We start from the raw sequence: 232619 nt of genomic DNA on the forward strand, positions 1-232619 counted from the left end.
TAAAGGGAAATTAGACAGTATCTCAGTGTTGCGCACTCGCGGCCACAAGGAAACAAGCACCGCACTGTCTCGAAAGGAGCGTAGGCCATGGGCTGGGGCGGGCTCCCGCGTGAGCTTCCACAGCCGCGGTTCCAACCTGGAGGAACGTCCTCGTGGGAAACCCTGCCCGGTCTGCGCGTGTGCACACCCGTGTGTGGTTAATGTCCCATCTCCGTGGCTCTTTCATTGCAGTGAAACTACGTGACGTAACACTTACCATGCTAACCACGTTTTGGGGACAAATCAGTGGCATTAAGTGGATGTCCCATCCTGGTACTCCTGGGGGAAGACGAAACTTCGTCTTCGTCATGTGGTAAGCCAGTCACAAAGCTGTCAGGGGCAGGGGCAGAATTCGAACCCAGGCCGCTCAGCACCGGAGTTCACACCGGCAGCTGCGAAGCGATTCTGTTTCACCTGGCTGGGTGAGGGCAGTGCCCCTTGGGGATGCTGTCTCTTGAGGAGCATAGAGCCCCACAGGGGTCACCCGCTACGGGGTCCCCGCAAGTGCTCTGTTGTCAGGCAGCCACTTGCTCCCACCCCCACCCACACTGTGCAATGTGGGCCCAGGAAATAGGGTGCTGCGCCGGAGCCACGCAGAGCTCCAGATACAACGCCGTGTCCTCGGGGGCAAGCCCGGCGGCCAGTGGCAGTTCTGGGCTGGCCGCGCCGCAGGCCCTGAGACGCAGGTGCGGGAACACGGAGTATAAATGTTGTCTAGTGAAGACGCTCCCGTGCACCAGGTGCAGAGTGCTTGCACACTGGTGGTGCCCACATGGGCCAGTCCAAAACCCCAAGGGGGAGCTTCCTCCCTGGGCCAGCATGGAGGCAGAGAGCTCCTTCCAGAGGATGAGACACGGAGCCGTAGACACGTCACCTGCGCGGGCGCGGGGAGAGGGTCCGGACCTACCTTCAGATGTCCAGAGACCGTTGTGGCCACACGGATCCCAAATTAGGTGGAAACGTAGCGTGGCGCTCCAGCCCGTACCCAGATCCGCAGATGCCAGACCCCAGAAGCTCTCTGACGACGGACGGTCGCACCTGCCATCCGGGACCAGATGCACAGGCGGCACTCTCTTCTGTTCTACATATTTTTTGTATATTTTTTTTTGCTTCCGTGCTACTTTTCTGTGTCGCTGGGCACCTCGCACGCAGTGGGTGTGTCAACCCTTTCGAATGAGGAAGCATCATGAGCCTCGTTGGTCAGAAGAGAAAGCCAGGGTTTCCCAGGGGTGCCTGCCCCACGTCCACCTGCCTGAGGGGCAGCATGTTCTCCAGCAGAAGGCGCTCATGGCCACGCGCAGTGGCCAGGACCTGCCCGTGGACGTCATACGCATCTTCACCCGCGGGCAGCCCAAGACCCTAACCTCGGGTTGTGAGGGCAGGAAATTCCCGCGGGCCCTGAGTCGTCCTCTGTGTGTGAACCTCACGCGGCCACACACGTCCAAGCCGCCTCTGGACACGGCGTGGGGACTGCCCTCTATGCCGCACGGGGCCGTGGCACCCAGGAGCCTGCGGGGGTTTCCCCCGGCCTGGCCCAGTGTGGGCAGAGGGAGAGGCGCCCTCGCCTCCCGGGACAAGGCAGGTAGCCCTCCCGCGTGCAAAATCCACCGTGCAAATAAGAGTTCTGGTGCCGATGGCCTTTCTGATCCGGTTGCTATGGGAACGGCGGTCAGATGGAAGAGGATAAGGAAGGGAAGTTATAAAAAGAAGGCTGTCTTTAAAACCCTTACCTTGTCTCCCCCAATCTGGCGCGTTTCCATGGAAGCAGAGCAATAACCGGGTACTGGGCGCGCTCAGGGCCTCTGCTCCCCTGGGCTGTCAATCAGGCGGCTCGGCCTCTTCCAGGGGCGTCGATTCATCCCAAAGGTGAGGACAGCAGGGTTCACGAGGCCTCCATGTGCGGGATCCTGCAAACGGCCCGGGGCCAGGGCATACAGGTGTCCCCCCGAGCCGTGGTGGCCGGCAGGGCTGCAGCTCTCTCCGGGAGGACGGCCTCAAGGAACAGGGTGGGCCCCACGGAGGGGTGGCCTGGGCCGGGGGGGCCTCTGTGCTCCGCGAGCCCCCTGCCCAGGGCCCCTGCTGCTGCCGACAGCCTGCCCTGCCCACCCCGAGGCCACGGAGCTTCCCCTGCACCCCCTGCCCGCGCGGGCTCTCCCGTGGGGTCTGCGTGATGCCCTGCGGTCCCTTCCAGGGTGTCTCACCCCTGGAGAAGGTCCCCTTCAATCAGGCACCGACAGCTTCCCGCCTCCAAAGGGAGCCTCCTGTGTTGGCAGCGCCAGGTGTTCTCACCATCCGCAGAGCAGCTGCGCCTGTTCCCAGGCACGTCTAACTGCCTCTGGGACAGCGACTTGTCACCCAGATCGAAGGAGAAACAAATCTGTGTCCCGGAGTGGACAGACGGCTCACCTCCCCGTGGCCTGCGCCCTTGGCTCCTTGGCCCGCACTCTTCACCTGAAGCTCCCTCGCAAAGGCCCGGTGCTCACGGCCCTGCCCGGGTCCGCTCTGCGTCCAGCCTCAGCTCCAAATCCACACAAACACCCAGAGCACCCACGTGAGGTCACGCGAGGTCTCTCCCACCAGCGGCGCTCACAGTATCCGTGGGGGCCAAGGGACAAAAGATCAGGCTCGGAGCTACTCTGCGGCTGTCCTGTTGGGGTCCCTCAGGCTGGGGGCAATTCTGCGGGTGCCAGCCTCTGGGCGGGGAGGCAGGGGAAGGCCTAGTCTCCGTGTCCAGAGAGGGCAGGCAAGGCCCAGGAACATGCAGCCGGGACGATGGGGACGCGGGTTGGGACAAACGTCTCCTGTCGCCCATCCTGTGGTTGCGGGCAAACACGCAAGGAGACCAAGAGGCACGGCCCCAGGAAGACGGCAGCTCAGAGGAGGCTGTAAGGGCAGCGGGTGCAGGAGGTCGGCCCGAGGTCCCGGCCCGGAACACACGGCCTGCCCCGCCTGCTGCTCCCCGGCTGCCCCTCCAGCCCACGGTGCTCTCTCCCGGTCACTGCATCCCCAGCCTCCCAGCTCCTCCCTCGGGGACCCCTGTGGGACCACCCACCCCCAGGGGGAACCCTGGCCACCCTCCCCTGTGCCACCTGCACCCCCCAAGGCTGAGCCACTCTGGCCCCGGCTGCCCCTCCAGCCCGCGGTGCTCCCAGTCACTGCATCCTCGGCCTCCCAGCTCCTCCCAACTCCTCCCAACACCTGCCCCGGGGCTCCATCACCCTCACGGCCACCCCACTCTCCTGCCTCCCCTCGTCCCTTTCCCAGCTCTGGCCACATCCACTTGCTTGTCCCTTAAGTCACAGGACTCTAACTCCAAAATTTCAGACATGGGCTTTCCTTTGCATGCAAGGCTCTGCATCCACCCTAGGAACGGCCAGGTCCCCCAGGCATCGAAACTAAGCCAAAATTTCCTGGTTTCAAAACACATCAGCATGCATCCTAAAAACCAAAGCTCACTAGGTGTAATATCCATCACGGGAAAAACGTCCCAGGAAGATTATCCCCATAGATTGTTTAGGAATCTCATGCAGAAACTGATGGCCAAGGTTTGCTCAGGAGGAGACGCGCTGAATGGGTGTCCTGCTCGGAGGTTTCCAGACGTGGAGGCCAGGAGGCTGCTGGAGCCCCGCTCATCATCAATCCTGCTCACCTCCCCGCACCGTTCTCTCCCGATGCGATGCACGCCCTCGTGGCACAGACCGGGCTGGGCTCTATCTGCTTCAGCCACACCTGGCCTGACACCTCAGGCGGGGCTCCTCCAAGTCCCTCTGCCTGGATGACCCTCCTCCTCATCCTTCCAGAAGGATTCCCTTGAAGGTGACCCAGTTGCAGCAGTTCCTCACCCACGCTCGCTGGGCCAGGCGCCCTTCCACCACTGCACTTGTCACAACGTTCTGGAACCATCTCCTTGATCCGTTCTCTCAAAAGACCTTATCTCAAGGTTAGAACGACATCTTGCTCATCCCGGGAACCTCATGACCCAGCATATTCAGTAGACGCTTACATAAGTCACTTGAGCTCTTAGACCCAACCGTTTCCTCTGCGGGCAAAATGAGGAAGTGCCTGCTGACTTATAACACGAGAAAAGCTGCCTAGTCATCCTCATGACCACAGCCCGAGACTACCGCCCTGTTGAAGCGGCCTCTGCCCAAAACCATGGCTCCCAGGAAGAAGGCCTGTGATGGCGAGATGGCCCCTTCGTTAGTATTAGATGTGAGAATCGATTGTGGGTTCGCGGAGACACCCACACGCCCAAGGAAGTGCGGTTCCTGCCGCGGGAGTTATAATGGGAACGCCGTAACCCGGCCTGGGATAATGGAGCAACGTGAGGTCTACCGGAAAACATCACCTCTGGATCTCACCCCGTCCCCCTACAGAAAGCAAAAACGTAATGAGAACAAGTCGTTTTCGTGCGGTAGCTGGAGACATCCAGACACAGCGCTCTGCTGGCGCCGCGGCGTTTCGGAGGGACGGCAGGCAACTTCACGAGGAGGTGGATCCTAAAAACCTAAGGAGACCTTTCTGCTGAGCTTCGACGATAGAAAGAAATCTTCTGGGGGACAGTGGCATGCTCATTCTTTGGAGGCTGAGATACCACCGCAGCAGGGCGCCGGGCTGCTGAGAAACGTGAGGGTGTCTTTATGGGTTCTCCTTTCTTGCGTCCTTATGAGCAATCGATTTCCGTAGATTTTTATCTGTATTCGCATCTAGAGGTCGCTTACACACAACCCACCGCGGGAGTCACAGAATTTGCTAAAAATGGGAGCCACTGGGTTCATAAAGGCTGAAGTCACATGTTTACGGCAAATCCAAGCTCCCGTAAGCCCACGCACACCCAGATGAGTGGGGTTCCTGCAGTCCGAGCGACACACTTGTAGGAATGCACCCTGGCGTTACCCGGAATTAGTCGGGATTTTCAGTGGCTGCTCGGTGCTCTGGCATAAAGTTCTGTGAGGTTCACCTGGACGTAGGTCTTCAACCCAGCGGGCTACGGTGATGCCATGCAGATGCGCACCGGCCACCGTCTCAGCCTTCCCTCCCGCCAGCTGCACTTGCAGGGGTGCGTGTAGAGCGGCTCGTGTGGTCAGACCGGGGCCGAGAAGGCAGACGAGCAGCCCACCCCCTGCCCTGGCGAGCCCTGGGGACAGCGCTGCTGCTGCTGCGGCAGCATCGGACGAGCAGCGCCCAGGGATCCCCTGCTAGATGGCCCTCGGCTGGGGCGGTGTGCGGCAGGACGGGCGCCTGGGCCGGGTGAAGTGGGTGGCCTTCCGGGGCTCGGATCCACCGCCGACAAAGCCCGAGCCAGCCGGGCTCCTGCACGTCCCCGCCCGGCGCCCGCTGGAAGCTCGTTTGCGTCACCCACGCTGACCCGCTCCTTCCTCGCTCCTCGTGCAAGTGCTGTTCACTCTCGGCTCCAAGACGCTGCTGTTTTCTCCGTTTGGTTGGATTCATTCCGCAAGTTCAAAATTCACCCCCTCCCACCCGAGCTCTGCTCACTCATCACCGAGACCTTCTAAAATCATCTCTGGCAGCTGGAATCTCGCTCCGAACTCTCTTAGCATCTCGCCTGTGCCTCTTCCACGGAGTCAGAGGAGCTCGCGTCTTCTCCACAGGCTGCAGACGCCCTGAGCATGGCCGTGCTCTACCTACACGTCCATCCCCAGAGGTGCCTGACGGCGCCTCAGCGACAGCAGCCTCCTCAAGACACGTGTAAATAGGGCAGCCCCGGTGGTGCATCGGTTTAGCACCGCCTGCAGCCCAGGGTGTGATCCTGGAGACCCGGGATTGAGTCCCGCGTTGGGCTCCCTGCATGGAGCCTGCTTCTCCCTCTGCCTGTGTCTCTGCCCCTCTCTCTCTCTTTCTGTCTCTATTAATAAATAAATAAAATCTTAAAAAAAAGAAAAAAGAAAAAAAGACATGTGTCAATAGTGCGCCGTGCGCCCCGGCCTGTAGATTCAGCTTCACAATCCTGTTTCCGGTGCTTCTGCGTCCAGACCCAGGAGTGGGATTGGTGGATCGTAGGGTCGTCGTGTTTTTTGATTTCTTGAACAGTGTCCTTGCTGTTTTCCAGTGGCTGCGCTATCATGTGTTTCCTCCAATAAACTGAAAATTTTTTGAAAATTAAAACTTGGCAGGGGCCCCTGGGTGGCTCATTCGGTTAAGTCTCTGATTCTTGGTTGTGGCTCGGGTCATGATCTCAAGGTCACGAGATCGAGCCCCACGTCGGGCTCCACGCTCAGCAGAGATCCTGCTTCGGGTTCTTTCTCCCTCTGCCCCTCACCACTCTGGCTTTCTCTCTCTCTCTCTCTCAAATAAATCTTTTTTTTTTTTTTAAGGGTGCCTGGGTGGCTCAGGCGGTTAAGGGTCTGTCTGCTTTCAGCTCAGGGCAGGATCCCCGGGTCCTGGGATCGAGCCCCACATGGGGCTCCCCACTCAGCGGGGAGTCTGCTTCTCCCTCTCCCTCTGCTACTCCCCCTGCTGGTGCTCCCTCCCGCTCACTCTCTCTCTCAAGTGAATAAAATCTTTAAAAAAATAAATAATAGAAAATAAAAACTGCAACGTGGCAATCACCATCGGATAGCTTAAGTAAAATTCAGGATGTCTAATGGTTTTCAAGTCTTTGTACTTCTTTTAAAAACAAATGCTAAGATCGTGACGCTAAAAGGAAACAATCGTCATCATCATCTCAAATCTCGGGAGGAGTCAAGACGTAACCAAGAATTACCTGGAAACTTTGTGCTTCGCCAGCAGAACAAAGGTGGTAACCGTCGGCATCCAAAGCAGGGGGACGTGTGGTCAGCGAGAGCAGAGGTAACGCGGCGTCGCCCCGTCTGCCATGCTGGAGCCGCCCCAGTGACGCCCGGCCTGCGGCCCCAGCTCCAGGGCAAGAAGCGCGCATCAGCCAGGCCGCACGGCGCAGGGCCTCCAGCCCAAAGAAGACAGATGCTCCTGCGGGAGGCCTGGGACCCATGGCCCGAGCGTTGGGCCCACCTGCATGCCGAGCCAGGCGCTCATGGGTTTGACTTTATTTTAACTTGCCTTGCTGCTGTTTTACTTTTCAGCTTCAAAAATATTTGAATGTCCAAGTGATCGTATTATTTCAGAACGAGAAAACCCAAGGGAAAAAAAAAGAGGATAAAAAAGGACAGGATCAATCCCCCCACAACCTTGCGCAGATGACACGTCACACACACCTTGGCCGAGACACGGCCCTCACACACAGCGGGCACGGCGGCACAGTGCACGGGCGTGCGAGCCTTTGGCTCCGCCGCAATTGCAGGAGGAAGGCTCCGGGCCCTGCGGGGCCAGGGGGAGCATTTAGAGCCGTGGCTGAGCTAGCAAATTACTGGCACTCGGTGCCCTGGTCAGACGGATGGCTATCACTTCACGAGCAGGGGCGCAGCGCGGTGCCAGCGCCAGCCACCCCCGGCCAGTGCCAGCGATCTATTTGAAAGCACAAGATAGAATAAAGGAAATAGTACATTTTACATTTTGCCAACATAAACATTTATTTTTATTTTCCCAAAGCGCCGAGTGCCGGAACTGCATCAGGGGTGCATACAGGATTGCTTCCGCTTGCTGCCCCCTCCGTGCCCCGGGGTCGCGGGCTGACCACCTGGCGGGTAGGCCACATGTGGGGGCTGCTGGCTCTGCTCTTTGCACGTCCTGCGCCTCCTCTGTCGGCCCGCCTGGCGCTCCCGGGCCTGCTGCGGGAGCCAAGGGGCCGCCCGACATCAGCGCAGCCCGACAGCCGCTGGGCGGGAGCTGCATCCCGGGCTTCCAAAGCTTGGCCCGGCGTTCAAGGCCTGAGAAGACGCAGAAGGAGATCGTCCTGGGGAGAGGCTGCACGGTCCGTGATTCGTTCTCCAGAACACAATCGGACGGTTGTTTTGGGTTTTTTAATTGGTTCCCCCACGAGGACTCTTGCTTCAAGACCTCACAGAAGCTCCAAACCCGACAATGCCTTTGTGCGCAAATGCTCTTCCCGAATTGTGGGCCTCTCGAATCAGCACCAGGAGCTGACGTGATGAGCGCTTACGGTGTTGCAGACGGCTGCGCACAAAGTGGCTCCAAAGTGGCTCCCTTGTGTGTGGGGTGTAAGCCGGCCGGGCGCTCCCCGTCTCCGAGGGAAGAGCAGAGATGGGGGGAGTCGAGGTGCAGCCGCAAACCTCCTGAGCTGACACCAGCGCGCACCTCGTCCTGCTCCAGAATGCTCTGCCTTCCGCATTCAGCACCCAGGGACCTGCCCTTCCCTACGTCCCGTCCATCCGTCCCTGTGTCCCACAGGGGCCGCCCAGACTCCTGGGCCCAGATCCACACTGCGGCTGCAGGCGCTCGGCTCCAGAGGCAAAGGGGAAGCCTGCGTCGTGCCGTCCGGGGATGTGATCCTGGGAAAGTGTGATGAATTCAGAGGGTGGGGACTGTGGGCACCAGGGCACAGCCTGAGGAAAATCTTTCCACGCAGATTGATGCCCGCCCACCAGCCCTGCACTCTCTGAGCGCAGCCGCTCCACCGAGGACTGTGGGCCCGAGTCTCTTGGCCACGCGTGAACTTGGGATAAATCAACCTAACCGTGAAGATGTAGCCGCCCCCCTGGGACCCTGAGAGGAGGAGGGGAACTGTCTGCGTCACCCATGTGTGTGGTATTTCCAAGGATCTCGACCCATTTAGAGAGAGCGTCCAGGCCTCTGAGCACTTGGGTGAATCCGCGTGTGGTTGCTGGGGCGGCGTCTCTCTGGGCCACCCGGGGTTCCTGACCTACGCCCACCGCAGAGCACGGGAGGAGGGCGGCTTGGAGGTCGTGGGAACCGCGGGCGGGGAGTCCACGGGTGGCCCCCGCGGGACCCTCCCCAGGCGCACAGTGGCTCCCCTGTGCCCCCCCGGAGCCCCGGGCCTCGAACCCGTGGCCATGAGCTCCCGCCTAACCCAGTCCCGCCCTGGGCCTGCAGCTTGACCCCTCCATCTGCACAAAAATGCAAGGCAAAAATTTATACAAGAGAGTAAGAGTCTCGCTTCAGTCGAGTGCCGCTGCCGCCTCGGGCTGTGGCTGCGGCCTGGGCGGCGGCACGATGGCCAGTGTCAAAGCAAAGCCACCCCGCCCACCTCCCGCTAGGCACCCGGCTCATCACGCCCTCCCGCAGGGCTGGGCCTGGGTGGACAGCACACCTGGGCGCCAAGGGGGCCACACGCTGACGCGCTCCCTGTCCCCAGTGCTCGCCTCGGGCCAGGAGCCGTGCAAAACACTTCACAGGGGTGACAGAGGGACGGGGTTGCTGCGGCCCAGTGACGGGCAAGGCTCTCGCTGGCTCCCCCCCCGCCGCCCGCCGCCGCTGGCAGCCCCGAGCCCCCTCCCCATGTGCACGGAGGGGTCTCCTGTCAGCACCAGGGCTGCAGACAGCTGCCGGCACCTCCCAGGTGGGACGCGCAGCTAGTCCCCGCCGGCCCCTGGTGCCCTGGGAGGCAGCAGCGAGCGGCACAGGGCAGGGGCAGAGGCATCGGCACGGGCCTGTCCTCTCCGCCAGGCTCTGGCAGCTCCTGTTTGCAGGCCTCGCTCCGGGGCCCACTGGCCGGGTTCCCCCGACGGCCTCAGGCTGGAGAGGCGCTTCCAGCCACACTCTGTTCTCTGCTGCCCCAGAGTTGGACCACGGCCCAGAAAATACGGGCGGCCGATGTTAAAAACCTCAAGTGAGAAAAGACCCACAATGGGTGATTAGGGTGAAGGTGGCTACAGACCCGGGACAGGAGTCCCAGGAGCTGAGAGCCCAAGGGTCTGGCCCACATGCAGGCTCCCACACGGCGGCAAGCAGAGCTCCTGGGAGCGGCTTTTCAGGGCCCCGAGGCGGCCGTGGGCTCCGAGGACGCAGACACGCCGGGCACCCAGGCCCTGGGGCGGCCGCTGACAAGGCCATTCTGGAAAGCAGGACCCCTGGTGCCAGCGTCAGAGGCCACGGCTTAGTCTTTTCTTTCTTTCCATCTATTTTAAGATATGCACACAACACAAAATTCACTGTTTTTGCCATTCGTAAGCGCATCGTTGGGAGGCGTCACACACACGTGCCAGGCGCCCATCCCCGCCATCACGTCCACAACGTGTTCACCCCATTGCCTCGCTGACACGTTGCCCGGGAAACCCCAGCGGCCCTCCACGACCCCGACCCCGACCCCACGCCACCCACCCCTGCACCTTTGTGGACTTCTCCCCAGGCCCCCGCTGTCCCGAGGTGCTGTGAGATGCTCAAACACTGACCACCACCTCCAGGAAGCCTCTCAACCTCAAGAAGCGCTTGCGGCGCTTCGGGGGCTTTCTTGACATTTGCAAACTGAAAGAGGCCCCGTGCTTCCTCCCTGGCCTGCTCCTCAAGCTCTCCGATGGGGTGTAAGTAACGCACAGTACAGCTCCCCCTTTTTAGGGCACACCCTTCGAGCTTGGATGCACTAAGCCTTAAAAGCACCATCAAAATATGAAATAGTCCCATCATCCCAGAAACATTCAGTTCCTGCCCCCAATCCCTCGACTGCTCTCTCTCCTGCCCCTAAAACAGAGCACAGGTTAGGAGCGCGCGGTCAGGAGCACATCCCCAGGAGCGGGTGGTCAGGAGTTCAGGGTCAGGAGCACATCCCCAGGAGCATGTGCTCAGGAGCTCAGGGTCAGGAGCACATCCTCAGGAGCGCGGGGCCAGGAGCGTGGGGCCAGGAGCACAGGGCCAGGAGCGTGGGGCCAGGAGGAGGGGGCGTGGCTGGGTGCACGGGGTCAGGAGCAGGGGGCTGGGAGCACGGTCCCAGGAGCGCACAGTCAGGAGCTCAGGGTCAGGAGCACATCCCCAGGAGCGTGGGGCCAGGAGTGTGGGGCCAAGAGAGCCGGGTCAGGAGCGAGGGGGCCGGGAGCGTGGGCCCAGGAGCACCCACAGAGTAGGGGGCTTGTCAACCACCGGCCTCCACTGTCCCGCAGTGCTGGCGGCCGGGGAACCTGGGCCCGGTGTCTGGTGAGAGCCGCCTCCCGGTCCACACACTGCGCGTCTCCTGCCCCTCACCTGGGGAGTGAGGGGCTCCCGGGGGCTGTGTTAGAAGGTCACTGACCCCTCATGGGGGCCCCCTGGCCACCTCCTCACCCCCGAAGCCCACCTCCTGGCACCAGCACGCTGGGGCAGGACACAGACATTCCCTCGCAGCAGCCACTGCTTCATGTCTCCCTGGCAGGTCCCGGCCGCCCGTAGGGTTTTCTGGGGAGTCAGTCTGTGTGAAACCCTAACGCAGAAGTACTTGGGGGGAGACGGGTGCCTGCCTGAGGGTGCGGAGGTCACGGGGTGGGAGGGAGTGGGGGGGCAGGGGGACGGGAGGCCTGTGGACGGTCACGGGCCCAGGGGCGCATGCGGGGCAGGGCCGAGAGCAAACCTCTGCAGTTTTGCCTGAGAAAACAAACCCGGCAGCTACATAATTAGTAAAATAATTTAAAGATCATCTGTGCTACTTCCAGAGAGAAAGATTCAGAAACTCACCTTGTAGCTTAATTGGGACAATTACTTGAAGTCCATCAGAGGCGGGGAAGGCATGGGAGATCGATATCTTTAAGGAATCACTCTTCAAAACATACCTTTCCTCATCAGGGCAAATGTCTTTTTTAAAAAAAAAAAAAATCCTATGCGGGGAAAGAATTAGACAAATTGCCCTTGAAATTTCTCCATCCTCGTTCGGCAAGGAATAAATCCTCGGGCTCCGTGATGAAAGGGTTATGTGCTGGTTCTCGCGTCCCGACTCGGGAGGAGCTGTAACCGCAGTGAGCGTGTCTCCTGCGCCGGCGTCGAGGCGGCCCCCGCACAGGCACGCGAGTGCACTGGGCCCGCGGACGCCGGGGCTGTGCCGAGCCGCCGGGGCGGAGAAATCACTTGGGGTCGGGGCCTCTTCCACGATGTCCCAGGTCTGAGGTCGGCTGTCGAGGTCCGAAGCCCAAGGCTGTTCCCGGCGCGGCTTCCCCGCGTCCCGTCCACCGCGGCCAGGCGCGGACTCCCAAGGAGCTCGTTCCTTCGACTCAGAGCAGCCAAGTTTCTCGGTCCTGGTAAACGGAAGCCTAAAACAGCGGGATACGTACTGTTCAGGTTAGCTTTCGCACTGGGCCATCAACGTGTGCGCACCCCGGACACACACTCGGTCCACGGAGCAGGGGCCTCTCCCCCTTTGGGCAAACCTGATACTACGCTCTGGGGGCCACACGTCAAGGAGCGCCCCCGACCTTGAGGTGGTAAAGCCTCACACCAGCTTCTTTCGGGTGGAGCCTCCCCGGCCCCGGGTGCGTCCAGGTGCTGAGCTGCCGAGAGCGGAGGGCGGGAGATGTCCAGACGAGGACACCTTTGCAGGGGGAAGGTCCGTGGGCCGGAGACGGGGCGCCGACACCGTGCTGCGGGAGCAGGGCTGGTCCGCAGAGGCCGGGGCCCAAGCTGCGGCCGCCCTCTGACAAACGCACGGGCACACGGCAAGTTCCAGTGTGGGGAGGGGCGGGTAAGGATCATTCGAGACCTGCTCCTGGGAGGCTGTCGGTCCAGGAGGGACCAGGGTCCGTGCAGGGGGAGGCTGTCCGTCCACGAGGGATTGGGGTCCATGCAGGGGGAGCCTCTCTGTACACAGAGGGCCATGGTCCATGCGGGACCTTCACACGGAAACCCCTCCTGGAGGGCCCACCCCCAGGGCCATGACCACCCCCAGGAACTCATCACCCCCGCTGGGGCCGGCACAGAGCCAGGGCTCCCGAGGGTTGGCTTCTGCACAGGCCTGTCTCCAGGGCTCCCCCCCGCCCCCCGCCTACACCCTTCCCTCTGTGCAGGTCCGGGGTGGCTGACCCCTTCCTACAAGGACACCTGTGTCACCTCCTTACACACCTTATGTCCGCGAACGCTCTGAAGGGCCAGGGATCGGGCTCAAGCACAGAACCTGGGCCACACGGGTCCCCCTGCGCCACGGGGTGTGACCGGGCCACCCGGGGCAGGGAGGTCGCATCCGGCTCCCACCCACGCAGCCATGGGGCAGACACTGGGAGCGGGCCAAGGTCTGAGGCCCCAGGGCTCAATGGGGAGGACGGTGGGTTTCAGGGTGCACAGAGAAGAGGGGCTTGTCCCAGGGACGCTGGGCGACACAGCTCCCGAGCCGAGAGCCGAATCCTGGCCTCTCTGTCTTTGCTGCTTCAGTAGAAATGTGCCCGTCATCAGCACTGAAGGGCGGAGCAGCCTGATTTCCCAGACTCCTCACTAGACCCGGGGGCCCGGGCTGCGTGGGGCTCCCCCCTTGGCAGAGGACCGAGCAGGTCAGGGGGTGCTCGAGTGCGCTGGGAAGGACCTGCAGCTGCGACGGCGGCCGCTGTCCCTGGAGCCCTGCAGGGGTGCGGCTGTGGGCGCGCTGGTAGCAGGATGGTCCCCGGGGGTAGCGAGCTGCTTCTCCGGGTGGGGGGGTGGCTAATGAGGTTCCCTCGCCCGCTGGAAGCACCCCGCGGAGGCTGCATGGGGTCGGGGCACCTCCAAGCCGATCGCCCGTCCGGGTCAGAGTCTGCATGTCCCCAGAGCACCCCACCCCTCTCCGCAGTCCTCACGGCCACCGACCTGGCCCAACAGAGCGGAGTCTTACATCTAAATTATTCTGTATTTCTGTTACCGGGAGGTTATTCTCTTAAGATTTCCTTGTGGTTTCGACCAGTTTTATCGTATTCAAGCAAAACGTGTTGTTTAGGGTGAAACTGTCCTGGGAGATCATGAGATGCCATCTCCTTTCGAGGGAAGGAACTGACGCCTCCCAGGTGGCCCAGAGATCCCATGTCTCCCGGGGAAGTCTCGGTCTTCTGTGTCACCCAGTGGGGGGCTGGACAGGCCCTTGGGGGGTAGGGGCAGCAAGGACGGGGCTTCCGGTCACCTTGTCACCGCCGGGGGCTCCAGGTCACCTCGCCGACCAGCAGAGTCACAAAGGCCTCCGGGGCCACTGTCATCGGCGTGCGAGACTCGCTGCCACAGGAACAATGCCCCTGATGGTGGCCTCGGCCGTCCCCAAGGAGCAGCTGGGGCAGGGCGTTTGTCCAAGGGGCGGGCCGGGGACGGGATGTCCCGACGGGCATCCTCAGGCATGCTCCAGAGGTGGGCGGTGGTCACGCTGTTCCATTGGTGGTCATGCCGTCCTTCAGTGCCCGGGAAGTGGCACGGCTGGGGTGGATGGTCCCGAACGCAGGGACCAGGACTTAGACTGGCTTCTGTTCTCGCTAGGAGATGTGATCTAGAACATTCTCTGAGCTTCCTCTCCAGCAGGTCCCAAGGCTGCACCTCACTGATGTGGGATTTTTACTTGTGGCGGAATTATAGGTTTCATCCAGTGGGGCCGTTGGTCTGCCTGGAAAGCGCATGCCAATAACTCGAGCCAAGTTACGTATTCAGGACGCCCTACCGCGAACGAGACCTGGCAATCACCAGCTTAGGAATGGGCTGACCAGCCACGAACCGTGTGCTCCCTTGCACGACGTGAACTAGAATGTGTTTTTCATTTGTGTTCCTGTAAAAAACGTGTCTGTGTGCTCGCGGTTGAGAAGGAGCAGTTTCCAGGTGCAAAAATTGCTTTTTTTTTTTTTTTAAGATAAACTCATTACGATAAAAAAAAATAGTCTGTAGTTGGATGGATTAGAACTGTGTTTGTACCCATTAAGAAAAATCAGAAGTTGGCCATCACGAATGGCCCCAAAATAGTAGTAAGAATGTTCATTTTTAAAAACATGAACAAAGCCAATAGGAAAACTTTCTGATTCTATCAAAAAAAAATGGAGACATCGTTTTTAGAGGATAAAAGGGCAATACCCCAAACACAGCACTAGCTCTGAACGGACCTTAACTCTCCACGAAAGGGTGTCGGGTGGCTTTTATCTGTGTTCTTGCCCAATCGTTGCTTGTTTTCCTTCCTTTGAAGTCTTGTTCTCGTATTTGTTGGCTTAGATGTGGCTGCTGCACCTGCAGATGCACAAGGAACTCTGTACTGTCAGGGTCTGAATTACCTGGCAATCTGTATTTCCTAATAATTTTGCTCATCATCTTCATTATAAATTAAAGCTTTAAACTGAGACAGGGACTATTTTTAAAATACGTATCAAATGGGCAGCCCGGGTGGCTCAGCGGTTTAGGGCCACCTTCAGCCCAGGACGTGACCCCGGGGTCCTGAGATCGAGTCCCACATCGGGCTCCCTGCACGGAGCCTGCTTCTCCCTCTGCCTGGGTCTCTGCCTCTCTCTCTCTCATGAATAAGTAAATAAAATCTTTTAAAAAAATACATATCAAACGATGAGACTTCTCCTTCCGGGTGGCGTTCCATCCGCATCTGGCCAGAGGACCGGGGCGGCCGCGCCACGACAAGCCAACCCACCGCCTCCTCCTCACCACGGCTTTCAGCCGCGTCTGCCCACCGCGCAGGCCTTGCAGGCAGGACTTGGAGTCCACTTGCAAGTGCACGATGCCCGTGAAAATCACGTAGCTTGGCGACGGCGACTCATCCTTTCCCTGGAGGGTGAAAAAGCCTTGGAGGGATCGGATTCCAGGACTGGGTTTTTTTGTTGTTGTTATTAAGGATTTTATTTATTTACTCACGAGAGGCACAGAGAGGGAGGCAGAGTTTTGTAAGCAGATTTCCTCGGTGGGAGTGATCTCATGTAGACCTGCGTCCACCGCCAGCTGGTGTCAGAACAGCAACAAGGCCCGGTCTCAGTTCCTGCAGAATATCAGGGGACAGGCGGGAATTCTCTTGAAGCTTGGCCTTGGGGTCTTCTTTTCTTCTTTAAAAAACAAAAATGTGGTAAGACACACATAACGTAGACCCGGCTTCCCATTACCGTCTTTAGGCGCACGGTTCCCTGGCCTTAAGTACATTCACCGTTGGGCAGCCGTCCCTGCCGCCATCGCCCCAACCCAAAACTCTGTCCCCAGCCAACACTAACTAACCACAGCCCCTGGCGCCATCTTTCTTACTGTCCCCATGACTTTTATCGCCCTAAGTACCTTGTGGAAGGGGGATCACACAGCATTTGCCCTTTGGTGACTGACTCACCTCGCTGAGCGTAACGTCCTCAAGGGTCATCCGTGCTCCAGCGTGGGTCCCCGTCTCCATCCTTTGTCCCTCACCCGTCTACACCACACTTGTTCACCCAACATCAGGGTTGCTTCCAACTTGCGGCTGCTGTGAATGACGTGCCGTGAACGTGCGTGTGCAAGTACCGGAAGTGGGGTGGCCGGGTCGCTGTCAGGAGGCAGAGCCACACCGTCCCCTGCAGTGTCGTGCCGTTTTACATTCCTGCCAGGAGTGCTCCTCACCAACCCTCCTCCCTTCCGGTGAGAGCTCCCATCTTGCTAGGCGCGTGCTGGAATCTTCCACTACTCTCCGTGTGCGCTTCCCTCACCGCCGGCGGGGCCGACCGTTTTTCTCTATGCTCATTGGCCATTCATTCGTCATTCTTGTTTGGACAAAAGTCTCTTCATTTTAATCGGGTTCTGTGTTTTTTGTTGTTGTTTCTTTAGAGTTTGTTCTTGTTTGTGGTTTGGTTTGATGTTCGATTGTAGGGGTCGTTCAACTACTCCGGATATGAACCCTTGATCACATATATGATTTGCAGGTCTTTTCTCCCACTCTGGAGGTTGCCTTCTCGCTCTGTTGTCTTATTGATGTGCAAAATATTTTAATTTTGGTTAAGTTCAATCCATTTGTTTTGTTTGTTTGTTTCCTGTGCTTGGGTGTCATATCCAAGAAACCATTGCCAAATCCAACGTCTTGAAGCTCTCATTCCGTTTCCTTCCAAGAATAGCACAGTTTTAGCTCTCGCATTTAGGCCACTGATCCATTTTGAATTACTTTTTGTATATGGGATTAGGTAAGGTTTCAGCTTCATTCTGTTGTATGTGGAAGCATTTGTTGGAAAGACGGCCCTCTCCCCACAGAATAGTTTTGACGAGGCTTTCGAAAAATAATATATACAAGGGCTTATTTCCGGGCTGTCTGTTCTAATCCACGGGTCCACACGTCTGTCTTGCTGCTAGGACTGCCCTGTTTTGATCGCTGTAGTTTTGTAGTAAGTTTTGAAGTCGGTAAGTGAGAGACGGCCTCCTTTCCTGTTTATCAAGACTGTTTTGAAGATCCCATAAGCATTTTAGGATGAATTTTTCTAATCGTGCAGAAGAGAACATCATGGATTTTGTTAGGGATTTCACCATGCCTTCCAGCGCTTTGCGTAGCATCCACACCTTGCAGTCCACAGACACGGGACATCTTTCTGCGTATTGCCTCTTCTTCTTCCTTTCAGCAACGCTTTGTAGTTTCCAGTGGACACGTCTTCGTCTTCTGAGTTTAAGTTTATTCCCAAGCATTCAACAGCTTCTACTGCAAGTTGAGTTATTTTCTCAGTGTCATTTTCGGATTGTTTGTTGTGAGTTTGTGGAAATGTAACTGATTTTGGAGGGTTGATTCCATTTCCTGCAGCGTTGCTGGATTTGTTTGTTGTTCTAACAGGCTATTTGTGTGGAACCACTGGTGTTCTCTACACGTGAGGCCACATACCCTTGTAGGCCATCTACATATGCAGCTCATCTGCATGGAAGATGTCCTCTGTGAACAGACATATTTTACTTTTTCCTCTCCAATGTGGACGTCATTTATTTGTTTTTCTTGCCTAATTGCTTGGCTAGGACTTCTAGTACCATCTTGGATGGCAAAAGTGGCAAAAGCAGGTATCCTAGTCTTGTTCCTGATCTTAGAGGAAGTGCTTTCAACATTTCACCGTTGAGCATATTAGTTATCGGCTTTTCACATATGGCCTTTGTTAGTTGATAAATGAATTAGATGAGCATGTTTCCCCATCACACACTCTCATTTTGTTGATTTCATGTATTTTACCAATTGATTTTTGGTGTGGAATCATCCCTGCATTTCAGCAATAAATCCCACGTGGCCATAGTGTGTTATCCTTTTCACGTGCTGTTGAATTGTGTTCTCTAGTATTGTGTTCGGGATTTTTGCATCAATATTTACCAGGGATATTAGTCTATAGTTCTCTTTTCTCGTAGCGTTTTTTGTCTGGGTTTGGAATCAGGGGGATACTGGCTTCAAATGATGAGTTGAGACATGTTCCCCCCTCTTCAGTTTTTCAGCAGAGTTTGAGAAGGATCAACATTATTTCTTCTTTAAACATTTGGCTTCCCCAGTGAAGCCATTTATTCTTGGGCTTTTCTTGGTTGGTAGGTTTTACCACTAATTACTGACTTAGTCTCCTTACTAATTATAGATCTACTCAGATTTTCTACCTTTTCATAATTCAGTCTTGTTAGGTTATGTGTTTCTAGGAATTTTTTTCATTTTGTATGGATTATCCAAATTGTTGGTATTTTTTTCATAGTACTTTGTTTATAATCCTTTTTTTTTTTTCATAAAATCAACAGTAATGGTCCCTTTTCATTTCTGATTTTAGATCTTCAGACAGTCTAGCTAAAATTTGTCAATTTTGTTGATCTTTTAGAACTAACTCTTGGGTTTGCTGATTTTCTCTATCAATTTTTTATTCCCTGTTTTCATCTCTGTTCTAATCCTTATTACTTCCTTTTTTCTACCTTTGGATTTGGTTTGTTCTTTTCTGTTCCTTAAGGCATAAAGTTAGGATGTTGATTTGAGGTCTTTCTTCTTTTTTAATGTACATGTTTATAGCTACAAATTTCCCTCCTAGCATGCCTTCTCAGCTTCCCATGTGTTTTGCTATATTGTTTTTATTTTCATTTGCTTTAAAATAATTTCTAATTTCCCTTGTGATTTCTTCTCTGACCCATTAGTTGCTTTAGAGTATGCTGTTTAATTTCTACATATTTATGGATTTTCCAGTTTCAATATGCTATTGACTTCTAGTTTCATTCCATTGTGACAAAAAAAAAGATTCTTTGCATGATCTCAATTTTTTAAAATTTAATAATCCTTGTTTTGTGGTCTATCATATGGTTTATCCTAGAAAAGTTCTATGTGTACTTGAGAAAAGTGAGTGTTTTGCTATTGTTAGGTGGGGGGCTCTGCACATGTCAGGTCCCATTGGTCAAGAGGGCTGTTCACGACCTCTGTTTCCTCACTGACCATCTGTCTGACTGTCCTATGTATTCTTTAAGGTGACATATTGGAGGTCCCACGATTATTGCAATATTGTCTGTCGCTCCCTTCAATTCTGTCAAAGTTTGCCTAGTATCCTTAGGAGCTCTGATGCTTAATGCATACAAGTTTATAATTGTTATATCTTCCTGGTAATTTGACCTTTTGTCATTATATAATGTCCTTGTCTCTTACAACAGTTTTTTTTATATAACAATTTTTGACTTAAACTCTATTTTCTCTGATATTAGTATAGCCACCCCTGCTTTCTTTTGGTTAATATTGGCATGGAATAGCTTTTTCAATCCTTTTACTTTCAGCTTATTTGTGTCCTTACATTTAATGTGAGTCTTTTGTAGATCCAGCCGATAGTTGGATTTTATTTTATTTTTTTATCCATTCTGCCAATCTGTATCTTTTGCCTGGGGAGTTTAATCCACTTACATTTAAAGTTAAGTACTGATAGGAAGGGACTTATTTCTGACATTTTACTATTTTTCTCTCTGTATGGCTTATAGTCTTTTGTTGTTCTTGTTCCTCATTTCCTGCTTTACTGCATTCCTTTGTGTTTAGTTGATTTTTTGTAATGACAAGTTTTGATTCCCTTCTCACTTCCTTTTGTGTATATTTTACAGATATTTTCTTTGTGGGTGCTGTGGGAATTATCCAAAATATCACAGTCACAACGACCTATTTTAAACTCATAATAGGGATCCCTGGGTGGCACAGCGGTTTGGTGCCTGCCTTTGGCCCAGGGCGCGATCCTGGAGACCCGGGATCGAATCCCACATCAGGCTCCCGGTGCATGGAGCCTGCTTCTCCCTCTGCCTGTGTCTCTGCCTCTCTCTCTCTCTCTTTCTCTCTCTCTCTCTGTGTGTGTCTCTCATAAATAAATAAAATCTTTAAAAAAAATAAATAAATAAACTCATAATAATTAGCTTCAACAGCATATAAAAATTCTACTCTTTTACTGCTGTGTCTCCCACACTTTACGTTACTGATGTCACAGATTACATCTTTCTGAACTGTGTACCCATTGCAGTACATCAAACCCTGTAAAGGGACAAAAAGTGGACTTGATGAACCAAAATTAAATACACCCAAGTTTTATTCTTGTCCGTGCATTTTTGTAGTGGAGAATTTTATATTTTCATGTGGCTTTAATTTGCTGTCTAGCAGCTTTTACTGCAACTTGAAGGGCTCCTTCCTGCATTTATGATTGAGCAGGCCTGTCGGTAAAGAACGCTCTCAGCTTTTGTCTGTCTGGGAATGTCTTAATTTCTCCCTGACTTTTAAAGGACAGTGTTTCCAGATGTAGAATTTTTGGCTGGCAGTACTTACAGTTCAGGTGAGACAAATCAGTCCTAGAGAGCACTGCCCCCCCCCCCAAAAAAAAAAACCATAGCATGCAGAGAAGTTCCACTCTTTTCCTGTGTCTGAAGGAGGAACAGAGACTCAGGTGGCTGCTTCCATCCATGCCGAGCTGCACCAGGGCTGGTGGGACAAGAGCGACCAATGACACCACGGGCTTTCCTGCTTCCGTGAGCATGGCTTTTTCATAACTGGGCATTTGCTAGGTTGCTGTGGATGCTGACTGGTTCCTAAAGTTCTCACGGGGCCCTTTTAGCCAGTCTGCTGTTGTTTACCTGGTATTTCTGTGGGGAAGCCAGGCCCTAGAGTTCTGTGGTCCACCGCCATGCTGACAATCATCCTCTCAGGTAAGGGCCGGGAGAACAGACCAGCAGCCCTCAGTGTGGTCCTGACCGGCCGTGTCAGCATCACCTGGACTGGAGGGATGCAGATTCTCAGATGCACCCCACAGCTGTTGAGTCAGGTACTCTGGGGGTGGTTCTAGAGCAGGCTAACATTTCAGAACAACTGTCATCAACTTTCATGTCTTAGAAATTCTTGAGGCTGAGGAAAAGAACCTGCTAGAAAATCATGGAGAGAGAGAAAGCCAGGCTTCTCCCCTCGACTGTTCACCCGTGGGGCACAGGTGTGAATCCCGGTCTAACCAGGGCTTAGACTGATGCTGTGGGCATAGTGGACCGGCGCTTCCACATCCATTATCCCCTTGGCTGTGCTAAGTCATCATGCCACCAGGTTCCTGCAGCTGCAAAGTTAGCATAACAGATTAAAGCAAACTTTGTTGTCTGGCAGAGGCAGAGATTCTGACTTTGAAGAAGGCTGGTCCCCCTGCGGGCCAGGTGGCTGCCTCTCATGGCCAGGGGACAGCACTCCACAGGGGGAGCGGGGCCTCAGCTCTCCCATTGTCTGCAGCTCCGGCTGCTTATGTCATCTCAGTGTTCATGCATCTGTCCTTTAACAAACAGCTGAGATCATCCGTGAACTCTCTCTCTGAAAAAGGAAACATCAGCACCATTCTTCTCTGTAAACCTATAAGCAAAATGCCAGAATGCCCACCCCTCACACCTATGAAAGAGACGAGAGCGCTGATCCTGCAGCAGGTCCTCCTAGGATGGTCTCATGTCCCACTGGGCTATTCATCCGAGGCTGCGGCTCCCCCCGCCCGCTCACCTGTGCCCCCTCTGCACAACGGTCCACCCCAGGGGTCCCCGCCGTGTCTGTCAGACCGTGAGCCCCACGTGGCCTCGGGAGCGGGGTTCGGGCCATCGGTGGGTGTCTGCCGCTAGCAAAGCCCACACGCGTTCCCCTCCACCATCCCCAGGGGTGGGTGCTCCGTGCGTGTGGGCCCCACTCTGCCAACTTCCCCATAACAAGGGCGGGGGCCACTTTTACCGTATCGCTCGTTTATCGTTTCATAAAGCGTTTCATGTGACATGACCCGGGCAAGCAGGGGAAGAAGGTGTTCCCCACGAACTGTGCCAGGAGCCGGGAGCCTAACGGGTTGGGCTGATCTATCTCAGCAGAGGACTTCTAGGAGCCCCTAATACAGAAACGTGGAGGCGCTGCGACCGATGAGCGTGTGGCCAGGCTCCAGGCTGTGCTTGAACACGACCCTTATTTTTCTCTTTGCTCGAACAGTCTCGTGAGAACACGTAACAGACACCTCAGTGCCACCTTCCCCTCAACACCCCGCAGCCTTCTGGGGACTGTCTGACTCGGTGTGGACTTCGGGGGCTGATTTTGTGCAGACCAGCTAGCGGATCAGGGCGTTGACACCCCGACCCCCAGCAGTGGCCCTCGCCAGCAACAGCTGGGGTGACCAGCGACCACCCCACTTGTTGGTCCCTGGCGTGGCGCAATGGACCCAAGTTCTGCACCACCTCCCGGGGGCCAGTGGGGCACAGGCTCCGTCTCTGTCACCCTTCGGCATCAGCCCCGCAAGGCCTCCCGGTGTTGTCTTCAGAACAAATCTCCCTGCATGTAGATCCTTGTCTAAGAGCTCGCTTTGAGGGGAAGATACTTGCGACAGCCCATTCTTGTCTGGTCCCCTTCGTGATCTAATTCAAGTGGGGAGGAGCCAAGAGTACCCTTGGGGTGGGGGGGCACCCAATGCATATGCAGGCGTGCTCTGAGAAGCCGAAGTACCTGGTGAGCCCACCGGTACCCAGGAAGTCCCAAAGGCCTGAGCGCTGTAGGAGAGATCCCAAAAGCCGTGTCCGTGCACCGAAACACAACCACAGCTACCAAAAAAAAAAAAAAAAAAGGCATCATTTAGAGAGGAAATAAGGTGGACAGAACCTTAATAATAATTTCTCGGAGACTGTGAAAGTCTCTTCTACAGGGCACGATAATTGGAGAAGAGGAGATAGTTTGTCACCGATCTTTATGGGAGCAAAGGGGAAGGGCTTACAACCGAGGGTCAAGGCCACGCATGAAGCAGGGACAGACACAGTCCTGTGTGCTCAGGACGCAGCTCCCCGGAGGCCGTCTGCAGGGTGCAGGGGCCCGTCCCCATCCACCCCCACGACGGCCCCTAGACCATGAGCCTCCTTCCCGCCCCAAGTCGTCCATCAAGGTCAGCGAGACACAATTAGAATGCAGAGGCCTCCGTGCCTACGCCCTTGGCTAATTGAACTCACCCAGATGTTTTCTTTTCTACTCAGTGAAATGATGACATTATTGGAGGTTAATAGTTAAGGGTTTATCTAAATTAGGTATCCGCAAAGTTCTTAATTTAGCCACTGAGTGCCTAATAGAAATGAAATTGGACCTGGAGATACCGACTGTATTTCAATCCTGCGGGAGCCACTCTGCACAAAGCACCCAGGGCTAGGTCACTAACAAATCCCCTCTTTCTACATAATACCTTTAATTTCTGCTAACAAGGACCTCATTTGACGTAGGCGCTCTTAGGCTTCTCCCTTGGGAATTCTCTTTGGAAAAGGCTCTGATTTCTGCTCTAAGAAATCCTTCATGAAAAGAAATCCTTCGTAAAGCTGCTTGATCTGCTGGCGGAGAGCTTCGTGGAAAGGGTTAAACGAAAAGAAATAGAGGTCACAGGAGAGGTTTGGGGTAGGAAAGGGAGAAAATCGATGAGATCAATGGAAATGTGACTTTTAATTTTTTTCTTTTTTTTTTTCTTTTTTCTTTTTTCGCCTTAAGGATAAATTGCGTGTGCTTAGACACCGTGGGGGCTGGGAAGCCGGATAATAAGGCAGGGTACCAAGAGCTGAAGGGCACAGGGTATGGGTATGAGTATGAAAAAAAGTATGATACTGGCCAAACGGAAGCAAGACTGATGGCAAGAAGCAGGCAGGTGTGGCAAAGTGACAGCTAATGATGAGAGCAGACAGGGCGAATCGGCCCTGGGACAGAGGACATGGGGGCTGGGGTCGCTGTGGGTGACATGGGTTCGTCTGAGCCAGTCTGATAAGGGCATCAGAGAAGGAGCCGCTACCCAGGACGACGCCCCGCGGCCCCGAGTCGGGGGGGGGCACACGCGCACCCCAGAGCACCCCGAGGCTGCCTGCAGGAGCTCGGGGAGGCCTGCCCGGCCGCCTAGGTGGCACGTGTGCTCGGCGGGTTGGCAGGAGCAGCGCATCCACGTGGGCCACGGTGGCCAGGCTGGGGGTCAGAGACCAGGCACGGAAGGAACCCCGCGGGGTGGCGGGCCGTCTTCCCCCACGAAGTCCTGCACCCACTCCTGGGGTGAGGAGCTGAGAGTCCAGGAGGGCGACCGGGCCTCGGCAGCGTCAGCGGGTGGGGCCAGCCCCAGGAGTGGGCAGCACAGCACCGGGACCAGGCCCACACCGGGCAAGGCCTTCCCTGTTACCCGTGTCCGTCTGTTTGGGTTCTCGGGGACTTTGTCCCAAAAAGGCAATTTCAGGTCATCCGTATTCCAACTTACACATTTCCTCGAAAGCTGGCGTTGTATGACATTTGCATTCGCTCGTTCACCCAGGACCATGAGTTATGTGCCTTTTATCGGTTTAATCTTTTCCTTGTTAATCCGTATTTCACGTGTCTTGACAAGCCCTGTGAGTCACTGAGGCCCGCGTTCCCTGTCTCACCCGCTGCCCCGTGGCAATGAGGCTCCCTCCCTCCGCGTCCCTTGCCGAGACCCCCATAGGACCCGCCCTGGCTTCCCCACGCCCCTGTGTCCTGGCTGTGGGGACCCGCGTGGCAGCAGAGCCTCTCTGGGCCTGAATTCTGGGCCCCTCAAGTGGGCGTCCTCCCCTTTCTCTCCTGGCTTGCGTCCTGGAAATGGTGACGTCTTTGGCAAGCCTGTCATTATTAATATTAATATCATGGTCACATGAGCAGCTGGTATTTCCAGGCAAGTTGCAAATGCCCGGCGCTGTCCTCAGGTGCTTTGTGTTCATGACGGTGTCAGCTGGCCACGGGGTCTCAGAGGTGGCAGTCATGTCCCTGGGGGGGAGGGAGCACATTCCAACACAGCTTGAGTGACGACTTCCCAGCCACCTCGTGCATTGCTGTTGGGCGGACGTGATGCTGAAGTAGGTGAAAGCAGCAATGAGAGCCAGAGGGGAGTGAGCACGGACGCTGTTCACGAGTTCACGCATGTTCTCCAACGTGGCTCCGCTGCTATTGCCTGTTTTCCAACACAGTTCCCGTTTCCAATTCAAATATCTACGTTTTGTGTATCGAACACCACAGGGCATGTAACAACCCAAAAGCATCAGGTTGGCCTGTTTTCTTTTAACTCTTCTTTCTTTTTTAGGATTTTCTTTATTTTAGAGAGACAGAGAGAGGGAGAGGGCGGAGGGGTGGTGGGAGGCAGAGGGAGAAGCAGCTCCCCGTGAGTGGGGCACCCAAGGTGGGGCTCGACCCCAGGCCCCCGGGATCATGACCTGAGCCGAAGGCAGATGCTTAACCCACTGAGCCACCCAGGCGCCCCAACTCTTCCTTTCTTTAAATTAAAATTACACACGAATTCTCGTCACTCAAAACTGCAGCAATGTGAGCTGGACCCGGGCGTTCCTGCCCGACCCCGTGTGGCCCGCAGGGGCTGCGGTAACATCTTGTCCCAGGCAGCTCGGGTAACAAAGGACCATAAGCTGGGAGCTCACGAGCATGAGACGTTTGTTTCTCTCAGCTCTGGAGGCTGGACGTCCACGATCCAGCTTCTGGAGACTTCCGTGTCAGGCCAGAGCTCCCGGCTCCTGGGTGGCGTCTTGCTGGGTCCTCACGTCGGGGAGAGCAGATGCATGTTCTTACGAGGACTGCGATCCCGTCCACGCAGGCCGCCCCCCACGACCTCAAAGGCCCCGCTTCCCAGCACCATCACAATGGGGGTAGGTGTCCACCTGCAGATTTGGGGGGACACAGCCATTCAGGCCACAGCCCGTGTCTCTAGCCATGCCTCTTCCCCCCTGAGACCTGAGGGCCAGGCGCTCCTGGCCTGGGATGGACCTCGGGTAAGATCATCTTGTCCTGACAACGCCTTCCGCAGAGAGACATAAAAACTCCATTTTATAGAAGGGAAAACCAAAACCCAAGGAGCTTAAGTGAATTTTTTCCAGGATAATCTCAAATATTTTTAAAGCATTTTTTAAAGATTTATTTATTTATGATAGAGAGAGAGAGGCAGAGACGCAGGCAGAGAGAGAAGCAGGCTCCATGCAGGGAGCCCGATGGGGGACTCGATCCCGGGATCCCGGGATCCCGGGGTCACGCCCTGGGCCAAAGGCAGGCGCCAGACCGCTGAGCCACCCAGGAATCCCCTCAAATATTTTTAGAGACAGGGAAGTGTCTTGCTTTCCAACTTCGAACATCAGGCTTGTCCTCTGTGCTGCTCTCATGCACTTCGTGTGCCCCGAAAAGACCCCAATGACCTGTTCGCCCAAAGATTCCTAAAGTAAGCCCGCCATTAAGATGCTCTGCCTAAGTCTGGCATACAGAATTATAACTAAACTCTTACCCACCAGCTTCCATTAATTAAGAAGTTCCATTCATGTTTTACAATTAAGTGATTAAATAATCAATTTTCAACTATTTCCTTAATGAAGTCGTAAGCTCCAAGAAACCGAGTGCTACAATTAAATTAAGGAGAAGAATGGGCTAGAACGCTGACAGCGGGTGCTCCCTGGGTGTAAGTCAAGGGCTTCGGAAGGAGTATCAGTAGGAGGAAGAACAACGGTGCGAACACGGGAGAGAGCGGTGCTCGCCGAGCCCCCCGGTAACCGCACCTGGGAAGAGGCGAGCCCAAGTATCGTAACACGTAGCCCTCACGACAGCACCGGAAGATACACGGGAATTATTACCTTTTTTGAACAAATGTACAGACTTGTACAGGTGTTGGCGGACAGAGAGGTGTGAGCCCGGCGCCAGCCACGCAGAGTCTGCACCCCTGCCTCCATGCCCCTTAGCGTTACTGCCGCCGTCACCCCTGGGCGGCCTGCAGAGCCCTCCCGCAGTCGCACAGCAAACACCTGAAGCGAGAGGAAGAACGTGCTCCAGAAACGGGCACAGAGGCTCAAAGAGACAGCAGCACTTGCCAGGGAGGCCCTCCCGGAGGGCGGGAGAGCTGGGCACCCGGCCTCCCGACCCACAAGGCCCAGAGCACTCCCTCCACACCTCTCGGCCCACAGCCCCCCACGAGGGTGCGCGGTGATGATCCCACCCGGCTCCGGCTTCACGAGCACACGGACGGTGTCCGGGACTCAGGGCGCCACCGCAGGGACCGCGGTCCTCGCCCGGCTGTCCTCACACGCTCGACGGCCCACTGCCGAGTGTCGGCAGCAGCATCTCCCGACGGCCCCGTGCAGACAGCCACCTCGCCTCTCACACACACACATGCACATGCACGCATGTGGTAGCAGGACCAGTCGGAAGCCAGAGGGCACGGTGAAGTCCCCGCATCGGTTCAGGTCGGCACGGACCGAACGAGGCGCCGGGCGTCTGGACAGCATTCAGCAAATGGAACATGTTAGGAACACGTGGGATTTCATCAACTCGTAGAATCAGGAGGGACGCCGAGGACGGGGAGCCTGGGAGACAGTAGTGGTGGGGAACCCATGGGCGAGGGGGCTGAGGGAGCCTCCCACTGAGCCAGAGGAACGTCCGGCAAACAACGGAGATGCCAGCTTGGCTCTGGGGGCGTCTCCCCCTTGGTCTCCGCCTCGGTGCAGACCTGGGACTTCACTGGTACTCGGCTGCATCTTGGAAATGTCGATGTCTGTGGGCCCCACGCTTCTTCCCAGGCTTATCATCTCCACTCTCGCTGCTGTGTTTTTACCCCACGGGCACTTCTGTCTCTCACGCTGGTCGAGGCGCAGCCACCCCACTCTCCAGGCCGGCGGATGGCCCGAGCCACTTGTCCTTGTTTTTGTGTTTCTTGCCGTGCCTTCGGTTCCTCTGGGCGCCACCCCCCGCTCCCCCCTCCACCCCGCCGCCCCCCGGCGTCTCCAGGTCCATTTCCATCTTGGCCAAGCTCAGAATTCTCTTTGTTACTCTTCCAAGTTTCAGAGGGGAAAATAAGAGAGACAAGTGTTCAACTGAGTTTTTTCCATTTTCTGTGTTATCTTACGCAATATAATGTTTGACTGAGTTCTTATTGATCTTTTCATTTAATCTCGTCTAAGTAGTGAGTGCCTTATTCTCAAGAGGGTAGCTACTGATTCTTTCATTTTCTGAAAATCTTTACAATCAGTTGGCTAGGAAGGGGCCAGCCTACGCCAACACTGCCGGGATGTGCGCCGATCTGGTGAACGCGATCCGGTGGACCCTTCTGTTTTGGTTCCTCAGCTCAGCCTCCAGGAGCGTCTGGCCTTCCCTGCTCAGCCTGTGGCGCGAGCTTAGAGTCTGACACGGGGAGCCTTGGCACGCGCCAACACAGGGAAAGCTGGAAATGTAGACTGAAACCCAAGGCCGGCTCGGGATCCCCACGGGGCGATGGGTAGCTGTGGCACCACAGACGGCACACGGCTGGAGCAGGAGGAGACCCGTCCCACACGGGAGAGAAGCCCTGGGCAAGCCCCTGATGACCCAGGAAGGCTTCACGGAAGAAACAGAAGCACCTACTGGGTCAGGGCGGGAAGGAGAAAAGCTATCCCAGGGAATCTCGGTAACCCAGATGTTGTACAATTATGCAATTTAAATCTCATTAGCTTCTGTATCTCCACGGAGTGTTTAACTTCATAGTTATGAGAAAGCTTTAGAAAGATCCTATTTCAAGAATTTTTCTAGTCTGAGTTGCTTAAAACCCAACCTGACATTTATTTGAAATTTTTTTGTGTGTTTTTCTGATGTTAACTGGGGCCAGTATGTTGAGCATCCACGCCATTTGCCTAGGAGTTGACGTGGATATAAAATCGAACGAACGTTCCTTGTTATTTCCATAATGTAAAAAGAAAATCCAGAATAATAGGATAAGCACAAGTTACTTAATTCCTCCGAACCCAATTCCTGTGCAGAATGCAGGGAGTAAAATGCCATTATTATGTCGATTTTGAAAATTAAAGAGATCTGTATGAAGTACTTAGCATTAGAAGCACCAACACTCCAACAAATGTTAAAATCCCTTTTGATTCTTACATTAAGAGACTCTCAAAGGAAAAAATATATAACTTCAAATTCCATGCAAATAAGTAAAAATGTTTGACTTTACTCGCATATGTGAAGAGTATACCAACCCAGTGTGGAGGCCTGGATGTGAGGGCTGTGGACGTGGTATGTCCACCAGGCTTTGGAAAATAACATTAGCTACTGTTATCACTATTAGGAAAACTGTCCTCAAAAAACACTGTAGGCAAACTGTGAATTTTCTGCAACAACTTTTGTTAGAGAAGTCACCTCTTTATTTCTGAAATATTAATCACACACGTGCTTCTTTCTTTCAGATGCTAGAAAGCATACGCTAAAAAGGGGGCATACGAAGAAAAATAATGAGAACAGTAGACAGGAATATTGATTTCCCAAAAAACTTTTTTTTTCAGACCATTTAGCTTGTCAGGAGGAAAAAGATTTTTCTAGAAACACTTCTCATCCTGCTGTTCCCATCCCACCTTCCCCACAGCAAATGAAACTATCTCATGCCCAGATCCGAAAGCTGGCATCTGGTCTACCTGATTGTACTTAGGTACAGACGTACTTGCACATCTGCTTGTACTTAGGGGCATGATGCAGCCGATGCCATCAGGTGAGCTAAAAAAACGGGTTGCCGTGGCACCCGGGTAGAAAGTCTAGTCAAAAGATCTCTTCAGTGTGCGAGCTGTTCACTCTCTTAGCTCTGGCAATGACTGATGTGAGGTGTGTACACATGAATTCTCATTGCCGGGTCCTTCATGGCCTCTGCTGGAGCATGAGAAACCACGTGAAACTCAGTCCTTGTAGCTCGTGTCCTCCTAAAGATCCCCTTTCTCCATTTAGAACAAGCCCCATCCCCTGGTAGACCATGTATTTCTCCTGTTGGGCTCTGGAAAATACTTGAGGGAGTATTTTACAATTAACGCTTGGTTCATGATTTGCCCTGGACGGGAGTGTTGCATGATCTTGATTGATTTACATTACACACTCGCCATGCCTCAGGACACCAGCACAGAGCAGCCTCCGGGGTGGGCTACAAGTAAATTAGGTGGTGGGAAACTAAAACTTAAAATTGGAAGTAAAATCCACGGCTGGAGTCATTCATCATTATGACACTGAAATTGTGCTACAACCTGGGGACATGCATGGGGGCTGATGGGCTCCAAAGAGCTGCCTCTGAAATCAGGGGCTACATGTTTTAAAGATGGCACCAAAAACGGAAGCAGAAATGACTAGCTTGTTGGGGAAAAGGTTGTGGAGACCTGGAGCTGGGACAGGGAGCATCAGCTAGAGAGTCAATAGGCTTTAAACCATGAGGACCGGAGTGACTGGCCCGCAGTCGCTCAGTCACAAGTGGTCTGTGTCTCCCTGAACACCAGCTCTGTTCCCTTCACCCCTGGTTAGATTCTCATGCTTGTTGGCCGGACAGATGCACAACAGGGACTACAGGGATTGAAAATTGGTTAGTTGCCTCAATCTGTGAAAACATTGTGTGCCTCAAGTGCAGAGTCAATAGTCAGCTCGGCCCAGCTTTACAAGCCTGCATCACGCACATTGTCTAGTTCACAGAGGAGGAGGCAAGGGGCAGCAGCCAAGGGTGGGGGATAGACAGCAGGCTGCGTGCGAATCTCCGTTCTCCTGAAGCGGACAGTCCATTCGGAGAAGAGGCAAGTGGGGTGGAAGGCGGGAAGCTTCTATAAGATAAAGAATAAAGAACAAGGCAGAGAGGGGGAGCAAACATCGGATCAGCTGGGGTCACGCAGTCACCGCTGTCATGGCGAGAGAACCCAGAGTGGGCGGGCCGACTGGAAAGTCTGCATTTCTGCTCAAGTGGGCCATTGACAGGGACGCGGAGGTTATCCAGGTCCCGCTTGCTGACGTGGCCTCAGGGCAGGAGCAGCTCCATCTCGGGCCCAGAAATGTATCCCGACACATCTTTCTGATCAGTGTCCTTTACGTTACCAGCGGTGGGCACACCAGCTGCTGTTTGACCTCTTGTGCAGAGACCAAGGGCTGCGTGTTCATCTGTGAGTGTCCTTGCTGGACCGTGGACCCTAACGTATGGCACACGTGCTACAAACATAGGTATACGAACTGCAAACACATAGATGTAAGACCATAGATACACATAAACCACAGCTAAGTACAGATGTGTCGGGTACACATTGGCTACATATGTGGGTGCATTAATCCATACAAAGTCATAAAAATTTTTTTCCTCACTTATAGTTTTTACAAAATAATTTCTAACATTTTCACACACTCTATACAACTCTAGAGGATGGAGAACCTATCCACTATCTTTCCTCTCCCCAGCAAAAATGCCTCTTAGCCCTCGAAGAGCCCCTGGCACAGCGAGTGGCAGGCCGTGCACAGCTCATCCATCCAGGTGAACAGAAAGTGTTAATCCTTGCAGGAGTGTATCCACATATGTAACCACTGCCTATTTCTAATTTTTTATCCAAATAGCATGAACACAGATATGGTGAGATTAATAGAAAGTGCCAAAGAGTAAGAAATATAAGGATTCTTGCATAATGTCTTTAGAAGAATATTCTCCTTGAAACAGAATAGAGTCAATAATAAATCAAGATGCTTCAGAGTTACATGAAGCAGATGAATTTTCATCATAGAAAATAAGACCCTTTTATTTAAATGAAATCATTCATTTAGAGCAAAAATGTAAAACTTGAAATGGCAGTTAAGGTAGCTTCTCCCCAAGGGAAATTCAGATGCATCCGTGTGCATTAACATATTTTAATGTTCTACTCCCTAAAAGCTTTGGAAGGTGGAAATTTTTAGAAAACAGAAATTAAGTGTTCACAATGTAAATGCTTCTTTATTATTATAAAGGTGTTTATATTACTACAAAGTATTATAGGAAGAATAACCCAATCCAGTCCTAACAGTGTCACAAATTATGTTTTTGTAATAGCAAAGTCACTTTTGAATGAAAATCCAGGCTTAATTGACTTTTAAGACACAGACTTCACCGGGTTTTGAGCACAAGAAATAAATGTGGTCGTTGAAACTCAGTAAAGAATTCCTTTAAAACAAAATGATCTGGGCTAAGTACAAAACGAATTAAAAAAAAAAAAACCTGTTAGGAAATTATAGGTTTCCCTCATGATGATTCTCTATATTGCAAAATTCTGGAAAATGACAGATAAATAGAAGTGGTTTCTGAGGAGCAGCTCTGTATGAAAATGTGCAGACACACGGCGGCGAGGGCCTTCTAAGAGCTGCTTTTTTTTTTTTTTTTTAATAAAATGAAGCTATATTACCAAAGGTGAGGACTGGGGTTTGAACCTAAAATATCCCCCTGACATCTCCAGTTTGTAGATAATTTCACTCAACTCAGCCAACATTTGTTTGGTTAACAAGACAAACATTCCCCCAGGGAAAGACGGGCCGGTGGTTAGCAACGTGACCCTAAAGCCGTCTCATTGTTGAGCTATTCTTTCCCCTTCTTTTGAAAACATTAGTACGCAGTCTACCAAATTCCCTCTTATGACCAGACCCTTCCCTAAAGCCCGTCCTCGCTCACGTTGGGAGCTGGGAGGCTCAGATGTCGCCGGAGACGCGGCTGTGCCCGAGGTGTGCAGCACGGGATGCCCAGCCCCCACAGTGCGAGGACAGGTGGCGAGGAGCGGGGGGCCATCTCCATAGTTGGGTAGCCCCAACTTCCACTGAGCCAGGACATGACCCTTAACATGCTTTCTCCACCAGAAACCCCCCGAGAGGCTCAGAGCATCAGAAAGCCCCTCCACTGAGCGGCACGCAAACCCCAAGAGTGTACCCCCCCACCCCGTGCTGCCAGCCCTGCAGACGTGCCCGCTCAGGACCCATCACTGGGGGCAGCCCTGGCCCCCCGCTGGGCAGGTGACGCCCTGCTCTGCGCTCTCAGGGTGCCCCAGGTGAGCTGCAGGTGCGCAGGGTTGAGCCCGGGCCAGGAGCCCAAGGAGGCAGTGGCCCTGGCTGACCTGGGAATCACCGCGGGGGCCGGTCCTGCCTGGAGCAAGCCCTCGGCCAACACCTGCTGAACATATTTATTCATATATGGGGGCTGGGGGCTCAGCAGTGGAGCGGCTGCCTTGGGCTCAGGTGTGACCCTGGAGACCTGGGATCAAGTCCCACGTCGGGCTCCCCGCAGGGAGCCTGCTTCTCCCTCTGCCTGGGTCTCTATCTCTCATGAATAAATAAATAAAATCGTTAAAATAAAATAATAAAAATTATAAACAGCGATAAGGAAACAATTTCCGATTATATTTGAATGGGGATTCCTGATGCCAGGCCGGGGCCTCACCTGCCTCTACGTCACCTTGAACTTCCTCTCTTCGCCACCCTCCCCCCCCAACAGCTTCACCCCGACCCCATGCGCCCTGCCTGGCGTCCTTACTACCCTTACTGTCCTGTCCCCGAGGGCCAGCGTCAACACCTGGCCTCGGCGCCCCCGTGGCTCCTCCCCGCCCACGAGCCGCAGCAGAAGGGCTGGCACAAGTGAACACCCAGGCGGCCAAGGGTCAGCGGGGGAACAGCCACGCCGCGACGTGCGGTAGACTGAGGCTCGCCCCAATGGAAATCCTGCTCGTTTTTCCAAGTTTACTTCAGACCCGTATTTTAGGTCAGTGAAAGTCCTCAGGGGATCATTGGGGTTCTTCGGGCATCTGGCCCACGCGGAACGGCCCCCGAGCCACCCGTTAAACCGTCCCTGCACTGGGCGTGAAGCCTCCAGGGCGCTCATCCACAGGGTCCCCGTCCATGCGCGGGGGGCTGCCCCCCATGTGTCTGCCCAGTGAGCTGGTCACACGACCTAAGCCCGCGGCCCGGGCTCCGTGCAGGGTGGCCGCGGGGGCGACAGGCCCTGGATGCAGGCTGCCCGGTGTTCGCACTCCTTCCCCGGGAGCACGACTCCCTCTTCTTCCTCTAAAATTACCTTAAACCAATCACGAGCCATATGGCCTCCAGGTGGGCTCAGCGAGCACAAGAGAGGGACCTTCGGGCCCGCGCCGCCCCTGCGCATACCTCCTGGCGACACGGGAGTCCTACCCGCCTGCCTGGACGGACTCGAGCGGCTGCAAGTCCGGGGGAGTCGTGAGCTGCGCTCGTCTCACTTCTGCTCGTTCCTGGGCTTGCCGTCCTCTCGAACGACTTTTATTATCCTCTCTTAATTTTACTCCCTCCTGGATTATGATAATCGCCGTTCTCAAAGCTTACATCAGAGTTGAAATGCCAACCTGAATTATTTATGGGCCAGATGGAAAACAAGATATTTTTGAAACTTGGGATGAACTAGAAAGCAGAAGACTTTTGGAAGGTTTTTTTTTTTCTTTTTTTGCTTGTTTGCTTATTTCTGTTTCTCTCCTTAAGTCTGTGTATCAGACAAGTTCACAAGTCGAGCTGGGACCGCCTTCAAAATGAACTGCTCACTCAGCCATTCATCCCTTCGTTCGTTCATTCCGGAAATTGTCGCGGCGACCGTGTTCTGGTGCACGGCGCGGGGCGGGCTGAGCCGTCCTCGCCCGCGGGGCATCAGCCGCCGCCTTCCCGGTCCGGCCGCGACCAATTCGGTCAGGACGGTCACTGAGAGCAGTGAGACAAAGGAGAAATGGAGCCCTTGGGACCTCATCATTTACTCTTTGAATAAATACTTGTTAAGCCGCCACCGCGAGGCTGGCAGCAAGCGCACACTGCCAGACAAAGAAAATAAATAACAATCTCGACCTTCATTAAGGAGATCGGGAACCCCAGGATTTGGGACTTTTCATTTGGAAAAGCAAATGAGCATGTTAGGTCGAAATACACTAATGAAAACAATTTCTTAGCAACAGTAGTAAACGGAGACATCACGGTCGTTAGCTAAGACTTCATAAAAAGGGAAACAAGATTGGTATTTGGTAAAAATGCAGAGGACCAGGGGGCGTATGCTCTGTTCCTGCTTCCGTCCCCCTCTGCTCCCACTGGCCGCGGCGACCGTTCCCGTCGGCTAACGTGTGTCAACGACGAAGACGTTTCCAAGCTGAACAGAAGCCATCGTGACATGCCAGCCGTTTCCTCCAAGGCGCTGGGGTTAGGGACGTGACGTCCTTCGTGGCTTCCCTTGGTCCCCCCTTTCCGTAGCTCGGGACTTGTTACCATGTCCCTGGGATCTTCCTAGCATCAGTGATCTCTTCTTATCTTTCTCAGGCCAGCAAGATGTTTATCAGTTTTACAGATATTTTTTGAAGAACCAGCTTTAATCCACCAATTGTCTTTGTTTTCCCATTTTTAACTACATTGATCTCTTATCTTTATTTTTTTTTCCTTCCTTCTGCCTGCTTTGGGTTTACTCTTCTCTTCCTTTTCTAGTTTCTTAGGATAAGAATGTTAACTATTGATTTGAGAACTTTCTTCATTTCCCATGTGCGTAAGCACTCAGGGCTATCAAGTGCCCTGTTGGCACGGCTTTAGCTACACCCCATAGATCTTCGTTTCCTCTGAGACTCCCTCTTTGATGCACCGATTGCTGAGAAACACGTGGTTTAATATCTGAGGATTTGGAGACTTTCGTGTTGTTATTGATGTGTGTTATTGATTTCTGGTTTAATTTCGCTATGTTGGAAAACGTGCTCGGTATGGAACATGTTGAGGTTGGTTTTATGGCCCAGTGCACGGTGTAGCTTGATGACCGTCTTGGACAGTGTGCGAGGTCTGTGCTGCTGGCTGAGATGCTCTAGAAGCCCCTGCTGGTCCGCGGAGTGGCGCAGCTCCTCTAGGGTCCTGATGGCTTTCGGCCAGGGGGGTCTCATCATTTGCTGGCAGTGGGGTGGGGGGTCTCCACCCAGCATGCGGGATTGGTTGACTTCTCATCTTGGGTCTTTCAGCCTTTGCTTCACATGCTTTGATGTTTTGCGGTACAGGGCACACACATTTAGGACGATTATGTCTTCCCAGCAGTTTGATCCTGCCATTACTACCTAATTCCCCTCTTTATCTCTAGTCATTTTCTTTGCTATAGGATCTCCTTTATCTGGTGCTAATATGATCACTCCTGATACTTTAATTCAGAGTCACATGGTGTATCTCGCCCTGTCCTTCACTTTCAACCTACTGTAACTTGAGGGAATGTCACTGTAACTTGAGGGAATTTCATGAAAACAACATATCGTTGGATCATGGTTTTATTTCTTTTTTGATTTACTCTGTCGATCTCTGTCACGTAAGTGGTATTTTGGAGTATTTACACGTAAGCTCGTCGCTGCTAGGTTAGGGCGTTAGCCTCCCATTTTTTGGGCTGTGCGTCTATGGAGAGGGGAAGAAGACGGCACGGCGAGCAAATAACCATTGTTCAGTGCGACGAAATGAGGCCTTAAGAAATCATCGTAAATAACATGAAGCCAAAAAATAAAAATTAAAAATAAAATAAAAATAAAATAAAAAAATAAATAACATGAAGCCAAACTCCTCTGACTACACACAAGAACACAGCTAACGTTGTGTGACAGGGCCCCAGCCTCCTTGCAAACGTCACACGTTTGCCTGTCGAGGAACCAGAAGTTGTGAGCTCTGCACATAAGCAAGTACTTGGTTCTGAGAAGAAATTGTGAATGAGGACCTGGGATACCGCGCGCATTAGAGCAGAAGGGAAGAAGAACGGGCTTTGGGTTCAGGTGACTTGGCTTTTCTCCCAACACGATCTTTATTAGCTGAGTGGCACCTACCAAATGGCTCCCTGGGTGTCAGTTTTCTCATCTGTGAAGTGGGGATAATAGTACGTTTCTCGCAGGGTGGCTGAGGGCATTCATTCAGTCACTGGTAGGTCTCAGTGTCCTTCTGTGTGTGGAGCTCCCCATCTGAGGAGGGCTCCCAGAACCTGGGAGAGCGAGGGGCCGCCTCCAGGGACCGGGGGACCAGAGGTGGGGCTGCCAGGTGGTCCCGCTGGTGACGGGCAGGGTTTGAGGCCAGGAGTCGCTGCAGGACTGACCAGTGCTCTGGCTCCTTGTCGCCTTAGTTGCTGGCCACCTTTGTGTTTTGTTCAACACAAAACCCCCTAATAAGAGTCTGCCCTCATCTGATGGGACAAGCGGTCGCACTGCAGGCGAATGAGGGTCCATCAAGAACAACCCGTCTGTGCAACCAGCCTCACTGCTCCTCCGGCCACTGCAGATCCTGCCCCCCGCGGCCCTAGAACCATGGCTCTGTAAACCCCCTTATCACATACAACAACCCCTGCCCCTTCCCCTGGGGAAGCCGAGCTTCTTTCCCTTCACCCTACAATGGAGAGAGTGAGAAAAATGGGAGGACCCCAGGGCTCAGGGGGACAGGAACGTGCTTCCATCTGCATCCCAACCTGTAACGGTGAGTGCGTGTGCTTGCTGACTTTATCAGTTCTCTGAACCATCACGTCGGAGCCGCCGTCTACTTCACAACAGCGAGAGCAAAGTAAAATCACATGGAAAAGGAAAGGGTTAAAAGGGCCGATGCCCAGAAGGCAGGTAGAGTTCTCCCTGTTGGCTCTTCTACTGTGAAATAACCTCATTCATTTACAGACGAAGGAGTCACACCCTTCGAAGAGTCACATGGCCCCTGGGCGGCCACGTGCCGGCCACGCTGCTCTGCCTCGACTGCCCCCGGCGTCCAAACCACGGGCTCTGCTACACATCAGATCTCGAGTCCCATTCTCTAGGTTAGTTTTGTTTTGTCACTTTAGGTCAGATATGAAACATAAACACAGCCCTGAGCAGCCAGCACAGCGCAAAACGACCTGCCCGAAGGGTGGAAGGAAGCCGTGCACCGGCCTGAAGGGCTACGCTCAGCATGTCTGCGTAACCTGCCCTGGGGTCGCACCCCGACCCGCTGGGCTCCTCTGTGAGCTGGCCCTCCTCCCCCTCCCCCTCCTCCCCTCCATTCTCTCCCCCTCCCCTCCCCCTCTTCCTCTCCATCACCCTCCTCCTCACCCTCCTCCCTATCCCCCCTCCTCCTCCCCATCCCCCCTCCTTCTTCTCCCCCTCCTCCTCCCCTCCTCCTTCTCCCCCTCCACCTCTCCCTCCCCCCTCTCACCCTCCTCCCCCTCCTCCCCCTTCTCTGCCCCCTCCCCGTCCGCACAGCTGTCCCTGCTGCTGGGCTTTGCAGCAAGACGACGACGGCTGGGGCAGGCGTCAGCATGTGCTAACCGGCTCCAGCACGTCACCGCACGCCCATGATGTCTCCACGGGGACCAGAACCCCCCCGACTCAATCACGTAATTCAGATTATAAACGAGCCTGCTACCAAGTTGGGGAGTGAGAGAAAAGCAAGAGCTGAAGGGTCAGCAAGTCAAGAGCAAAGCTGGCTCTCATTGGCTGCACCTTATGGGGCCTCAGAAGACTCCAGCCCGGAATGTCGCAGAGTTCTCTGTGAGAACGAGCCGGGGGGTACTGTCCACCCGGCGGTGGCTCCCCAGCAACCTTCTGAAGGAGTACGTGGACAGGAAGCCTCAGAGAAGCCTTTGGAACAGTACGGCAGGTTAGGTTTAGCAGGTTAGCGCATTTCACATGTCGTTGCAGACGCATACATTTTGGTTAATTCGATCTACGTTACATCCGTTGAGCTTCTAGCGTGTCCCAGGGCAAAGCGTGGTCTCTCTGCTCCCGGAAGATCAGGACTTACTCAGGGAGATGGATGTTTAAACGAATAAATGCCACGTAGCATAACATGTCCTGAGAAACGGGGGCTGAGCCAGGCAGGCTGAAGCCCGGCATGGGGGTGCGGGTGGGGTGCCATGACGGGATTACATCAGCGTGAGATCAAAATGAAGCCACACAAATGAACTCTCGATTCTTGCTTCCGCACACGGAGACAAATTACGGGAAAAATGTTCTGTTTCCTTTGACCAGGAGGCCTTAAATACCACGGAGCAGGACCCATCCCCTTGGAGGTCTGACCGGCCCGTTCCGTTGTCTCTCCAACCAGTAACGAGGGTCAGACAAGCACCCACAGACGCGGATGTGGGGAGAAGCAGATCCGTTCTCCTGTTTCGGTGATTAGCTTTCTTCGTGCAGCTGCTAAATGCCTTTGAGAGGTTAGGTTAAAATTTCCACGTTAAAAATATCACAGTTGATGTTCCTTAGAACAGCTGGTGGTTTCCACCCCTCACTCCCGGGTGGCCACAGTTCCAATTTGTGGCTAGCCTTGTCTTCAAACATCTCGGGGCAACCAAAATACGACAGGATGACAGATCGTCCTCTCAATGGATACTGACAAACAAATTAGTGCAAAGATGCTTTTCGTAGCACACCAGATGTGTTGAGTTCTATCATATGGAACAAGCAATGAGAAACTGTCCGTGCCCCATCTGTGCCTTTTATTTTTTATTTATCTCTCCCTCTCCCTCTCCCTCCCTCCCTCTCTCTCTATCTCTATCTCCCAACGCGCTATTATGAAACACAAAGCGCTGGGTTGATATGTGCACCTAATGAACCCATTGGGAAGCCGGCTTCACCGCCGCGTCGGAAACTTTCCTAGGGTGCCATCCAGGAGAATCAGATCAACCTTTCACGGACCTCCGCGGCGGCAGATGAAAGCCATTTGCAGACAGCCCGCCCGAAGCCGAGCTTTAGCACAAGTCAGCAACACCCGAGGAGGCTGTGGAGAGCTCACCCCTCACGCGGCTCTGGCATAGACTCCCGTGTCCTCCTGCCCCGGGAAGGCAGCCCCCACCAGACAAGGACACGGGTAGCTAGGCCTCAGGGCGCATGAAAAATGTTAAGATTCTCCATTTCTCAGTTGAAATGCATCAGCAGTCCCTGAGGGCCTGCTGTTCGGTTGCAACCCCAGGGGGCACTAAGGAGGGTGTAAGGAGGAGTCAGGAACGGCGGCTCCTGGGGGGCACTTGACGGGATGAGCACTGGTTGTTATTCTGTGTGTTGGCAAATTGAACACCAATAAAAAATAAATTTATTATTAAAAAAAAAAAAAGGAACGGCCGCTCCCTCCGTCCCTCCAAGGAGCCCAGCGTCCTGCTGAGTCCGGGGAACACCCGTGAGCAGTACCGGCCAGTGCAGAGCGTCACAGGGGCTGGCTTGAGGCTGGAGACCGTGGCTGTTTCAAGAGCGTGGGGGCTGGCGAGGTCTCCGGAAGGCTCGCAGAGGGGACCCAGGACTGCGGTCGGTCCTAAGGGGTGGCCGGGGTCCAGGTCGGCAGAGGCAGTGCCGTCAGCGGGGGCAGGCCAGTGACCAGAGCAGTCGCGTGATGCTGCGAGCACAGGCCTGTGCACCGCTGAGGCTGGGGGGGCAGCGGGCTGCAGGGAGGGTGCAGCCGGGGGGCGAGCTGGGGCCGCGGGAAGGGGCTCGGCCCCACAGGATCTGAGCAGGGAGGGGGCTCCGCCCGGCACCCCCATGTCGTGGGATGCAGAGCACCTCTCCAGGGCTCTGCAACGTGGGGCAAACGTCACCCGGGTGTGTAGCCACAGGGTGGGTCCACTGTGATGCCCCCGAAAGCTGTCGGGGTGGCCTTGCAGCAAGTGGCCATTCTTAGGCAGACCCTGTCGTTTCCCTTCCGCAGAACATATCTGGGGAGCGGCAGCATGCCCACGCCCCTCGTACTCAAGCACCACCCGAATCTGAGCACCATGTGCCGGCCCAGCGGTCCCTTCCAGTCTAATGGCAAAGCCCGTGTCCCCTGCTTCACGTCCGTGGGTTAGGGGCCGCCGTTTCTGCAGTTTTGGAGTGTCGCTGGTTACTGTCACCAAATGGTTGGTAAATGTGCCAGCTCTCTGGAAATAGATATACGTGTGAGCGGCTTGCCGTTGTGGTGGCCCCTGGGGGACCCAGGGCACGACCCCACTGGGAAGGAGGCTTGCTGCCCCCTGCCCTGCCAAGCGCGCAGGTCCGGTGCCCACCGCCCCCCTGTAGGAGGCCCAGGTTGGGTTTGACCTTGCAACCTTGCACGTGGCACGTGCCACAGGTTGGAGCCCCTGCCCCCGAAGCATTACAGTCCCCCCCCCCCCCCCCCCGCTGGCACTCCGCAGCTCCGGGACGGCGGTCTTTGCAGATCGGTCTCCAGCGAAGGAGCACCCGCAGCCGCTGCCCTCACGGGAGAGCGGAAAGCTGCGGGATACTGTCCCCGCCCGAACGGACCCCGTGGATCTGCCCCCTCCTCTCGCACACTCTGACGTGTCCATATTCCGCTCCTTCCGACGACCTTGGATGGCAAGCGTGGAGGTCAGGAACTCAGTCTTTGTTTCCATGGAAGCTTCCAGAGCTTTGGTGGAAACGTTGGCATATAGCCGGCTTCTCAGGTGCTGGGGTCCCCAGAATAGCTGTCAGACTCGGACGCTGCAAGCCTAAGACTCCACCTTGAGAGCTCGATGCCTCAGGCCGTGTTCTTTCCACGGGGCCTCAGGGGGAGGTAGCGTGTCTGTGGGCGCCTGTCTCGCGTTCGGACCGGCCGTGGCAGGTCCAGGACCCCGGAGGATCGTGCAGCATGTGACGGCCCTCCCTTCCAGTCCAGGGACGCCCCCTGAGCCCTCCCGCTCCCCAGGAGGAGCGTCCTGGCTGGGTTCAGGGGGGTGGCAATGACCCCTGCCCTCCCGCTACCTCCATCAAACTGTCCCTGTCCTGGGCCCCTTTAGGCGACAGACGAGCGGCTCTGACAGTGGGAGGGGCAGAGAAAACTAGCGGCCTGTCACCGTTGTCGCACTGTGGTGCCCGAGCACCACGCCCTCCCACCGTGCGGGGTTCAAGCCCCGGCACGTGAGCTCACGAGGGCAGGACTGACCCATTTTGCTCACTGCTACACCCGAAGGGCCTGGAACAGTGTCTGGCCCATGGGGGGCGGAGCCAAGACAGATATTCAGCAGGAGAATAAAATTCTGTGACAAAAGGGATCTTAAACAAGACCAAGCGGAAGTCCCCCTGTGGCCTCTCACCCCACCAAGGCTTTTAGAAATTGGCCAACTGCCGTGACATCACAAGGTGGCAACCCTGGAGCTAGAGCCTGGGTCACTTGAGATCCTTCATTTCAGTTGCGTGGACTGAACAAGAGGCTGGATTTCCAAGCCCTGACAAGCCTGGAAACCAACGACTCCTGCAAATCCACACAGGACACCAAGAGCACAGAACGCGTGGGTACATGGATCTGCACCGCGCCTGGGTCTCAGGCTGCCTCAGCCCACGGGGCTGCTCTAACGGAACCCTTCACACGGGAGGCCTGAAACACCGGGAATCGCTGCCTCGGAATCCCTCTGGAGGCCGGAGGGCCGAGGCCCAGGCACCTTCTGGTGATACCCCGCTTCCTGGCTCCTCCTCCCGGTGTCCTCCCATGGTGGGGCATGGGGCGAGGGGCTCTCTGGGGACACCCATCCCATCCGAGGGAGCCCCCCATGCCCTTGTCCCCTCCCAGAGGCCCCGCCTCCTCTCCAGGGACACCCATCCCATCCGAGGGAGCCCCCCATGCCCTTGTCCCCTCCCAGAGGCCCCGCCTCCTCTCCAGGGACACCCATCCCACCGAGGGAGCCCCCCCATGCCCTCGTCCCCTCCAGAGGCCCCGCCTCCTCGCACCATCACCCCGCAGGCTCCGTTTTAACACAGCAGTTTGGGGAGGGCACGAGCATTCAGTGCAGAACTGAACTTTCGACTCCCACCCAACGTGGAAGTTTCCTTTCGTCTGGAGTAAATCAACGCAGGTCCGAGAAAGTGTCCGCGCCGTCCCTTCTCCACCCAGGACCCCACCCTGATGACCTGAAGCACCTCAGTCCACCGAGGGTCTCACCCACACTCTTGCACCCGCGGTGGAGGCTCTGGGGGCTCCGAGCTCCCCCTAGGGGCCAGCAGCTGCCACCGCCGCCCGGGAGGGACAGCCCAGCAGGTGCAGGGGCGGCTTAGGGATGCCAAGGCTTCCGCCTGCATCTCTTCTCTACAGACAGACTCACTTGCTCGGGTCCGTGCACTGTGCAAACCCCTGCAAAACACGGCTTCCGGGTGCGCACGCGCAGGAAGTGTGACAGGGGGCCGTTTAGGGCTGCTCTCCCGTCTGTCTGGGGTGCTCGGCAGGCGCTAAGGGGCAGGGCCCTCCAGCGCTCCCCTCTCCCCCTCTCGTCTTTCTCTTTCCGGAACTCCCGACCTGCCTGCCGGCCTGGGTGCAGGGCCCTCTGCAGCAGGCTGCCCCTCGAACCCGGGGTGCCCCGCTCGCTCGCCCGCTCGCGCTGCCTCCGTCTCTCTCTGTTCCAAGCAGGCTCCTCCGTTTCCTCGGCCTTTTATGTTGATGCCTCTTTCTGGGAGATGAGGCCCTGCCATCATCCATCAGGGATTTTATTCTTCATCGTGAAAAACCGTAGCCCGGAGGCCAGCTTCTACGTGGTAGATAGTCGGGAGATCAGCCTTAACTCCCAATCTTATAAACCTCTTAGAATAAAATCCCCTCAGATGTAAATGCGCCGTCTCAATAATTAGATAAATATGCCCGACCACCGGTTACCAGCCTAGTGACGGATCTAATTATATTATTTTCCATGACTGCGCTGGCCTGACAATCCCTCATCAAACATCTGTCTCTGTGACTTCTTGCCAGTCTTACACATAGCTGTCGATGTAAAAATACTTATAAAAGTAACTGCTCAAACATGAACATCTCAAGGCAGGAGCTCATTAAACAAAGAAATGGTACGAGCTGTGTTGTGTGCTAGATTAGAACTTTAAGTGATATTTTCTGCAAGCAAGGAAGGTACGGGGCTTTTAAATATTATTATTCACATTTAATCATGCACCAAATGCTCCTGCCTAATTGCTAAATGTTTTCTCTTGTGCTTAAATTCCATGCCACAGATTATTAAAAATTGACTTTACAATATTTATTTTACTTATCTTCTCAAGCCAGACTGGGCTTTAGCCCATAGATTTTGTGAATTATTAATTTTTAAAGGCAATTTGTGCTACATTTTACACTTGGACGGCATCCAGAGAGACACTGATTTCTAATCCAAAACTTGCAGGACTGAGTCACTTTGATTCATCTTTAATCTAAAGGCTCCTAAAGCACACACACCCGGAGACGGAAGCGCTAATGAATCCCTCCGACGTAATGTGGAAAGCTAACAAGCACTTAGTTAACATTTAGATCCGTGTGATAAAACGGGGAGACTTCATAGGTTATCTGAGCAATAACCTTGGGCAGCATAATTCACCCGGTTGTGCAACAAGAGCTGCGGGGAGGGACAACGAGGGGTGAGTAAAGCCAGGGCAGCAGCAGCATCCCCGACCACCCTTCACGCACCTGCAGCCCCGAGCTCCCCATCCGCCGCAGCCGCACCCGCACCCTCCACGGGGCCCCTGGCCTCCCGCTCGGCTGGGAGCCGACGTACACCTGTCACGCTGATTTCCACTTGATTTTCTCACCAGCGCATCGCAGGGAGGTTCTGCTCCGCACATGCCACGTCCTAAAGTAGAATTACGGGCTCCATGGACAGAGCCCCTGCAGGGGTAAGATGACCGGGCGTGTGTGTGCATAAACCCCTGCACCTGCCTCATTCTGCTTAAAACCAGCTTCCCTTTCCTGAACTCCGTCATGTGCTCCAGATCAGAGCTGGAGGGCAATCCTTTGCTCCCCCGGGCTATGCGGTTACACTTACCAAAAAAAAAAAAGGGGGACGCCTGGGTGGCTCAGCGGTTGAGCATCTGCCTTCGGCTCAGGGCATGATCCTGGGATCCTGAATCGAGTCCCTCATCGGGCTCCCTGCGAGGAGCCTGCTTCTCCCTCTGCCTATGTCTTTGCCTCTCTCTGTGTGTCTCTCATGAATAAATAAATAAATCTTAAAAAAAAAAAAAAAAAAACAGGACGTAGGTAACTGGTTCGCAGCATAAAGCACGTGCAACAGAACAGGGAAATTCCCAAGGAAATCAATAAACATCAAGGCGCGGATCCTTCCCCCCCGCCCCCGCCCCAGACTATCCAAAACCTAAAATGTGCCAGAAAACAAAACAAGTGAACGAGCATCCAAACTGTACTAGGAAAATAAAACAATGAAAGGACGCATCACTTGACAATGCCAGCGTCTTGCTGGGTTTTTCAGTGTTTTCGGAAACTCGACAGTGACATCTGTATATTTATATATAAACATATGTAATTGGAAGAGTTCGTAGAGTTTCAGGAATTTCGATGCTCTTTGCGGGTTATTTTTACAACTACCCTGTCCACGTGGTTCACCCTAAAACTACCCTGGGCGGCGAGCAGGACGTTATTTGGACCCGGGCGCGGTTCAACGGCGGCTCTTGCAGACACGAGCTTCAGTTCTCGCGTCTACAGGGAGCGCGATACGGAACGAACATACCCACGACGGTAGACGCCTTAGAGAACCGCCGTTTACCGCAGACGACTTCTCTTCCATCTGGTTTCCGTTGTTCCGTGGACACGTCAACGAGGCGGCCATCGGGAGAGCACTGCTCCCCGGCACCCGCGCCTCGGGGTCCCCTGCCAGGGGACGTGCAGGGTGGTGTGGAGATGCGCGGGGACGTGCAGGGTGGTGCGCGCTGGTGTGACCCCAGAGACCTGGGCTGGCGGCGGCTGAGCCATGCTCAGTGGAGCCCGCAGGCTGCGGCCCAGCCTGAACAGAGCCCACCGCTACTCCCTCCAGCCCGTGTTCTGCGTGACGAGAGGAAGATCATGATAAACTTGGGACTGCTGTGAGCGTTAGGAGAGGAAACACCTGAAAGTGGGTGCTTCCCACTTTGTGCTGACACGGTCAACACGCAATAGGTATGCACTAGTGCTTCAGACACGGGGTGCACGGAGAGGCTGCCCCCCGACCTCACCCCTGCAGTGGGGACTGGGCCCCAGGACCCCGAGGGCTCTGGGTGGGAGTGTCCACACCGGGTGCAGGAGGCAGGGATGCAGACTCCCCGTCCCCGCTCGGCGGGGACACCAGGAATCTGACCCACGAGGCTTCTAGGACCTGAGATTGAATTTGGACAAAAAGAGGAGCATTTTGCTTAAACAATCCATGCGTCTTTAAATGATTTAAACTAAAAAATAAAATAATAATTTTAAAAAAATGAAAAAAGGGGCCCCTGGGTGCTTAGTGAGCATCTGCCCCTGGCTCAGAGAGTGATCCTGGAGACCCGGGATGGAGTCCTGTGTCGGGCTCCCGTTGTGGAGCCTGCTTCTCCCTCTGCCTGTGTCTCTGCCTCTCTCTCTCTGTGTCTCTCATGAATAAATAAAATATTTTTAAAAATAATAATAGTAAATAAGTAAATAAATGAACTGACAAGAAATAAGCCCAGTCCCGTCAGCATCCCTCTGGGTCCAGGGATTTCAGGGAAGCAACGCGAGGCTCCCTGGGCTGCAGGCGAGGCCCCCGGTGGTGGTGGGAGGGACACCTGGCAGTAAACTCGAGGGGCCGCTTGAACCCCCGCCCACGGAGTCGGCCCGTGGGTGCTCAGGAAACCCACGGCCGAGTGGTGGAAGGACGTGTCCTCACCTAACGCAGGGGCAGTGGGAGGGCAGGTGTTCCCCAGGCTCAGCATGTGGTCGTCTCTGTGCCCGGCCTGCTGCGCCGGGGACACCGTGATACGCCAGCGGAGTGGTGACAGCCCAGCAAATGCGGGCCCCATCTTTGCAGAGTTATGGTCCATCCGGACGCTCAAGGACAGGCTGTCAGCTGGCCGCCCGGGGACCCAGACGCACGGCCCCCATTATCACTCCTGATGCGCGTCACCGCAGCCGGGCCTCTGAGACACACAGAGAAATGTGTCCTCGGAAGCCTGACAGCCTCGAGGAAGGCCCCTCCGCCCAGCCCCCCCGCGCAGACCCTTCAGCCCCCAGCCCCCAGCTGCAGCCCCCCTGGCCGTGCTCGCTCAGCGGCTCCCGGAAACACTTCCCACTCCAAGGGGACGCCAGCCACCTCCTCCTCCCCTTGGGGCTCCAAAGCGGATGTTTTACTTGAAGGAGACCTAGGGCGCTCCCCACCACGTCAGTGACAGACCCTGGTGGCGTGAGCCCTTGGCCACCTGGCACCTCCCCTGCTGGTCAGCCCTGGGCCCCCATGCTCGGTCCTGTGGGGGCCCCGAGAGTCCCCCGCACCCCAGTGTACGGGAATCAGGCCCGAAACCCGCTCCCATGAGCACGCAGGCAGCAGCCCTACCTGGGGCCAGCCGGCCTCCTCCTGCCGGGGCGCCGGGGCCGTCTCCGGGACGGACAGCGGGACGGACAGTGTGACCGCCACGCTCATGAGGGTGGGTCAGGGCCCCCCAGGAGGCCCAGGCCCCGAATGCCGCACAGACTGAGACAGCCCCAGTGTTAAAAAGACGTTACCACGTCAGGGTCAGCAGCCAAGCTCTGCAGTTCTTCCCGCCATCGTGCCTGGAGCTCCAGCCGCGCCGCCGCGGGTGGGTGGGCGACGACGCAGACGAGGTCCCCCTGTCACGCAGGCGGCCGCGGCCATGTCAGCGATGGGGCAGATGCAGAGCTCTCCCACACCTGTTCATCGGTGGGACCGTCCCGTCTCCCCAGTGAACCAAAGCCAACTGGCCAAGTGCAGATATTTTTCATGTTTCGTCCCAAGTGTTTACGGAGAGCGGGGGTGTACTTGGCTCCACGTCTCAGAAGACCAGTCGTGGGACTGGCGAGGGGCCACTGGCAGTGGCTCCGTCCGGCCCCTCGTTCCATGGGAGCCATGCAGCGGCCTGGGGACCCAGCCTTTCTCACAGCCGCAGGGCTCAGCTCCAGGCCCACAGTCTCGCCCCGAACTCCCCAAGAAGGGGCTGCTCTGCCCCCGGGGACACGGGGCCTGCCTCTCGCCCACCGGCCGGGGCCAGGTGCCCATGCCAGGAACAGCCGACCTGCAGCCCGGGCTCCGCTGGCCCCGCCGCCAGGCTCCTTGCGCGCCCAGGCTCTGTCCCACCCCGCACACCTGCCCTCCCACCCGGCCGGGAGCGGGATTCCGGGGCTAGGCCACCCAGAGCCGGCGCAGCTGACAGCCCGAGGCTGCTGTCAGAAGCAGCGTACCCCCCCAGAGGCTCCGTGGGGGAGACGATGAGTCTGCTGAGCTTTCACGGGCCTGTACCCCCAGGCGGGGTGGACGCCGACCCTGGGCCCGCGCGGGGCGACTCCTGGTAGGCGCTCAACAAACACACAGCAGATGCTACGGGGGAGCGGACCTGACCACAGCGAGGCCGAGGATGGCGCCTCCCTCGATGCCACGAGCTCCACACCACGCACACCTTCACACTCACCTTCGCACTCACCTCCCAAGTGCGGCAGGCCCGGCCCGGCCCCGGGGGCGGGTCGCAGTCGCAGCCAACGCTGCCTGTGTGGGGTCACCCGCAGGGCTGCGCCCCAGACAGGAGGCGGCTCCGCCTGCCCATAGCACTTCCCATGGGACACCTCATGGAGCGGAAGCTCGGGCGATGCTGTGAAGGACGCGCTCCAAGGCCACGAGAAAGGCTGCGGCTCCGCTTCGGACATTTTCTTTTTCTTTTTAAAGATTTTATTTATTCATGAGAAACACACAGAGAGAGAGAGGCAGAGACACAGGCAGAGGGAGAAGCAGGCTCCATGCAGGGAGCCTGCTGTGGGACTCGATCTCGGGACCCCAGGATCATGCCCTGGGCTGAAGGCAGGCACCAAACCGCTGAGCCACCCGGGGATCCCCACATTTTCAAGTCACGTTAGCACATCACCCATTAGGAGCCCCCACAAGCCCCTCAGGGGACAGACCTGCTTAATGTCACAGAACTGAGCATTCCTCAAGCGTATTTGCTCATGGAAGTGATGCCCGTCCTGGGGGCTTCAGCTTTAGTCTGGTCCTCGGAGCAGGGACCCCTGTGCCTAGCAGGGGGCTGAGGCTGCCTGATGGGGACCCCGCAGCCCAGGCCCTGCCACCCTCATGCCAGGCTGTATCCCTGGCATCCCCGGGTCATGGACCTTCCACCGTGTCACCTCCCTGCCTCCCCAGCTGGCGGGTGGGAGCCTGCAGGGCCTGCGTGCTCCCCAACGGGGTGGGTCGTTCCTTCTAATCTCCACACCCCACGGGCTCTGTCTCTGAGGGACTCTCACGAATAAGCACGCACGCCCCTGTGCTTCAGCTGTTTCATGCACACGCCCCACAGGCCCACAGAACCTGGCAGCCAGCAGATTCTGCAGCCACAGGCCAGGCTCGTCCCAGGCCCAGAGCTCAGGGGTGGCACGTGGGCTTCTGGGCATGCTGTTCTCGGCCGTGTCCATCCGAGTGGGGCCCTGGGTCGTGTCCCCATCTGAGTGGGGGCCCTGGGCCTCGGCAGCCCCGTGCCTGCACCTGGCCCCTCCCAGGTGGGAGACCCCAGTCCCGCTGCGGAGGCCTGTGGACCGGGAGTGCAGGAGGATGGCTGGCCCAGCCCAGCAGGAGCAGGAGAGAATCCTCCCTTCAACCCCAAACGGCTGTGCAGGCCTCGACTTATTAGGTGAGACCCACCCTTGCGAGGAGGCCTCTGCTCTACTCAGTCCTCCACTTCGAATGCTGGTCTCTTTTTTTTTTTAAGATTTTATTTATTCATCAGAGGCGCAGAGAGAGAGAGAGAGAGGCAGAGACCCAGGCAGAGGGAAAAGCAGGCTCCCTGCAGGGAGCCTGATGTGGGACTCGATCCCGGGACTCCAGGATCACACACCCGGCTGGAAGCAGGCGCCAACCCACTCAGCCACCCGGGCGTCCCTCGAATGCTGGTCTCGATGAGAAACCCCCTCATGTGTGGCCAGACCTCAGGGCTCCCGGGGCCTGGGCACGGGGAGACGTACGATTAACCAGCATGACACGGCGTTTCTGTCAAGCAGCGGTCGCCACCTGACAAACGCACGACTCGGTGCTCAGAAAACCTGGCAACCTCGGGTCGGCGCTGGACTCCTGTGATGCTTTCCGTCCCGTGCAGACCTACGGTGCAGGGTGCAGCCTCCAGCGCAGGAAGGGTGGGAGGCGGGAAAGGTCAGGGATGCTCTTGGCTAGAAAACACTGATCCGGGCATTCTTCTTATCCAATAGAAAAACAGAACGTGAAATCCTGAAATAAAAGGACTTTGGTTAAGCCTGTGTCCAAAGAAAACAGAGGGTGCTAAGGGAGGAAGCCCAGGGAGCTCTAAGGAACAACGGTGTTGGGGTGACTTTGGGGGGAGACACTTCTGTAGGGTCGGGAAACCCACCAGGAGCCTGTTACCTGCCCAGCGGGGCTGGCGGCGAGGACCGTGTCCAGGCTGCACGGGCATCAGGTCTGAAGCCGCCAGTCGCCGAGCAACTGATGTGGAGGACGGTGTCCCGCACCCTGCAGCGTCCATGCCCCGCGCAGCGCCGCCGAGGGCCTGGCACATCCCCTGGGAGGCCTGGGCTCTCCCGGTGGGGTGTAAACACGCACCTTCACGTGTATGTACCTAAAACCTAAACGCACTTTGTGGCAAAGAGTCGCCTTGGTCGGTCAATCACTTGAGGGACTATCTGTGTCTTCGCACCGCCCACGGTGAGCAGGGGGCACAGGCTTGCTTCTCCCCCGCGGCCAAAAATAAGCCGGGCTCGCTGGGCAGGGAACCCGTCCACAAGTGCCGGGTCTGAGACACTGTTCACAGCGCCGTGGTCGCAGCCCCATGAGCCCCCACCGGGGTGCGTCCCACGTTGGCGCAGGGACCGCTCGGCTGTGACCCGGGAGCCCTCGGGGGCAGGACAGCATGCCTGGAACCCAGCCTGAGCGCGGTCAGCGGCCGTGTCAGACCTCCCACCTGTGCAGTTCGACTCCGGGGGCCAAGCTCCGTGGGTGGGGTGCTCGCGGTGACCTTGGCCTGGGGACTGCCCCCTGGGGACCTGGCGCCGTGCAGAGGGACCCCCGGAGTCCCAGGTCCGTAAGGCCCGCACTGCCCGTCGCTAGAGTGCACTCCAGCCCCCGGGTCCCCCCGAAGCGCGCTGAGGCTGGGGGTGTCCGAGGGCAGAGCCCACGGGTCCCCAGGAGGCTCCACCCTTACTCTGCACCCCCAGCCCCAGCAAATCTCAGGGGAGCCTCCACCCCCCGGTCATGTCCCCCCCACGAGGCCCACCCTGGCCTGACTGAGGTTCCCATCTAGGAAGGTCTGAGCCCCCCCAGGGCAGGGGGAGGGGGAGGAACCTCAGCTCTCCCGGGGCAGCGCTGCCGGTGAGGACTCGCCTCCTCTGCACGGGAGCTGTCTTGCTGTCTCTCTGCCTGTCTCTGTCTCCCTGTCTCTGTCTCTCACTGTCTCTCCCCCTCTTTCTCTTCTCCTCCCTATCTCCTTGTCTCTGTCTCTCTGTCTCTCACCCTATCTCTCTCTCCCTATCTCTGTCTCTCTGTCTCTCTCCCTGTCTCTGTCTCTCCCTGTCTCTGTCTCTCTGTCTCTCTCCCTGTCACTGTCTCTCTCCCTGTCTCTTTCTCTCACCTTGTCTCTATCTTTCTCCCTATCTCTGTCTCTCTCCCTGTCTCTGTCTCTTGCTGTCTCTCTCTGTCTCTCCCTCTCTCCCCCTCCCTCTCTCCCATTCTCTGTCTCTCCCCCATCTCTCCCTCTCTCTCCCCCTCCCTCTCTCCCTGTCTCTGTCTCTCCCCCTATCTCTCCCTCTCTCTCCCCCTCCCTCTCTCCCTGTCTCTGTCTCTCCCTGTCTCTGTGTCTCCCCGTCTCTCCCTCCCTCTCTCCCCCTCTCTGCCCTCCAGCTCATCTGTCCCAACCCAGAGGTCTGGCGTTGGTCTCACGTGGCTGCCCTCTGGTCCCCCCACCCTGGTCTCAGGGCTCAGGGTTTCGGCGTGCGATGCTGGTGCACTTACCGGGGCGTGTGCAGGAGCCGCTCCTCCCATCGGGTCGCCCTCCACACCCTGAGCTGAGTGAGCCCACCCCCCTTCCCGCAGGAGTCTCCTGCTCTGGACAGACGGCCCAGTTCAGCACATGGGGGACGCGGCTGCCACCTGTCAGGTCTCGGCAGCCCGGGCACCTCCCGAAGGGCCCCTTCCCGACTTCCAGGTCCCCGGCCAGCGGCCGTGTCTCTGCATCCGTCCCTCTGGGGCCAGGTGTGCGACTGGACCAGAGACGCACAGCGGCCCTCCCTGTCCGCGTCCTGGAGGCCGGAGTTCGCGGTCGGGCAGGCAGGGCTGGTGTCCCCGAGGCCTCCTTCCTGGGTATGCGGACGCCGTCCCCTCCCCTTGTCCCGCGTGGCCGTCCCCCTGCGCGTCTGTGTCCTCATCTCCTCTTCCCGTGAGGATCCGGATCGGGGTCCGTCCTGGTGACTGCGTCTTACCTTAGTCCCCTCTTCAAAGACCCCATCTCCAGCTACGTCCCACCCCGAGGTCCAGGAGTTTCCGGGGAAGCCATGGTTCACTGAGTGTGCGGCGTGGTTACTGCCTGGCCGCCTGCTGGCCTGCACCCTGATTCAGGGCCTCCCGTGGCTGCTACCCGCCCGGAAGCTGCCCTGGGTCCCCCGTGACAATCAGACCTTCCCGTCGGCCACCCAACCCCACGCAGACCCAGGGTCTCTCCTGTAATGAGGCCTGAGCTCCCTGGGGCCGTTCGTCGGACGGCAGCTGGGGAGCCGCATCGAAAATACACATTCCTGGGATCCCTGGGTGGCGCAGCAGTTTAGCCCCTGCCTTTGGCCCAGGGCGTGATCCTGGAAACTCAGGATCGAATCCCACGTCGGGCTCCTGGTGCATGGAGCCTGCTTTTCTCTCTGCCTATGTCTCTGCCTCTCTCTCTTTCTCTCTGTGACTATCATAAATAAATTAAAAATTAAAAAAAAAATAAAAGAAAATACACATTCCTGAAAGTGCACGAGAAAAACTCTTTGCCTTTACGCGAAAACCCTTACTCCTCGCCTCCTGCCTGCACTGAGGCTAATTATTTCCTTGCTTCCCTGGGGGCGCCCACCTGTCCAGGCTGGCCCATGTCTGTGTTTAGCTGGAAGTCACATCCACGAGGGACGTACCTGGACGCGATCGGAGCACACGGCTGGGAAGGAAAGTGGGTCGGGAGGGAGGGAGGCCATCTGTCCGGCCGTGTTCTGGCGACACGAGACCCTGAGACAGCGCATGAGAGGGGCCGAGGTGCGCCGCCCGGGGGCTGCCGCAGAGCTCTGTGCCTTCCGACGGTCACCTTCCTCTTGGGGGACACACGGGCCCCGGAGCCACGCCTGCTGCAGCCAACCAGACGGAGATAATTGTACAGAACTCGGAATTGTTGAGATGGGGGCGGCGCCAAAGGGCTCAATTCATGGGCCTCTAGAAAACAACCCGCGCCGGGAAGTAGTGGGGGCTGCTGGGGGGGCGCAGAGCACCGGGTCAAACCCGTACATGTTCTGGCAATTGCGGTGTTTATCGGAAGTTACGGCGGGCGTGCAGTCTCACATGAACGGACCGTCCAGGGAGCTCCGGGCGCTCAGGCCCCGGAGGACTCCAAGGTGCTCGTCCTACTTGGTCAAGAGGCGAACACGGTCCTCACGGAGCAGGACCCAAACTATGGGCCCCTCCCCGCCTGTCCTGCCCCCGCCGTGGGTAAGCAGGGTCCTCCCAGGCTGGGTTTATAACCCATTTTGTGATGATTTTCGGGTGTGGTGTGCGGTCGAGCTCAGGATTCACCTTCTCCAAGCTGGTGTACGGTTTTTTCAACGCTATTTGTCAATAAGACTTTCTTCCGCCCCATAGTGTGACTCGCAGATCTCTGTTGGGAATCCGCTGACCGTATGGGTACGATTCCCTCCCTGAATGCAGTTGTGTTCTGGTCTATTTATCTGCCTCTACGCCACGACCGACCCGACCGCTTGCCACTTGAGTTTGCTCTTTGTTATCAACATTCCCAGCGACTGTGGTCTCACATGGTTCCAGGGAAGAGCTCCCGGCCCCTGAGAGCGCTTCCCCCAGGCTCTGAAAATACTTGAAATCACTTCCAAGGGGCCACAGCCACTTATTTTGCAAAGAGCAATGAGGTCTCCAATGCAAATGTCCTGGATCCCTTCAGGGGATGCGTTAGAAAGGGCACGGGCCAGGCCTCCCCTAGAAGTGACCCTTGGCCAGAGGGCAGCCCGGTGCCACCCGGCACCTCTGCCAGCCCAGGCCGGCCGCTCTCTCCCTCTGGGTCACTCTCTGCGGGTTTGCAGCAGACACTCTGGGTGCAGGGAGAGACTTTCCCTCCAGAAACACCTTCTCCATCTTCCAGACTTTGCAAGGAGGTGGGGGGGTGGAGGGCTGCGGGAAGCGCAGGGAATTCTCTTTGAGCTGGCTCCTCCGAGCTTGCCCCCAGACGTCCGGACCTGAGTAAAGTAGAAGCCCAGCCTCCATGTCCCTCCATACCCGTGTGAGCCCGGCGTGGGGCGGTGCTGAGCCCAGCGAACAGAGTGGGCTGGACGTCCGAGAGCTGCTCAGATGCAACCAACCCAACGCAGAGTGCATCAAGGGAATAGCCACCAACAAAGGTGCTGACGAGGAATCTTCGTTGCGATTTTTCCAAATAAAAAACATGTAATCCCCACCATCTTTCCTAATGACACACTACGGCTGCAGCCAGTCCCCTCCTGGCGCAGAGTTGCAGGTGGGCCTGCCTAGCAAACGGACCAGCTGCTCACTAGGTGTCCTGCTCTGTTCGGGTCGGGGGGCCTAAGCTGGAAACCTGGAACCCACGGTGCTGGAGGAGCTGCTAGGGCATGAAAGATGTCCCGTTAGATTTGACTTATTAAACTGGCAAAATATACACAATGTAAAATTTGCCGTCTTACCCGTCTTTAAACATACAGTTCGGCGGCATCCGATACACATGGGTAGATACGTCGTTGTGCCACCACCGCCACCATCCATCTCCAGACCCTTATTTTCTCGAACCGAAGCTCTGTCCTCATTACACACTGAGCCCTTCGCCCCCCAGCCCCTGGCTCCCACCGTTGCATTTCCTGTGTCTACGGATTTGGGTCCTCTGGGGACCTCGGACAAGAGGATGACACACTGCGTGTCCTTCGGGGACCTATTTATCCCACTCAGGCCCATGGTCCACGCATGTCGTAGCCTGTGGCAGTGTCCCCTGCCCCGTTTTTCAGGACGAGTAATAATCTATTGTGTTGTCCGTTCATCTGCTGGTGGACACTCGGGGCCCGTCCACCCTTCAGCGGCTGTGAACACGGGTATGCATGGATCTCCTTGAGCCCACTTTAGATCGAGGCGGCCTTGCTGGTTGCACAGGGGCTGTGCCACCATTCCCTCCGTCCCGACCCCTCCGCACCGGCACCGACCGACGCTCGCTACTTCCCAGTTGGCGTCTACACGGCAGCCATGCCAGCGGCAGGGAGGTGGTGTCCATGTGCTTTTGGTCTGCATCTCCCTGCCCATGACAGTGTCCGTTGGCCGTCTGTCTGTATGTCTCCTTTGGAGAAGTGTCTACTCAAGTCTTTTGCCTTAAATCTGGATTTCAGATAGACTGAATGATGTTCCGGTGTATGTTTGCCCCACACAATACTGGAGATAGATAGATAGATAGATAGATAGATAGATAGATAGATAGATAGATAATTGATAGATGATTGATAAATATAGACAGATAATAGATGATAGATGATTGATAGATAATAGATGATAGATGATTGATTGATTGATAGATGATAGATGATTGATAGATGATAGATGATTGATATAGACAGATAATAGATAGATGATGGATAATAGATGATAGATAGATAGATAGATAGATAGATAGATAGATAGATAGATAGACAAACACTAAATAAGTATCTGGTGTTTACCCGAAATTCAATTTTAACTCAGTGTCTGGGGTTTTTATTCTATGAATCTGGCAACCCTAGAAAGCAAGAACATTGAGGACCTGAAACAATCTTTAAATATTTCACAATTTTGCTAAGGTGAGCTCTGAAATAGTTTAGTGTATTTTTGTGGGTGTTTGGCCGGTAGCCCTGCTTTATTAGAAAAAAATGTAATTTCATTTTGAGATGCTCCAGACTAAATCATTTGAGCTTCACACTCTTTGTGTAACATTATTGGGCGCCCTTAATGAAATTATAACTCAAGCAAGAGATTTCATTCCCTTGTAGTAAATTAGCTTGGGCTGTAGGGTTTGGGAGAGCCAATCCCTCCCTGGCTTATTCTTCTCGTTCCGTAGAATGAAGAAAGAGCAGGCATTTTATATTTGAGTTATTTATTGTTCTCTCTGAGTGAACATTATACCGTTGCCCGTCCCTACTGGAAACAACAGCTGTTAACAGGCTCCTGAGTGAATTTCAATGCGAGCTCCCCGGCCTCTGGAAAGCCTGGGAAAGGGAGCGCAGGCTCGGAATTGAAAGAGAAAGAGCACAATAGGGGCCTGGTCTGGACGCCTGGAGGCAAAGCCAGGAGCGGAGGTGTTGGTGCAGAGTCACAGGTGATGTGTGCACCAAGGGACCCTCCCTCCCGGGCCAGCCGTCCCCGCTCTGAGGATACAGGCAGACGGGCCCCCGAGAGCCAGCGAGTTCCTGGAGATGCGTCTCCCGCCCCTGCGGGCCGGGCGAGGCCCCAGAACAGCGGGAAGGCCCCCGGCTGGCCCCAGGACGCCGGGACAGGCGGGTGCAGGAGAATAGGGGGCGCGTGAGCCATCCGTGGGTGCTCTCCTCCACCCCAGAGTAGGTTCCCCTGAGGATCAGGGCTCCTAGCCTCCCCTGGGGGGCGGGGGTTAGTTGGTGGAATCTCTACGGAAAGGAGCTTTTCCTTTGGCCCCTTCATTAGTTGTTTTTCAAGTCTCCCAATTGCACTCCCATCCCACAATTCCCCGATCTTTCCGGCTGACAGATTGCAGGGAGGGCACCTGGGGGGCTCAGTGGGTGAAACGTCTGCCTTTGACTCAGGTCATGATCTCAGGGTCCCGGGTCGAGCCCCGTGTCGGGCTCCCTGCTCAGTAAGCCTGCTTCTCCCTCTGCCTCTGCCCTGCTTGTTCCCTCTCTTTCTCTCAAATAAATAAAATCTTCAGTAAAGGGAGAGAAAGAGAAGCTGCAGGGCCTGACGTGGAAGCACAGGTCGTACAGGTCCTGAGTGGCATCCCCCGGGGCCAGCTGCCCGCCCCAGGCCGACCCAGGACAGGTGGTGCCTTCGCTCCCCCGTCACTGGGCCGCGGGCGAAGGGCGCTCTCGGGCTCCTCTCCCTGCTGGGCGGCGCGCCCATCGGCAGGGGGCACAGTGGGGGCCTCCACCCCGCTTCCCTTCCTCCTTCGTGCGCCGCTGCTTCTCCTGCTGCCCAGACGCCGCCGGGTGTGTTGTACAGCGTGAAAGTCCACCCTGGTGCATGCACCTCGAGCCCACAAAGCAAGCTCTCCACTAACGGGGAGAGATGGTCTTGGCTCTGTTTGCACCATCCCCGTCCCGTCTAATGAGGGCTTTTTATCTTAACCCGCTTCACTCCCTCTCTGTGAAGTGCCCTGGGTCCGAAGCGCTGCCCACCCAGCCTCCCGCAAGCCCCCGGGAGGCTGTTGCCCCAGAGACCATCGCTTTGAGTTTGGAGGAACACAGAACCAGAGGAGGAGAGATGCCAAAAATGAGAAAAGAAGAAAGATGGAAATCATAAAGTTTAAAATGGAACGGAGAGAGGAGTTTGATAAAAATGCTGTCAGAAATTCAATAAAAGACTGAACCAGAATGAAGTGGCTGAAACCAAAACGAGCTTTCAACCTCCCTTGTCCAAATCCTCAGTAATAAGAACCTAGGACAACATTGAGTTTTTCTGAAACTCGATGTCAAAAGTGCATTTCCTGTTCTTCTTTTCTTTCCAGACAAAGTAAGCATGTTGTCAGCCTTGATCGCTCCCTTCAAGCACTTAAGCCCCGAGGCCACAAACACGGAGGATGAAGACAATCTAAGTAAGCGGCTCCCTTCCCTGAGCAGTCGCCCCCGGCGCACCAGGGTCCCCTACTGTCCCCAAACACGGAGACCCCTCGGGGTGACGGCATGGCTGTCGGGCTTCCTGGAAGAGGAGGCTCTGCTCCCATCCACCCCTCAATCCCTTCCGCATCATGAATCCCGTCCCCACCCGGAATCCTGTCCCTACCTAGAATCCCGTCCTCACCTAGAATCCTATCCCCATCATGAATCCTATCCCCACCGGGGTCCTGTCCCCACGTGGAATCCTGTCCCACCCGGGATCCCATCCTCAGCTAGAATCCTGTCTCCATGTACAGTCTCCTCTCTAGCCGGGATCCCGTCCTCAACCAGAATCCTGTCCCCCACCTGGCATCCTGTCCCACCGGGAGCCCCATCCCTACCATGAAATCCTGCCCCCACCTGGAATCCCCTCCCACTCTGGGTAGTAGAAAAACATGAACAGCGACTATAATTGAGCACTCGAGGGATTGCAGGGAAATGATCAGTCTCTCGACAACCCCCCCCTCCTGTCTTTCCTTTGTGCTTCCCCTTCAAAAGGAAGAAGGAAGGGAAAGAGGGCGGGAAGAAGGTGAGGAGGGAAGAAAATGAACAGTTTGGACGATTATTTAACAAGAAAAGAGCTGGACGGGTGCCTGCTTGCTGGAACATCTCTGGCTCGTGAGTGAGACCGGAGAGGCTCCAACACAGTGTGGGGTGGGGACGGGAGAGTGGGCTGGGGAGGGAATCCCGGGAGTCACGGGGGAGTCAGGGCTGGTGTGTGTGTGCATGCGGGGGTCCTGGGTGTGTCCCACACACTGTCACCCCTAAACAAGGGGATGGCACACTCCAAACCACACAGACCCCCCTGCATGTCAGCGTCACGTCACAGATGGGTCACCGTCCAGATGTGGACTGAACCACGGCTTGCTGGGGGTGGGCCCGCAGGGTGCCCGTAGGAGCGCAGGGACCTGGACAACAGGCACACGGGAGGCCCCACACAGGAGTGCCATCCCCCCTACCATCTGCTCGTGAGGAACACGGCCATCAACGGGACCAAGGCTGAGGCACTACCCTGCGTCGCCCCGCAAATCAAAGCCACCGAGCCACTGCGTCAGAACCAGGGCAGACCCAGACCCCAGCCGCTAGAAGTAAGGGCTGTGGGGTGCGGACTCAGTACGCCCGGAATCAGAGCCTCGGGACCGTCAGGTCCGGCGCCCTCCTCAGCACGGCACCTGCGTCAAAAGGAAGTGTGACAGATGCTTGCTCCTGTCCTCTCAGGGCCTAGAGGGGAAAGCTGCAGGACTAGGTCAGTTCACTGCTACCTGCTTCAGAAATGGGCAACACACGGTACACATACTAGGAAACTGAGCTTGCAAGCACACGTGCCCCTAGCTGACCTGGACGTGTGGACAATGCGGTTTGATCAAACGCGTGGAATAAACACGTTGGGAAAGGAAATCTTCCTCTGCTCACTCTCCTCTTTTCCACCTTGGTGGGCTCAGTCCCCGCCAAGTCATCTTGGAGCCCAGCGTGGGGTGAGACCCCCCCGAAACGACCTCATGCTCCGGCCCACCTCCCTGGGAGCCCGTGCCCCGCCCTCCACCACTCAGCCCCAGGGCTTTGTCCCCACGGCGGGCAGGGAAATGTGACCAGAATCACGGAGTTGAGATGGGAGTGCACTAGGACAGTGCGTGGAGACCTGCAGCAAGAGCCTGGAACAGAGTAAACGCACAAGCTGGCCATCTCCCCTAATTCAGCTCGCTGGCTAACGGGTGGGAGCCTGCAGGCAAGGACGGCATGGGAGAGCCTTTGCGGTGCTTGGAAAACCTTCTTGGGAAACCCTATTCTCATGCACTGTTCAGGCCTCCCTGTAACGTCCTGGTCTTCAACTTCTCCTGGTCGTGCTGAGTACTGAGTCTCAGCAATTTGTAATCCAAGCACCACTGGGATGTGGGAGAGAAGTGGGTGGTGTGAGCAGGGTGTGTATGACAAGCGTGATGTGTGCTGTATGCTTGCACACACCAGTGCAGGGAGGAAGGGTGGGTGGGCACACACTTGTGCAAGGAGGAAGGGTGGGCGTACACACACCTGTGCGGGGGGGGGAGGGGCTGGGCGTGCACGCACCTGTGCGGGGCGGGGGGAAGGCTGGGGGTGCACGCACCTGTGCGGGGGAAGGGGGGGGAAGGCTGGGCGTGCACGCACTTGTGCGGGGCGGGGCGAGGCTGGGCGTGCACGCACCTGTGCGGGGCGGGGGGGAAGGCTGGGGGTGCACGCACCTGTGCGGGGCGGGGGGGAAGGCTGGGGGTGCACGCACCTGTGCGGGGGAAGGGGGGGGAAGGCTGGGCGTGCACGCACTTGTGCGGGGCGGGGGGAGGCTGGGCGTGCACGCACTTGTGCGGCGGGGGGGGGGCGGGGGGAGGCTGGGCGCGCACGCACCTGTGCGGGGGAAGGGGGGGCAAGGCTGGGCGTGCACGCACCTGTGCAGGGGGGAAGGCTAGGCGTGCAGGCACTTGTGCGGGGCGGGGGGAGGCTGGGCGTGCAGGCACTTGTGCGGGGCGGGGGGGGGGGGGGGGGGGCGGCTGGGCATGCACGCACCTGTGCGGGGGAGGGGAGGGGCTGGGCGTGCACGCACCTGTGCGGCGGGGGGGGGGGGGGGGAAGCTGGGCGCGCACGCACCTGTGGGGGGGGGAGGCTGGGCGCGCACGCACCTGTGCGGGGGGGGGGGAGGCTGGGCGCGCACGCACCTGTGGGGGGGGGAGGCTGGGCGCGCACGCACCTGTGCGGGGGGGGGCGGGGGAGGCTGGGCGCGCACGCACCTGTGGAGGGGGGAGGCTGGGCGCGCACGCACCTGTGCGGGGGGGGGGGGGAGGCTGGGCGCGCACGCACCTTTGGGGGGGGAGGCTGGGCGCACACGCACACAGCTGTGCAGGCAGAAGAGTAGGCAGGTAGAAGCGAGTGTGAACCTGCCTTGAAGCCTCCCTTGCTTCCTGAGCCGCGTGACTAGGTGTGTCCGGCCTGTTACACGGGGTGCTCCGCCCGTTTCGCGGCGAGGTCGCGCCTGCAGCCTCCGTAGGCTCCCGCGGCCCCGCGCCCACGCCCGCGTGTCCCTGCAGCCGAGCCCGAGCCCGCGGACACGGCGGCTGTGGGCGCCCCGGAGCCCGCGGGGGGTGGGGGTGGGGGTGGGGGTGGGGTCTGCCCCGAGGTCCCCTGGGCAGCCGCGGGCGACTGTGGCGCTGCCCGGGGCCTCCGCGCCCGCCGCCGACCGGGGCCACACGAGGGCTCACGCCGGGGCCTCGCCCACACCTGCCCCGCGCAGCCGGCGCGCCCCTGGCAAGCGAAGTTCCAGGCGCGGACACACGCACACGCGCGCACACAAAATCCCGCGCTTCGTCCCGGGGCGCAGGCCGCACGCGCTGGGCCTCGAAGGCGGCTGCGGGGTCGGGGGCGCCGGAGGGAGGACGCGGCCCGGCCGAGGAGGGCACCTGCGGGCCAGGGGACGCGAGCCCCACGCGAGCCGGGCAGGGCGGGGCGGGGCGGCGGCTCCCTCGCGGACGGCGGCCGGGTCCTCGCCCGCCGGCCGCTCACGTCCCCCGGGAGCCGCTCGCCGAGGCCGCAGCGTGGACGTGCCGGTCCCAGCCCGCGAGGATGCTCGCCCCGGGGTGTCGGACCCGCTCTGCCCGGATCCGCGGCCGCCCCCGCCCCGTGCGCCTGCGCAGACACAGGCCGCGGCGGGGGCGGGGGCGGGGGCGGGGGCGCGGCGGGGGCGGGGCCGAGGCGGGGGAGGGGCGGAGGCGGGGCCGAGGCGGGGGAGGGGCGGAGGCGGGGGAGGGGCTGCGCTGGGAGGGGTCGTGGGCGGGGCGGGGACTGGGGAGGAGCGTGGGCGGGGAGCGGTCGTGGGCGGGGAGGGGCGGGGACTGGGGAGGAGCGCGGCCCGGGGCGGGGGAGGGCGGGGGCGGGACGGGGGCGGGGCCGGCCGACCGGCACGTGCATGACCCTGCAGCGGTGCAGCCCACCCGACCCGACCCAACTGGTGACCCGCGGTGGCGCCTCCCGCGGCGACGGGAGTTTCCTGCGAGCGGCTCTAGGCCCCGTGTCCTGAGAGTCTCTGAGTTATGACTGAGGAGAAAAGCAATTATTTGGGAGAATGAGCTCCAGGGTGGAATTAAAGGACTCACTAATTCTTATAACCTAGTGTGACCCGTCCGGTCGGGCTGTTCCGAGTGTACAACAAATACAATCTCAGAAACAAATCATTTTTATCACATCATAAAGATTCTAGCGCCAAATCCTGCCCCCCGACCCCAGGGAGAGCCCTGGCAGGTGGGCGGGCCGCCGCCGCTATGGCCACGGGGATGACAGTGCTCAGGGAGCACACAGCCTGGGAGGCCGTGGCGCTCACGCATGGCCGTGTACAGATCCCCGGGTCTCCCCTGAGCCACGCACAACACCCAGCAGCCAGCTCTGCACACCCGTCGCCCCCAGCACCCAGGGCTCGAGTCCCACCTGCACTCTCCCACAGTGTCCCCTCGGTGAGGCCTGGGACAGTCGCCGGAGAAGACCGAGTCTGAGCAGCGAGGAATGCAGGTCAGCCTGCAGGGTCAATGCCGGACAAGCTCCCTGACGACTCCGGATCGGAGCGAGCCTGCTGCCCACATCGGGTGCCCCAGTGGACAGGGTACAAGGTTCGAGGCCTGCGACCAGCCTGAGCGGTGATGCCCCCAGGGCAGATTGGATGAGGAGCATCTGTGTCCCGCCCCCCTCCTCAAGGGTGACCCGTGACTGTGCGCTTGGATCCCGCGAAGCCTGGGCCCAAGGTAGCACGTGCAGGGCCAGGCACCCCGCGGCCTGCATGACGATAAAGAGGCTCAGTGGTCATTCTGACGACAGAGCACAGGAAGCCCAGGAGCTAACAGTGAGGGCCACTCCCTGGGTCAGGAGGGGACTGCAATGCATCTAGTACCTTCCATGTGGAAGAAGGAAATGTGAGTTCGCAGGGTCAGAACTGGAGTCCCGTGGGAAGTCCGTGTGGAACGACAGTAGCGAGATGGCCTGGACCTGGTGAAGGGGCTGGAGGCTTTCCAGCGTAGGCTGCCGATCTTCCAGCGCGGGCTCCCGATCTTTAGGTGGCGCCAGGGCTGCGGGCCGGTCTCTTCGCCAGGCGGCCTCCCCGGGCCCTCACCACCATCCTCTGGTGACAGGGCATCTGTCTGTGTCCCACTGGACCGGGCCTCCCAAGAGACCAAGGCCATTTACCCAAGGCTGTGGGCTCTGGGGAACTGGGAGGGTGGGGCGATGTCCGCCTTGCTGTCGGAGGGGAGATGCGGGGTGGGCGCCGGGCTCAGACAGTGACAGTGTCCTGGGGGCCCTGGGCTAGTCCGTAGGAGGGACTGCCTCTGTCTCCTGCTGGTTTCAAAACACACAGAGAAACGTGCTTCCTGTGTGTTGGGGGCCTGGCTCCTTTGGTTCACGCTCAGAATAACATCAGAAGGCACGTGCTCTGAACACTGACGTGTGACATTTTAAGAAAACAGAGTTTGGGCATGTGAAGGACCTGCCCCTGGTCATTCCCACCCAAGAGGCATGAGCAGGAGCCGCGAGCTGGCAAAGTGACTGCCGCCCCCCGGACCCTACGGGCCAGTGAAAGAACACTCGGCCGTGTGCACGGGAGCCCAACGCCCGACCTGCATGTCTGCAGAAACCAGGGATTGTGGCCGGGGTGTCCAGGGTGCGGCCCAGATGCCCACTTTCTCCATCAATTATTATTAGTTGTTGGTTAACGAGGAAGCAAGCAGCCTTCCTGCCGCAGCGCGGTTGCCCTGGCTCAGGCCCCGGGCAGCGGTCACGGCGGCGGCCATGGGGTGTCGGGGAGCCGGGCAGGAGAGCAGAGAACCAGTTCCATGCAGGTGGGGGAGGTCGGGCCGCAGGGCTGTTCCTCCAAGAGGAACCTTTGTACCTCGAAGGCAGCAGAGTCGCTCAGCGAGCCCCGCCTTCTGGGAACCAGTTCGGATTTAGAGCAGCCCTGGCAGTTTTCTACGCGGTCTACCCTGTGGCTCCTGGGTTGGGGTTTTTTTCCCCATCTTTGCCTTCAATTTGAGAAACTGCATGGTTCATCTGATCTACTATCTCCGGGCCTGAAATACCCCGAAGGGCACAGCTCTTGGCTCTCTGTCCCTCAGACGCCTCACGATTAACAAAAGAGGCAGAGATTAACTGCTTGGTATCTGGGAGGTAAGTCCTTCTACCAGAGCAGCCTGTAAAGGGACGGCATCCGCCTCCCGCTGAAGGACCCTTGGCGTCACACCTTTGAGCAAAGTTACAGCCACAAACCCACCGCCACGCGCCACGCAGAAGCAAACTGCCCGAAGAAACACGGACCCAAGGATCCATCGTTGAGCGGTCGGGGTTTTAGCAGACGGAAAACACCTCCCCCCGCACCTGACCCCGGGGATGGCACAGGAGCCCTGAGGGCGCGGCCCCCAGAGAGGGTACCCGCCCGTGGGCACCTCGCACTTTACCAGTACGTTCTCTGCCAGCAACGCCCCGGGGGCGAGGTCGCGGGGTCTATGGCTCTTACCGGCCCGGGGCAGAGCTCAGGGAGCCCGCTGGATGTCTGTTCAGGAGCTATGGGCTGGCTGTAAGAAGCACCCCAAGTCTCCACGTGCTCAAGGGGAGCCAAGTGACTCCCGACTCCCGGGGATCTGCGTGGGCCCCGCCTGGCCCCGGGCAGCCGCCTCGCCTCCCACCTCTGTCAGAACCAAGGGCCAACCGCGCTCAGCATCCTCAGGCCACCCAGAGCCCAGCACAGGGGTCGCCGGGAGGTAGCCCAGAAGATGATGGGGCGATTCTGCTTCCATAAAATCAGCCTTACAGTGGCTGCAAAGGTTCCCAGGATGCCAACGCCCCAACCACCGAGCCCAGATCCAGCGCCTCCCTGCTTGAGCCTCGTTCCTTCCAGAACATAGTGCTGCAATCCCCACACGGGGTGGATTTTAGGAATAGGATGTGCAGCTTGGTGAAGATGTGAGGCACCTGCGGCACCCACCTCCACCTCGGGGGATTCCAGGGGAGCCTGAGGGGTCAGTGCCCTGGAAGCATGTTCACCTGTGGGGCCATCGGGACTCTCGTCCCGAAGCGACCACACCTGAGATCTCCTGCACAGAGCCGCGTTATCGGTTGCAGGTGCCCCAAGATAGCCAGTCCACGGAGCACGCGTGCACCACCCACGGTTAGCAGAGGACGGTTCTGCCGAATTTACTTTGTATCATCTCTTAAGGAAGGAAGGAAGGAAGGAAGGAAGGAAGGAAGGAAGGAAGGAAGGAAGGAAGGAAGGAAGGGACCACAGACACAGAGCAGCCCCTGAGCCCGCATCATTTTCCTCCATGTGTCTCGGGGGCAGTACAGATGTCTCAAACCTTTACCACCCACGTGTGACCACACCGTCTGTGTGTGTGTCATTCAAAGTCCCAATACCCTTGCCTGCGTGTTGTTCACCATCTAGTGCATTCCTGAGATTCACCCACGCTGATGCACACAGATGTAACTCATGCTCCTGACATTAGCGTGCACCCTGTCGTAAGACATCACAGTTTACACACCCCCACCCCAAACCTCATAGAAGGGCTGGGCTGCCTGTTGGTCTGCTCTGGGGTGGCTTTGGGACACGGGAACGCAGGGCCTCGGACAGCTGGCCTCAGCCCCAGACATCACAGCCTGCGCCCAGGGCCGCAGATGGCAGCCGTGCCAGGGGTGCTGTGCTCCCCCACACGCCCCCAACACCTTCTGCTCTGAAATGCGTCTGTGCAAGAACTGCCCCGGGGGACGCGGGTCCTTCTGCCTCCGGGCAGGTGGCCCCCCTGTCCGGAGCTGCGGCGTCACACGTGTTCCTGCAGGTGCCCGCCCAGGGTGCCCCTCCTGGCTGGCTTTTCGTTCGGGCCAGGCCAAGCTGCGCCCTGGAGACCCCCGTCCTGCGTGTGGCCGGTAGCGAGCTGCCAGCGCCCTGGGTCACGGCTGTCTTTCTCACTTGCAGGTACCAGCAGTGCCGACGTGAAAGAGAACCGCAACGTGAGCAACCTGGAGGCCCGGCCCCTGCCCGCGGGCGACAGGGCCCGGGGGGGCACGCCCAGTGTGAAGAGGAAGCGGCCCCTGGAGGAGGGCAACGGCAGCCACCTGTGCCAGCTGCAGCTCATCTGGAAGAAGCTGTCGTGGTCTGTGGCGCCCAAGAACGCGCTGGTGCAGCTGCACGACCTGCGCCCGGGCCTGCAGTACCGCATGGTGTCGCAGACCGGCCCGGTGCACGCACCCGTGTTCGCCGTGGCCGTGGAGGTGAACGGGCTCACCTTCGAGGGCACCGGGCCCACCAAAAAGAAAGCCAAGATGCGGGCGGCGGAGCTGGCCCTGCGGTCATTCGTGCAGTTCCCCAACGCCTGCCAGGCTCAGCTGGCCATGGGCGGCGGCGCGGGGCCATCCCCGGACTTCACCTCCGACCAGGCCGACTTCCCCGACACGCTGTTCAAGCAGTTCGAGCCCACGGCGCCCCCCGAGGCCTTCCCGGGCCGCCGCCCCGCGGACGCCGCGCTGCTGGGCTCGGGCTGCCGGCGCGGGCGCCTGCTCTGCCGGCCCCTGGACCTGGTGGGTGCCGCCCCGCGCGACCGCAACCCCGTGGTGGTGCTCAACGAGCTGCGCTCCGGCCTGCGCTACGTGTGCCTCGCCGAGCCCACTGACGGCCAGCGCGCCAAGGGCTTCGTCATGGCCGTGAGCGTGGACGGCAGGACGTTCGAGGGCTCGGGCCGCAGCAAGAAGCTGGCCAAGGGCCAGGCGGCGCGGGCGGCCCTGCAGGCCCTCTTCGACATCCGCCTGCCCGGCCACGCGCCCAGCAGGCCTCGGAGCCCGCTGCTGCCCCAGGTGAGACGCGAGGGCGGCGGGCGGTGGGGGCGGGGCTAGGGCGGCCGGGCGCTGACCACCGACACCCCCTCGCCCCCCCTGCCCCGGCGGGCGCCGACGCCCCCCCCCTCCCCAAACTGGCACTGACTCCCGGTCCCCCGCCCCTCCCTTTCCCCCCGTGCCACGGCCAGGCACCGACCCTGCCCCCCACCCCGGCCAGACACCGACCCCCCCACCCCCCGGCCGACCCCCCACCCCCAACCCCCCCTGCCCCGCCCGGGCCTCGGCCTCGGCCTCGTCGCCAGGAGCGACTTCCCGGCGTCCGCAGAGAGCAAGCCTGTGAGTGTGCAGAGCGTCCACATCCGCCTGGCGTGTGGGCCACGGGGGGCAGCGGCCGTCCCAGGGGTTATGGCGGGGGCCCCCGCGCCTCCAGCAGGCCCGTCAGCGCCCGTGGGGGGCAGGGACCCACTGGGCTTTGGGGACAGGCCCCCAAGCCCGCCCATCCCGTGTCCTGGGGGACGCAAGGCCCAGGATGCGCGGGGCGGAGGGCTCGGCGACAGGTGCGGCTGGAGGCGTGGCGGGCACGAGGTGGGCACGTGGTGGGCACAGCAGGCACGCGGTGGGCACGTGGTGGGCACACAGCCGTCACATCGCAGTCACGTGGTGGTCACTTCCCGGCCGCGCGGAGTTGCGGCTCACGCTGGGGCCCAGGTCGGTGCGCGTGCACATGCGTGGCCGGCCCATGCCTGGTCCCCAGCCCCAGGCACTCGGGTCCAGGTGCCCCTGGAGCCGCAGGCGGGAGCAGGCGGGCTGGGGGGCGGGGGCGGGGCCAGCGGGGGGGCGGGGCCAGCGGGGGCCCCGTGCCCCTGGGTTCCGGCCCCCACAGACCCCGGGGCAGAGCCGCGACAGGACGGCGCCGGCTTGTGGCTCAGCGGTGGGTGGGGCTCGGGGTTGGACCCACCGCGAGCCCCGAGCGGGAATTCCTGCTCCGCCGCCGCCCCGGCCTCCTTCTGCGCGGCCCTGGAGCTCCTGAGCACCTGGAGGCGCCTGGACCGGCCCCGCCTTTCACCCCACACTCATCTGTCCAGGTGCGCGCCCCCGCGGCCTCCATGACCCACACGGGGGTGGGGGGGGTGCGCGGCCCGGCTCCCTCCTCCCCACCCCTGTCCTGGGGGTCATGGCCCTGCCACCTCCCCCATCACGTGTGCAAGTGTGCAGCCCATAGTCTCCATGACGCACCTGACCCCCTGAGGGGAGGAAGGGGTGCACAGCCTTGCACTCTCCTCCTCACCCCTGTCCTGGGGGTCACGGCCCTGCTCCCTCCTCCCCATCCCTGCTTCCTCATCCCCCACCCCTGCTCCGTCCTCCCCCACCTGTCCAGGTGTGCTGCCCCTAACCTCCATGACCCACCCGACCCCCTGGGGGGGTGCACGGGCCCTGCCCCCTCCTCCCCCCTCCCCCCTCATCCTGTTCCTTTCTGTGCGCATCTCGGGGTCTGTGGCTCGGCCTTGCCGACATGGAGGGCAGAGGGGCCCTGCGCAGGATGGGCCCCGCGTGTCCGAGCACCGCCCAGGAGCGCCCCCGGCCTGGCCTCTGCCCCTCCCCCCTGCGCCCACGGGGCTGGCGGTCGGATGGGGTCTGCGTGCTGCGGCCCAGGCCTTCTCCTTGGCTGAGGCGACCCGGGGCGGGGGGCGGGGCAGCGCCCTTGCCCCTGCTGAGTAGCAGCCAGTGGACCAGGAAGGCAGCCCAGCTGGTCCCCTAGAGCCGGCCGCGGAGTAGGGTGACGGAGAGCGCAGGCAGCCCGGCAGCCAGCCCGTGGAGGACCTGCCGGGCCCGCGGGGAGGTCGGCACCCTGCCTCGCTCGGGGTGAGTGTGGAGGGTCCCGGGGCACGTCTCCACGGGCTGTGAACGCTCAGGGCGCCCTCTGCGGGAAGCCTCCCGTGGACTGACACTGGCGAAGGAGAAGCTCCTATGTGGTCCCACGCGGTCCCACAGGGAGCGGCTTCCAAGGCCGCAGTGGGCCCCACGCGAGACACCTGTCCAGCAGGTGCTGGTGTGCGGATCGGGACCCTGCAGGTCGCCTCACCTGCATCCTCCGGCCCCGAGCACAGGACCACACACCCCAGCCCTGATCTGCCCCAGCACCCGTGCGGGGAGCACAGCCGCCCTGTGCCCCGAGCTCTAGGCCTGAGGGGACCCTGTCTGGGTGGCCGTTGCCCCGTGCTGGTGGCCCAAGTACCGGCCCTGTTGGGGTGTGGAGCGCGTGCCCCTCCATGCTGTCCACCTGGAAAGGCAATCTTCACACACTTGCTTCTGCCTCCACTGAAGAGCAGTAGCCTCTGCAGAATGAAAACCCGAGGCTGAGATTCCTCCGGGATCGGGTTTTCACCGATTCCTTTATCGGGCGCGTTTCTCAGAACTGGGCTAGTTTCCTTCCTTCGCTTTCCCAAGATCAGGCTTTAGGTCTCAGACCAAGACTGTATTCCACTAAGACGCGGTGCAGACCTCGGGGGGAGGCTAGGACATCGCACAGGCTGCGCACTCTGCAAGTCCGTTGCTGAGGACAGCGATAGACCCGGAGGCAGCAGGCCCCTTCCCTGGCCTGTGCCTGGTGCCCCTCCTCCGCACAGGGGTCCTGTAGCTTACCTGCAAGGAATGAAGAGACCGTGTCAGGATCCACACATGGTACCCAACCTGAGATGGTTCGCCGTGACCGTGTCTAGGCTTCATGGGGGCGCATCAGCAGTGCACGTTCAGCAGATGCCATCCTGTGAACTTTGAACATAGACCTCGCCCCGGGCCAGCGGAAGGCGGGACGGTCCTCGCTCGTGAGCGGCTCCCAGTCGCCCTGCGATCACAGGAGGAACCGAGGGCACAGGGACCACCGTCCTGCACCCGCACCGCCATCCACTCTTCAGGTTGAGCACCGCCTTCAACACACCATGTGAGACAATCAACACCCGTGCATCAAGCAGGCTCCGCGTTAGGGACCTTGTCCCAACCGCAGGCCGACATGAGGGTTGTGAGCACGAGCCAGGTCGGCCGGGCCCAGCTGGCACATTCCAGGTCACGGGCGTTAGAGGCATTTTGGACGTAAGGATGTTTTCAACTTACAATGGGCTGGTCGGGAGGTGACCCCATCACAATTGGAGGGTGACCTCCAAATGCTCATTCCCTGGGAGCATTATCATAAAGTAAGATAAAGTCACAAAATCCTTCTCTGTTAGGCGTTTACTTCCCACCCCCAGCACGAGAAGTGCTGACTTCACGAAAGCATTAGATTCAATGGCAAAGGCGGCTCTCCCGGCGACGCCTGTAAAAGGAGAGTGGGTCAAAGTTGCGTGATTTCAGGAAACAGCTCCTCCGGTGAAGACAAGGACATTTACTGACTTGAGTGAGCTTCTCTCTCACACTCACTGTATTTAACTTTGTTTTGCTTTGTTTTAGTTTCCACGTGTCTCAAAGATTAGTCTTTCCCTTAGAGTAAGAGGGAGAATCACCTAAACGTGTTCCTGCAGGTGCGTTGCTCCGACGGCATCCTCGGGGGTCCTTGCCCAACTCGGGTCCCGCGTGTGCCACTGTGGCTGAGGCGGGAGGAACCCTGGGACTCTAAGACACGATGGACAGGAGCAATTATTTTTTTCTTTAAGTTTCTGCGTTCAGCAGCCGATGTGGAGCAGAGCGGCGGTGCGCAGCCCCATTTCATGGAGCCTGCCCCCGGAATTAGCTGCAGAATGGGGCCGGGGGGACCACTGGGCCTTCTCCACAGCTGTGCGGCGGGACGCTAATAGGCCCCCGCGCTGTCCTTCCCCAAACCGCAAGGTCACCCCCAGCCGCCTCCAGCCGCTTCCCAGGTTGTGTTTCTCCGCGCTCTGTCCGTAGGGTGGCCTCCTAACCGCCCCAACGCGAAACCGCTAATTACTGTCGCCGCAACAACTCAGCAGGGCTGGGGCCCTCAGACCTTAAATAGGCGTAAATTGGAAAACAGCAGTGGAAATAAATCACACCCACGTGGCTTTGAGATGGCTGGACGCTGTCCACGCCGGTTCCCCCGAGGACGCGCAAAGCAGACGCCCGCGCCCTCCCACACGGCTCTGGGGATGCAGGAAGGCACAGCCAGGGCGGACTGTGCCAGCGGCCACGGGTCCAGCCTGGGGCAAGCCCTGGGTGTCGTCTGGACAGAGTCCTACAGCTCCGCGGGCCCCACACGCAGGAACAGCAGTCTAGACCCGAAGTCACTTCCCTGGGAAAGGGTCCAGGAAGGCATAGGAAGGAAAAAGCAGCGAAGATCCAGGCTGGGGCAGATGGAGCATGTTTACAAACCGCTGGTGAATTGGTGGGGGGCTCTGATTGAGCCGCACGTGGTCGGCCAGCACCTGGGGGACGCTGCTCTGCTGAGGCTGCAGCCGGTGGACAGTGCAAGAGACCCTCACCTGGCCGCAGCGCTGCAGACTCCAGCCTGATGTGCGGGTTCCCTGGGGCGCAGGGTGAGCCCTGACTGGAGGCCGCTGTGGGCTGGGTGTCCGGTGACGCCGTCGGGCCGGCCCTGGGGCTGCCAGGGAGGGACCCAGCCATCGGGGAGCCGGGCAGGCAAGGACCAGAGGGATCCCAAGAGAAGACGGTGCTTCGGATCCAGCGTCTGCACCCCCGCGGGGGCTGCGGGTGATGGCGACGAGCACGTGGGCCGGGACCCAGTGGGCAGCAGGATGAGCGCACAGCGGCACACAGCCCAGGACCCCACGGACCAGTGGTGAGCGTGCCTGGGGCGCCCATTTAGAGCCTGGAACCGTCTCGCTGGCGGGGAGGAGAGGAAGGCGGCTCCGTGTCCACTCAGCCAGAGGTCCCCGCCTCTCCATCCACCGGGCTGGGTCCCGGGGAGCAGCATCCTGCAGGCCCGACTGTGGCTGGCTGTCCTGGAGGAGCCCTCGTCCGGCCAGCCGTCCCAAGTGGAAAACCCACGCGAGTTAAAACTCCGCACCTTCTAGAGGAGCCCTCACACCACCAGTCAGACCTGACTTTCTTATTTCTGTATGTTCCCCATAGAGGAATTTGGGAGGGAGGTTAAAGTGAGCATTTTATTAATGTGATCTGAAGAATGGAAATTGGACGCGAGGAACGACTGATAAAAGGATAAAGTATGTGCAGCGCAGTTGCCGGGGCATGGGAGCCGCCAGGACCTCCCACCGGTGAGTGAGCCGGAAGGTGCAGGCCGCATCCTCGTCGGCTGGCATGGCTGGCACGGCTGGCGGAGACATGGCTGTCACCGTGTGTCGGCCTTCCTGTGCCCGGGAGGTGCCTGGGGGTCTGGAAGCCTCCGCCCTCCGTGGGCTCCCCCGTGTGGACTGGCTCCCACAAGTCTCCTCATCTGAACGGATGCTGCAGGACGTGCACCTTCCCTTGGTGGCAACGTGAAGGGCCCAGACAAGGCCCGCATGGGCCCCGGGTCCCAAGCAGGCTGAGAGCAGACTCTAGCCTGCGATTAAGTGTCCCAGCATCTGCCTTGAGTGACTCTGTGACTCGCTCCCTAACGTGTCCTGGCGCGTGAGATGGGAGCTAGATAGTGACGGCAGCGTGGTGCAAGAGCATGGACGGCGGGAACCCCGACCCCACAGCGGGTGCCAGGCCCCGTCCTAACGGCCCACGGCGCCCCCTCGACGAGGGCGGAGAGACAAGGAGAGGGACGGGAGGCGGGAGGGGTGGACGGCATCACCTAAACCGGTGGTCGGAAGAAGTTCGACGGGCCACTCGCCTCAACACGCGGGAACTGGAGCCTCTAGGTCCCGGTCACGGCGCCCGGCCACCCGTTGCTCCCCTTCACTTCAACATGCGGGAACTGGAGCCTCTAGGTCCCCGTCGCGGCGCCCGGCCACCCGTTGCTCCGCGGTGCCTGGCCCGAGCCCCGGCGCAGCGGCGCGGTCAGCTCCTAGATTTACGGGGCCACAAGCCCACCCCGGCCCAGCGCCGTGCACGGGGGGCCCCTTCACGTACCTGGGAAGGTCGGCTCACGCTCCGTAGAAAGCTCCCGGACAGACCCTCACGGGAGAGGGAGGAAAGACTCTGAGTTACATGACCTGCTGCTGCTGCTTCCCAGTGTCCTGCGAAGATCCCTGTGCCCGCCACGTGGGCGCCCCCTGCGGGGAGAGGCGGGCGGCAGAGGGAGGCCGCACACGGGACACAAAGGCCACGGCCACCGAGGACGGCACACAGGAGCGGGTGTAATTCTTCCTGGCACTAAGGACAGCCATAAACTTCACCTGACGCGGGGAACCCTCGGCGGGCTCAGAAGGGGCGGGTTTTTTCCTACAGAGAACTCCCGTGGCCTTCGGAGGGGGAGCAGGGTGCAGGAAATGTCTTTTCCGTGAAGAGCACCTCGTAAGTCACCAGGAGCTGAACCTAAATGGAGTTGCAAAGGTCATTCTTATTTTATAACAAGAAGAAATTTCCAAGGAGCCCTCAAACCCTTCATTTCCACAGCCGTGCGCGCTCGTACATCATCCGCTGCGGTCAGCCGCCTTCCGCGGCCAGGGTATTCATTTAACGAGCATCCAGAGGGCTCCCACGGTGTGTTCGGAATCTCAAGGGACAGAGGTGCTGGAGAAGCCGAAAACCAGCCTTTAGATGCTTACAGCGTTAACTAGGTTCTGAGTATTTAGAGCTCTGGTGAGCGGAGGGTGGGCGTGACGAAGTCATTAAAGTCACAGCGAGGGCCACAGGAACGGCACAGTGAGGCCAGTGCCTTGGTGGAGGTGCCGCGGCACTCCCTCCGGCCCGTCGGATTATTGCAGAGTGAGCGGCAACCTTTGAGTCTCTCACAGAAGCCCACTGTTGGGAGCCTCCTGCCCTGAATCCCCAGGCCAAGCGAAGGATGATTCTGAAATGAGTCAGTGCTGAATTTATAGGCATTCCACAAATTAGAATGTTTGTGTATCGGAGTTTCTTAATATGGGGGACACGTTTAGAAATCACTAGATTTTACAACCAAATAGCTTTTGAATAAGAGTTAATTATGTTTACGTTTGTCCCGGAGATACGTGGAAACACACTATGAATGGTCCTATTAACCACACAGCCAAATGTGAAGACCCACTTAGTCCCATTCAAATCCAAATTCAGTGTTAAGGCAGTTGGAAGGCAGTTTATTTGTGATGCAAACGTATCTCTGACTTGTATGCACTAAATGGAATAAACAAAGCAAGAGCTACTTACAAAAACAATGAGATAATCAGGATGTGCGAATTTTGCTTTGATGATTTTTAAAATGGGGGGGGGAAGCGAGAGAGTATATCTTATCTAGGCAGAAATTTGCTTATTCTGATTTAAGATATATCAAAATGTTCCCTAAATTGAGAAAAGACATAAATGACTGCCAGAGTTTGTTCATAGCTCAACAAATGGCTTGTAAACTGTCAGGCCTACTTGCAAAGAGACTGGTTTCCATGGATCCATCCGTCCATCCATCCTCCCCTCTTAGCATCTGTCCATCCATCCATCCACCTAGCCAGCCATCTGTCCATCCATGTATCCATCTATCCTTCCATCCATTTGTCCATCATCCCATCCGTCTATCCATCTCTCCAGCCAGCCAGCCATCTATCCACCATCCCTCCATACATCCATCCATCCGTCCATCTGTCCAGCCATCCATCCATCCATCCATCAGTGTATCCATCCTCCCATCTTAGCATCCATCCATCTATCCAGCCAGCCATCTATCCATCTATCCACCATCCATGTATCCATCTGTCCAGCTGCCCATCCATCTGTCCATCCACCCATCCTTCCATCCATTTTACAAGTATTTAATGAGCATATGCTGCCTCAGGTGATGTGCCAGGTGCTAGGAATACACAGGTGAATAGGATAAAGACCTCCCTCCTGGGAATTGCTCACGGCTGGTCAATGGGTTCCCCAAATTGTGCCCCAGTAATTCCCAGCATAGCATCTGCCTGCGCATCACATCTTAAAATGCAGATACTGGGCACTCGGCCTAGACTTGCCACATCAGAACATCTCGGGTTGCATTTTCACAAAGTCATCCAAATGATCCTTAGTCACGTGAAAATTTCAGAATTGAACTTGTGGAACGGTTTGGAATGAAAACAAATAATTATGATACGTTTCACTGCACCGTTATAGGGATGTGTTAGCGTCGGGTAAAAGCTGAGGGGAGAGGACTAAGACCCGCAAAATAAAGACTCTTTGTTAATGAGAGCACGACGTCCTCCACACTGGAGCTGCACAAAAAAGTTCCACGCATCCTGTAGAGAAACCAAACGGTCGAATGTGAAGCTAATGTTAACTCTGTGCAAATGTGTTTGGCTTCGTGAGGCGACTTTCCTTATAAAAGGAAAGCTGCAAAATCACAGAAAATAATCCACCTTGAAATCTCAAGGGCTCATCTGTTAAGGTTGTAAATCTTAATGAAGGAATCTGTATCAAAGTAGCTGGATTGACAGGTGTGAATTATGACGATAAATGTCCACGTGTGCACACGGAGTGCGTGTGTACACGATGAAAGCAAATATTCTCTTATTCTTTTTATTCTGACTCTTCTGAGGCCTGTTTCTCTTTAAGAGGCACAGGGTGACAGACCCACAGGGTTCACATGTGACTGCTTCAGACGTTACTGCCCCCGGCACCTAATAGCAGTCATAATTTTCAATATATTTGACCCAAAAGAGAGGCTGGCCTCTTTCATGCGTCATGTCATTCACTAATTAATTAATAGGAAACTGATAATTAATCCATTTGCTGGATATCCGCTGAACACCTGCTCCATGGCACGTGCGGCCGTCTTCCTCCAAAATGTGTCCCGCTCCACGGCTGACGCCGGGGAGGGGACCGCACAGCAGGGTGCCTTGCATCCTGGCTCCCACCTTCCCAGAGGCGACAGGCAGGCACATGGGCACAGAAATGACTTCATTGTGCCTCCAGCCCAATTCTCATCTGATTTATAAACATTTCCACCGTGAGGTTTATCTGCATTTGTGAAAATGCCCCTGGAGTGCGTGGCACCCGTCTTTGAGAGACTCCCTGACCGAGGACAGCACGGAGGGAGCAGGGATCGTGTCTGGGGCCGGGGCCCTGCAAGTGCGAACGGCGGCACAGGTGCAGCGTGGGGCCTGAGCTGGCCCGACGCCCGCCCTCCCGCCAGTTCTACAGCAGCAGCCCCACGGAGCAGGGCCACGAGCCTCTCCTCCTACTCGATTCGGCTTTCCGGGCTTGGGCTGCTGAGCTGTTTTCCTATGTGACCGTTCTCAGACACACACACACACACACACACACACACACACACACACCTCTGCCTAGTTACTAGAAGTATTAGGATGATGAGAAAAACTACGCCAGGTGTAAGGACAATCACCCGCTGACCCCAGAAGCAGCCGCGGATGTGCTCTGGGCTCAGCAGACCGTGGCGGAGCCGGCTGGCCCCGTGGTCGAGGCCGTGGCCATGGACGTGGGAGCCCAAGCCTCTGCCCCACGGCCGGCGCCGTCTGTGTGACTTGGGCACACCGCCTGTTCTGTGAGGTTGGCGACGAGGGGTACCGCCCTCGCAGGGCCATGGTGACGACAGAAGTGCCTCGTGCGCCCTGGACCTCGTCCTTCCCGACAATGCAACGCCAGCCGCCTAAATATTGTGTAACGGGGGGCGACTCCAGAGTAAGCGATCAGGCACCAAAGTTCATCAAAAGCGAGGGGAAAGCCAGTAAGAATTGAGTAAACTCAGCTAAGTCCGGGGCACTTCTCATGAGCTCGGCAATGGAAGGAGAAACGGATCAAGCACTTCCCTTAACGAGCTCAGGGACCGCACTCTGCGATGGTCACCTGCAAGTGGTGCTGGCAGTGGGTGGTGCGCACGGGCCCGAGCCCCAGCAGTGGGCCCGCCTGTGACAGGGCTCCCCGCAAACGGCTGTGCCCCTGCCCACAGTGTCTGCCGCTCCGTTCCTGGCCTTCTTTTTCTGTTAAGGACAGGAAAGGAGACAAGGAAAAATCTGGATGACCTAAAACCTAGAGAAAGGGAAACAGCAGCTGGGCCTCCCAGGGTAAGCAGATAAATTATTTTTACTTATAGTCAATTTAGTCAAATCATTTGAAAGCTTTGAGGGTTTTCCACAAATTCATGTATCCTATCTGAAATTAACCAGATATCCTCAAAAAACCAAAATTGCAAAAACATAGAAGGGGAGGGGATGGGCACCTGGGGGCTCAGTCACTGAAGCATCTGCCTTCGGCTCAGGTCATGATCCTGGATCCTGGGCTCAAGGCCCACATCAGGCTTCCTGCTCAGTGCACAATCTGTGTCTCCCTCTCCCTCGGTTCCTCCACCCTGCTTGGCTCTGTCTGTCTCTCTCCTCTCTGTCGAATAAATAAAAATCTTTTTAAAAAAAGAGGAGGAGGAGGGGAGTTCTCTCCATTCCTATCCTCTGTGCTCACCGGTATAAACACGTACACGCTCCTGGGGCCCTGAGAATCCTTATTTCCAAATATCAAAAACATGCCATTCTTTGTTGCAGTATTTCTCATTAATCAGTAAAAGGTCTGAAACTTCTCTATTAGATGCCCCCAAACAGCAGCAGGCACCTGTGCTAATAGCTCGCCTGGTCGTCGCAAATGGTTCGGACCATTACCTGGTCAGCGTCGTGTGTTCAAGTCTCCAACGTGTGGCGTGTGTAGATGGTGCGTTGGGGAGAAAGAGGAAAATCTAGACCTTCGATTACGTGGTCTTTTAATCTCATTATTTTTATAACACTCCTATTTTTTTTTAACACTCCTATTAAGCTAGATCAGAGGCCGTAAATTCTTCCTGTCAGCATGCGTGATCCAGCAGTTTTTAGTACACTCAGAGTCGTGCAACTGTTACCGCTAACGTTAGAACATTTTCACCACCACCACCCTAAAAAAACTCAAAAAACGGTATTAGCATTCTCCCCACCCCCCACGCCCAGCCCTGGCAACCACAGAACTACCTCCTGTCTCTAAGGACCGGCCTATTCTGCACATTTCACGTAAATGGAATCACGCCCCTGGCAGCCTTTTGTGTCTGGCTTCTTGCACTTAGCGTATTTTATTCAAGGTCCATCGATGATCTAGAATATTACCGGTGGTTCACTCACTTTTAGAGCCAAACTGCATTTGATTATATCGATGTGCCACCTTGTCTTTACCCATTTGTATGTCGATCGTTCAACATTTGGGTTGTTTCCACCTCTTTGGCATATTATGAGTAGTGCTGCTATGAACGCTTGTGTCCACGTTCTTGTGTGGACACGCGTCTCTGTTTCTCGTGGGTGTACGCCTAGCAGGGGAGCTGCTGTTTCTAAATGCGCTTAACATCTTGAGAGGTTTCCAAACCGGCTGCATCCATCACTTACGGTCCCTCCAGAAATGCACGGAGGCCCCCGCTTCCCCACGTCCTCGCCAACCGCTCCTAGGACCCGCCCTCCGTATCTTAGCCAGCCTCGGTGTGAAATGGGGTCTTCTGTTAATTTTGACTTGCATTTCCCTGATGACTAATGATCTTGAGGATCCTTTCATGTGCTGCTTGCCATGTGCACATCTGCTACGGAGAAGTATCTGGGTTCTCGGGCTGTTTTTATTTGGGTCTTTCATTTTCTGAATTATAGGATTCTTTATATATTCTGGATACTAGTCCCTTATCAGACACACGACTTACCAAGATCTCCTCCCATCCCGAGCTTTGTCTTTGTACTTTCTTGACGATGTCCTTTCAAGCGTGAAAGTTTTTAATTTTGATGAAGCCCAAATGATCCATTTTTCCTTTTGTGACTTATGCTTTTGGTATCACGGCTAAGGGATCATTGTCCCGCCAAGGTCATGGACATGGACGACTGTGTTTTCTCGTAATGGCTTTATAATTTCAGCTAGAACCTGCAGGGTGGTGTTGAATAGAAGTGGTGAGAGCAGACCCCCTGGTCTCATCCCTGAGGGGAGGGCAAAAGTTCCCAGTCTCTCCCGTTGAGTGTGACGCGAGCTATGGGCTCTCATAGTTGTTTCTCAGGTTGAGGGGATTCCTTTCTGTCCCTCGTGGGTGGACCACGTCTCCTTGTTTTTCAAGTTCTACTTTTGTGTGTGTTTTACAAGTTACATTAGCATAACAGCTTACAGCATCTGTAAACGAGCAGATATGCTAGGTGGGAGGAACCCTCAGAGCTGCTCTAGGCAGAACGGCGCACCGCCAGTTTAAGGACCCCAGGGCCCTAGCACGGCACTGCCAAGCCCCTGGCAAGGAGTCCGCCCCACGGTACACATCACGCCACAGACTCTGCTGATTCTGTTCCGAGGCCTGAGATGAAACCAAGCAGGCGTGCAGCTCAGTCAACCCAGACTCATTCCTCCTTGCTGAGGACGCCCCACGTCCACCTTCAGGTGCAAAAGAATGTGGATAGAACTCAGCGATTATCCAGCTCTACCCCACTTCTATGGTAACCAACAGAGTACCACTCAAGGGAAGAGACCATTGAACATGTCGCTTCGGTCGGAGAAAACCGTCCAGTGGTGTGTGTAGATGCTCCAGAAACGCCGGAGATCACGGCCTCCATACAGCTTCCCCAGCCCAGACCCTGACCCACGGGCGTCCGTCCTGGAGCATCATCTACGGGCGGCCAGGCCCACTGCACCCGGAGGGCCCCGCCCGTGTGGACCCAGGTTGGCCCGGGACTCGCGGAACCCGGGGCAGGCACCTGCCCGGCTGAGACACCACACGGATGGATCTCAGAAGGGCAAAGACCCCGGGTTCCCGAGAGCGGGGACAGAGAGAGCTGGAGGCTGGTGTCCACGGGGATGGGGCTCCCAGAGCAACCGCCGAGCGGCCAAGCTCTGCGGGAAGCTGCAGGGACAGAACCAGCCAGAGGGCCAAGGCGGAGTGCCCGGGAGGAGGCTGCCTGCCTCCTGCCTGCCTGCTGCTCGCCTGCCTGCTCTCCCCACAGCCAGACACCTGCTTGAACATCCTGGGTCGTCGGGCCTCCGGTTCCCAGTTTCAATGATTTGGAACAAATGGTCCATTTTAATAGATTTAATTATTTGAACTTTTAAGAATCGCTGGCACAGATTGAATGGCAGGGGGGTTTTTGATCTTATTCACACTTTCATTACTGTCGATGCCTGGATTTCCACTCAGAAATAGTCTGACAATCTTACATCTCACCGGGCAGTGTGCATGAGAGGCGGCGGTTGCCAAGGAGCCCGACCCGTCAAGACGGGTGCTGCCACGCAGGGAGCTGCGTGTTGGAGCAGCAACGCGTCCCAACCCGACGGTCGGACCGTAAACTGGTGCCGTGACCAACTCCTGCACCCGCACGCGGGGGGCCAGGCCCTGCCAAGGACAGCGGGGACCGAGCCCGCGGCGCCACAGCTTCCCCTCGGCGGACGGGGGGACCGCCCATGGACTGGCCTCCAGGAGCTCCGCGGCGTCCCTCCTCCCTCTGACCACCCGGGATGCAGCCTCCCGCAACGGCGGCTATGGGTGGTTCTCCCCGCCTCACCCCACCTGCTGCAGCCATGGCCCCCGCTGCCCTCCCCCAGCTGATCCAGGGACACCCACTCCCACCGCTGCCCTCCCCCAGCTAATCCCGGACCCTCACTGCATATTTTCACGAATCCAGAGTATCTGCGGCTCCGTGCAGCGCGGCCCGTGGCGAGGCGACCCTGCGACGGAGGTGCAGGTGGCCCGCTCGGGGTCTGTGCTGGTCGTTGCCGCGCATATTCATCACTAACTCATGTAGCAAAAGTAGCTTCTGGAAAAGGGCTTCCCCCTCTGCTGACCTCAATACTTCCAAGCCCAGATTTACTTTTCAAGTCCGTCCACTCACAGAGCAGACGGATGTATTCCTGCCCTCCTCCCGCGGGATCCCATCCCAGGGACACGCCCCGGGTGCTGTCCTGTTTCTCTACGTTCCGGAAACTAGAAGTGCATGAATTCGAAATGGAGTTTTGAAATAACTGGAAATTGTATCTCCTACTGGCAGACTTGGACAGGAATCGTGATAAATGCAACACCATCCCTTCGCACCCAGAGCGTGGCAAGGAGACTGTTCTAGATCCTCCGCACTGTGGACCTGGAAGGTCACACGCCATGAAGCGAGTGACACGCTCAGTGGCCATCATGATGCGTGCCCAGTTTTTGCTTCAGGAAAACGGCCCCAGACGGCCAGCTGTTTCGAGCATCCATGGCTGGCGTTCTTCGCTGCGTCTCGACCCGCCTAGTGGGCACGCCGCGTGCTCCAGCCCCCCGCCCCTCACTGCAGCTCCTCCCCAAGCTCCCAGACTCATCACTCGGTCCCCAAACCGAGAACTTGCATAGTCGGCAGTGAGAAGAATCCACTCAAGGGCCCTGAAGTCTGAAGAATCAGGGAAACTATAAGAAGGCAGACAGAGATGAACTGGGTTGAGACCCCGTCCCGCTGGAGCGAGCCTGAGCCCCATGCGGCGCTGAAATTTATGAAAAAGACAGACGGTCTCCTCGACGGACGGCGCCTCCCAAAGTTTTTATCAAACGGGATTGCACTCCTTCCAGCAGCAGAAACTGAGATTTAGCACCAAACGCAGGAAATGGAGTTTATGGCCCATCCTTAATGATTTCCAGCTCTCCCGTCGCCTCCTCTCACCAAGCTTCAGAGACTTTCATTAAAGACATAGCGAGGAATGTTGAGACCTGCACTTTTCTCTGGTGCTGAGTTATTTAGAAATATCACCAGGGACCAATTTGTGCCTCCCGAGCCCAGAGCTGGGGTTGCTCTAGGAGAGGGCAGCGCAGAAAACAGAGTAGGGCGCGTCTATTTGTGCTTCGGGCCCTCTTCCTGCCACCAAGGGGACGTGGACCTCACGCAGGTGCTCCCCGCCCCCATGGCCACTCCCGCGGCGGGAAGGTGGGGTCGTGCTCTGGTGAGGGTCTCGGGAGCTGGGACGCTGACCTCAGAACAGTGCGTACTGACGGGGTAGCGTCACCCTGCCTCTGAGGACGGCAGGCGCCCCGCTGGTCCTTGCTCACGGTGGGACATCCCCGAGCGGAGCAGGTTGGGGTGTCGTCTCTGGAATCAGGATGACCCCCGCCCCAGGTTTGCCCATGGCCAAGAGGTGGGAAGGGTTTGGACTCCACCCCTGCAAGAGGGCAAGACGCCCACCGGAGCACTGCCGCACGGGGAGGCCTGTAATGAGCCACTGGGACGGGTCTGGTTCCAAATGACTTATATTGGCAGATTTATTTTATTTTTATTTACTCATGAGAGACAGAGAGAGAGAGAGAGAGAAGCAGAGACCCAAGCAGACAGGGAAACAGGCTCCATGCAGGGAGCCCGATGTGGGATTCGATCTCAGGACCCCAGGGTCACACCCGGGGCCCAAGGCAGACGCTCCACCGCTGAGCCCCACAGGCGCCCCCGATGTTGGCAGACTTCAGCGACAGAGCCGTATGACCCATCAGCAGAGATGGAGGCCCAGGGGTGTCCAGTCCCTGTTGTCTAGGGGGTGGGGGTTTTACATTTTTCAGTGTAACTGGGACATTTAACAGAAAAGTACGCACCCACTGAAGAGCCAGTCCCAACAACCGTGTGCGGACACGGGGTCAGGTCCGCGTAGACCTGCAACACCGCGCGACACAGGCACCCGCCTGGCTCTCCACGTTGTCTTATCCGAGGGCCTAAAAAGCAGGAAAAAGGGGCATTTTATCACTGCCCGCCAGCACTCCCGCGTGCTGATGTTTTCTCCTTGGGGAATGGCTTTATCATCTGTGTCTTACTGCGCGGCGCCACCTTATCATCTGCCCCATTACGGGAAATGAATGAATTTATGGGGCCCGGCAGCCTGTCAGCAAACCTCATCTTATCTGGAGGAACGACAGTTATAAAGTCAAGCCCAGGGTGACTAAGTCAGTCACGGTGAGGACCCCCCCGCCGCAGGCAGTGCTTCAGTCGCATGTGTCGCAGCAGGAACCGCTGGCCGCCCGAGCCCTGCATCCGTTTCGGCCTGAGGGCACCTGCTGGGGTGCGGCCCCGGGTGCAGGGGACAGCTGGCCGCCTCTGGCCACTCGCTGAAGTCATGACCCCTGTGGACGTCGCTGCCTCCCGCCCGACGGATCGCTCCCTCCTCGCTCGCAATGTCAGGTATCCCCGGAGCCCACGCGGCTGCAAGAACCACCAGAGTGAGGCCGCCGTGTCCCGCGCCGCATGTCCAGGACCCGGGGCCCCACAACGTCGGGGCAGGACTGGGCGCTGGAGCCACACGCGGTGCCCAACCGGCGCACTGGTGGGGAAGCCCGGGCTACCCCAAGGCAGGACGGCAGAGGCCGGAAAGAGGCGGAGGCGCCAGGGAGTCCCAGTCCCCGCTGGGCGTCCCGAGGGAGCCACTCATCCGGGCGAGGGCCACGCTGCATCGGTGCCGGCTCCCCCCGAGGGGCCGCGGCCTGCAGGAACAGCCGGGAGCCCCCCCCCAGTGCTCCTCAAGGGGGATGCCTGCAGCCCCGCCCCGGGCCTCCCCCAGCTCCCAAGTGCCCGTGTCCCGGGAGAGCTTGGTTCTGGCCTCACGGGTGACAGAGCAAGCAAAGCGATAGAGACCTACCCGGCAGAGGCCGGAGGGCGCCTGAGAACCCCAACCACCGGGGCCATTTTATAGGAAATGAACTGGGTGAGTGTCTTGTCAACGTCCGGGTGGACCTGCGAACATCTGGTCTACGTTCAGAACAGACGTGTGGACTCCGAACGGACAAGATGTGCTCGGGGCTCCCGTCTCCTCCGCAACGCTCCACACCCGGGGTGTCTGTGGTTACTTAGTAGCCACTAAAGGGGGAGACTACCCAACATTGGGAGCTGGGAGCCAGGTTTATTTCTCCTGTTTCCATCTTCTCTCTGTTCCCTCGGGCTGGGTAGGAGCCTGGCGCTGGGGCCCTTCCCCCAACTTTCCCCGCCTGGCCCATCTGCCCTGACTCGTTCCTACAGTAACAGGAACTCAAGTGGCGAGTTCTGGTCCACGGGCTACAGGACGCCCGCCCCCTGTGACCCCGCGGCCCCACCCCACGGGCCCCATGGATGGTGAGTTTCACGTTTTACCCCCATCACGACGGGCGGAGTGTGATACGCACAAATGTTGGATTTGAGCAGCTGGCTCTGAGCGGGGAGCAGCACCCTGCTGCTAAGTGCCCCCGGGAGCATGTGCGGCGCTTCTCGTTGCTGCCAGACGACTCCGGTGCCGGCATCTCCCCGGACGCCCCAGCCTGCGTGGAGCACAGATCCTCTGGGAGTGGTCAGCACCCGGCGTGAACGGGACGTTCTGGCGTCGTGCCACCAGGGTTGGTCTTGCCACCGCGAGCCCACGGTTACCCGGGATTGGCACTGCCTCCAAGTGGGTTTTGTGTCTGTTCTCTCGTCGTTCCTGTGAGACTCAGGTCGCGACAGACACTGAAGACGACATGCGTTGCACTCTGTCCAACGGAACTGCAGTGTAGTCTTCACTGCCTCGAACGGTCCAGCAGCGCAGAACGTACACAGATCAGCCCCAGGGGCTTCGATCCCCCCACGCGGGGTGGGGCCCGCTCCTGGTGCCGACGTGCTCATGGTGGGCATCAGCTGCACTCTCGCCAGGTGGCGAGGGACCCTCCCCGCGCGTGGCCTGGGCGGAGGGAGCACCAGGGAACGTACATCCTGTGGGCAGGCAGGAGTGAGGGTACGAACGGGCCAGCCCCACACGCGCCCCACCGCCCACCCGCCCCCAGAGAGCAGGGAGGGGCTCGCTTTAGGACTCAATGTATCCCAAGGGCCTGCAACTTCCACACCGCACCCAAATCAGAAGCGGTGCCCAAGAAAGGGACGTCGTGGGGGGAGAGGCAGTGATTTATATGAAAAGTCTTCCAGAGCCATGAAACCCTAACTCATATTTGCTCGGATCTTTAAAACTTTCTCTTTCATTGGAAATAATAAAAGTATGTGAGATCCCCACCGAGCTGGGAAGATCCCGGCCATACGATCACTCAGGACGCCGACGGCCCCTGCGTGCCAGGTGTTCGTGATCACGGGATGGTGCACAGTCGCGCTCAGGATGTCGTGCCTGTGTAAGAGACGCTCAGGAAGTCTCAGGGAGCACCGCCTCGCTCCGGGTAGAGAAGGGCTGGCACAGCCATCGCTGGGGAGTCCGGCCTGCCTGCCTCTGCGACCATTTTTCCTAATAAAGCAGAAAAGTAAGATGTAAGCACAGGGAGAATCACCCAAACCACCAAATAGACTAAAATATAAAATAAAAGGCAGCACATAATACAGGGAGGATACAGCACGCAGTTTCCACGGACGTTCTAGAAATGGGAGGGTTTCGTTTGGTTTCAGAAAGACCCATAAATGTGGCTTTCCTTCCAGCCTGAAACGCTGGCAGCTCAGGAGGAAAGGGTCGGGTCCCAGATGGGGCTTAACTGGGAGAAAAACAGTGGGGCTACATTTTGTACACAAGCAAGCACATGAGTGTGCATCCACACACATGTGCACACACGCATAAACACATGCTCACGTGTACACATGCAAGTGTACACCTGTGTGCAAACACAGGCACACATGTACATGCACAGGTGCAGACATACAAATATGTGTGCGTGCTTGCACATGCATAAACATGAATACATGCACATGTACATGGTACGCTTGTGCACATGCATGCACATAGGTGCACACATGCACATGTGCTGACACATGAACATATGCACACATTCACAGGTGCAAGCACACGTGCACACACACATAAACACATGCTCACAGCATGCATGCAAATGTACACCCACCTGTGATCACATGCACACACAGGTACGTGCACACATATGCAAAGGTACCCCAAGCACACATACATGCACATTCACACACATGTACACATGTGCAGACATGCCTACATTGTGTGCGTGCACAGACATGCACGTGTGAATACTTGCACGTGTGAACAGTACACTTGTGCGTATGCATGCACACATATACACGTGTGTGCACGTGCACAATACACATGAGCACCTGTACACGCTTGTGCATATATGTGCGCACACTCACACGTGCACACCCACAGCCTGGGCCTCAGGAGCCGGGAGCAGAGCACGTCACTCATTTGCAGCAAAATGATGGGAAATCTGTCATTGACACTTTGTTTTCAGAGCTAAATGCCACAAAATCTGGTGGAGCCGAGGCAGTTTACTTCTCTTAGGCCCAGGCCCAGGCTGACGGGGGACTCCCAGTCATAGGCTGGGACTGCTTTGCTGTTTAATAAGAACAGCCCCTGCCTCTTGAATGTTAAGGCCTTAGGGAGCCACTGTTGGGGGCAGGAGGCAAGTCCACGCCTCCGAGTGGCTGCACTACTGCAGGTTCTGTAGCAGAGGGGCTCCCACATGACCAGGCCGGGACCTGGCGCCGCCCGCACCCTGCACCCCACACACAGCCGTCCCCCAGACTGAGGGCCAGGGGCCCATCTCACGGGCAGGCACGGGGCAAAGGGTCCCAGGCGCAGCCGCAGAGCTGACACCCAACCACTGTGCATCCTTGGCCACCAAACCAACTCACAAGTGCAAAGGGATTTACTTTCAGCAATAAATGACAAGTGGGAGCATCCGCACTTTCCAATCTGAGCAAGAATGAAATTAAGAACTGCAAAGTTCATCCTGGTTTTGAAAAAAAATTAAACTTTTAACATTAATTGCTCCTGAACATTTGTGAGTGCCCCAAATCCTGACATAAAAGCTTTAATTTCTATGCAAAGCAGATAGGATGATTGAGTTATAATTAAAATGATAATTATACCCTTAATGCTCCATATTTGACTTTTCAAAAAAAATGTTATGCTCCAAGAAAAGCTATTTAAAGATCAGAGGAAAATGTTTGAAAATGAATGTATTCAAGACATTTTAAATCTTTTAAAATCCAGTTATTGATTTTTACATGCTTTCAAGTGTAGTCTAAAACAGTTCTTCATTTATTTTGGTCGATGGAAATAATAAAAAATCATTGGGACGTGAAAAGCTTAAATGAAGGCAGTATTCTGGAGGTTGCTATATAATGTGATAAATATTTGAAATGTGCAGAGGAGGGGCGTCAGGCCTGAGCACGGGGCGCTCTGAGCCCCACGGTGGTGGCAGCGAGGAGCCCACCGGCGGAAGCCACCTCGGGCCGCCCCCCTTCCCGGCCCCTGGGGTGTCACTGGGCTTGAACACTGCAAATATGACATTTCCTTTGATCCTCTATCGACCGTTTAGAATTAAAAAGAACACCTAAAGCTATAAATCAAATGTCAGGTGCGAAGTCTGGTGGAACCCTATCAATATCCCATGATGCGTGGCTTGCGGGGGGCCTCGGACACCCAGGGGGCAGCAGGGCGGCAGGCGCTACGGTCGGGGAGCGTGGACACTCGGGAGGCCGCATGTGGGCTGGGCCTGACCGGGCCGTGGCCACAGACGCTCCCTTGCACCCCTCGCCCGGGCCCCAGATGTCCCAGGGGAGGGCACCGCAGCCAGGAGGAGGGAGGCCAGGGAGGAAGGCTGCCCGGAGGGCTCGCTCGCCGCCAAGGTGGCTGTGGCACTGGGGTCACAGTGCGGCGTCCACGGAGCCGGAGCCAGCCCCACCCTGGCCTTTCTGGGAGACGCTCCTGCCCCCTCTTCCGCCTGAAGGGCCCCGACTCTTCCAGGAAATTCCGCAGCAGCAGTGAAACACCCAAGGAGCAGAAGAGGCCCCGACGGCACAGGCGCAGCGGCGCAGGCAGAGCCCCCCGGGTGGGGTGGGGTTCCCCCTGGGAGAGGCTGGCCTTCCCGAATCTGCAAGAACTTCCCGCCCTCAGCATGTCTGTGTGCTGATGGACAGGCCTCCCAAGGAGGCCCGTGGCTGCAGGTGGACGGACCCCGCGTCTCGGAACCTCAGGTCGCGTGTCGGGCACCCTATAGTCTGCACATCTGCGTGGGTGTTTGCAGACCCCAGGGGACTCGGGCGGAGGGCTGGAGGCAGTGGACCCCGCAGGCGCTGTAGCAGGGCTCCGTGCGAGCCCATCACCCAGTGGGTCCAGCAGGGGGACCTGCGACAGCGGGGACATCCTGGGCCGGGCTCCCTCGGGGCCTCCCCTCCTGCAACCTGGGTGCTGCTGGGGAGGGTGTCGGCGTCTCCAGCTGCGAGGACGCCGGGGAGCGTGGCCAGGATGCACTTCCTGGGATGAGCCCGGCGGGACCTGGGGCCATGGGCCCGTGGAGCTCCAAGCATCAGGCCCGGGCAGCAGGAACCGTGACCCCAGGCACCCCAGGCCTCACCACCAGCCTGTCCCTCCGTGGGAGCGGCCCGGAGTCAGCCCGCGGAACGTGCCGACCCACGGCTCTGCCGTCACCAGGTAGCGCTGCCCGTGACCCAGACCCAGGGCAGGGACCACCCGCTGGCCTGGGCATCCTGGAACATCTGCGGACTCGCAAAGCCACCGACGTGAGCAGACGTCCCTGTGGGAGCTTCACGCAGCAGAAGTGTGGCCCCTGCAGCCTCGCCTCCTCGCTGTCCCCGCCGGAAGGCCCCGCGGCCCTGCAGCACAGCTGGTCCCCAGGGAGCAGTGACTGCAACCCTGGCGGCTCCCACAGGACACTGTGCACCTTCCCGGTTCAGGGACACCTGTCACTGCAGTGACCCATACATGCGGGGACAGGCTCCCAGGAGGGGCGGCGGCCCATCCGCTGAGCGTGGGGTCCCAGCCTCGTGCTGCGCAGTGGGCAGCCCTCGCCGGGTTCCCCACTGCGCACGCCGACGCAGGTGGGCAGAAACAGACGTGGACCCGGGTGCGCGGCTCACACTGCGCTCCCGCCCCGGGGAAGGCAGGCAGTCGCCGAGCGGGCTGTGCAAGTGAGGGAGGCCACGCACACACCTGGGCCCTCCTGTCTGCACACGGTTGTCGGGTCGAGGCGAGGGGAGGCTGCCGGTGCCCATCACAGCGCTGCACGGAAGAGCCAGCACCTGAGCAGCCTTGGCGTGCTTCCTGACTCTACAGAAACAGGTAATCCAGGGGGACAGCCTGGGACGGCGGGCTTTGGGAGGAGGAGCACAGACAGGAGTTCCTGGCCCTGCGGTGGACCCCCTCCCCCACCTGGAGCTGACAGTGGCCAGCACATCCCCGGGGCCCGGGCCTCGCTCCCGGAGGACGTTTCTGCGCCGCCAGTGTCCAGGAAGGGCAGGTGCCAAGGCCCCGGGAGAGGACGCAGCAGAGAGCAGAGGTGGGCACGGGGCCGGCGGGCCGACTACAGTTATTTTTCTGTTCCATTTCACCTCCAAGTTGAATTATTGATTCTAATACTTTATTTTCACACGAGTTTATTTGAGCGACAGATGCTACTCAGGTAGCCGCCGAAGCAGAAATGAGATTCTGGTAATTAAGGATTCCACCGGGGTCGAGCACCGGCGGGGATTAGGCTGCTCAGCGGAGTGAGCACAGAGACTCGGGGGGATTAGGACACCAAGTCAATAATTTCTTCCAGTTTCTTAAATTACACTTCGGTTCTCAGGAAGGCTTAGGATCCGGCCCATTGGCTCCAGAGAGAAATTCATTTAACTTGGCTTCCATCCTTCAGGGCGGGGACCGTCCCGGGGCGGCGGCGGGGCTGCGGGCGGGCGGGTCCCCGCGCAAGAGCGTCCGCCTCAGGCTGCCCTCTCCTCCCAGCATTGGCCTACGTCCCTGTCCCACCTGGGGCCGGCGAGTCACAGCCCGCATCCCGGGGCTCGGAGGGCTCGGCCGCGCGGCTCCCACTTGACCCGGGGCCCCCGAGCAGCCCTGTGCCTCTGGCTCAGACGGGCATCCAGTGCTTGTGCAAGCACGTGGGCAGGTGCAGGCTCACCCCGTCCCCACTCTGCGCCAGGGTGTCCGTGCCCCCGCATCCTCGCACGGCCAGCATGTCCCGCATCTGGAGCGTCCCCGCCGCACTTCGCGCCAAGGTTTCAACAGACCTCACCAAGATGCCATCTCAAATGGAACATGCCATGGAAATCATGATGTTCACGTTTCACAAGTTTGCTGGGGATAAAAGATACTTGACAAATGAAGACCTGAGAGTACTCATGGAAGAGGAATTCCCAGGATTTTTGGAAAATCAAAAAGACCCTGTGGTCATGGACAAAATAATGAAGGACCTCGACCAGTGCCGAGATGGCAAAGTGGGCTTCCAGAGCTTCTTTTCACTAATTGCTGGGCTCACCATTGCATGCAATGACTATTTTGTAATACACATGAAGCAGAAGGGCAAGAAATAGGCACCATTGAGCAACACTCCGCCCAGAGTGAGGTGTCCCAAAGGGTCTCAAGGAATCTGTCCCACAGCTTCCCCCTGTATAAAGGATTCCATGAGCAGATCAGGACCCTCAGAAAACGTACAAATAAAATCCAACCCCCATTTGAGAAGCAGTGAAAGAAAAGTCAGTAAAAGAAAGCCAGATAAGCTTTTGATTTTTATATTGCTTATTGCATCCTCTTACCCTCAATAAACAAATTCCTTTTTCAGTTCCTAAAAAAAAAAAAAAAAAAAAAAATTCACCCCACAGGTGAGCTCAGGACACCAACCCCCCACTGCAGAGCAGATGCACCCCCGGAACAGCACCACCACCCCCTGTGCTCACAGCTCCTTTACAGCCAAGTCTACACTGTTGGTGGGCCTGGGAGGACTGGGCCCGAGTAACTGAAATCCACATTTACCTTGGAGCACGGGGCTGAACGGTAAGGCTGTGGGACGGGCGTTGCCAAGCTCGCAGGCCGCACTGTGGCCCGGGTCATACAGCTCCACATTCCACCTTCAACCTCGATCTTGACCGAAGGGTCGCCTCCTCCTCTTTCTAACGGTGTCTCCTCCTTCCCCCACCTGGGGGGTGGGGGGTCAGGCTGCTGATGGGCGAGGTGGACCTGCGCCAGCGCCCAGGGAGATGTCCCATCGGAGCCCACACCGTGTCATCCCGACCCGGAGCGCACCCGGCACACTGGGCCTCCCCGGGGGCCGCGTGATCCCCTCTCCTCCGCTCACCTTCCCTCCACACAGCACACGCAGTAGGAAGGCCTGCCTCTCCGCCCTGGGTCTCGGCAGCCTGTGGTTTATCAGCGGCTGACCTGCCCCCGGAGAAGCCCGGGTATCATCCTCCAGGAGTGCTTCTCCCCAGGCCTGGCAGGAATCTGCAGTAATTCTCATCCCATGGGCACCGGGCCCCGGAGAACACCGGCCGTGGACGTGCGCCGGCTGCACAACCCCCGCAGCAGCAAGTTGCGGGGGGCTCTCCCAAGGCCAGGGCGGATGACCATGGTCCAGTGCAGAAGGAAGGGGAGACGCTCATCGGGGAGACACGCTGAGTCCAGACGAGCACAGAAACGGAGGCTGCGCCGGCGAGCAGACGGAGGGAGCTGCAGGCAGGAGCAGCTCTAGGAGGTGGGGGGGGGGGGGCAGGTGCCTGGGGAAGGTGGGAAAGCCCCATAAAGCAGGAGCGCGGGAAGACAGCTAACGGGAGATATGGTCTGGCGCTTTGAAAGGGAGGTGGATTCGCGGCAGACAGCGCCTCAGCGCCCGCAGCCTGGGCCGCCCCTGGAGACCCGGGCCAAAGACGTTCAGCCGGCCGGGCCAGACCTGGAACGTGGATGCAAACACCCAGCAAGGCCAGAAACCAAACAAGCAAATTATAAGGTGTGAATTTCTTGAGATCCCTGCTGTTGGGACGGTGGTCGTTGGTCCTGGTAGGCTTCACGGAACCCGTCAAACTTTAAATCTAAGCGAGAAACCAAAAAGCATCAGGGCGGCTCTCAGCTGGATGTGCCCCCGAAGCCCCCACAACCACCCCGGACTGCGACAGGGCAGCCCCGCATAATCTGCGTCCGGGAGCAGAGCCGCTGGGGCCGCCATCGGCACGTACCGGTCAAGCAGGTGCATGTCGCGGTGGCCACGACCGTGACCTGCACGGAGACGGGGCACCCGTTAGCGAAAATAAGATCGAAAGTCAACCTCACGGCAGCTGCCGCCGACCCTGACCTCCCGGCATTTGGGCAACGGCACCATTTGTTTCTAATTGAGTTCGTCGCTCGGTCGCTCCAGAGCCGCGGCCGGCGTCCGTCGGTCATGCCGTGAGTCTAGAGTCCCAAACCTCCCAGAAGCTGCTCCCCGGAGCATCAGTCCCTCAGGCGCCACTCACGGGGTTAACTGTGGGGCACGGAGCAGGTGCGGGTCCAGTGCAGGTCCCCGTTAGCCAAAGAGCCCGGTCGCATACAAGGGTCGCCTGTTTTGTTTACCCCGTAGGAAATCTCCGTCGTGGGCCTGATAGGATCTGATCCTGGCCAAAATCAGCTTATGAGAAACCACATCTCTTTGTTGTAGAAAACCATTTTTATAAACTTTTTCCATTAGGAAAAAAAAGTGGCGACGTGACGATGGTGTCATGCGGGAGCTGTCGGCACAAAGTCCCGTGGCAGGAAACGCGCCGCCAGGAGCTCCGTACTGATTTCCTGGGGGGCCTCCCGTGACTCCGCAGACGCTCTCGTTAGGCTCCCTGGTATTGAACGAACCCTGCGCGCAGGAGACACGGAGTCCGAGACAGAGACACTGAAACGAACGCCTTGCCCACGTGAGCTTGACGTCCCGACGGCTGGCGTTGACCAGTGCGTCCATGTCCCGGCGGCGAGCATCCTCGGAACAGACAAGCTCCTCCTCAGTCGTCGGCGCAGATGCCGAAGGCACCGTGTTCAGGTGTAGCGAGTCCCACATCGCCGTCCCACGGCGGGGCCCGGCCTCCTGTTGTTCCCGTCCACGTTCACATGATAATCAAGATCGGAAGTTCTTGGCGAGCCCCCCCCCACACACACACACACTCTGGCCAACGAATAAACCCAGGCGTAGACACAGGGCCAAGCCGCCACCACCGCTGCCGGTGTCCCTGTGCTGCCCTGGTGGCTGTGCACAGAATCCGCCGTGAGGGGCCTGGAGGTATGCGCCGACCCACGCATACCCTCCCGCTGGTGTCCAAACCCCGACAGCCTCGTGGCCTCTCGGACCCAGACACAGGAGGCCACTCCCTGACCGCCCTGCTCGGACGCTTCCCTGCGCCCCAGCCACCCACCACGGCGCGGGGTCAGCGTGGGCCGCAGGCGGCCGCCGAGCACCTGAGGCTGACCGGTGGGCAAGGAGGCACACAGCTAGCGACGTCCGGGACGTCTTCCCCGGGCAGGGGTGTCTGCCATGTCCACTGCTGAGCACAGGAACATCCCAGCCTCTGCCCCAGGTGGGCATCACAGTCAGGCCGGTGGGGCTGTCGGAAGCGGTGGAGCCAGGCAGGAGGCGACGCAGGGACAGGCGCTCTGGCCGGAAGGCCAGCCGTGGCATCGCCAGCAGCATGACCATCTCGGGAGTTGCAAGAGGAAGCAAGGAAGGCAAGAGCGCTCGGGCTGCGGTCAGGCACTCGCTGGGGAGCCAACGGGGTGCGCGGCCGAGGGACGACGGAAGGGGCCTGAGGACGGCGCTGGCAGGGGCACTGCGGGCCTGATGGCACCTCACAGCGAGTAAGAGGCCGCGACCAGAGCCGTCACTCCCGCCCGTGTCCACTCCAGGTCCCCAGCCTCTCCTCTCACACACACTGCAGGTGACACATCTCAGCGCCCCCACCTCGGGGACACCACAGACCCCACGGCCCGTGGCAGACCCTGCAGGAGCCCGTGGGCCGGGAGGGGCGGCGAGCACACCTCACCGAGCACGGGAGCAACCCTTCGTCTCCCACCGGAGGGAGCTTACCCTCTTCCCCTTCCTTTCGCCCCACGCAGCTCAGTCTGGGCCCCCACCCCACCCCCACAGTCCCACCGCCGGGTGCTCACCCTCGAGGTGGCCCTCGGCGCCCCCGCCCCACGCCCATGCCCCGGCCCTGCTCCAGCTGCAGTCGCCACCTTCTGTTTTGCATTTATGTCTTGAGAAGGGCATTGCCCTGGCGACACTCCGCAAAGTGTCGGTGAGTAGAGTCTGTTATGTGGGCTGCAACGCCATCTGGACTTCCTGCTGAAAAGGCTGGACAGGGTTAGGCAAGATTTTTATCAGATCTGAAAGAGGAAGGGTAAAAAAGAAGCCTTGAATGCATTACCATCTTCCAAGGTTGATGTCAGATTTTTTCCCCCTTGTCGGCTGCAAAACAAAGACGACAAACCAGAGGCGCTGAGGATACAGACGAGCATCTCTGGAGGAAAATGCCAAAGGAAGTGGAGCATAGGGATCCCTGGGTGGCGCAGCGGTTTGGCGCCTGCCTTTGGCCCAGGGTGCGATCCTGGAGACCCGGGATCGAATCCCACGTCGGGCTCCTGGTGCATGGAGCCTGCTTCTCCCTCTGCCTGTGTCTCTGCCTCTCTCTATCTCTCTGTGACTATCATAAATAAATAAAAATTAAAAAAAAATTTAGGAAGTGGAGCATAAACAAAAAATACATTGGTTTTGGTTTTACCAGAAACTGGACAGACTTCGGTCGGTATGGTCGTTTGTGGCGGGTCCAGGCCGTCCCAAGGAGGGCCCTCAAAGTGCAAACGGGAAGCCCCAGACACTCACAACCAAACAAGAGCTGCTCTCCGAAACCTATTAACGGCATCTTCAATGCGCAGGAAAGACCGAGGGAGGCCAAGGACAGGGCCTCGTGAGGGTGACTGCACAGAGATCCCCCAGCCCGCTTCCTCTGGACGGGACACACTCTTCCAAAAAGGTTCAACTTTCTGGTCAAAGCATGTCGGTATCTTAGCAACACACTTGTGACCACCCGGCTTTGCCGGCAGAATGAGTTCTCGGGTCAGGGCACCCCCGCAGCAGGGGCTCCGGCTCGGACAACGGGCCGCACCACCCATCAGCTGCAGCGCGGGAGAACTCACTCGTTTCTAAGCGCATTGACTCGGGAAGAAGATGTCTTCATGGAGAAGGACCAGAGCTGGCCTCAGGTCAAAAGCATTTCGTCTAATTAGGGGATAAACAGGCTGCACAAAGTGATGGTGATCGATCCTGAAGAAGTAATTGATGTAACATTTCCTGTTTTCTCCTAAACATTTTATTGCAACAAGCACGGCTCATTAACGCACGTGCAGAAGCCAGGGGACGTGAGATGCCACATCGGATGGGAAACAAGTCCCCTCTGCGGCGGTCAGAGACCCCTGGTGGGAATCGGTTCTGCAGCCCAGATGTCTCCGAGCCACCGGTCCTTGGGCTGCCGTCCCTGCAGCTTCCAAGGGGAGAGGACGCCCACGGCCTGCGTCGGAGCCGCCACCCGGCCCCAAGGCTCGTCCAGAGGCAGACGTGCTGGTGGCCTTACTGTTAGGGTCACGGGACGTCCCCACACAGCCCCTGAGCTCCCACGGCAGCAAAACTCTCCTCTCTGCACGGCGCGAACTGCACCCCGGCCTTAGAGGAAGGCAGTGGAACCCCGACCCCGTGTCCGTAGCAGAGGGTGGACGTATGGTGGGCCGTGGGCAGAGGCGGGCAGACCCTGCCGTGAGCAGTGTCCACGGCCCCCTCCGCGCACCTGCCGGAGTGCAACCCAGCTCTCTCGTCCCTGCGTCAGACTCCGGCTCTGCGGTCGGCTCTGCGGTCGGCTCCCAGGTGGGCTCCCAGGTGGGCTCCTCGGTCAGCTCTGACGTCGGCTCCCACGTTCTCCCAGACTCTTCTCACCTTGAGACTCAATCTAATAAAAGTCCACCTGCCATCACACCGGGGTACACCCAAAGGAGCCACCCCAGTTTCATGTTTGTTCTGAACAAATTTGAAATGTGACCCAGCCAAACAGACTGCGTCACCACTTTGTGAGGCTTTTTCATATAAACGCCCTTTGATCACTGTCACTGTTAACACACCGTCCATTGGGGTTCACTGGGACTTCTGTACCTACCTTCTGCCGTTTTCTTGTCTCGTGCTGTGTCAGACTTTGGCATCTGTGTGACTCGGCCTCATAGAATAAGTCGCGAGTGTCCTCTCCTGTTCCATCTGTTGAACGACTTCTAAAAGTATTGGTATTAATTCTCTGAATGTGTAGTAGAATTCACCAGTGAAGCCATCTGGTCCTGAGCTTTTCTTTGTTGGTTTTTAACTTTTTAAAACTAAAATATAGTTGAGAGATTTCTTTTTTTTGCTAATTCAATTTCTGTCTTTTGTCATACACTGTTTTATATTGTTATATTCAAGGCATTCGATTTCCTCATTTAGTTTGGGGAGGTTATATGTTTCTGGGGATTTATCCATTTCTTCTATATTATTCGATTTGTTGGCACATAATTGTTCATAAGAGTCCCTTATGATCATTTTCATTTCTGAGGCACATGTTGTAATGTCTCCTCTTTCATATCTAATTTTGAGTTTTCTCTCTTTCTTTCTCAGTTAACCTAGCTGAAGATTTGTCCATTTTGTTTCTCTTTTTCGCAAAACCAGAGCAAATTTCAAAATTTTGTGGATTTTTTTTCCGTTGTTTCCTATTCTCAATTTATTTCAGCTCTACTCTTTATTATCTTCTTCCTTTTGCTACCTTTGGGCTTAACTTGTTCTTCTTTTTCTAGATGAGGTGTACAGGTAGGTTCTCTATTTGAGATCTTTCTTCTTTTTCACTGTTGGTGTTTATTGCTCTGACTTCCCTCTTAGCTCAGGTTTGGCTGCCTCCCATAAGTTTTAGTGCTGTGCTTTCGTTTTCATTTGTTTCAAGACATTTTTTTTTAGCGTCCTTTCTATTTCCTCTTTGAACCAATAGTTATTCAAGAGTGTGCTCTTTGGTTTCCATTTATTTGTGGATTTTCCCCCTTAAAAAAAAAATCTAGTTTCATTCCATTGTGGTTGGAAAAGAGGCTTGGGAGGATTTCTATATTCTTAAATTTGTTAAGACTTGATGGGTGACCTAACATGTGATTTATGCTGGAGAATGTTCGCTGGGTGCTTTAGTAGGACGTGTACTCTTCTGCTTGGGGATGGAGAGTTCTGTACCTGCCTGTTAGATCCGCTCAGCCTATATTGTTGTTCAATCCACCTGTTTATTGACTTTTTATCTTAATGTTCTATCTATTATTGAAAATAATAGTCTCATTATTTCACAATACTTTATGAAAATGTAATATTATCATTACTATTATTAATGACATTATGTATAATCTCCTACTCTTCTTGTGTTGATGTCGATCGCCCCCTTCAGGCCTGTCAATATTTGTTTTCTATATTTAGGCGCTCTGATATTGGGTGTATAGATGTTTATAATTGTTAAATCCTTCTGTTGAACTGACTCCTTTGTCATTGTATAATGACCGTCTTTGTTTTTTGTTACGGTTTTTAGTAGTTTACTATTTTGTCTGGTAGGAGTATAGCCGCCTCTCCTTTCTTCTGGTGGCCATTTGAATGGACTGTCTTTTCCATCCCGTCTCTCTCAGCCTACGTGTGTCCTCACATATAAAGGGGACCTCTTGTAGGCAGCATATCACCGCACCGTGTGCTTGTTTCAGCCACTCCAAGCCTTTTGTTCGGGGAGTTTAATCCATTTTACATTCAGAGTCGTTATGGGCAGGAGAGGACCTACTATTGCCATTTTGTTACTTGTTTTCTATCTGGTTTATGATTTTTTTTGTTCCTTTGCTCCTCTCTTGTCCTCCTTTGTTACTTGGTTGTGGCTTTTTTTTTTTTTTTTTTTTTGCAATGATGTGCATTGATTCTTTTCTCTTTATCTTTTATTCATCTATTGCAGTTTTTTTGTGGCTGCCTTAAGGCACACATAAAATATCTTGTAATTTTAGTTATTTTAGGTTGGTAAAGATTGCATTTCAGTCACACACAAAGTCACTCACCACACTACTGTTGTGTAATCTGTCTTTGGTGTGTCTACTCCGTCCGCCTTCAGGAGTGAGATTTAGGCCTTCATATGTTTTCATGTGGCTATTTGGAGTGTTTTTGGTTTAATTTTAATAACTTTCTTCAGCATTTCTTGTAAGGCAGGTCTAGAGGTGATAAACTCCCTCAGTTTTTGTTTGTCTGGGAAAGTCTCTATCTCTTCTTCATTTTTAAAGGGTAGTTTGCCAGGGATAGTACTTGGTTGGCTTTCTTTTTCTTTCAGTACTTTGAATATATCACCCACTGTCTTCTGGTCTCTGAGGTTTCTGCTGAGAAATTTACTGGCAGTCTTGTGGGTGTTCCCTTGTATGTGATGTCACTTTTGTCTTGCTGCTTTTGAAATTCTCTTTGTCTTTGATTTCTACAACATAATTACAATGTGTCTCCAAGTAGACCTCTTTATGTTTAATCTATTTGGAATCCGGTGGCTTCTTGAATCTGTATGTCTATTTCCTTCCCTAGATGTTGGGGGGGAGGTTGTCATTATTTCTTTAAATATTCTTTCTGCCTCTTTTTTCTTCTTTGCTGCTGTTGAACTCTCAAGAACATATTATGTTCCTTTGGAAGCATCCTATAAATCTCATAGGCTTTTTTCACTACTTTTCATTCTTCTTTTGTTTTTTCTCCTCTGGATAATTTCAAATGCCTTGTCTTTGAGTTCATAGTTACTTTCTTTTCCTTGATCGAGTCTGCTATTGAAGCTGCCTGTTGCATTTTTTTTTCATTACAGTCATTGTATTCTTCAAATACAATGTATTTGTATGCTCCAAAATGTCCATCTGGTTCCATTTTATGATATCTATCTCTTTGTTAAACTCATCATTTTGTTCATGTATTGTTTTCCCAATTTTATCATGTTGTCTATCTTGGTTCTCTTGCAGCTCAGTGAGCTTCCTTAATATCATTATTTTGAATTCTTTGTCAGGAAATTCATGGATCTCCATTCCTTTGAGGCTGGTTACCAGAAAAGTTTTGTGTGTTACTAGAAAGGCTACAAGTAGCCTTGCTTTGCTGTCTATACATTTGAAGGAACAGTCACTTCTTCCAGAGTGTAAGCGCTCACCTCCATGGGAAAGGTCTTCAACTGGCCAATGACTGCAAGGATGCCAGCCGGGTGGCATGCTTAGTGGTGCCAGATTTGGCACTGGTTCCAGGGAGTGTGACAGCAGGGAGTCCAGGTCACAGGTGTGCACATGATAGCGGTGAGACCAGGGCATGGGGGCAATGCCTTTCTCGTTCATGGAAGTCTACCTGAAAGAAGAAGCATTTTCTGGGCCATCTCTGTCCTGTTTGTTACACATAGTAAAAAGGGCTGGGATGTGTGTATCTCTCTGGTCTCAAGTATCTCTATGAGCTTGAGGAAATGCACAATCGTGGCCAAGTCCTGGTGTTAGTGCCTCAGATGCACTATTTGAAATTATTTAGCAATTTTCATCTACTTCATTACTCCTTCTCCCCAGAACCTATTTTCAGGGTAAAGAAAGAACACTGGGGGAGGAGGGAATGAATCATCAGACGAAGGCATTTTGAGTTTGTCCTTAATAGCATTCATAAGTGAGTGTGACACTGATGTCAATGGTGATATTGCAAAACAAGTGTTAGCATACTTTATTATTTAGCCAATAACTAAAACACTCTTCTTGAATTTAACAAAAGCTGGGAAAGTAAATATTACTTCCTTTATGGAACAACTACTTTTTCCATTGTGAATCTTTTTCTCTTGATGCACTGAAATGGCTCTCGTTGTTCATGTCTTTTTAAATCCTGATGAACTCAAACAACCATGAATCAATCCCAAACAGAGGACCTCATCTGTTAGCACCCTCATATTAGCACACTAATGACATTTTAAAGATTCTAATTAAACCCAGATGCAAAATATCTTCCTGAGTACATCGGAAATCACGAGAATAAGGAAAAGAGAAATACCATATTTTTCCAATGCAGTTTCAGTTTATTTTCTATATTTTTTTGTATTCCAATTTTAAGTTGATTGCTATAGTAGTAACCACTATTAACATGTATAAACAGATCTGTGGTTATCTAACAATTTAGGTAATTGTGAATAGCTGCAAATTTACTTAATCAATAAGTAGGTATAAAACTACCTGCACACATAACCCTCAGCCCTCAATTATCAAGATAATGAACTTGTGGTCTCTCGTTGTAGGCTTTTCTAAAATCCTCAGCTAGTAAAAATGCCTTAGAAGGTACACTGTGGCTAAAAGCCCAAATGTTGGAGCCAGAATTCAAACATGTGGATGTGATTCTAATCCAACACTGACTGGCTGAGTCAGCTCCTGTGTCTCAGCCCTGGCTGCCCTTCCATAAAGCATTCATCCCACTGCGCCTGGTTCCTGGGAACTGCCCAGGGTGGGCAGTGGTGTTGGCACCACTCTCCTCTCACCTGCCAGAAGAGGGGGCCTTCAACTGCCACCCAGCCGCTGAGTCCCCCGGGCCTCCAGCCACTCTCCACTGAAGGTGCTCAGGAGCCAGATGGCAAATTCACGAAATAAACAGCAGAAAACGGGTAGTGTAATCTATTTATCAGACACGGGAGAGAGAAGGTCAGCTCCTGATGTTACTTAACCTTTGTTATCAACATAGCATGAGCCATTCACATAACTATGTCCCTCTTTTTACTTTATGCAGATCATTTATTTAAAAAAAATAAGAACTATATTCCTCATTTTTCCTAGACTGTTTATTTTTATTGTAACCTTGTAGAATTTTAAAATGCCACAATACCTGACCTAAAGTGCCTTCGTGTCTATGAAATTTTATTTACAGACATGACCATCCCCAGCCCTGTCTACTCCTATCTATCCCATCATACATAGGAGGGTCTTCCTATCCACTGGCAGAGAATCCTCTTGTTCAGCAAAATCCCATCCCCTTGGGGAGGCAGCAGCAGAGGGAACCTCACTGCTGGGAGGTTCCACTGCCCCTGGATTTGTTTGTTTGGTCTCGACACAGGAAGAGGGAGGCATACAGGTCATGGTCTTCCTTGAGGAGCCAAATTTGGCGGGGGTCACTGTGTGGCACCAAGTGGGGTGAGGCCTGCAGAAGCCAACGGGGGAGATGGGGGGGAGGCACAGAGCTGGCAAGAGGGAACGGGCAGCCGCGTGGGGGCCCAAGACGACCACATGGTAAGATGGGCCGATGTCTTCGTGGCACATGCCCCTGCTCTTGCAGGGAGAGGTGGCCCGTTCCCAACCCCAGGAGAGGTGGAGGGCCTGGCCCATGCCAGCCCAGCTGTCTCTCCCGACTGCTGACCCGCAGGCCGGCTCCAGGTGTCACACGATCCTGGCAGGTGAGGGGCCATAGCGGCCGGAGCGAATGCAGCATGGGAAGTGGGGGTTACAACCATGGAGCAGGCGGGGTCAACGCATGGAAATCACAGAGAGGAAACATCGGTGGTGAAGGCAGTCCTGGCTAAACTGACCAACAGGACCCTCGCTGAGGACGGGCCAGGTGGTCAGGCATCACCTGGGGGAGCTGGGGACGAGGACCTGGGTCGGGTATGGAGAGCGGGGGCTTCTGGTCTTGAGATTGAGTGATGCGGGGAGGAACACGGAGGCCCAGACGGCAGGCTTGGTTGAGCACAGCTCAGGGGAGGCTCACGGAGCTCGGCCAATGAGACGACACATCGCTGTTGGTTCGTTGCACTTTCCAATCCCTGAGCAGCCTGCAGACAACGCCAGAGCGGGCCGTGTGGCCTGACATTCTGACTCGGTGGTCCTCGAGGGATCTGCGGGCCTGTACGCAGCCCCAGGTGGCTTCCTGTCCCCTGTGAAGTCCTCCTTCTCCAATTACCAGGGGTCATTTGCTCCCTACTAAACTCCTACAGTGAAGACACTCATAAAACCCAAATATGTGTGGGGCACTTGGGGGCTCAGGGGTCGAGCCTCTGCCTTCAGCTCAGGGCGTGACCCCGGGATCCCGGGATCGAGTCCCTTGTTGGGCTCCCTGCAGGGATGGAGCCTGCTTCTCCCTCTGCCTGTGTCTCTGCCTCTCTCTGTGTCTCTCATAAACGAATAAATAAAATCTTTAAAAAAAAAACCTTAGTGTAAGACGCAGAATTCCACATTCCCTGCCTCCCGCCTCCGTGGCTGGGTCTGCATTCGTCAGGCTCAGGTGCTCAGTTTGGTCTGAGAACGCAAGCCACGCAGCCGGGCCTTCACGGGCTCTGCACCCCACCAGCTCCCCGGAGGCAGATGGGCCCTGGGGTCCGACTGCAGGAGCACACCCGGGAGCCCCGTGCTCCGGGCAGGGAGGCGGCCTTGTCTCGGCCTGAGCTTGTCACTCTGAAAAGCAGGGTGACACGGCAACCGCCCCCAGGACAGTAACGTCCAGCAAGGGAAACGGTGTGCCGGGCGCTTAGCAGTTGCACATGGCGCGTCCTTGAGAAACGGCGGCTTCCGTCCATCACCAGGGTTCTGTTTCCTGCGTCATATGCTGGGCCTCTTCACACCGAGGACCTTGTCTTCCTCGTCTCTGTACCTCATCAGGGTCTTGCTCAATGAGTTCTGGTTTATTCTTTCCCCCAGGGGACGGGTGTAGCAGTGAGTGTGGAAGTGCTGCGCATGCCATGTGCACCGTGGCTCCTCCGGGGTGAGCACTCCCCAGTGACAGCTCCAGTTCCGTTCCCGCCCACCTTTGGGGGCGCCTCGGGAGCCAGGTGCGCTGGCCAAGCCCCCGAGGCAAACACACACCTTGATTGGGGCACACGGTGCACGGTGCTGACGCTGCAGTTGCCAAGGGGAGTGAGGAGGGGTCGTCCCCCGGCATCTGGGCCGTCGGGGTGACGCTCGTGCCAACAGTCACACAGTAATGTGGCCCGAGGGTGAAGTCAGACAGAAGGGGCCAAAGTCAGGGGACCGTGAGCAGACCGGTAGCCCACAGCGCGGGGCCACGCGGCTCCGGACAACATGGGACGTTCAAACGCGCTGTTGCCAAGGACACTGTCTCCCGAGTGGAAGAGTGGTCACAACTTTAAAGCTGAGGAAAGATCAAGTAAAGAGCTCAGCTCGGCCCAGAACTGACTGACGTTTTCGCTGGACGGGGTGACACGCGTGTACGCTCTCCCCAGGCCGGGCTCTGGGTCCGTGTGGGGGCGACAGGGGGCCAAGCGCACCCTCCGGGGGCCCGCGCTACAGCAGGGCCAGGCTCGGGGGATCAGGGCGCCGGGAATGCAGCCGGCAGGACGGGCCGCAGCGCCGTCGGGGTTGACTCGGGATTCCACGAGTTTCCGCCTCCGTGCGTCCTCGACTGTGCCCAGCGGGTCCCTCACACGGCTGGTTGCCAACAAAACGTTCATTTCATGCAAGGAAGTGACAAGTGTTCCTCTGTGGTTTCTAAGAAACTCTGTCTTGCACGTGTCTGGGCAAGAGCCGCATCACCCACGGGTAGCCCTCGAGACGCGGCCTCAGGTATCGCCTCCCCGCTCGGTCCCACCTGGGATAACCCTGGGCCGTCGGCGCAACTCCATGTTCAGAGAAGAGGACACCAAGGCCTACGTCACGTTTAGAGTCAGGCCACGGTCCAGCAGCAACCCCAGGGTCTGAGTCTGGGCCAGGACGACTCCAGCATCCACCCTGAGCCCCGGCCAAGGGCCCCGTGGTCCATGCGTGGTCTCTACTGGCCTGCCCCGTCTGCGTTCTTCACCTCGGCCTAATGAGCCACGCCACCACACAGCGGCTTCGCAAGCCAGGCTTTCGTTGGGCTCCCGCACCTGCCGTGCGGGCAGGGCTCGGCGGGGATGGTGCTCCTCTGCTTCTGGGCCTGAGGTCCCCTCCCTGGGGGTGCCCGGGGGACACAGGGTGGTGCTGGCTGTGGCCTGGGGGCCCCTCTCGGGATTCCTCCTGGCTGGGTTCCAGGAGGGAGCACCCCGGGGACCGGGCGCAGGTCATGTGTCCGCTGGGACAGTGTCCAGGGGAGGACACAGAGGAGGCACGCAGGGGTTAGCGGCCAGACGAGCCCGCAGAACGGACGACACCGGCACGGCCATGCTTGGAAGATGCAAGCTGCCAGACGGCAGGACGTCCTGGCCTTGGGGCCCACGCCACGTCCTGCTGCCGCCCCCGGGCGAGGACCCCAGCCACAGGATGGGCTTGAGGAGCCACGTGCGGCCAGCCTGGCACTGGGACTGGAGGCTGCGTGCGCAGAGTCCTCCCAGGGCGCTGGTCAGGCCCGGCGGCTCCCGGGCCCCAGCACGGCCCCTCACCTGGCTCGTCCCTGCGGCCCATGGACAACGGAAGCGCTGATCCACGGCAGCGCCTCCCGGCCTTGGTTTCCTCCTCCGGCCGTGGCCCCTGGCCGCCCGAGCACCACTGCTTCTTGGGACACGGCAGGCGTCCCCCAGGGGAAAGCGCATCACCCAGGTCCCCGCCGGAGAATCGGAACCAGGCTGTGGGGTCGCCCGGACATCGCGCCACACACACAGGGACGCCACGCCTCCGAGGGGCGACCAGCCCACCTCTGGGACTCCAGGCTCAGGCCTCTTCTGCCCCGGGGGCCCAGTCGGGACGTCCTCATCTGCCATGACTTCCTTCAGGTCTGTTAGGGCCCCTGCATGATTCGAGGTAGAGAAGAACTGAAGAGTCCGCTCATCTGAGTTACGGAGTGGGGCCCGGAAATTAATGAGGCTTGATGGCCATCGTCGGCAAACCGGAATCATGACGGGACCTCGAGGCACGCCTTCCACAGACACGCGAAGGGCCACGGGCACGGAGCCGCTCGCGGGGTATCTCTGGGCCGCTGGGAGCCGCCCTTGCACTGCCCGGTTCTGGAGGGGGGCCTGGCCAGCCACGACCCCTGGGGGCGGCCACCTGCCCAGCGTGCCCCAAACTTATCATGCGGGGGCCGCCCCGCGGGCGCGAAGGGACCGGGGGAGGGGGGGGGCGGTGCCCTGAGCTCCCAGATCCGGGCTGGCCCCACCCATATGCAAATCTAACCTTTCCGGTATCTCAGCATCATAAACCTAAAGACGGGATTTCAACGAGAAAATATTTACCGGAGGCTTTTTCTCTTTCATAATCTATCGATTTTAATATCCTTCCCACTTTGGCTAAATGTCAATTTTACCCTGAGGACTGCTGTTGCAAACTTGAACACATTTTATTTATTTATGGCATTCAAAATATTAGCGTTGGAAACAAGTGCAGTGTGAGTCTTCCGGTGTTCCCGCTCAGAGTTTATTTTTCCTGTTGGGATAACGCTGGTGATTCGCCACGGTACCTGGGGCCAACGGGCGGCGCGGCAACCTCCGGCCGAAGCTGAAGCGCGTGTTCCACGGTGACGCGAGGTCACCACCACGGGGCCGCCTTCCCCACTAACCCTTTGGGGCTGGAAGCACCCGACGGTCGCTCTCACTCAGCCAGAGGCCACATCCTCTCTCCCGACCATTTCCACTGCACTCGTCCAGCCTGTGGCCATCGTGCATGAACGGCCCCCGTGCTGCCCACGGCAGATCCGGGCGCGTCGGAGCCCCGGGCAGCTGCCAAGCCGAGCCCCGTGTCCCGGGAGGCTGGGCCCGCCCCGAAGGACGTGCCCCCCCGCCACTGAGAGGGCCCCCGCGGGCGCCTTCTTGGTCACCAGGAGCAGTACAGCCGACGCCGCTGTTTCCTGGTCAGTGAAGGGCTGATGCTGCGAGCGACATCCGTCCGTTTCTCCCGAGTCTTGGGGTGAGGGTCTTGAGAGCCTCTCTGTGCAGGGCTTCCTCCTGCCAAGCCGGCCTCCACGCGGGACGGGGCGCAGCCTCGCGGCCCCACCCAGACCGCAGGGACCTCTACAAGGCCACCACCGCTACCCTCACCACCAGGACCCCCGCCCCCAGCTCGGGACAGGGGTGCAAGGACTGTGTGGGGCTCCGCGGACCCCACCCCCCATAGCTCCTCCCCTCATGGTCACAGCCCTGAGCACCCTCAGCCTGGCAGCTGCTCCTGCCTCCACCTCTCTCCTGCAGATCCCCGCTCCCCCCTGGCCAGCCCCACAGAGGACGCGCATCATGGGCCATCTACACTGCACCCGACCCACATGGAGAACCACACCCCCACCCCCGCCAGACCCACAGAGGATGCCCATTGTGGGCCATCTACACGATCATGAATTCACATGATCGTTAACAAAACCAGCAGACAGAGCGCTGATGGCCCCTTAGGCGCGGGCGGCGTGCTGACGGCTGACTCCCATCCCGCTGTCCCCATTCACAGTGTGTAAGGAGCGACCTCAGGGCAGCCCCAGCTGCCGTCACCACGACCATCACGTCAGGGGCCCTCCTGGCCCCTTGTCCACGGGGCCACACTTGGTGACACACGGAAGACAAAGAAAAGCTGCCCTCGGAGGACAAGCCGGGCAAGGACCCGGCTTGAGGAGCCCTGGGCCCTCAGGAGGACTGGGAACCCCGTGGAGGGTGGACGGGGCGGCCACCGCCTGTGACGCTCGCGTGACTCAAGCGGGAGGCGGCGGCGTGGACGAGGCACCAGCCCGGGGACACGAGGCTGCGGCTGGGAGTCACAGGGAGGGCCTGTGTGTTCGCGGTCGGGGAAACGTTAATTAACTTCACTGATTTAGGACGCGACACTACACTGTGGCCTGACCCACGAGGGACGAAAATGCTCTTCAAGTGGCGTGTAGCAGTCCATGTGCTGTGTGTCCCGTGGCCCTGGGAGGACCCCTGCAGCCCCGGGCAGACCCCGGGATCTGCATTTATAGAAAGAATCCGTGACACGAGCTGCTTCTAGGCACCTTAGCAGCTTCTGCCATAAACCAAGTGCCAGGCGGGTTTGCAGTAACCAGAAGTGACTGCGTGTTCAGTCCCAAGTGATTAAAACATAAAAAATGCCTGGCGTTAAGTTAGGCAGCGTGGATGCACCTCCCGGCGCGGATCCCACGCTTGCGCCCGGCATGGAGCCCCCACAATCAACCACGTCATCCACGTGCACCTGCCCCACAAACCCCGCCGGCAGCTGCAGGCTTGGGTGCCGCCCGCTAACCACCAAGCCCCCGAGGTAGCGGCGGGCGGGCAAGGGCGGCTGGCCGGGCAGGCTCCTCTGGCCCCCACGGCCACACACGTCCACTCCTCGGGGCTCCGATCCGCGCGAGGACCGGCCGGTGGTGCCCTCCGATTCTCTTCCTTCCAGCCCCACAGCCAAGTCAGCAAGGGTCACAGCTCCAGGCACGTCCACACGGCCCCAATGGTTGCCACGCGGGTTCCACGTCCCAGGTGGGCCTGAACAGCGCACCAGACCCTTGTCCTCGCTTCAGTGGGCCGAGCCGCCACCCCAGGGAGCAGAGCACAAGACCGCTCCACCCTTCCTGTCAGATGTGAATGGGAAAGGGCTGGGCAGAGGCGTCGAGGAGGTCGCGGCGGCCCCGGCGGGGGGCAGGGGCAGGGGGTCCAGGCCGGCGCGGGTCAGGGAGCCAGCGCACCCCACTAGCCCTCCCTGCCCCGGAGCCACCTGTCCGCCCCCCACCCACAGCAGAACACCCGCAACCCGGGCAAGCGGCCGGCACCTGATGACCGGTCTCACAGGCCCCCGGACCCTACACGTTCCTCCAGGGACGCCCGGAACCACTGCACGTCCGACAGATGTTCTTAAGCGGCAACGGAACTGCACACAGTGGCCAACCCACGCGGTCAGGCCTGCAGCCCCCAGAGCCCCCCCAGAGGCCCCCAGAGACCCCAGAGCCCCCCCAGAGGCCCCAGAGCCCCCAAGAGCCACCCAGAGCCCCCAGAGTCCCCTCAGAGGCCCCAGAGCCCCCCAGAGGCCCCAGAGCCCCCAAGAGCCCCCCAGAGCCCCCAGAGCCCCCCAGAGGCCCCAGAAGCCCGAAGAGCCTATGAGAGCCCCCAGAATCCCCCAGAGCCCCCCAGAGCCTCCCAGAGCCCCCAACCCCCCCGGCGCCCCCCAGAGCCCCAACAGGTGCCCGGGCTACAGGTGGCTCCCCTGGATGGACGCCGCCTGCTGGGTCCGCTGTGGGGCATGGTGCTCTGCGCACTCCTTGCTCTTCTGTGACGTGTCAGGACTTACTTGCCTTTTTATGACAAATTCCCCGCGTTCCTGCCACCGGGGTCAGCAGAGCCATTGCTGAAACCCCACATCCTCAGAGCCCGTGACGGCTCAGGGCTGGCGGTGGGTGGGCAGCAGGGCTCCCGGCCCCTCCACGGCGGCTCCAGCCCAGGGGTCTGCAGCCGGGGGACATGGGACAAGAGACAAGGGGCCCCTCACCCTCCAACAGCCAGACCCACGCGTGACACCACTGCCAGGAAGGTCACTGAGACCACAGCGTGTGTCACAGGTCTGTGGGCGGGACGTTTGTCCCCCCAGGTCCCTGTGTTGTAACCGCACCGCACGGTGGCTGCGTTTGGAGAAGGGCCTGCATGCAACGCTTGGGGTCAGGCGAGGCCGTGGGGGGGCACGTCCTTCGGGAGGATCTCGGGGGGCAGCCCGCCATCCACCTGCGCCCGTGCTGACACCAGCCTGCGGAGCTGGCAGGAACCGGGGCCACAGCGAGGGAGGCGGCCTCGCCCACCCCGGCCCCCCGGCCCGGCCCCTGCACACAGCCTGCAGCGCGGGCAGCAGCTTCTCCGTGGGGTCGAGCAGGACACGCGGGCGCCACACACGGGGCAGTGGGTCTGCACCTCTGCGGAACGGACACTGGAGCTGCTTTTCTGAGCACTTTATGTTATCACCAGTGGCTGGGACGCCGCCCTCTGGGGCCTGTCCCCACAGAGCAGAGATGCCTCCGCCTTGGACACCCGGCGGCGTCAAGGAGGGGACACTCACAGCCACACGGGCCTGCTCAGCGCAGCACGTGGCCCAGGGTCCGAGCCGCACCTGCAGGCGGAAGCCAGCGGCTGCTTGGCGGGCGAAGGCTGGGCGGGAGACGACCCCAGCACACGACACATCCGGCAAGGCACTAACATCCAAGACTCGTTGAAGACGCGTACAAATCAGCACCAAAGATAAAAGACAGAAAACAAACGATCCAGTTAGCATGGGCAGAGCACCTGGATACACGTTTTTTTCCAAAGACAAGACCCAGACGGCGCACGAGCAGGTGACAGATGCTCGACACCACAGGCCGTCAGTGACACACACGTCACAACCACGGTGCGGTCCCGCCTCGCCCGTCGGGAGAGCTCGGGTGTCGCGAGGCCGCGGAGACACGGGAGGCCCCGGGCGCTGCGGCGGGAACGCTGGGGGCCCGGGAGGTCGGAGTGGAGCCGCCCCCACCCGCAAACACTCGTGTTCTCCAAAGGAGAGGAGAACGCGGACTCCGGGGCGGCCCCGATGTTACAGCCGCCAAGTCCACGACGCCCACGGAGGAGGGCAGCCCAGCGCCCGCCCACGAGCCCCTCGGCCGCCGGCTAGGGCTCAGCAAGAAGACAGACGCCTGGCCGCTGGCGGTGGCGCCGAGGGAGCTAGAGGGTGCGACGCGGAGCAGAGACGTCGGAGGACACACGCACCGTGACCCCCTCACACACGGAGAGAGACCGAGACACGGGCTCCGGCTCCAGCGCACCCAGCAGGTCCCCGGGGTGGGGACGGGGGTGGGGATGGGGGCCAAGAGGCGCTTGTCCCCACCGTCAGTGATGCACAGAATCGGTCCTGCTGCTCCTGACGGTCACACCCGGGGGCGCCGTCCGTGGTCCTACCGCTACTTAACCAGTTGTCGGAGGAGCTGACAGGGTCCTCCCTGTGCCCTGCCCGTGACCTCTGTGCCCCCCCGTGTCCTCTCTGTGACCTCCCCATGTGTCCCCCTGTGCCCTCCCCATGTCCTCCCGGTGTCCCTCCCGTGTCCTGCACCTGCGTCTGTGAAGAGCTGAGCTGAGGGTGGCCCAGAATCCAGGGCCGGGCATCCTTGCACCAGGCAGGGACAGACAGACGCGCTGGAGGAGGCAGGGACGGACACACCCGCAGCCTCGGGGGAGAGCGGCCTGCGGCACCTTGCCCTCAGCTGCTGACCCCAGGCCGGGAGGGGACAGAGTCCATGGCTCTGAGCCACCCCGCCTGCGGTCCCTGGTTCCGGTCACAGCAGCTCCCACGCCATGTGCCTGGGACACATGCCCGGTCCCCCCGGACCTCGGCGCCCAGGTCACAAAGGTCAGGACGGCTCCAGGCCCGGGGCTGGCTCCACAGCTCCCAGTGGAGGGGCAGCGCCTCACCCACGGCAGCGACCCTCTGCGGCAAAGCCAGGGTCTGCACCCCCTGCGGGGCCTGGAGATCCCAGCTGTAGGGCGCCGGCCCACGGAGCGCATGCCCCGCTGCTGTCCCGGGCGGGCTTCTGGTGCGGGAGGCAGGCCTGCTGCCATGTGAACGTGTTGACTGCCTGCAAGCGGGATTTTTATAAAACCGTCTCCTTTCTTGCTCTTTGGCGCCTGTGTTGAGACGTGTTCTTACCTGTAGCACCGTGTCCGACACCCGGTGGCAGGTGGAGCTGCACACCACCCCAAGACAGGCCACGTCCCCCCGCCCGAGATAACCACCCAGAGGTGGCTGGTCTACGGCCACCAGGGAAATGATAGAATAATCACGAGGAGAGAAGGGGCACCTTCCTGAGCACTCACGTGCAGGGGGCGGCAAGCCACGCGTGTAACACACTCGGTGCTCACGAAGGCACTGTCGGGCGGGAATGAGGAGGATCACCTTATAAATCAGGAAAATGGGCCCACACGACTCACAGCAGAGCCCTCTGTGTCCACTGCCCACGGGCACCGCCACCGCCTGCCTCCCACAGCAGAGAAGTGACACGTCCGCCTGGGAGGCCGCGTGGGAGGGAGGGGGAGATGAAAACCACAGCCGTGGGCCTCGTTGTAGATGAGCTGCTCTAAGAGGGACATGGGCCACACGAGGAAAACCCAACAAGTGGGATTCCGACAACTTGAGGGTGTGTGTGTGTGTGTGTGTGTGCACCTCCTGAATGTATGTGTGCACGTGTGTGGGGGGGTGTACCGTGATGTGGGCACACGTGTGCACCCGTGTGTATGCAGCTTATGAGTGTGTGGGGACCTGCACACGTGCATTGTCTCTGGCTGCACTGTGTGCACGTAGACGTGTACCTCTGAGCACATGTGTGCTTGCACGTCTCTGCGAGCGCACGTGTGCCTGCGTGTGCGTGTCTCTGAGCGCACATGTGTGTGCCTGTGCACGTGTGCAGAAACCCGACGGGGGAGACCGCGGGGTGGGCACGGGGAGCAGCTCAGCCAGGAGGCACCCGAGGCGGTGGGTGTCTACGCGCTGGACCCCGCCCAGCCCCCGGGCGTCTGTGGGTCGAGCGCCCCCCCAACGGAGCCCAGGCGGGCCCCCCAACAGACGGGACAGTGGCCATGCTCAGGCGCGGGGCCAGGCGGGGCCCCTCAGAACCAGAGCCTGCCACCACTTCTGGCCCCGGGGTGTTGGCCCAGCGCAGGCGGGGGCGCCCGGGACGCGGCATGGAGGGCGGGAGGCCCGGACGCCGCCACTCAGCCGTCAAACAGGCCTGGTGCTTGTGTCTTTCAGGAATTCGCAGACTCCGTGTCCCAGCTGGTCACGCAGAAGTTCCGCGAGCTGACCGTGGGCCTGGCGTCTGCGCATGCCCGCCACAAGGCCCTGGCAGGAATCGTCATGACCACAGGTAACGCCTCCCATTCCCCCGGTGGTATCCCACCTGCTGCAACGCACACCTCGTGTTTGCCTGACCTTGGGGACCAGGCGCCTGTCTTCCCCATGAGGACGTGAGAGGACACGCGGCACCAGGACCCACTGGGGGCTGTGGCCCCTGGTCACGGCTGCGCCCAAGTGCCCACCGCCCACCCAGAGGCCGCGTGTGGGCCCTGCAAGGGCCTTTCCTGTTAGGCCCCACCTCGGGGTTGGAGCACCGCGGCTGTGGGTGCCGCTACGGCTGGAGCCCGAGGCCGGCCACCAACGGGGCGCCCCGGGCGGGTGGCTGACGAGGCTTTCCCGCCGCAGCCTCTCTGCGGCAGGTCCCCTGCCCTAAGGACACCGGCTGCGGCGGTGCAAAGAGACGGGGTGCCCTCCTTCCTGCCGGACGGTTCGCGGCCGTGGGACCCTGCGCCCCACGAGCAGCAGGACAGGAGGGCAAGGTGGTGGCCTCGGACCGCCGGGGCGGGAGACACGATGGCTCGTGTTCCGCAGTTGTGGTGAGAACATCTATGAGTGGTAAATAACTGGCTGATGCTTCGAATCCTACTGCCTCGGCTTGCAGGGTTGGTGACGGCCGACCCCAAACGAGGCTGCAGAAATAACTGCCTCTGGGTTGACTTCCACGCGGAACACCACCTACAGGAGGACCCGTACTCATGTGGACAGGCAGTGGGAAGGCAGATAGTGTGCCCACCGTCCCCGTCCTTCCACCCCAAGGGCTCCTCGGGTCCCACCGCACGCAGGACGTGAGACCCCGGGGCCTTGGCACAAGGGCGTGCACCACTCGACCTTTCCATTGCCGGCCTCTGAGCAAAATAGAGATAGAAGTGCCTCTGCTGCCCTAACGTGCTGAGTGGAATAAGGCGCGTGAAGTGCTGGGACAGGGACCAGTGACTTTAGGAGGACAATGCGCCGAGGCAAAGCCACTCAGTTCCCCCAGGGACAGCACTGTGTGCGCCCGCCAAGGCCAGCGGCCCCCACGGGAGCCCAGACACCGCCTCCTGGTCGGAAGCCAAATATTCCAAACTGAGCGCCGGGGTCCACCTCCGTCAAGACCCTCCCCTGGACGGGGCGTTCCTCCCTCCGGCAGCCACTGGTCACACGCATCTGCACGCGGGCACCGTTCTGCACACCCAGCGGGGTGACGAGGAAACACGCAGCCCCACCCAGGAAGTAGCCTGGGGGCGACGAGGGGAGGCACAGGCCGGGAACTGCTGCCCAGGGTTGAACCCCAGCTCTTCCCGTAACTGGTGACCTCAGGTCTGTCGGCCTGTTGGCAACTCAGGGGGCGGGAGGGGAGGGGATGGGAGAGGAGAGAAAGAGGAAGGAAGGAGGGAGGAGCTGCAGGAGGCCCCGAGCCCCCCCGCAGTCGACCCCATTCCCAACCCCCACACGTAGGTCTCAGGTCGCTGTGACCTGCCGGGTAGATTTCCCAGCCTGGAGATGACCGTCCAGTACCCTCTGAGTTTTCTGGAAAATTCAATGCTGGGAAGTCCCGGGGCCGCTCTCGGATCCCCTTGGAGCACAGCAACATTTTGCAGGGACTCGGGGACGGCACTGCGTGGCCAGTGAGCACACGGCCGACCGCGGCCGAGGCTGAGTGGGTCCGCCCCCCGCCAGCAACGCGAGCGCTGAAGGACGAGCTGCCGAACGTCGCCTTCCCAGTGTAAGAGGAGGTTCAGCGGCGGCACCGACTCCCAAGAGGTGGGCAGATGGGTGCAAAACCCCCGGGAGAAATAGCTCTAAAACCCACTGCGTGAAGCTGGTGTGACACGTGACCTCACCTGGAGTCCAGGTGCTGAGCACATGCGCTGCGGGCAAAGGAGCGGGTTCCGGTCCCCGGTCGCATCACCGTGGCCGCGACAAAGCTGGCAAGCGCGGCATCGGGTCGAAGGCTGTCGGCCGCAGGGCGGGCATGCATGGCCCCCGCAGACCCAGCTGCCTTCTGTGGCCCCGTTCCCGCCCCCGAGGGCTGCTGGTGTGCGCTGCCTACGTCTGACACGTGGCGATTTCTCATCCTTGTACGTGTGACGGTTTCAGTGATGCACGGTCCTGGCTTCCGCCATCAGGCCGAGGGGCGCCCCTGCAGGCCGCGCTGCCACGGAGCCCCCGGCTCCCCTGTCCCATCGGAGCCGCACCCGCAGCCCCCGCCCCCAGGCCACACCAAAGCCCTCCACGGTCGGTCGGGTGGACCCGAACGTGGCACCCACCACAGCCGCACGTGGTCAGGATGCGGCAGGGCCCCCAGGCACGGGGTCGCGGGGTCACGGGCTGTGAGTGCCCCGGCTGGTACATCCCCCTGCGCCAGCGCCTGCCCGAAGCCACCTGCACACAGGCTGACCCCAGACCGTGGACAGCTTCTGGGCCAGCGCGCGCGTTTTCCCGATGCTCAATTTTCTTTTCTTTCGCTGAAAAGAAGGACACACCTTTGGCACATGGGCTGGGTGATGTGCCCCACGCCCTCCCCGGCCCCCGCTGCCCCCGGCACCAGCCTCACCTCGCTCTTCTCCCTTTTCCAGCCCCAACAAACACCTGTCAAAACTCCCTGGGAATCGCATGGGGGCAGAAACCCGGCGCGCTCACTCACTCTCGGCCACCGGAGCAGCTCGGCTTGGGGCCGATCCTGCGCCACCGCGATCTCCCCCACGTCTTTGGAGGGGATGTTGCTATCGTCTCCTACGTGGCGCTTCTACTTGGAGACACCGGCTGGCGTCCCTGCCCGCGGGGCGGAGGCCCATCCTGTAAACTGCGTGTTTGGTCATTTCCCAAGAATGTGCGTAGGCGCGAGCCACGCACCTGCCCTGATTTACTGAAGCTGTCGATTCCTGTACTTCCTCTCCTATCATTTCTTTGATGAATTGCTTCCTTTTCCCTCCTTTTCTTGGTCGAATTTTCCGTATTCCGACCGGATCCTCGGTCTCTTAGGTTTCCAGGCGCCGTCCACCCTGTGTGCTTGGAGGCCCCGAGCACTTCCCTGACCACTCCTCGACCCCGCTGCGTGCTGCATCCTAGTCTCCGCTAGTCCCTGTATCACTCAAGACGTCCTTCCTCTTGTTCTATAGATGTGACACTCCTCACGGGGCCCTGGGGACACTCGCCAGCTGATGCCTGAGCCTCCTCTGTCCTCAGACTCTGCTCCCTGTGATCTGACCCGCTCTGCCTATTGTCAGTCTTTCTCTGTTATTCTGCTCGTGGCTTGTGTCTGAATAGTCACACTTGTGAGAACAAGGCTCCAGTTTCCCCTGAAACTGTGTCTCTTTCCCCCGCGGAAGGCGGGGGCTCCTCTGAGCACGAGCCTCCTGACCTGGTGGCCGGGGCCAGCACCAAAGGTCACCTGGTGAGGCCCTCTGGGTGTCTGCTGGCCCCGCGCCCGCCTTCTCCGAGCCCACCTGCAGGCAGCTGCTCCCTCGGGGCGGCTCCTCCACGAGGTGCTGGGGTTTCACCCCGTCCCCCCAAGGCCCCCGGAATCCTTCCCACCTGTGGATCCCACGGGAGGGGAAGCACCGCGTCGCTCGCTCTTGCCCTCCTCATCGGGAAACCTGGACGTGGTTTAGCCAAGCTGCCGAGCGATGGCTCTGTCTTCTTTGTTAAGAAATCCTGGTGTTTCCTGGGAAGTGGGTCTTGAAGGGCTATTAATAATGATGATTTTCATTTGATATGCAAATGCACACTGTTGATAACACTCTCCAATACGCTAATCAAGTTAATTGCTGCAACCCTGGGAAGTGGGAGAGGCAGGAATCTTAATTACGGCTTTTAAGACACACCGACAAGGCGATGAAGGGGACGGGTGCCTTTCCCCAGGCCGTGGGGAGGCGGGTGGGGTCAGGGGTGGCCGCAGGCTCCGCAGCACCCCCACCACCACCACCCGCCGCGGGGCCTCTACACGCATGCCCGAGGCGTGGTGCTGTGATGCAAGATCTTCGCCTGCAAAATTATTGACTTCTGGGCTTATTAAGTGACTAACCAGCAAAAAGACATCCCTGGTGCATGCTTTTGGAGGTTCGTGTTCCAGCCTCCCTGCGAGCCCGGCCTGCACAGCACATCCAGGCGCTGTGGCTCTGACAAGACCCTTCCAGTTTAAGCTGACGGGCCGCTCTCATCACCCCCCAACGCCTGGCACGGGTGACTGCCCGGCGCATCGCTTGAGGGCCGGGTGGGGAGGACACAGCCCCGAGGTGGGACGGCGGGAGAGCAGCCCAGGAGATCTCCGTGCACGGTGGCAGATGCTCGAGGGCAGAGGGCACTGGCCCGTCGTCCAGGGAGGATCCCAAAGTCCCACTGAACGACACGGCACGTGTGCTCTGCCGTTTCAGAGCTTCTTGCACTGAACCAACGTGAGCACACGGGCGCCGCGCTCTGCGGGATGAGGAGTCTGCCAGGGCGCTGGGCGGGGGAGGCAGCCCCCAGGCAAACCTGCTGGGTCCCAGCATCTCAGCAGGGGACTCTCGCAGGCGCTCGCCCGCAAGCTTGCTCCCCAGGCTCCCAAACCCCTTTCTCCCCGCTCTCTCCCTTGAGTTTGATCATAGAAACAGAAGTGGGTGTCTCCGTTCCCACCCAGGAGGCCGTGGGGAAAGCGGGTCGAGGCCGTGGGCAGGGCCTTGCATGGGGGGGACACGGTGAGTGAGCGGTCGACAGGACTTCAGAGGCTGGTCCCAGAAGCCCCTTGCGGCGAGGCGCAGAGCCCTGTGGGGCAGAGGAAGGTCCCCGCATTCGGGGAGGTTTACACTGGCAGGGGCCGATGCCCCGCACGGCGAGGGGCAGGTCTAAACCGTGGACAAACAGGCTCTGTTTCACTCCTGACGTGGCCTGTCTAGAGATAAGGGGCTCAGCCCACAGGCACACGAGGGCCAGCAGCCCCACCCGGGCCAGCCCCCTCTGGCCCAGCAGGTGCACCAGGAAACGCGGGAATCGGAGAGGAGGACAGCACGCCCGCTGCACCCCCCAAATCCCGAGCCCTGTGCACGCTGTCCAGGTGCTCCTGCTTTCTCACCATCACATCGTAACCCGGCGTCCAACTGCCCAAGAGTTCACTGGGGCACGAAAGCCAAACACCGCCTTTTACCTCAAGGCCATAAAGCGAACCCCACTTTGTCTTTTTCCACAGTCTTTTTCCAATGGGAACCTGACACAGGCCTCGCTGGTGTCGGGAGGAGAGGGAGACCCTCCCCCCTACGTGCTGATCGTGGGCGCGGGGCAGCGAGAGGGGAGGAGGAAAGGGGATTTCTGGAAGATCCTTGCATGTCCCGTGTTCCCAGGAGCCCCCGTTACCTCCGATGCCCCCCACCCCGGGTTGGCGGGGCTGTAACGCGCAGCTCTGGACACCCGATAACACCGAGCGCACGGCCAGCTGGGGAAGCTGACGGCCTGCAAGCTCTCGGACTTTCGAGTGCGTTCACGGTCTACGTCCCAGTCCGACCGGCCGCAGAAGATAACTGGTCCATGGGATGGTGTGGAGCCCCCAAGGGGGCTGCGCTGCACCAGGTCACCTTTCAGCTCCTCACCTGTACCTCACCCACCCGGGACTCCGTGGGAGCTGTGCATCCAAGCTGACCGAGTAGGAACGCATCCGACATCCGACATCCGACGGCAGGAAAGACTAGATGATGGGCGGGCTCCTAAGCACAAATCCCTGTGGTCCGCATCGGGCCTGAGGGTCTCAGCTCCTAATTCCCCTCCTCCTGCCTCAGTCGCACCCCGGGGCCCTTGCAGGGCGGGAAGGAGGAGGCATCCTGCAGACTTGACCGCAGAGGCCGGCTGGAGGGACACGCGGAGGTGGGGGTGGCCCCTCGCTGTCCCCCATCAGTGCCGGAAGCCGACCCGGCGTCTCCTCCCCACACGAAGCCCAGCCTCAGCGGCGGCCCCCAGATCTGGGGGCAGCTCAGTCCTGGCACCACAGACCCGTCACCTGACCCTCGTGTGTTCCCTGGGGCAGCGGTCTCTCAGGAGCCACCGGGCTGCGCGTGGACGGCCACTTGAGAAACCAGCACGGCATTGAAAGAGCCGAGTCGTTCATCCCTAGTGCCCCCAAGCCCGAGCCCCCTGCCCACTGGGCCCCGGGCAGGCCTGGGAGCAGGGTGCCCGCCCTCCTGGCTCCCCGAGGCTGCTGCCAAGCCAGCTGATGCTGCACCGTCCGCCCTGGGGCAGCAGGCCCACGGGACCCCAGCTGCGAGGGGCGTCAGGGGCCGCGGGGTTCCTGCACTTGCGACAGCAGCCCCAGGGCTGTGCTGTAATCCTAGCAACGGGCAGAGAAGAGCCCGGCTGCGGCACCGACAGCTCGGGTCCCAGCACTCGGGACACTCGCGCTGGCCCCTTGCACGTCGCACCTCCTTCCTGCTGCCCCACAAACCTTTGGGAGCCCTCGTTTTGTCCCCATCTTCCACACGACACAGCGGACGAGCTCTAGCAGCCCGGATGGTGCAGGCCCCCAGGTCCCCCCAGGTCCCCCCCAGGTCCCCCCCTGGCCCTGACCCCATCCCCCGACCCCGGCTCCCGGGGCTTCTTGGGCAAAGTGCGAGGACCTGCACCGGCTCACCTGCGGACCTCCTCGCGCCGTTTCCTGCAGGAAGCCTATGTCGCGGCGCACCTTTCTCGGCACCTTGCAGCTTACGTGCGATGATGCGCCCTGGGAATCTTTCCACCCGTGCTGTGTGGCCACCACACCCCACCGGGACGCTGCAGCCACTGGTGGGGCCCACCCGGCTCGCAGCCCCGCTCACGCATGTGGAGGGCCGGAGAGGGGGGCACCCCGGGGCAGCTCCTCCCCCCCAGGGGCCCGCCCCCCCCGCCCCCACTGGCGGCCAGAGTCTCCCAGAGCCCCTCCGTCTGCGCCCGATGAAGTTCCAGGGCCTCCCCGACCCAACACACGCAGGACTGCGGCGCACTGACCTCCGGGGATCCCTTGGCCCCAGTGACACTGTCCTACCCATAGGAGCCCTTTCTCGGGTCTCTGGGCCCTGCCCTCGGGGCCTTCCCGTCACCCACGGGGACACTCCCATCCGTGAGCTCTTACCTGCGACGCCACATCGCATCGTGGCTTGGCTGCGGGCTCCCTGCAGCCCCGCCCTCTTACTGACCTCTTGCTGCCCCGACAGGCGCTGTTGTCAGCTGGGCGGGACTTGGCGCAGCAGGGCTGAGGGCCTGTGCTGCACGGAGAGCTCGTCATCAGCAAGGCCTCCACCCTCCAGACCTGCACGGTTACCCACACATGCCCTCCAGCGCCTTCAAGTCCTGTCCTCTCTTCCATCAGCCAAGTGCGCGGCTTCTGTTCTTGGTGCAGCACACTCCGTGGGCGCGGACAGGTGTGCGACGCCGCGGGTGACCCGGTGCCGCCCAGACCCGCTCACCTCCCCCGCCCGGCGCTCTGCTTCCCCAGGGTGCCCGCAGGTGCCGTCCCACTTGCTGGCTGGCACCCTGGGTGATAGGGGCCCGGGCTTCCCGCGTCTCTCCACAGGGGATGGCTCAGGTCGCTTCGCACCATGTGGACGGACTGCAGATCTTTATCCGTCACCTGCTTGAGGACACGCTTCCAAGTTGGGGTCATTGTGAGCAGAGCTGCTGGAAACACCGCGTGCAGCCCATCTTGCGTGTTGCTCCACCCGGACGTAGCCGCTGCACGTGAGGAAGGAGGTGGCTGTGGCCAGATGGCCCTTCAGGGATGCGACAGCCCCCTGGGACGGTCTCCAGTGTCCCCACCCGCAGCTCCGAGGCATCACCACCTTCACCGGCACTAAGCTCGTCTATGACTTCGGGTGGAAGCGCAGCATGAGGCTCCCGAGCCCTTGGAGCCCTTGGAACCTGCTGGGTGTCTCCTAGGGTGTGTCCCACTGCTGCGCTTCTCCCCAGCACTTCCCGGGTCACCACTGAGATCAGCGCGCCTGGTTCAAAAACAAGTAACGCAACAAAACCGCACCTTTAAACCAGGTTTTGTCAAGGACAAAGCCCCAGTGCTGCCCTGGCGGGAATCCCGTTAACCTTAACAATCACGTTAGATTGGGGGGACCCCGGACGCCGAACCTTCCCGTCCAAGGAGGGCACGCACCATCCATCGGTTCAGGTTTTTTGGTGTCTTCTGGGGTGAGTCACTGTTTTCTTCATTTTTCGTCTTGGTCACGTCCTGTGAAACTCACTCCTGTTCCTCTTGGCTGTGCTCAGCGGAGCCGTTTGTTCCTCCCAGTTTCCTGCCAGCAGCCGTGTGTACAAGCGAGAGCTACTGAGTTCTGTACACTCGCTCGTGCCCTGTGACCTCACAGACTCTCCAACGATGTCCACAGTCTCCCGGCTGGGCTCTCTGGAGATTTCCATGCCCACAATCGTGGCGCCGTGCAGCGACACAGCGACTTCTCTGTCCCCACTGCTCTGGCTGCACCTTCCTTCTCTTGTTGAGTCAGTTGGCTAACGGCTCTGGGGAGCGCTGAGGGACGGAGCGGCGCGGGCATCCTTGCCGCGTCCCGGAGCCGCACACAGCCTCTAGGGCTGCCCCAGCGAGCAGCCGCAGGAGGGAGGGGGGTGTGCATGCACCTATGTCCACAGTGCGCACACCTGTCTCTGTGTGTGCACCTGTTGTGTGTGCACACCTACGTCCACGTGTGTGCATACCTGTCATGTGTACACCTGTTTCCGTGTGCACACCTATTGTGTGTGCATACACCTATGTCCACATGAGCACACCTGTCGTGTGCACACACCTATCTCTGTGTGCACACCTCTCTGCACATATCACACGTGTGTGCCTGTGTGTACACCCCTCTCTATGTGTGGTATGTGTATGTAACATCACATTGGAAAAATCCCTCTATTTCGTTTTTTGAGTTTTTATCCAAATCCTTGTAGGATTTTGTCAGGTGCCTCCTCAGTGCCCGTAATTATCATATTTTTGTATTGCATTTTAACTGACTATAAGCTATTGCTGCACCTTCAGCACAGGCCCCTGTGGCGAGTACTGTACTGCTCCTTCGCCCCCACGCGTGGCAGCTGGTATTTCACTGAGACTCTGCGGCATCTGTCCCTGAATAGATGACAAACAGGCATCCCAGGATGAAAAGGATTTGAGGTCTCCTGATCTCCGCGGGCTCCAGAACCCTCTAAACGGCCTTGGCCGCGGCTGCCACGTCATGGTGGGAAGGATTCTCCCACAGAAGTGGGCCCGGAGCTTCGGGGGCAGGTCGCTCGACGCATTTCCACCCGTTCCACCAACGTCAGCACACTGTGCCTTCTGCCACGCCCCTCCTGCCGTCCCTCAGCCATGTCCCAGGACCGGAGTCCCATGCCGGGTCCCACGTCCACTGTGCGTCTCACAGGGGCCGCCCCGCAGGGGGAGACTGTGGGGCGCGGCGGACTCCAGGGAGCCCAGGCGCTTTGGAGGGCGAAGGCACAGCCATGAGTGTTTGTGCAGCGGCTGGCAGCACCCGGGAGGAGCGGGGAGCGTCCCCGCAGAGCTCCGTGCTGCTGGGCTGGCCCGCGCGTGCCCCCGACGGCGAAGGTCCGAGAGCCAAGAAGACAACTGTGAGTGTCACCTTCCACGACTCCAAGTCCCCGCACCTGCAGAACGCGGAGCGGCAACAGGCACCGCTTCCTCCGATGCTGAGACGTGGAAGGTCACTGAGGTCCTTGGGCTGGACTCTGCTTCCTGGACGAGGCGCCGGGAACAGCAGCGGAACCCGAACTCAGGGCCTCGCGTCCAGGCCCAGACGTGGGCGGGAGCCGGCTGCCAAGGCGTCGTCGTCGTCCTCGCAGTGGACAGTGCTCAACCAGGGCCTGTCAGGGTCTCCCCAGCGCCGGTGGCCCCGCACAGCCTGCGGTTCCTTCCCAGCAGTTCTTCGGTTCGGCTTGCTTTCGGCTCCGGGCTCAGCGAGGATCCCAGGGCGGGAAAGGAAGTGCGGGGGGTGGAGGGGGGCGTACAGGCCGTGGGGCCTCCGCCGGGTCAGTGGCTGGGAACCGGGGCACAGAGACAGTCCAAAAACCATAGTGGGTCTGACCTCAGAACTCTGCTCTTACATATGTAAAGAGAGCACTCCGAACAATGACGCGCCGCTCTGGAGGCTCACGGCCCAGGCCCACAGGCACCGAAGCCAGCTGCCTGGTTCTCCCCGCAGCGACGGCTGCCCCGGGGCTCGGCAGGGCTGCGGGGACTGGGGGGAGGTGGCCCCTCAGGGCTCCCTCAGGCCCCCACACAAGTGCGGGGTGGGGGGGCGTGATCGCCGGCTCCTTCCCTCCCACCCGGCCCAGGCTCCTCAGGAAAAGCGCGAAGCCCTGGCGCCGAACGCAGAGACTCACACATTTTCATGGGTCTGGGAAGCGCGATGTTGCACATTGGCCTCGAGTTCCGGGAAACGGAGTCCGCAGTGTAGACGGTGCCCCCGAAATGCGATCAAGGTCAGGGCAGGGGTGGGAGGACGCTCCGGGGCCCGTCCCGTCGGAGGTGCACGTCTGCGAGGGTCGCCCCCGGGCCAGCAGTGCTGCAGGTCCCCCCTGTGGCTGCCCCAGGCCCAGGCCGCGCCCGTGACCCCGGCATCCGCGCATCCTGCAGGCCCTGGGCCTCGCACCCCCAGGCGGAGACGGGCACCAGCTTCGGCGGGGGAGTGAGCGTGGTAGAGCCAGAAATTCAGCACCCAACTGCTCAGCTCTGCCCCCATCTCTGCAGGCCCCCCCAACCCCCTGTCCCCGCGGCCCTGTCCCCTGTCCCCCCATCCCCCCTTCCCCGCAACCCCCATCCCCCGGCCCCTTGGCCCCGCAGCCCCTATCCCCAATCCCTGTGGCCTCCTGTCCCCCATCCCCCCATCACCCATCCCCACGGCACCCTTTCCCCCCTAGCCCCCCCCCGTTCCATTCCCCATGGCCCCCGTCCCCTCTACCTCCCCATCCCCCGTACCCCTGTCCCCCCATCCCCCATCCCCGTCCCCCCGTCCCCCTATCCCCCATCCCCCTGGCCCCGCAGCCCCCATCCCCCATCCCTATGGCCCCCAATCCCCCTGTCCCCCATCCCCCATCCCCCATCCCCACGGCACCCTGTCCCCCCTAACCCCCCCATTCCATTTCCCATGGCCCCCTGTCACCCTGTCCCTGCGGCCCCCTGTCCCCTCTAGCCCCCCGTCCCCCATCCCCCTGGCCTCCCATCCCCCTGTCCCCCTATCCCCTGTCCCCCATCCCCCAATCCTCCCCGTTCCCCCATCCCCCATCCCCGTGGCCCCGTCCCCCCTCTCCCCCATCCTCCGTCCCCCATCCCTCATTCCCCCTGTCCCCCTGTCCCCCCGTCCCCGCGTGCTGGGGTGGAGCAGGCCCACTGCCCATGGCTGAGTGTGCGCGGGGTCTCTCTTGTGTCCTGGGTGGCACCTGGGGGGGCCGGGGCCTATGCTCACCGGAGTCTATGAGGACGCGATTCTCCGCCCCATGAGGGGAGGCGGCGGCAGGATGGGGGGCTGCTGCCCGCAGCTCAGCGCCCACACCTGCGGCCTGACCCCGGGGGCCGCCGGGTCTCTCCGCCTCCGGTGCTGCTCGCATGTGGCTGTTGGGGGGCAGGCTGGGCACCGTCTGCACAGACGTGGGGAGGGGCCAACCGTCTGTGTCCCTCCGAGAACCAGCCTGTGGTCACTCAGGGCGCCCGTGGGTCTGCGGGGGTGGAGGAGCTGCTGGGAGTTTCCCGGGTCCCCGGGCCCGCGGGGTGCTCTGGGCCCGCACCCCCACACCTGCCGACACCGCCTACGGTGCCCGCGAGGCTCCGGGTGGGGGGCTCCTGCCGTGGGGGGAGGCTCGGGGGGTGGGCGGGGGCGCAGGCCCGGCCCGCACACGTGGGCTGACAGTCTCTCTGTCCCCCAGGCCTGGACGTCAGGCAGGCACAGGTGGTCGTCTTGTCCTCGGGGACCAAGTGCATCAGTGGCGAGTACCTCAACGACCAGGGGCTAGTGGTGAACGACTGCCACGCAGAGATCGTGGCCAGGCGGGCGCTGGTGCACTTCATGTACGCGCAGCTGGAGCTGCACCTGAGGTAAGGGCCGCCTGCGGCCACGCGGAGCCTCAGGGCCCTCCCAGCCCCCCCCCCCGCGCGCCTGCCGCCCTGCCGTGCAGCTCCCAGGGCTCCCTGCCTGCTAACCCTGTCGCCCTGGGCCAGGACCCCATAGCTGCTTGGGGGACACGAGCTCACAGGCCCTGGAAGGAGGTCGCCTCCAGCTGCCATCCAGCCGAGGACACGGCTCCTTGGGGGGGAAGGGGAGCGGCCCGTGCGACATGCACCCCCGCGGCTGCCGAGCTGCTCCAGCTACTCCCGGGCCCCCTCGTCCAGGGGCCCCCACACCCCACCCCTCCCACCGCCAGCCTCTGCTTGGTCATCCCACAACCACCCTACGTTTTCCAAAGAAGGAATGAAAGAAGCCCCCCAAAAAAGCCCACTGTCCCCGGGAGACGGGCACGGCCCCCAAATTCCTGGCCGCAGGAGGCTGTGAGGACAGGGACGGCACCTCGGCCTGAGGCTGCCCCCTGCGCCCCGGCCTTACGGGCCATCCGTTCCGGCCCTTCCAGCCGCGGGCGGCGGGCGAGCTGAGAGCCTCCGTGCACCTGTCGGTGCCGCTTCTGAGAATCCCCGCGCTTCCCCAGGCCTCATCCCGAGGCTCATCTGGGGCCTCGTGCCAAAACCTAGTCCGGGGACCTCGTCCCAGGGGCTCATCCTGGGGTCTCCTCCCAGGGACCTCGTCCTGGGGGCTCGTCCTGGGGCTTCGTCCTGGGGTCTCCTCCTGGGGGCCTCGTCCCAGGGCCTCATCCACGGGCTCAGTCACCACCAGCCAGGCCACAGGCCAGCAGCTCCCAGCCCTGGTGACACCCAGACCGGGCCCAAGTCTCCCTGCGCCCCACAGTTCCGAATGGATTCCACTTCCCAGAATTTGTCCCCCAGGACCGTGACCCCAGTGGCCTTGAAGGTCCGTTTCTTGCCTCCTTGCAACGCGTGTGTTTGAGGGGGTCACGAGGAAGGGGCCCCAAGGCCGGGGTGGCCGTCACCAGCACTGGCCTCACTCTGCACGACACACTAAATGTGCAGAATTGAGGTGCTTATGGGCACCCGATGCGCCAGCACTGTCTGCCCGCAGGCCCAGGAGGGCGGGGGAGGCCTGTGGGCAGACTCCCGGCAGCTGCAGGGGGAAGGGGCCCTGAGAGGCCGGGGGCCGGGGACCGAGCCCCCCCCCCAAGAGCAGGGCCACTCCTGCCAGGGAGCTGGCTCCGTGACACGTGAGCCCAAGATGGAGTCTGCGCCCCACGAGCCTCCGCCTGTTGCAGACGCGGCCTGGCGGCGGGAGGCACCACGCGGAGGGCACACGGGACAGCTGGGGAGCGATGGCGTCAGCCGGTGGGCGCCCTCCCGCTCGGCTCACGGCAGGTGACCAGGCCTCTCTGTGACCCTAGCAAGCGGCGCGAGGACTCAGAGCACTCGATATTCGAGCGGTCCAAGGACGGCGGCTACCGGCTGAGAGACAACGTGCTATTCCACCTGTACGTGAGCACGTCCCCCTGCGGAGACGCCAGGCTGCACTCGCCCTACGAGATCACGGCAGACCGTAAGCACAGCCCCACCCACTGTGCCCACGCCGGCCCGGCCGTGCTGACCGCGCGTGGCCTGTGCCGTGCGGGACAGTCCTCCCCGAGGCCCGGTGTCGGGGTCCCGGGCACGGAGGGCAGGCGCTCCCATCCACGTCACCCGGTGGGCGGCCCACACCCCAGGAGGCAGGGGACAGAGAGGGAGAAGTGGGGAGCAGCTCGGGGCACAAGCAGTCCAGGCGGCGTCCCTCGCCGTTGTTGGCAACTTGGCGGAGAGAAGCGCCGGCCGCGTCGGCTCACGTGTAACTACGCCGGTGGCAGGTGTGGCCTCGGGGTGACAAGCTCCGTTGGGCGCTGGGCAGCAGCTGCCCTCTGGGGGCTTCTCAGGGGCGTGTCCCACGGCATCCACCCAACGGAAGTGATGGTTCCAGAATCGGGACACAGGCCGCCTCCCTGTGTGGTCCCATGACGTCCGCACCTCCAGGAGGTGCAGCTGCTCCACAGGGCACGGACTCATCCCTGGTGCGACGTGTGCACGCGGCACAGACCATGCACACACCACCACACGCGCAGACCCGTCCCAGAAGCCCAGGTGCATACGACATGTACTGCACATGCATGCACACCACACACATGCACACACGTGCACACATGCACACCACATGGGTGCACACACGCACACATGCACAGGCCTGTTCCAGGTATGTGCAAACACGTACTGTACTTGCATGTGCATCACACGTGTGCACACGCACAGACGCGCGTGCACACGCATGCACGCACGCAGGCCCGTCCCAGCAGCAGCACCAGGCCAACTGTCTGACGTGGGCAGTGATACTGAGCATGTGCATGATGAGGGATCTGGTCCCACCAAGACGCTGACACCCCAGGAAACCCCCGGCAGGAGCACAGTGGCTGAGACACACGTAGGGAGGTTTATTTGTGGCTGGTGATGTCACATCCCCCCGACCCCCGGTGGCTCAAAAAAGTCTAAATTCCCCAGGTTTACTTGTTTCCTCAAAAAGATTCGTCCACGCGGACCGTAATCCTTCCTCCCGGAGTCTGTACGACTGAACTCGAAGCCCCGGGTGTGAGGTGCTCGGGGGCTCCCTGCCGGCAGGCCAGCGCTCCTGGGCTTGTGTGCAGCCTGGCTCATCCAGGGCCACCGGGGGCGTCCGCACACGCAGCTGCCCGCTGCCCCACTCCGCCCAGGATTCCGGTCACTGGGTGCGGTGGGGAACTGGCACAGCCGTCCTGAGCATCCACACGTGTCCAGCTACGGGACTGACCCCCACGCAGTCCCCGCGCAGACCGAGTGCGTCTCCCTGCACACAGGGCCGGGCCGGCCGGGCCACCCGGGCAGGTGTACGGCTCCTGCGGGGCCCGGCCTGAGTGACAGGAGTGACTCCACTCACCCCGGGGGACCAGACGGGGGATGATGCCACGTCCTAGGGTTCCGGGCAGATGGGGTTGGCCCCACCACTCCGAGGGGGCCCCGTGCAAGGAGCCCTGACAAGACCCCGGGCACCGCCCTCCCTCCGACCCCCACGTCCCAATGCACACGCCGTGTCCGTGGGCGTCTCTAACTACCCTGGGAAATTCAGTTCTCACTGCCATTTGCCAAGGTTTAACAGTGTGCGCAGATCCTCCTCTCCGTCTTCCCCCAAAACCCACGGGAAAGGGCGGCTTACGTCGTATCCCACAAGCATGTGCTGAGCCAACCCACTGGTCCTATGTTAGGGATGTTCGAGTGGTCAGGCCACAGCCACCCCGTCACAGATCTGCAGCTGCCTCCCGGAAGCCCCGTCTTCGGGTCCGTCTACTGAGTCACAGGCCGTGGCTGAGAAGGTCCGTGCGTGGAGGCAGGGCCATCCAGGGGCCCCCCCGCGCTCGCCGCTGCCCCCCCAAGACACACGCGACGGGGGCTGCAGACACTGTCACAGTGTCACCGTGGATGGTGCCACAGCCGTACCTTCTGGGACGCACACACTGCTCAGAGATGGCTTGGAAACTAAGTAATGTGGCGCTTAGACGCATCATCTGCCCTTCCTAGACCTTTGTCTCCCATTTCCGGCTCTCCTCCTCCCTGCAGCACGGCGACCGCCACGCACCGCTCCTCAGACACGCCGCGCTCCCTCCGTGGATGCCCTCCATGGCCGTCGGTCTCCATCTCCTGGTTCTGTCCTAGAAATACAATACTCACCTGAACGACCCCGTAAAGCACAGGACCACCCGTACGTCATCTCGTCATCCGTCTCCAAAGGTTTCAGGGTGACCGAGCCCACAAGGAGGAGTCCGCAGACTTGGAATACCAACAGTGGACGAGAACGTTCTGTGGATTTGGGAGGGCTCATACACACGCCGCACCCCACTGCCGGGGCCGCTGCAGCTCGGGGAGATTCGGTCCCCTGCAGCCCCTGGCTGGACCGGGGCCTATTCTGCCTCCAGTGCCAACGTCAGCTCCCCCCACCCCCCAGCCAGGCGAGGAAGAGCCGCAGGAAGCGGGCTCCGCGAGACCTCCAAGGCTCCCAACGCAGCCCCCTGTCCCGGGACTGATGACGCTTGTCCAAAGGCAGCCTGAGATGTAGCGCCCCCCAAAATAAACAGTTTTCAGAAGCGCCTCGTGCACTTGGCCCTTCAGGCAAAATCAATCCACCTGAAAACTTTGCGTGAACTCCTGCCCACCGGCTGCTATTCAGGCCAGGACTCCCTGCCGTCACGGCGTTAACCGCCTGTAATGTCTACTTGCTGGAAAGTTACTCATGCAGAAGCAGTGGGTGGGAACCCAGAGAAGCCTTGCGTGGTAACAGGCAACCTCCCAGGTCTGAAAAATGACACGGTATTTGAAGCACCCGGAGAGTGACAAGGACGCCATAATTATTACAAAGAGGCAGAAGGAAGTACCATGCTCCCTGAGAAAATCCCCGTGGAGAACTCCCAGTCCCTGACACTGCAACCAACTGGAAACTGAGGCGTACTGGTCCTCTGCTCTCAGTCTGCCTGACCCGGGAAGCTGACGGAGCCAGTAAGGCCCCACACGCACAGGGTAGTCAGGTCCAATCAAAGTTTTGGTCAAGGGGTTTTGAGTCATAGGAACTATTTTATATTCACTTTATCATCATTGCCACCATCATCCCCATAACCTTCACCATCACCACCATCATCACCACCACCTCCATCACCGTTATCTATGATGATCACTACCAGCATCATCATCACCATCATCACTACCACCACCATCATGACCACCAGCATCACTAACATCATCATCACCACCACCATCATCATCATCTTTCTCCTTATGGTCCCTCTGGTCTCCTTGTGACCATCATCATCACCATCATCATCACCATCACTACCACCATCATCTTCATCAATATGAACATCACCATCACCACCACCACCATCATGACCACCAGCATCACTGCCGTCATCCTCACCATCCTCACCATCATCACCATCATCTTTCTCCTTATGGGCACCCTGGTCTCCTCGTGGCCATCATCATCATCATCTGATTCCTGGTGCCACCTAAAGCTGCAGGGATTGGCTCTCTCACCATCACCACCGTGGCACATCTTTGGCTGTGCCTACCCGGGCTCAGTCTCTCCTCTTGGTTCTTCCTTCTGTGGATGACTCACGGACCGGTCAAGATTGGATCCCGCCAAGCACCTGGTTGCTGACGACCAAAAAGCAACCTGAGCCCTTTTAAAAATTCACTTTCTGCGAGGAGTACAGCGTCTTTCTCCCTAAGACATGGATGTCCGTCACTATGGAAACGTAGAACAAGAACTAAAGTTCCCAGAAACAATGAGAAAACATACCAGCAGTTATTTCGAGATCTGTAAAAGGAGGTGCACCTGTAAACCCACGCGTTATTACTTGCTGCCTTCGATAAGGATAAATAGGGCAGAAACCCTATTTCCACGACTTCAAAACTTACATAGAAACTTTTAAAGAGAGTCCCCTCAGCATCCATCCACGTCACCACGTGCGCGGGAGCGCAGGGCTCACGTGCTGTTTTCGTATCATTCGCAAGCACAGCAGTTGGCCATTTCCATATGCGACGTGCGCCAGACGTAACTAGCAGAACTTTAAGAGATGATAAGAAGTGACGGGCACGGAGGGGGGCACTTGACGGGATGAGCACTGGGTGTTACACTATGTGGGCAAATCGAACTCCAATAAAGAAACATACGAAAAAAAAGTTGACCGTCTCGGCCTCCCTCATGCTCATTCTCCAAGTAACCATGGGGTGGGCAGTGTGTGTGCACGTGCGTGCACCTGTGACGGGGCTCTGGGAAGGAGAGTGGGAGGGTATGGGACGAAGGCTCATGGGGCCCCCAGGGAACGATTCGTAGCTTCCCAGGGTGGTAGCGAATGCCCTGCTGCACCGTGCACGGCCTACCTCACCCATCCCTGCAGCGCAGGGGGCAGGCACGGCCGCGGCCCGAGTCAGGGCGCAAGAGCTGCGTCCGGCCGTCACCAGTAACCTTGCCGAGGTCACGGAGCTAGAAAACAGTCGGGCCAGGATGAAATCTAGCCGGGGTCTGCAGACCACAGGCCTCAGGCCCGAGCCCCCCACCGCCCCATGGTCTGGGGACCAAGCACAGCTGAAGGGTGCAGAGAGGGGCATCGCGCAGCATGGACATCCACGGACCTCCGACCTCAGCGTCCACGCTCAAAGCGTTTGGAACGCAGCCACGCTCCCTGGCCGCCGGCCGTGCCGCCGTGTGCGCAGCCGAGGAGCCGGGCTGGAGGCCGGGTTACCACAGAGCCCCGGACGCTCGGTGCCGGGCCCATGCAGAGCCGTCGTGGCCGGGTCTCGAGGCGGCGCTGGGCGCAGCTGTGCAGCGGCCTCTGCTCAGAGGCAAGTCCCCTCCGCTGGGTCACTTAACCTGTGCTTCCCCGGCCGGCCACCCACAGTGCCGGGGCCCCCAAGAGGTCCCTGCGCACCTGCCCCTCCTCCACACCACCCCGGGGGGCGGGGGACTCCTGTCCCTGCACAAACGGGTCCCAGCTGCTCATGGCCGCCTCTTCCCTCCTAGTGAACAGCAGCAAGCACATCGTCAGGAAGCTCCGCGGGCACCTGCGCACGAAGATCGAGTCTGGGGAAGGGACGGTCCCCGTGCGGGGCCCCAGCACGGTGCAGACGTGGGACGGCGTCCTGCTGGGTGAGCAGCTCGTCACCATGTCCTGCACTGACAAGATCGCCAGGTAACAGCCCCCTCGCCCGCCTCTGCCCAGGGGGCTGCAGCCTGGCGGGGCCTGAGGGAGGGAGGGACGGGGAAGGCGCCCGGGGGAGGAGGGCCTGTCGGTGGCCTCGCTCACGGCCACCCTCTCCGCGCCATGTGCCTCTGAGCAGAGCCACGGCCCGTCCAGGCACTGCTGCCGTCGGCCCTCATCTGGAAGCCTGGGAGGTCAGGACGGCCCGCGGGCCCGTCGGAGGCAGATGGCAGATGTGCCCCCCTCGCCGGCCAGGCCACGTGCACCCTCCAGGCCTGGGTCCCCGGCACGTGGGCTCCCGAGAGGCGGGACTGTGGCCCACGGACCCTCGCGGGACCCCCCCAGGCCTGTGCTGACCTTCTCCCTGGGAGGCCACAGAGCCATCGGGGGCAGGCGAGGTGCAGGCCAGGCCCTGCAAGGGCTCATATCCACCAAGGGGCGCAGGGGAGTCGGGCGGTTGCCCTCTGGGCTGTGGCAGCCCCGGGCCAGGGGACAAGCTGTGGCACCGGTTTCCGCCTCAGAGGGACTGGCCCCCACGCGTCAGACGCCCCCTGCTCCCTGTAGCATTCTCACCTTCCGTGAAGCAGGAGAGAGGGGCGACTTCCTCCTCCGGGAAACTCTCTGGGTGCCAGGGGTCACGGGGCTCTCAGCCACCCCCCGGGGCCCTGGGGACCCCGCGCGAGGGCACGGTGCAACCAGCCGCGTCCGTGGGTCCCACACACACGAGCGTCACGGGGCACGGCCGCCTGGGGTGGCTGTGGGCGGGTGGCAGCCTGCACCCTTCCCAGACCTCTCCTGCAGGAGGCCCAGCCCCCGATGGCGGCCCATGGGACGCGCTCAGCTCTGCAGGTGGCCGCACTGGGGCTACAAGTGGTGGGCGTCCCCTCAACACCGCTCGGCCCCGCTGTGTGTGCATGCCCGCCCCTGGTCCCCACCCTGGACCGAGGCCACCGGGGGCACGCAGGCCGAGCAGGAGCCCAGTCCCGTCCACCCCGCCCGTCGGGTCCCTGTGTCTCCGTCTCTGCCCTCCCCATCGTCTCCCCCATATCTCCATCTCCGTCTCTGTCCCCCCCATCGTGTCCCCCGCCTTTCTGTCTGTCTGCACCCTCCCGCCCGTCGTCTCCCATCTCTGTCTCCCCTCCTCCTCTCCCCCGTCTCTGCCCCCCCCATCGTTCCCCCCCCCCCATGTCTCCATCTCCACTCCCCGACACTGGGGCTGCAGGAACACTGAGCACCAGTACCGTTGGCTCCTGCTCCTAAGTGCAGGGCGCCGGGGGTCCCCTCACAGTGACGTGCACGTGTGGCCCTTCAGTTCTTGTGGCGGCCCTGAGCCTGGGTCAGGGTGACACCACCTGCCCTGGGTCCTGCCGCAGCCGCCACCTTCCGTGGGGCGTGCACCGATGGCTCTAGGCCGCGAGCTCCTGCGACATTGCACTCCGTGCACGGAGGCTTCCAAGGGATGCTCTGACGATGGGCGCGTTTGCCTGTTTCCTTCCGTCCTGCATGGACCCACATGGCAAACCAGGGCGCGAACAACACCCAAAGTACGGGCTCTTCCCACGGAGACGCGAAGAGTGTCCTGACTTGGCTACTGCCACCGTCCCAACCCATCCCCTGGGCCACAGCCCCGCCCCGTGACCTAAGTCACGGCTACTGATTCACGCCCCCCGGGTTGTGGGATGCACCGTGGTGGCCCCGGGAGACCACAGCCACCAGGGGAGGCAGTTTCCTCCTTTGCCCAACCCTCTTGGTCTTTGGAAAATTCTGGAACCAGATGAAATCATCATAAAATCGATTCCCAGGACGCCCAGGTGACGTCGGAGCATCATGACAGAGGGGCTGTCCCCGGGCATGAAGGGGGACCCCCCAACCGCAGCAGCGGGGGGCAGTGGCCGCAGAGCAGAGCGGATGTCGCCCACGGGAGGGGAGGGGGGCCCGGGCGCTGGTCCGCTCCCCACAGGGTCGCCGCACCCCTGGACCGAGGGGCCCCGAGCGGTGCTCTCCGCCTTCGCCGCCAAGGATCCAACCAGAGCGGCACATAAAAATCTAAATCTTCTGGAACTAATGTTCCTTTAGATATGGTTTCTAATTTTAAGTACCTGAGCTCGATTATTGATCGCAATGTGTCTTTAAATGAACAGATTAAAACTTTCTGCATAAAAATGAACTATAAAAAATTATAGGTGTCCTCCAGGGACCGAGGCGCTGACTTCCAAACTCAGATTCCAGGCGGTGAAGAGGGACACCGTCCTGACCTAAGCGGAGGGCTCGCCGCCCGCCCGCCCGCCGGAGGCCGCCCTGTGTTTGCGTGTCACCAGCTCCATGGAAATCCAGTCGAAGCATTGCCCATTTTTTCCAATCCCAAAATACAGGTCCTTTTAACACGGTCCGTCCTGAACGCCCGCCCCGGGGCACTCACAGCTGGGTCAAGGGTCCCGCTGCGTCCTGCACCAAGGCCCGTGCACCCCGCTGCCCCCGCCGCCCCCGCCACCCCGCCGCGCCCACACCGAGTCCTACCCAACCTCTGCCCATGGACCCACTGGCAGGTCTCCACCATCAGGGATGCTCCGGATCTGGCGCCTCCTGCACCTCAAGCAGACACAGGCCTGAGGAGCTGCCCGCCGTCCACTCCCCAGACTCCGCAAAGGGCAGGGAAGCTCGGTTCCTGCAAAACCATCTGGGCATCCGGCTGGACCCACAGGAGACGGTGCCCAGGTCCCAGGAAAGCGCAGGGGTCGGCGAGGTGGCCAGGGAGGCCACAGACATCTCGCAGACGGCACGGTGTTGGGGACATGGCAGGGTCCCGACGACAGGGTTGAGGGGAAGGAGAGGCAGCCTGGGGACCTGGGGGAAACAGCCTCGTGTGCAGTCCAGGCCCACACGGGCCCGGAGCTTTGCCGCAGGGCTTCCATCTTCACAGAAGGAACACAAGGCGACATGTGTCCTCCAGGAACCTCTACGGGGGGTGCAGAGCCAGAGCCCAGGGCGGGCGAAGCCCCACATACCGGCCCTGGAAGCCCCACGTACCCAGAGACACCGGCCCCCACCCAGGCTCGCGGGTCTGGCACCCGCAGTGGAGACGCACAATCAGAACCACCTGGTCACAGCGAGGACGTGTGCGGTCAGTGCCGGGCAGGTGCAGCCAGAGGCGCCACATCAAGGGAGCACGTGCCACGTAGTCCTCGGGAACAGAGCAGAGACACGGCGCTAAGCAGAAGTCATTTCTTTCAGCTGAAGATGACCAGAGCGGCACGACGTCATCCTGACCCCAACTTGTGCAGTTGGTGCCAACATCCGAGGGACTCCGCTCGCCATGACGTACACAGATGGCCTGGGAGTCGCGTCCGAGAATGCAGGGGACGCTGGGACCACTGTCCACTGTCTGTAACAACTGCCCCGAAACACACTGGCCTCAACAAGCCACGTGTCGGCCGCAAACCTTCCCGTGCGCAGGGCTTGCTCGATGTCCGACGAAGCTCCCCGGGGTGGGCCACCCCCTGGCCGGTGGGTGCCGACCACCAGCGGGTAGCTCAGGCTCGCCGAGGCCTCCCTCCACGGAGCGCCCGCTGCCAGGACGGGTGCGCACGTGGCTTCCACGGTGACGGCAGGCCGCCCGCCGCCCGGCTCCTGCCTCTGAGGGCCGCGCTCCTTCCCCAGGCCGACCGGGTCGACTGCCCAGTCCTACCAACAGGCGCGCAGAGGACACCAGGCCTTTCATCTCACCGTGTGGCGTGAGCTTTGCAACAGCAGACACTTCTCTGGGGAGCCGCTTGTCCTAGCATCTGCCGTCGGACCGAGGTCGTGTCCACGGATGAACCCGTCGCGGCGATGGGGCTGAGCGGCAGGCTCGCGGGTCTGGCCCTGCGCTCGTTTCGAAAGGCCCAACCCGCAGACCGGACAGGCAACGGGTCACTCGCGCAGAAATGTGTCTGATGTCATGGCGTCATCATCACCCACCTTGGTCAAAAGGCAGGAGAAGAAGGTTGGAGATTTGGGAACAGGGGAGGCTGTGGGGCGGAGGCTGTGGGGCCGGGGTCAGGGGTATCAACCTGCAGGCCGGTAGGAGAGTAAATCCCCTCTCTGGGTGGCTGGACCCGCGGGTATTAGTATTCTGTCCGGCACGGGGACCCCTGTCAGCAGCGTGGGAAACAGGCTGGATAGGCGGGACCCCCGGCTGCGCCCCAGCCCTATGACTCAGAGCCGAGGGCAGCCGGCGCCCCCAGAACACTCTCAGAGTCGACACTGGGTGTGTGTCATGCCTCCTGCGCCTCCTGTCAGGCTCCAGGCTGGAGCACCGTCGGGCCATTTCTCCCAGGTGGGCAGGGCTCTACCTTCGGATCACGGGCAGGTTTCCCCACCGAAGAAGAAAAGGAGAGGGTTAGTCCGTATGCCCACCCCCGCTTCGGGGGACGCGGCCCACGCTGAGGCATGCGGCTCACGGCGTAGCACGGCTCGATGGGAGGGTCACAGGGCGATGCGATCCCCTCGCCCCCCGCCCCCCATGGCTTCATCGAACACCGCCATCAGGTCCCGGAGGTTCCGTTTCCCTCCTGCGGTGAGAACCTTCCAGACCCACCCTGAGCCCTTCTCAGGGGCACCGTACGGCACTATTACATACAGTCCCCGAACACCTCCTGTCACAGCTGCAAGTCCGCGCGCTGTGACCGGCGTCTCCCCATGCCCTGCCGCCTCCGCTGACCGCCGCTCTACTCGGTTTCTGGGGGTTCGGCTTTTCCATGCTTCCCTGAGAAGTGACATCCTAGGGCATTTGTCTCTCATGTAGGATGACGCCCCCAAGAGCCATCCCAGGCATCACAAATGTAAGACCTGGCGTCGAGTCTTTAATCCACTGCAAGAGTTTGGTTTTGCGCCTGGTGGGCGACAGCAGTCCAGTTTTATTCTTCCGCGTGTGGCTGCCCAGCTCTCCCGGCGCCATCTACTGAAGAGGCCGTCTCCTCCCCGTTGCGTGTTCTTGGATGCTTTGTCGTGAACTGAGTGGCCATATGTGTGTGAGTCCACTCCTGGGCTCTCTATCCTGTCCCATTGACCTGGGCGTCTGTTTTTTGCCAAGTACCTATGTCGATGGTACTGAAGACTGAACCACGGGCTTCACCGTACGTAGGAGACATCACCCCGCGGGACCGCAGCAAAGTGGCAAGAACCCCAACTGTCCCAAACATGCACCACTAACGGCTGCCTCCCCGTCCCGTGTGCAGGTGTGCCGCGTGGTGACCACAGAGGCTGGGCTCACCCCTGCCACCGCTTCCCCCAGTCCTTGGAGGCCAAGATTCGAACTGAGCGAGGGGATTCCACAGAAAGGCATTTTTTTTTCCCAAGATCTCTCCTCCACACATCTTTTGGTATTTCCGTGATTGACAAATGGACAGAAATCTATTTATTGAGGGATTATCTATATTGAAAACCAGACGCGGGATCTCTTTCTCTGTCAACATCGCAGGAGTATCAGCTGTTTGAACAAAAAGGAGAGGCATTCTCATTCAGTCCTCAACGCCGACGGTTCCCCACTTCATATTCAGGAAGACATTTGGTTTTATCGATCGTGTGAGCTGAATGCATTCAAACTCCTAGAGCCAGACAAGGAGAGGCTTGATTTTCTCTTTATTATGAAGGTTATTAAGAGGAAGCCACATAGAGAAGTCATTTGTTTTCAGACAATCCCGCAGAATCAAAACCACTCAGTTATGTTCCAGAACTTTTGTTCACAGCCAACACCCGAATGGCCTACCGCACTCTCCCGGGAACGCCAACCTTGTTGTTCGAGACTTGGCCGATTTCGGGCGAGTGCTTCGTTATCGGGGGGGGGGGAATGTCCATTTCCTTGCTTTCAACTTGTAAGAAATGTTAAAGGTTCACTAACGGTCAGACATAAGAACAGACACACCCCCAGAACCCCTGGCGGCCGGCGGTGACGTAGCACCCTACCTGCGGGCAGATGGCGCCTGTGACTTCGTCCGCAAGAGTTCCTGTGCTTATCACTTGGTGCCAACACAGGAAAGCCTCCAAGTGGGTCGGGAATAACGTGTGCACTTGACAGCAGACGCCGGAAACCGTCGCACTAACTGCTACCCTTGCTCCTGCTTTCTCGCATTCTTCTGACCCAAGGAGGAGGCATCCAAAGTAGCATCCGACCAAGTGACTTTATTGGATTTTTTTCTGTCACTCCCTGGTACTCCTGGAAATCCTGGCCCCATCCCTCAATGACCACTCAAAACACCGCGGTGCTCCTTCCACGGAAAGCTCACACGCCCCAAACCCCCCCTCCCAGATTCTGCGCTTCGTCGGCGGGAGTGCACAGGCCAGCTCACACGCCCGCGACGGCGGAGTCCGGCAGCGGCCACATCACCGAGGGAAGGCCCCCGCGGCCGGGGACACGTGCTCCAGTTGCCTTTAGGAGTCCACACCTCCGAAACTTTTTGATGTTCTCTTTGGTAGAAACCACATAAGTCTCCGAAGGACGGCGGGTTCAGCCCTTTCTGAAAGAGGTGATGGGACCTACAGAAATGACCACAATTATTTTTTTAAGCGAAGTTATGCAAATCTGATAGACTAAAGTAAATGTTTCATAAAACCAATGACTGTTTAAATTGTAGGACTAAACTGTTTGTATATAAATATTACCTTTTATATTCCATTTGAGTTTTATGTAGATGAACACATTACTTTAATGACCTGCGTTTGCGGGGAGAGCAGGAGATTCGCTCTCTCGATCCTCGCCCGCCAGATGGCTGCCTTTTCTTGCATGAGATTAAAACATGTCTCTCATTCACCACGATGCTTCTGAGGCAAATTAATATCACCAGCTAAATTGCTTGTGTTTTCAGAATAAAATTTAAAGAGAACTTTTTAAAGCAATTGGTGTCACAGGTTCCCGGAGCAGATTGCTCTCCAGGTAGGGCATGCTGGTTTTAAACATTCGGTAATTAATGGAAAGGATTCTGTGTTAATTGACTGCTTCAGGAAAAGGGGAATATAATGACTCCTTATTAATCATGAAAAGAAATGTACGGCACGGAGGCGCCACAATAATTGCTCTAACAGCGGAGAAATGTTAATTAATGAAAAGAACAATGATGTAAGAAATTAGCTGCATAATGTTCGCTGCTGATGGAGGTTGGGTTTTAACACGTTATTTACAGTGGAAACCACGAAATGTTGCCTCAGACCGATGCACATAACCTTGTACCACCCAAGTTTAGGGGAAAAAAAAGAAAAAAAAATCCTACAATGCTGCGGTCATCGGGGCTCGCAGAAGCAACCACGCTTGCCCGGGGCTGTATTTTTTTCCGAGGACAGCCCCGTCCTTCGTGTCTGATCTGAGCTTCTAAAATCAAAATCTTCCTCAGAGCAGAGCAGGGTCATTTATTAATGTCATTTAATGACACAACAGGTCATCCTGGCTGCTGAGGACAAAAGGGGGAGAATGTCTTTTCCCCTAAACAGAAATAAACAAACTCCGTTTCTGATACTTCCTGGCTCACATGAAAAAAAATTCAGATTCGCTTTGGGGACACAGGGTATTTTTTTTTTTAATCTAACTCCAGTCCCTGAGAGAATATATAGTTTCCATGCCATCTAACAACTTGTTTTCCAGAAAAGGAAGCCCCAATCATGGAAACGCAGAGTCCCGTCGCAGCGCCCATGGGGTTAGGGGCTCAGCGCCCTGAGCCACCCAAGCCAGCAGCCCCTCCATGGGGCCAGGTGTGGCCAAGGGCCCTCCTCCCTTGGGCCTGCCTGTCCCCACAACACGGCCAAGCCCAGCGGAGGCAGGCTAGCCCGGGGCTCCCGGGGCTCCGGGGGGTGTGGAGGGAGGCCCTGGGCACTGCCGCCTGCCTGGTGAGCACCGCACTGACCCTGTCCTTGCAGGTGGAACGTGCTGGGCCTGCAGGGCGCACTGCTGTGCCACTTCATCGAGCCCGTGTACCTGCACAGCATCATCGTGGGGAGTCTGCACCACACGGGCCACCTGTCCCGGGTCATGAGCCACCGGACTGAGGACATCGGCCAGCTGCCCACCTCCTACCGGCACAATCGGCCCCTCCTCAGCGGTAAGAGCACGCTGTCCCCATAGACGCGGGAATAAGGGCCCATCGGCCGCACCCATGGGTCCTGACTCGGGCAGATTTTACCCATTTTGGCCGATGGCTATTGAGATGTAGCGAGCAGGGGCGCCCGGGGCTCGTTGGTGAGGCGTCTGCCTTCGGCTCAGGTCATGATCTCAGGGTCCTGGGATCGGGTCCAGCGTCGGGCTCCCTGCTCAGCGGGGAGGCTGCTCCTCCCTCGGCTCGTTCTCTCCCTCCCTATCAAATTTATTAAAACCTTAAAAAAAAACAAAAGGCTTAGCAAGCAAACTGACACCACTCCGGGGCTTCAGAGAGGAAGGTACAGCGCGGCCTGGAGGCAGGGGAGAGGACAGGAGGCCGCTGCCGCGCCGCAGCCCCACGTAACCGGGAACCACGCGTGGACAGGGTAGTCTCTCCCTCCGCTGGGTGGGAGGCGCCTCCCCGGGGGCCGTGCAGGCCGCTGGCTGCCCCAGGGGCTGCGGGAGCCCCCCCCCCAACACGGCGCCCGGGGGACAGCCCACGTCGGCACCTGCTCAGCCCCGCGCCGCGGGTGGGCACCGGGTCGGCGGGGCCAGGGTCACGCTGGGGGGGAGCGCGCGTGGCAAGCCCCTCCTGGTTCCTGAGAACAAGCCTGGGCGCAGCCTGGCGGGGGGGGGGCGGAGGGGGCGAGAACCGCGCCCGGAGGCAGGGGGGCCACCCCGCTTGGGGCAGGAGCGGGCGGCGTGTGCGCCCATCAGGAGTCGGTGGGGCCACCGGCGGCCCGAGGCTTTCCTGCCTGTCTCCCACAGCTCCCTGGAGCCCGGGGACAGGAGCACCTTGGGATGCGAGGCGGCGTCGGGGCCCGTGGGCGCCCACTAGGCCCGGGCTGCTGGGGAAGGGGTGGCAGGAGCGGCGCCCACAGCCGGCTCACCCAGCGCCCCAGGATGGGGGCAAACGCGCTCCAACTCAAAGTCTATAAAGGCACATTTATTTTTTTAAACGGTTGGTGAGGGGATCCCTGGGTGGCGCAGCGGTTTGGCGCCTGCCTTTGGCCCAGGGTGCAATCCTGGAGACCCGGGATCGAGTCCCACGTCGGGCTCCCGGTGCATGGAGCCTGCTTCTCCCTCTGCCTGTGTCTCTGCCTCTCTCTCTGTGTGTCTGACTATCATAAATAAATAAAAATTAAAAAAAAAAAAACGGTTGGTGAGTTCAGTTTGTATTCTGATCACATAGCACTTTGGCTCAATTTCAACCTCTTTCTTTCATTCCCCCCCACTTCCCCTTTTTTTTCTCTCAAAATGGCAAACTTCTCACAGCCGAACTGCCAACCCGACCCTGGAGCCCAAAGTCCTAGAACGAGGACTAGGTTTGGTGCTAAATCAAATGCTCCCAACTCGGGGGCCCTACAAACCTCAGTCCTTCGGGCTCTAAGTTAATATAAGAATCCTCACGGCTCCAACGAGAGTCACGGGACACCTCTCCTAGGCTCGGAGCTCCGTGGCTCCACTTCCCTCTCCTAGTGGGGAATTCACTCAAGCTCCGCGAACACAAGGAAATGCACCTGCAAATCCTTACTCCCCTCCCCGCAAGGGGCTGGCTGGCTTTTTTTTTTTTTTTTTAAGATTTTATTTACTTATCTAACACACAGAGAGAGAGAGCGCAAGAAAGAGGGGCAGAGAGAGAAGCAGACACCCCACTGAGCAGGGAGGCCAGTGGGGCTTGACCCCAGGGTCCTCAGGATCATGACCTTCGCCGACCGAGCCACCCAGGCACCCCTGGAGGGGCTGGTTCTCACCCACCCTTTGGGTTCTGGACGTTACTGTCTGGCCATCCGTTCCCTCGCAAAGCTATTTTAAAATCATATGTTCAACTGGAACTCAGAGCAGAGCAGGGTCATTTATTTGAATGATCATTGTAAATGCAGTGAATTTAAAAAAAAAAAAAAAAAAAAAAGCTCCTTTAGAGAATTTCAGAACACCCTAAACCATCGAGTGGTGCAACCTGATGGCAAAGTGCCTGAGCCTCCCGTGTGAACCCCCACCCTGGGGAGACACTCACCCCTACCTGCAACCAGGACGACCTGACTGGACGTTTCAGTCATCCTCAGATGCTGATTTAAAACACAGCTTTTGTTACTGCAGAGATGCAAATAAGCCTAAACTGTGGTGTCTCACCTGCATGCTCTTAGCTGCTCTGCTCTGGATATTTAAAAGCTAATCATGCAAATTTTGGGAGGAAATCATCAGGACTTTCTGCAACAGGGAGAGGCAGAGAGAACTTGTATGAGGATAGTAATGAAAAGCGCACTCAGACAAGCACATGAAATCTGCTTGAAGATTCCCTCAAGGTCAGTTTGCAAAACTGCCTGAGGAGATGAAGCCCACGTGCCGTAGGAGTCCGGCCGCTTCGTGGGGGCTCCGTCAGCTCTGGGTTAATAAGAAGCAGCCGAGCCGAAAAAGACACCCTATTGACACAGTTGTAGCACGCATATTAATGTCCTCCGCAGATATCCTGAGACAGTCCACACAGACCAGTCTGCACCTGTGGGCAGAACCGAGGCGGGACGTCAGACGTCCAGACAGCGAGTCACATCCCCCATGAGAGCAGCCGCCCTAAGGGAACTGGCCCTCCGTCTTTCTCAGCATATTCGATATGATGAGAACATGGTGATGAAGATAATTAAGGAAAATCTCTGCTCCAAATACTCATTTTTTTAGAAAAACACTAAGTGGAGTAGGAAGTGACTTCGAAGCTGTTCCGCTAGGCTGAGGGTGTGGTTTGTGTGAGCTTCCGTGCTCAACCTAAGTCTCCTTTTTCTTCATCGGGAAGAAGAGCAGCCCGGGTGGGATACACATGGTCTTTGTTCCTAGTAGCAGCCGTATCCAATGGCCCTGGTGTTCAACGTCGAACATCCTTAGGGGATCCTTGGGTGGCACAGCGGTTTGGCGCCTGCCTTTGGCCCAGGGCGCGATCCTGGAGACCCGGGATCGAATCCCACGTCGGGCTCCCGGTGCATGGGGCCTGCTTCTCCCTCTGCCTGTGTCTCTGCCCCTCTCTCTCTCTCTGTGTGTGACTATCATAAATAAAAAAATAAAAAAAAAAAAAAATTTAAAAAAAAAAAAAAAAAAAGAACATCCTTAGTCCGCACAGAAGAGAACACTCGGGAGGAGGCTACGGCCCATGGCAAGCTCCTGGCCATGGAGACAAAACTGGAGAGACGGGCCCTGGGGATTGGACGTCAGAGCCGTGGGCTGTCTCGGACCCTGGTTTACAATCGCACGATGGGAATCACAGGCTGTGATAAGGGGAGCATCTCCCTGAAGGAGTAAAAGTGGGTCGCTGGTGGGTCAGGGCCTCGTGGACTCCATGTTTCTCAAGCAGCTGGTTCACGGAGATGTCGCCAACAGCATAAAGCCTGCCCCCGGCACCTGCGGGCCGCGCTCCGGATGCCTCTGTGCAGGAGGGAAGTGGGTGGGATGGAGGAGGCCCGAGGCCAGGCAGACCCACATTTCTGCGAGTCCCAATCTCTGTGTATTGTCACATTGAGCTGCGGAACCTGAGGTGGAGAGCCAAAGCCTCTTTGATTCAGGAGAAATTCCTAAAATTAATGATCATTAACAGTATCTTGCAAAACCACCCAGTGGGGGATAGTAGCAAACTTCGTTTTTTATGCAGGTGGTAACTAATACGCAATATTATAGTCATCTTAAAATAAGGACTGGAGCACCTGGGGGGCTCAGTCGGTGAAGCATCTGCCTTTGGCTTAGGTCATGATTCCAGGGTCCTGGGATCGAGTCCCACGTGGGGCTCCCTGCTCGGTGGGGAACCTGCTTCTCCCTCTCCCTCTGCCCCTCCCCAACTGTGTGTACACTCGCACTCTCTGTGTGTCAAATAAATGAAATCTTTTTTAAAATAATAGATGAATAAAAATAAACACAGCTGAGGAGAGAATTAGTAAATTGGAAGATCGGCCTAAAGGAAACCTCCAGAACGCAGGTGGGTTAGTGAGGGTTTTCCAGAGAAGAGAACCAGTAGAGTATATTCATTCCCCTAATAGAAAAGAGATATGCTTCAGGCAACTGCTCATGTGTGTGCGGGGCTGGCAGGTGTGGTCCCCAGGCAGCCTGGAAATTCCAGCGGGAGACCATGCTGCCACCGAGTCCACGGAAAGTCGACCGATGGCATGAGGCCCTGCACAGAGGACAGTCATCTCTTTCCTCCACGTCAGTCACACCCGCAAGCACCCTCACAGCGACGGCTGGCCGGTGTTTGACGAGACAGCTGGACACCACGGACCAACCAGGCTGAGTCATGAAAGTAACCGTCCAGCGGGAAAACACAAAGAGGTCAGAGACGGGGCGAGGAAGTGCGACTAACCTGCTCCAGACGGAGAGAGAAGCCGCAGAGCAGGAGCCGTGTGCAGAGAGCCAACAGCCAGTCTTTCCCCAGGACGCATGTGAAGCATCAGCGACAGACCCAGGAGCACAGCGTGGCCCAAGAAGAACCTCAAGTCCTCCTCCCAGCGGCAAAACTGCTACCAAACCAAACCAACGAAGAGACAAAAGGAAGATGGTAAAAGCAGTCGGGGACATACAGGTGCAGCTCCAGGGGGCCGGATCAGCTGCTTCGTGGGAGATAAAAAAACAACAAAACAGTATCTCTAAGATGCTGATAGGAAATCAATCTCAACCGAAAATCCTAGACCCACTGAAAGTATCTTGTAAAAATGAGGGCAAGGAGGGGGCACCGGGGGGGGGGGGGCTCCGTGGGGGAGAGCATCTGCCTTCAGCTCAGGTCCTGGGATCCAGTCCCACTTCAGGCTCCCTGCTCAGCGGGGCGTCTGCTTCTCCCTCTGCCTCTGACCCTCCTCCCCTACTCGTGTGCATGCTCGCTCGCTCTCTAAAATAACAAATAAGTCTTTAAAAAGTAAAAATGAGGGCAAGACCACAGTCCGGACAGACACAGAGCTCACGCGCCTCGAGACTCACACCCCAGGAGACATTAGTTGGGCTACTTGGGCACAAGGAAAACCACCCCCAATGGATAGAGCAGAATAATGACTGATGAAGATAATCCACATTATTATCCAGTACAACCCTCGGCTTATTACGTCAGTTTAGGCGCCTTAGGAGAGAAACACGTGTCATAGGAGGAAACCATGACCATGTTCTGCTGAAATCCCCTCGTCCCGTGTCTCTCGAAGAAATGACAACCCTTACAGGTGCCAAGAACTGTGTCACTGTCAGGTTGCAACATGAAGTAGTCACACTTTTTCCTGCCACAGAGGAAGGGTCACAGCCTTCAGAGCTGTCCTGGGAGCCCGTGCATTTTGAGCTGTGAGGACCACAGACCACGGTCACTATTCAGACTCGCACGGCTCCTGTTGGCCGCAGGAAGGCAGCCCCTGAAAATCAGGGGGAAGCACTCATGACAACAGGAGGCCCCAGCGCCCGAGCAGGTGCCCCAGCACCTGAGCAGGTGCCCCAGTGCCCAGCAGGTGCCCCAGCATCTAAGCAGGTGCCCCAGCGCTCAGCAGGTGCCCAGGTGCCCCAGCACCCGAGCAGGTGTCCCAGCGCCCAGCAGGTGCCCCAGCATCTAAGCAGGTGCCCCAGCGCCCAAGCAGGTGCCCCAGTGCCCTCCTAGCACTGCACACACCCGGCAGCCACCAGCTCACCGCCGCTCAGATGAGGGGACGCCGGGGGAAAGCCCAGTTATTCCTACGTGTGTCCCTCGGACCTTAGGAACCTGCAGGACTTGCAACAGGCGTCGCTCGGCAAAAAGACCATGCCCAGTTCTCACCCTCTCCAGACCCTACTATGCTCCGCACACTCACCCCAAGATGTGCTCTTGTAGGACGAGGCAGTGGCTATAAAATCACTGCCAATCGTCTCAATGTTTGCGCCGATGCGAGCGAGCGGACCGACCCCACATCTGCGAGTCCGCGCCAATTAGTCCAAGCTCCACTCCCGTGAGAAGCACATGCACCATGCCATGTCCATGTGTGCATGCCTACGTGCGAGGGCCGCACACAGGGTCTGGCAGGGGGCAGAGCACACTAGCGGCCTGGTCTACACCTGACCGCCACTGCAGGACTTGATGTTGAATCCGTCTCACAAGATGGAAGCCAGTGCTGCCTGAGGTAGGCACTTGACCCTCTTCCTATAAAAATTCTATTCCTGAATGTCATGTGTAGATAGAATTCGGAGAAAGGGAATTAAATCTTAAATACGCCCGGCCCACCAGCGACCTGAAGAAACGCTCCATGGCCTCGCTTTTTAAACAGAGGCGCACAAGGGTTTTCTCAAACTAGGGTGTAGGTTAGCAGTTAGACGAGCCCTTAGGGCCTTCCACTTGGGGCGCAGGCGCTGTAGCCGCCAGGGGCGGGCATGCGGAGGGGGGGCCCCAGATGATGGGGGGAGCCCCAAATTAGGGGATGGTGGGGGGGGCCTCCAATGGTAGGGGAGCCTTGGATGGGGGAGCCCTGGATGGTGGGGGGGGCCTCGGACAGGGGGAACCCTGGATGGTGGGGGGGCCTCAGATGGTGGGGGGTGGGCTTGTATCTGTAGCTTGGCAGCACCCAGAGCTGACGGGCCAGCTGCCCCAGGAGGGCCTGGGGTGCGGGGCCCCCGGACGCGGGGTTACCGCCTCACACCTGCCCAGCCCCTCGCGCTCAGATGCTTTCCAACACCAGGCATCCCCGCTGCACTGTGACCCACAGTCCAGTGGCGGCATGAGCACCGTCTGCGAAACCGGCGCCCACCCTCCCTGGACACAGGCCCGGGGAAGCCCCTGGGCCCTCCAGGCCAGGACAAGGGGCGCTCAGGGCGGGGAGGTGGCCTGGGGAGGGGTGTAGGGGGGTGCATGGGGCTGTCCCCCCCCCTGGTGGGGCCCACGTGCCTTCCCCGGGTCACCCTCGGGGGGCGCCGGGCAGGGGCAGCAGGTGTGCAGCGCAGAGGCCGGGGCGGCCGGGACTGCTGGGCTCTCGCCGCCGCCGGGCCTCTGGGCCTTGTCTCCCGGGAGCAGCCCGCGCCATCCCGGGGGCTCACCCAACCGACCCGCTGAGCCCGGCTCCCGCGCTGTGTTGCCAGGAGTGAGCCATGCGGAGGCACGCCAGCCGGGGAAGTCGCCGCACTTCAGCGTGAACTGGGTGATGGGCAACACGGACGTGGAGGTCATCGACGGCACCACGGGCAAGAGGAGCTGCGGGGGCTCGTCGCGGCTCTGCAAGCATGTGTTCTCGGCGCGGTGGGCCAGGCTCTACGGAAAGGTAGGGCCCGGGAGCCCGCGGGAAGCTGGGCTGGTCCCGCCGGCGTAGCCCAGCGCAGGCTCCGCTCTTTCCTCCCCGCCGACGCCCTGCAGACTGGGGGGCGCCGCTCCACGTGGGCCTGGCCGGGGAGCGCGGCCTCCAGGGCTGCAGAGCAGGCACTAGCTGCGGCACCAGGGCAGTGTAGGGACGTCCCCAGAAGGCCCCTGGAGCGGCCCTGGAGTCCGAGTCCGTCCAGGTCAGACAGACAAAGACTGGCAAGTAACCTGCACTGGACAGACGCAGGGCGGAGGACGTGACAGTCCACCGTGCGCCCGTGGGGTGGCCGCCAGGTCGGGCCAGGTGGTGCCCCGAGAACGCCTAATGGAAGCAGCAGCTTTGGGCAAGCCCCAGGCACTCGGGCCTCTGCCGCAGCCCGGTCCGTGTCCGGGGAGGGGGAGGGCAGGCAGCCAGGAGCCGCGTCGGCACGGCTCACCTGTTGTCTTGTCCCGCCCACAGCTGAGCACGCGGATCCCAAGCCCGGGAGACACGCCGTCCATGTACTGTGAGGCCAAGCGGGGCGCGGGCACCTACCAGTCTGTGAAGCAGCAGCTGTTCCAGGCGTTCCAGAAGGCGGGGCTGGGCACCTGGGTGAGAAAGCCACCCGAGCAGGACCAGTTCCTCCTGACGCTCTGAGCCAGACGAGCTCCCGGGCGGAGCGAGCGCCAGGGCAGGGCAGGGCAGGGCAGGGCGAGTGGGCGCCAGCGCGGCCGGCGGCGGAGCTCCCTGGCTCTTCGCACTCATTTCCCTTTGGCGTTCCAGAAGCACGCGCGGGCGGTGCCCCATGGGTTCCCGGACTCCCGCTCGGAGCCTGGGGCTCCCTGGGGGGCTGCTCCCTTGTGGTCGGAGCCCAGGCACCCCAGCCCAGAGGCACGGGTGCCACTGCACGGCTCTTCCCGCTGCGTCCAACGGAAAGTTTCTGTCCAGGCCGAAGGGTCTCGGGTGCGGCCGTGCCCAGCAGAGCCTCGCGCCCACCCCACGCCCCCTGCCCCCCACGCACCCGCAGCGCCGCGCCCGGTTCTCACGAGCACAAGCCGACGCGATACTTCAGGATAAGCCACAACGAAGAGAAAAGCCATGGGCTCCTCCCCAAAGAAGCCAACAGGACGCTCGACCACCCTCATCACCCACTTAAGTTTTTACTCCACCTCCTTCCCAAGCGGATGGGAGACACGCAAGCACTGAGGAAGCCGTGAAGCAGGACAGGAGACGCCGGACCCGGAGTCGCAGAGAGCGTGAGCCCCGGCCTGGGTCCCAGGGGTGGGCTCCCAGGACGCGGCCCGCAGGCACCCGGCGCAGGTTCCCAGGCAGGTGCCCTCGGCCGCCGGCTGCACCCGGGGCCTGCAGGTGACGAGCTAATGGGGGCCCCGGCCAGACCACGCTCCGACTTTCCCTGAAATCTCGTTAGACAGTGAGCAAGCTCGACAGAGCCTCCGCAACAACCCCCGCCCCCCGGGGCTGCAGGGCCACCAGCTCTCCCTGCCTTCATCCCCCGGTCACCATCCTGCATGACAGAAACGAAGCACGCAGGACAGCAGCTGAAATGCGAGGGGTGGGATGGTGTCCTGCTGAGAGCGGGCGACGGCGTCGGGCCATGTGGGGTCCTTCCCTCGGCCCCAGCAGGGCTCCGCTCTGACCACGAGGACGCGCGTCTCACACCCACCACGCTCGTCCCCAGGCCTGTGGTTTCTCCGACCCGAGGCCCGCCCCCGTGACTTTGAGGACTCCCAAAGGCCCGGCTCCGGGGTCCTGGGGTCCTGGGGTCCTGGCAAGCATCCGGCCGGAGGGGAGCGCAGCGGCGACCGGACACGGCAGAGGACAGGCTGCAGGTATGACAACGCAGCAGCAATGAAACACAATGAGTTTGAGACGTTAGGGGGCAGGGAGCAGCAGGCTGGCGTGCAGAGTCCTCCCGGGACGTCACCCGGGATGGGTCACCCCACCTTCTCCTGGGTCAGAAAACGGGCACAGAGTGCACGACTCCCTCAAGGGACGGTTTTGGAAGATACGAAAAGGTTTTTGCAAGGGGTTTCCTGTCGTCGGCACCCCTTGAGGAAATGGGGTGCGACCTCAACGCGCTACGAAAGCCGCCATCAAACGGCCGGTGGGGGTGGGCTTCTGACACGTCAGCAGGACGAGGCCTGGGGCACCGAGCCCGGAACCCACGGTGACCACGGTGTGATTCGCCCCCACCTGGAGCTGCCCCGAGGGCACCGACGCCCAGCCTGTCAACACCCCGTTCTGGGCCCTGGCGCCAAAGAATGCCCCTCCTGCGGCGAGGACACAGCAGGAGAGCCACCGCCCGGGACAGGCAAGTGGGCCCGTCCCCACGCAGCACTGCGGGTGCCCCCCGACCACCTGCCCCGGGGACCTGGGCAGCACCTGCCCCCCCAACTACCGGGCACCCCGAGGCCCCCACCGCAGTGCTGGTGCGTGGCGTTTCCACAGCAGCAGGAAGCCGCCCGAGAGGCCAGGCCCGAGCGGGACAGGGCTGGACGCGCACTGGGGAGGGCGGCCCATTCTGGGCGCACGCGGGGCCGGGGCCGGGGGCCGGGGGCCGGGGCACGGGGCTCTGCCGGGCCGGTGGGACAGGGGCCCGAGCGCCTCCGTGTGCTGCGCAGCCGGGCGCCGGCCTGAGCGCTTTCCGTGCCGAGGACGTGCCTGCCACCCTCGGGCTCCCCTGCGGCCCTGGGGCTTGGGGTCCTCTGCTGCCGCCGGCCATGCTGTGCCCCGAGCCCCGGCCCTGATCGCGTCCACACCGCCCATGCCGGCGACCTGCCCCCGAAGCGCGGGCTGCGTTCCCAGCGCCGTCCAGCCCATGGTCCGTGTCCACAGGCCTCTCCATGGGGCGGGCGCCTGTGCCATCCCAGCACGCGGAGGCCGGGGGGCGGGGAGGGCTCTGGGGGCGTCTGCCGAGGGACGGATTCGCGGGCCGGTGACCGCCCGTCTGTCTCTGTGGGTCCCTCGTCTGTACATACCCCCATGTCGCTGCTGACTTCGTGAGTCTTGTTCCTCAGAAACGTCAAGTTGAGTTTCTCACACATAATTTCTCATATAATTTCCTTTTTGCAGGAAGCTGTTCTTATCAATAAAATTAAATGGTTGTTTTGGGGGGGTTTGTTTGTTTTTGGTTTTTGGGGGGGGCTTATTTTGGTATAGTGTTTACCGCGTCTGGAGAGCCATACACCGAGAACACGTGGTACGTCGATGCCCAGAATAGACTAGCCAGAGTATTTTGATGAAATGCTATTTTTAGATTATAAATTTCAAGATGTGTCTATAGTATCTTGTTTTAAAAAAAAATAATAAAATTTAAAAAGACGTTTGAAATTTAGACATTTTTAATTTAGAGAGAGTTTGACAACCATTTTTTTAAGAAGCCATTCGGAAGAAATCATCCCAAAACACAGTAAATGTCCGTTTCTCATAAAGATGAAAGAAAGGGAAGTCGGGACGAGCCCTTGTCCTCACGACCACTCGCCTCCGCGGAGAGTCCGGGCTGACGCGGCGTCGGCATCGCTGCCCCACCCGCCCGGTCCCCAGGGCCCTGCAGGAGGGAAACCGGAGCTCGGAGCCCCACACTCAGCGGGGAGGCCGCCCCCCCCCCCCGGGGTCCCGCTGCCCTTCTTCCCCCTTCGCAGGTGTAGGGCAGCCACCAGGGAGTGGGATCCGGGATCCGGAGCGGGGTGCGGAGTGAGGTCAGAGCCGGGCACGTGGCCGCTGCATGGGGTCCTGCCCAAGGGGCTGCAGGGAGGCGCGGGTATCCCGCCAGGGGAGCCCTCCCACACATTCGGAGTCACGTAAGGGACTGGGGTGGAGGGTGATGCAGCAGACACAGATGCAAAACACGCAGTCACTGATGAGGAGGCCGGGGCCGGGAACGTCTCCATTCTAGGGGGGCCTCATCCTCCCAACGGCTGGCTCTGGCCTCCCCGCACCCCCTGCCCCCAGCCCCCCCGCCCCCCGCCGCCCTGGTTTAGTGCCTGTTTGTCCCCCACCGACACCTGTGATTCCCTGGACAGTCGGGTCTCGGCCGCCCTGTCCGGATGCCCAGGCGGGGGCTCCTCGAGTGCCCATGTGTTCAGTCCTGGGGGATTTGCCGGGGTCCTTCTGTGGACTTCTGGAACGTGTCCGCTGGTCATGGGCTCCACCCAAGGGACGGTGGTGGCCGGGTCCCCAGGAAGTCAGAACCAACAAGAGCCGCCCCGCAGGGAGCTGCCGCCGGCGTCAGCCCCGGAGAAAGGGACACGCGATTTCCCAGCCGCTCGTGGTGGAATCAAACGTGCAGGGACGAAATGCCCGCCAAGGGGAAAGGTGCGACAAGGCGCATGGTACGGCCTCCTTCGTGCCGGCACGGGTTCCTACCATCGACAGGAGACACAAACACACACTTTCCCAGCAGTGCCCACTTAGTTTTCGGCTAATTTTTGGCATTTTTTAAGCAAATGAACTTAATAAATAGTAATTCTTAAGCAAAGGTATGTACATAAAAAGCATGAATGAATGGCAATATTGGATGTACATTTATAATATTTGTAAAAAAACAAAAAACAAAAAATCCCAAACCTTAAGGTATTAATTTACATGTTACTTTGCCTCTAAGTTCTGTAAACCGCACTCCGGTGACACCTGATAAGTGGATGTTTCTGTTAAGTGAATAAAAACATGGAGTCCAGCCGCGCTTCCCTGGCTGCCGGGCCTGTTTGTTGGAGCAGGGCCTGGGGGCCGGGGCGGCGGGGGCCGGGGGACTGGGGGCACAGGGCCGGCCGCCCCACTTGTGCCGGAGACTCTTCCAGGGAGCGGGGGTTAGGGCACCTGCCAGCACGTCGCCCTGGGGGGGACCCGAGCGGGAGCCAGGTGTGGACACGGCAGGTGTGAACACGGGTGCGGGGCCTCTGCCCCTGGGGCACACCGCTTCTAGGCCGCGCACCACCTCAGTTCCTCCCCTCGGGAAGCACGTAGCCCGGGAACCTGCCTCCTGACGCCACAGGTCCCAAACCTCAGGTTTTATAGGACAGCGGCGGGGTCGGGGTCGGCTCAGGGGACACATGGACACCCTCCCCCTCCCCCTCCAGCCCTCCCCGCCCCTCTCTGCTCCCTGCTCCCTCCCCCTCCTCCCCTCCTCCACCTCCATCCTCCTCCCCCCTCCCTCCTCCTCCTCCATCCCCCCTCCTCCTCCTCTTCTTCCCTCTCCTTCCCCCCCCTCCTGCTGGCTATGCCCCTCCCCTACTCTCCCCCTCCCCTCCCACCTCCTCTATCCCTGCTCCTCCCTCCCTACCCCCACCGTCTGTCCCTCCCCTCTCCCCCTCCTTCCTCCTGTCTCTCCCACCCCTCTTCCCTTCCCTCCCCTCCCCATCTGCCTCCAACTCCCTCCCTCCCCCCCTCCCCCACACCCTCACACCCTCAGACTTTGCAGCTGCAGGACAGACACAGAGTCACTGCTCCCTGGAAGACCACAGCTCACCCCGCTCACCCCGTCACTCAGTAATGTCACCGTGCTCCAGCCTCCAGGTGGGCCGAGCCTATAAATGTCCCTTGCCACCAGAGCCCTGCCATCGTGGCGCTGCCCCAGACACGTGCAGCCAAGCGACACCTCCATGGGTGTCCCCGGGTCACACTCCCCAGACCGCAGCCATCAGCTCTGATTTGTGTGGCGCTCACACAGGCTCCGGGACCCTCGGGCCCCAGGCCTCGGGCCAGGGTGGGGCGTCAGAGCCAACGTGGGCTGCTGCGGGCACGCTCAGGGCATGGGGCCTGGGCCCTGCTGAGGCTCATGTTGCCACGGGTGGAAGGTCCTCCCCAGGATCAACGCCAGCACGGGCGAGGCGGCCGGTAGGCTAGGAGGGGCGGGCTGGGCCCTCGGGGATGGCGCCCCCATGACCTGGGGACACACGAATGCGGCCCCAAGGGCAGTGGACCCCAGAGCGTCACACTTGCGCCGCAGGGAGGAGCCCGGCTCCTGCCGTCCAGGCCCAGGCCCTCCAACCCCAGGGCGGGACTAGCGGCTGCAGCGGCCACACACCCGCACAAGGTCCTGACACCCACGGGGCGCCCCCCTCCCATGGGCCTCACGGACCCTCTGCAGCGGCTGCTTCCCACCCGCGGGGCGGTTGGAGCCCCAGAACCGGGCGTCAGTGAGACCACGGCTCAGCCTCTGCCGCGACCAAGTCCCCCTGCCCCCACCCCCCGCCCCCTGTGCTCACTCTCGTCCCCACGAAGACCCGGAGGGCCCCTGGGTTACCAGAGTCCCTGCGAAGGCAGCCAGAAGAACCGCTTCACCCGGACAGCAGGTGAGCGAGGGAACATCTGCCCCTCGCGGGGACCAAGGTGGGAGGGACGCCGCGGCCACCCCATGTCCACGGGGCCACGACTGTCCCACGGGCCTGCGTGCCCCAGCCCGGTGCTGGAACAGCCTGGCAAAGCCTAAGCGGATGGGCTGCTCGGAGGACAGGCAGCGCCTGCGACATGGCCACCACCACTGACCCAGAGGCGGACAGGTGGCTGCGCCATCGTCCAACCGGACGGCCTGGGGTAGAGCTGCCCACGGGGCCGCCGAAGGAGCGAGCGCAGCCCCCGCCCCCTACAGCACCAGTGCATCCTGAGTCCTCTGTGGACCGGCCACGTGCTCAGTCCTGAGCTAGAGCTGGGAGGTGAGACGTGGGGGCACTGGACAGATACGAGTCCCAGCCAGGGCACCCCCAAGCCGAGGCTGTTGAGCCCCTCTGCTCGGAGCCCCGGGCCGCCGCCCATGGGGGCCAAACCCCGTGGCTGTCAGCAGCTGTGCTCGCTTGAGCTCTGGCCCAAGCTGAGCACAGGGACCCCGACGGGCCCGGAGCCCCGCCGTGCTACAGCCAAGGCCGCAAGGAACAAACACTGCATCTCTCCTCACCCACGGCCGCCGGGGCCTGGCCTCCTGGGGCTCCGGATGCAAGACGCACATCAGCTGCCACACGCAGGGGCCTGGACGCGTTAGGGCCACACCGCCTCCCTTCCTGGGGCCAGTCATCCCAGGGACACAGGTGCCACCGCACTCCCTCTCCCCGTTCCAGTCTGCGCCCGGTCGCCCCGAGTTAGCCCCCAAACTCCAAGCCTCTGCGCCAGGAGCAAGATCACATCCAGGACGTGCACAGCCGCCCCCCCGATGCTCCATCCCCCTGAAGGAAATGCAGGGCCTGGGCCACCACTCCTGCCAACGGGACGCTGCTCCCGGCCCACCTGCTCGCTCACCTAGCACAGCGCCGTCAGGGGCCGTCCACGCCGTAGGCCCCACTGGGGCCTCTTTACTCCTCGTTTCTGAATGATATTCCTGAGGAATCCACCCATCAGTTGATGGGTACTCGGGTTGCTTCCACTTTGTCACGATTACGAATAATTCGGCTACAAACACTTGCGTGCAGGTGTTTCTCCGGACCTGGGTTGTTTTTTTGTTTTTTTTTTAAGAATTTATTCATTTGGGGATCCCTGGGTGGCTCAGCGGTTTGGTGCCTGCCTTCGGCCCAAGGCATGATCCTGGAGTCTCGGGATCGAGTCCCACGTCAGGCTCCCTGCATGGAGCCTGCTTCTCCCTCTGTTGTGTCTCTGCCTCTCTCTCTCTCTCTCTCTCTCTCTCTCTCTCTCTAATAAATAAATAAATAAATCTTAAAAAAAAAAAAAGAATTTATTCATTTATTCACAAGAGACACACAGAGAGAGGGGCCACGACCTGGTCCAAAGGCACCGGACCTGAGTTTTCCAATTCTCGTGGGTGTACACCCCACCTCGGGATTGCTACGTCAGCCAGTAACCCCGCATCTACCATTCTGAGAAACTGTGGACTGTTCTGCAGAGTGGCTGCATCTCTGCACCCTCCCTCCAGCGGGGCATGAGCACCCCACTTTCCCCTACACCCTCACCAGCACCCACTACTTCGATGCAACAGGCAGCCATCTGTCTTAGCCACTGCAGCCACCTAGTGGGTGTGAGGTGCGAGCTCATGGCTGGTCGAGCTGCATTTCCCTAAACACTAATGATGCTGAGCTTTCCGAGGGCTGATGGGGTCATGAGTCGTAGGTCTCTTTTTGGAAACTATCTATCAGATCCCTTGCCCACTTTGAACTTGGGTTACCTGCCTTTTTATTGTTGAGTTACAAGGTTCCTTTATATATTCTGGATACTGGTCCCTTCTCAGATAAATCACAAAAACATTTTAAAGGTTTTTCCTCTCACTCTGTACACGGCTGTTTCACTTTCTTGCTGTCCTTTGAAGCACAAAAGTGTTTGACTGTAAAGAAATCCAATTTATCTATTTTTTTTCCCTTTTGCTGCTTATGCTATTCCTTTGAGGTCTAAGAAAGTGGGAATCCTGTCCAGCCCGACGCTAGCAAGATTTAAACCGTGTTTCCTTCTAAGAGTTGTACAGCTTAAGCTCTTACGTGTGGGTAACTGATCCGCTTTGGGTTAATTTTTACATAGGGAGTGAGGTAGGGGTGCAGCGTCGCTCCTTGGGAATCCAGACGGCCGATCACGCGCCGAAGAGCACTCGCCCTCCACTGAATGGTCTTTTCAAAAACCCACTGACCGTAAATGTAAGGAGGGGTGACGAGCTCTCGTGGTTCTGGTGTGGATTCCTCGGGACCTTCTACACACAAGATCACATCTGCAGACACAGAAACCACGTGATTTCTTCCTCCCCAAGACTTATGTCCTCCACTTACTTTTCTTGCTTAATTTCTGGGCTAGAACCTTCGGTACGGTGTTGGACAGAGTGGTGACAATAGTTATTCCATCTTGATCTAAATCTCAGGGACAAGGATTTCAGCCTTTCGCCACGGAGTGGGAGGTTGGCTGCGGGTTGTTCGCAGACATCCCTCGTTGGGTTGAGAAAGCTGCCTTCCGCTCCCAGTCTCTGAGGGTCTCATCAGGAGACAGCGCTGGATTTTGCCCCGTGTTTTCCCCGCATCTCCTGAGAGCGCCGTTCGAGGTACTACCCAGTGTACCTTCCATTTCAGCCCGAAGGACCAACGTGTTTCTCGGAGTGCAGGTCTGCTGCAAATCCTCAGTCTGTGTTTATTGGGGGCCACCTAATGCTCTCCTTCGTTTCTGACGGATAGTTGGCCTTTCTCGTCTGGCTTCTTGGCTGACGCCTTCTTCCAGCACTTTGAGCAGGTCACCCTGATGCCAATCCAATCAGTTTCCAATCAGAAATCAGCTACTAGGGGTGCCTGGGGGGCTCAGTGGTTGAGGGTCTGCCTTGGGCTCAGGACGTGATCCCAGGGTCCTACATCTGGCTCCCTGCTCAGCAGGAAGTCTGCTTCTCCCTCTCCCTCTGCCTCTCCCCGTTTGTTCTCTCTCCTCTGTCAAGTAAATAAAATCTTAAAAAAAAAAAAAAGAAATCAGCTATTAATACTATTGAGGATCCCCTGCATGGGATAAGGTGTTTCTCTCTTGCTATAGCCAAGATTCCTTGTCTTTCTTTTTTTGACAATTTAAGATACATCTAGGTACAGATCTCTACGTTTATTTATCCTTAGAGTTCATTGAGACTAACGTTTTTCATGAAAGTTGGCAATCATTCTTTTTTCCAATATTCGTTCAGCCCATCTTTCCCTCCTCCCGTGGGATCTCATGGGCACGTTGGTCACTTGATGGTCCCTGAAGATCTGTTTCTTTCACTTCATTCCTATTTCCTTCTATTCCCCAGATGGGATCATCTCAATGGGCCCATCTTCAACTTCCATGATTATTTATTGTCCCAACTCAGACCTGTTGTTAAGTCCTTTGTGTGGTCTGGATCAGGCCTTCTTCCTCCCAAAGACGTCCACATCCTAATCCCGGGGACTCGTGTCGCCTTGAAGAGCAAAGGGACTCTGCATATGTGATTAAGTTAAGGATCTTGAGATGAAGGATTATCTTGACTCCTCTGAATCAGCCCCAGTGCAGTCACTAGGGCTCCCACAAAAGAACCAGAGGACCAGGGTGGGTAATAGAAGATGTCAGGACGGATGCAAGAGGCACAGGCGATGTGGAAGGGAGCCCAGCTCAAGAACGCAGGCCGACGGCAACGCTGCGAAAAGCAGGGGAAAGGCTCTTCCCGGAGGTCTCCAGAAGGAGCACGGCCCCACAAGGACCTCGCTGACATTAGATTTCTGACTTCAGGACAGCAAGGGAGTACATTTGTGTTGCTTGAAGCCACCATGTTTGTTACAACAACAGGACCCTAATGAAAGCCCTCTTTCAAAGCAAAATTTTATTTCAGTGATCATATGTTTCAACTCCACAATTTCCATTTGGTTCCTTCTACAATTTCTATCCCTTTACCGATATTCTGTTTGGTGAGATGGCACTCGCATCGCCGTACTGCACTTCTTTACGCAGCCTTTCCCACAGTTTGACATCCTTATAATAGCTCATTTAAAGTCGCCGTCTGGGAAGTCAGCATCTGGGCTTCCTCGGGGACACATTCTGCTGCCTGCTTCCCTTCCTGTGTGTGGGCCATACTCCTCTGCTTATTGCATGCCTCGTAAGTTTTCGCACAAAACTAGACATTTTTAAGAAGATGATGTGACAACTCAGTAAACTAGATCCCCCTCCACCACCAGGGCTTACTGTTGCTGCTGTTTGTTAGCTTCATGACCTTCTTTAACTAATTCCATGAAGTCTCTACTCTTGTCACGTGTGGGCCACCGAAGTCTCCATGCAGTCAGCCTGGCGGTCGGCTAAGGGGGCCTTCCACAATCTCCTTTGATGCTTTGAACAACCGGGAGGTGCCTGGGGGCGCAGTCAGTTGAGCCTCCGACTCTTGGTTTCAGCTCAGGTCATGATCACAGGGTCGTGAGATCAAGCTCCGCCTTGGGCTCCCCGCTCATCGGGGAGTCTGCTGGAGATTCTCGGTCTCTCCCTCTGGCCCTTCTCTTCTTGCTCACTCCCACTCTAAAATAACTAAATCTTTAAAAAGAGAAAATACCTTAAACAAATGAGATCCCCGGCATTTGCAGAGGGGCTCCGTGAGCACGGTGGAGGAAGCCTTCAGTGCTCCCCTGGGTACTTTACAGCCCTGGCCTAGCCCTCACCCTGTAACTGCACGGAGCCCAGAGGTCGGCCAGACACCAACTCCGGTGTCCCCTGGGCACGGAGCTGTGCACGGGCCTGTGGGTGTGTGTGACCTTCCAGACTCCTGAGACAACACTGCAGCCTCCCCAAAGCCCTCTGTGAACATCCACGCCCCCAGCCCCTCAAGATCTCCGGTCAGCTTCTTTGCCTTGCTACGGTCACCTCTGGCGGCAGTGACGTTGAACAACTAACTGACCCAGGGAAAAAGGCTGCTCACAGTGGGCAAGCTGGGGGTCAGGCCAACTGGAGACGAGCCCCAGGAGTGGGGGTTCCCGGGAGGTGCCACTTCTGACAGCTGCCAGGGGGCAGTGCCTGGGGACAGGGCTTCGGGGAGCTCCAGACCCACCCGGCCCCTTCCAGCGGCGGCCAGGCCGTGCCATGCTGTGCGACTGCCCCTGTGAGACCACCAAAGAGCTGGGTGATGGCACGGCTGGGACTGAACCACCACTGGACTGTTTTTACCAGGATTCAGGCACTTTTCCTTGAGCTGCTGCAGCCTCTGGGTATTCTCCAGAGTTCTGAAAAGGCTGACTTTGACCTGACTTTGACGTTTTTGTCAGTGTTCTCAGGGCTTTCACAGAGGAGCCGGTCCACTTCGAAAGCGCCTTCAGCAAAGCGTCTGCTTCCACACCCGGTGCTCTGGTTGCTCAGACACGAGGTGGAAGGAAAAGCCTAAGCTTCAACGTCTGTTCCAGAAGTTTCACTGTACATCATTAAACATCTGAGCGTGCCCCTTGGTCCCCCCATAAAGCTTTCCAGTCTTTGTTACCTGCTCCAAAGATCAATTTTTCTTCCAGATGAAGAGGCTTTGTCCCCTGTTGAGCATTTTTTGATGAACAGAGATAACTTTTCCTGTCCATTTAGCCATAATAGCTCCAGAACATCTGAGAGCTTGAAAATAGTTAATGGAAAGCCATGCGCGGTGTGTCACTAAAAATGATCCACTAGAAATACGGGTCTCCAAGAGCCCAAGTATAATAAGCAACAGAACTATGTGAGATGACCTTACAGGACACTGGACGACGGAATTTTAAGAAGCAAAATGCATAAGGAGTTAAAGACAAGAAACAAAGCTGCCGTTATTTACAGACGACAACATCTTGTGTGGAGGAAGCCCAAGATAATTCACACGTAAATTATCAGACTTGAAAGGAGCGTGTGTGTAAGTGGAGGGGGCCACACTGTGCTCACCCATATTCCTGGGGCAGCCTGGGGGGTGCCGGGAGCGAAGCCCAGAGGCCCTGCTGGGAGGAGAGGAGCGCGGCGCCGACTAGCAGCAGCCCACGGTGCGCGCCCTCCCGTGACCCCGCCGGCCCTGCCCCGGGGTCCCGCGGGGCCCCCACCTGGGAAACTGCCTGTGGCCGGGTTCACGGTGCCGCGGGCCGGGGCGGGGCACAGGGGGTGTGAGCCCCAGGTGGACGCGGCCCTCGGCCTCCTCTGCGGCTGCAAACGTGGCCGGACTGCGCGTGCCACCAGGGTGAGCCTGCGAGCTCCACGGGGAAGAGGCCACGCGGCTCAAACCCTCACTTGAGGCTCCAACACACATGGTCCGAGCAATCGCGACCCAAGGGGCACAGTCACAGGGACGCCACGGAGAAGTGTCACGACGTCAAGGCGACGGTCACCTTGAGGGAGAGGAAATAAGACGGTACGACAGGCGTGGGTGAGGGCCGTGTCCCCGTCCAGGCCCCCTCCCCGGCTCCACATCGCCCTCCGCCTACATCACGCATGGAAGGCCACCTTCTGAAGACGAACAGCACTTCTAGGAGCTTCGCGTTCCTTCGACTCCATCTCATGAATGGGTGGCAAACAGGCGGAGTGGCCGCTGCCGTCGGGCTCCTAGGTGCCCTTTAGGAGAGCCGTGGTTCCTGGGGCGGGGACCACCCGCGCAGCGCGTGCACCGTCGCCACTACGCTTTCGATGCCTGTGCGCTGTGGGTTTCTGGTTCTCCCCATCACAATTTTTCTGACTAGTTTCACTCACTGCTCACTGTTGCGTTCATTCATCTAGAATCCTACGGAGATTTTTATTGGGATTACATTAAATTTATGGACTAACTTGAAGGTGATTGGTGGGTTTTTGATATTGAGCCTTTTTGCCAAGAATGTGCAATGCCTTTCCATATGTTCAAATTTAAAAAAAAATGTTCCCCTTCACCCTGCTTTTACATTCCCACCTCTAGTCTGTTCTGCACCTACAAATTTGTTTTTTGGGGTCTTTTTTATTTTAGATCCTACAGATAAGTAAGGCCATACAGTGTCTGTCTTCATCTGACCTATTTCGCTTAGCTGAATGCCCTTGAAATCCATCCATATGGTCACAAATGTCAAGATTTTGTTCTTTTTTGTGACTGAATAAGACTCTGTATCCCCATCTTCTTTATCCATTCACTGGTCCATGGATACATGGGCTGCTCCCCCATATCATGGCTACTGCGAATAATGCTGCTGAGAGCGAAGGGGGCAGGTATCTTATTGATCTAGTGTTTTCATATTTTTTAGATAAATATCCAAGCTGGTTGGCTAGGTCATTCTACTTTTAATTTCCTGAGGACCGTCCACACTGTTCTCCAGAGGGCTGCACCGGCTTGCGTTCCCACCAGCAGCACACGAGGCCCCCCTTTCTCCACATCCTCCCTAGCACCTATTGTTTCCTGTTGTTGACGTTAGCCACTCCAACAGGTGTGAGGTGATAGCTCATTGTGGCGCTGACCTGCGTTTCCCCAGTGACGAGTGACGTGGAGCATCTTTTCATGTGTCTGCTGGCCATCTGGATGTCTTCTTTGGGAAGATACCTCTTCGAATCCTCCACCCATATTTTAATCAGATTGTCTTTTGGCCGCTGAGCTGCATGAGTTCTTTACCCATCTTGGACATTAGCCTCGGATCAGAGACATGATCTGCAAAGATCTCCCCTTCTGCAGGCAGCCTTTCTCTCGGTTGATGGTTTCCTTCGCTGGGTAGCAGCTCTCTAGTTTGATGTCTCATTTGTTTGCGGTTTTTGTTGTCTTTGCGTTTGGTGTCAAATCCCAAAAATGTCATCACCAAGACCGAGGTTAAGGAGTTTACCTCCTGTTTCCTTCTAGGAGTTTTATGGTTTCAGGTCTTATATTCCAGTCTTTCATCCATTTTGAGTGTATCTGTGTGTCTGGTGTGAGAAAATGGTCGTTTCATCCTTCTGCATGTGGCTGTCCAGTTTTCCCAGCGCCATCGGTGGAAGAGACGGTCTTTTATCCACTGGATATTCTTCCTTGCTTTGTCGAAGATGAGCTGACCACAGAGCTGAGGGTCTGTTTCCGGGTTCTCTATTCTGTTCCATTGATCTATGTGTTTTTGTGCCCGTCCCACACTGTTCTGATTACTCCAACTTTGTAATATGGTTTAAAATCAAGGAGCATGGGCAGCCAGGGTGGCCCAGCAGATTAGCACCACCTGCAGCCCAGGGTGTGATCCTGGAGACCCGGGATCGGGTCCCGCGTCGGGCTCCCTGCGTGGAGCCTGCTTCTCCCTCTGCCTGTGTCTCTGCCTCTCTCTGTGTCTCTATGAATAAATAAAATCTTAAAAAAAAAAAATCAACGCGTACGACAGGCCCGCGCCCCGAAGTGACACTCAGCCACTAAAGCAGCGATCAGAGAAGTACAGTGTGACTTCTCCTTGGAAAAGAAAACTATTGAGTGGGTTGAAGATATTAAGAAAATCCAAGAAGCCCAGCGGGAAGCAGAACGCAAGGTTGAGGAAGTAGAAGCTAAAGTGAATTATAAAAAAATAAATAAATAAATAAATAAATAAATAAAGTGAATTATAAGAGTGGCCCAGAGGGTGACAGCAAAATGAGCTTCTCCACGACTCACAGTACAGCCACAGTGCCACCTCCTATTAACCCCATCCTTGCCAGCTTACAGCACAACAGCATCCTCACCCCGACTTGGATCAGCAGCAGCACCATGCAGTAGAAAGTTTTCAGCCTACCCCACGCAAAGGCAGATTTCAATCCTGCTGACTTTGAGTGTGAAGAAGACCCATTTGATAATCTGGAGTTAAGGGATCCCTGGGTGGCGCAGTGGTTTGGCGCTTGCCTTTGGCCCAGGGCACGATCCTGGAGACCCGGGATCGAATCCCACATCAGGCTCCCGGTGCATGGAGCCTGCTTCTCCCTCTGCCTATGTCTCTGCCTCTCTCTCTCTCTCTCTGTGACTATCATAAATAAATAAAAATTAAAAAAAAAAAAAAAACTACTGATGAGAAGGAAGAGCTGAGAAACACTCTGGTAGGAACCACTGGACCCATTATGGCTCAGTTATTAGACAATAATTTGCCCAGAGATGGCTCTCGGTCTGTGTTACAGGATGAGGAGATCCTGGCATCCCTGGAGCGGACGAGACCTTGGATATCAAACCTCTTCACAAACCTAATGGCTTTATGACCTTCCCACAGTTGGGCAACTGTGAAAAGATGTCTCTGTCTTCTAAAGTGTCCCTCCCCCCCATTCCCGCAGTAACCAATATCAAATCCCTGTCCTTCCCCAAACTTGACTCTGATGACAGCAATCAGAAGACAGCCAGGCTGGCGAGCACTTTCCATAGCACATCCTGCCTCCGCAATGGCACCTTCCAGAATTCCCTGAAGCCTTCCGCCCAAAGCAGTGCCAGTGAGCTCAATGGGCATCATACTCTTGGGCTTTCAGCTTTGAACTTGGACAGTGGCACAGAGGTGCCAACCCTGAACCCCTCAGATCTGATCTCCCAGAGGCCTTCCCTCCCTGTCTTGTCTGTGTGCACAGAAGAATCATCACCTCCAAATACAGGTCCCACGGTCACACCTCCTAACTTCTCAACGTCACAAGTGCCCAACGCTCCCAGCTGTCCCCAGGCCTATTCAGAACTGCAGACACTGTCCCCCAGTGAGCAGCAGTGTGTGGAGACAGTGGTCAACACGGGCTGCTCATAGGAGTGTGTCCCCAGAGCCATGAAGAAGAAAGGAGAGAATATTGAGCAGATTCTCAACTGTCTCTTTGCACATGGACAGCTTTGTGAGAAGGGCTTCGACCCTCTTTTAGCGGAAGCAGCTCTGGAAACGCACCAGTGTTCAGAAGAAAAGATGATGGAATTTTTTCAGTTAATGAGCAAATTTAAGGAAATGGGCTTTGAACTGAAAGACATCGAGGAAGTTCTGCTACTACACAACGATGACCAGGACAATGCTCTCGAACACCTTACGGCTTGGGCAGGAGCCAGCTGAGACCAGGCTCTGCGTAGGCCCTGCCCTGGAACGAACCACCCCTGCAGGAGGCGCTGAGGAGCCCACGTGTGGGGAACCAGAGAGGGGGCTCATGTCCCCGTTTTCTTTTGGGGGTGGAAGGTCAGGTGTGGAGACTGTGCTTGCCAGTCTCTGAGCTGGGGAGAAAGTAGGAAAGATTGGAGCATGTGAATGCCTCTAGCGCTGCCCCGGCTTCTTCCATATTAAACGTATTTGTATTTTGAGAAGTGTCCTTCCCACCTCCGCCCTCCAGAGAAACCTCCCTGGTCCTTCTGGAGTCTGTACATCCTCACCTGAAACCTGGTCCAGCTGCCAAAAGGAGGCAGGGAGGAGCGGTGGGAGGGCCAGACTCCATGCTGCTTTCGGGCTAGATGCTTCCTTCCCCCTGCACCGGTGGACTGAACTCTTAATCCAAGTTGAGTGCAATTGAAAGGTTCCTCCAGGGTGGTTATTTTCTTCTTCTAACAAAGTCTCTTAGTGGTAACACTGGTTCTGCAACGTCTCTGAGGTGCAAAGAATGCCCTTTCCACCTGGGGCGCTGAGTTTGCCCCTTCTGCTAGGCAGTTACCACGCTCCCCTGGCCCAGCCTGTTCCTTTTGGCTTGGTTTGGACCACAGTCTTCCGCTACCCAGGATTTTAGAGCCCCCTAGCAAACAGTCATCAGTTTAAGAAATCATTGGCCCCTTCCCAGCACACGAGTGGAGGAGAAACAGGCTGCAGTACAGTAGCCCAGAACCGACTCCACCTCGGTTCTCTGGAGAACAGCCTCTCCCTCCAGCCTGGCTCTAGGATGACATGAGGAACACCTAGTCATGGAAATCAGTCTCTTTCATTTGCTCTATATTCTGTTGTACATCGTTAAAGATCTAAATACAAAGGAAAAAAAATCAAGGAGCATGATGCCTGCAGCTTTGTTCTCTCTCAAGATTGCTATTGATTTTCGGGGTCTTTTGCGGTCCCATGCAAATATCAGGATTTTCTGTAGTTCTGTGAACAAAGGTGCGAGGGGAGCCGCTTGCGTGGCAGTAGTGCTGCCCCTCGCACAAGCTGGGTGGTCACAGCGGCTTCTCCCAAAGCCAAGCTCCCTGCCCCATGGGGGGGGACCCCGTGCTCGGAAGCCAAGAGGCATCACTGGGCCAGAGTGAAACCGCGGAGTGAGGCCCCGGACACGCGGGTGCAAGCGCAACCACGGCAGCTCGCAGGGCCGGGTCGGAGTGTCATCACTGCTGGTGCTGCGACGCGCGGGGCCCCCGGCCAGACTCACCGTCATGAACTGCCTGCGGACCCAATGAGATGGGGATGCCGTCACAGCGGGTGGGGAAGCCAAGGGGGGCCACGGTCATGGTGCACAAGGCAGCAGGACAACGGTGACTCAGCCAGGATGGGGTCTGTCACCTTCCAGGACGGCCCAGAGCGGGGATGATGTCTGTGCCTCCTGTCTCGGGGAAGAGGGGCTGGGACGTGCCCACTGGCCTGGAGCAGTGGCACCCGCCCCATGGCTCAGAGAGCTGGTGGCCGCGGTCAGGGTGGCGTCTGCCCAGCTCACACACAGGAGTCTGGAAGGAGGATAGGGGACGGACATCAGGGACAGGCCGCAGGCTCCCACGGCAGTGCCGGGGCTGGGGGGTCGAGAGTCGGGGGCCGGAGGTCGGGGGGGTTGGGGCCAGGGGTAGAGGGTCTGGGGCCAGAGGTCAGGGGCCAGGGTGGGGACCGGGGTCGGGGCAGGGGGCCAGGGCCGGGGGTCGAGGGTTGGGGGCCAGGGGTGGAGAGTTAGGGGCCGGGTTCAGGGGTCAGGGCAGGAGGCCGGGGCCAGGGGTCGGAGGCACTCCAGCTGCCGTGACCAGAGGCCCTCAGGCCCAGCGAGCACCCTGCCCACCCGGCCGTGCAAGGCCCCAGTGCGTGTCCCGAGCGAGGCCGAGCTCTTGGAACCCACAAGCCTCGGTGGAACCTGTGCATGTGAAGGGTGCTGCACCCGCTGTTGCACACGCAGTGAAATGCCACCGCAGCGCCCCACCTGCACGCACAGGTCCCGCTGCGTGGGCGATGAGCACCCCCAACAGCCTCCCAGCAGGGCCAGGACTGGGACTGGGACCCGGAGGGTCTGTAAGGAGCGACGGAGCAGCTCACACGGGCAGAATCAGGGCCCCAAAGTGTGCATGTCTTGATCCCCGGACTCTGGGAACGTGGGGCAGCCTCCCTGGGTGCTGAACGCAACCGATGTGGCAATAGAGGCTGGGAGGGAAAGCCAGTGTTACTCGCACAGACTCCAGAGACACAGAAGGATGATGAGGGAGGCCTAGGGACGTACCGGTGAGGCCGATAAACCCAACAGCTCTGATAAGGTGCACACGCTCTTGAAACGCAAACCATGAACGCTTATTCAGGCACAGACTAATCACCTGACACCCTTTTACCTGTAAAACTTAATTTATAGTGGAAAAATCCCCCCCTACACACACACACACACACAAAGCCACAGAAAACTCCAGGCCATGACCTCACTAGCAAACTCAATAATAGCAACTCTACAAAAAGTCTTCCAGAAAACTGAAAAAGAAGGCTTCCAAACTCATTCTATGAGACTGCATTACCTTAGTGCCAAAACCAGGCAACGGTACAAAAATACAAAGTACAGACCAGTATCTCTCATTGACGTAGACACCAAAACCCTCAACAAAGTAATAGCAAATCAAGCCCAGTGATATAAATAATAGTGCATTATGACAAAATAGGGTTTGTCCCAAAAATGCAAGGTTGGTTTAACATTCACATGAATCCATCAATATAGGGGCACCTGGGGGCTCAGAGGTTGAGTGTCTGCCTTCAGCTCAGGGCGTGACCCCAGGGGTCCCAGGATTGAGTCTCCCATTGGGCTCCCTGCAGGGAGCCTACTTCTCCCTCTGCCTGTGTCTCTGCCTCTCTCTGTGTGTCTCTCATGAGTAAATAAAATCTTTACAAAAACAAAGAAATAAAAAAAAAAAACTCATCGATATAAAGCATTGTTATCAGCAAACTAAAAAAGAAAAATCATAGATTATCTCAATAAACACATAAAATGGCACTTGGGAAAAAGACCCTTCGACAATCAACGAGGAGTCCCTCCAAGGAGGCAAGCGCATGTGGAAGCACTGCTCACGCAGAAGCTCATGACAAAACACGAGTGTCTTCTCCGCATCAGAAGCAAGATGACGCCGCGCTGGGCTCCCGCCGATGCAGCAACGCAAGGCGAGGAAGTCACAGGATGGCCTGTGCGGAGGGTCCGACGGGATCTACTTAAAACTCTGCTAGAACAAACAGCAGGCGAGTCCGGGAAACCCTGCAGGCTGCAGGATGAATCACAAATGCTCCCATCTGTGCTTGTCGGAGAGACGCTGTCCTTTCCCTCGCCCCCATGGGGTAGCTTCTCCAGACACGGAATTTGGGACTGGGGCTCTGACCTTTCGAGACTTCCGCTCCGCTCTCCTGTGGCCTGTGAGCTTCCCATCACTGCTCCCGTCGGTGGAGTGTGCTTTCTCTGGCTCCTTGCAACATCTGCTCTTTGTCTTTAGTGTCCTCCAGTACTTTTTGTCTGCTTTTTAAACATTTTACCTTTAAGTAATCTCTACACCCAACAGGGGCTCCAACTCTCAACCCCGAGATCCGCGCCAGAGCCAGCCGGGCCCTCTGTCACATAGTTTTCACTTGACGTGCACAGTCCTGACCTTTTAGCACTAATTCACCTGGGATATTCCCTGAGCTTCCTTGACTTGTGGTTTGGTTTGTGTCATTAATTTTGGAAAAGTCTCAATGATGCTTATTTCAAATCTTTCTCCTGCTCCCTTCCCTGTCCCCTGTGTGTCACACCTTCTTGCGACTGCCCCACAACGCCAGGGCGTCCTGTTCTGCTTCTTTCACTCTGGTTTCTCGTTGCTTTTCCATCTGGGAAGTTTCTACTGACGAACCGGAAAGCTTTCTTGGGGTTTCGTCCCTCGGCCGGGTCGGGTCTCTCAAAGCATCCGTTCCCATTAGGGGTTCTTGGGCCCAGTACTTCTGCAGGTGCCCCGCTCACCATCCCCACTGTCCTTCCACAGCGGCCCCATTACCACAGCTGCCTCCCACCGCACCCGCACCCACACCCGCTGCCACTTCACAGGGGCCTGAGCCCTGGGCGGGGACCTCAAGCACTTCTCAGCCGCCATCCCCTCTGTGGGACAGGCGGTGGCTCCGGGAGGCCTTTCCCTCAGGAGCCGGTGTCCCTGCTGGAGGCCGCTCAGCTCAGCGGCGAACCCAGAGGTGCTATGCTGCCCACGGCCCCCCAGGCGCGAGGGGGGCCCTCTGATCCTCGCCGTGGGAGCCCGCCCATCCTCAGCACCCCGACTCCTGTTGCGCAGCCTCTACTCCACACGGTGACTCTCGGCCTCCGCCTGTGTCCCCGGCCCCGACCTCAAGTCTCTGACGGATCTGAGGGGCCTGGACGGGAGTCTGTCTGCCTTTTTTGTCATTAAGAAGGAAGACGGGGGGGGGGGGGGGGGGGCGGGACTCCCGGGCTCTTGACGGGTCAGGGCAAAAACCAGAACTCTCCGGCGGGCCCCTCTGCCGGTGCGTGGCTGGCCCGTAAGGGATGTGGGGTGCACATGGGGTGCACACGGGGCGCGGGCATCTGTTGCAACACTCGGCAAGGACCAGACAGGGCCTAGGCCCCTACGGCTCTGGTGGATGGGGACAACGATCAGGGCCCACGCTGCGAGTGAACTGCTCCAAGATGCTAGAAAATGCAAATCATCCTTTAGCGACAGAAAGCGGACCGGCGGTCCCCGGAGACAGGGCCCAGGGGGCGGAGCGGACGGTGACTGCTGGCGGCCTCGTGGCCGAATACGTCACAACCTACCACACTTTACACTGTACGTGCACTCGGTGGGCGTCGCGTCAGTTATCCCGCAATGAAGCCGCTGTTAAGAGAAAATCACATCAGCTTCATGTAACACTTAGGGGTTGATTATAGAATATCTACAACTACTTTTGTCCCTGCAAAAGAAAAAATAGACTTTACCCCAAGATTTTTATTCTTCATCTTATTTATCTTGGGGTGGCGGGGGGAGCCGAGCTAAGCGCGGAGCCTGACCCGGGCAGGGCTCCAGCTCAGCTCACGACCCCGAGATCAGGACCCGAGCTGAAACCAAGAGTCGGGCGCCCAACAGACTTGAGCCACCGCAGGCATCCCGATTTTATTTTTATTTATTGAAAATTAATTCAGAGCTACAAGACCTCTGTAACACACATGCACTGTAGAAAAAATGATTATATTTTTTAGCAGATATACCACAACTTACCCACCTGGACAAATAAACGCTGCTTCCACCAAAACACAGACTGTGAGAATAAACGTGCTTGTTCTGGTGTGTGGCCATTTACACAATATGGTTTTTGGACCGTCTCCTGGATTTGAAATTACTTCAGTCCCAATTTATGAGCAACATAAGAAAGCTACTTTTATTGCTTTATGATCACACCTGGTAAATGAAATGCTTATTGCATTTCCCACTTCAAAGCTGGGATTTCTGAAATGTATTTGAAAACAACACAATTTCGACACCATGGAACGCTGCCGCCTTTTGACAATTTCCTTGGTGGGTATTTTTTCCGAGAACATTATCTTGGAACAAAATTGGCTTTGTCTTCCCTCCCACGGAACATACACGCTGAGGAATCGGTCATCACAGAAAAATACAGCTGCGTGTTTGTAAGTGGAAGAGGGACGAGGGCGTGAAGTGAGTAAAATAGGGGTAAGCAAAAAGCCCAACCTTGACATGGGCAAAAATCTCTCTCAGTTCCCCGATTTGATCACCATATGCCCTCACCCACCCTTGCAACAGCACCTCCTCTTTAGCATTTTCTGTAGGACGCTTCAACTGCGTAACATAGCCCCATGAACAGAAGAGCCGTACGACGCCTTACAGACACGTGGGCCGTGCGTGTGCGAGTTGGCCACCGCCCGCCCGGAGACCACCGCCCACCGCCCACGACGGGGAGTTTGCTCTCCCGTGTTCCACACACAGGACCTAACTGCGTGGGGCGGGGCTGGCTTGCGCTCCGGGACGGCCCCAGGGCACGGGTCCTCTGTGGCTCTTGGGTCCCCGGCGTCCACCCCCGGCCTGGGTCAGCTGCTCCCGTGTGCACGGGGCCTACCCACCCCGCTTCACAAGCAGGGTGCCCACAGACCCCTCGGGCAGCGGGGGCCCGGGGCACTCGCACGACCGCTCACGTCGTGCTTTCCCGTTTGCTGTCCTATTTTATATCCTAGCCAGTACGTGTAGGTCCCAACAGAACCCATGTCGCAGAGCCTCCTTCCCAAATCTAATAGTTGTGAAATGGCATTTCCATTTTGCATTAACTTTTTTTTTTTAATTTCTACATTTATTTCATTGTTGACTATCCAAGGTTTCCCCCTGGTGACACACCTAATCACGCCTGCTGCCCAGTCCCGACTCTCTGGTGGGAATGTGGAATTCCGTGGATTACGAACGCAGCCACGACCACCTGCGGTTTGTCATTTCGCCTCTTCGAGGCTGTCCTAGTCCTACACGGCTATGAACTTGTACCCTAAACGTCGCTGAACGTGTCCATCTTTCCCAGTACGGTTAACGCATCGTCTGTGGAAAGTTAACAAACACAACGTCGTATAAATGTGCTCTAGATTTTGGGTTAATGCTTTTTATTTCACATGCAGCCCGAAATGTGTTTGGTGTGAGGCAGCACCGGATTCATTTCTGTTCCGTGTGACTTTAAACACATGACGTTTTCAGAGAAGCTTGAATCACCGTGATGTGTGTCCCACCTCGCTGGTCAACTCCTCCGTCCCAAGCGAATCCCACACACCACCTGCCACAGCCCTGCCAGGCTCAAAGGGCACCCCGGTTCCCCCCCTTCCCCCTTGTTTCCTCGGCACCTCATCATCCCTGCCCTTTGCCTCACATAACTAGAAATCAGAGGCCCAATTCTGCAAAAAAAAAAAAAAAAAAAAAAAAAACTCAGGGGTGATTTGCATTGAAATAGCATCAAATCATCTTGTCAACATGGGGAAAACTGACGTATTTACAACATCGCCTCTTCCTGTTGGTGCACAGCGGTCTCTCACTTTACCGCTTTCAATGTCTTTATTGAAGTTTTTAAGTCTTTCCATGGGTGATTTCATCTGTCGGATGTCCCCCACTCGGCACCTTTTGTCTTTGTCGTTAGCATCAAGCGGGAAATTTTCAAATACTGGCTGATCGACTGCGATGGTTCCAAAATTTTACACCTATTAAAAAAACTACTAAAAAACTACTTCTGTTCCGGTTCTTACTTACTACACTTCCCAACCCCCTTACAGTAATCACTTGTAGTCATTCCTTTTTTTCTTCTTTGTGGTGACCCTCGAAGTCCTACTCTGTGTATTTAAGACAAATAGAAACTGAAGCCCCTCCGTCCGGACGCTGCAGCCCATAGGTCTCTGTCGGCATTAGCCCATTTCGAAAGCACCCCCTGTGACTGTCATCCCCTCAGCACCCCGAGTTCTGGGGAGAACTACCCTTGTTCACCAGACCCTACCCCTGAGAGAGGGCGTCGTGAGCTCACGGGCCTGGCTCCTTCCTCCCGGCCCCCCGCAGCTCAAAGCAACTGCAGACACCCCGACTTCCGCTCCACAGCCCGTGTCAGGGCGAGGGGCGCAGTGCCAAGTGCTAGGGGCCCTGTTTCCCGGCGGGGACCCTCCTGAACCCACAAAGCCCGCCGGCATCACCTGCACCTCACACAGCTCCCACAGCCCCCGAGCTGCCTAATCTAATTTGTGACTAAAACACTTTAAAATGTTCTCATAAAATTAGCTTTCAACTACTCAACAGGGGCAGCCCGGGTGGCTCAGCGGTTAGCGCCGCCTTCAGCCCAGGGTGTGACCCCGGGGGCCCAGGATCGAGTTCCACGTCGGGCTCCTTGCATGGAGCCTGCTTCTCCCTCTGCCTGGTTCTCTGCCTCCCTCTGTTTCTCATGAATAAATAAAATCTTTTAAAAATAAATAAAATAAAACAAACTACTCAACACTTGCATGTGATTTCATTCTCAGCTTCTCCCCACCACACGGACCATATACCACCCATGACACAGAACAATCGAGGTGTTCTCATTTTCTGAAGTAACCTATTAAGAGAAACCAGAAAAATCTATGCATAGTAAGCGAGACACATTTTAGAGGCATTCTGATTAAATTACAGCAATAGAAATTTTGCCTTTGTGATTTTTAAAATATTTAAGTAATCTCTGCACCCAACGTGGGGCTCAAACTCATGACCCCAAGATCAAAAGTCGCACGCTCTTCCAACAGAGCCAGCCAGGAGCCCCACCTCTGTAACTCTTTATACTAATAGGTAAACTTCTACATGTAACTGTGAAACCTGGACAACCATCACATGTTCTAAGGTAAGAAAGAGAAGTAATCTGGGGACTGAACGAAGGCAGCGAGCCCGATCAGTCTGAAGAGGGGGTGCCGCAGGCAGAGACGTACAGACACCTCCGGACACCTCCCGAGGTTCCCGCACCCGCCGCCACGCCTCGCCTCGCCCACGGGGTAAGAAGGAAGGGCCAATCCAGATGCGCAGTCTCCACGGGGGTGAACACGGCCTACTTTCTGTAACTGCAGTTTTCGCAAACTTTCAAATAAGCTTAACTGTCGTTAAGAACAAGACGCGTCTCCCGAACAAAACTCAGGAACCTGGACAATGCCGCACCTGCATTATTATATCAAATCATTAACTCCCTCCAGAAACGGCCGGGGCAGTGATGCTGGAATGGAGAAGCGTAATTACCTGTCACTTCACATTAGCCTGACGGACAGACAGGAAATAGAACAAAACTCATCTTTTAAGTCTAAAGTCACAACTTTTCAAGTGGGCAATACTATAATTTGACTCCTACATCATTGTGGTGTTTAGCAGCCATTACCGATATTTAAACAAAGCAAAACATTTTTGAAAATAAATATTAAAAAAATAGAGACTCCTGATAAAATAAAACTTTTACAACAGTGATTATGGAACATGGATTTTTAATGAATTTCATATTGCAATGAAGACACTCAACACTTAAAAACAATTACATCAATACAATAAAAACACTTGCTTCTACACAACATTTATAAATGCATACTCCCCCCAAAGAAACTTGTATTTCACAGATTTAAGCAACAAATGATTTACATAGGATTCTTCAAATTCCAAAATATGTACAGAATTTTTGTCTCTCCAGAAACTGATGTGCAGTGGTTGAGAAAGAGTGCTGTTTTGTCCAACAACATAGTTTTTATGAAATTCTCTATCAGTACACATTTTCCAGTAACCACACATTTTCCTTCCATTATTAAATGAAATTCTGGACACGTGAGCATATAAGACAAAACCACTCCCATTTCCAAACACTATTTCAGATGAGATCGCGTGTGGCTGATCATGGGACTTAATCTGAGCCACACAGGTACCTCCGTGCACAGATTCCCACACGTTCACACACGCACACACACACGCACTCCCTAACTCAAATCTCCGGGACTCCGGACGACACCGCCATGAAGGCCGCAGCAGCAGCTGAATGGCCGCCACGCAGGTGAGCAGCAGGTGCCCTGTCCTGGGAACTGGCGTGCACACGACAAGGCCCGCCCTGGGGAGGGGAGGGCGGAGTGGGGAGGAGGTGAGCAGCTGCCGGGCGGGCGCCGCAGAGAGGGCACTGGGCCGCAGAGCACTGAATGAACATCAGAAAGTGAGTTAAAAGCTTCAAATGTTTTTAATCTGGCAGAGATCTGGTTCTTAAGTTTGATCTGCTTGTTTACCTTTTTCAGTGTTCCTGACAATGATTCTAAGACACCCAAACATTCAAATTAAAATCCAACAGGAGCCCAAAAGCACAGACGCTCAGCTTACTGTCTCAAAGCCACTGGGGCGCCGCCGCAGGGGAGGGGGCACTCGGGTCAGCGGGGGCGGGACACAGATGTTCCGGCTCACGTTCCCAATGTGCCTTGGGCAGGTGCCGGGCTTTGGGAAGAAAGCCGCTCGCAAGCATCTGTCTGTCATTCGGTCTAGTTGGCAACCTCAGCTCTAACTACGTCACAATGGGTTTCTCCTGGCCCTTCTTCCCTTCCAGACTGTGTAGGTCATTTCAGAATACTCCAGATACTTCAGGAATGAAGCTCCTAAGATGAGCTACCGCACGTAGGACCTGAGCAGAGGAGCCTGAGGCGAGGCGTGTTCACGCAGGCCCGAGGGCAGCACGCATGCTCTGCCAACATCACACCTCCCTGAATGGCGCTCCGCCAGCTGTCACCACCTGGAGTGGGGGGCACCCATGATCGCTGTCATTGTTACCCTCTGTGCCTCTCCAAGTGGACACAAAGACTTAAAAAGAGGAGGGCAGTACACGGACATGGCTCTTTATCAAAACCATAACTGAGCAAGAAACAAACTCACAAACACCAGACGACAGTAACGCCTAAGAAGGCAAGAGTGACAGGCTCGCCCAGGCAGTGAAAGGACTGGCACTGAGAGGTGTCCCAACTGCCGAAACAGGAGCACCTTGGTACCCCGCGAAGCATGGTTTCGGCTCCCACCTTGTCAGCTAACGGGAGAGCTTTCCTCCTCGGATGCGCCTGCTGTGATTGTCTTCCTTGCCCTCCTAACTGAATTCGGCATTCCAGCTGTTAAGTCAAAAGTGCTCTAGCTAGGCAACAGTGAGACTCCGTTTTCCAAATACATTGATTTTTGAGGTAGTACTCATTTATTTGCATTGTTGGCTCTCAAACACCACCAAGGAAGTGAACTCATTTAGAAATATGCAAACCAAAGTGTAGAAAATAAATAAGGTTTTGTCTTCAGGTAGCAGGCAGGGTCTTCTTAAAAGCTCAAGTCACATTCACTGGATAACTCATTTGTAACTTCTAAAAACTGTTTATAACCATAGCTATAAACTAAAGTGCTTTAAATTTTGCTTAATATCTGAAATCAGTGATTAGAATCATCCTATTTTTGAATTTGCTAAACTGAGACCTCAGGAGATTGAAATGGTTTTCTATAAAAAGAGCAAAAACGTTTTCTTTTCAAAAAACTTTCCAAACATTGCAAAGTTGGCATTGTTTTTGTTAACTTCTAAATTCCAGGTAAATTTTACATTAACTATACCAGAATACAGAGGTGAAGCTGAGTTACACACAGCACATGCGAAACCCTCAAACAGAAGTAAACATGAAATCTTCCGTCACGCCTGCCATCCATCAGCCCCTGCAAACGCAGCCCCGGGCCCGTCCCGGTACAAGGTAGGTATGTCTAATTACTCCAGAAATGCCACAGACTGCGTACGCCTCACAGCAAGTACACAGGTTCACACTGAACTCACGCAAACGTAATGCCCTCCTGTCACCTGTCAATCGCCCGGAACTCACAACACACGATGTGCTACAGGGAAGGGGCTTCATGTCCACTGACCAGAGGGTGCTGACACAGACACGAGACGAAAATAAGACATGTGACCATACATTTTGCTGTACATTTCATGCAAGCTCGGTACAATGAGAAAAGAACATACAAACCGCCCTTTCCAGGGTGCAACTCTCACAAAAAGGGCTTGACCAATAATGAGAAAAGTGGCAGCGGTCCACAGGTCCATGGCCAACTACGCCGCAGAGGACGCCGGCAACCTTATTTCTCTTGTAACAATGCAGGGATGTTGATGCTCCAGCCAATGGCCTGCCTGTCAAAGCCACAGGTGAACAGATTGCACATGGGGTGGTCCTCGCTCCACGCTGAGCAGCACACCATTCTTCTGTGGCCCTGTTTCCAATCACACAAACCACAGTTAGTACGTCATTCCCGGAGCATCCGCGCCATAAAGCCTCAGCCAAGTTAACAACTATGCCACTCAACACAACTGACTTCAAAGGACAAAACTGAACAGGCAGCTTCAGTCCGCATGGCAACGAGCTTCAGTGATACGCCGTGGGCACACGGGGACAAAGCAAGGGACGTCAGAACAGATAATCAAATCAAATCAGGGAGACGCACACCGGAAGTATTTTGGGATTCATTAAAAAAAAAAATAAGTAAGATCACGGTCAGAAAAAAAGAACAAACGATGAATTTGAAGTTTTTTAATGAGGCTACATAATATTTGGGAACATATTAAACAAAACTCATTTAAAGACTTCAAAGACCATTTTAACAAATAACTAACTCAGATAATAAGGGACCCAGAGAAATATATTTGGTACCAAATAAAACAAGGATAAAATAAATGGCCTTTTCAAGTAAATTCCTGCCACCTTCAGAATTCCAGCTAAATATCAGGACATTGAAAAAAAATCATTGCAAATCATTAGCAAAGTTTATAATGTGACGTACGTGGTGTAAGTATACAGAGAGACACGGGCAGTGCCTTCAGACGTGTGCATACATTCCAGGTTAATGAGGTCGCTCTGTGCTGCTGCTACTAAGGCATCACACAATGAAGTACAAGAACCAGGATTAAGAGAAGCTGACAAATTTATTAAGTCAAAGAAACATTCCAAAGAATGACACCAAAGTTCCCTCCCCAAAACATCCCCATGTGAACAGTGCTGTCTACACGAGACAACAGGGCACACAATAAAGATACTGCAAGTGCAAGGCCATGTAACAAAGGGTTGAGAGCAACCTTCTATCACTTCTTCGTTACGAATCTAAAGAAAAGGAGAGAACAACGCATCCACTAACTGGTAATAAAATCCAGAGTCTGCACAGGAACCAGTTAAAGATGATCACTCAATTCAAGGCATTCACAGTAGAAACCCTGAGATGAGCACTGAGTAAGTGGGTGTGGAAAAGAGACCCCCTGGCACCCAGAACGCGGGTCTGCAGGCGCAGCCCGCCCAGGACAGAGCTGGAAGCCAAGTCAGGTTTGGAGTCCAGCCTCCCGTCTCCCGGGGACCACCTGAATACGCACCGACGTGCCTGGAGCTCGTGTCCAAAGAGGTTCTGTGAGCATGAGGGCTCCCAAAGCCCACGCCCTCCCTCGTCACAGTGCACAGCCTCGGCAAGGGTGCTGACACCCACCATGGGAGCCTGTGTCCTCGCCGTACACATCTCACATTCACCTGCACGTGGGCCTCCCCACTCCGTCCCTCCCAGCACCCTACGGAGTTCACCTTGCTTCAAACACACTTTGGGAAATGCCACTCACACTCTCCCCAAAGTAAGACGAGTTTACGCCGTTAGACACCTCCACTGTTGCTACCAGTTCAAAGAAGGGTTGTTTTGTTTTCTTTTTTAAACCCAGCAGCTGAAAGAAGCCAGGGATTTCCAGCTGTGGTTCTGTGACACTGAAAACCACATCTGCAAATCTGAGGAAGCATTACCAGCTCAGAACGCAGGGACATGCTATTCACTAATGTTAAAGACTAGTCTACTTAACACAACGCTTTGAGAACAAATCCAAACACAACAAATTCTGCAGTCTCAACAAGGCTGAAAGTTTACAAATAACTAAAAATGTCATGCTCTCTGCCAAATAGATAAATAAAATCTTAAAGAAAAAATAAAATCACTTCCCTGGAATAAATACCACCAGGCATCTCTTAGAACTCCGTGTTTTTTTTTTTGAAGAAAATCTTCCCAAAGTCAGGAAGCCGCACACACACAACCCTGTTTCAGGCACACGTCTCACGCGCTGCACACAGACTGCGGGAACACGGGCACCTCCGCAAGGGGATCCAGCGTGTTAACAATGCAATGGGGGCACACCAGACTCTCCACGGGTACCAAGCATGAGAAATTCCCTGTTAGCGGGTGTAACGCTCCTATTAGGTACTCTAACTTCACAAGTAGTTTTCCCTGACATGTACTCAAATAAAAGTTCAATAACCCACTTCCAACAGTACGCACAGAAGCCCTAAAAGGGGAGAACAGATGAGAGGCCTTTCACAAAAGGTTGGTGCCACTTAAAGAAAATGTGTCAGGATGCCCGGGTGGCTCAGTGGTTGAGCATCTGCCTCCGGCTCAGGGCGTGATCCTGAGGTCCCGGGATCAAGTCCCACATCAAGCTCCCTGCATGGAGCCTGCTTCTCCCTCTGCCTGTGTCTCTGCCTCTCTCTGTGCCTCTCATGAAAATAAAATCTCTAAAAAATAAAAAAATAAAAGCTGTCTCCACGTCGACAGAACCCCTTCATAATCGTCCTCTGAAAACACTCTAGGTCGACAGTTCCTAAAGCCGCCCTCACCCACTAAGCTGGCCTGCGGGCTGTACTGTGAGGCTGTGCAGGAAGATGAGACAGGGTGTCCCCACAAAGGTCAGCAGAGCCGCGGCCATAGGGTGGCAAGGGTGGTGGGCGCTGAGGGGCACAGACACACTGACCACAGGGTCAGGGGACACATAAAGGCACGGGCTTGCCATACAGCTCAGTGTCACAGTGACACACTGCAGAGGCCAAAGGACAAAAGAACAGGGGCTGTGGGGTGGGGCCCCACAGAGCACAGAGCCTACAGAGGTGCTGCTCGGCCGGAGAGGACGTGTCTTTATCACAGTGACCTCTACTCCCCAAAGGAGGAGCCGGTAATTCACACACTTTGCGCCTCTCCCCATACTTCAAACCGCCCCAGAGCTACCTAAGGACAGGGGCCCGGATGGCCCTCCGAGATCCCACATCAGCAGGGCTGAGCTGGCACCACGAGCCGAGCACCAACCAACTCCGAGCACCAACCAACTCCCAGCACGGATGCAGACACCTGGTGGGCGGTCCAGCCAGCACCGCGGACACCGGCCCGCTTCCCTGCGCCGCACCAGCTGAGCTGACTCCCGAGAAAGCTGCATTTTCTGGTCCTGGATCTGGTTGGAAAGGTGTCTCCTGGTTGTGGATGAAGTGAGTTCTCTTCCCAAAGGGGCCCCAGAGTCCACACCGCCACTTCTGCATCTCCGTATTCAATACTCATCATCTACCACACTTGCAGTTGTACACTTTCACTTGCCAAGATCCAAGTCTGCTTTCCCACGTGGAAACCACTACCACATGTGCAAACAGCCCCTCAAATCTGAGAGTGAGGAACTGAACAATCTTATTCAAGTTTTTAAAAAACCCAACACTCTCAGTTCAGGTTGGGAAACACTTTCAACTTTAAATTTTATGAGCTCTAAATACACATCAAGTATTTCCAATGAAAATCTAGCATCCAAAGTACAGCAGGAAAACAAGAATACAAAATCTCTAATATCGTTCTATTGATTATAGTTAGAATTACATCACCTTGTCTACCTGCATAAATTTAACATCTTGTTAAAATTAGTTTCTCTTTAAAAAAAAAAAAAAAACTTAAGACAGATGTGGGGCTCGCAGCATGTTTCTATCCATGGTGACCTAGGACACAGACTCTGAGATGTCAACATGCGGATCAAGAGCACACTTACCTGCCGGCTGCTTCGGGGGAGCCGCGCTAGCCTCACACCTGACATGTCAAACAACCTCACTTGTCGGTTGTCATGTGGGAGGGCAATGATTTTTTGGCCAACACATACATTGATCCTGCAAATAAGAGATAAAATTGGGTTACATACAGGGACACCTGGGTGGTTCCATGGGTTAGGGGCTGCCGTCGGCTCAGGGTGTGACCCGGGTCCCGGGATCGAGTCCCACATCGGGCTCCCTGCATGGAGCCTGCTGTTCCCTCTGCCTGTGTCTCTGACTCTCTCTGTGTCTCTCACGAATAAGTAAATAAAATCTTCTTTTAAAAAATGTGGGTTACATACAAAACAGCGACAGCACGCATGTCTGAGTTTACAGAGCATCCTGTAGGAGACTCCACACCATTCACATTTCAAGGCAAAACACACCAGCAAACCCAGCAAGCAACACCCAACAGCAGCATCAGAGCACAGAGACCACGTGACTCACACGTAACATGCACACACTACACAGGGACTCGAGCATGGCCCTACAGGGGACCCGTTCTTAATCTGGAAGCTCACTGCACCAGCCTGATTTTACACTTACGTGTCAGCATACAGGACCTAACTATATTAGAGGATCAATAAGAATGTTCCTCTCCCCCCAAAACATCCTCCCCCAGGAGTCTAAACCACTTTTCCAAGGCTCTATTAAACACTAACATTACACGAACCAAACCCCACATTACAGTGCACCCTTTTCAAGGCACAACAAGCAGCTCTCATCACCTGTTGATGGCAGAGTCCGTGCGAATAGTCGCAATGGGGGACCTCATATTCCTTAAGTCCCAGACCTTCACTGTGCGGTCATCACTGCCCGAAACGACATTATCTCCCACGGTGAACACGGCAGATGTCACGGTGCTGCGAGTAAAGAACACAGGTTCAGAAGACCGTCAGGGAGTTGCAGGGTACAGACAGGAGTTCCCCCAACCCGTGTAACAAGCACGTGGTCCCGCTGCCAGAGGCCCCAGCGAGCCAGGCGGACAGGATGCTGGGAACGTGGAGGCGGACAGGGGTCTCTGCTAACTGTTCCTCCTGCTTAAACCTCTCTGTGAGGGTAAACTTGCACAAACCGAGCCTCTCCTCAGCAGACTAGAAATGAGTCCATCGTATTGTTCAACCTCCTCAGGCAATGGAGTGAAGAGAAGCTACCCGAAGACACGGATTGGACAGGATGTGCCAGTATCACACCTGATAGCAGAAAATTAAGGAGAGAGAAATCCACACCAACTCTGTTTAATCAGAACACTGGAGAAAAATTTATTCAACTCAACCACTACCACCACCTCTACCTTAAAAATGTGTAAAGAGAGGCGCCTGGGGGGCTCCGTCAGTTAGGCACAGACTCTTGGTATTGGCTCGGGTCATGATCTCAAGGGCATGGGATCCAGCTGCATCGGGCCCTGCGCTCCGCGGGGAGTCAGCCCGAGATTCTCTCTCTCTCCCTCTGCCCCTCCCCTGCTTGCGCGTGTGCACGCTTGCTCTCTCCCTGCCCTGCAAATCAATCTTTAAAAAAAAAAAAGGTGCAAAGAACTTAAATAGACCTTTCTCCCAGGAAGATTTATGAATGGCCAAAAAGCCCAGGAAAAGGCCGTTAACGTTACCGATCATGAGAGAAATGCACCAAACCACAGGATCCCACTCACACCCACCAGAAGGCCTACCATCAAAAAAAAGAAAAAAAAAAAAAAAGAAAAAAACCCAAATGTTGGCAAAGACGTGGAGAAAGGGGAGCCCTCGTGCACTGCTGGTGGGAATGCAAGCTGCTGCAGCCAATCTGGAAACCAGTAAGGAGGGTCTTCAAGAAGGTAATAGGGCTGCCCTACAACCCAGCAACCCTACTCCTGGGCATATATTCCAAGGAAATGAGACAGCCTCCTAAGGAGCTCCCTGCACTCCCACATTCACTGCAGCACTATTCCCAGTAGCCGAGACCCAGGCCCCACAAGAGCGGCCATCGCAGATGCACGGGGAAGGAAGATGCGACATGTGGACAGGCAGTGGGCTCCTACACAGCCGTAAGAGAAGGAACTCCTGCCATCTGTCACAGGTGGACGAGCGTGGAGGACAATGTCCCACTGAGACCACAGAGGGACCATGCAGGCCGCACAGAGACCCAGGTGGGGTGAGCCAGAGCCCGCCCTGGGGGTGCCCCTCAACTCCGAGTTTCAATCTACAGGCCGGCCCGGAATCGAGGGGCGCAGGTGCAGGGGCCCCCGCAGGCTCTGAGGACCTCACCCTCTGGCTGAGCTGTGCAGACGCGGGGGACTTCTCCATAGATTCGCCTTGTCAGGGGACCGTGGCCAAGTGAAGTTTCCGCGAACACTCGGCTAAATTAATGAAAAAAGTCTCCACAAAAGACTGTCTCACCTTATGTTAATGAAATGCTGAAAGACATTAGGTTTTTAATAAATCACAATCCTGACAGGTATTGTGGGGCATCAAAGGGAAGAGCTGGCACTGGGCACTCGCTCGAAAGGCACCCTCAGCCTCGGTCCCACGAGGAAGCGGCTGCGCCACGACCGCTCACTGGAAAAGCTCAGACTCTGCCCAACTCCAGCCAACTCATTTATCTTGTCGCTGAGAGCAGCCGACCATGTGCTTCCAGCTGACAGCGCGGTACCTCCTCGCCGCACTCCACTGCCCGATCTGGAACATTCCGCTCCCTCCGTGGGTCTCAATCAACGGAAAGACGGCAATGCCAGCACTCCTCATTAGGATGAACAGCTGTCTTCCCAGTCACACAGAAATGCTGACTGCTTTGCATAACAATCTGCCCGAATGCAGGGCTCAGAGAAGAGGCCCAGGACACCGAAGACGCCTAGGCGCACCTTCCCAGCCCGCGTCAGCAGCCTGCTCGGCTCCCTGTTTCTGTTTCAGATGGAGCTTCCCACAAATGAGCCCTAATTTTACATCCAAGCAGGACAGGGGAGCAAGCAGGCGACATAGGCCACAGGGGCGGCGCTGTTTGGGGGACACAGGTCACCCGGCCACACGGAGCATGTGTGCAGAGCCCAGCGCGGCTGTGCCCCAGAGAGGCCCCCATGACAGCCCTGCGGTCCAGAGCCACCAGAGGCCCGAGAGAAGGCTGCGAGGGAGGGCCGCGAGGGAGGGCCGCTGGGAAGGCTGTGAGGGAGGGCAGCGAGGGAGGGCCGGGAAGGCATGCCACCACACCACTGCCGCCTCCCCCACAACCGCCTCCCCCACAACCGCTTTTCAGTTTCAACGATGCTGCTACCACCCCACCCGGTCTCCCAACCCATGAGCTTTTAGAGCACACGCCACCGGGAGCTCACAGCTCAGGAGCCCGATGCCTGAAGGAGAGGCGGGTGGCTGTGCCCTGAGGGAACCCTGTCTCAACAGCCCTCAACAGCCCTCGGTGGCCAACGCCCACCAAAGCAGGCCGAGATCACAGCATTCCGAGGAAGATCCCATCGTGTCCCACGGGATCTCTTTCCAGACTGGAAATCAAGGGCTCCCAGAACAGGGTCCACAAGCAGGAGCTCCGTGCAGGACCCGGTTAGGCTGCTCGCTGCAGCCTCTGCGCGTCAGGGGGACGCCGCTCCGCCTCACCCACGGACACGACCACAGGGCCGTGGCTCGGCAGGGTCCTGGTCTGCGGTGACTTGTCACAGGCGTGAAGAGTCCCCTCCTCTTCACCAGTTAAAGGAGCGGGTGAGGCGGCCATCCCGCATGCTGCGGTGGGGATGACTCCCCCCCGAACACTGGGCTGCAGGGGCCTGAGGTCACCCACAGCCCAGGACTGAGTGCAAGTGAGCCTCAGGATGGTGAGTGGGAGTGCGCCCAGGCGAGGCCACAGGGCCACAGGAAGGCAACACAGATGTGACATGCAGACGCTGGCTGCACGGAACAAGACGTGTGCATGTGCATGTCATAAAACACGCCAGAACTCACCCACCCGACAGCGAGCAGCTGCTACCTTGGCCACTCTGACGAGCAGTGTCCTTTCATCAGGCTTGCGATTTACTCTCCAAGGGGCAAGAAACACCGGGCCCTGGAAGCACCATGGCTCCCATGGCTGAGCACGGTCTGACAGCCTACAGCTCCGTATCTGCATGGGACAGTGACCCAGGCGACAGACCCTTCCCCGTCGGCCTGACCCGCTGAGGATTACTGTCCCAGGGTCCTGGCACTCACAGGCCCAACAGGACAGTTGCTGGCCTGGACCAGGGGCACAGGCCTCTCCCTAGCACACGCCGCGGGATGCCCGCTGTCGCAGTTATGGGGACTGGGTGACAGCCACCTTTGCCCCGAGTTTCTTGAGCTTCAGCCAGACTAAACTCTCTCAAGCCAAGGTTCAGCCCTTGTGCTGCATGACTCCAAGCCAGGAACTGTCCAGAACTGCAAGTCCCAGTGCCCAGTCCTGTGTGTCCAGCGAAAAGCCCCGGAGAATGACAGGGGCAGGGACACAACACGGACGACGACCGCCATCCTCACAAGCACGGTGTCTGCAGCGCGCAGTCACGGCCTGCCTGCCCACACACGCAACTCCAGAGCATCATCACAATTACACCCCTGACGGTGTTCGACAACAGCCGGGTCTGTGCGCTCAAGGCTGGCCCCAGGACTGCTGACCACAGCCACCCCAACAGGCACCCCGTTCCCCACGTGGCCGTGTCAGTCATGCCCACGGGCCCAGGAGGTGTGCACATGCTGCGCCCCAGCCTTCTGCACAGAGGCTTCGTCAGACTCCGCACATAGCAGCACACAGTCGGTACTGGGTCAAGTACCAGCACGTGGTTTATTCTCTAGACTAAGCACCAGCATTCTGCTATGTTCTCAGGACTGAGTGACATAGCACTCAGCTGCATGGACTGCAAAGAGTACTAACTGCCAGCACTCAGCTCATGGGAGACACAAGCTCTCCCAGGGAAGCCAACCCAAACACGTACACACCAAACCTGAGGTGCAGAGCATGAGCCGCCGCCAGGTGTGGGGTTCACACAGCACATAGGAGGCTGCTAAAAACACCCAGAATCCCTCTCTGCACACATGCATACACACATGCACACACTTGAAATCTTTTTTAAACAGTCCTGGTCTGTGAGGGACTCTGGAGAAACCACTCCGGGGAGCTCTTGAGGACAGAAAGGAAATGGAGTGTTATGCTCCTCTGGTGGTGGCAGTCGCACCCACTGGGCCGACGCCAAGGCTGAGTGCGAGCGGGTGCGGGTACGGGGCTGGCAATCAGAGGCCCGGCTGGACAGCATGGGCAGGGGCCAGGCGCACAGACCCCGGGCAGCACCACCTTCCAGAAGCCAGCTCTGCCTTCAGGCAGCTGCTCCCCCCGTCTGCTCGCCGCACACGTCAGTCGGTGGTCCCGGCCCACACGTGCAGGCCGCTCCACACACACCGCGGGTCCGTCTGGAGGAGTCTGCGACTGTGCAGCCAGAAGGGTTTCATCTGTGTTAACAGCCTGACGATTCTTTCTCACATCATCTCAGGGAAAAGTAAAGTGATAGCTCACAACAAAGCTGTCAAACACACTAACGGGCCCAAGTCCACGTCTGTACTAGCTACCTCTTAGCCCTCTTCAACCATGGGGGCTTGCTTACTTACATGTTACCTATATATATTATATACTCACTATTTACTTACTTAAAAGAGCAAATAAATCTTGAATATTCTCTTACTTTTAAAAACTGTACTCTGAATCAGAAACAGCTTTTAAATCTACCAACAGGGCTGTGAAGTGAATTCCCGGGGCCCAAGGCACAGGCTAGAAGCCACGGGTGAAGGGCAAGTGCAGGTGCTCACACAGGAAGACTGCAAGATCTCTCCACAAAACGCCAACACCTGCAAAACGGCCGCATCTGCAGCAAAACCACAGGCTCGTCTGCGAATGTGAGGTGCGGAGCTGCCACACAGCCGCTCACGCCGCACCCTGTATTCACGACCCTCTCCTGCCTCATTTCCGTGACGCCATGACAAAACAAGCGCTAACTCATACAAAGGACACTTCCAAAAACACAGCTTACCACGACCCCTGGGGCAGGGGTCCTCATCTCTCCCAACCCTGGTTCTATGGTACTGTTATCAACCACCCATGATCAGGAGTTATGTAACTCGCCAAACCTCAAAATTATTTCCAAACTATGTAATTTAAAAAAAAAAAAAAAAGACAACATCAGACTGCCAGGCACACGGGCAGGGAGTGGAACAGTGACAGGCGTGCAGGCTCAAAGGCATGAAGGCCCCGTCTTCCTACTGTCACTCGCCCCCCAGAGGCCCTCTGGAGCTGTCCTCCGGTCCCCGGAGGAACAACGTAGCACCACACATAGGTCGTCATATCTGTCTCCCCCTCCTCCTCCTCTTCCTCCTCCTCCTCCTCTTCCTCCTCCTCCTCCCGGACAAGGGCTTACAGGTGATCACCAAGGGTAATGTACTTCAAACCACATGCAGCCTACCCAAATCCCAGCCTCCAACATGTTCTGTCACCAGACGGCCACCCACCCACACCAGGGGCCTGCACACAACCTGCGTCACTGACCACGCACACAATCCAACACTTAAAATCAACCACTACCCAGGTAAAAAGGCCATGCTGTCGGGCAGCCCAGGAGGCTCAGTGGTTTAGCGCTGCCTTCAGCCCAGGGTGTGACCCCGGGGTCCCAGCATCGAGTCCCACGTCGGGCTCCTCGCACAGAGCCTGCTTCTCCCCCTGCCTATGTGTCTCTCCCCCCCTCTCTCTCTCTGTGTCTCATGAATAAAAAAATGTTTTTAAAAAAAGGTCATACTAATCAAAATGCTTTCTCTTCAAAAACTGCTTATCGCAAAACACAAAATTCAAAGCTATTTTCACCTTCATACATATAAGACCTAGAATTTGGTATTTAGTACTTAATATCTTCCCTGAGTATTTGGGAGTAAAAGCAAATAATGTGTTAACTTTAAAGCAATCATTATTGTTCATCTAATATTTGAAAATTTTGTTAGATGTGGTATTTTGTTTTCTTTAGAAGAAAATACCAAAACTCACATTTGAAGGATAAAGTTATCATTATATGGGAAGAATTAAAGCAAAACAGAAAAAGAAACACTCTGCATTCTCAGATATTTTACCCATGTTGAGCTAATTTCAGAGTTTATTCACACTTATGAATACTGTCAGCTGGGTACAGACTGGAGTCATTGGCCACCCATGGAGGAAGCTTAATGACCAGTGACTGCCTCAACTGTCAGTCCCTTTGTATAGCAATTGAAACAAAACAAAACAAAGCATCAGAAAGGGAGGGCCTCCACCAAAACCACAGAGAAACAATGGTGCCAGGAGGGAGGAATCTGGACCCTCTGTTAGAGAACAATCCAAATGGGCAGCTCTCGTGTTCCTCTCCAAGGAAGGACAGTTAGTGGCTTTAACCTCAGAATACGTCTTCTTACCATCAAGGCCCCCTGCAGACATGTCCCTGAATGCACAGCCCACATGGCCAGGGTCCGGCTGCGCTGACCGGGGTACAGGGCCCCAGCCCCCGGGAGTGTGCGCCAACGTACAGGGAGGGAAGGGCAGGCTACCATTCACAGCACGAGCCCTCTTGAAACAGCTCACTTACTGCATTATGCTGTCAGGGGACACACACATGAACACAGAAGGATTTCATTATTTTAGATGAAAAGCACTGGATTTCAGTTCTAACTCCTGATGAAGACAGAAATAACAGGAAAACAAACTGCCAGCAGCTGAAATTTCTGACATTCCAAAATATTTCAATTAAACAGTTCTATGATTTCAAAGAAGAGTATAATTTCCCATTCTTGCTATTAGGAAAACGTGTTACATACAGTACCTAAAATTCATCTTCACGTAACTCGGTGCTCCGGCAGCGAGCCCAACACTCACAGCCACGCAGCTGCAGCAAGTAAACCCTACTATGGTAAAGTTCCTATCATGATGAAGAGCTTTCACAATACAGTGAAAAACAGAAATGGATCACATCAAGAAGGAAAAAACCATGATCTGTCCTTTCTAAACGTTTACAATGCGAACCTTAAACAGAACTTATGTCAAGGAGCTTACTCTCTCTCCAGCAGAAACAAGGGCACACAGACTTCAAGGGGACCCATGTGGCTACTGATTCTATCCCTACAGTGAGGCGCCCCACTCAAACTCTCCTTTTACAAAAAGGCACAGAATCCACATAGCAGCACAAGGATAACAGTAAGATGAAACGAAAAGGAAAAAATATCTCTCTCCCAGATCCAAGAGAAATCAAATTATAAAACTAGGCCAATAGTCTTGAAACCTATACCCTTACAACTTGCCTTAAAAAAAAACCAACATATGGGGGCACCTGGGTGGCTCAGTCAGTTAAGCGTCTGCCCTCAGTGCAGGTCATGATCTCTGGGTCCTGGGATCTGGCCCCACGTCAGGCTCCCTGCTCAGCAGGGACTTGGCTTCTCCTTCTCCCTCTCCTTGTGTGCTTTTCTCTATCTTCCTCTCTCTCAAATAAGTAAAATCTTTAAAATATAACATACTTATTAAAGAGTATGTGATGAAAAGACGCCCTAGGATAGTAAGCTCTGCACAGTGTGACTCACTTCAGGTCCAAACGAAACATGTTGTCATGTATTTTTAAGGAACACTGCCTCTGCCTAAGCCATGATCCACGGAAAGAACACTCCACCTACGACTCTTCAGGTGACCCTGACAAGTAAGGAACAGAAAAGCTCTTCAGAACAGTGTGCTGAGTTGCGCTTTTAATGTTCAGAAAAGAAAGAGGTTAAAAGAACTCAAGGAAGTCACCGTGGAAAACCAAGAGTTAGCTCCCCGACAAGAGGACAGCCCTGCAGGCGTAAAAATGAGCTCCAGAGAGAACATTCTGACTTACTTCCTACGGTGACAGGCTCTGCTGGAGGCTGGAAATGCAGCCTCGGGTCCGCGACGGTAGCTGTGGCCACCAGGAACACCTGAGGGCAGCAGGGGTGTCTGTCAGGGGGACCAAGGGTTTCAGGGGGAGGCAGGAGCCCCTAATATGTTCGAGAAGCCACACAGGTGAGGGATTAAACTGAACACAGCCAAAACCAGCCACTCCTGTGCCTTTGGTTGGGACTTAGGCTCCTGCGTTCTAGTAAAGCAAGCCCTTGTGTGGGTCACTGCCATCACCTGCACAGGGACCATCTTCTGTAGGACTAATGTGTCCTGTAAGCTCACACCTGAAGAACCCATGCCAGAGACCCAAAAAAAAGCAATCTTTTTTTACTGACAGGCTCACCTAAAAACCCTATAAATGTCCCACCTCCTCCTTTTCTGAATTGCAGGATTTCCAGAGACTTCAGCTAACGTAACACAGGAGGAGTGCTTGGTACGGATGACGCAGGCTGCAGCCCCACCTGCTGACCACGCGGTGTGGGGTCTCTCCACACTGTGGGAGCAGAGGCTGCCCCCCCGCTCGCGGCCAGGGCTGGGGGAACAGGACAGACTCAGTCCTCAGGCACAGCCAACAAGCCCCCGGCCAGGCCTTACCAATACCCAGAGGCTTAACAACAGGTAAAACTTCCCCTTCTCTGACACCTACCGCGGGAGGTCAGTGCCAAAGGGAGAACTTGTTCTTATCCCTGTAACAACACATCAACAAACACGCTAGAGTTTGTCCCAACTCGACTAAGAGAAAACGTACAGTCTAAGTAAGACCGGTGCTCGGACACATTCTATTTTTGCTCAGAAGCCTACAGGTCCTCAGCTACAGTGAATGGAAGCTTCCACTTACATCCTGGGGGATCTGGATGCAAGAGGCCCAGGGCGGATAGGTTCAGGCCTGCTCTGAGCCACTCCTGACTCCATGAGAAAAACAAACCAGAAGAACCCTTTCATAATCAATTCTGTTCCTCCTAAGTATACCTCTTCAAAAACAGCCATTGTTTCATATACCCACCAACTGCTAAACTACCCCCAAAGTCAAACTGACCTGAGAAACATGACAGTCCCTGCCCTATTCCCCCCAATTTCACTTATGCTTGAAACTCCTCAAAACAGAACACCCGGAAGAAGAGAAGTGCAAGCTCCAGGTAGGGCCATGCGTGCCGGGGGCCCATGTCGCCGTGAGTGCCAGTGACAGCACATGGCTCCCCCCGTCCTCCGGGCCCGGAACAACCTCGCCGTAAATGCAGATGAAGGGCAGCTGCTCCTGGCCCACCCCTACGGCTGCCCCTCGAGATTGTCCAGGCTCGCCTGACAGGAAGCCGTCTCCTCCGTGGCCGAGACCTATGAAAGAGGGACATGGCAAGAGCCACCCTGGATAAACCACTGAGAACTAGAGATCTTCTCTTCTGGGGCTATGGTTATTCTAGCTGGTAGGAAAAAAAAACACGATTAAATAGCCATGGAAGCTCTCTGAACACACTGAGATTTCAACATGTGCTGGCTACTGCCTACCACCAACACCACAGTGCACCTCAGACGTAAGACGCTTCTTTCCCGATCTCAAGCTTCTTAAAAATCTCTGTCTGGTTTCCTTGTGAACATTTCATTAACTCTGCACGTTGAACCTTAGTATTCTAATGTCAAACACATAAAGCAGATTTATTTACTGCTTCCTATGAAGGAATGAAGAAAATCTATATTTTCAAGCAGCCAAATAAGCAAGTATTCAGTCATTAAGAAGTGTTTACTGGGCATGCGGGAGCTCTTCTGGTCATGCAAACACTCAAGCAGGCCAGGCACTGCCAGAGAGAAGCAGAGGTGTGGTGGCATGGGGAGCAGGTGACAAGACACATTCAGGAGGTAGGACAGGACAGCAGTCCTGCTTATGGTGCCGGTGGGGCATGGAGGGGTGGGGGGGATGGGGACATCCATGGGAAGAGTCACTGGAAAGGTGGTCATGTAATTTATCAGGAATGGACACACCGGGAGAAAAGTTTTTGGAAGGAAATAAGAGCTCTGTTAAGAAATGATTATGTCTGAGCTGCCCACCAGATGGCCAGGCAGAGGGAGGCACAAGACGAGGGTCAGGGGTGTGTGTGTGTCTTCCCCAGCTCTGGCCAGGCCCTCTCAGCAGAGGACCTGAGTGCCACCACGCCTAGAGCATTTCCTGACTTCCCCCACTGCTCCATTTGGCCATCTCATTCCTTGTGGGAACTTTGGTGAGTTTGTCTTCTAAATGCTTGCAAATATGCAAATGGAGCTAAACATTTAGGAAAAGAATAGCCATTCTGGAAGACAGTGGAGTTGGAAATTAAGAATAAAGTTTTAATATCCACCCACAAAACCTTTTCCACAAATAGAGAGAGATCTCTAAATCACTGTGACTCACTCCGTATGGCCCTGGAAGACATTCACGGAGTGGATGGAAGGGTCCCTGAAATCCCAAAGACGGAAAGTCGTGTCCCGGGAGGAGGTCACCACAAGCCGCTGGGTGGGGTGTGTGCAACAGTGCGTTAGCTCCTGGTCATGCCCTACAACCAAAGACGACAAAAATGCAAGATCATCCACCTGCAGGTAGTTATAGAGACACAAGAATCACACAATAGTCTTTATGGTCTCTACTGCTAATACTGTGAAAGTAAATGAAGGCAGTGAAAAGAAAGAAATCACTTAAAAATAGCACATGAGGTCACGCTGGGACTGGTTCTGCCTCAGGAACTACAAGTCCTTTCAGAGGGATGAGGAAAAGGAGTGTGAGTGGAACCCACTTCCTGATCCTGACAGTTGGAAAGTCTGGCAAATCTCTTCAAAAGGCTAGGCATGTGAACAGATTAATTCTCAATTCTTCACTCTCAGAATAACGTCTAATAATATGGTACGTGGAGCCGTTAGTACAATACGATCTTTAATACTCAATGAGGAAATTCACTTATTGACAAATTTGCAAAAACATCTGAGGTGGGCATAATTCTAAGATCTCCCGGTAACCCCCATCCCTGGTATACACACCCTAGAGGACACCTTGCCTTGGTTTGGGCAGAACCTGTAAATGTGACGAGATTTCACTCTGGTAAGCTCAGGACATTAAAAGGAAAACAGATTTTGCAGGTATAATTGAGACCTCCAAACCAGGTGGCTTTAAGTTACTCAAAAGAAACTGCTCTGGGTGGGCCTGACCTACTCAGGCAGGCCCCTTAAAAGAGATGTTCTCCAGTAATCCAGAAGACAGCACACAATTATGTGGGAAACACCTCTGGAGGGCGCCACAGGGACCTGAGGGCACCTCTGGATGCTCAGAGTGGTCCCCAGCTGACAGGCAGCAAGGAAATAAGGACCTCAGCCTCACGCCACAACAAAATGAATCCTTCCAACAACAGTAGTAAGAGGACAGGCCCTAACCCTCAGATGAATCCCCAGCCCCAGGTAACACCACTTCGTCCACAAGGGCCAACGAGCATATCTGCCTAGAACTCCTGACCTAGGGAAACCATGAAGTTTTAAATCCATGTTATTTTAAGGCACTTTTCTGGAAATCTGCTACAAAGTAATAGGGAGCTAACAGACCGCCCCTTTTTCAAATATCTAGATACTACTACATGCTACGATGAAATCCCCTCAAGATAAATGTAGCTAACCAACAGCTCTCCAATGTAAAAAGGATTCTTGAAAAATCACAACCTGAATAGCATGGGAACTAAAGATAATTCTGGATAAGGAGCAACTTGCAAGGTAAGATATAAACATATGCACATAAATCAAAATACACAACTGGAAAACACAAACGTTTCTAGTACCTGTCAGAGAGTGAACAAGTTCTGCTGTCTCCACGTCGAACAGATTCGCCGTCCTGTCCCAGGAGGCCGTCACCGCCTGCTTCCCCCCAACCAGCCAGTCAGCAGCTATGACCACTCCCTGGTGGCTCTTAAGAGAGGTGAGTGGCACCCGGATGGTAGGACAGTCGCTGGACACGTCTGCATCTACATCAGGCTCATCTTTATCAGAGCACTCTACTTCGTCTTCGCCACATATCTGCTGCTGATGGTGAGAGCAAAGAAGAAATTCCCTGGGAATCTGGAGTCTTTTCGGACATAGCTACACAATCAAACTGTTGTCATTTGAGTTTACAGGACTCAATCTTCATTGTGGCCAATACCAGCACAGCATCCGCTGCGTAACTGGAGCTCACTATCGGCTTCACGATCTACTTGGCTGGATCCCATGACCAAGTAGAAGAAGAAAAAAAACTAAGGCCACTATGACATCAAATGAGCTCCAGTCGGGATCCCTGGGTGGCGCAGCGGTTTAGCGCCTGTCTTTGGCCCAGGGCACGATCCTGGAGACCCGGGATCAAATCCCACATCGGGCTCCCGGTGCATGGAGCCTGCTTCTCCCTCTGCCTGTGTCTCTGCCTCTCTCTCTCTCTCTCTCTCTCTCTCTCTCTGTGTGTGTGACTATCATAAATAAATAAATAAATAAATAAATAAATAAATAAATAAATAAATAAATAAATAAATAAATAAATAAATAAAATGAGCTCCAGTCCATTTCCACTAACCACTAAAATAGCAAATAAAATGATTACAAGTGTTCACCACATATTAGTAGAAATGTAATAAAATATCATTCAGAGTCAGTAATTCATCACAATAAGAAAAGAAATATTTCAGTTCTCAGGAGGTACTTAGAATTCTATTGCTATAGGAATATATACTAGAGTTCGCTTTTATTTTCCTACAATATCAGGAAGGTATCTTGTTAAAAGCTAAAATGAAAACATAAAGGCTTCAGCTCTTTAAGGAAATATGTTCACCAATTCATTCAACAAATATTTACCAGGCGCTTACACGCTGCCAGGCCACATGGCGGTCTCACAGCCTGGGAGGGAGATGACCACCGTCTGACGCAGACATACCAAACAACGCACGGGCCAGGTGAGGAGAGCTTGGAGCCAGAGACTGGCAATGTCCTCCTTTCACAGAGCTTACACGCTAGCAAGGAAGACAGACCACACACAAGCCTGCACGCACACACACTAGTGTGGTCACGTATGTCACATAGTAAGACACACACAGTACAGAGAAGTAATTCCCATGTACATGCACAGTGCAGAGATACAGGCCACATGTACACGTCAAACAGGAACACGTCACACGTACACATTGCAGGGATATAGGGCACACGTACGCACACACGGTATAAAAATATGTCATACGTATACTCAGTCAGTAAAAGGTGCTAATAAGGAAAACAGCGGATGAAGGGATAGACAGTCATAAGGCTGCTATGTGATACAAAATTATCAGGAAGAGACTCTCTGCTAGAGTAACACTTGGGTTGGGACATGAAGGAAGCAAGGGAGTGAGGCACACAAACATCAAGGGAACAGCATTCTCAGCCATGGAATAGCAGGTGCAGAAGCCCCAAGAAGGAAGCCGACTGGGAGCCACAAGAACAAGGCCATGGCAGCAGAGGTGGGAGCAGTGAAGTTAGAGATGCACGCCAACAAGACTCAAGAGAGAGAAGGTGGGAGAAACACAGATGTGGACCAAGGTCACAGCATCAAATATGAGTAGGGACTCCCAGGATAGAGCCCGGCAAGGTGGGAGGATGCTGATGAGCAGGCCCCGCAGCAGCAGGGAGCAGCAGAGAGCAGCAGGGACACACAGCTGAGCCCAGAGGACGGTGCGGAGAGCATGAACAGTCCAAGGTCTGCACAGGAAACCGGGGGGGGGGGGGGGGGGGGGGGACGGACACAGATGCCACTGCATGGGGTCTGAGAACTGGCTAGAAGGATCTGGACGAGAGACAGGCAGGGAGGTGGAAATCCTTGAGAAGCCTGGACAGCATGCTGGGAGTGCACAGCTCAGGACACTCACAGATCAGGTGCAGGGAGCAAAGGAAAGGCCTGGTGGAAACAGGTGGGATTTCTCCAGGGAGACAGGGACTCACAATATAGTAGTAAAGTTAGACACACGTAAGTATGCACAGTTACCAATTTCAAAGCGCACTAAAGACTACAAAGCAAAATGCAGGGCGCAGTGCGTCAGGCAGGTGGTGTGCAGCTGAGCAGGACTGCAGGGTGGACAGCGTAAGGGGGTGAGCACACAGCACCTAGAAGGGGCCAAGCAGGCCCACGGAGTGAAGAGTACAGCAAGACCATCCAGCCTGAGCTGGAGCCAGGGAGAGTCACACTAAGGCCAGGGGCTGGCAAAGGGCTCCCCAAGGTGACCAGTGCCACTCCAGAGACACCCCTCCTGACATCATGCAGAGAGAAGACGATGTGGGCAGCCAGGCCTGAGACAGGGAACCAGTCAGGGGTGGGGACTGGAGATGATGACAGCTAGGGCTTAACAGCACCTGCCCCGAAGACGAAGACAGGTCCCAGCACTGTAACCTGCTCGAGGTGAGAGGGGCCTGACTGCTGACCACATCCAGAGGGGAGAAGCAACACAGTCACTAGAAATCCCACAGGAGGAGGCCCCAATTCCTGGGCCACATGGCTTCTCAGCTCCCAGAGAAACTCGCTGCCCCCAGCAGGCAGGGGTGGTGTGGACAGTGCCTCGGGCAGGTGCTGAAGAGGGGTGCTGGGTGGGGCGGCAGCTCAACAGGCATCGCTGGGTGCATGTTACAGAAGGGGTATCCCGGGGCCAGAGAGGAGTGCATCCAAGAATTATGTAAGAACCAGAAGCAGTAATATGTGACCGACCAGTGGAAATGAAAGACAAGAAGGGAAAGAAGAGACCTATCAAAGATAATCCCAAACATCCTCAGAGTTTTGTTCACTGTTACCCAGATGTGCGGCAGTGCACCTACGGGGCGGTTCTGAGTGACAAGGAAGCGTGAACACAGGGATGCCCTCAGAGCAGGTCCAGGGGAGAGACCCCAGGTGCCGAAACAGATGCCAAGAACAAGGAAGAGTGGCCTGGGCTCCCATTTTAGAACGCCCCACCTATCACAATCCACGGTGGAAAGGTCGGAGTCAGAACCTTGACACAAGTCATTTTTCCAAACTACACAAAGAACTAAAAGATATTTTAAATGCAAATGTGCTAAATCCTATTCATGAGTAACTGTAAGATCTTTTAACACTAACGTGGCAAAGGGCAGGGGAAGGAGGAGAGTTGTTTGTGTGCTCTCTGCCCACATCCTGGGGATAATCGATGTCACGTTAGCCGCTTCTAATGCCAACAACGTCGGAACAGGAAGTACAGCACCGAGTGCTAGCAGTGCCCAGAACCAAGGAGTCACCGAATCTCTCACGGAATCCAGGCTCCCGGGCAAGAAGGGCCTCTGGAAGCCACTCAGGTAACTCGCTTCGATTTTCACTTCCCAACAGGAAAAATTAAGCCACTCGCTATATTAAGATAGTCAAGTCACACAAGGCTGTCACACGGTGACTTAACAGGTCATCTGTACGGCTTCCAGACACCGCCCAAGCACTTCTTTACCAATGTGGTGAACACCAAGGAAAACTCCCCGGTACATATTAACAAGCGAAAACATACGGGCACCTGGCAACTCAGCCGGAGAAGCGTCTGCCTTCAGCCCAGGTCATGATCCCAGGGTCCCGGGGTCGAGTCCAGTGTCGGGCTCCATGTTCACTGCTTCTCCCTCTCCCTCTATCTCTCCCACCCACCTGTGCTCTCGCTTACACTCTCTCTCTCAAATAAATTTAAAATCTTTAAAAAAATAGAAAAGGAGAAAACATCTGTCTAAAAGCTGTACTGCTGAAAATAACAAAATCTTTGCAGATGAGTATCTGTTCTAACATGTGGGAGAAGCAGTAAGGAAACGTGAGCCACGACTAGCAGCAAATGCTGCAGACTAGCGCAGCGTGCGTGCTGGGGGCGGCGCGGAGGGCAGGCCGCAGGGGCCTTCCAAGGCTCTGTGGCAGCTCTGCTCCCTGCTGGATGCAGGCTCAGCTCCATTCAGGTTACCCCCAAGCCTGAGGCAGCCCGACACGAGCAAAATCATAAAGAAAAAAATCAATTTAACACTGTAAATAATCTACTTGGTGTTTTTTTTTTTTTTAGATTATATTTTTATTTATTCAGGAGACACAGAGAGGCAGAGAGAGAGGTAGACACAGACAGAGGGAGAAGCAGGATCCATGGGGGGAGCCCGACGCAGAACTCGATCCCGGGACCCCGGGGTCAGGCCCTGGGCTGAAGGCGGCACTGAACCGCTAAGCCACCCGGGCTGCCCTCTACTTGGTTTTCATCAAAGTACCGGACATAATTCCCTACCTCTGCCAGAACTGGCATGTTTCTTTCTTTCTTTGAAAACAAATCCACAGCCAGCTAACGCCTTCCTTCTCTGAATCCTCTGAGGGGACCCTGGCCTCCCCTCCGCCCTGTCCTTTGTCAGCAGTACTTCCTGAGTGAACACCTACGTTAAGGGACGAAGTCATAAGCGACAAAGGCTAAGATAAGTCTGATTATTCCATAATGAGAGAACATGTTGCGATAAAGATGCACTCAATTAAAAATGAACTGTTCAGACTTCTTCACTAAAGAAAACTCTTACTCACCACTGGAATTTATTAATTAGTCCATCTCCAGAGAGAACATTTAAACTGCTTAAAAAAAAAAAAAAAAAATGGGGGCACCTGGGTGGTTCAGTCAGTTGAGCGACTGACTCTTGATTTTGGCGCAGGTCATGATCACCAGGTCCTAGGATCGAGCCCCATGTTGGGCTCTGATCTCAGTGAGGCGTCTGCTTGAGTGTCCCTCTCCTTCTCCCACTGCCCCCCACTCGCTCATGCTCTCTCTCAAATAAAAAAATAAATCCTGGGCAGCCCGGGTGGCTCAGCAGTCTAGCCGCCTTCAGCTCAGCACGGGATCCCGGAGTCCCGGGATCAAGTCCCACATCGGGCTCCCTGCAGGGAGCCTGCTTCTCCCTCTGCCTGTGTTTCTGCCTCTCTCTGTGTCTCTCATGAATAAATAAGTAAAATCTTTAATAAATAAATAAACCCTTAAAAAATTTACAATTGAATGTAAAGACATGCCATCCTCCCGTCCAACTACGGCCTGAGCACACAGGCCAGCTCCTCCTGGGCTCAGGTGCCTGGCGGGTCTCCACCCGCGTTCGCAGCACAGGACAGACTAACCGCTTGGGAAGACCAGACAGCAGAACACTGCCCAGCAGGGGAAACCGGGGAGGGGTCTCCCTCGGGAGGCCGCCCGAGGTCTCCGTGTGGCCACAAACACAGGGTGCTGGGCTGAGGGGAACAGCTGCACCCGACAGGACAAAGGTCAGCCAAGGCTCTGCGGTTTAAGCCTCAATACACAACCTCTCCCTAACTGCAGCAAAACCTCATGATAATCACATGAACGGACTTATGTGGTTTACCTTACCAACAGAAACATGACTTAAGGATACAACTTTTAAATATTAATGGCAAATGTTTAGCATTCAAGGTAAGTGGGGTGAGAACAAACAATGCACATGTAAATGAAAGCCCCGCGTTTTCAACACCGTCTTGGCCTGTGTGGACACGGGGTGCCCGTGATGGAGGCATGGCCAGTTCGGTTTCCAGTGAGGGCCTTCCTCGATTATCAATACGTCCTCCCACGGCTGCCACACAAGCTCTCTGTGTCTGTAAGGACACTAACCCCATGGAACCAAGGCCCCAGCCTCAGGACCTTATTACCATCTCCTTAGAGGCCCATCTCCAAATAGAGCCACACTGGCAGGTTAGGGCGTCCAACCCTGGGATGAGGGGGCAGGGGATCACATACATCCAATCCACAAGGTACTACAGATTTATCCTAAGCTTTGCAAGTGTCCAGAACCCAACCAACATACCCCGTGTCGTGCTTTCAGGGTAAGTAAAGGTGCTGCTTACAGTAGTGTCGGCAATGGGCTGCGGTGTCGGCAGCTGGACAGCGTAACTCCAAATGTGGGCGGTCTGATCTCCAGAAGCTGAGGACAGAAATAAGGGGACAATTACCCAGGGTGCACACATGTAAAACGTGCTTTCTGCTAGGCTCTGTCACTCCGGGATCCTGAGCCATTGACAGGAGGTTCAGTGTATGATTAAGACAGTGGTTAAAAATATCCCCCCTGGCAGCCCGGGTGGCTCAGTGGTTTAGGGCCTGCCTTCAGCCCAGGGCATTACTCCGGGGTCCTGGAATCGAGTCCCACATCGGGCTCCCTGCATGGAGCCTGCTTCTCCCTCTGCCCGTGTCTCTGTCCCTCTTGCTCTCTCTGGTCTCTCATGAATAAATAAACAAAATCTTTAAAAAAATATATCCCCCCTTTCATTTTGGGGTAAAAAGCTACAAAGGGCCAAGCAAAATTTACACCTATATTTTATCCACCATCTATCTAACCTCAGAACTCTAGTAACCCATCACACGCTACGCTGCAGCTTCTGACCGTGAGGGTTCTGAGGCGTTCCCGTGCAAGTGTGTGTTCCCTCCGTTCCATACAGATGGGCTCACCACCTGCCGGGCCCCCGTGAGTGCTGAGACCTTACCTGCCCCTGCCAAGCGTGCAAGGTGCTACTCAGACAGGGCCGAAAGACAGGGCAGTGAGGGCACACACCGGCCCACGGACAGGCCAGACAGGCATCTGCACTCACCCTCACCGGGTACCTGCCACCCACTCCTCTCCGTGGCCGCCGATGTCCACCAAAGCGGCCTGTGTGGGTGGTGCACATTTCCTATGCTGTCACAGGAGCTCCCCGGCTGACCTCATGCAAACCCCCGTCGTGCAGGCCTCTGTCCAGCGCCATGTGCTCTGCTTTGGTTTCCAGCAGCTCTTCTCAAGTGTCTTCATCTCCTCCCCGCCCCACCTCTGCTAGTCACTGGTCTCCCTCTTCACGGTCACACACCCAACAGCTTCATAAGGTGGACAGTCCCCCTTACTTTATTCCCCAATTGTTCATTCAGGCATCAACTAGCTGTGGTCGAGGCCTGTTCACGCAGGAGGCTCCCAAAGTGACTTTCCCACTACACTCTGCTCCCGTGGAAAAGCACCTGATCAGCCCCACGTTCATCCTCTGGCTTCTATCCCACGGGCCAAAGCCAGGCAGGCTTTGCTATCCACCATGAAGATATGGCTGGCTGCCCACAGCCGTGGCTGCTCACCCAGGCACCACCTCTGCCGCTCTCACACTAACACAGAGCTGAGTACTTGTGACAGACCATGTGGCCCTCAAAAATAAGAACATTTACTTCTGGTCCTTCACAAAAAAGCTTGCTGACTTCCACTCTTTCCAAACATTTAACCATTTAACCTTCAAGATCACTGCCAGGGTCCCCAAAAGTCACAGGAGACTATGCGTCTCAGACTCCTCAGCCCAACAATGAAAGTGTTTTTAAAAACTACTATATAGGGATCCCTGGGTGGCGCAGCGGTTTGGCGCCTGCCTTTGGCCCAGGGCACGATCCTGGAGACCCGGGATCGAATCCCACATCGGGCTCCCGGTGCATGGAGCCTGCTTCTCCCTCTGCCTGTGTCTCTGCCTCTCTCTCTCTCTCTTTCTGTGACTATCATAAAAAAAATAAATAAATAAAAATTAAAAAAAAAAAAACAACTACTATATAAAATGGTAGCAAACCCACACTCCCACAGCCCAGGAGCCCTACTCAGAAAGGAGTAAAAACACTGGCCCTGCAGATCACCAGGACCTGGGCCACTATTTTCCCCCTCTCGGTTTCAGGTGTGTGCAGGATTAGGAACTCGGCAGCAGTGACAGGGCTGCAGAGAACCCAGTGCCCTCGGCAGAGAAACACCCAGGGCAAGCAGGAAAGCAGGCAACCAGGATGGGTGTCGTAGAGGACCTCCCGGTGGGTCACCTGCACTCTTACAGGAGCTCATCTAACTCACGATCCATGATGGTTTTAAAAAGTTCTACTCGATGTGCTTTTCTTTCTCCATTTCTCAAGTTTCACACGAAACAGCTACTGATGACCTTGTGACTTTTGTGTAAGGCACCAGTGAGAGGCAGCTCTTTCAAGATCATCAATAACTTTGCTCATAAGGAAAAAAAAAAAAAAATCAACATACCAGTAAGAGCCAACTGCTCTGAAGGATGAAACTTTATAGAATTTACTGCAAAAAAAAAAAGAAAGAAATTACAAAAACAGGTTTAAAATACTTATCACCACTACAGCATGTATCACAAGGAAACTTTAAAAGAATTATAATAGTTCAATATTAGATCCATTCAATTAGGCAACGAATAAACACATAAGAGACTAGAGACACAAAAACACAACTGAATATAAACTATCATGTCGACAAAGTACAGGCCACACAGAAGAATACGAATAATCTTTTTCATAGATAAAGAAACCACCTAGAGTTAAAATACTTCAGGATGAAACAGAAACCACACTTAGACGACATATGGACAAGGAATACAGCAGGCGCAGGGTGACAGCCCACCCTTCCTCCTGTCCCGTTCAAGGAGCCCCCAGGAACGGAGAAGGCAGGCCCCTGCCAGCTCGGGGCAGGTCAGGATCAGAGCGGACAGCGTCCTCCTCCAGGTGTGGTAATCTTCCCAGGGGGTGCTCCTGCGCTGGATTGCATGATGGAGGAGGGAGTGCAGGGACAAGACAGCAGCAGGAGCACACAGAGGCTGGGGCAGGTGGAGGCTGGGGCACGCGGAGGCCGGGGGGCACATGGCGGCCGGGGGCACATGGAGGCTGTGGGGCACGCGGAAGCTGGGGACACGCAGAGGCTGGGGGGCAGGCAGAGGCCAGGGACGCAGAGGCTGGGGGGCACGCAAAGGGAGGCCGGGGGCACACGGAGGCTGGGGGCACACGGAGGCTGGGGGCCTGGTCGCCGGGACCTCCCTTCCCCTAGCGAGCTCATCCTGGGGAACCGGCAACCCTGTCTCCCAGTCACCCTGACAGAGCTGACCTGGGTCAGGGCACACCGGGCATCGGCCCTCACACCCACACGGGAGCAGGTGCACGGTGTGCAAAAGAACACACAGGAGTTTCAGCAAACCGGAGCAAGGGCTTTCTGGAAGATTCAGCCAACTACGTCACTGGGATTCTATTTTTCTGAGGAACTGGAAGTGCTAGAAGACACCCTATTAACTCTAGACGACAGATCACTGTGGGAAGAGCCAGTGGCAGCTGTGCCTAAACTACCAACGGTCATGTGGAGTAACGCCCCAGTGTCAAGGGGCAACTGTGAGATCAGCGGCCGCTTTGCGCCTTGACGTCTATGTGACCTGGAGCTCATTCCTGGTGACGCGGGGCACAGACACAGCTTCTCTCACAGGCCCCATGAGGCATGCGTGAAAGAACACGTGCTGAGTGCTCGGCCAAGAACTGGCATACAGCAGGCGCTTAATGACTGTTTGCAGCTGCCATGCTGGCTATGTTTAGCACTGCCTACACTGGCATAATACATGACACCTAGCATGGATCTCACTGAGGGGCAGTCCCACTGAACGGGCGCGGGACTGGAGGCAAGCTCAGGAGCCACAGGCAGCGGGCGAGCTGGAGCTACGCCGCCCCCCAGGTCAGCACATCGTGGCTAATGCAGAAGAGGACAGGGAGCCCCGCAAGCACCCTCGTCAAAGACTGGCAGCAGCCCCCACACGCAGCTAGCTCAACTCCCAGGGGCCAGCCCGGGAGCAGACACATGGTCTCCACAGGGAGCTTCGAAGACACCCGATCCATACATGGTTTGTATGCCGACTTTAACACAAACGTCAGAGGAACAGCACACGGAGAAAGGACAAGCTCCTGCACGGAGGCCTCCAGGTGGGCGCGGCGGCTCCAGCAGGGGCAGCTGCGCAGCTCAGCATGGGACCCTTGAGGCAGAGGACAGGTGCACAGGAGACCCGCACGCGAGGAACCAGCCAGGACGGATGGACACGTGTCGCACCACCTATAGTGAGTCACACGGATGAGAAATCCCGGGGAGAACTCCACCCTTTGGGTAGGTTCAAGGGACCCTCCAGCGGGGAAAGCAAAAGCCAGGACACAAGCGACACACACACGGTGCTCTGGAGGACAGCGGCCGCAGAGGAAGGGAAGGCCAGACACACCGGCGTCCCACTGCGTGTCACCCGGCCTCACCAAACCCAGGGCGGCGCCGCACCCCATGTGCTGGCACAGAAGGGACATGGAAGGGACACGCGTAGGACACCCCGGAAGAGCTGGGGGTCAAAGCTGCCAGCAGGAGGGGAGGTTCCAAAGAAGGGAGAAGAGCGACAACTAGGAAACAGAGATGTTGCGCTGAGTCTGGCCACGGGCAAGGAATGTCACACGAGGGGTGGAGCACAGGGATAAGTCTGGGATACACAGAAACCAGCCAAATAAAAAGGCAATGGCAAGTAGAGCACGTACATGGACAGCTGTGAACAATACACACGTCGCCATAATTAGATAAATCTGAGTATCCGTTTGACAATGCGTCACGCTGTAGCTACTTGGCGAGGACAAGAGTGGAGGGTGACATATGTGGCAAGGGAGCAAGCAGGTCAGATCCTCGGTGCCTCAGGAAGAATCACTCGTCTAAAGCTCAAAAATTCAGAAATAATAAAACAGGCTATTCAGAAAAATGGAAGAAAAAAGCAGAATACATGAAGGTGTTAAAGTGGCTCCGTGTTGGGCAAGTGGAGTAAGGAGGCAGGGGACTGCAGTCGTACTTTACAGGCGGCCAAACATCCGCTTCATTCATAGGCGACGTATACATGTTTCACCGTATACAGGTCTTTCGAGGAACAAGCACGCGGCAAGGAGACAAAGGCTGCAGCACACGCTCACTTGAGCACCGCCTCCGCCTGTCCAGGCGCCGTCCCGCGGCCCCCAGAAGAGACTCCGTGTGGAAGGACACGAGACCCCGACAGAGGGGTGTGGCTCACAGCCCCAACAGGACAACCGATACGCCCCCGCTGCGCAAAGAGGGCTCACCCAGGCCCGCAGGTGGGGGCACACCGAGCTGTGGGGCGAAGCCAGGCACTCCCTGGACCTGTCTGCAGTGTGGGGGGAGGGAGCCGGGAGGCAGCACACAGGCTGGCGCGGAGGGCCCCCAGAGGGCAGTGTGCAAGATGCAGGAAGGGGCCCCCGCAGGGGGCACTCAGGGGGCAGGAAAAGCTGCTGCGCCTGCTGCAGCAGGAAATGCAGGCAGGAAGCCCAGAGACGACAGCAGCCCCTCGGGGCCCCACTACACGCAAAGCCGCATCAGGCTGAAGAGGAACCTCTGAAATGAACACACGGCCTTTGACAAACATGTATTTCAGTTCCAAACTCGCTGACCTGGGGCTTTCTAGGCAACGGTAAAGGCAACGCACACCAAGTCCTACCTGCGGTCAGGGCGGCTCACATTGCTCCAGGCACAGCACCTCCCTGACCACCCACCACGGACCCACCTGCCCCCGCAACCAGTTAAGCACACCTCCCATCAGAAGACGCCACCAGCTCAGGGTTGCTCACCTGACCCCACGTGGCCCGAGTACTTGACGAGGCACCTCCCTGTCTCTATACTCCACAGCAGAGCCGTGTGATCTGCAAGATACAAAGAACAAGAGTAACTGACCCATCACCAACTTTATGGCCATTTCAATAAAAGGGAGAAGTTACATTTTCACTAGCATCTCTTCTACACTAATCTATAATTAACTAATCAAACCATTTCCGAGGAGACAGAAATTGGTGACCTGTCAACTGAGGCCAGGGAAGTAGTAAATAGAAAACCAGGGACTTGGGACTCCCAGCGCCTTGTCACACTGACTGCATCTCGCCTGAGTCCCTACAGGACAAGACTGTTGTTTTGCTGAATTAACACTTTCCAGAGTATCACGGAACAATGAAATGCAAACCCAAATTCAGTTACGAATTATTTAAAATAAGAATATTCTTTTGGGCCTTTCTTCTCATATAACAGGAAAATCTGGGAAATAAATGCAAATGATCCAAACAGGATTTCTGAGATAGGGTGCCTGGGTGGCTCTGTCAGTGAAGCATCTGCCTTCAGCTCAGGCCATGATCCCAGTGTCCTGGGATGAAACCCCACATCAGGCTTGTGCTCTGTGTGTTAAATAAATAAAATCTTTAAAGAAAAAAAATTCTGGGACCAAAAAAGGACTCTTTCTCATTTAATTGTAATTTCCAAACATGGTGAAATGCTCGTGTGTAAATACAATTTTAAACAAGAAAGAGAACTTTCTTCATGGTTCTAACTGCTGCAACATTTTCTACTTCTTCTTTAAAAAGCAGAACCAGGGATCCCTGGGTGGTTCAGCAGTTGAGCATCTGCCTTAGGCTCAGGTCATGACCCCGGGGTCCCTGGATCAAGTCCCATGTCGGGCTCCCTGCATGGAGCCTGCTTCTCCCTCTGCCTGTGTCTCTGCCTCTCTCTGTGTCTCTCATGAATAAATGAATAAAAAATAAACAAAAATCTTAAAAAATAAAAAGCAGAACCTAGTAACTTCTCACAAGGTAGAAAGGTCATTTTCAACAAGTGAGCACCATTTTTAACTTTAACAATTTTAATCTGAAAGAGTATTAGGTTATACACCTTGGATAGCTTTCAAAAAAACATCTTTAACGAGAAAAAAAGGATTTCTGTTGCCTGCCCTGGGAGTCCCACAGGCAAACAGGGCTACCAGGGGTCCTGCTTCCACTTAAATCCTAGAACAAGACCACAAGGCCCCTCCCTTGGCCGTGCCTCACTATTCAAGCAGATACGCACTCAACTGGGAGTAACAAGAAAGCCAATAAAAAAACTACCTGGTCTGTATAAACGACATTCTCCCTTATGCTGCCGAGAACAGTACTCTGACCTAATGCCAGTGTCTGCTCACGCCGACACACGACATCACACCAGCGGACTGCAGCGATACCCGTGGAGCACGCAGGGCCACGTGCTTTGGTTTCAATGACTGTTCGGCCTCCTGCCTGAGTCCAGAGCCAACGCTGCCACCAACATGGGCAGGTCAGGCGTCTGCACTGGCTATTGTGCCCGAAGTGGAGGAAGCAGCTGTAGACTCACCAGCAGACGCGGTGCCCAGCACCACGGGCTGTGTCCTCGCCACACTGACGTCCCAGATGCCATCCCTGTGGCCAATGTATTCCTTCACAAGCTGGCACACGGCCCTCGACGTGGTGGTCTTGAAGCTGGAGACGATCTAAAACCGTGACGGGAAGGAGTATTATAGACAATTTACTGACCAAATGCATTTAAGTTAAAAAAAAAAAAAGGGTAAAACTGAGTAAGAACTCTTGAACTGTGTAAGCCTCTGAACGGGCTATTTCAAGCATTAAGGGAACACACCGTAAGTGTAAGCAGCAGCATCCCTCCAGCTGGGTGTCACAAAGGAAGAATGAAGGCCATCCTAAGGCCTCGGAAGACCCTGACACCCCTGGCAAATCACGTGTGTCCTCCCACGGAGAAGAGAAGGGTCTGTTTACACGCTGCAAGGCTCTTCTACAAATCCAAACCATCAGCCAAATTTCCAGATTCTTTCTTTTTTTTTTTAAAGAGCTGCCAGGACATCAAAGTCGGGAAGGTATACCCACACCCTTAAAATTGCTTGAATTATTGAAGAATTTTATTTTTTCCCCATTTTTGGTAATTTACACCAACCACATATTATCAGGAGGAAAAGAGCCCAAGGTGGGGAGGAATCCAAAGACGACACTTCTAACAGACAAGGTTTGTCCAATACTGTTTATTGAGCGCATGCTTGGGGCCGGCACTGCTCTAGGAGACGCACGTGGAGCGACAGTGGCCCCGGCCCCGGGCAGCGCACAGTCCGACAGGAACAGACAGGAGAACCACAAAGGTACACACGAGGGTGACAATGGTCTCGTATGATACACACAGCAAACAAATCTCACTTTCTCTTACAAGGAAAAATAGAAAGTGCATGAGAAAGGAAATAATGAAACACAACTCTTCAGAGTTTGGTTTTTAAACTGTTCTCAGACGGAATGGCTTTTCAGCGTTTAAGCAAATCAGAATAAAAGATTAATCAGAATAATGAAACTATAAAATCAAGTGAAAAAGACAACTTTGTGGTTAAACAGCTATTTTGAACACTGATTTAACAAAGCCCAGAAAATCAGTCTAAATTCATTCTTAGGATAAAGACGTTACAAAACGATCCACTGTTACATCAACTTGGGTGTGAACAATCCAACTGTCCTCTGAAGCCGAGGAGAAGTAATACAGCATGTGTAACGAAGACGGACTCTTTCGGCAGAAATTCGTCTGGCTTGGTTTGAATTTTATAAAAGGACTCGCTCAAACGCAAACCCATCATCATCTTTTTCCTGCCGAAAGCTCCTATCGCATCTAAACTAGTGACACTTGACCCCACAACACAGGACAAGTTCTCTGCTGGTGTAAGCTGCCACCAAGACGTTCAATAACGGAACACAGGAGAGAATGGAGCCCGAGAAGGTGCGGAGCCCGCCCCACGTAAGTCTGAAGCCTCCTGCCCTTTCTCACACAGATGTGGCTGTCCGGAGACATGAGCCACCACAGCCACACTCCTCGCCAACCCCACGCATACAGGAACAACAGAACGTCACCACTCAACACTCATGCCAACCCCGAGTCTGGTGGGATTTTGGAAGCAGACAACATGCAATTCATTAATGTTGTAACAAATCACTTCATGTGTTGCTTCCAAACGCTCACTATGCTTTGTTCTTAAAAATCCTGACTCCCTCAAGACAGCAGAGGCCCCACAAAGACTGAATCACTCAGAGTGAACGTTCATGACAGAAAAGCAGAATGAAGTGACAAAGTGATGCTTTCACCTGTCGTCCTAGTTATCGTTTTAATTAAGATACAACCTAAAGCACTTCAACAAAACTGGAAGGGCTTTTTCACAGAGTGAGTTATCTTTATAAAAACGTGTATGAGGGACGCCTGGGGGGCTCAGCAGTTGGGCGTCTGCCTTTGGCCCAGGTCAAGATCCCAGGGTCCTGGGATCGAGTCCTGCATCGGGCTCCCTGCATGGAGCCTGCTTCTCCCTCTGCCTGTGTCTCTGCCTCTCTCTGTTATCTCTCATGAATAAATAAAATCTTTAAAAATAAATAAATAAATAAATAAATAAATAAATAAATAAAAACAAAAACATGTATGTACATTCCAGAAGTTTCTCTACAGCAACTGCCACTTAGACGGGCACACCTTCCTCCTGGCAGACACAAGCGGCCCGTCCTCAGGTGCCCAGGAAGACAGGCCTCTTCTGGTCCGCTGAGCACACGTGGGAGCACCAAGCACCGAGCACACTGCTCGCCGTCAGGGCTGAGTCAGGAAGCAAGTACTGCTGCCTTTAAGTGCACTCCCGCCTTGTGCTACCACCAAGAACACACGCCGCAGCATGGATCAGAGTCCACGGGTCAGACTCTGGTATCAGAGTCCTTCCTCAAGTTTTAGACAACATCTCACAATATTATTCCTTTCTGCGCACAATAAAGATCAGTAATAGCATGTTTCTTATACATGGACATTAATTTGAAAGATCTAAAATGACTGGGGCTTTAAATATATTGTAATACATTTTTTTTAAAAGCAGAGTATTCTAGTACGTATCCTTCCCTTGGCCCAAATCTTGGTTTTCACTAATGCCAATAAGGGATAACTTTACACACTCCTTGCATCGTCTACTTCAGCAATACCCTAAAGGTCCCCAAATTCTAACACTGTACATTGTATAAATAAGCTGTACCCAGTGGAATGAACAATATACTTCAAAATAACATACCGAGGTCAGATGACGAAGAACATAATCTTACAACACGTTTTGAATAAAAGTTTAATGTTAATACATCTAAAAACTTAAATATAAGCTAAATACAAAATAAATTTTTTTAATTAAGCACTGTTACTCTAGAGTTATCAAAGGAAACACAAGAAAATGTAATCTACATTCATATTAGAAAATGTAATCTACATTCATATTTTAATAACGAAGTACTAAAAATTTTCAAATCAACAGAAGCAGCCGTAGGACCGCATGTGCTCTACTGACTGCAGTTAACCTCACCGTGGACGTCCGGCTCAGTGACCCCAAGCCCAAGGAAAACAATGGGAAACGCAGGACGTTACCAAGAACTACTTACGCTGCCACAGCACACTCACCACAAATTTCAACTTTTCCCTCAGGGTTAGCAAAAGGAATGTCCATTTGTTACAGTCATGAATTAATTTATCTTTTGTATATTCAAAACACTCCAAAGTAAAAATGCACACAAAGTTACTGCAAAATATTACCTTACCGCAGAACTCCCTCCTCACAGGTAAACTTGTTTCCAAATAATTAAATCCTTGCCACTTTCAGAGGGTCAGAACAAGATAATCTTTTAAAAACCAAAATATCACAAGTGTCCCTATGAGCCCTGGAGACAGACCTTCAGGAAGACACGATACTTAGAAAATGAGAAAGAAGAGGAGGCTAAATGGGGAAACGTGGCTGTGGCTCAGAAGCGCATCTTCGCTGCTTCCCGGCAGCATGTTCTCCACACGCAGAGCCTCTGCCCCAAGCCACAGAACAACGCAAAATGTCTCTTCCCTCAAAAAAGACAATACGTTTGACCGTCAGCAAGTACCCAGGCGGAGCAGCGGGCCGGTGTGCACACCCAGGGTACTCCCTGCAAAAGCCCAGCGTCTCTACACACCAGAAGCTCCTCTTTGGCGGTTACACATTTCTAACTGGAAAATGTGCAGCTTCAAGTACACGTCGGCGCAGCGCAAATACCACAGGAGCGGCCCGAGGGCCAGCGCCCGGCATACCTTGCTGGTGGAGGCCTTGTACGTGGTCTTCAGTTTCTGAGAGAGCTGGCTGGTGCTGTGGCTGGCTGCAGAGACAGAGAAGGGACAGTCGGGACACCCGCACAGCCGCCGGGCGGGCCGACCTCAGCGGGGCAGGCCGGGGCCAGCCAACTCCAGCTCTCATCCCGCACGGGAGGACGGTGGACGCCAAGGGTACATCTGTCTGTGCGGGTGAGGCAGTCACAGCACTGCAGCAACGAGAGGCCGGGCTCTCCAGGGCCTCCTCCCCCCTCTCCGCCCGGGCCTGCCCAGGACTGCTGACAGCACCGAGCAAATCAGTCCACGGCCCCGCACTCAGTCCCATGCATCCCCACCGGCTGGGAGCAGCGGGGCAACCCCAGGGGGAAGGCCCCGGGGGGAGGCTGGGGCAACCCCATCAGGCGCGCTCGCCCTCACCTTTCGTTTTGAGCTGGCCCTTACTCAGTTCCGCGCCGTCGATGGCTTGTCCTTCAGCCGCTAAGCGCTCGTTCAGAGTCTCGATTTCCCGACGCACTGGGAATAAAAAAGTGGTTTTCAAAGAGGTAAGGCACGCACTTCCCGAACCTGAGTACAAAAGAACGTCAATACAGAAGTACCTCTAATGCAGGTATGAACGTGCCCCTGAGGCACAAGATCACAGTTCAGAGAGTTCTCAAAAAACTCAAGACGCCTGTCAGAGACTCGGAGCCCCCTCCCTCCCGCACTCCCCCCCAGCGGGAGGACTGTGCTATCAGGGCTCTGGAGCATGGCTCCTGGACTTCACTCCAGCTCACAGCCTTTGTACGTTACTCTCTACATGGACAGTTTTCTGAGACCGTCTAAAATTTAGTGAAATGTGTAGAGTCCAGCTGAGGACACTGAAATTGGGGTAAACACACACGACAAAGTGCGGCCACTGCTGTGTGGCACCACAGAGCGCCAAGCAAGGATCCTATACAACAGACGAACAACTGAAGGACAGTGAGGAGACGAAACTAGGAAGCACGGAGCCATAGCGCAAGAAGAGGAAGGACATTTGTCATCAAGAAGAGAATCAGCAGACACTCAGCTGAGGCTCTTCCTGGCACCAAGGCCTCCGGAACAGGCCTCCTCGTCCACCCACAGCGATGAGCAACACCCAGGGAAGGGACCTGGCCACAGACACCAGCCACGGCAGCAACGCGGCAGGACCATGACGCGGCCACACATCCCCCTGCACCAGGTCTGTGCACCTGCCACTACGCCATGCCACCTCCCAGCACGGGCACCCTCTTCTCGGGCTCCAGGGAGATGAAGGGGCTGGGTCAGGCCATGGAGAGGCTGAGGGCAAAGGCTCTGAGTTGATCCACCTGAGCGCTCCTGCTTGTCACTCACAGGCCATGGGGGCGCCATCAAAACCAGTCAGCATGAAACTGTGTAAACTCAAAGTACCTCTAGCATTAGTCATTTGTGATCCTGTAGTTGTTCTTTTTTTTTTTTTTTTTCAGTAGGCTCCACATGGAGAACAAGGCAGGGCTTGAACTCATGACCCTGAGGATCAAGACCTGAGCCGAGATCAAAAGTCGGACACTTAACTGACTGAGCCACCCAGGCACCCCTGTAATCCTATTCTTTTCTTCAACTAACTGCATGAATTCATAAGACAGAAGGCCTTAGATCACAAAAGACACTCACTAACACTTAGGTCATTACAACTGATACTTTAAAGAAAAAAACCCTTAAAAATCAGAAGCAGTGGGGATCCCTGGGTGGCTTAGCAGTTTGGCGTCTGCCTTCGGCCCAGAGCGTGATCCTGGAGTCCCGGGATCGAGTCCCGCATCAGGGTCCCCGCAGGGAGCCTGCTTCTCCCTCTGCCTGTGTCTCTGCCTCTCTCTCGGTCTCTCTCATGAATAAATAAAATCTTAAAAAAAAAAAAAATCAGAAGCAGTGCATGGTACCTAATTTTTACCGCATAAAAACTTTGAATAATTTCTCCTTCTATAAATTTCCAAGATGAACTTAAATAAGAATCCAAAAACAAAACACTAAATTGTTGAAGAGCAGAGTTTAAATGACATGGGATTACATTCTCTTCACTACAGATTCAATCACATCACTTAGTTCTAGAGCAAAAATTATTTTAATGCAAATGCTGTTTACTACTACTCAATTCTGAAATCACGGTAGAAAGCATTAAGAGCAGATTATAGTTACATTTGCATAGTATAGATTTTATCAACACACACCTTACAAAAATAATTAGCACTGTGAAGTCATGGAACAGTGAGTAGGTACAGGACAGGTTTGTTTCCTGATGTTCCACAGGGAAGCTTGAGTGCACATGGCCTAAAGCTGACAAGTTAAAAGTGAACTACGTTTACAAAAATAATCACAAGAACTAAAAGCAAAAAATGCAGAAAATGTTTTCCTTTGCAGAATGGAATAGGTCGACAGGCAAGGGTAATAATGGTAATTATCTTTTTATATTGCTTCTTTTTCTTTTTTTGCAAGTTATCTCTACACCCAATGTGGGGCTCAAACTCACAACCCCAATATCAAGAGCCAACTGAGCTGGCCAGGAGCCCCTGTGCTGCTTGATTCTTTAAGCAAAGGCAGGCATTCCTTCTAAAATAAAATTTCAAAAGAAAAAACACAGCTAATAAGCTAATTAAAAAATTCTTTTGATTTACCTTTAATAAGTCAAACAGATAATACATTCAGGAAGTTCTCAATATACAGTGTACTTTGTGTAGAAGTGGTTATGAGATGCATTTATTTTTCATAAAATCGCAATGTGGCCAAGTGAGGCTGGCACAATAGTACCCACCCCAAAAGTAACCTGTGGGCACATGGCTTCCATGCTGAAGGGGCCTGCAGGTGCAATGAAGGGGAGGACTTCTGATGAGGTCACCCTGCATGACCCGGTGACCCATCTCCCCTCCTGTCCGAGGAATGGCCCTGGGACATGCTAGGAGGACTCCAGCCGCTGACGGCTGTGAAGGTGGAGTCAAAAGGCTTCGAGGCAAAGAGCAAGGCAGGCTCGAGATGCCGGGAGTGCCAACAGGGAGACGGCGACCGCCGTCCCCACACTGCAGGGAACTGCAACCCGCCACATGGCACACAAGCCGGAGACGGGCTCCCCCTCACAGCTCAAGGAGCACAGCACCCCGACACTGGGTCTTAGTGTGGTGACAGAGCCACACCAGGCTTCTGACTACTGAGCCTGAAGTCACTAAGTCTGTGGGATTCTACGTCACTACACATGATACTGAGTAGAAGCAGACACAGTGGTGAAGGTCTACCCAAAAACTGTATAGAAGTTTATTAACACAGGAAATACTCACATTCTAAGTTTTCAATATAAAGGTTTTCAAACTCTCTCTCTATTTGACCAAACAGTTCCAGAAGTGTACTGCGAACCGAGGAAGGCAGCTTAGAATCCTGAAAAGGAAGATTCTGTTCAAAATGAAGAAGAAACTCTTCCAAAGTCAATTGTCATGTCTTAAATTCTCATTTCTTACACGTAAAATGTTTAAAGAACTTATTTTCACATCTCTACAGGTAGACAAAACTACGATCCAGCGATATAAGTGGCCACCCAGCAGAGTACAGGATTCAAGAACAGGCACTTCTTCAAAGGAACATTTCTCCTTTAACACGGGAAGGAATAAGCCTACCTTATTCAAAAACTTCCAAATCTGTAGAGAAGGAAAACAGTTCCCATAAATGAAGTGTTATTATTCGCAGCCTTTAAGTTCTACCATACAATATAATAAATCAGTTTTAATGAACTATATGCTAATAGAAGTGCTTTCAGAGTTCTCTCAACTACTGTGCTTCAGGCAAAGTACTGGACACTTCCCGCAACTACACTTAATACCTACAAGAGTAGGGAAGAGGGAAACACGAGAAATCTGACCTGGAAGAGCAAAACGTGTAAGCTCGACAAAACCGGACTGTTCCATGCCCAGCAGCACCACGCTCTGCGTGCCTGCCTCTCCACGTGTCTGTACACCTGCAGCTGCGTCCACACTCACGGGAAGCCCGTGAGCAGAAGCTACATCTCTGCCGAACTTCTAGGTACAAAGGGGTGGGCGGTGTCCTCAGCACCACCTGAGCTCACACACACGTACTTCCTGGACGCTGCCGGAGATGGGGAGATGGGAGAGTGCACACTCTGCTCCCATCTCCAGAGGGCAAGGCCTGGGCCCTCCTTTGTGTGCCTTCCACACTTACGAGTATTTTCAAGTAGAATTTAATGAATTGCAAATAAAAAGACATACAATGTGTATTCAACTTCCTGATTAAGTTCCAAGAAGACAAAAATTTGAAGCAAAATGACCTCTAATGGCCTATGTATTTTAGCAATGTTTTAAAATCACATGATGTACAAGTAAATTTGACAAACTAGTTAAAACTGTTTATGAAGTCACATGTTCAAAACCTAAAACCTGCCAGAATGGTAACACAGCCTCCATCAGCACCCCTCTAAAGGGCCAACGAAAAATATGAAAAGAAAGAGAGAGAACTTGAAGGAACAGTGAAAAGTAAAACAGACCATCACCGTGAACACTTACCGCGCTCCCCACCTTGCCTCGGGGCCTTTGCATATTCCGTTCCCTCTCTGCACCCTCGTCCAGAAGTCCCTCTCACCAGGGCACCTGGAGAGAAGCCTGTCTGCACCCTACAGCGAGGCCAAATCTCCTCAGTGTATTAATTCCTACTCACCTATGCCCAGTGTTTTAGATCCTGTTAGTCAATAACTGAACAATGACATTCATCGAGCAGTAAATGCAGACGGTCATTGTAACCAGAGACAGAACTGGGATGTCCACACGAACCTCACCTGACAATCAGGAAGCGGGCTGCGCAGGGAGTCGAGACCTGTTCCAAGAGGCACGTGGAGCCACCACATGAGCACACTCCGGACCAGGCTGTGGGGCCGTCCCATTGCACAGACCCTACGGAGAAGTGCTGAGCTCTGGGTACCACTTCAGGAAAAAAACTCAGGACACAAAAGCCAGTGACTCGGCAAAGCTTTTAAACCCACACCTGGTCCCATCAGCACATCTTAGATGCAGGCAGCCCGTGTGCACACCGTGCACAGATTCAGCAGCACTCTGCAGCCACGGGCTTCGCGCCCCCGCACTGAGCATGCACATCTGTGAACCTAGGAAGCGTGAACCACCACCACGGCCCATTCACACTATCTTCATGTGGGAGGGCACCGCTCCCCAACAAATGACCGTAACCTTGTCTAGAAAGCGCTGGGCTGCTGTTTAACTCGAATCCACTGGTCATGGCCCACGCATCTCAGACCCCTCCACCTCACCTACCATGCCAACTGCTGGCAACAGACACCACCGCTACTGTCTTCCTGCTGAGCCAGACAGAGCACCTCACCCCAGCCATCCAGGGAACTCCTCAACAAGGAGGCCCCGTCAAGGGAATGCCAATGACACAAAGACGAGGACCCTCCGAGCGGCGTGGTAGCCAGGCTGCTCAGCTTGCAGGACTCTACATGACCTCCACAAGGGTTACCCTGACGCCATCACCCACTGTCTTACATCACAATGGAGGAGGGGCAATCACAAGGCCATGCAAAGACACATTTACCTCAAATGGCAGCTAACTCCAGAAGATGCTAGCAAAGGAGGGTGCGGGACTTTCACTACTAGAAACCTAAATAAACCTAACAAAAAAAGTATCCTAGGCTGTTTACCTGCACTGTCCAATATGGTGGCCAGCAGCCACATGTGGCTATTTAAATGTAAACATAAATTACAATCTTAAAAATCCCTCAGTCACACTAGCCACATGTGTCTCTGTGTAGGTATTATATCTGATAGTTGTTTTAATGGGTTATTAAGGGAAGAGGGGATTGTTTTGTTTTGGTAACCCACTCTTTTTCTCTACTTTGGAGACCTCTATGTATTTGGCTATTTCTAGAACATCACAGACACAATCAGCACAAACTCACCTGTCCTTCCAACATTTCTCTGGGCAGAGCTGTCCTCTCTTGCTCGGAGCTGTTAGTTCTTCGTATGGAAAGGCTGTGAGATTTGCGTTTCTGTTTTGCTTGGCGAGCAGCAGAGCAAGTCCCGCTTTCTGTGGGCATTACTTCTAGAAGGTGATGTCCTGCTCCCTCCTGCAATAAGCTAAACAACAGGAAAACAAGAACTTGATTTCGGATATGGCAAACTAAAATGAAGGAAAAAATGGTCAACAATTCGTATTTTAAATTCCAGTCGCCGGGATCCCTGGGTGGCGCAGCGGTTTGGCGCCTGCCTTTGGCCCAGGGCGTGATCCTGGAGACCCGGGATCGAATCCCACATCAGGCTCCCGGTGCATGGAGCCTGCTTCTCCCTCCGCCTGTGTCTCTGCCTCTCTCTCTCTCTCTGTGACTATCATAAATAAATAAATAAATAAATAAATAAATAATTAAAAAAAAAATTTTAAATTCCAATCGCCTTTACTGTGGCTGTATTTACTATGTCATTTAGAAAGTGACAAATTAATGTTTGGTAAGACAGAGGGACTGGGTGGCTCAGTGGTTGAGCACCTGCCTCCGGCCCAGGGCGTGATCCTGGGATTCCCAGGATTGAGTCCTGCACTGGGCTCCCAGCAGGCAGCCTGCTTCTCCCTCTGCCTGTGTCTCCACCTCTGTATAAATAAATAAATATTTTTAAAAATACATCTTTGTTAACAAAGAGACCAAAGCCTTTGTCAAAGAAGTCATTTTTTATTAAATTTTGTTAACAAGTTTTGAAAAAATCAACTAGCATAGAAGGGCTTAAAATACAGTTTTCCGTTAACTAACCTTCCCAGCCTTGGCCTCCTCCCCAGAGAGAACAGAGTCTAATCACATGTCCTAGCCTCACAGCAATGCTGTCCAAGAGAAATGCAATACAAGCCACACACACAACGGCAAATTTTCTAGTAGCCACATTAAAAAAAAAAGTAAAAACAAGTGAAATCACTTTTAATGATTTATTTAGTCCACTGTGCCTCAAATACTCTAGGCAATGTGAAAAACACAAACCACCAAAATATTCTCCAAAGCAGCTCTAATCTCTTCTAGTCCCATCATCGATGCAGGAGGATCCTGTTCTCCAGTCTTATTTGCTATGTTCACTATGCTGAATTTCAGCGGCCCGGACAGGCAGAGTACCTTGCCACGGTCTTCACGTGTGGCACGCACACTCCCCCGGGGGCTGCTCATACCCCACATCTTTCTGTGCACTTATCTGCAGTCTAAATACCCTTCACGGTAAAATGTCTCCCTCCATCTTTTGCCCATTTTCTAATAGGACATTGGGTTTTTACTATCTAGATTTGAGAGTTCTCCATTTTTCCCTCATGAATTACACGTCAGGTGTGCGGGTTGCCAAGTTTCCCCTGGTATGTAATTTGTTTTTTATCCTAAAGGTGTTTTTCCCAAAGCAAAACTTTTAAATTCTGATGAAATCCCACTGATCAATTATCTTTCTCCTATGGATCATACTTCTAGAGTCATGTCTAAGAACTTTTTATCAATCCTAGCTCCTAAAAAATTGTTTTCTTCTTTAAATTTTAGTACACGAGGGATCCCTGGGTGGCGCAGCGGTTTGGCGCCTGCCTTTGGCCCAGGGCGCGATCCTGGAGACCCGGGATCGAATCCCACGTCGGGCTCCCGGTGCATGGAGCCTGTTTCTCCCTCTGCCTGTGTGTCTGCCTCTCTCTCCCTCTGTGTGTGACTATCATAAATAAATAAAAATTTAAAAAAAAAATTTTAGTACACGATATTTAAATTTACAAGCTCCTCTGGGTTCATATTTGCATCAAGCTGTGAAGTTTAGATCGAAGAGTATCTTTGTTTTGGGTTTTCTTATTTCATTCTTTGCTGATAATATCCAATTATTCTAGCACATGTTGAAAACTATCCACCCTACAATGTGTTGAGAAACTTTGGCATCTTGATCAAAAATCAATTGGCTAAAAAAAAAAAAAAAAAAAAAAAAAAAAAAATCAATTGGCTATAGTTACGTGGGATTCTCAGTTCTCTATTCTGTTCACCTGATCTATGTATCTATTTCTCTACAAACAACACAGTACTTTTCAAGCTTTATTTAGTCTCTACACTCAATTTGGGGCTCGAACTCACCACCCCAAGATCCAGAGCCAGAGGCTCTTCCTACTGAGCCAGCCAGGCACCCCTGCCATTCATAGTCCTGATGACTGTGCTATCTTGAAATCATTTAGTGATTCCTATCACTTAAATCTTTTTCAAAATTGTGTTAGCTCTTCTAATTCCTTTGCCTTTCCATATAAATTTGGAATAATCTTTCCCAAATCTACAAAAATCTTCATGGAATTTTAACAGGAATTGTTTAGTCTATTCATCAATTTGGAGAGAAGTGCATCTTTATCATGTTGAGCCTTCCGATCTATGAATACAGTATATGACTCATTTATTGAGATCATCTTTTCTTCCCTCAGTTTTGTAGATTTCCACAAAGGAGTCCTACATATGTCTTTTCAAATTTACACTCAAGTCTGAATTTTTATTTTCTGAATAATTTTAAATAAAACTGTATTTTTAATTCCATTTCAGGTTAATTGGTAGTATCCTACTTTGTTGAACTCCTTAGTTCTAGGAGATTTCTTATAGATACTTTGGCATTTTTTTAAGTAGACTATTATGTCATCCGAAAAAAAGGACAGTTTTTCTTCCTTTCTAATCCTTATTGATCTGGCTAGAAATTCCAGTTCTATGTTGTAAATAGTGACAACACTCTTGTTTTGACCTCAAGGAAAAAAAAAAACTGTTTTTGACCATTAAGTATGATACTAGCTATATGTTAACTGTAGATTCGGTCTACTGAGATGAGAAGGCTCCCCTCCGGAGTCTCACAATTACATGCTGAATTTTGTCATGTTTTTTTGTGTGTGCATCACTTAATGGTAAGGCTTTTCTTTAGCCTCTTAACAGATCAATCACACCGATGATTTTCAAATGCTAATCCAAATTTGCACACACAGAATAAATGCCACTCGTTCCTAGTATATAAGTCAATCTCGGGATCCCTGGGTGGCGCAGCGGTTTGGCGCCTGCCTTTGGCCCAGGGCGCGATCCTGGAGACCCGGGATCGAATCCCACTTCGGGCTCCCAGTGCATGGAGCCTGCTTCTCCCTCTGCCTGTGTCTCTGCCTCTCTCTCTCTCTCTGTGACTATCATAAATAAATAAAAATTAAAAAAAAAAAAATAAGTCAATCTCCGTTTTTTTTTCTTCTGCCTTCTTCCTATGGGTTATTTAAACATTTTTTTAGAATTTCATTTTGATTTATGGTATAGTTTCTGAGTTTACCTCTTCTGTATGACTTTCTTTAGTGATTGCTCTAGGTATATTTTCACAACTATCACAGGCTACTGACGATCAACATTTTACCAGTTCATGGTAACATACAGAAACCTTTCCTTCCCATCCCCTTACACTCCCCCACTTGCAACAGTCAAGTGAAACACCACCTCCACCGAGAACATCAAGAGCTATGCTTCAACCTTCAAATATGAAAGGAGCGTCTCCTGAATTTACCAGCGTTTGCTCTTTCCATTGTTTGTTCTTCCTTCCTGGTGTCCCCACATTGCTTTACGTCATTTCCGTTCTGTTCAGAGAACTTCCTCTACTTATTATCTTAGAGTAGGTCTGCTGGTGACAGATCACATGAAAGATGTTTTCACTTGATCCAGAATTCTGAGTTGACAGTTCTTTTCCTTCAACACTTGAAAAATATGTCACTTCCTTACAGCGCCTATGGCCACTGATGAGAAATCTACTCCAATTGTTTTCCCACTACTGATAAACTTACATCTCTCTCACTGCTTTTTGTCTTTAAATCTCAGAAGCTTGAATTCGATGAGTCTTAGAAAGGATTTGAGTTTATCTTATCTGGATTTCAACAAGCTTGATTCAATAGGTTTATGACTTGCTAAATTTAGGAAATATTCAGCCAGTATTTCTTCAAATACGTTTTCAGCCCCACTGTCTTTCTCCTCTTTCTGGGATCACAACAAGAATGAAAGTTCTTTTGTCAAAGTTCCACCAGTCCCTGAGGGTCTGTTCACTTTCTTCCAGTTATTTTCTCTCTGTCATTCAAACTGGGCAGTTTCTATCTCTTTAATCTTTCCTGTCTTCTCCTTTCTGCTGGTCAGCCATTACTGGGTTTTTTCCTTCAATTACATTTTTCAGTTCTAAATGTTCATTTGTTGCTTTATATCCTGTGCTTTCTTCCTCAGATTTTGTTTTTCCATGGGTTCCAAGCATCACTAACTACACACTGACACATCTTCATGACGGCTGTCTTAAAATTCCTGTCCAATCATACTAACATCTGCGACATCTCTGTGTTACTGTCAGTTGTCGTTTCTCATTCAGGTTGAGATTTTCCCAGTTCTTCGTATGACACGTAATTCTCAATTGCAGCCTCAACATTTTGGATTTCATATTATCAGACTTGGAATCTGATTTAAATCTTCTAATATAGCAGGCCACAGAAATTTCTTATGTCAGCCAGGTGTCTGCAAAGGTGGAGATGGAAGGCAGGGTTCTCCACTCGGCCTCCGCTGACCCTGGGTGGAGCTACTCCTCGAAGTGCTGGGTTCCCTGAGAGTCCGACCTCTCCCTTGCCTTCTACGCACACCACCCTGTCTGCAAGAGAGGCCCTTGTTACAGTACTCCACGTGGCCTTGTTAACACTGAGCAGTGGTGACATTCCTGAATCTCTACTAGTTTTCCCCTAAACCACCCCAGCAGGAAGAGCATGTTCCTATCACCCAACACAGGCGAAAACGCCACTGGCTGCTCACCCAGCCTTCTCTGATACCACTGTCAAAGGTAAAAGTCTAGATTCTCCATCGAGCCGTAGACAAGAGTGAGGGTAGGCGCTGTAGTGTTTTCCAAAAGTGTTGTCTCTGGGGCTGTCACTTTCCTGGTCTTTTGCCCAGAGTAGGCTTTCCTGGAGGCTTTTGGTCTGAGCCCTTCAGTGTTGCTGGGTTGCTACTTCTTCAGGCCCAAGTCTGAGACATACGAGGCGAAAAGAAAACCCAGGGAATGGGCATCCCGGGTGGCTCAGCAGTTTAGCGCCACCTTTGGCCCAGGGTGTGACCCTGGAGTCCCGGGATGGAGTCCCATGTCGGGCTCCCTGCACGGAGCCTGCTTCTCCCTCTGCCTGTGTCTTGCCTCTGTGTGTGTGTGTGTATGTATGTGTGTTTCTCATGAATAAATAAAATTTAAAAATCTTTTTAAAAAAAGAAAAAAAAAACCCAGGAACTCAGCTCTGTGTCATCTCTGAGGTCCCAATACACCAAGTCACTATCCTTCCTCCTCTTCACCTTTCAGTCTTGTACATTTTTATATATAACGTCCAGTGTTTTCAGATATACTTAGTGCAATAGGGAAGTACCTCTACTCTGTATTTTCGTAAGTACAAAACCAGAGACCTTTAGTGTCTCAAGTTTTATGTGCAAAACTTGTGTTAAAATTGCAACAAGGAAGCAAATCTTCTTTTACATCACATTAAAAACTTTCAAACTGGTCAAACAATTCTGTGTTTTTAGGTTTAAAATTCTGAAATCTGTTAATTTATTAAAATCATCACCTATTTTCTATAGTATTATGTAAAGAAAATTCAAGTCTCAGATTTTTTTTAAAAAAAAAAGGAAATAGGGGATCCCTGGGTGGCGCAGCGGTTTGGCGCCTGCCTTTGGCCCAGGGCGCAATCCTGGAGACCCGGGATCGAATCCCACGTCAGGCTCCCGGTGCCTGGAGCCTGCTTCTCCCTCTGCCTATGTCTCTGCCTTGTCTCTGCCACTCTCTCTCTGTATGACTATCATAAATAAATAATTAAAAAAAAAAAATTAAAAAAAAAAGGAAATAGAAGCAAGATAACTATTGCTTTTATCTCTAAAATTCTCTTGGTTTTCTTTCTAAACTTCTATTTCTCACTTTTTTGGGTATTCTATTTGTCAAAGCAAGACACAAGGCCAACCCAGACTCAAGTGGAGGGCAAACAGACTTAACCTCCTGAAAGAAAAAGAATGAGAAAGAATTTGTAGCCACCTTTCATCCATCACACCTTATTCCACTTACAAATTCTGGCTATACAATAAATAATACTTTGCTTCCTTAAAAACTAACAAGGAGTGGAACTACTGCCACCTCAAATACTTAGTGAAATAAAATGGAGATAAATAATCCAGTTAAGTAAGTTAAATACCGGTCGAAATAAAATCCAAACAAGAGCACAAGAGTTAAGATCATGACTTTCAGGGGTGCCTGGGTGCATGAGCAGGTTAAGCGTCTTCCTTTGGTTCAAGTCATGATCCCAGGTTCCTGGGACCAAGCCCCACATCCCACATTTGGCTCCTTGCTCAGCAGGGAGCCTGCTTCTCCTTCTCCCTCTGCCATTCCCCCTGCTTATGCTGTCTGGCTCTTTATCTCTGTCAAATAAATAAATAAAATCTTAAAAAAAAAAAAAAAAAAAAAAGAACATGACTTTTAAAGCCATGCATGCAACCCGCCCAACTCTTCAAAGCATCGGCCCAACTTCATCGTGAAGCCTCAGCTTAAATGTTACCTCCTCAAAACAGCTTCCTTCCACCACTGCTAGTCACAGCACCGCACAATCCTAATCACCTCCACATCTAGATCTTCCTCCCACAGCACCACCAATGTCCCACGTGGGATATTATTTGGGCTCACTACTATACTTGTAGGGTTGACCATGTGGGCTGACATAAACGCATCCCAAAATATTTGATGAATATGTCAGTGAATGAATAAACACATCTATTAGCAACTAGCTATACAACCTTGGTCAAGGTACTCAACCACCTCCCTAAGGCTTAATTTTAGCATCTTTGAAGTGGAGATTATCAACAGCCACTTATTTTAGGTCACACATCAAATACTCTTCGGTTCATAACAGCACTGCCTACTGGGAATACAGCCATGAACTAAACAGGCCTGGTCCCTACTTTCAGGTCTTTAGGGTTGTGAGACAGGCCTTAAACATTATCTCAAGATTTATTACAGAAATTAGAAGTCATTGGTATCCCTGGGTGGCTCAGTGGTTGAGCGGCTGCCTTCAGCTCAGGGCGTGATCCCGGGGTCCTGGGATGGAGTCTCACATCAGGCTCCCCGCAGGGAGCCTGCTTCTCCCTCTGTCTGTGTCTCACCCTCTGTGTGTGTGTGTCTCATGAATAAATAAACAAAATCTTTAAAAAAAAAAAAAAAAGAAAGAAAGAAATCAGAAGTTGCGGTGACTGCTCTGGAAGATGTACAAGTATCACAAGACAAGATACAAGCTAAAGAGCAAGGCTTCTCTGAGAAACTGACCTTTAAATTGAGACTGAAGAATTAGGAAGTGTTAGCCATGGAAACGTAGAGGGGGAATGGGGTTTCCAAGAACAGGAATAGCATGTGCAAATACCTTGAGTTGGGAATGAGACTAGTTTATGAGAGATTCTAAAAAAGAGATCATGTGGCTAAAACATAGCAAACAATAGAGAGAATGGTAACAAGATAAGTGGGAGAGAGAGGCTTAGAGTCGGTCTTTTTCTTTTTACTTTTCTTTTTTTTAACATTTCTTTTTTTTTTAAGATTTTATTTATTTATTTATTCATGATAGTCACAGAGAGAGAGAGAGAGAGAGAGAGAGAGAGAGAGAGGCAGAGACATAGGCAGAGGGAGAAGCAGGCTCCATGCAGGGAGCCCGACATGGGATTCGATCCCGGGTCCCCAGGATCGCACCCTGGGCCAAAGGCAGGCGCTAAACCGCTGCGCCACCCAGGGATCCTTAGAGTCGGTCTTTTATGTTTAGATGTTATTCTAGAACAAAAAGCCAGCCACTTCAAGGTGTTAAGTAAAAAAATGACAACCGAATTTGCATGAAAATCACTCTTGCTGTGTAGGAAACACGGAAAACTCAGATGACTAGGAGTGGGGAAGAAGCTGGTCAGGAAATTAGTAAATGTCTAGGCAATTAATGATGGCCCTTAAGATGAGAGGGTACAGGAACAGATGTGGGGTGGGGAGGGCGGTGGGGCAGAAGAGAGATTTCAAGCACAGCCCTCATTTCTGAAGTAAGAAGGTGAGAGAGATCAGATTATTGAGATATTGAGGCAGCAAATGGAGAAGAAATCAAGAACTAAATATTGAAGGTATGAAGTTTGCAATGCCTCTGACGACCTAAGACACAGAAGAGGGAAGGAAGTACACAGATCTAGAGATGCAAAGACCACTGGGCTAAATGTATAAATCTGGGAGAGGTCTACACTGAAAGTAGAGATGGGCATTTTGACTCCATCATGCCTCCAGATTCGATGCCTTATCAAACATTACTCTTCCAATAACATGATAAAAAAGCTTATAATGAACGTTACTAAATGAACATTTAATAAAGCCAGCACTCCTTCAAATGACATATGGAAAATTTATTTTTGACTGAAAATTAAAGAACCAATTTTCTGATGAAATTTAGGTCTGAAAAATATGAGCTCTAGAAATTAGAGATGTCTGAAATTAAAAAAAGCAGAATCTGTAATTGGCTAAATTTCATATGCACAAAGATTACATTGATACTATATTTGACAAATTGGGGGCACCCAGGTGACTGAGTCAGTTAAGCCTCTGCCTTCAGCAGGTCACACTATCCAGGCTCCTGGGATCAAGCCCCACGTAGGGCTCCCTGCTCAGCCTGCTTCTCCCTCTCCCTCCGCCTGCCACTCCCCATGCTTGTGCTTGCATGCACGCACATGCTCTCCCCTCTTGCTCTCTCATAAATAAAAAATCTTTTAAAAATTTTTGAAAATTTTGGAAAAAAGCCAAATTGTTAAGCAATTCATATGATCCCACTTAAGAGTATTTCAGTGATTTTTTTCTTTATTTTTATTTTTTAGTGGAAACACTTAGAACTATTTAACCATGTCACATACGAATACTGGCCAAGAAATCAAACTGACTTAATGGAATCTTACACCCAGAGATTATATTCTTCAATAAAAAAAAATAGGGATAGACATAATTCTTTTTTAGTGATTACACATTTTAATTAGCCACTTCATTAAGCATCTCAGTTGTGTCAAAATCATTAACACAACAATTTACCATAGTTACCTTGCAGTTTATAAAGCGCATTTCGTAAAGGAAGAAAAATAACAAAACCTACCAACCAAGCCAACCAGGCATCCCTCAAAGTTGCAGGTTTTGAATCCATGATTTTCTCTCTGAAGTATCATACCACTGGCTTTCCAGACACTGGAAAATCTGGGAGAGGTTACATATTTCTTACTTATCTTCAGTAAGAAATCAGCAGTCTTCTAATCACTAATGTTAAAAATCTTCACCCTCTGAAAGTGCTTGGCTGGCTCAGTGGGAGGAGTGACTCCTGACCTTGGGGCCCTGTGTTGAGTCCTCACTGGGGTGTAGAGATCACTTAAATAGAACTTCAAAAAACAAATCTTCACCCTCTGCCTTTCACTGAGGCTCTAACCTCCATCCCCCCACAAACCCCATAAGCTGTTGTTCTGGGCTTTTCTTGTTTTTAGCACTTCACCAAACTGTCCATACACTAGTAATCTTTTTGCACTGATCAACTTCCAAGCAAATATGTACACTTCATGCAATTATAAACTATAAATCTGGAATAGCTTTTGGTTCCCCAAAACCTGGCTCAAAAGGAGATTTTTCATCCTGAGTCGATTTTTTTATCCCTTAGTACCCTCAGAAGCTCCGTGAGGTGCCATCTCAAATATGGGCTCATAATCCCTGGGCCCTGCGCTTCACAGTGGAAGACGACCTGGCTATTTCCACTCATTTCCTCAGCCACCTTCACCATTCTTCCAAAACTACACTGATAGGTTCCTCTAGTTTTTCTAACCTCTTCTCAATTTTTTTTTTTTTTTTTGTTAATCTTTCCATCGCTATTTTCTTCCTGAACCTTTTTCAAAATTTCACTCCTGTCCTCTTGGTTCATATCCTCTGCCTCCTCCAGCAGTGCACCCTGGCGCCAACATCACTTCCTTCCTTCCACACCAGTCCCTCTGGGGAGAACAAGCCCTTGTTCGCCGGGGAACAAAAGTGTCTACGTTCTTCACGGGCCATGGGTCACTGTTAATATAAACCCAACACCAAGGCTTGAAAGGGTTTTCAGGTAGAGATTACAGAGACAGGCAAGAAAACTGCAGGTGTGTGTGAAAGGAATAGCGAACTGCTACAGCGCGAACTGCTACCGCACGGACTGCGAGCTGGATGAGGAGGGACGCGCGGTGAGTCCTACTGCAGCAACGCGGTTACCCAGAAACAGGTGGGCAGAAACAGGAACCACTACAAAGGTGCTCAGTCGGTAAGAACGGCAGCTACTGCTCCAACATCCCTGTGAGGCACAGTTCCCGAGCAGTTAGGGCGCAAACACTTTGGTAAACTGGCTATAGTACTATAAAGGGAGGGGCGGGAAGAAGAAAAACTAACTGTAAAGGCGGGGGAGGGGGAAGCCTTCACTTTAAAAATAACCTTGTGTAATCCACGTCAAAAGCTGTGCCAGGGGCAGCCCAGGGGGGCTCAGCGGTTCGGTGCCTGCCTTCATCCCAGGGCGTGATCCTGGAGTCCCGGGATCGAGTCCCGCATCGGGCTCCCTGCCTGGAGCCTGCTTCTCCCTCTGCCCGTGTCTCTGCCTCTCTCTCTGTGTCTATCATCAATAAATAATCTTGGGGGAGAAAAAAAAAAAGCTATGCCATTTCACCTAAATATAACCAGGAACGAAAGCCTGAAATTCCAAAACAAATCACATTTCATCAAAACGTTGGTAGTAACCCCCTATCCTAGGACAGGTCACATTAAGGAAGTTGATGGAAAGGAAAAAAAAAAAAAAAATCCTACTGGTATCCAAAAACCTCCTGACCGGGGGCGCACGAACAGCTCCCTCCGGGACTCCGCGCTCCCTAAGCGCCACCCGGCAGCTCCCGGCAGCTCCCCTCGCCCCGCGGGCGCGACTCCCACGTCCTCGCGGAGCGGCTCCCAAGCACTCCCTGAGAGCAAGGGAGGGCGGCTGGGACGCACGCAGGGAGCGAGGCAGCAACGGGCAGCGCGCGGGGCAGCCCAGGGGGAGTCCCCGGGACGCGGCGGCCGCATCTCCAGGAGCAGCTGGAGCCCAGAGCCCCCGGGGCGAGCCGGGCTGCACCCTGCCCCGAGCTCGGCGGCGCCCACCGCGCAGGCCGCGGCCCGACAGCAGCACCGCGCGCCCGGCGCAGCGTCACCCCAGGTCACGCCGGGCACCGGGCGACCCCGGGCGGCGACCCCGGGCGGCGGGCCCGCACGTGCTCCGCGGGCAGAAGCGTCGCAACCCTGGGCGCGCGGAGCTGCAAGGGACGCGGGCACGCCCCCCACCGCGCGCAGGCCGCGGCCGCCCGCCCCCCGCCCCCCGCCTCACCTGGCCCGCCGCCGCCGCCGCCCAACAACCGCGCCGAGCGCCGCCGTCCGTCCGTTCGCGACCACGCGGCGCCCGCGACGGACCGACAGACGCTGGACCCCGAGTCTCTGCCCTGACGCGGCCCCGCGACCCGGCAGCCCGACGCCCCGCACTTCCGGCGCCGCCGGAAGCTCCGACCTCGCCTTGCGCGCAGGCCGCCGGAAGTCCCGGCCCGCCCCGCCCCCCGCGCGCGCCGGAAGTGCCGCCCCGCCCTCCCCGCGCGCGCCGGAAGTGCCGCGTCCGCCCGCGCCCGCGGGGGCCGGCGGCGCGGGGAGCACCGGGCGGCGGGGGCGCGGCGGCGATCCTCCGCATTCCCCCCGGCCGCCGCCCTCGGCCCGCGACCCGGCGCCCCCCCGCGGGCGCGGGCGCGGGCGGGCCGTGTGGGCGTCGGCGCCCGGTACTCACCGCGGCGGGGTCCCGCGGGGGTCGCGGGGGTCGCGGCCATCGGGCCGGGGGCGGCTGCGGGCGGCTGCGGGCTGCGGGCCGCGGGCCGGGATGTGGCGGCGGCGCCGGGGCGTGGCGGCGGCGCCGGGGCGGGGGCAGCTATGAACGTTGCGGCTCCTCCGCAGAGATGACTCACTCGCGCTCCTCTCCGGGGCCGGGGTTCGCCATTGGCTCGCGGGCGACAACAGCATCAGCTGCTCCCCCGGGGCGCCCACCCCCGCGGCCGAGCGCCGAGCGGCCCGACCCAGGCGCGGGGTCAGGGGCCTGGCCTCCCTGCGGGGCCGCAGGCGGGGGCGGGGGCTGCGGCTGCACGGGACAGTGAAGACGAGTGCTCAGCAAACACTTGTTTGTTTGCTGAGCCCCCAGAAACTGGGGCACGGACCCGGCGAGCTCCCTCGCTGTCCGCCAAGGCCTTGACGGCTCCTCGCGGAACTTGCTGATGGGACAGGTGGTGGGTACGGAGCGGCGAGGTGTGCTGACGCCTGCAGCATCTGCGTAGTTTAGGGGTTTTCCAAGTGACCTGATATCGCAGAATAACGCATGAGAGGGGCCCCCGGGGGTCAGACGTGGAGCCAAAAAACTACCTTTGGTGTCCTGCTGTGTCATCAAAAAACAATGACCACTATCGTCGGAAAAGGCTGAGCTGCTTGCCGCTTCTCCAGGGTATCTCCGTGAAGCGAGAGTTTCTCCGTGGGCCTGAGCCACGGCGGGGGCCCGGGAGGCCTGCAAGGGTCAACCTCTCCGCTGCCTCTTCGGATGGTGCTTGTTTGGAGAACAGGTTCATCGAAATGTCGATTTGTATTTATCACCGTCTTTAAATGAACGAACAAATACTAATATAAGTCCTAGAACTTCTGGCATAGTTTAGGGATCGATACAGAAGAGGAAGCCCAGGTTCCCGAAGGCTGCGGTGACGGCCAAGACCAGAGGTGCCCCGAGGCCGGACACGGGGCCCCGCAGCTGCTCCTGCCTCGGGCCACAGTCCACGTCCCACGGGCGGGAGAGGAAGGAACGCGCGCTCGTACACGGTTGATACGTATTGAAACAAAATAACTTCACAGGCGATCGGAATTAAGAATAGAGCACACTTTATTCAGTCTTTATTCAATTTCTTGGAATAAATGGGCGTTACCAGATGGGAACTTTAGTTATTTTGATATTTTTAAGATCTAAGCAGATAAACGAATTTTTTTAAAATGACCAGCTAACAGATTTTGTTATTTCGTGTTTTAATATCGAGCGGCTGTGACGTGTAGGGCGTATGGGGTGGACGGGGGTGTGACGTGCGGTCGGGCGCGCGGGGCCCCCGGGGCCCAGGGAGGGAGGGACGGCCCGGCGTGTAGGGGCCCGCGTCTGGGTGCGAGGCGGGGGCCGGGCGGCGGGACCACGGGGAGCGGGGGAGCCGCGCAGGCGCACCTAGGCCGCCTCGGGCAGCCGCGCTCCGGGCGACCCCGTCCGTGGCCCCGCCCCCGGCGCCGGCCACCTGGGCAGAACGCCCGCACACGTACGTCAGAGCGCAGCGCCCACGGCCCAGCCCATAGCCCCGCCCCCGACGTCGGGACACGTCAGAGCGGAGCGGCCCCGCCCACGACTCCGCACCTAGCCTGGCCCGGTCTGCGGCGCCGGCCCTTGGGAGAGCGCCCGCGCACCGACCTCGGGACGCGAGAGCGCAGCGTCCCCGACCCCGTAACGAGCGCTTGCCCGCCGGGGACGCTCTGTGCGCACGGCCTGAGGGCGTGGCCGGGGCCGCTCGGCCCGCCCCCCCGCTTCGGGGCGCCCCCCTTTAAAATGGGCGCGTGGAGACCCGATCGCCAGACGCCGGAGCGCCGAGGGCGGAACCGCGGGCCCCGGGCTCCGGACGCGGCCCCCGCCCCGCCCTCTCGCGATCGTGACGTCAGGCGCAGCCGGCGCGCGATTGGCTGCAGAGCATGTGGCGCGCGGTGGCGCGGGCGCTGGCGATTGGGCCGGCGGCGCGGAGGGGCGGGCCCCGGGGCCGGGGGCGGGGCCCGGGGGAGGAGCACGCGGCGGAACGCGGCCCGCGGGGCGCTGGGAGCCCGGGGTAGGCGGGGCCGGGCTGGCGGGCGGCGGGGGCGCTGCGGGAGCGACCCGGGCTCACGGGCTCCTGTCGTGTGTCGTGTGTCGGCGCCAGGGTCGCGGGCCGGGGCGGGCAGACCGCCAGCATGCGGGAGGTGGACCTGGACGAGCTGGACGCGCATCAGGTGCAGCTGCTGGCCGAGATGTGCATCCTCATCGATGAGCACGACCGTCAGATCGGGGCGGAGACCAAGCGCAACTGCCACCTGAACGAGAACATAGACCGAGGTGGGGGGCGGGGGGGCAAGTGCCGGGAGGGGGGGCAGGTGCGCGGGGAGGGGGGCAGGTGCAGGGAGGGCAGGTGCGCGGGCGGGGGTGTGTGCGGCGGCAGGGCACGTGTGCGGGGTCGGCAGGTGCGGGGGCGGGGGTTTGCGGGGGCGGGGGTGTGTGCGGCGGGGGCACGTGCGGGGGCGGGAGGGCAGGTGTGCGGGGGGGGAAGGGGGCAAATGCAGGTAGGGCAGGTGCGCGCGCGGGAGGGACAGGTGCCGGGAGGGCAGGTGTGCGGGGGGCGGGGGGGGCGGGGCGGGGCAGGTGCGGGGATGGCAGATGCAGGGAGGGCAGGTGCGCGGGCCCGGCGGCGGGGAGGCAGGTGCGCTGTCTGCAGGGGGTCCAGGGCTCTGGGCTGCGGGCTGAGTGGGCTGCGTAACTGCTGTTTTACGTGAAGTAACCGCCCGTGTTGGCCCGCAGGGTTACTGCATCGAGCCTTCAGCGTGTTTTTATTCAACACAGAAAATAAGCTCCTGCTGCAGCAGAGGTCGGATGCTAAGATCACCTTTCCAGGTCAGTGTGCTTCTGACCTCAGCGTTTTGTGCGGAGTGGGATCCAGGCCAGGTGGCTCTGCCAGGGGCACCCTTGGTGGCAAAGGCCGGTGCAGCGGGTGCCGACATTTCGTGTTCTGCATAAAGAAGCGTGTGCATGAGTGCAACCTGCTAAAACAGCAATGAAAACTGCTGCCTGGGACGCCTGGGGGCTCAGCAGGAGCGCCTGCCTTCGGCCCAGGCCGTGACCCCGGCGTCCCGGGATCGAGTCCCGCGTCGGGCTCCCTGCGAGGAACCTGCTTCTCCCTCTGCCTGTGTCTCTGCCCCTCTCTCTCTCTCTCTCTCTGTGTCTCTCATGAATGAATAAATAATTTTTAAAACACACACACAAAAACAAAGCTGCTACCTACCTGTATATGTACATGTATTTCTTTTTTTTCTATTTTATTTTATTTGTATATTCATGAGAGAAGCAGAGACACAGGCAGAGGGAGAAGCAGGGAGCCCAACGTGGGACTCGGTCCCAGACCCGGGATCACACCCCGGGCAGAAGGCAGCCGCTTCACCGCTGAGCCCCCCAGGCGTCCCCACCTGTGTTTCTAACATCCGTTTTTATGAGTGTTGTAGGTTTAGCTGTGTACACTTCGCTCTCTTTGGTTAAGCAGGTGTTCATAAACAACTTACCTAGTCGTGTCTCCTAGAACAGTTACTGATAGCTCATCATAATTGACTTAGAAATCCTTATTTTCCTTTTACTTTTAAGTTTTCTTGATTTTTTAGACCTCTTTCGAAGAACAGTTAATCTACACGCTTTAACCTCTTCCAGGTTGTTTTACCAACACATGTTGCAGTCATCCATTAAGTAATCCACAAGAGCTTGAGGAAAGCGACGCGATCGGAGTAAGACGAGCAGCACAGAGGCGTTTAGAGGCTGAATTAGGAATTCCCATGGAAGAGGTAACCAAGTTTACTGCACAGCTGTACAAGCTGAAATCTTGTTTACAGATTCAAATGTACATTAAACCATTTTAAATAAAACTTTAAATTTAAGGTGAGTCTCTGCCTTGTAACCTTGTGAGTTCCTGGCCCGAGAAAGTCCCCCCATTAAAGATGATTTAAGTTTTGATTTCCTCATATTATGTGAGAATCCTTTTTTTTTTTTTTTTTTTTTTTTGAGAGTGAGAGAGAGAGATTAAGCACAAGCAAGGGGAGCTGCAGAGGGAGAGGGAGAAGCAGCCTCCCACTGAGCAGGGAGCCTGACACGGGGCTCCATCCCAGGACCCTGAGATCATAACCTGAGCCCAAGGCAGATGCTTCGCCTACTGAGCCACCCAGCTGTCCCAACTTAAGAGAATTTAGCTAAATGCTGAAATGGATTGATCTAATAACCAGTATATGAAATTAACTATTTTTATGAATTTTTTTGAAATTTATTTATTCACGAGAGAGACAGGCAGATATACAGGCAGAGGGAGAAGCAGGCTCCCTGCGGGGAGACCGACGTGGGACTCGATCCCGGGACCCCGGGGTCACGCCCTGGGCCAAAGGTAGATGCTCAACCACTGAGTGCCCCCCCAGGCGTCCTAACTATTTTTATAATTAATCAGATCAAAGATAATACAGAAATCGTTACAAATATGTACTATAAATCTGATTGGATAAATTGGAATCTTTTTTCTTTTTTTCTGGCATTGTCCCTTTTTAAATAAAACCTGGGTAAATAAAGTATATTTCCTCTAGTTAAAATGGCAAATAGTTTTTTTCCCCTGGAAAAGTACCATTAAGATGTGAAGAAGAATGTCACACATCTAGTGTGAGGAACTGCTTTTTTATATGTGTATATATATATATATATATATATATATATATATATATAAACTTAAATTTTCGATAAATTTAAATTTAAACAAATTTTTGGTCATATGGGGAAAAAACGAGGCACGTTAAACTTTGTAATACTATCTTCATGTGTCATCACTCAGAGATTAATGTTTTAAGAATTCTAATTCTGCAGCTATGGTTGTGTTCAGGATGTTACGGAGTGAGGTGGGCTGGTTGACATTACCCGTGTTGTTGATGTTTTTGCTGAGGTTTTCTTTTCATCCCAGGTTCCTCCAGAAGAAATTAATTATGTAACACGAATTCACTACAAGGCTCAGTCGGACGGCATCTGGGGGGAACACGAAATTGATTACATTCTGTTCGTGCGGAAGAACGTGACCTTGAATCCAGATCCCAATGAGATTAAGAGCTACTGTTATGTGACAAAGGAAGAGCTAAAAGAACTTCTGGAAAAGGCAGCCCGTGGTGAAATTAAGATAACTCCGTGGTTTCAGATTATCGCTGATGCTTTTCTCTTTAAATGGTGGGATAACTTAAATCACTTGAATCAGTTCGTCGACCATGAGAAAATACATAGAATGTGAATGTGGAGATGAATGATTAGTAAAATACAGAAAAATTTCTCCACTTAGTAAACTTAATACGAATTTTTTTTTTTTGAATTTTTGGTTCTCCTTAAGAACTCATCATCTAAAATATTGGTATTTTACAAACGAGCATTTGGAAAGTACAACCAACTTCTTCACTTTGTATCACACGGCCCATAAGTGTGGGTTGCTGTTTGTAAAAAACATATGTGGGAGATTATGGTAAAAAAAAGTGGGGGGAGGTTCACTTCATTTAACCTGTCTAATCACATAGTCCAAACAAATAAGTGAAGCTCTTGATTTTTGAGATGTCATGATAAACATCGTCCGCACACTTTGCTCTTTACCAAATGCTTTATAAATAATTACGTTTTTATCAGTCTAGAAAAATGTGCAGTGGGAACTGTTTGCTTAGCTACTCCAGAACAGTCCAAGCTAACTTTCCATCATACGAGCCGATTAAACTAGTAAAGCAGGTTCAAGAGAAATTAAACAGTGTGTGTTCTGATTTCTGTCATTCTAAGTTGATTCTGTGGTTTACTCATTCGGGAAGTATTTTGATGCTGAAAGTCACACATTGCTGTGGGTGACGATGCTGCTCAGGTCCCTTCTATTAGAGCCTCTGCCCCTTCGTGACGTGTGTTTTCGGAGCACACCGGGCAGGCGGGCAGTCTGTAAAGTGGGAATTGGGTTAATTGAGGGAGTCCAGCACCGGATTTCTTAAGCTGGACACTTGGCGTGTGGGTGGTAGTCCTTTGTGGGGGAGAGTTCACCCCGTGTGTTGTAGGACGTGTAGCAACTCCCGGTTGCTGCCCGCCCACAGCCATTCACCCCCGTCGCCCGTGACTCACAGTGACACCAGGTGCCAAGTGCCTCCTGGGGCACAGGCACCCCCAGCTGAAAACCAGTGTTCTCCAAAGTCAGGCTGTATTGTAGGGGGGGAAATCTGCAGGAAGATTAATGTCCATATGAGATTCGGGGTGTGGGGTATGTATTTATTCGTATTTAAATTGTACCTTGAGGAATGCATTTTTTTTAAAACTCTTGCCATAGATTTCTCGGACCTGAAATCTTACGACAGCTGTATTATCCTCGAATGTTGTATAATAAACACTGGGAAGATGAAAAATTATTTAACAGAGCTAAATGTTTGTGAATTCAGTAGAAAAGCCCATTTGTTAAGCCTGATGAGTTGCTTAAAACTTCAGGCAAGACGATGTGGCAAGTACTAATTTTACTGAGAAGCAAAACCAATAAAAGGAATTACCACATTTTAATATTGTTGTCTGGTTTGTCAAAACTTTAATCCCGTAAAGCTTTAATCCCACAATTTAGTCTTTTGATGAAGTTATGGGGCCAGAGCAGGAGCTCCGTGGACGTGCCGGAGGATGGACGGTCCTTGACCTGATGAACCCTCGGAGCTCTCCCATCTGTTTCATGAAGGAACTTTTTTTATAATAGATTTTTTTTTTTAAAGATTGTATTTATTTATTCATGAGAGACAGAGAGGCAGAGACACAGGCACGGGGAGAAGCAGGGTCCCTGCAGGAAGCCTGACGCAGGACTCAATCCTGGGACCCGGGGTCACGCCCTGGGCAGAAGGCAGCGCCCACCTGCCCCCAGGTGTCCCCTCACTGACTTCTTGTAGTTTTATTTGAGACCCAAGATCCTAGGCTGGGGAGGGGGGCAGCGGGCGGAACAGTGTCCCTGCTGAGCAGGGAGCCCGACCCGACGACCCCGGGATCCCGAGGCCACCTCCCACGCCTCGGCCCCACTTGCCTCGCTTGGTCTCGGAGCATCGATTCTATCCTGAAGACTTCACACGGTCTGCACCCCAACGTGGGGCTCAAGCCCGCGACCCCGGGGCGCAGGGCGCTGCGGCAGGACCCGGACCCCCACACCTGCACCCGCTCCTGCACCTCCTCCGCCGCCGGCCGGCCGGCCGCTGCAGCCCCACACTTCCCCCCTTCACGGCCGCACCCACCAATGTAGACCCTTCGCCTTGGCCTGGATGTGAGCCCTGATGGGTCACCTCTCCGGGTTCTTTGCCTCCGCCCCAGCCCTGGCGGCCTCCGTCCGTGGTCCTAGCCTGGCTCCCGCGTGGAGGCGGCAACCTGGGCCTATGCAGCCCCTGCCTACCCCAAGGCTGCTTCTCCCGGGAATCGCTGCTTCCCACGTCCGTCAGTGACCGGCCCTCGCTCCTGCAGGGCGGCCGGGCTTGGGCGCGTGGGCTGCCCACGGGGGCGTCAGGGGTCGTGGCCCGGGGGGACGGGCGCCCACGCAGGCAGCGGCCGCCCACTTCTCCGTGCCGTGAGGTCGGCCGGCAGCAGGGCGAGGACAGCGCACCGGGTCCCTGGCACCCGGACACACACCTGCCCGGTGACCCCGCTGCAGTGGCTGCCGGGAGCCCGGGCTCATGCACGGCCAGCAGGAGCAGCTCGGCGCCCACGCGGGCAGGTGAACACACCAGACCTTCCCCTAAGTGCAGCCCAGGCGTGGGGGCTCCAGCCGGGGTCTCGGAGGCGCGGGATCGAGTCCCCATCAGGCCCCCGCTCAGCGACGAGCCTGCTCCTCCCTCTGCCTCTGTGCTTGCTCCTTGTCTTTAAATAAAATAAAAATAAAAATAAAAATAAAAATAAAATACAGCACCCGGGGCACCTGGGCGGCTGAGTCGGCGGAGCGTCCGGCTCTTGGTTTCAGCTCCGGTCT

At 56.0% G+C, this 232619-nt stretch overlaps 3 protein-coding genes and 2 pseudogenes across 19 annotated transcripts; 4 read left to right on the forward strand and 1 right to left on the reverse strand.

The window, feature by feature from the left end:
- The first annotated feature begins 57633 nt into the window (after positions 1–57633).
- On the forward strand, positions 57634–146442 carry ADARB2 (adenosine deaminase RNA specific B2 (inactive)). Its single transcript, XM_072749647.1, has 9 exons — positions 57634–57846; positions 65874–66748; positions 111047–111161; positions 123005–123173; positions 124580–124731; positions 129760–129928; positions 137822–138003; positions 145086–145264; positions 145760–146442. The coding sequence occupies exons 1-9, from the start codon at positions 57771–57773 to the stop codon at positions 145934–145936; spliced, it is 2094 nt and encodes a 697-aa protein (XP_072605748.1). The 5' UTR covers positions 57634–57770; the 3' UTR covers positions 145937–146442.
- Positions 81917–225230, reverse strand: WDR37 (WD repeat domain 37). Of its 14 annotated transcripts, none has more exons than XM_072749660.1 (14): positions 224147–224348; positions 212661–212838; positions 210025–210121; positions 207140–207235; positions 206705–206769; positions 202949–203084; positions 201391–201462; positions 197999–198043; positions 195831–195907; positions 189778–190018; positions 188373–188514; positions 177832–177966; positions 177067–177181; positions 81917–84895 (listed from the first exon to the last, which is right to left on the reverse strand). In XM_072749660.1, exons 2-14 carry the CDS (start codon positions 212796–212798, stop codon positions 84797–84799), a joined length of 1458 nt encoding a protein of 485 aa, XP_072605761.1. In that variant the 5' UTR covers positions 212799–212838; positions 224147–224348; the 3' UTR covers positions 81917–84796. The 14 variants fall into 14 exon arrangements, with proteins under 14 accessions (XP_072605761.1, XP_072605756.1, XP_072605753.1 ...); XM_072749655.1 differs by lacking the exon at positions 224147–224348 and adding an exon at positions 224591–225230 and having other exon boundaries at positions 84701–84895; XM_072749652.1 differs by lacking the exons at positions 81917–84895; positions 224147–224348 and adding exons at positions 170682–173465; positions 224591–225230 and having other exon boundaries at positions 189778–190015.
- On the forward strand, positions 89628–90055 carry LOC112933796 (protein S100-A10 pseudogene; annotated as a pseudogene).
- Positions 160622–161864, forward strand: LOC112907897 (ubiquitin-associated protein 1 pseudogene; annotated as a pseudogene).
- IDI1 (isopentenyl-diphosphate delta isomerase 1) lies at positions 222861–231187 on the forward strand. Of its 4 annotated transcripts, none has more exons than XM_072749667.1 (5): positions 222861–223024; positions 226779–226951; positions 227411–227503; positions 228308–228438; positions 229590–231187. In XM_072749667.1, the coding sequence occupies exons 2-5, from the start codon at positions 226810–226812 to the stop codon at positions 229905–229907; spliced, it is 684 nt and encodes a 227-aa protein (XP_072605768.1). In that variant the 5' UTR covers positions 222861–223024; positions 226779–226809; the 3' UTR covers positions 229908–231187. The 4 variants fall into 4 exon arrangements, with proteins under 4 accessions (XP_072605768.1, XP_072605767.1, XP_072605766.1 ...); XM_072749666.1 differs by having other exon boundaries at positions 222862–223063; XM_072749665.1 differs by having other exon boundaries at positions 222866–222986.
- The last annotated feature ends 1432 nt before the right edge of the window (positions 231188–232619 follow it).

This window comes from Vulpes vulpes, chromosome 2 (genome assembly GCF_048418805.1).
Source record: "Vulpes vulpes isolate BD-2025 chromosome 2, VulVul3, whole genome shotgun sequence".
NCBI classification, from domain to species: Eukaryota; Metazoa; Chordata; class Mammalia; order Carnivora; family Canidae; genus Vulpes; species Vulpes vulpes.

Coding starts and splice junctions, on each gene's coding strand:
- ADARB2 (XM_072749647.1), top strand. CDS start 57,771: ATGTTGTCAGCCTTGATCGCTCCCTTCAAGCACTTAAGCCCCGAGGCC. Junction 57,847..65,873: donor GGAGGATGAAGACAATCTAA/GTAAGCGGCTCC, acceptor TCTCACTTGCAG/GTACCAGCAGTGCCGACGTG. Junction 145,265..145,759: donor GGGCCAGGCTCTACGGAAAG/GTAGGGCCCGGG, acceptor TCCCGCCCACAG/CTGAGCACGCGGATCCCAAG.
- WDR37 (XM_072749648.1), bottom strand. CDS start 224,820: ATGCTGTTGTCGCCCGCGAGCCAATGGCGAACCCCGGCCCCGGAGAGG. Junction 177,182..177,831: donor ACGGACTCTGCCATCAACAG/GTGATGAGAGCT, acceptor TCTTATTTGCAG/GATCAATGTATGTGTTGGCC. Junction 174,350..177,066: donor TCCCCCGAAGCAGCCGGCAG/GTAAGTGTGCTC, acceptor CCTTTTCTTTAG/ATTCGTAACGAAGAAGTGAT.
- IDI1 (XM_072749663.1), top strand. CDS start 226,558: ATGTGGCGCGCGGTGGCGCGGGCGCTGGCGATTGGGCCGGCGGCGCGG. Junction 226,689..226,778: donor CGGGGCGCTGGGAGCCCGGG/GTAGGCGGGGCC, acceptor TGTCGGCGCCAG/GGTCGCGGGCCGGGGCGGGC. Junction 227,504..228,307: donor TGCTAAGATCACCTTTCCAG/GTCAGTGTGCTT, acceptor AACCTCTTCCAG/GTTGTTTTACCAACACATGT.